The sequence below is a fragment of the Cupressus sempervirens genome, chromosome 8 (genome assembly GCF_028749045.1).
Source record: "Cupressus sempervirens isolate cs-2001-9-10 chromosome 8, ASM2874904v1, whole genome shotgun sequence".
Taxonomy (NCBI): Eukaryota; Viridiplantae; Streptophyta; class Pinopsida; order Cupressales; family Cupressaceae; genus Cupressus; species Cupressus sempervirens.
Genome location: NC_143125.1, coordinates 340788785 through 341077142, shown reverse-complemented (window position 1 = coordinate 341077142; position 288358 = coordinate 340788785). Strand labels below are relative to the sequence as shown.

Here is a 288358-nt window from a genome sequence, read left to right as displayed (position 1 = left end):
CCCCATCCCCCTATTAAATATATGTGACATCGATATTCTTTCATAGAGACAAGGCATATTGATGAGGAAAGGTTACAACCAAGCAACCTCTCTACTCCCATCCTAGTTTGTATTAGCACTCGAGGCATGGGCAAGGTAACAAATTGACTCTTGTTAATTTATTTTAACCCTATTTATAAAAATTCTATCACTTATTAATACAACTTATAATGAGTTATCCAAGCATACTCTTAGGGCTTCAACCCCCATTGCAAGTCACTTCCCATCATATGCGTAGATTACCTACCCTAAGATCATAGAAAACCATCTCATAAAATCACCATGAACACATCATTTTTATACAAGCAATTGAAACACAAATAGATCATAAATCGAAGACCTCATAGGCTACATCAAAGATTCCCAACACATTATCTTACAAAGAAGAACTGGATACATCATAGAAACACTTGAGTTTAGAATATTGTTTGGGGAAGAAATAATCGTGACTACAACCATCTCATAAAATCCATCATAAAAATCAAATACTTCCCAAGCCTCTAGTAAACATTCCTATTTGGCCAAACAATGAGGTTTCCCAAAACCCATCACAAAATAAAACCTAAGATCACAACAAACATTTTAATAGGTGTAGTTTTTAGCCATCTAGTTTTTGATAAAATTTTCATAAAGTTTGATTTGATTAAAGTTTAAGTTTTCATTTTCAAAGTTTTCCAGTTGATAGTTTTCCCAAGTAAACTTGGCATTCAAAAGATCATAGTAATAAATACATGTGAACAAATTTACTTTATTTAATTGTAACAAAATAATTCATATTTGATAATATTATGAATCTATTTATAATATAAATTAATAGAATCATAATTAGAACCTATCAAAATCAATTAATAAAACTAAGTTCAACACTATTAAATGACAGTTAAAATTTAATTAACTAAAATCTAAATTTAAAAAATATTATTATACATCTTTAAAAAAATATTAAAAACTTAAATAATAAACCTATTTTAATATTTTTAAAAATTAAAGATGTAAAGCCCCACTCGAGAACGCAAGATAAATTAACCTAATATTTTATGAAGTTTGCTAAACTATTTTTTTTAAGTTTAAACAATAACAAAGTAATAATGTGGAAGCAATATACACATACATATCAATTACACGTATGCAAATACATTAAGATTTCATTTATGTTGAGTCACATTTAAGATGTTTTATTAATTAGTTTAAATCTCAAGTAGAATGTTATTGATCATAAAGAAGTGATAGATACATCATCTCATAGGCAAAAACATGAATACAACTGATACAATGAAATACATCTAATGAAAACATCCACTACACATGTCATAGGATATGCAAGAATAGATACAAGTACATCAAAATACAAGATACATGATAACATATATACATCAACTAAATAGAAGTCTCTAAGATAGGAATAAGAATGATGATGGTACAATTGCATCAACAAACATCTGACGTCTACCAAATCTAAGGGGAACCCAATTGGTAAGAAGTCACTAACCCAACTGTGTGGTCACCTAGTAAGGCTCCCACTCCCACCATGTTGAGAATATAATGCATGATCCACTTACAAATAATCAAATCATAAAACAATCATAGGCAGGGAATCCTAATAGCTAAATCTACCTCAAGGGTACACAACTACTGATGAAGAAAATAAAATCAAAATGAAAAAGATGATCAAAGAATCCAACATTTCATACCAATTAGACAAAATGGTTACCAAGTACAAAATGGGTATCAAAATCAAGAGATAGTGTCAATGAAACATATCCACTTCAAGCCAAAAGAAACATGTCAAAAGTATCATAACCAAATAGATCACCAACTGTCATCAATGAAAATAAACCATCAACAATAAATACATCCAACAATAAAACACTACTAATAAATACACCACCAAAGGCAAACATAGAAATCTATGGAGGAGACTCTGGCTACATACTAGGGAGTTTCATCACATGAGCCAACTCTTAGGTTACCCTAGTAGTCTATCAAGACCCTGGCTTGCTAGTGATTCTATGCGAAACTAGAATACCTTCTTGTGAAGATAAGAAACACTAGTCATACCTCTCAAGGTATCATCATGTTCCTGTCCTTAGCCTATTCAAGTACTCAAGGCATGGGTGAGGAAAAATATTTAACTTATCTTTTTAATTTATCTAAAGGAAAGGACTAGGAAAGATATTTTAATAACTATTTTGTCACTTATTACACAACTTACAATGAGTTACCCTAGTAGCCACTTTGGACTCCAACCCCCATTGCAAGCAACTCCCATCTTATGCACCTAGACCTCCCATAAGCACGTAAACTATGATTGTCTCCCATACCACAACACTCATGATGATCGATATCAGTTCCTTAATAGGCAACCCAAAAAATAGTTGGCTCTCAAACCCCAAACAAACATAAATTCTCCACAAATTAAATCTCAATAATGCAATTTTCAATTTAAATCACAAAGCTCATCATTATATCTGGAGCAAATAAACTTATAGACGAAATCACAAAAAGCCCCTAGTGTGCGTCCTAGTTGGTCAACTAAGCATCTCATATGAAAAACCATCATGAAAAAGAACATAATAAGACTTCAAATAAAGATACAAGTAAAGCATAGGTTTCCCAAACACATGGTTAAAATCATTGGCTTCTAATAGACTAGTTTGACCATAAGGACATATTTTAAAAATCATGTTATACATGTTTTTCAAAAATAAATAATGTCCCTAAGACTAAAGGTTTTAGCAGATAGAACAATAGTAATAAGCCAATAATGCCATCATATTTAAATCAATATATATTTTAAATATCAAAATTCTATTCAAATTTGAATAATAATTAACTATAATAGTATCAAGTATGAAATTCTACAATTTAACCCATGATTAAAATTTAATATAAATAGATCTAACATCAAGCAACTATATTTCAGATAAATTGCAAACAAATCTTAATTTACTAATAACCATATGTTAAACTAAAAAATATTTAATCATTTATAATATTTAATATCAAATATTAAAAAGTTATTTTAAAAACAAAACAAAATTTACCATTTTTATTTTAAATAATAATAATATAAAGTAAAACTAATTTTTAACAGTTAATAACAATTAAAAATTTAAGTGATTTATTTTAGATAAAATGGCTCTGCTACAAAAAGTAGAAAAAATAGTGAATAAGCAAGAGGCTCACTTCTCAAAAACCATATATGCTCAATCCCTCCCTTTTCTACAAAAAAATACATTCAACATTCTTAACCAACTTTCTTTAGAGGATTTCAAAAGCTACAGACCAAAATCCTACCCCAGAAAATGGCAAGATCTTACATCCACCGAAACTAATGATCAAAGCAGGAAATCATGAACATCACATTCAAAGGATTTCCATTGATTAGATCTTTGAATTTGTCAAAGAAGGAAGATGGGCGTATAAATCTAAACAAAACTAGTTTAGAAGGCATGATCTGGAGAAACTGCCTATCAATAACCTCAATCAAAACCACTCTTTTACTTCATTCGTCAGATTACATAGTATCAAAGACAAAGAAGCCACCAAAAGGAAAGCCCTAACAAATTACAGAGAAGACAAGCCAAAAGGATGGTTTCAGGTGCACAACCACAAAAAGTCTCAAAAACTAGATAAATTAGAATCTAAATCCCATCTAGATGTGACTCATATCATTGACTAGCTTAATTTTTACAATCATTGTAATATGCAAGCTGATTTTTTTTCCTGTACCAAATACACCTGCTACCCTAGATTCTCCTTGAATCCGACAACATCCTCCTCTTTTGTAGCAAATCATTTTTCCAAAACCAGTCTGATCAAATGTTTGATTATCTTTGCAGCAAAAAATGTTCCTATTAGTCCCAAAAACCTTTACCCTTTACCCAGCTCGAGCTTAAACCCTAATAACACTCTTTCTCTCTCCAAATGCCCTAAAGCATATATTTCACCCCATAAAAAACATAATTATAAAGTCTCCTCCCACAAAGATCTTAGATCCACCCTGTCATATCCTAGCTGTAATTAAAACAAAAGTCTTTTCAAACCTAAGTAAAACATCTATAAAGATTTCCTAATTATTAGCAATGAAGACACTGAAGAGAGATAGAAAGAATGCCAAAAATTAGACATTTTTGCAATTTGGAATGACCCTCAAGAAAAATCCCTGAATCTTATAAGATGGTTAAGGAACTTCTATAAGGAATAGGTAAGTATCTCTATCTACTCTAATTATTTATTGTATCTGCATTGTCAAAATATAGAAATTAGAAATGAGTTGATTGTGGTTTCATATTTACTTTACAAAGGGTATTTTGTAAAATTCATAGCCTGGGAACCTAATTTTAGCAAACAAGATCTAGGTTAAATTGTAGTTCCCTCATGGTTTGAAAGCAAAAATATCCCACCAGAATTAAATCATATTCAGATCATGTATAAAATTGGTTTAGATCTAAGAAATCTATTAGGCATAGAAAACAACCTTAATCAATCCCACAAGGTCAGCTTCCTCATTAACATAGAATTTGGATAGTGGGAACCTAAAACCAAAAAGGTCATCACTAAAAGATCCATTTATAATCTTCCCTTTAATAGGTGTAGGGGAAAAATCAAAACCATTAAAGGTTTTACATCCAATAGGAAACATTATCAAATAGAAAGAATTTTCAATCTTAATAATATTTTAACAACATTAATCAGTTTAAATAAGAGCTTGGATTAATATAACTAAGATAATGGAGATTAGGAAGGAAGACTCCAAAACTACAAATCGGGATCAGATCCTAAACCATGAAAAAGGAGAGTTAAAGGAGTTAGATCCAACATATAATTTCTCCTCAAATCAATATGACAAAACATGAAGAATTGGAGACTTCGACTAAAAGTGTGCTCAACAAAAGGTATGAGAAGCTAAACAACAATGCAAGCACCTTTAATTAATGCAATCTATGTCAGAGCAATAAGGACTTTTGTGATATTGCTATCAGGATTTAACTGTGTGATTTTTGAGTCAAACTCATTGACCCATGTTTCATGAGTAGTGATTCAACATGAATCCATCTCTCATGAGAATAAATGAAACACTTAGAACTCATTGGATCTAGGTGATGCTCACAGGGGTGAAGCACTGGGACTTCCCGGGAGGTCACCCATCCCAGTACTACCCCAGCCTGAGCATGCTTAACTACGGAGTTTCCTCCATGGTTAAACCCAAAGCTTTCAACCCCATTTACAAAACCTTCACCAAGTGTTGTGCCTTATGAACCATTCATTAGAAAGCCCCTTAAGCTCATCAATTGATAAGTAGGAGATCATTTTCACGGCAAGTCAAATCGTGATATAGCTATCAGGATTTAACTGTGTGATTTTTGAGTCAAACTCATTGACCCATGTTTCATGAGTAGTGATTCAACATGAATCCATCTCTCATGAGAATAAATGGAACACTTAGCACTCATTGGATCTAGGTGATGCTCACAGGGGTGAAGCACCGGGACTTCCCAGGAGGTCACCCATCCCAGTACTGCTCCAGCTTGAGCGCGCTTAACTACAGAGTTTCCTCCATGGTTAAACCCAAAGCTTGCAACCCCATTTTCAAAACCTTCACCAAGTGTTGTGCCTTATGAACCATTCATTAGAAAGCCCCTTAAGCTCATCAATTGATAAGTAGGAGATCATTTCCACGGCAAGTCAATTTGTGATATTGCTATCAGGATTTAACTGTGTGATTTTTGAGTTAAACTCATTGACCCATGTTTCATGAGTAGTGATTCAACATGAATCCATCTCTCATGAGAATAAATGGAACACTTAGCACTCATTGGATCTGGGTGATGCTCACAGGGGTGAAGCACCGGGACTTCCTGGGAGGTCACCCATCCCAGTACTACTCCAGCCTGAGCGCACTTAACTATGAAGTTTCCTCCATGGTTAAACCCTAGATCCAATGAGTGTTAAGTGGTCCATTTATTCTCATGAGAGATGGATTCATGTTGAATCACTACTCATGAAACATGGGTCAATGAGTTTGACTCAAAAATCACATAGTTAAATCCTGATAGCAATATCACAATTTGACTTGTTGTGGAAATGATCTCCTACTTATCAATTGATGAGCTTAAGGGGCTTTCTAATGAATGGTTCATAAGGCACAACACTTGGTGAAGGTTTTGCAAATGGGGTTGCAAGCTTTGGGTTTAACCATGGAGGAAACTTCGTAGTTAAGCGCGCTCCGGCTAGAGTAGTACTAGGATGGGTGACCTCCCGGGAAGTCCCGGTGCTTCACCCCTGTGAGCATCACCTAGATCCAATGAGTGCTAAGTGTTCCATTTATTCTCATGAGAGATGGATTCATGTTGAATCACTACTCATGAAACATGGGTCAATGAGTTTGACTCAAAAATTACACAGTTAAATCCTGATAGCAATATCACAATTTGACTTGCTGTGAAAATGATCTCCTACTTATCAATTGATGAGCTTAAGGGGCTTTCTAATGAATGGTTCATAAGGCACAACACTTGGTGAAGGTTTTGCAAATGGGGTTGCAAGCTTTGGGTTTAACCATGGAGGAAACTTCGTAGTTAAGCGCGCTCCGGCTAGAGTAGTACTAGGATGGGTGACCTCCCGGGAAGTCCCGGTGCTTCACCCCTGTGAGCATCACCTAGATCCAATGAGTGCTAAGTGTTCCATTTATTCTCATGAGAGATGGATTCATGTTGAATCACTACTCATGAAACATGGGTCAATGAGTTTGACTCAAAAATTACACAGTTAAATCCTGATAGCAATATCACAATTTGACTTGCTGTGAAAATAATCTCCTACTTATCAATTGATGAGCTTAAGGGGATTTCTAATGAATGGTTCATAAGGCACAACACTTGGTGAAGGTTTTACAAATGGGATTGCAAGCTTTGGGTTTAACCATGCAGGAAACTTCGTAGTTAAGCACGCTTAGGCTGGAATAGTACTGGGATGGGTGACCTCTCGGGAAGTCTCGGTGCTTATACAATGAGTGCTAAGTGTTCCATTTATTCTCATGAGATATGGATTCATGTTGAATCACTACTCATGAAACATGGGTCAATGAGTTTGACTCAAAAATCACATAGTTAAATCCTGATAGCAATATCACAATTTGACTTGCTATGGAAATGATCTCTTACTTATCAATAAGGACTTTGTCAATAATCTAAATGAAAACTTGAGAAACTATCAAAAATTAATATATGATATGTTTTTACTCCAAAATGATATTTATGATCAACTATCACTAGGTCATGAGGAACGCATGATATATCTTATCCATTTCCAAAGTTCAAGATTTGAAGAAAATCATATTAGAAAGAACCAAAGTTTAGAAACTGTAGAAGAGAGTCAAAAGACAAGTGGGAAATATATTTTAGATCAATTTGATGGATCCATAGAAATCCATAATGAGATAGATATCATAGACAAAAACATAAAAATAACAATATGCATCTAACATTGGAAGAAGAATTAAGAAATGATAGTAGAGAGAACATTATAGACAAGGACGAAGAATGGTTGGAAAATCAAAATTGTGTAATTGAGAAATTGGATACTTTTGGAAAGATCCTACAAGAAAATCAAACACCAGGTTATAACAAATCTAGTCCATATCACTCCAACAACATCAAAGTAGTGGACCAACATTACAATCCACAAAAAAGCTAAGAAGAGGTCACTAAAATTTTGGAAAACACCAAAGAATGGTAGAAATCCCTTTGAAGATTTAGATTTGGGGAAGATATAGGGAGAGGAATGAAAGGGATGTACCAAAAACCTAAACATCCTAGTAGAAGTGGAATCCATATTAAAAAAAGATAAAATCAATAGAAAGTAAAGATTAAGAAGACATCAAAGAACCAGAGTTAGAAGAAAAAAATGAATTTGAAAATATACAATCATGGGAATAATTTGGTATACTAGAGGATACAAAACAAGATATAGAAGACAATGGAACTAATGAAGCTACATGCCTTAGTTTAGAAGGAATTATATTAGAAGTCATTGAAATAGAGGTAGGAGAGCAAATTATCCAAAAATTGGAAGATGAAGAAGAAAGAATGGGAGTAGAACTATCCCCCTCAATTAACGAAAAGATTAATCTAAATATAGATAAATTGGGTATTTATATGAATTGGGATGGTCTAAGAAACCCAAACGGTGGCAAGCATAAAATGAAAAGGGGTAGAAAATCTCTAAAAGAACTAAGAGATGAACCAAGGCAAGCTAAAAATTAGAAAAATATCAATGAGGTGCTAAATCTAGGGAAGGGGAAGGTCCTTCCCACAAAGCAATGAAGATCTGATGCAGTGCAAGGCAGGAGAATACCCAAGGAGATGTCCTAGCCCCTAGAAAATAACCACACAACGGAAACACAACATAAGAAAATAAGGTCTGATACCAAACACAACTCTTTATTCATAAAATAATTGTTTACATGCAATGTGTCAAGTTGTAAGGCCTTCCCAGTTACGAAAAAATACAAAGCAAGTAATAGTTTTGAGAGATCCAAACCAAACCCTAGCTAGTCTAGAACCACACTCTAGTAGGAACCTCCAAGGAAGATCCAAACTTGTGCTCATAATCCCATTAAGCAATATCCTTGTTTTCCAAGCCACAGCTACTAGCTCTTCTCAAACTTCGCTCCTCTTCCACATCCTCTTCTCCAAGTTGGATCATCTTACCTAAGATTCCACAAGACCCCTACTTATACCCAACTAAGCCAAAAGTCATCCTAGCAAGTTAAAAATTAAATTAACCCTTACATTAAATACATGTCGAGCCACAAGTCGACCTCCAATAGACATTAAATACCAAATGCCTTAAAAGGCTTACAACTATCATTAAATACACATAGAACAAATAACGAAGACCCAAATAGGTTCACATGAACTCCCATGGTCAATCTACATCACAATCTCAATCCTCACTCAATAAATGCACCAAGTCAACCAAGAAACTTCATGAGAAATCCATCCTGCAAGCCACACTGTCGAGCATCAACAAAAACCACAAGCGTCACCAAGCTCCCATAAGCATTGCCAAGAAACATAGTACATGTCGAGCAATTATATATGTCAATAAATAGTATATGTTGAGCTCCTTTATCTACTGATCCCCTTCAATGACTGAGCACCTCAGCCAACACCACACCAAGAAACAATCGAGCACCACTCCTTTGGTGATTGAGTCCTCAACTTATAAGCCAAAATACCTCCAACATGCAAGATTGCTAACTATCGTAGGATGCTCCTGCATCAAACACCCCAGGTGCAAAAATATGGTCTCAATAGCTGGAATAATAACTTCTCAAATTCAGCACAGAAATCCCAAACTTTTTCTTTACATACATATCCTCCAAGTCTTCAACTTGCACACTCTTTCCCTTGGTCCACTTCTACTTCTTCACATCCATCCTCAGTGCATTATAGGTTTTCTTTCCACAGTGATTTCTAACCCTCTTAGAATCATTCAACTCAACTCAACTACCAATATTCAGGCTCCTTCTACCAAGTTCTTTATTTTGCAAAGGAATCAAGGAATGCTTTCTGCCACCATTCTCAATAGTAATTACATTCTTGAAACAATCATGCATAACTCTCCAATCATATTGCCAAGGTCTACCAAGTAACATGTGATAACTACTCATGTCCACAATGTCATAAAACACTTGATCCTTATACCACCCAATCTAGAAATCAACAAGACATTGCTCCCTCTCTTCCAAGGCATGTTCATCTTGTAACCAACCAATCATATAAGGACAAGGATGCCTCATTCTCTTCAAACCAAGTTTTTGAACCATCTCCTCAACAACAAGGTTATATAAACTACCATTATCCATAATCATATTGCAAACTTTATCTCTAGACTTACAATGAGTCCGAAACAAATTTCTCCTTTGACAAGGTACTAGTACCTTCTTACTGAACAATACTCGCCAAGCTAACAAACTCTCTCCCTACTCAAGTCTACTAGTACGATCTCCAGCCTCATTCACCATAGTAGTTCTCCTATCACTAGCCTTCTATGAACATTCATAAGTTTGATGTCCTTCTTCACCACATCTGTAGCAAGTTCCCTTAAACTCACCTCTACCTATCCTTCTCTTTTGATCAACAAGTTTTGGTTCATCTTCAACAATCTATTTGTTCTTCACCAAGTAATCTTGTTTCTCCTTCCCTCGAGGATTACCTTGGTGTCTCCTCATCAACTTCTCTTCTACTCTTAAAGCATACTAATAAGCATCCTCAATCAAAGCAATATTTAGCATACCAGCCTCATCCTAAATATTAAACCTCAAGCCATTAATATATCTAGCCACCTTCTCCTATGACAATTCTCTATGTCCAAACTGAATAGTCAGCTTGTAAAAATCCATGGTATAATCCTTCATAGACAAATCCTTCTGCTTCAGATTTTGCAACCTCTTAAACAACTCATGTTCATAATCAATAGGTATGAACTTAGCCTCTAGTTTTGTCACCATCAATCTCAATCTAGTGATCTTCATTTGACCTTCCTCTTCTCAATCTCTTTGCAATTCTTTCCACTATGAAGTTGCATGTCCCTTCAACTCAGTCTATGCCAACCTCACTCTAAGCAGATCTTCAATGTCCTCTAATTCAAAGTAGTCTTCCAATTCACCAATCTAATCAATTAGGTCTTCAGGATTCAAAGTACCTAAGATTTTAGAAACCTCCATCTTATGCTTTAGCTTCAACAGAGATTCAAATCTATCAAACTGACCAGCCCTATTTCCCATAAGTCTCTCCACATGATCAATTTTGTCCTCACCACTCGATCTAGCAACCTCAAAGTCTTCAACAACTTCCTCATAACCATCTTTGGTACCCACATGATGAGGTACACCACCAATAGCACTTATGATCTCAACGATCATATCACTCTTCATCATTTCCCTCTCAAATCTGAATTCTACTTTAATCTTCTCTGAGATACTCGCTTCCATAGCATCATAGAGATCTTCAATCACCCTAGGGTCCAATTGTCTTGGAGGCATTTTCCAAGATTTTTGCAAGCTCTCTGCAACAAATCCACAAGATCAACTAGATCCTCGCTCTGATGATCTTCACCCCAGGTCCTGATGCAAACTGCCTCAGCTTCGATGATTTATCTACACACTCAGGAAAACCTTTGCTCTGATACCACCTAACATAGTGCAAGGTAGCAGAATACCTAAAGGATATGTCCTAGCCCCCTAAAAATAACCACATAGTGGAAACACAACACAATAAAATAAGATCTAATACCAAACACAACTCTTTATTCATAAAATAATTGTTTACATGCAATGTGTCGGGCTATAAGGCCTTCCCTGTTACGACCAAATACAAAGCAAGTAATAGTTTTGCAAGATCCTCAAGATCCAAAACAAACCATAGCTAGTCCAGAATCACACTTTGGTAGAAACCTCCAAGGAAGATCCAAACTTGTGCTCGCAAGCCCACCAAGAAATCTCCTTATTTTCCAAGCCGCAACTACTAGCTCTTCTCAAACTTTTCTCCTCTTCCACATCCTCTTCTCCAAGTTGATTACCGAAGACTCCATAGAACCCCCTACTTATACCCAACTAAGACACAAGTTGGCCTAGCAAGTTACAAATTAAATTAACCCTTACATTAAATACATGTTGAGCATCAAGTTAGCCTCCAATAGACATTAAATACCAAATGGCTTAAAAGGCTTACAACTCCCATTCAATACACATAAAAAAATTTAACTAAGACCCAAATAGGCCTACATGAAATCCCATGATTGATCCACGTCAAAATCTCAATCCTCATGCAATAAATGGCCCAAGTCAACCAAGAAACTTCATGAGAAATCTATCCCACAAGCCACACTACCGAGCATCAGCAAAACTCACAAGCATTGTCAAGCTCCCACAAGCATTGTTGAGCAACATAGTACATGTCTAGAAACTATATATGCTAAGAAATAGTATATGTCAAGCTCCTTTAGTGATCGAGCACCTCAGCCAACACTACACCCATAAATGACCAAGCAACACTCTTTTTGTAACTGAGTCCTCAACTCCAAAGCCAAAATACCTCCAACATCAAGATTTCTAACTAACATAGGATGCTCCTGCATCAAGATCACTTCATGGAATGCTAGGGGTCTCAATGTCCCTAGTAAGAAACACTTATTAAAGCATAATCTAACCTTATTTGAATCAGACTTAATACTAATCCAAGAGACCAAACTAAATAAAGAAGAAGAGATTAAATTGGAAATTAAACTAAGAAACTAAGAAACTAGAAATAGATCTCATTGAGACAAATGGAGCATAGGGAGGAATCAGGATTATATGGAACCCAAGAATATTAAATCAATCACAAGTAGAAATTGGATGGGAGGTATAATCTAAAACTTTGGACAAAATATTCAGTTAACACTTATCAATGTCTATGGACCCACACACACTATTGATAAAAAACAAGTGTGGATGGAAATCAATAGGTTTATAGTAGATAACCTAGAAAGGAACTTCCTAATTGGAGGAGATTTTAATGCAATTACAAGTTTAGAGGGAAAATATGGGGGAGCTCAGAATGTCTCTCAAGCAACTATAGACTTCAAAGAGTGGATTGAAAATTATAATCTTATGGACATCCCTACTAGCAATGGTATCTTTAAAAGGAACAATAGAAGAACAGGTTTCTACAACATAGCTAAAAGACTAGAAATATTCTTAATTAAAGGTGATCTCAATATACTAGGTCTGACCTTTCATGCTCATATTGTCCCCCTTGCTGGATTAGACCATTATCTGATCAAACTAGAATTTTGGGACTCATTTAAACCATCCATAAGTCCCTTCAAATGTGAAAAGATGTGGTTTTTGGATGACAAATTAATGGACAATAATAAAATATGGTGGACTGCATGCTCATTCAAAGGTTCCAAATTGTTTTGTTTTGTATCAAAACTGAAAAGGATTAAAGAAAATATATTAAAATGGAATAAAACAATTTTTAACATCTTTAAGGAAAAACTAGATAACAATGAAGAGCTTTAAAGACTAAATGAAACAATTATTAAACATGGTATGGACAATGATAAGTATTTAAAAGAAAAAGAATTGTTAGGAAAACAAGAAAATCTATTAGCAAAAGAAGAGAGTTTTTGGAAACAAAAATTGAGAGAGACATGGCTATCTAAAGGATATCCTAATACCAAATATTATCACAATAGTACATTAAACAACCGTAATACTAATAGAATAACCAAACTAAGAAACTCTAAAGGAGATACTGAAGATGATCCTAAAAGAATAACATAAATTTTGGTAGAATATTATAAGAGCATCCTTAATAATTATGAGAGTTCCAAAGGGACAACGCAAAAAAAAAATGCTTAGAGTTATTCCCAAAATCATTATGAACAAAGATAATAAAATGCTAATAAACCTTTCTTGTTGGACGAAATTAAAACAACCTATTTAAAATGTACCTGGATAAATCACTAGGCCCAGACAGTTTTCAACCCTTCTTTTTTTCAAAATGTTGGGATATACTTGGAGAGGATCTATGGAAAGCAATAGAAGTAACAAGAAATATAGGTTCATTACTAGTAGAAATTAACTATACATTCTTGTCCCTCATCCCCAAAAAATTAGATGTTGTTGACCAAGGCCATTTCATGCCTGTAGCTCTATGAAGCACCATCTATAAAATCTTATCAAAATCCCTAGCACTTAGACTAAAAATTATCCTCCCCAAACTTATATGAGAAGAACAAACAAGTTTTGTGCCTGGAAGATCAATTTTAGACAGTATTATTATAATGCAAGAAACCATTCACTCAACCCAATGTAATAAAGAAGCATGCATGTTTATGAAATTAGACATTCAAAAAGCTTATGATATGTAGATTGGAGATTCCTCTGTAAATCCTTGGAAGCATTTAGATTCTCTCATCAATAGATAAACCTCATATTTAACTTGTATAACTTCTCTCAAAGTATCTATCCTAGATAATAGTACTCCCAAAGGTTTCTTTGATATCTCATGAGGCATAAGACAAGGGGATCCTATCTTATGCTTCTTATTTATTATCATGGTGGAAGAATTTAGAAGATCCATAAATTAAAAAAAAGTCTCTGGAAGAAGGGAAAATTAAAGGTATTAAAGTGACATAAAATATTCCCAATATAACCCATCAACAATTCGTATGTGATACTATCTTACCAAGTATCAGCTCCTTAATGGAAGCTCATAACTTCAAAAAAATCATTCTAAACTATTTAGAAGCTTCGGGGCAAAAGGTAAACATTGAAAAATCTAAAATCTTTTTCATCAACACATCACCTGCACTAGAAACTGACGTTTACAACATAATGGGATATAAGAAAGGTACATTCCCATGCAAATATTTAGGCATCCATTTAGAAAAGCATGACAAGAATGCCAAATCCTGGGACCTAATTTTAGAAAAAACCAACAATCAAATCTCCAATTAGAAAGGGAAATGGTTAACCAAAGCAGGCAGAGCAACTAAAATCAAAGTTGTTCTCCCAACCATCCCCTCTTACCAAATCTCATGTCTCCCTCTCCCCAAAGGCATTAACAAAAAACTTGAGAGCAAACCAAAACAATTTTTTTGGAAAGGTATGGATGAAAATAAAAAATTAGCTTTAATTAAATGGGAAAATGTTTGTAGGCCCAAAGAACAAGGGGGACTAGGAATCAAAAATCTAAGTTGGCAAAACGAAGCATTTGGAGCAAAGCTCATCTAGCGTATGTATCAGGAAAAGGAAAGTAAATGGGCAAGGATCCTTTATCAAAAATAAATAGGAGAAGAAGATTCTATCTTATTATTCCAAGTAAAAAACCCACCCCATGGATCCAACATTTGGAATTTTATGTTAACTTTTCCAACACTCATTAGTAAGAACATTACCTGGGACATAGGAAGGGGTGAGGAGGCACTATTTTGGGAAGATTTCTAGGATGATCTCCCTCTCCTAGATAATTAACTCCTTATTAATAACATAAAAAATACTCTAACTCAACCTTTGGGGACCCAGGTTGCTAATTATATCGCACCTCAATTTTGAATGGAGAGACTATATGGAAATGGAGATCCTTAGAAGAAACTAGTCTATCACAAATTGAAATAGAGTAATTATCAATTTTTTTGAACCAAAGACCAACATCATTTAAAAATAGGTAGGAAAAGCTAACATGGGCACCTTCTAAAGATGGTATCTACAAAGTTTTAAAAGGCTATGAGATCCTTAATAATACTCTCTACAGGGAGGAGACCTATATTCCCCTCAATTTGTGTTGGCATCCTTCTTGCCTTCCCAAAGCATGCATTTTTGTATGGGTTACTATACAAAAGAGGATATTAACTGTCAATCGATTCGCCAGACTTGGCTTCGAAGGACCTTCAAGATGTACACTTTGCAAAGCTCATTCAAAAGACTCATAACATTTGCTATATCAATGCTCTTATTTTATACAATGTTGGGAGTGGCTTAGGCAGAAACTAAATTGGTTTGCTCCTCTCCCTGAAAATCTAGAGAATCTTTTAAAAAGATGGCCTAATTACTATAACAAAAAGTATATAGCAAATTATGGAACATCTTGCCATCTATTCTAATGTGAGAAATATGGAAAGAAATAAATAGAAGAATTTTCAATAATACGCACTTGAACATCCCCTCACTTCTCAACAAAGTGGAGAAAAGTATTCAAGAAGTTATGAACAACTATCCAAGAAGATCAACTCAGGAAGAAAGAGCATTTGCAGATTGGGATGTAGAGATGAAGAAAAATTAATCTGACCTGGTCAACCCTCCACCACTATAGTCTAAAAAAATCTCCAAGAAAGCAAGGAATGCAAATAGAAACCACCCCCAATAGGGTGGACAAAGCTCAATTTTAATGGAGCATCAAAATAAAATCTGGGCATAGCAAGAATAGGTTGTATCTTACATACAAACACTAGAAATTGGATAGTAAAATGCTTGAAACCTATTAGATAAGCATCAAATAACATGGTTGAACTAGAAGCTCTTAAAGAAGAGCTAAAATTGAGTTTTGAACGTGGTATTTGAAAGCTTATTATCGAAGGAGATTCCCAAATTGTTCGCGATGCTTTGAGAAAGCCAGATACCACTAACCAATGCATCAATTCCAAATTGGAAATGGTTTTTCCTTTATTAGACTTGTTCAAAGATATCAAATTTCAACACATTTACAAAGAGGGAAACAAAGAAGTTGATCTATTAGCCAAAACCAGTGTGAATGGGATAGATACCACTATCGAATCTTGAGCCCTTGGCATTTAACCTTATTATATTGGCTACACATATTTACCAGGCTTCTAACCCTCCCTTCATTTTTCATTTTAATATTCTTTTTACCCCATCCTCAAACTTTTTCAATTTCTATTAACTCACTTCTTATTTTTAGAAGCCTCTGATATCCTATACCTCTCTATAGTTCTAGGCACACCAATACTACACTAATTCTTTCTTACTCTATTAACCCTTTTTAAACCTTAGTTCTTTTTAAGCTTTCTAAAGAATGATTCTCGCATCAATAATTGAAGGAAGTTATAATAGGCATGTATCTCCCATTATTAGTCCCCCCTTTGCTCACACTTTGTCTAGAGCCTGATAGGACTTACTTTAATGATGCATACACTTTCTCAACCTATGACATCAATGAATTATAGATGGTTCTAGGACTATCCAGGATATAAATAAAGTAAGTTGGGTAGACACTTCTTCCTCTACTCTCCACTCTCAACATTTGGCATTTCAAATTAAATCAGTGACAAGTGTCTTAAGGCTTAGAACTATTAGTAAGGATGGAGTTTGCAATTAATTTATTTCACACGTGAAGTTCGTACCATGGCTTTCAGAGGCTCCGTGAAGCTAGAACACTAGAATAGATTTCTTCATTTGATCGATGATATGACTAGGGTTTCCATTATGAGTTTTAGGAGAAAGATCCTTTAACTATGACTTTACCTGGCAAACCAACAACTCCATTTTAGGTTCCTTTATTTCTTGTCTGAAAATTGCCTAGATAGCCCATTGGGATATCATTTGTCTCTGCTACAATCTATTTGACCCTACATGGTTAGATGGTCTAGAAGAGGTATTTCTCAGTATAGATAGGAACATGAAAAACCCTTTTGCTAAGGACTATATGTCCCACCCTCCCAATAGTTTCACTCATGCCACCGTTTGTAGGTGGCCAATTTTATGCATTCGAGACTAGACTATGTTCAATAAGGAATGGCCAAAGATGCAAGCAAGCGTTGTATTTCTGCTAAGGTGGAGAGGCATTGTGGAGGACTGAGGTAGAGAATGGCTATTCAATTATCTCAGAATATTTGACTCCTACATTGAACTAGGGATCAACTTTTTGGACCTTAATAAGTTGGATTTTTCTTTACTAAATTTCAACAAGTCTAGTTAAGAGTATACAACCTTCATCTTATCTCCTAAAGCTTAGCTAGCAGAAGTTGATGAGTTTGATGACCTCATCATGGTTTACTAGAAACTCGAAGATCAAGCTCATTGGGTTTGGGACAATCTTGATCATATCTTTTTGTATCTGGGCTAATGTTTGTCTTTCTTTGCTTCTTTTGTTTTTAGTTCCCTTAAGGTTGGGTTTGTATTTTATCTTCCAAGTTGTAAATCCTTTTTTGACTCTCGATCATTGGGTGAATTTTCGCTCCTCTTTTGTTGTGTATAGTTTTGTTCATCATGTTCTTTTTATTCCTTCTTGTGTTCTATGTGTTTTAAGGTTCCTCTGTGATTTTTTGGCTTATATTGATAAGGTCTCTAGTTCGTTATAAATATATATAAGTTTGGTGATTCAAGGAATAACAACTTCTGTGTAACTTTTATTATGGAAGATATTTGTTGTAGTTTCTAAAATTTAAGGTATATCATCATAGACCTAATTCTAGTAGCCTTTATAATTCTAGCAAAGATCTTATCATTACTTAAAACTGATATATTAACCCTAATAAGAAAAATCACATTACAACAATGTATGATTTATCTGATGTTAACCTCATAATTCAGCAATGTATGTTGTTAATTTAATTAAACATAAATTTTCTTCAGAATTATCATTTGTTGCCCTCCATTCTTACCATCACTTCTAGCCTTTATTATTGTCATCCATACATTTGTTTCACTAAAATTATCAAACTGTAATTATTATTCTCGATATAACAATTTGAGTTAGAAATTTATTTGAACATCTACTAATCTTTGAATTAGTGGTTCCTCCTAACCTTCATACAAAATTACAAATCCTTAGCCTCCTCTAGTATTAGAAAAGAAGATTGAGAAACCTCTCTTTCTAATGACTCCTTAGGATCCTCTATGGGCAACTCCAAAAAATCGGGCGTTATGAGATAATTTCTCTCCCAAGCATTCAAATGCTCCTCTTTCAAATATTCCTCCTTCCAATTTCCTTTGGATTTCGGTCAAACATGAAAATAAAATTGTAAGAAAGCAATATTTCTTTTCATAACCGATAGCCAACTGATTAGACGAGTAGAGTCAAATGTTGATATGAATAGGTAGAGGGGAATGCGTTGTCAACTATCATAGGGAAGATCAAAGTGACAAGATCAACATATAAACACTCCTCCCCGTATATTGGCAAAAAAAATATCTATATTCCCTAGATACTCTACCTTGAAGAGTCTTTTGCAAAGAAGATTTATATATGGTATATTGAACTCAACAAGCACCCCCATAGCAATAAACATAGTAGGTATATCACTAGGTACCCAGTACCACTCTATACTATTGAAAAACTCCTTCCTCAATATTCAGTACACTACCCGTTAGATTAGATAATGAGTGTTTAAAAGCACTATAGAAAGACAGGCACTAGACACAAGCTCATCAAATGCCACCTAAGGAACCCAGCCTTTTAGCTTTATTATAGGATTCATTCTTCTTACATCATTCGATGCTCAGTAGGTTCCTCATATGAATTTTGAACATAGTTTGTTTATATAATCACTCCTAGGAATTCAAATAGTCGAATCTATACAGTTTCTCAAATTCTTGAGTCTCTGCATTTGATACTCTCCCATACCATTTCATGTCTTTTCTTTTCCACTAATCCAAGTTTTATAATTAAAGCTGACTAATAGTCTTATTTAATTAATAAATTTAAAAGAAAAAGTAGGGTTTTGCAATAAATTTAAATATCTTCTAGAGTTTATTATTTTATGTTTTTCTAGATCAAGTTATATTTGTAGTTATCTTTATTCACTTTGTAATTTTTGAAAATGGTCTTGGCTAAGAGAAATCTATTTTGTAGATTTAATTATCACTCAAAGATAGAAATATGGAGGATCTACAAGGGTAAAAGGAAAGATTAATTCCTCATATCCCAAATGGTTAGGGGTTCTTCTAAAACAATACAGTAAAGTTGTAAATATTAAAAAGTGTAAATATAATTTTGACAATGCATAGAAGGATCTATCCTTCATAATAGAATAGGAAATACGGGAATGCCCCTTTAAATTATGTAATTTATAGGACCTTGGTCCTAAGCTAGACTGGAGGTTTTCTTTTCCTGTTCTTTTCTACTAGTGCCCATTTGAACGGAAACAATGTAATCTCTTTATTTTGTTTAATATATTTTTTATAAGGCCATGACCTCTTATTGATAACAAAAAAACCAATTAAAATTTTAAATAAAATTTAAAAATTAAAAATAAATATCACCCCTTATTGGGGCCGCGACCATAGCAATCGCATTATCAAAGGCAATCGTACACTACGATGAACTGTCCAAGGAAAATTGCTCGATGTTTGACAGACGATGGGGGTGGAGGACAAAGTCCCCCTTGTAACGCCCTGCTAGGGAACCCAAAATAAATTAACCTCAAGTTTCACTAAGTTCACCAAACATTCTTTTATTCCAAGATAATAACTTAGCAACAACATATATAATATAGCGGAAGCAATAACATACGCATAAACACATACCATAAAATAGATTACAATTATTAAGGGTCCCATGACATTAAATCACATTAAAGTTTAATTTATACTAAAACCAATATATAACACATCCATATTAAAGAATAACTACAAGTACAAATCCATTTAAATAATATACAATTATCTTGAATGCCACTTGGCAATAATTAGAATGCACAATCATCCACTGTACAGGTCCCAGGGTATGAAAGGTTGAAAGAATATACATCATAAAATAGATTACATCATCTCTTAAGATCCATGAAATAAAATACAATACAATAAGTATAACCATCCATCATAGTACATAAGAACAGAATGAAAAGAAATACAGAACAAGGAACTTCAACCACGACATCAAACTATCATATCTCAATGGTAAAAGTAAAACACATTACCACATGATCTTGTGGAACCTAAATGGTCCACTCGCACTGTGCTTAGGAGATAGTCTCAAGTCCCAAATAGGATGGCAATCCCAAAAGTCAAATCCAACATCTAGGTTAAGGAAAATCAAAAAGCAATCTATCTCAAAGGTACCAAGACACAAGTATCATATAATCCCAAAGGCAACAAGACATGTAGGAAATATACTATGTAAGTGGGCAAGTTTCATCGCATGAGTCAACTCTAAGGTTACCTTGGCAACCTCACTGGACTCTAACCCCCTAGTGACTATATGTGGCACTAGTATCCTTTCGTACTGACAAGGCTTACTAATGAAGTAAGGTCGCAACCAAGCATGCTCTCTACTCGCATCCTAGCTTGTACTAGCACTTGAGGCATATCCAAGGAAAAAAAATGACTCTTATTAATTCATTTTACTCTCATTTAATAAAATGTTATCACTTATTAAAATAACCTACAATGGGTTACCCAGGTAGCCTCTTTAGGGCTCCGACCTCCATTGCAAGCCACTTCCCAACATGACATATAGATAACCTACCCTAAGCTTAGTAAAAGAAAAAGGTCTCATACGACCATAAACCACCCATCAGATCTTTAAAAAGCAACTAGAAAGTATTGAAATATCACTAATCAAAATCATAGATTTCACCAATACAATCATCCTAACAGGACTGATCCAAAATCAAGTACACATATACCAACCCATGACATCATATGACATCACTAAAAATAAACCATAATAATCACCTCAATCCTGAACAAGCAACTAGAAAGCAATCAAAAGATAACTAATTGAAGACTCAAAGGTTATACCAGAAAAGTCATATCATTCACTTCAATTCTACACAAGAGAAATTCGAAAGCAATAACAACCAACAGATCAAACTTATCAAAGAAGACATGTGACAACATCACAATGGTTAGGTATAAAAGATCGAATACATGACATCATCATAGAACAAGCTCCCCAAGCCTCTGGTAAACATCCTGATTTGGTCAAAGTACTAAGTAAACCCGAACCCAACATCAATAGACCACACATCACATAAAGTACATACAACAATAACTTTCATAATTCATTAAGTTTTGAAAACATAAAAGTTCAAATTTCACTATGGTTTCAAGTTTTCATTTTCATTTTCATGTAATACAATTGATAAGGTTTTTGATTATAACTAGGGTTTACATTTCCATTCCTCAATTTGTAATCATAAATAGAGAAGTTTTCTTTTAAATTCTCAAAGGAAATAAAGAACCATTTCGTATAAATTGATTCCAACTTTTAGAAATAACACCCCAAATCTCAAATAGAAAGTTCTCTTAAAGAAAACAAATCGAAAACCTATCTATTCGAATAGTTACAAATATAACACCCTATGATTTAATACTATTATTAAAATTTATTAAATATTATTAAATTATTAAATTAACTAATATAATAACATTAATAATAATAATATTTAATTATAATTAATATTTAATAATAATATTTTAAAATTATTAACATCTAATATATTTTAATAACATATATTAAAAAAAAAAATTAAAAACAAATTAAAAAAATACTTATCATTCAATTTTTAGGCTCGTAAGCTGACACTATTGTGAAAAGCCCTATTGATGCAGCAGCAAGGTATTACATCTGCAGTACTTGTTGCTATGGCAACAAGACTGCCGCACATGGCCCTGAAAAAGGACATTGTCGGTGGTTGGACAAAATGGGAGGAGGAAAGTGGGTTGGGGTTGGGGTCCCGCCTCCCCATAACAATTATATTTTTTTTAAACAAAACAAGACAACAACCCCCCATTCGTACAAAATTGCAGAGTAGAAAATTAATTTCCATTTTCATTTCTTTTGTAATAAAAATAAACAAAACAATACCCTCAAAAATAAACTTTAGCAATTTCAATAATACACACACACACACACACATATATGTATAAATCAATTTGTTAAATAGATCTAAAAGAAAAATTACTAATAACTAATCAAATTGTACAATTCAAATCTTGGTTTCTTCTCCAAACCCTACCCGATTTAAAATACAATTCTATAAAATTAACAAAATGAGGTTTCTTATGTTTCAATTCATATTCAAATGATTTTGAAATGAAAAACAATAAAATCTACAATAAGGGTTTCAATCTTCATTTGTTTACAGACTATTTAGAAATGAAAAAATAATAGAATCACAAGGGTTTCAGATTCTCAATTCATATACAAAGGTTTCTCAAATGAAGAATGATAAAATCACATACAAGGGTTTCAACCCAATTGAATTCTAAAAACAAATTTGCAAACATGGAGAAGACAGAGAAATCAAACAACAAGCAATTACTACACAAACCCGAGATCCTACCTAGATATGATGCTAAAACAACGAACGCACAAAACACACAAGAATTTTCCTTCTCTTTTGAATACCCTCTTTTTGGAAATTAGCTCCTCCAAACCTGTGTATGGAGAAATGAGCTTCGATTTCCTAATAAAGAGATTTTCCCCAAATTAGGGCTTCGATTGTGCAATCACGTGAAACCACTTTTTCCTTTATTCTTTTATTATTTTAATTTCATGCACAAGCTTTATGCAATTTAATGAAAATAAACTTTATTAAATTAATGCTTTCTCTCTCTTATTAAATCATGAAATGTTTTTCATATAATATTTATTACTTTAACTAATGATATTATTTAGAGTTTGTCATTAAAATAAAACTCATAAATTTATTTTATTTATTTTTTATCAATAAACGACCAAAGCCTTGATTATATTAATTAAAATAAATAACATACAAAATAATGTCTCCGTTCAAACGAGCATTGGTAGGAAAGAATGGAGAAGAAAACTTCCAGTCTTGCCTAGGACCATGGTCCTTTATTATTACAATATGAAAGGGGCATACTCCAATAGAAATATTACATAATTGTTATTGTTACAACAAGATGGATAATATCCATGATATCACTATATCTTTTTCCTCTTATGTCATATAACGTACTATTACCTGTGACCCATACCAACTGATGTTGTTTGCTCCATTCATGGCTGATTGCTATAGATGTAAATTCTTTACAGGTTGATCAATCAGATTGGTTAGTAGTAACTTATTCAATAGCTTCCTAATTAGATAAATAATCAAATACCTTGGATGGATCAAATAGACTTATTCTTCTTTATCCACCCAAATCTACTCATAATCATCTCCCTTATCCATTTTAAGAAACTTTATCATTTTCTACTTAGTTAGTTTATAAAGCATATTGTCAATTCAACCATAATTAAATTTAAAACTAACAGAAATCCTTTCAAAGAGAACTAAGATGTTCTAATATACCTCTTAATACATATAATTCCACTGCCAATCAAAAACAAAGTTAAACGAACAACTCTATACTTATAGATAACCATATGCTGCTATCAGCCTCCATTGAAACTAAAAAGCTTACATTCAAATTTCGCAGAGAATAATACTATATGGTCCTTTCGAGCATCCTAGAAATTAGATTAGAAGTAGTGTATCAAACTAACTTGAATGGAAGTCTATAGGAGATTACAGTTACCAAATCAATCAGATTATTACCCGTACATACTTAAGAGAGTAGCCAAACTTGATACTCTAAAACTCATGAGAATCAGTCACTTAGCAAAAACAAAAATGGGACTGCATAATTGATTCATATGTGAACAAAGTTCCTTGTTGTGCCACCCATAGATGTTAAGATAATAGGTCAAATAATTTAACTAATCTACTATCAACCAATACAAATCCAATCATACATTTCTAAGTGTCTTCCCATACTACATTTAGAAAGAATCAGACCGCATAAAGACCACACCATTTACTAAAAAATGTGAAAACCTTGCCATGTATCAATTCAAAAAGGCCACAATTTCTACTAATATCAACTTTATATATTAGGATTAAAGTTATTTACATAATTTCAAAGTCTTCTATATAACATAAATGCACTACACTGTCCCCACTCTTTTTACAATATGAAGAAAATGCGATAACATACTGCTACTGAATAAAAATCCCTATTAGGTAAGTAGACACCTGATGGAAACTATGAGCTACTAGTTGTACTAAAAGCTACCCCATAAAATAATAGGATATCATCAAAATTCCTTATCAAAGAAACATCATAATTCTTGCATAAAATACCTAACCGACAAATTGACTCACCCAAAAACCATAGCTATCTTCCTATAAACCAAACACACCTTATTTCTTCCTAAACACCATAATGACTTCTACAACATCATTAGGGTTTTTCGACTTGAAATAGGAGGGAAATTCAAAGGTGGACTTCTCCCTATTGGATTTCTTGATATTAGGAGTACAAAAGTCTAATGCCTCTAGGTTACCAAATCCAACCACCGGGTGAATGTATGCATTAAACAAACTAAGATAGTTGTTGAGCTAATCAATTTCGTTGTCCATCCTGATTTTTCTCCATCTAAGAAGGAATTGGAAACAAGATTCCATTTTTGGCCATACCTCATTGAAGGCTACTCGATCCCTTACTACCAATGCAGGCCACCTCGGTATATTAGCCATGATAAGGCTCCCTAGTGGGTGGTTCATGTACATTTTGGGTAGGGGCACTCTTAGCATCTCGTCCAAGCTCATGATTGCTTCTATCAAACCATGGCACCAGGTGGGATCAAAGATATTTAAGCAGAGCCACTATTTCCCATTTGCTTATTCTGGCTCTTGCCATACACCCAATGAAGATCTTGATGATGTCACTATTCATCCTCCATGTAAAATTGTATTTGAAGGCACCCTTTCCTATTGCCTTGTTGACTACAATACGTGTCATCCCATCAATTGGCCTTAATACCCTATTCCATCTTTTTGGTTTAATATTGCCTCGGAAGGCCATGGTGTGGACTTCTGAGGTATGGAAGACATAAATGAATGTATTAATCTAATGATAATAGCATGCATAGTGAGAAGGATCGAGCAAAGCCAAAACAAAAGAACAAAACAAAATCCCCTCGAATCCTCTAGAAACACCTCGATGCTTCCTCCACTATCTTTGTGACTTGATGTCACTCAAATGCAATCATGACCACCCATCAAAAGGGTTCATAACACGCGAAGATCAATATTATATTATTAATGATGAAAAGCTAATCTGAGAGTTAATCATAACAAGCACTATATATACGGGGTCAAATTAAGAATTCATGTTGTATATGATAAGGGAATATATCTAAGGGCTTCAAGCCTTAACTTATAATTGCTAGCCTTGCCACATACCATCTATGATGGTTATATATGTTCACTATATTATGCTATACTACCCTATGCTGCATTTGTTATTGGATTAACTTATTGCTATTAACTATCTGTTCTGAAATTCCATTATTTTAAAAGGTCAAGCCTAAAGAAAGGCAACTAAAAATAAAGTAAAAACTATAATTGAAGATGATTATACCATATCTCTAAGAACCAAGGGGTTAACACCATTGGCTCCCTTATTTGCTAAATAATCCGCCTTCTGATTGCCTTCTCGATAGATGTGACATATCTAGGTTTCTGTAAACTGATCTACAAGCCCAAGAACTTCTTCTAACTTAGAGTTAAGGACCCAGTTGGGGGTTTTTCATTTCCTTATAGCATTTAAGACTACTTGTGAGTCATCTTCAATGACTATGTTTGATAACCCTAACTTTTGACAAAGTTGTAGACCTTTTTCTAATGCTTTGAGTTCTGCAAAATTGTTGGTGGTAGGATGAATAGACATGGCTTTCTTGGCAATCCAGTTGCCTGTATCATCATTAATTATGCAACCAATACCTGCTATACCTGGGTTACCTCTAGCTACCCCATCAAAATTAAGTTTCACCCATCCCTTCGAAGGGGGGGCCCATTTACATGTTTCCCTTGCCTCCTTGCTTTCTTAAGATAGACAAGTGGAGGGTTAATTAGAATCGACCAATTCTTCTTCATGTGACCATCCCAAATAGAAAAGGAGCCTTCTTCTATCCTGGATTTTCTAAGATGGGTGTTAGCTATTTCAACTATGCTAGCTTCTATTTTTAGTATAACTCTTCTGGCTTTAACTCTGAATCACAAAAAATTCTTCTATTCCTTTCTTTTAAAATTTCCAATATCAAAATAGAAGGACTAATATTCCAGAGTTTACTATAAATGCCTTTACACAGATTGGTAGGCCAACCTTTGAGGAGATCAATAAATGATTTAGGCAATGGCTTAGACCAACCTAACATATGTCTAAGCCATTCCTAGCATGATTGGGAAAATGGACAACTGTATAATAGGTGATCAAAATCTTCACAGTTTCGCTTACATAAAACACGCCTAGAAGGGCCTTCGTAGCCAAATTTATGGAATCTATCTGCCGTCAAAATCCTATTTTAGATTGTCAATCATATAAAAAATCTTGCCTTTAGCAAACAAGTAGGTTCCCAACAAAGTTTAAGTGGAGTTTCCACTTCATCCCATCTCTGTGAGTGTATCACTGCTTTGTATCCATTTTTCACGTATACTGGCCATTATTCGAAGCTACCCAAATAAGCTTATCATTTCTCTCAAGTTGTTTAACTTTCCTAACTTGAGTAATCTCTTCATAAGCCTTAACTACAGCTAGGTCCAATTATATCCTCCAAAGGTTTCCATATCCATCTTAAAGATCCTTCCCTCATGATATTTGTCTTATAATTACTGACTTTGTTGTCCCATAGAGTGACTAATTTTTCTTTGAGTTTCATGGGGATGAGATTATTGTCTAATGGAGGGTGCCCATCCTAAGAGTCCTCCCAAAATAGGGCCTCGTCACCCTTACTGACATCCCAAGTTAGATATTTGTTGATGAGATGTTAACACTTAATCATAAAGTTCCAACTCTTCGACCCTTTAGGAAGGGTCTTCATTCTAAATATTGATAGTGGATCATCAGTATTAAGGTATTTGTTATATATAATCTATTTCCACTTACGCTCTCTCTCCTCATAGAGGTGCCAAATTAATTTAGCCCCTAATGCTTCATTTTGCCATTGCAGAATCTTTATCCTAATCCTCCCATCTCCTTAGGTTTACAAATATTATCCCATTTAATAAGAGCTAGTTTTTTGTGTTCCTCGCAATCATTCCAAAGAAAATTTCTGAGTTTAGCCTCAAATTTATGCAGAAGATGGGAGGATAAAGGTGGACAGGAAAGAGGGTAAGTTGGGATGGCTAACAAAACAAAGCTTATCTTAATGCTCTTACCAGTTTTTGAGAGCCATTTGTCTTTCCAACTACCAATCCTAGCATCCATTTTTTCCAAAGTACTCTCCCATATCTTACTAGATTTTACACTTTTCTCTAACTCAATGCCCAGGTACTTACATGGGAACAAACCTTTTTTGTACCCCATAATGTTGTAGATCTAATTTTCTAATTTTGGATCTATATTCAAAAAGTAAATCTTAGATTTTAACTCATTAACTTTTTGCCCAGATGCTTTCATGTAACTCTCTATGATGGATTTAAACTCGCATGCTTCTTTTATAGAGCTATTGCCAGGCATAATTGCATCATCTACATTTGTTGATGGGTGATATTAGAAATATTCTTAGTGATAATAATGCCTCTAATCTGTTGATTATTATAAGCCTCGGTGAGTGTTCTCCCAAAGGCTTCAGCCATAATTATATAGAGGGAGGGAGATAAAGGATCCCCTTGTCTAATCCCTCTCGAGGTTTCAAAAAAACCTTCGAGAGACCCATTAATAAGCACTAAAATCTTAGTGGATGATATGCATTTAAAAATAAGGTTAATCCATTGATTAGAGAATCTAAAAGCTTCTAGGGTCTTACAAAGAAATTGCAAATCAACCTTATCATAAGATTTTTGGATGTCAAGCTTCATGAACATGCATGCCTCTTTATTCTTGCAAGCAGAGTGGATAGTCTCTTGAATGATGAGGATGCCATCAAGAATAGATCTACCCGGGACAAAGCCTGTTTGTTCCTCAGATATAATTTTCAGAAGGATACTTTTTAATCTATTGGCTAATATCTTAGAATATATTTTGTAAATAGTATTGCATAGCATAATTGGTCTGAAATCACGAGGACTCTCAGGCTCCGCATTTTTGGGAATCAAGGTGAGAAAGGTATAATTGATTTGTGATAACAGTGCTCCACCATTCCTTGATGTTTCAATGCCTTTCCATATATCCAGACCGATAATATCCCAACATTTCTGGAAAAAGAAGGCCTAAAAACCATTTGGGCTTGGAGATTTATTCGGATTCATCTAAAATACCACCAATCTAACTTCTTCCAACATGATAGGTTTATTTAAACCTTTGTTATCTTCTACTATGGTAATTTTGGGAATAACTTTGAGCATATTAGATTAAGCTTCTCTATTTGACCCTTGAAAATGGTTTAGAGTTTTATGGAAATGATCCACAAAGGGTCTCGCAATTTCATTCGGATCTTCAATTGGGATACCCAAATGGTTTTTAATGCTAGTAATTTTACTCATAGCTCTATTATAGAGGGTAGAGTTGTGAAAGAATTTTGTGTTCCGATCCCCCTCATCTAACCATCTTTCCTGAGATTTTTGCCTCCAAAAAGTCTCTTCTTTGGATAAAATTTCCTCTTGTTTGGTGAGTAATTCTTTTTCTAATAAATAGCTATCATTAGTCATGCTATTCTTAATTACTTCAGAATTTAATTCCTTTAGCCTTTCTTCAATACCAATTTTTTCTTTAAAAAAGTTATTAAAGTGTTCTTTAATCCATTTAAGGATCTTCTCCTTAAGCATCTTCATTTTGGAGACAAAGATAAACATCTTAGATCCTTCAAAATTACCTTGCGACTGTAATCACCTAAAAATGGTCATCTAGACTATTAGCCCCCTTTTCAACATTTTGGCTAAATTAATTTAATCACTTACCTAAGCCAAATTGCTAATAATCAATTTATTTGATTATAACCTATAGTTTGACTATGCTATCCTAAGTTCATTATTTGATTAAAAGAACATGTCCCCTTTTAATTAAATAAAAGACCCCATTCTTCTAACCCACTTAAAGTGCACACATAAAGTCCTTTTTCTATTTTGCAATTAAAAGAAAAGGCTTTGTGACTTTTGTCTTATATGACAAGTCAACTTATATTCTATTGGTTGACTTGTGTGTGCACATGGATCACTCCTCTTTTTGAATTCCACCGTTGATCATCCACCATCTTCATCTTGATCTCTACCGTCCATACATCTTTAAAAGGGAGAGAGCTTTCCCCCTCGATCCATCCTCATTATTTGAATATTTTTATGCTACAGGTTTTCTAACAGGTTTTTTTGAAGCTTTGTGGAGAACTTCTATTTCTTGTCTACATTCTCTCATACCATAGCATCTTAGCTTAGCTTTCATTTTTACATGTAGCTTAATCTCACATAGCTTAATAATGGTATTGTAACATTCTCATACATGTTTTAGCATAGCTCCACTTTGCATCTCATTCTAGCTTAATCTTCATTTGCATTGCATTCTTGAGGAACTCCTTGGGACATTTGCATTCTTGCATCTTGTCTTTGGAACCTCCCATTGCATGGTTTACTAGCAAGAAGAGTATCTCTAAGACTCATCTGAGAGCCTTCTTATTCTTGAAATATACTCTCTTGCACTCCATGACTAGGGAGCTCTAAGTCGGCATTCGAGCTTTCCAATCTATGGAGAACCTCGGATAAAATGATTTAGAGAAGTGCACCTTTTCTAGTGTACAGCGACCACCATTCTTTAATATTTCCTAAAAAGCTATGATCTAGAAACCACATTTTTTCGCATTTAAATGGATTCTTTGTAGGTTTATGTGGCCCAGGGAATTCAATTCTAACTAGGAAATGGTCTGACCTTGCAATTGGAAAAATGGAAGCTTGGACATTCAGATTGTTAACATCCAAATCTCCTTTAATGAAGAACCTATCTAATTTCTCAGCAATATAAGCAAAATCCTTCCGTCCATTATTCCATGTAAAATTCTCATTAGTGAGTGGAATATCAATCAGATTATGGGAGTCACCCCATATTTTGAATTCTTTAGAAGCTTGCATGACCTGTTGAACTCCACCTACTTTTTCCTCTAAGTTTAGAATAGTATTAAAATCTCCACCTAGTAAGATCAGACTATTCTTATATTCATTTATAAATAGATTGATTCCTTCCCAAATTATTTTTTTCTCTAAATTACTTATTGGACCATAAATGTTAACTAAAATAAGCTTGAGATTAGATTTCAGACTCTGGACTACACCATTAATCCAGTTATTATTACTATTTAAAATATCTAATGTTACTTTCCTAGGATTCCAAATGAATCCTAATCCCCCTGATGCACCTAAAGACTCTTGTAGAGAGATACTCCAGAGACCTAACTTCTTTCCTCATTTAATTCCTTCTAGATTACTTAATATTGTTTCTTGTAATAAAATTATTTCATATTCAAATAATTTTAGGTTTTTCTTGAGAACTCTTTTCTCACTAGGGATGTTCAAACCCCTAATATTCCATGTTGTGATCTTCATGGATCCTTCGGAAGGCACTTCCCCATTGTTAAATATCTAATCTATCTTTTGTTGTTCTCTATTCTGACCATCCACTTCCTTGAGTTCCTTCAAAGATTTTCTTCCTCTTTTACCTTTAACTTTACCACACATAGGTGAGTCTAAACCTTCCTGATTCATCTGAATCCCAAGCTGCTCCATGTTTTTTTTCCACATTTTGAGTTGTAGTCATCGTGTTGTTATCTTTCCTTTCTGTGTCCTCACTTTCCAATTCTCTTAGAATTTGATTTATTAGGCTTGTATGATTCCCCATCTCTAGATCTAAACCTTTTATGCTATCCATACCCATAACCTTATCCCTTTGCTCTGTATCCGTTCCATTTTCACTTTTTTGAGCTTGTCTCTCATTTTTATTGTCATTCTCTATGTTCAATAGGTCTCTTTTTAAGTCTTCACCTATATAATTATCTCCTCCTAACTTGAGTATTCTCTTAATTAAATCTTCTCTCTGAGCTTTAGTGCTTCTATCAATATTTTCAAAACTGAACACTTGAACTAGTTCCTCAGTTAGTCGTTCAAGGCTATCTTCTTCTGATTTTGATATGCACATGTTTTCCAATTCTTCTTCCCACACGTTATCCTTATCTAAGAACTCATAAAGTTCTTTAGAAAGAAGTTCTCCTGCTCCCTTTAACTCACTATTCTTCTCCTTTTGATTACCAGCTAGGGTAAATGGTGAACTGATAGAGGCAGATGGAGTCTGCTAAAATTTGAACAACCTATTAGGGACCTCTTTGATAGGTATTACTGTTTTGTCCTCTGTTACATGCAAATGGAGTTGTTCAAATTTAATTTCTTCCACTAGGATTTTTTATTCCTCTTCACCTTCTTCATTTAATTTGAATAGGAGTGAACTCTCTATATCCTCTATACTACCCTTTTCATTTTCGAATAAAGCCTTTGTTTGTTGTACTACTGAGATCTCACTGTCTCTGATTTCTTCACCTATTAGACATAAGTTTTTGCCCATATTGTCTATGCTAGAGTTTATATTTAGTTCTTGATTCTTAGAATCAATGGAACTAGACTTCTCCTTTCCCATATCTTTGGGTATCATCTTTCCATCAGAGTTCTATAAATTTGTGCCCCCACTGGTCTCTATATCTTCTACTGCAATCTTACTCTATCTTTTATTGCTATTTGAAGCTCTTTGTTTCTCTCTAGTTGACTCTTGCTTTCCCACTACCTTGTCAACTTGTTTAAGTACTGGACTTTTTTATGATTAGCCATTATAACTGAATTGAGATTTAATCTTACTGTTGATGCCAACTTCATCTTCCTTCTATTCTCTAACCTTTTTGTGCATGTAGAATCTAAATCAATGTCCATCTTCTCACGAGAATGTGTAGGAGTCTTATGTTCAACATTCATTTGGTGTATCCTATTTTTCCTAATTCTCATCATTGGGAACTCACTATTGAAATCTGAGGTAAGTGACAATGTCTTGAATCTAATCTTTCTATTGTCATCTAATCTTATAACTTTTGATATTTTACTACCAAAGGTATACAGATTTAAATCATATGATGCATTGTTTCTAATTACTTTCTTATGCATACAAGTAGATTAATTGATCTTAGTTTTGATGAGCACTTTAGCATTATTACAGTACTGAAATGATGAGTCTATACCTATTAGATCTCCCATAGCAAATCCTAGTTTCCTAAGTATCTCTATATGAAGCAGCTCTGGGGACAGAGACTATATGCTAAACCATGTTGGTAACATGAAATCTAAAACTTCTTCCCTATAGTATGGGAACCATTTTGTATATGGAAAAACCTAACCTATCGAGAGCACGCATAAACAAGTAAACGTTAGTAGCATATGCATTCAATATTTAAGATTAATAAAACCACTAAGTCTACTTGAGTTTTAAAACAACTATGCAACCAACAAATAAAGTCCTCACATAACCTCAAAGTAGCTCAACAAGGGCACTCATAAGAGGCCTTATTGGTGTACTCAAGTGTGAGGGATGTAGATGTGCTCTCCCAAACACAACTATTGAATCCCAAGGTAATGAAATGTAACAATGAACATGCAACTAAACTAAATGATGAAGAATGCTTCAAGAGATGGCTATGGAAGCAACCATTCTTGAGAGCACTCAATGGATAATGGAAATGGATGCAATAAGCAAATCTAAGAATGCAATACTAACATGAGTGTGGAAAACAATGCAAGAAGTAAACAAACTACCAAAGGGTTAGTAGCAAACATGCAAGTCACAAACTCACTAAAGAACTCTAACAACAAACTAGCATGATAACAATGCAAATGAGGGAGATGTCAAATGCTTGAGACAAGGGCTCTATTTATAGGTTTGAAAGAGGCCTTGGGGAGGTGGCATCTATGTGACATCCACATATGTGCCACAAGGGAGACACATGGGCTAAAGGACAAGCCATGCAAAAGTAAAAAAGAGTCTTTAATGTTTGAGAGGCTCAAAGTGTGCTCACACATGTGTGAGCAACCTTGGGGGAAGGAGTGGGGGACAAATGTGTAAGAGGTGTAAATGAAGTGGAAGCTTTATTCGATCATGTGTTGCTCACACATGTGTGAGCAACCACTTAGTTGCTAAAAAGGTGATTAAGAGAGGTTTAGGATTTAAAAGTGGGATTAAGTAGTGGGTAGGCTTAGAAGGATGAGAGTGATGGGTGTAGACTAGGTTTTAGGATAGTATTAAGATTAAATTAAATAAGATTTATCTTAATCATAAGATTAAAGAATTTAAAGGAATGCAGGGAATTAAATAAATTAAATTTATTTAAAAGGGAATTTATGGAGCACTATGCATTAAATAAATTTAATACATTAGGGGGGAGGTATTCAAAATAAATTTAAATACATTAGTGAAGTGAACCTATTTAATTAAATAAATTTAATTAAATAAGTAGAATAATATGGCAGATATAATTAATTAATAAATAATCAATTATAATGTCAAGGGAAATATTAAATCAATTAATATAGTGTTTAGGATCAATTTTGGCCCTCTTTGATGTGATGTTGGGATGACATTATATCAAAGAAAAGAAAATATAGGTTGCCCCAGCGAGGAAAGGAGTGGAAAGAGTTGTGTTGAAGTGACCACAGGGGAGGAGGGTGCCCCTTTTAAGAAATGGGGTGAAAAGGAATATATTTTGCCCCATTTTCTCGAAAATAGACATGGGAGAGAAAAGGGAAAGAGAAAAGGCTTAAAAGATGAGCTTGCATGACTTGTTGGTAAGATCAGAATGATGCAGGGTGAATTGGATAATGATTAATCTAAATGCAACTTAACTACATGAATGCATCGGATTCAGTTGTGTTCATATGGGAGAGCACACCCTAGTTTGATATTGCAAGAGGAGTTATGCATCAAATGCTATAGAAGCATAGATGACAAGATTCCTTTGTGTGGACTAGACTCTCAACAAAATAGAAAATTTAGGAACATAGATGTAGGCTTCATAGTCATGATGGAAAATATGACATATACGCACCGAAGAGGTCTAGGCACACCAAAATCCTTGTTAGGGATCTTGGTGGAAAGTGTGTTAACCTGTTGCCCCCAGTGAGCAATGCATAACCATAACTCAAAAAACCAACAAAGATGTGCTAAAGAATCATGAAAATAGATCATATTGCAAAATGACACGTAGTCATTCAAATGATACCAAGATATTGAAGATTGAGGCACACTTGAGAGGGCTATTACTAATACACAAAGATAAATCAACAAAAGACCTTATGACCAAGTAGTCATTTAGTCCATAGTTCTTGCCATGAACTTTATTTTGATAGTGAAGTTTGTAAAGCCTGTATAGGAAGGATTCATCCTGTAAGGCAAAAATTGACTGTTTGATTGAATTGTATTGAAATATTTGTGATTGTTTGCTGGCAGTGGTGTGAAAGGAACAAGATTCTTAGATCATTTAGTCTCAATGTGAATTTGTGTAAGTTTTGTTTGCAATCACTATTTGATAAGCTCAATTTGATGGGGTGAAGCTCAGTGTCATGAGATAAATAGAAGAATTTGGATAAGATAATGGATGAATTGAATTGGAATGGAAGGGGAATGCGAGAGAGCAAATGATAAATGTTCTATAGAGGAAAGTTTGTTTAATGGAAGACTAGAAATTTGATCAAGGTATATGCAAATAGATGGGAAAAATGAAGGAATTGATTATGGAATTGATTTGAATGAAATGATTAGAAGAAGGGAATATGATTAGATTAGAGGAGAAATGAATTGATTGAATTAATTGGAAGAAATAAAAATTGATGGGAGGAATAGGTTAGAACCAATGACAAGGGATAACCAAGGAATGGTAAATGGGTGGGATATCTGAATGGTGGAACAATATGGGGGACCAATGGGTTCAGTATAGGACAATGGGGAGAAAAATACCATGTTTCAAAGGAGTTCAAATGCCCCACACCAAGGATAAAATGGAAGGAAATATGGTGGGAAAGGATACATGGAAATGGACAAATGGTGCAAAGGCTATTGTATGGAGGAAGTGAAAGCATGTGTTCTTCCAAAGCATGTATGAACATTTTTTTATTGTGCCTCTAGTATTGATCACGAGCATGGGCATGCAAGTGGAATGAATAAGGGATATGGGAGGGAGGGTATGAAAAAGGGATAATGATATGAAGAGTATGGATAAAATGTGGGATATGAAGTGGATGAAATGGATGGGATAACCAAGACCAGGGACATATGAAAGGGGGATGGAAGTATGGAAGAGTATGGATGAAAAATGGATGAAATGAACATGACAAGGACTATGGGATGTAAGTTATGGATAGAATGTCAAGATCAAATATATGAAAGGATTATGGGAGTATATAAGATAATATATGGATAATACGCAAGGGATATGTCAAGTGAGCATATGGATGGATTGAAGGAAATGATAGTCAAGATCAAAGATGGAAAAGGATGATGAATGATAGATGGAAGTATGGAAGATATGTATGGAAGTTTGGTCTAGCTAGAGCTTGCCCCCAGTGTAGAGTGCAAGTGGAAGAGAAAAAATGAATGGATGGATAAGTAGAATTGGAAGATAATGGATACATGATAAAGGAAAGAAAAAGAGGACTCAAGCATCTAGTTACATGGATGGGATCCCTTGATATCTTTTCCTCTCTTTTTTTTGTTATTTTAAAGAATTTTTGACTATTTTCTCACAGATTTTGGTAGGATAGTGAACGGAGGACAATGACTTATGAAAAAGTTTGGATTAATGGGGTGTAGTGGTTGGGAGGAAGACATGGTTGATGGATGCTAGGTTGGAAGATTTGTGAATGAGTGGATGAAGGAGGTGGACAGATCGTCATTGACACACACCTTGAAGGATGATGGAAATGAGGAAATTTGGGAGGATATATAGGAGAGTTTGAATTTTGGGATATAGGGACCCAAAATGGATGAAGGAGATGATGGATTTAGGATGGTGGATTTGGATATATAGAGACCCAAAATAGATTTGGAAAATGGAATCTTGGATGATTTATGAATGAGGGAAGCCTTTGGATTAGTAAAATTAGATGTCATTTTGAATCTTTCTTTAAGATTCATTACTTCATTAAGTAGCTTTAGAATCGACAAATTTTTGCATTTTTCATTTTTAGCCTTTGTGGCCTTCTAATTTTGCTTTGGATCATATTTTCCTATTCTTGTACATCTCTTTTAGATGGGACATGTTGATCCTTGGATTTTTGTGGATTTTTGACTTGTTTCAGTTTATCTTTGGCATCCAATTTGCTTCCATTGGCCGTGGTATGGATGCATGAAGATAAATGGTATGGAGATATAGTGGATGAAGTTATGGAGGGTGAACATTGGAAGGAATTCAAGGATGTGTGCCTTTGTTGATCTTTATTAGGAGCATGAGGGGATGAAGTGGAAAACATGGATATGGTGGATGGACGTATGTAAGGACCCAAAATGGATGGCAGTAATGGAGGGTTTGGCTTTGGAACATAAGGACCCAAAATGGATGGAAATGGAAGGAATGGGAATATGAATATAAGGGCCCAAAATGGACTTGGAATATGAATGATGGGAAGCTTTAGGTTTGGAAGGAGTAATTTTGGATTTTGAAGGAGTGGAAGGCATACCAACATCTTGAGACATTATCTCTTCAATGGGATACTTATTATTTTCAAAACAAGATGTGAGTCTATGTAAATGGGGTTCATGAGTGGATTGGATAGGTGTGATAGGATCATGAGGGGTATTATGAGGGATAATAGGATTTTGAGATGGATTTGGATCATGAAATGAAAATGAAAGGGTACTTTGATCTTGACTTAAAAGAGCATCATGTGGTAGAATGGAAGGAATGGTTGGATCATATAGTGGGATAGGATCATATAATGGATTGGAGGGAATGGAACCATGAGATGGAGTGATTTTATCTTGACCTAGAGGATTATTAGTGGATGGAGTGGAAGGAGCATCTTCATGAAGTGGAGGATCTATGGATGCTAACTCTTGAGATGGAATGGAATTAGTAATGTGCATGGTACATGGAATGTCTTGATCTTTATTAGGAAGGGAATCATGAGATGGACTAAGAGGGATAAATGGATCTTGAGCAATAAGGGAATAATGGGATGGAGAAATGCTCGGATCTAGAGGAGAAGAGGAATCTATAATGACATGCTTTGGAACAAGTTCTTGAGATGGCACTGGATGTATGACTTTGGGTGACTGGATTGCTTCATTTTTAGTTTTGTATTTAGACAAGCTTTCTACCAATGATTGTGGTACAAAGACATACTTATTACATGGTGGGGATAATGTTAATTTTGGAGGATTAGGATTGTGTGGAAGTAGAGGTATGGGTAGGGGATTGGGATGATGTTTTTGGATACTAAGCTCAAAGTACGTGGAATTACATGGAGGATTTGGGTTGAATGGGACATGAGGATTATGGTCTTTGAAACATGGGGGAAGAGGAAATATGTCATGGAAGGTAGATTTTTGCTTTTGATTTGCTAGGCTCAAGATAGGATTCTTGAGTTCCTCAATTTCTTTGGCAATGGCATTTGTGTTTAAGGAATTGTGTGGGCTATGAATGGAATTGTATGTGGTTGAAGGATAACAAGGTGGATTTCCCTTATCAAAGGTAGAAGAATAATGAACATGAGATGGATTAGAATTGGATATGAAGTTTTGAGGATTGATTTGATACGTAGGTTGAAAGGGAGGTATAACTCCAGATTGCCTTTGAAGATCTTCAAACATTTGATTAAGCCAATTATTATCCATGGATCTTAGACGAAGAGTGTTGAAAGATTTGATGATGGATGGAATATGAACTTGGGACTAGGAGCAATTTTGGACTTTTTGTTGACTTGATTTGAATTGGATTTGACTTGATATTGATGATGGTGCTCCTAAGTCTAAAGTAGAAGATTTTATGAAAAATTGAATTAGAAGAAGATTTGAATAGATGAAGAAGTTAGAAAGATTGATTTTGGATTGAAGATGTAAATAGATTCACTTAGGGATTGATTAGAAATGAATGAATTCGACAAGGGATTGGATTAAGAATCATGAGGATGAATCATTGAATGAGGAAATTGGATCTTGATGTGGATTATGAACCATGGTTAGGATGAGAATTAAGAAGATGAGGAAATGATTCAAATGATTAGAGATGATTAAGATTTTGAGGAATGATTTGAATGATTAAGAAGGTGATTGAGACAAGAGATGCATGATGGTGATGAATTTGATGGATAGAAGAAGGGATGGGAAAAAACAAGAGCTTCTTTTTGTTATTTTGTTATTTTTTGAAATGTTTTTGGATTTTTATTTTTTTGACACATAACATGCAAAGCATACAATGAAATATATACAAGAAAATTTTAGATGGTATGTCCCCTTCAAATGGGGAGGTTTTTGGAACACTTAGCACATTAAACACACCAACAATCCTATAAGGTTTTGACTAGGATATACAAGCTCAACTAGGGGTGTCCTTGATATATGCAAGGTATGTGAGGCCCAAATCTGTAGATGAAAGCAAAAAATGCCACAATAGCTAGGAGGAGATGGTAACCCAAATCTCCACCTTCATTTCTCAAAGGTATAAAGTTCTTTGGGGCTTAGCCAAGAGTGACAAGATTATGCTTCCAAGCGAGGTGTCTTTCGATTCACCTCTCGATATTTATACTCCACCAGAATGCTAGAGTTGAGGTCGTCCTAAGGGGTGATGAAATCCCCAAACAGGCCTCCTAAAACGTGTAAAACAAGACCACTTATTTCTTGTGCACTCAAGATCACCCAAAGGCACGAGAGGAGTGAATACGTAAGTGGTCTTGGGTTTAAAAGACACTTGTTCTTTTTCGACAAAGGTTTAGGTTTTGTAAGCTATTCTTGAAGACACTCGTGTTTATAACATACAATATTCTTTCCAACTTTACAATGTCATCAACATAATAAAAATTGAGAGTTCGCCAACATAAGAAAATTGACCGTCATCAACATAAGAAATTCGATAAGAAAAGAGTCAATTCCTTTATGCATTCAAGATTGAGTGAGTGTTTGTTGTAAGCACCAAATCCAAATGTTCATTGCAATGTTTTTTTATCCTTAAGCATTCAAGATTTCATGAGATTCATTTTAAACCCAAATTGAAATGTGTATCATAACATTGTTCTTTGATCTTTATGCATTCAAGAATGTATTTAACTTCTAAGCATTTATTCTAAAAAATGTTTGTGAATTTCATTAAGACATTCAAGATTTTATTTTAACAACATTCATCCAAATAAAAAGTTTTGTTCAATTGATTATGCATTCAATATTAAATATGTTTGTTTTAAGTTTAGTCATTCAAGAGTGTGTTTGATTTATCCTAAGTGCAACATTCATTCAAAGACAAATGATTAAGCATTCAAGTTCATTCCCAAGAGCAATAGAATATTAAGAAAAATCTACAATAAAAACATGGTTAGGTATTTCTAAAATGCTCCCATCTGCAAAAAATAAAAAAACAACAACTTGATTAGCCTCACAAAAAATCTCCAAAATGAAGGCTTTACTATGGAAAATTTTATTTTAACTTTTTTTTGTTATTTTTTATATACGTAAATAAGCTTAGAATTACTCCAATCCTACATAACCGCCAAAAGTCAAAATTTGATTTATACTCTTTTTAAAATATAAAATATAAAATAAAATCACAGACAATAGAATGCAGGCAGAGATGATAGAGAGTAGAGACGATAGAATTAAAAAAAATGTGATATACCTGATACTTACACTTGCAGGTCGTAGATGACAGATTGTATATTGGAGACACCAAAAATTGGAGACGATGGACTATGAAAACTGCGGAGACAACAGTCTATAAAAATGAATACTTTTTGGCTGCCCATAACATAGACGACAAAGTAATGAAATTGTGGAGACGACAGATTATAACTTGGAGACAACAAAACTACGAAGATGACATAATAGAATTTTTTTAAAAAAAAATTAAACACGTAGAGACGCCAAAACTACGGAGACGACGATATGCGTAGACGACAATTAGCAGAGATGATGATATGCAGAGACGACAAAACAAAAATTTGGAAATTTTTATGGGTTGAGTTTGGCGAAGACACAAAAATGTAGAGACAATAATCTACGTAAATGACAAAACATCTACACAAACGACACTGCGTCCTAATGAAGATGACAGTGCACAGTTTTTTGCTGAAAATGTCACATTTTTTTTACCAAATTTTTGAAATGGAAAAGGGACGTGGCTCCCACCGAGCATGCCAAAATGTATATGAGAAAACTTAACCTATCGAGAGCACGCGTAAACAAGTAAACATTAGTAGCATATGCATTCAAGGTTCAAATAATATTAATAAAGCCACTAAGTCTACTTGACTTTTAAAACAACTATGCAACTAACAAATAAAGTCCTCACATAACCTCAAAGCAGCTCAACAAAGGCACCCATAAGAGGCCTTGTTGGTGTGCTCAAGTGTGAGGGATGTAGATGTGCTCTCCCAAACACAACTATTGAATCCCAAAGTAATAAAATGTAACAATGAACATGCAACCAAACTAAATGATGAAGAATGCTTCAAGAGATAGCTATGGAAGCAACAATTCTTGAGAGCACTCAATGGATAATGGAAATGGATGCAATAAGAAAATCTAAGAATGCAATACTAACATGAGTATGGAAAATAATGCAAGAAGTAAACAAACTACCAAAGGGTTGGTAACAAATATGCGAGTCACAAACTCACTAAAGAGCTCTAACAACAAATTAGCATGATAATAATGCAAATGAGGGAGATGTCAAATGCTTAAGACAAGGGCTCTATTTATAGGTTTGAGAGAGGCCTTGGGGAGGTGGCATCTATGTGGCATCCACATAGGTGCCACAAGGGAGACACATGGGCTAAAGGACAAGCCATGCAAAAGTAAAAAAGAGCCTTTAATGTTTGAGAGGCTTAAGGTGTGCTCACACATATGTGAGCAACCTTGGGGGAAGGAGTGGAGGACAAATGTGTAAGAGGTGTAAATGAAGTGGAAGCTTTATTACATCATGTGTTGCTCACACGTGTAAGTAACCACTTAGTTGCTAAAAAGGTGATTGAGAGAGGTTTAGGATTTAAAAGTGGGATTAAATAGTGGGTAGGCTTAGAAGGATGAGAGTGATGTGTGTAGACTACGTTTTAGGATAGTATTGAGATTAAATTTAATAAGATTTAACTTAATCATAGGATTAAAGAATTTAATGGAATGGAGGGAATTAAATAAATAAAATTTATTTAAAAGAGAATTTATGGAGCACTATGCATCAAATAAATTTAATACATTAGAGGGGAGGTATTTAATTTAAATTTAAATACATTAGTAAAGTGAACCTATTTAATTAAATAAATTTAATTTAAAAAGTAGAAGAATATGAAAGATATAATTAATTAATAAATAATCAATTATAATGTCAAGAAAAATATTAAATCAATTAATATAGTGTTTAGGACAATTTTAAGTCTCTACACATTCTACGAATTTAACAGCATGGCCTTTGAAAAAACACTCAAAGGTAAATATAAAATCTTTTTTGACATATTTATCCATACAATGCAAATAAAAAATTCTATCTGAAAAGTGAGAGATACTTACCTGTTCCTCGCAATTTTCCTCTAGCCAGTTAGAGAGATTGAGTAAATCTTTCTTGGGGCCATTCCAAAAATTGAAAACTTCGACTGATTGACATTCATATCATCTGTCTTTTCTTTCTTCATTGTTAATGTTGATAATGATTTCTTCAAGATTTGATAAGGTTGGGGTACTAGAATACCTACTGGTTTTAGATTAATCTTGAGAATTTCCAACTACAGTTCTTTGATGGAGGGGGGTATAAGATCTAGGAGAAGCTCCTAACGATGGTGGAGACGAAATCCCTAACCTACTGGCATGATCTTGAGGGCATTGGAGCTAATCTGTGACCTCATACCTACAAAACCTTATTTGTTTATGGGAAGCATAAAAAATGTTTGAACGGGCATACTTAGTGAGATTAAAAACCCTAATCTGCTTGTCCAGACTATTAGTTGTAAATATAATCGATTGAAATCTAGGAAACCCCGTCAAACCTGAGGATCTACAAGGAGATTTGAGCTTGGAGCAGCTAAACTTAGGTAGATTGTTCAGTTTTTTTCTTGTTTCCTCCTGTTGCGCAGACATGGCTTCATGGTGATTAGGTTGTCCCTGATTTTCCTTTTCCACAAATTTCTCCAAGATGGAGAATTTGTTTGCGATTTTGATTGCATATTCTGATCTCCCCAAGCCTTTTATGGTAGGGAGACACTATGTTATGTCCTGAGCCTTTGCATTATTTCTGAGATTGTTGCCTTTTTTAAGTTGCAAACTAGGGTTTTTAGCCTTGTATCTAAGATCGAACGCCTACCCTGCATTTTTCGCAGAGTTGGATGCATTCACCATTTTTTTACTTTGTTTACATGTATAATTAAAACTCATAAATAAAATTATTATTAAATTAATTAAATATAAAATGCCAAAATTAGACTTTAATAGAATCTTTAAATTTAATTCCTTTTTAGTTAATTAATTTCTTAATTAATTAAATGTAATTAAATATTGAACTTTTTTAAATAAAATTTCTATTAAATTAAATCATTCAATTATCTTTTAATTTGATTTAATTACAACTGAAAATCACACCTGACCCACAAGACAAAATACGACAATTGAACTGAAGACAGAACAAAATCAACTCTAGGGTCAGAATCACGAATTCACATAACTTGACGAATTTAGATGGGTAAACAACTCAGATACTTGTCCTACTTTTTAGGACAATTGGCTTAGGCTAGGATTTGGACTCAATAATTTATCTCCCCTCTTTTACCATTGAGATATTGTGATAAGGTACGCTCATCCTGGCAATTCAGGGAAGTTGATACCTAGTACCTATAATCTTCATGAAATGCATGCATGTACATACACATATAATCTAAACCAAACAGGCAATGGCAGGGAGTGGTGCATCGTGTAGATTCTGACTAGCAAGTGACTATGACTCCCTCCCTCAACCACATCATAAACATAAATCATAAAGTAAAACAGACAAGTACACCATACACATGCAAGTATGGGGTAAGTAATCATAGAACTACATATAAATAATCCATCCACTATCATCATGAGAAAACTAAAAGTCACTAAATGAACATATATATCATCATTAAAATAATCCTAAAATAATCAAAATAACTAAATAACTCATCACATAAATCAATTGAGTATGAAATACATATAATCAGATCCAGTAACCAAGTACCGTTAATCATAAAACATAAACATAAAACATGCCTAAAAGAATCTAGCAATACGACAAATAAAGTCCTCCACCCCTCCCCCCATTAAAAAACAAAAAAAATTATATATATATAATATTATTTTAATTTTTTTTAAATGTTTGCAGGTACATGCCTAAAGGACAATTTTTTTTTAGCAAGCTATTTTTAAAAAATATAAATATAAAATGAGAGGAAAATTAAACAAATTGTAGATTCAATCTAAGTAATTTTATTGTTAAACCCTAGCCCATCTAATATATTTTCTTGTAGAAAAAAAATTAGGAGGTTTCATTTCATTTGCACATATCCAAGCTAATAAAATAGAATGACAATCAGGTTTCTAGCACCCAAAAGACACAAAGCATACAAATCTTTTCAAATGAAATACATTATTACAAGTTTCAAACCCTACCATATGATGATGCTAACAATCTGACAACCTAGAAAAATCCTTGTTAAACCGAAACCCCTTAGAGCTTCCAAAAATTCCTTTTACTCAAATCTTGAGAATTTGCTCCCCAAAAACCTGTGTGTGAAATAATGACCTGAAAACCTCTAATATAGAGCCCCAACTCCTTTTAGGGTTTCTATTTTCTAAAAGCCCTATAATATAATTATTTTATTTTATTAATCATTTCATACACATTTAACTCACTTTTTAATTAAATAAACTCTTTTATTTTATTTTCCCTACTTTATTATTTAATGCAAGCACTTTAAAAGCAATATTTATTATTTTAATCATTAATGATACTTAAAGTACATTATTTAAATGCAACTCTGATTTTAATCAACATTAATTAAACATTCATAGTAAAATAAAATTTTATATTTTATATTTAATTTTTTTAAATTTTACCAATTGTATTTTAAATAAAGCTCAATTTTAATAATATAAATAAGATAAATTAAAAACTAAATTTTAACATTTAATAACAATTTAAAAAATGGAATTTTGATATTTAAAATATATATTAATTTAAATATGATGGCATTATTGGCTTACTACTATTGTTTTGTTTGCTAAAACCTTTAATCTTAGGAACATTATATAATTTTGAAAAACATGTATAACATGATATTTAAAATATGTCTTTTTGGTCAAACTAGACTCTTGGAAACTAATGATTTTAGCCATGTATTTGAGAAACTTATGTTTTTCTTGTGTTTTTATTTGAAGTCTTATTATGTTCTTTTTCGTGATGGTTTTTCCTGTGAGATGCTTAGCTGGCCAACTAGAATGTAGACTAGGGGCTTTTTTGATTGTTGAAGTTGGTGAAATATCAACTCCACAGCTCCCAAGAATCACCTGCATGCAAACATCTATTTCAGAAGAGAGAATCAAAAAGCTATGGAGGCAGAAAATGTCAAATCCATAGATGAAACATTCTTGATGAGCAAAAAAGTAGATTGTTATAATCAACAATTAATTATCTCAATTCATGTTTACAATGAGAGATCGTTCTTATAAAGGAGATCAAAACCCTAAAAAGGTCTAACCTAGGTTGCATCATAATAATTAATAAAATAATTAATTATTAGATGCCTAAAGTTTAGCTTGAGTAAACTAGAGTTAATTACTAAAATATCTAATTACCCTAACAACCCCCCTTAAGATAAACTTAGGGAGTAGCTAAAAACCTAGAAACTACTACATAAAGCATATTTGGGTCCCAACAAACAAGGCCTGATGAGGTACCCAAGCACAACCAAATCTCTAAAAAGAGGAGAAATAGAGAAAACCACATGAAAAAAACCCTACTCCAAAAAGAGATGGAAATAATGTTGAAAAAACTAGTGAATGACTAAAGAAGCCTCCAAACTAGGGAATGTCCCGGAAGATAGGAACAAAAGATGATCATGAAGAACATCACTAAAGCATGTAGAAGCTGCAAAGCTCTATCAAAAGTAACTATTGATTTGAAGAATCTCCACTAAAATAGAACCTGACTAGGTAGAGAAGACTATAATATGCATCGAATCAAGAGGCACACAAAGGAAAACAACTAAACTCAAAGATACAGATGACATGAAACACCAAAGCTTGAAGAGTTGATCAATCGAACCAAGGACACATGAGAAACAACAAAAGAACCCCCCTAATGCAAACAAGGGTGAGGTGACAGGAAACTGGAAAAGTAGGCCAAAAGAAATGCATGTCAAGGAACCATGATCAAGATGCACAAAAGAGTACATATGTGTGTATTGAGGTGATCAATCTAAGACATGTCATGAGGCTAATGTCATGAAAGAGACACTCACTAGACAAAGGAAGATGACAAACAAAGGCAAAACATCAACCCCCCATGACGGTTTAATCAGAGTAGTGCATGTACAATAAGGCACAAGACATGGTGAATCCCACAAATATAATAATTTGTACAAGTGTTCTTAGATGACATACTTGAATCAGAAGGAAAAACAAGGCAAACAACTGAAACAAAAATACAGATGCAATATGGCACTTTATCTCAGTGTGTTTGTAAGAATGCATACAAGGATGTCTAAATAGACCTGAAGAGGCATAAGACTAATACAATAGATAGTATAAGTCATGATGAATCATCTAAAGCAATGAAATTGATCCCTAAACTTGAAATGACCAAGATATCCACCATAATGCAAAAAAGAAAAAGACCTAGTAGAATGTGCGTAGAGAATATTCTAGAAAAAAAATTAACATCACTGGAAAGATCTTAGAAAGACCTTTCCAATGATATAAAGAATTTTCAAATCAAAGATCAGATGCTCAAGATATGCCTCCCAAAGTGCAAAATGTACCCTGACTTTGACAACAAAAAAAGCCATAAAAAATCAAAATTGAAAAACACATGTACCACTGTGATGGGCTCAGAACCAGCTTTCCAACGATATCTCGTTTTTGAAAAACAGAGTCTGTATGCCCGAGATATGAGCAAAAGTGCAAAGGTAGGTCCAAACAGAACCCAAGGAGGTAACAGGAATGCTTATGCAATATTGATGTGGCGTTGATGTCAACAAGTGATGAGCCCAAAATTGACATTCAAATGGTCATTGAGGTTAAAAAAAGCCAGAAAAATGACTCCTATTGGATAAAAAAATACTCGATCGTGGGAAACAAGACAACGTAAAAAATAGTGTCGTCGATAAAAGAGCCAGTACCAAAAAAAATTTGGGTGGCCAAAATTTCACATGTCAAAAATCTTGTGTAGGGGCCATGAAAGAGCTCGGCATGGATTTTTTTAAAATCACAAAAAATGCAATAGTAAATGGCCAATCACCAAAAAGTTTGCCTAAAATGGAGAAAAAAGCATAAAAAATGCCTCTCATAAAGGTTGAACTCACACTACTGGCATAAAGGCTCATATTGATGTCACGTCAAAAAATAAAATCAATGCCCATTATAAAAGACCCATACATGAATAAAATGCAACATTTTTGGAAACCCAAGAAACACTCGTAGTGACCAAGTCATGACGATGTCTATAGAGCCCAATCAAACAATTTCATCTGGAGCACTGATGTGGGCATAATCTATTGGGATAGGTATTTGTTATTACATTCGCTTTCAAGAATAGCATAAGACACCATAGTTGAAGCATGCAAAGCCAAGGCCAGAGCACTCCTTGAAGATCCTTCAGAGGCTTGAGGAGATGAAATGTACAACAAAAGATGGAGGTACTCAAGAGTATGAGAAAAGAAGCAAACCCTTTGCTTGTAATTACGACCATCTTTACATGACTAAGCAACAATCTGGATGATGCAACCATTCAAACACGCCATGAGAAAATTTGCAGGTCATAGGAGAAGACGTAGAAAAAGGTAGGTGCAATTACCAAGAAATACTCAAATCTTTCCAATTAATTTGCTAATCTCCCAAGTCCATATTCGTCACTAACTAGGGTGCAAAGATGAAAGAAAAAGGTGGGGGCTGACTTGCTGAGGGCCACGTGAAGCACAAATTTTGTGGGGAAGACGTTGTCAATGCTAACTCTACTAAAATTCTTCTCCCATTAAAACTAGACAAACAGAGCACTATGATCAAGGCTAGATGAGCCTCCAAAAAAGCATCTTACTAAACAATAAGACTCCCATGCGTGGATCCAAGGAAAAAGTACCCATAGTCTCGTGCAAAGATGCACCAAAACTGCAAGGTTGACAATGGAGGATGATGAATAGGGCAAGGCAATAGAAGATGGTTGAGGGTGATGAGCAACTTTGCTCGATGCCCTTAACAACATGGAGGTGAAGAAGGAATGTACACGCCCCATGTTTAAAAAGTCCATAAATATCCTTTGCAAATTGGGAATCACAAATAAGGCTTGGGACCTCTTCCAGTTCGTCCTAACTAAACACCTTCCTCTTGATGTCATATCCTACAGTCTGCTTTTGTGGGATATTGGAAATGATGCTGATCTCTGCATAATCATTTCCCCTTTTCCAGAAATGAAAGATAATGGAGATACATCTTGCAAAAAAAAAATCCTTCTCCATTACGAGTGCGGGATTCATCTTAAGTGCATGTGTTAGTACTAGAACCGAGGCATCAGTTCGAAGGGAAAGATATCGGGCTAAGTTCTTTGGTTGGCGCCGCACCCAAAGCATTTTCATGGGCCCGCAGGTCTACTAATGTAGTACCTTCACACCATGCATTTTTATTAAACAAAAAAAATTGTAAATAAAAAAGTTGCAGCCTTTTTTAATTAAAAAATGTCACCTTGATTTTTGAGCCCATGCTAAAATGGCCTGGGTACAAAAATTTTTGCTTCACATTTCAACAACGTCCAAATGGGACATATTTTATATAGAAATGGGGGTTTTCGAGCACTCTGAGCTCAACAATGATGTTCGTTTTTGCTCAAAGTGCCTCAAAAATTAGTGAACCCCCAAATCCAATAAAAAAATTCTAAAAGCTTAGATCTAAAAATTGATGCCAAATCTCTCACAAAAAGAACAGGGGCATGAAAATCTTGAGCTCTAATACCATGTCGAAGTTAATGACAAATCAAGCCCACAGCTCTTAAGAATCACCTGCATGCAAAAACCCGTTACAAAAGAGAGAAGCAAAAAGCTATGAAGGCAAAAATTAACAGATCCATAAACGAGACATTCTTGATGAGCCAAAAAGTAGATTGTTATAATCAACAACAAATTATCTCAATTCATGTTTACAATGAGAGATCATCCTTATAAAGGAGATCGAAACCCTAAAAAGGTCTAACCTAGGTTGCATCATAATAATTAATAAAATAATTAATTATTAGATGCCTAAAGTTTAGCTTAACTAAACTAGAGTTAATTAGGAAAATATCTAATTACTCTAACAGTGATTTCTTCTATAAGTTAATTTGTTCCAGATGTTATGATGAGCTTTGTAATTTAAATTGAAAATTGCATTTATGAGATTTACTTTGTGGAGCATTTTTGTTTGCTTGGGGTTTGAGAACCAACTATTTTGTAGGTTGCCTGTTAAGGAACCAAGATCGATCATCATAAGCGTTGTGGTATGGGATACAATTGTGGTTTTATTTTCCAGGGGAGGTTGTCTAGGTGCATCCTATGGGAGTGCCTTGCAACAAGGGTTGGAGCCCAAAGTGGCTACAAAGGTAACTCATTGTAGATTGTGTAACAAGTGATAACATAGTAATTAAAATATCTTGGCTAGTCCTTTCCTTGAGATTGTTGGATACAATTGATTAATTGTGTATTGTTTTTGATGTTACACAAATGTCATATCATTATCAGTCAATGCATGCTGAGCTCACTCAAATAGTGAAGACAATTTTCTGTGTCTACCGAGTGTTCCTGCGTTTGCCTAGTTCGAAAGGCAATATCTATCGAGTTAACTCGAGCGTCAAAGGAAAGTTTACAAAAGATGAGTGTTAACCGAGCTCACTCAGTTAATGAAGGAAATGTTGGATGGAACCAGTGTTAACTAAGCTCACTTGATTATGAAAGGATCTTTGCAAATATGCAGTGTTAATCAAGTTCACTTGGTTAACACAGGAAAATCATTTATGAGTTAGTGTCTATTGAGTCAGGTCAGCTAATGAAGAATTTTCTTATTTTGGCATATTGAGTTTAGTTAATTTATCTATTGGTTCTAGCCGACTGAGGTGATGAATATTAGTTATTCTAAGTTGTATATGAGCCAACTTGACAATATGACTAATATAAGTATAAGGTCAAGTTGAGAATTTGAAAGTGTGTAAGAGTGTGAATGCATGGAAGATTTTGAAGACCTAATGGTGCAGCAAGGAAGTGAATCAGAAGGATAAGCAGAATATCCTTGTGAAGCTGAAAATCAATATATTCAATTAGGAATGATCAAGTACAAGCCAAAATAGAGATTTGTAATCAATAATTTAGTTGCATCAAAAATCAGGTCATCTCATTGTTACTCTCTAACCATTGTAATAGTGATCTAAATCTCTTAATAGAGTTGGCTTAACAACTATTTGTAAAACCTCTAACAAGGTGGCAGTTCTATTGAATTATCTAAAGACCTCTAACAAGGCCACTCCTAACAAAGTGATTAAATCCTTTACGAAGGTCACACCTAACAGTGTGTTTTGTAACCTTTAATAGGGTTGGCTCCTAATAGGGCTCACTTCAAAAGAGTGAAAACAATAACTAGTTGTAATTGGTGGTTTTCCCAAATTGGGTTTCCACGTTAAATCCTGGTGTCAATTTGTTCATGCTATTTTCTTTTTATGTGTTTGCATATAAGTTAAAATAATGGTAATCATAGATAACATCTAAGATTTTCATGTTAAGTACCGAGTTACAACATTTTATGTGCATTTGTCGAGCATCAACAGTATTCAGTTTTCAGAGTTTATTTTGTACTGACATCTATAGGGATCTAGGATTTGTTTTAGTAGTAACTGATTCACTCCTCCCCTCTCTATTACTCCTCTTATATTTCCAACAATTCGTATTAGAGCTTTTGGTGATTGCAGAGAAGGTTTCAAGGACCTAAGCTAAAGATCAAGATGTCTTACATAAGAGAAATTCCCAAATTGAATAGAGACAAATTTGCAGCATGGCAAGGACTTATGAGGTTGCATTTGACTACCATCAATGATTCAGGTTGTAAATATCTTGATGTTTAATACAAGACTCCCACTGGAACATTATCGGTTGAAGGTATTGCTAAATAGAAGAATCATAACATCATGATGATTGATATTACATCTGCTCTCAGTTATGCTAAATTTGATGAAGTAAAAGATTGTAAAACATCTCATAAAAAGTGGACCAAACTAAATGACATTTATGGAGGAGATGGCAATGTAAGCAGAGCTAAGGTTGAAAGTCTAAGAGGTCATTTTGATCAGATGAAAATGAGAGAAGATGAGAACATTGCAAAATATGTGGAAAGAATCAAAGCAAGTGTGAGCGCAAGCAAAGCATTTGGAGGAGACATTCAAGGAAAAACAATTGTAAGCAAGGTACTTAGAACTCTTCTCCCTATTTATGCAATTAAAGTGTTTGCTTTTCAAGAGAGGAGATGTGATCCAAATAATAAGATATCTTTGGATGCTCTAGTTGGAAGATTGACAAATTTTGAGTTAGATAACTTTGATAACTATGTTCCTAGCTCAAAAGGTATTGAGTCTGAATTTGAAGCTAAACTCTCACTCAAGAAAAAGATAAAGAAATCAAATTCCAGTCAATCAAGAAGTAAAGAAGAAGAAACAAAAGAAAGCTTAGATAGTGATCTTGAAGTTGTTGAAGCCCTACTTGCAAGAAAATATTCCAAAGGTAGAGGAAAGTACAAAGATAAAGTTCCTTTGATCTGCTTTTCTTGTGAAGAAATTGGTCACATTGTTGCAAGGTGTCCAAACAAAGAAAACAAAAATGAAAAGAAAGCAATAAGCACAAAGGCAAGAAGGATTCTAAGAGCTACAAGGACAAAGGTAAGAAATCTTGTTTTATGGCTAAAGATTCCGATAACAGTGAAGATGAAATGGTATATATTACAGTAAACAATGAATATGATGATGAAAGAGATAAAATGCCACTTATCTCTCATGTTAGCAAAAATGATACATGGATTATTGATAGTGGTTGTTCACATCATATGACTGGAGACAAAATAGAATTTGAGCACATGGAATATTATGATGGACGTAGTGTGAGATTTGGAAACAATGAACCTTGTAACATAAAAGGAAAAGGATGTATTTCTTTGACAAGGAAACTTGTATGTGACAGTGGTTATTGGGTTGAAGGAATATAGCATAATTTACTAAGTGTGGCACAGTTGAATGACATTGGATTCAAGGTAGAATTCATGGATGGACTAGCCAAAATACTGGATGGAAAAGAAAATACGGTTGGATCTAGCAAGCAAACAAAAGGTAATCTATTTTATTGATCTCAGTGAAAGTTCATGTTTTATTGCTCAAGTAGAAGTAAGATGGTTATGGCACAAAAGATTATGTCATCTATACTTTGATAATCTGATTAAGATAAGCAAATATAAAAGAGTAAGAGGTATTCCTAGTTTGAAGAAGCTTGATATGGGCCTATGCAAAAATTGCCAAATAGTTAAGATGGGAAAGACTAATTTTAAAAGCAAGAACTATCAGTTGAAAGAAGTCTTAGAAATTGTGCATACAGACTTATGTGGACCTATTGGAATAGAGAGTTACAATGGAGAAAAGTTTTTCATTCTTTTTTTTTGATGATTATTCTAGAATGATGATAGTAATGTATCTAAAAGAAAAATTCGAAGCTTTTCAACAAATCAAGTGGTATCTGACAAGAGTAGAAAAAGAAACTGGAAAGATATTGAAATTTTTAAGATTAGACAAAGGTGGTGAATTCATCTCCAATGAATTCAATAATTTTTGCATTGAAAGAGGGATCAAAAGACAAGTATCAGCCCCTATTACTCCACAACAGAATGGTATAGCTGAAAGAAGAAACAGATCCATCATGGACTATGCAAGAACATTGATGATTGAAAATAATGTTGCAATCAAATACTGGAAGCTATCAACACTGGAGTTCATACCTTGAACATAGTACAATTGAAGAAAGATTCAAATCAAACTCCTTGTCAACTATGGTATGGCTACAAACCAAATGTAAGTTACTTGAAAGTATTTGGTAGCAAATGTTATATCTTGAAAGAATCTACAAAAGGAAAATTTGATGTCAAGGGTGATGAAGGCGTATTTTTAGGATACTCTTGTAGAAGTAAAGCATACAAATGTTTGAACTTGTCTACTCATAAAATCATAGAAAGTGCACATGTGAGAATTGATGAGTTTGTAGAAAAGAATGAAGAAGAAAGCAGCAAAGAGCCAGAGGATTACAAAAGATTTGTTTACTATGAACTTGATACCCTACCAAATCTATCTAAGAGAAAGGAAGCTTTACTCCCTGAGTCCCCAAAATCTCCAATAGTTACTGAGTTGTAGATAGTGCAACTCGAGTCACAGTCTGAAGGACCTGAGTCGCAGTCAGATCGACTAGTTCAAATCGAATCTAATGAGCTAGTTCAAACCAAATCTAATGGACTTGAGTCACAAACAATGGAACCCAAGCTAGATAATAAAGTTCATGATAAAAATAGTGGAACTCGTTCCAAATCCAAAGAACCTATGTTAGCAAGATATGTTAGAAGTCATCATGCACCTAATCAAATCATTAGAGACAAATCTGATGGAACAATGACAAGAAGCAAATTAAAAGGTACATGTTTACTTGCTGAATTTGAACCTAGAAATGTTAAAGATGCTCTGGATAATGAAAGTTGGGTTGAAGTAATGAATGGAGAAATAAAACAAATAGAGAAGAACAAAATATGGACCCTTCTTCCTAGACCCAAGGATAAAAATGTAATTGGCACAAAATGGGTGTTTAGAAACAAGTTGAATGAAGATGGAAAAGTTTATAGAAACAAAGCAAGATTAGTGTGCAAAGGCTATTCTCAAGAAGAAGGTATTGATTATGGTGAAACTTTTGCTCCTATTGCAAGATTAGAAGGTATTAGAACTCTACTAGCATATGCAACACATAAAGGATTTAAAGTGTATCAAATGGATGTTAAATCTACTGTTGGTGTTTAGAACTACCGAATTAACAAAATGTTCAAGACCATAATGATAATACTCAAATAATCTAAAGATTAGCCCATTCCTATAATCAATTATGCAAGTAGATAATCTAAACCCAACTTCAATGAAACCAAGGATGGTTTCCTACTCTTTAGGCTCTGCTAGACCAAGGTAGGTATACTTAGGGATAACTCTAATGCAAACTGATGTATTACAACTATCTTTATAAGCATCCCCTATAAGCAGATTTGGTCCTAATTCTCCTAGAATTTACAAATTTTTCTGGTAAAAGTAGCTACCTATGACTCATAAAACTAAGTGTAAATGAGTGATGACCAGCATTACAACCTTGCACAAAATAGAATATGAATGATTTTGAAATTATAATAGTTTTAACATGTAGAGGTAGAATTTATTCTCAATCATCTTTGATTTATAAGACTAGTGCCTTATCCATTGGGCGTAAAGAATCACTTATTGGCAGGAGACCTTGTTCAATTAACTTGTAATTGAATCTGTCAACTATAATCACCTATTTCCATTCTTACATGATATCCTCTTCATAAACTCATGAATTCTACTGATTTATTGAAGCATTTACATAATTCATTGAATTAAAAGCAACAATATAACCAGTACACACCCCATCCAAAATGCTTTCAATCAAATGAACATTATCCAAATGATCTCAAAACTGATAAACTCATGAAAAGGAGACAGAAAATGGTGACACATATTTAGCGCAAATACCCCTTTGTATTATCCTTTTTGTTGACTAATACAACAACCAATAGGAACTCAATAAAGAACCCAGAAGATCATACTGGTTTTGCATTTCTATTTGTCATAAGAAGAGTACATCACTGAAAATAAACTCAAAACAACTACATATGACTGGACCAAATCTATTTTCTTGAAATACTAAAAAAACATACAAAACTTTTGGACCCTCACGATGCCTTGAAAACTCATTTATATAGGCATGAGTTGCAACAAGCAAAGGCAAATGTGATTGGCAGGCATCCTTTATACAAGAGATTTCCATACACCTATCAAAAAAGACAAAACTGTAAATAACAAAAAGACATGCAGATCAAATATTCTTTTGTGGTTCCCTTTCTGTTACATCTCTTCATGCTAGTTTGGTTGCTACTCTGATTTCTCCATGTATGCAACTGCTAAACCCACCAATGATGAAATCTGTTTTGACGATTGCAAACTAACCTCAACCTGCGGGTTTCACCATCATTATACTATACTGCGAGAGTCACTTTTACCTTTTACTTTCTCTGGTTATATCAGCATTCTAGATTTATGGGATTGTCACTTAATATGAACCAGTTGAGCTTGGAGGTGATGTGGCTGTCAAATATAACAAAATGGGCATTTTCTGCTTCCTTAGTCGTATTTGCATTCAAAACCATTCCTCTACCAAAATGTGTCACTCCCTTAAATAGAAAGACATGCATTATCAAAAAGTTAGAGCAATTATACACATGAAACTCATGGGTATAAAATCTTCTTCACCCTCTCCAAAAACTCTGCACAAGGCCCAATTCATCTCTACTACCTTGGCATTAAAGAATATTGTCTTGAAAATTTCTTTAGAGAAAGATGTTATTGCTGACAAGGTTCTAATTTTGCCAAGTTCACCCTTTGCCCCTCTCACTTCCTTAGTTGCTTGATCACAAATCTTTACCATAGTCTTAAGGAGATCATAATCCATAAAAATACTCGGGACTACTAGTCTTCCTCGGTCAAAATTCAATACACTGGCATGCAGAGCAAATAACTTCTTCTCTGCAAACCAACTTTTGAACAAAATCAAACTAGTTTGCAAGGTATTAACATCCCAGACCCAATTACCTTCATTAAGCAATCCCTCTGCTATCCACAACCTAGTATTTATTGAGTCCATTGGAGGTATTTTCTGAATATACTTTGCAGGAATGGAGCATAACAAAAATTACAATATAGTTACTTACTTGAAATTCTTTCTTATTCTTTTCTATAATTTTGCAACTTCTCCTCAAACAAACTGCTTCACACACTTGCCAAAATCAAAACCATCTTCTTATTAATTGCTTATGCTTAGAAAAGCCTCAAAATCTTTGTTCGCACAAGGTGGAGCTAAGAAAATCTTCTGTGTATACTCTTTTTTTTTTTAACACATGCGAAGATTTCATATCTAATAAATATTCAAAATGGCACCACCTTTTGTGTTTAAATCTGCACCATCGATCCTTACAAATCCTACAACTAAGGGATACAAAAAAAGGTGACTAGCATTCCACTTGACAAGTTGGCCAATCAATCCAATGAGAACTAACCACGTGTACAACTCCTTCTTTGATGGCATTCCCATCAAGACCCATTGAGAACTGAGGACATGCGTCGACAGGTCGCTACCTCGCTATACATAAAGAACGAGCATCTTACTATAGCGAACTAGCGACAACCTTTGATTCAATCTTGATCTTGTGGTAGACATGTTACTACAATGCTTCTAAGAACAGTGGTGGGTCCCCTGTTCACTATCTTGTTGTACATATCCTCCGAGCAACTCTTCATAGCAAGATAGCGAGAATAGTTGATGTGAACTTGATCTAATGGCATGGAAATTGCATGAACTTCTTAAGGAGTAGTGGGTCCCATATTCACTATCTTGCATAGAGTAAACATCACACATCTTTTCATAGCGAAATAGCGAGGCTCGTTGATTCTATTTTGATCTAACAATTAGAAAATCTCGTGTTTTATGAATGGGGTGTGGGTCTAGGTTATTGATGGCGTGATAAATCTTGCACAGCTGGCAAAATAAAATCGTATTTTAATCCCAATCACCTTTCCATGTTGCTTGGGTCCCATCGTTTGTTCATTTCAAGGTAGCTCGCTATGTCGCCAACAACGAAATGCTTGAATTTTTTGATAGCGAGGTAGCGAGCTTCGCTAACTTAACAAAACTCGGTGCCATAAAGTACAACATGTCACACCACAATTACCCACTTTGTGGTTCTAACAAGGCAATGATATCATCATTTACTATGCCACTTGGAACTCTTAATGACCACCAGGGAGTTTGACGGCTGTGTAATACATTCTTCAGCCACTCACTATGTTGTTGATGATGAGATGCTTAGTTTTTTTTATTAGCGAAGTAGCGAATCATTTGAAAAAATCAATATTCTGGTGATATCCTCTGCCCGCCTTTTACTAGGTTTCTTTTCCTACTCTGACAGTTCTGACAAAATGCATATGACTAAAATTTTGACTACAATATATTTTTCGGCTACCACATCTCCATATTACTGCATCGTTCTTTAGTTTCGTGACACTCGCTACCTCGCTATACATAAGAAGTGCACAACTCACCATAGCGAAGTAGCGATAGCCATAGATTTTGTTAGAATCAGACGGTGAGAGACATAAGAGAACAAGACTGCTTAGGGGCGAAGAAAAGTTTATAAATGAAAACAAAATATTTGCCAAAGTTTAAAAGATTTCATGCCCAAGACTTTAAAAGGAATGAGACATAGGGTTTAATAGGATTTTTCAAAGGCAAGTAGAATCTTGAAGACTTAACAAGAAATCCTAGTTACCAACGATGGATTCAATCTAATTTTTTCAGTACCTATGTTAGGGAAATTTCATCATGTGAAAAATCAGACCAACATCTACATTCTTGAATAGAATTCTTGATGAGGAAGTCTACATTGAACAACCAGAAGGTTTTGTAGATCCTAGCAAAAGAGACATGGTCTACATATTACACAAAGCATTATATGGTCTCAAGCAAGCTCCCAGAGCTTGGTGTGAAAGAATTCATAATTACTTGATATAGATTGGCTTTCAAAGAACAAATGATAATAGTAGTCTATATATCAAAGAAGGACCAAACAAGAAGATTGTGTTGGCAGAAATATTTGTTGATGATACCTTATTCACATGAAATGACGACTTATGCAAATCATTTTCAAAAGAAATGAGTAAAGAATTTGAGATGTCTATGTTTGAAGAGATAAAATTCTTTGTTGGATTGCAGATTCAGTAGAAAAAAAAAATGACATATACATTACTTAATCCAAATATATCAAGAAAATACTAAAGAAATTTGGAATGGAGGATTCAAGACCAATTGGAACCCCTATGTCTATTGGACATAAGCTTTCCAAAAATGATGATCCAAAGGAAGTAGATCAAACCACATATATATCAATGATTGGAAAATTGCAATATGTAGTGCATACAAGGCCTGACATTGCATTAGCAGTTGGTTTGGTGGAAAGATTCTCAGCAAATCTTAGAGAAAATCACGTGATGGCAATCAAGAGAATCGTGAGATATATAAAAGGTACTAAAGATTATGGCTTATGGTACAAACTTGGAGGCAATTTGGACTTAAAGGTGTTCACTGATGTTGATTGGGCAGGAAGTATTGATGACAGGATGAGCACTAGTGGTGGATCATTCTTTCTTGGTAAGAAACTAGTGTCTTGGGCAAGCAAGAAACAAAATTGCATCTCTCAATCCATAGCAGAGGTAGAATATGTGGTAGCAGTAGTTAATTGTTCTAACATTGTTTGGTTCAAACAACTATTGGAAGGAATGAAGATTGGATCAAAGATCTAGTAGTTATATACTATGATAACACCAGTGCAATCAATATATCAAAGAATCTAGTGATGCATACCAAAACAAAGCACAATGCAATACAATATCACATCTTAAGAGAATTAGTGCAAGATAGGGAAGTCAGATTGGAATATGTGAATACAAAAGAACAGACTACAGATATATTCACTAAGCCATTACCTAAGGATGCATTTATGTATATAAGAGGTAAGCTATGGGTCATTCCCCTACTTGAAGCTCACTAAATGAAGTTTAGTGATGCATCAACTAGAACCTGTTGAAGATCAATTAGTTGGTGCAGTATTGATAAGGGCATATTGCAAATGAATAAGTACTTAAGGTACATTGATATTAAAAAGTTATTGTCTTTGACATGTGTTGTCAAAGAGGGAGAAGTTTACTGTCATATCTCATAAGAAATTTTAATTAGAAGGAGAAGTTTGTTGTAAGAGGGATAAGTATGCTATCATAGAGATGTCTACGAGGTAGAATGAACTTGGTAATAGTTGTTGAAAAAAAATTACTGACAGAGGGAGAAACTGAAGACATAAAGAGTTCATATTGATAGAGAAAGTTCTCATAGATAAAAAATTTATTGTGTTATGACATGTTGTGTTGCCATCAATGCCAAAGAGGGAGATTGTTGGATACAATTGATTAATTGTGTATTGTCTTTGATGTTACACAAATGTCATATCATTATCAGTCAATGCATGTCAAGCTCACTCGGACAGTAAAGACAATTTTGTGTGTCTACCGAGCATTCATTTGTTTGCGTAGTTCAAAAGGCAGTGCCTATTGAGTTAACTCGGGTGTCAAAGGAAAGTTTACAGAAGATAAGTGAACTAACCGAGCTCACTCGATTGATGAAGGAAATGTTGGATGGAATCAGTGTTAACCGAGCTCACTCTATTACCAAAGGATCTTCACAAATGTGCAGTGTTACCTGAGTTCACTTGGTTAATAGAAGAAAATTGTTTATGAGTTAGTGTCTACTGAGCTGGGTCAACTAACGAAGGATTTTCTTATTTTGGCATATTGAGTTTAATTAATTTAACTATTGGTTCTAGCCGATTGAGGTGATGAATATTAGTTATTCTAAGTTGTATATGAGCCAACTTGACAATATGAATGATATAAGTATAAGATCAAGTTGAGAATTTGAAAGTGTGTAAGAGTGTGAATGCATAGAAGATTTTGAAGATCTAATGGTGTAGCAAGGAAGTGAATCAGAAGGATAAGCATAATATCCTTGTGAAGCTGAAAAGAAATATATTCGATCAGAAAGGATCAAGTACAAGCCATAATAGAGATCTATAATCAGCAATTCAGTTGCATCAGAAATCAGGTCATCTCATTGTTACTCTCTAACCATTGTAACAATGATCTAAATCTCTCAACAGAGTTGGCTTAACAACTATTTGTAAAACCTCTAACAAGGTGGCAGTTCTATTGAATTGTCTAAAGACCTCTAACAAGGCCACTCCTAACAAGGTGATTAAATCATTTAATAGGGTCACACCTAATAGTGTGTTTTGTAACCTTTAATAGGGTTGGCTCCTAACAGGGCTCACTTCAAAAGAGTGAAAACAGTAACTAGTTGTAATTGGTGGTTTTTCCAAATTGGGTTTCCACGTTAAATCCTGGTGTCAATTGTGTTCATGATATTTTTTTTTTTATGTGTTTGCATCTAAGTTAAAATAATGGTAATCATAGATAACATCTAAGATTTGTATATTAGTACTTACCAACCATATTCAGTATTTACCGAGTTACAACATTTTATGTGTGTTTGCCGAGCATCAACAGTATTTAGTTTTTAGAGTTTATTTTTATATTGACATCTAAAGGGATCTGGGATTTATTTTAGTACTAATTGATTCACCCCTCCCCTCTCAGTTACTCCTCTTATATTTCCAACAGAGAAAAATTAAAAAGATAAGTTAGATATTTTGCATCGCCCGTGCCTTGAGTTCTTGTATAAGCTAAGGATGATAATGTGATGATACCTTGAGAGGTATGACTAGTTTTCCTCGTCTTCACAAGAGGGTATTCTAGTTCTGCATAGAGTCACTAGGGGGTCAGAGTCCTGAGAGACTACCAGGGTAACCTTAGAGTTGGCTCATGTGATGACACTCCCTAGTATGTAGGCCGAGTCTCCTCCATAGATTCTATGATTGCCTCTAGTGGTGTATTGATTAATGGTGTTTTATTGTCATATGTATTTATTGTCGATGGTTTATTTTTATTGACGACAGTTGACGATCTATTTGGTTATGGTATTTTTGACATTTGGCTTTTGGCTTGAAGTGAATATCTCTCATTAACTCTATCTCTTGATTTTGATACTCATTTTGTACTCGGTAACTATTTTGTTGAATTGGTATGAGGTGTTGGATTGGTTGATCATCTTTTTGATTTTGATTTTCTTTGCTTCATCGATAGTTATGTACCCTTGAGGCAGATTTGGCTATCAAGATTCCCTATCTAAGATTATTTTATGATTTGATTTTTTGTATGTGGATCGTTCATTATCCTCCCTGCATGGTGGGAGTTGGAGCCTAACTAGGTGACCATTTGATAGGGAGGTAGTGACTTCTTACCAATTGGGTTGGGTTCCCCTTAGATTTGGCAAATGTTAGATGTCCATTGATGTAGTTGTACCATTATCATTCTTATTCCTATCTTAGAGATTTCTATTCAATTGATGTACATATGTTATCGTGTATATTATATTTTGATGTACTTGTATCTATTCCCATGTACCCTGTGAGATGTGGAGTGGATGTTATTTATTAGATGTATCTCATTGTATCAGTTGTATTCATGTTTTTTTCTTATGAGATGATGTATCTATTACTTCTTTATGATCAAGAACGTTGTACTTGAGATTTAAATTAATCATTAAAACATCTTAAACATGACTCAACATGAAGGAACCCTTGAGGAATGAAATCTGCAATGTATTTGTATAAGTTTAATTGATGTGTATGTGTATATTACTTACGCATTGTTTCTTTATTATTGTTTAAACTTCAAAAAAAAAAGTTCAATAAACTCTATAATGTATTAAGTTAATTTCTCTTGGGTTTCCAAGTAGGGTGTTACACACTCTCTCCATCCTCTCTCTCTCTCTCTCTCTCTCTCTCTCTCTCTCTCTCTCTCTCTCTCTCTCTCTCTCTCTCTCTCTCTCTCTCTCTCTCTCTCCACACACACACACACACACACACACACACACACACACACACACACACACATCCTCTCTCTCTACGTATGTCTCCTTATATTATTCATTTGCTACCTCTCTCTTCCTATCTCTTGCTCTCCCTCCCTCCCTCCCTTCCTCTGTTTTGCCTATGTAAATGTCATAAGTAGTGCACACACTCTATATTGTGTTTTCACTATAGCACGCTTGCACTATATTTTAGATAACATGCACATGTAATAGTGTGTTAACATTATAGGGCATACACACTTCATAATGCATTGGAATTCACCAAGCCTAAGACTTGGATTTTCCTCAGAGATCCAACAAAAAGGTTTGGTGGTATCAAGTTGGTCTGACACATGTTTTCTAGCAACCATCAAAAAATTCTTAATTTTTCTTATGTGCTCTCCATCAAGTTTCACCGTGGTTGAATATCAATAAAACCGAGTTACATGATATTGTAGATCTCTGTGTTAGTTGTATAACCATATAATTTATTTTGAATTTAGACTGTTTTAAGCCTTTCAACTATATTTTCTTTTAAATCATGTCCATTTTCTCTTGAAAAACCAGTGTTTAGTATTTGGGGGTTATATTTTAGCCTAATCATTTGATTTTGCAACAAATTAGTTTTTAGAAATTAGACTCTATTCTACACACTTCAAAACAAAAGAAGTTTTGATTTTTTATTAGTTCTTAATGATCTTTAGGGGGAGCACACAAATATTTCACATTTTTGGAATGTGTCCACTTACAAAATTCATAAAAAAATAAAGAAAATATGTTGAAGTTGATGAAAGATCAACCCCACAGCTCCCAAGAATCACCTGCATGCAAACACCTGTCACGTAAGAGAAAAGAAAAAAGGCTATGGAGGTTGAAATTGCTAGATCATAGATGAGACATTCTTGATGAGCAAAAAGAGAAATTTCTATTATCAAAAGTGAATTGCCTTAATAATTACAAAGAGAGACCATCCTTATAAAGGAGATCAAAACCCTAAAAAGGTCTAACTTAGGTTGCATAATAATAATTAATAAAAAGAATTAATTTTTATATGCCTAAAGTTTAGCTTAAGCAACTAGAGTTAATTAGGAAATATCTAATTACTCTAACAAAATACATTAAAAAATTACCTGAAAATATAGGATAAACTACATGGTGTTAGCTAAGTTATGACCGTAGTGATTAAAGAATTTCTAAAAAGAAGTTAGCATTTTAGGAGGACCACACTTCACACTATGTTATGCTTTTACTAAAAAAGCAATACCACTTTGTGTGGCCCCTTTTTTTGAGTGCCTTAAACTCCACCATTAAAAAAAGAAAGTAGTTAAAAACTAGATTCAGAGGACTACAACTTTTCATTCAGTCACATCTTTAAATTTTGAGTGTACCTATCTTCAAATTCTTGTCAAAGTTCAAAAATTATTGATGTCAGAAAAAAAGTGGCATGTTGTACCCCCTTTTGGTACCACGACTTTATGCACTTACCCAAAAGTTTGTTGAATTAGTGTATTGTTTCAATGCTATTAGTAAATCTAGGTTATCATATAAAGTGGTAGTACACATGTTGTTGGTAGTTTTGTCTAGATGTAGGAAAACGTTAGTTTTTGTTGTGCAATTGTATAGGCATTTTCAGGAAAAAAATGGTGCGAGTGTCATGTTGTGGATGTTAGGCTTCTTCAAAGAATTTGGACGTGTCATTTATTGATATAGTTTTATGAGATTTTATTAATTCAGAAGTTGAAGATAGTTGTTGGAAGCTTTGAGTTATATTGGGGAAATGCATTGCTAAAGTTACCGTAACCATACAAAAGACTTTTGTGGTTCAATGTCATTAGAATAGTGATATGTTTAGAATAGTGATCTGTTTAAGGAATACAAGACATATGTTGTCCTCATTAATTGCAACAAAAATGAGATTAAGGCTGAATGTTTCTTGAAGAAAGCTTTGCAATAGTCATCTCTATATTTTCTAAATGATTTTTTATGTAGAGGTATAGTCTTATTGTTTGCAAATGTGGTTTTGAAGTAAGCCATGATATCGTAAAAATAAGAACAAAGACAAGGTTATTATTAAGATTGACTTTTTTAAGCTTTGTGTTGGTTTGATTCTTTTTGAAAGGATGTGGCTTAGTAGTAGAGCTCCCAACCTTCTTCCACAAAAGTAATATATTCATCATGTTTTTTTTTCCCTTTTAACTAAGCATACATCTTCCATTTTCATAAAAAAAAATAAAAGCTAACAAAGGTTGACAAAAAATAGAAGACGTAACTCTTGAGATAACCAAATTCATGATTGCTTGCAAAGTTTCAGTTATAAGATAGGCGTTCTCAAGCTCAAAACTATTATAGACATAAAAAGAAAATATCATGCAAGTTACTCTTCCATTAAATTATAATCCATACCTATGATGTGTTCGCTTCAAATATTGAAATTTCTCTAATAGGTTCACTGCAAACTATGAAATTTATGTCACCTTTGATGTGCTAGCATTTGGAGGGGCTACACATTTTTATAGTGTGGGGATAGGTGGTTTCTTTGAGTCGATCCTAACTCAGGTATGATCAACATCTTTTTGTTACACAACTGGCAATGAATGCATGTGCTTATCCTATATTTATTACCAAATCACATTTTAAACTACTTTAGCCCGTGTCTCCAATATATGTGTATGCGTCAATGACATGTTGGTGGCTAAGTCCCTAGCCAAAAATGCAAAACATGGAAAAAGGATAAATATTGCCCTTGATAAGTTACATGTTTTAGTTTTCTGTTTAGATGTTGTCATTGCTATCTGATAGCATCATTTGCATGCAATTAATTCAACATTGTATTTAATGTGCTATTTATTGTAAGCTCATCATTATCACAATAAATTTTACTTGTGTACAAGATGAAAACGATTGGCATTTTTAGCTATACATTCAAATGTCTTGTTGGGGAGACAATTGACAAAAACATTAGCTAATAAAAGACGAAAGTAGAAAGTCACAAACATGAAACATAAACTACATATTATATACCATACTTTTATTTGACTGCAACTCAATATTTTATTTGCTACAATAACCTTTTTTAATTATTATTTTTAAACTCTTGCAATTTGCACTTTAGATAGAGTTGGCGACAAAACTTTTTAAATGACATTTTCACAAAATCCCAAAAATTATCGACTGATTCCTCCTCTTCCTGGCGTCCTCACCTCAAATCCATTTATCTCTTTAAATTCCTCTGATCACCAATCCAAAAAGGCACTACTTATTAATTGTTGTTTCAATACTTAACCAATGCAAAAGCTTCTGAAGTGGGCACTAATCTTGAAACATTTTAATGGCACTCCCTTAGTAAGCAAATAAAAATGAAATCCTCTTTCATTATGATTGTCCTCTTCATCGTCTTCCTTCATTTCCAGTCATCTTTTGTCATTTCCTGTCATCCACTCAATCTCTTCCCCAAGTTTTGCTCCAAAATGCCATAAATATCACATGTCCACAACCCCCAAAAGATAACAACTGTTCACCCCTATTTACAAACTGATGTCATTTTTAGAGTTTAACATGCCACTCATACAACTTTTACAGATAGTTGTGACGACCAGGCAACAGGTCACCAAACCCCAATCTCATATGAATAGTAAAACCTTAAACAATTCATGATCGTATCTCATGTTCTAGCTTGGTGATACCAGTTTTGACTTGCCACAATAGTATTCATTCATAAATTGTAACAATTGTCTGATTTACCACTTTCCAACCAAAATGTAGCGACCGATTTTTTTTACGGCTAAAACATCTTAATAAACGATTAAATTTTTGCATATAATAGTCTATTGACTAAATATTAGTTGTGACCTATTTCTTATAAAACATTTGAAAAATGACATGAAATTATTTAAATAAGTAACAAAATTAAGTAATTAAGAAAAAAATTAGTAAAACCTAAGAACAATTTTAGATGTCTACAATATGATATACCATGCAAATAAATGTATAATATATTTATTTTTAGATTCTTTGATCCAAATATTCTTTTCAAATTTTAAAACAATTTCAAATAAAAGTGGAAGAAAGTGATTGTCGTGAACACAACAACTAAATCAATTCAAACATGTGATATATTGACTAATGGAATGACAAAGTGATTAATGTGCAATTTTAAATTTGACAATTGCAAAAAAGACCGAGACCAAGTCTACACCCACATATTCAAACTAAAACGATAAATAATAATAATAATAATAAACATGAAAATTACATAAAAACCTTAATTCAAATATAGAAATATAATAAAACCATATTCTCCCAAAAAGATTACTTCTTACATATTAAATGTTTGAATTGATTATTGTTTTACTATTAAAAACCAAAATTGACCTAAAGAACAGTTTTGCAGTGCGACCAACCCACCATTTTTACCTTCTGGGGCTGTCTCAACTGTGGGTGAAGAAATCCATTTGTTGAGGAAACGCAGAGAAGAGCAGGGAGTGCGTGGGTTCTATTCAGGTCGTCAAATACAAGTGAAAATGGTGCGAGGGACGTTAAGCCGTGTGATTAGCAGGGTGGGCAGATCATGGCAGCAGCAAAAGCAGCAGCACCATCGTCACCAACAATTACGCCATCTCAATGTCCACGAGTATCAGGTACATTCTCAGGGCATGTCTTTTATGACTCAACTTATATTCGCATTTATATAAATGCCCTAAAGTAAATTTCCAATTTTGGAAAGGATAGTTTCACTGTATTAATCTTTACGAAAAACTATGTAAAACACATAAATCTCGATCCAAGGGATTACTAGTTTACAATAAACTTTTATAGAAGATTTAGTAGTTCCGAATTCGTCTTCAAAGTCAATTGGGTTTGGATAGCAGATAATGCAAATCATGTTCTGGGAGGTTTAAATCTATATGTTTTCTGCTCTGTAGTTCGGAAGGTGTCAACAATGAAGTAAAATTTTTATTCGTCACAACGAGATAGATAGGTGGATGCGATCACATTGTGTGGTCACCTCAAGTCAGAATGTAAGAGAGGACAATAAAAAATTGCCCCTTTTTCCTTGATTGCAATTGCTGCACAAAATTCGGGTTTTCTTAGCCAAGGTTGATAATTGATAACCTTGTTCAAAGTCCCCTCTCTCTTTCCTTTCTTTGTGTTTCTGACTTCTGCTTGAGCACCATACGATGCTTGGGCCAGATCGCTATAAATATGCAGGTGAGGGCATTTCCCTTTGTAAAAAGGGATTATCTATACCAGTGATTCTCGATCATTGGTCATTTCTCTTTGGTCTATGTGATAAACATAGCAACGTCTCATCAAACTCTCGCCAACCAGCTTCTAAAGCATGCATTCTAAGCTCAAACAACTTTTGCATTGTCATCCTGCATGGATGCATGGAGCTTCAGAAAGGGGTTTTGCGGCTGACATCAACAATTGATAAATCAATCTCCACTTAGGCAGCCACTGAGAAAACTATCAGAAGATTTTCCGATGAACGTATATAGTCATTACCTAAAAATCTAAATGCATACTTGTGGAAGTTATGAGAAGATTTTCCAATGAACCTATATAGTCATTACCTAAAAATCTAAATGCATACTTGTGGAAATTTTCTCTGAAGCCTTGATTATATTGCATTGTAGATATAAGCTGTTAAATTTGATGTGCAGTTTTGACATGCCAATGTGCAGAGCATGATGGTGCTTGCCTGAAAGAGATGCTGCTACTCCATGGCTCAAGACTCTTTTGAGAAGGATTGTAAATAGTTGTTGGAATCTGTTAGTCCACTGCTTGACAAGGGGATCTTTGTGTTTTTAGAAAATTGTAAAAACCAATTTCATAATATAGAGGGAGTTTCAGTGACTCTACATTTTTTTAATTCCTAAGTATATTATATCAATGAAATATTTAACTACATGCAATCTAGAGTAAGGGAAAACAACTGTTTTTGATTTTTTTTTGATCGGGAAGAGGCTGTGCTAAGATTAATTAGTATTATTGTGTGTTGTGATTAATTTTTATTATTTATTAAGTTTGAGTAGGTTCGAACCCAACACCTCCCAGATAAGTGGCTCACAATTTACTGTTGTGTTGTAGGCTCTTGCCTACAACCATTCTTGATTAGAACTCTATACAATGTTGTCTTTTCTTCTCTTGATCCAAAGGGGAGCGATAATCCAATGCCACTTTGGCAATTAACTTCATCAGTACAAACTCAAATACCTAATGAGAATCAAAACAAGTAATAACATTGCAGAGTATATAAACAAAACGAAGGATAATATTACCTTGTATGAACTACTTCAGCTAATGGAGTAGAAAGACGAAGACCTGATACCCTGGATCCTATCCTAGAAGGATGAAGGGATACAAAAAATTGCACACCCTAAAACAGGTTATTTGTATTAGAAAAATGGGGCAGAGATGCATGGAAGCCAAAAGAATGATAAAACAATAAAATACAAACTATCTTCTTCATATTTTTAATTCAAATATAATACATATTTATAGGTGTTTGAACTCCTAAATTATAGGAAACTCCAGAAACAAATTATCTAATAATTTTGAGTTGTTTCAACAACTCAATATATTCGTACCACTAATACAATAATTTATATAACAACCTATAACAAACCTAAGACATAATGGAATATTCAACTGTCTATATAAATTAGAGTTGTTATTAAAACTCACTTTATCTTACGTACCACATTTTTATTTTAATGCATGTGAACACTAATTGCTGCCATCCCCCCTAGTTTGAACATTGGGAGAAAGGACATCACACAAGTTTGAAACATAATCGTATGCCTATGCATACTTTAGGTCAGTATACTGCTATTTGGATGTTGCTGCACATGATCACCTACATATGAGAGCTTATCTTGCTTTCACTTCGAGTGAACTCATTGCCGGCTGACCACACTTCCAAGAAGTCCAACAGTCAGAGGATATCTAAAGTCAGCTGCTCTCCTATACAACTGTTTTCATTATCGATGATATCCATATTCTCCACTTTAGCACTTCCGACTTCAGTAAGCCTACTCTTGTGGCTCATGATCTTGATTCAAATGAAAGTCTCTCTCCTTTCATGGTTTTAAACAGGCTTACCAAAAACCTTAACATGAACAAGAACCCGCCAACTACCCACCCCTTAACTAGATGCCTCCCAGATGATTCTGCTTTTCTTACACTTGGTTTTCTATGCAAATCCAATCCGCAGTCTGGATCCTCAACAAGCATACTGCTTGCATTGGTTTATCTTACCTCCTCCCTTTCTGTTGAAGCTTGATGTGACGAACCTACAAAATGTTGATATGTGTTGGTCAAAATGAATGTAGGTCTGTTTTCATAGCCAAAAATGATAATGACATGTGTGAACCTGCCAGTGATAAAGAATATGACTCCCATCTTGCTTCTGAAGAACATAGACTATTGAGCATAGTCCACGCCAGCTGATCCTATGGGATTTGACTGATCAAATGTTGGAAAGCACTATGAACCTACTCAATTTTGTTTGGAAGGAGCCACAGCTGTGTTGATCATGACCAAATGCATTCTAGCAAATAACGCTGAGAAAATCCTTGCCAACCAGAGTGTAGTCATGCAGTTATATGCAAATCGCTTTATGCAGACACAGATCTACTAGCTGAAAAGGAAACTTGATCTGCTGAGCTACAAAGCACAGACTCTACAAAGTATGCACGGATTTCTGACACTTTGCCATACCTTTAGAAAGCTAAGGATCATAAGCATAGATACTCTTTCCTCTAAAAATGGATCAGCAGCCTCCACTGTGCAAGCCTAAACACCACAAAATCTCTAACACCTCTAAGTTTACTTCAAATTGCACAAACTTAGGAATAATAATTTTCATTTCATTATACTAAGCTGGCAAAAACAATAGATTAAAAAATTAGTCCCTCAAATTTCTATGCTCTGTTACCATATTAGAAAAATGCGGCAGAGATACAGGGAAGCCAAAATAATAATAATAAAACAATATAATATGAGCTTCCTTCTACATATTTTTCATTCAAATACGATACAATAGGAGTTAAAACTCCTAAATTATAGGAAACTCCAGAATGAAATTATCTAATATATTGAGTTGTTTTAACAACTCAATATATTCGTACCTCTGATACAATAATTTATGTAACAACCTATAACAAACCTAAGACATAATGGAATATTCAACCACCCATAATTATGTGAGTTGTTATTACAACTCACTTTACCTTACACACCACATTATTATTTTAATGCATGTGAACATGAATTCCTAACAGTTAGATCTAGACGTGCAAGACAAATGTGGTTCTAAGATGAATATCTTTAATCTGTGGGTAACGAATGTGGGTGGTGATCTGTGGATTCATATTGTGCTCTGTTTCATGATTGAATAAAACTAATTCACCTAAAAAACGTTCACTGTTCATGTACTCAAGCATTTGGTTAACTGGCCAATACTTGGAATGGTTTTTGGAGTTTGCAGAGAATGTCTGGAAATCTATGATGCTCATCCTGCTTAACAAGCTGACTGCTTCTTTCCTTCCCTCCCACCCTTCTTTTTTCTTCTTGATTTCTCTGATCTTGGTTAGAGTGGGATTATAATTTTTTTAGGTTAGATTTTAATTTTCCATTCTTTTGGCCTGCAAAGATTGAAGCATATTTTAGTTTCAAAAACAAACATAGGACCATTGAAATTCCTGTAAAATTTATAACCAGGTTTCATCTATATTATGATTGGTTATTGGGTGCAATGACACAAAAAAAGCTTGATTCTCTAGAAAAGAATTTAAAATTAGAACAGTAAGATGATAAATAATACAGTAGTTTATTTCAAATGACATCCGTTGTTAAAAAGCTCATATATGAGTACAGTATCCAACAATCAAATGTCAATATTCTTGTTATGATGTGCACTTTGCCTACTTGTTCTAGATCTCTTTGCCTCCTTGTGTCCCTCGTAAAATGATTATCCACCTCTTTATCAAGAATTTTTGATTAGTAGGGCAACATTGACCAAAAACCTAGTATGTCATCATATGTACATGAAATAAGGATCAAGGATCCAAAATTATTCCGTTGCTGCTTATACCTTTTTATGGAATTGGATGCATCACCTTGTATAGTGACCCTTCTTTATTAAATCTGGTAAGGTATAAGCATTGGTAAGTCCTGAAAATGGACCTCTATGGGAGTCCACCTTTTATTTTGGTGTGAAGCTCAAATCTTTGGCACATAACTTAATTAGGCCTCTTAGTATGATAAGATAATGTCAAAGTTCACAAATATGAATAAATACAAGTCTTTGATAGATGGACATATTCATGATAGCCATGAGATATTCTGATAATAATTTAAAGGCATAATGATTGATATGCAGTATGATACATGATGATTGCTACTACTGGCCTTGCATGAAAATTGCTGCAAGAATTTACGCCCACAGCAAAATGAAATGGCAGGGTAACAAAGAAAACATGCAAAACTTGAAAACACAAGCATAGAAACAAATTTTTTTGAGGGATGCAAGGTTGATTAACCCATGAGAAGCTCTTGTGTCAAACACCATTTGTAATGCCTCCTTATCTTCAGTGATCATTCAGGTGGTTGATTAGCATATTCTTTTGTCATCCTGGTAAGCTAGTCCAGAGATAGAAGGGATGAGAGGCTGACATTGTCAATTAACAATTATTAATTAATTGATGGAGAAATAAATAATATTATTTTGAGCCCATAAAGTAATATTATAAGGGAAAAGGCAGTCTGGATTATAAAATAAATTTTAAAATTTAGGTGAATTAAATCATGAAATAAAGTCATAAAGTGGCTTTATTAAAGTGACCATATCATGAAGAGAAAGCTATAAAATGACTTATTATATTTTCTAAGCTTTCTAGAAGTGGGATGAACCTCATGTAGGAGGGAAAGGTTTATTAAGAATCACACATTGTGATTGGAGGTCTGAAGGTGGTATAACAAATCTATTTAAGGGGTTTCCTTCCTTCTCCAAGTATTATGATATGTTGGTTTGATACTTGATAATTTCTCCATTTTTGCTGGTTTGACAGTAACAGCCGTATCTAAGGATGGAAACCCTTGGATATTCGTAGGTTGGACGGAAACCTAACACTACATGAGTGGTGGGCTCATTCAGGGATCATCATTGAGCAGATTTACATCTTTTTAAACAGATTTTGGAGGACAATTTATGCATGTTCTTGCATTGTAACAACAGTATATTTGACGTAACAGCCATGCATGTTATATATCCGAATCATTGCCAATAGATTTGTGTTTGTAATCACTTTTCCTTGGAAATCTATATTGTTTCCTTTGCATGTTTAGTTTGCATATTTGCATGTTATGTTGCAAGGAAATGAAGCAAAATGTGGCAAAAATGGTAAACCCAAATCAGATTTGAAACAATATCCTAGTTTGGGATATTTTAGTGGTATCTTAGCCACAAATTTTGCAAACTTGTGAGGTTGCATGCCAATTTTTTTTAGTTACATTTCAGCCTTTTCAATTGCATGTCAACTTTTTCAGTTGCATGTCAGATTTTGTAGTTGCATGTGTATCTGATGGTATTGAATGACAATTTGGTGAATGCCCAGATGGTTGCATGCTAGTTTAGTAGCAGTTTATGAAGAGGTTTACCATTGCATGTTATTTTCAAGCAGACCTGGTTTGTGGATTTGTGTTGCATGACAGTTTGGTGGATACCTAGATGGTTACATGTTACTTTTGAATTAGTTTAATAAAGTGGGTTTCTTTTGCGTGCCCTTTTCAAGTACTATTTTTTTTTGGATTTAATTGCATGGCAGTTCCGATCAGTCCCAGAAGGTGGGTTTTGCATAATAGTATTTTGACTCATGCTTGATAATGAATGAACTCAGAGGTATCTTGCTAGGATCATAGGAAACAAACTCATTGTTTATTTCAGACATCTAAAACAAGGGTATAAAAGGTTACATCAATGATTAAAATATAAAATGGGAGATTGTTACCTACTTTTCTTCCTCCCTCACCAGTTAAAGAAAGGGATAGAAAAATAGTGGAAGTCCACAAAGAGATGGTCGACATATGGAAACTGAAAACCTTATGAATGGCATGAGTGACTTCTTTCAAGCATTACAAAAATATCAATTGAATTTGTCATTAGTGTTAGAGAAATTGCTTCTGGAAGAATCTAAAAAGATGTATAAGAGGTATAATAATGATGAACATATTGACGTCACTGATGATGAGCATATAGATCATCCCAATGCTGAGAGTTTATTTGAAGCAGAAGCCAATATTTCACTTCAACCATATGAGGGTTTAAACAAAGAGGATTCTAGAAGAGAGATAAACATGACTTCTCTTGATGTTGAGCATGAGATTTAATGTGGATAATGATGGTATGGATTATTTGGGGGACTACAATGCATTTTCCAGTGTGTTAGTTGATTCCAATGATGACACAATTCATACATGAAGAAAAATCAGAACATGGCATTCAAAGTGCAAGTGTTGAGAATGAAGTTTCCAATAAAGAGGTTCTTGTAAATGTTAAAGGCATGATCCACAGATGCATGACTACTTTGCTAATTGTTATAACAACAGCAATATATCTCTTCATTCTCAAGGTAATGCAGCCTACGATCATGGAGAAGATAATGTGATTGAGTCACCTAATGCCGACATTCAAGTTTTGAAAGATAAACACGAGTCGTTGGTTGATGATGCATCCTCCAAGAGGACTGAATTTGTTCACCTTGGTACAGCAATACTAAATCAGTCTCAAGAAATGGTTGAGAGTTGGATTGAGAAGGCAAAGGAAGTTGATTTGATAGCCCAACAAGCCAAGTTTTCCCAGCAACAAATTACTATTATTGTTGGGCATAATGATTTCGTGGAAGCTACTATAGTGGTCCAATCACACATGAGTTGATTTTGGGTGTTGGCGATGGCATCTACTTTCCACATTTGGTATTGGCACCTATTTCTTGTGATTGTACAACTACATATTGGTTGTTGTTTGAGCTACTTGACATAGGCTGTTCAGTGACAAGTGACTGTCCTACATGGCTGTTCACAACATCTTCAGAATTGTTTAGGTCTACATCAGCTATGGGTATGCATTGGAATGTGTGGGAACATGATTACTTGATGGGAAACCCTCATGCGATTAGTCTTCTACTTTTGCCTTGGTATGATGACATCATTGCCATCCTATTTGTTGATGGTTTGATATATAACAACAAAATGTGGTGGCCTAGTCTGTTGATATTTGAATATGTGAGTTACTTATCACATCCTTTGGTTGGTCTACATGTATGGTTGGATGACTGATATCATTCTTTGGTATAATACTACTACTTCATCTCATAGCATGTTCTATATTTGGGATCTAGGTATTGACTGGTTGTGTGTATTGTTTCACATGGATTCCATTATATTGCTTCATGATTTGTGGTGTATTGCTATTGATATCAAAGTAGAACAGTATTCTTAAAGTTGATATGGGATCCTGGTATTTGTTTTTGGCATGCATGTGCATATTACTTGAGGGCTAGTTGCTCTAGGAAGGGAGGACTGTAATGTTCCCTTCTTAGTGATCATTCAGGTGTTGATTAGTGATCATTCGGGTGTTGATTAGCCTATTCTTTTGTCATCTTGATAGACTACTTCGAAAATATAAGGGATGAGAAACTAACGTTGTCAATTATTAATTGATGGAGAAAGAAATAATATTATTTTAAGGCTTTGAGCACATAAAGTAATATAATAAGGGAAAAGTCACATTGGGTCATAAAATTAAATTATAAAAAATAAAGTGGTTTAAGTTATGAAATAAAGTCAAGTAAGGCGACTTTGTTAAGATGGTAATAAAATATAAAGTGACTTCATCATGAAGGCAAAGTCATAAAATTACTTTCTTTTATTTATTAATTCTTATAAAATTTGGGCGAACCTCTTGGAGGAGGGAAAAGTTTATTAAAAATCACACTTGTGATTTGAGGTCCAAAGATGGTTTCGAAAATCTATTTAATGGGTTTCCTTCCTTCTCCAAGTAGTATGATATTTTGATTTGATACTTGACAATTTCTCCATTGTTGCTGGTTTGACAGTAAAAATCATATATAAGGACGAAAATCCTTGGAAATTTCAGGTTGCCGTTGGACAAAAGCCCAACATTACTTGATATTAAAATAATATCTCCTAAGTTAGATTATTTCTATATTTAATGATCACTTCTAGATATTGTAGATGTCTTGCGTAATAGATTTTTTCTATTATTTGTATGTTTCTTTTAAGGAACATCTCTTTTGCAAATTCTATAAGAATATTTCGTTCTTGGTAAATAATTCATTTAGTAATTGTACCAATATGGTATCAAAGCTAATGTTTTTTTAAAAGTTGATAATTTCTTCATTGAAATTATTTGTCCAAAATTTTTCGAATTCATTTTGGGTTTGTTTGAAGTTTGCAAGATTCCATTTTTCCAATTCATTTTGGGTTTGTTTGAAGTTTGCAAGATTCCATTTTTCCAAACTTGACTAGCGTTTTCATGTCCTTATTGATGCCTTTCCTCCAACCTTCTTGTTGTTTTCTTGGTGGCTCATGGTCATTTTTCCTAGTGGTCGCTTCTTATTCATAGTTAAAAGTTGCTAGGTGCCATTTTTATCAAACTAAATATGATGCCTCTTTCTCAACCTTTACTTTTGCTCACGCGACTTTTGTAACTTCCAACGTCCACCATTTTTGTGGTTCTTTTCTTGTCTTTCTAGCTTCTTTTCTCTCATGCCATTCATTGTTTCACATTTGTAGACATTTGCAACTTGGCAACCATTAAAACTCATCTTCTTGCGAACCTCTGCTCAAGTTTTTTGTAGTTATTTTTTTACGAAAAATGACATTTTCTTCACTCTTCTCAGCCGCCTAAGGTTTATTTAGACTTTCAATCTTTTGTTTGCAGCGAGGGCATCCATTTTTCACCATTTGGAAAATCTCCAACCAATTGACTAGTTTTTTTTAAAGATCCTCAATTTTTTTTCTGGATTTTAAATATAATTTGGAGATTCTTGGTGGTTACTTCAGGACCTCAACTAGGTTGTCTTTTGATTTTTTTGGGTGTCTCATTTTTTGTGCCACTAGATTCTCATTGAAATTTGTGCTTGTACTTGCCTTTCTAATCAACATATTCAAATTTGTGCGTCCAATCATCTAGGTTTCTTATTTTTGTGTGCCTTGAAAAGTGTGCAATGTCATCTTTGACTAACATTTTGTTGGAAGGCAGTAAAAAATTCAATGGCAAAAAACTATAATTCCTAGAAGCAGCGTATGATGATGATTTAAAGTATAAATGTGTTGACAAAATTGTTTTGGACAAGACTAGTAGTCCCGAGGAAGCAAGCAAAGAGAACGATATTTTTTGATAAGAAGAATTGAAAAATCGTCATGCTCGTCAAACTTTTTGTCGTTGGCAATCAGCTCCTGCGGGTTCCTTTCAATAAACAACTACAGAAATTTGGAGCCATTTGAAAAGTTTGCATGAAATCTCAGATAAGGGCCATGCATTTGTCTCAAAGAAATGCTCTTCTCAATCATTATTGATGAACATGTGTACAAGATCATCTCAATAAAATCAAGGACGTTTGTGATTAGTTGGAAGCCACTGGACACAAATGGAAGAAGACACAATGGTAATCACCGTGAAGAGTCTTCCATCTTCCTATAAGCACTTTGTTGAAACTCTCAACATTGCTTCTACTCATGATGTTTTTTGTCTTTTGATCTTTGTATGATGCTTCTACAACAAGGTCGCTGGAAACAACAATTTGACAGTGGTAGCAGCTCATCTTCAAACACCCAAGCCTTCTTAGCTAAATTTATGGGCAACTATCAGTTCTCTTAATCCTCTCAGCTAAATCGCTTTGCTTAGTCATCAGTTCTTTGAAGAAGAAAAATGTTTAGTGCGACTACTGCCATAAGTTTGGTTATATAGAGTGCCGTAAATGCTTAGCTACTCAAGCTAAGCAATCTAGTTCACAACGTTAAGAGCATGATGCAAAGCACATTGAGTAGGGTGAATTTACCGTTTATGCCTAATGGCTAAAAGACTTGCATATTATGTAAAATCCCAAGTGGTATATTTAGGTGCCTTCCGCCACTTCACTCATCATCGGGATTGGTTCACATATTTATAACCATTCTCAGATTCAGTTATTTTTGGAGAAGAGTACACCATTGTCGGAATAGGCAATATATAGGTTCAATCTAGAAGGAAACTGATTTTCCTTGATGTGTACTGACTTCTAGGAATGAAACTTATCCTCTCTTCGTTAGTCAATTTCTGAGACATTCCCCTAGGTTTGATGGGACCTTTAGTTCACATAAGTGCAGTATCATTGATCTGGAGACTCAGACTACTGTTGTAGTTCTTGAGGATCATGGTCTATTTAGCCTTGTTGATTCTGGTGATTCTCATAAGCTTGCTATGGAAGCCCAACACTCCTTTGATAGTACACCCTGGCATCAGTTTTATGGACATTTTAATGTGCACTATTTGGAGAACTGATGAGATGATTTTAATGCATATGGGGGCCATGTTTGGCATCTACTTGTCTAGTTGGTCGATTCAGGAGGATGGTGGATTGTTGGACATCTATTTCTATGCCCAGGATTAATTTGATAGGTTGGTTTGGGATCTAGTAGTTGATAGGATAAATGTTTTGCACCTTGTGGATTATGTTGAGAAAACTTGAGATACTACACTGTTTGAGTTTTGATGCAGTTATAGTTAAGAGTAACACAACATACAGTTGCAATAATGTTTCTCAGATTGATATGGGATCTAGGGATCTTATTGATGGATGAACTGCATTGTGATTTTTGGTTCCACAGTATGGCATATCTTGATTACATAGTTACCAGTATAAGCTATGAAGTGGCTTGCAGATGGAAATGGGATCCTGGTATTGGTCTTTAGGGGTAAGCAATATCAAGGAGGGAGGATTGTCATGCCCCCAATTTGGGACATTAGAGAAAATTAAGCTAAATGCGTAAAATATATTGAAGTGACTTAAATGGAGCTTAAGGCAGATTATTTAGAGTGCTTTAAATATTAAAAAGGAGATAAAAAGTTGATGAAAGGGGAAGAATATGAAGCACAAAAAGAGGAATGTGCAGAGTCACCAGGTTGAGCTTAAAGAAGGGAGAGGAGCTCTTTTGCAGACATGCTTGAATATTGGTTTTGGATTTAAATTTTTTCTCTTGAAGAATTGGAAGCTCAGCTTCAGCCAGCTCAAATATGAAAACCCTCCAGCCGAAAGACTGTAGATTAAAACCCATTGCCCATGGAGGAGTCATAACATGTGCCTCACTTGACAGCTTACACTTATTTCTATTCTCCAATTGAGCTTACACTTATTTCTCCGATGTGATTGTCATTTCTGTATTTACGATTGGAGGGATTTGATTATTATATTCATGGGACATTGTATTGCTGATGATTATTATGTGTATTACTGTTGCTGATGATTATTTATGTGTATTACTGAAAGTGGACTAAAAATCATTTATTTTCCCGAGGTTACCATTTGCTGTTTTAAATCTGAAGTTGCAAGAATTCTCTGTTATAATTCTGAAAATTATTTTGTGAGGAATTTGATTAAATTTCCCGGGTAGGATATTATATTAATCCCCCAAGAAATCAAACAAAGAATCAATCAGTGATGCAGAGCCTTCAAGGTTGAAGATAGACACCAGACAGAACTCAAACCAAAAGCAATAGGATGGTTTTACAAGTGGAGTTCCCACATGGACTTAGCTGACCACTAGACCACAATCTGTCATGACTCAATGTGCTTAACATGAAATACCTTCAAGTCCTATTTTTCAAAGCAATCCTAAAAATTTGCACAATTTAATGGTCAACTATTTAAATGGTTGGAAACCATCACTAAACCAACAAATATACTTGGTTTTGACACCTACACGCATTGGATTGCAATTTGCAACAGATTATCAGTTTTCTCATGACTGTCACCAATTACCAGTTCAAAATCTATGAACCCATGGGCTAGTTCATCATTGAAATATGAATAAACTCCAGCATCAACGCCTTCACATTTCAAAATCATGAAAATTCACTCTACCAGCCTTCAAACAACCAATTCATAAGAGAATCTAATGGTGCAAAGGGCTCCAATGATTAGTTTTTTATTCAAACCCTTGTTGAATAAGGGTTTCAGACCTGTCCTTACAAAAATCGTCTTAACTTTTGATATACTCCATGAAACATGATTAGACTATAACTAAAGTAAAGTTAATTCATATATCTAAAGATTCCTATACATTATAAACATAGAAATCCAACACAACACCATGCCAAGCACGGGAACAGTGAGGAAACAGGAAATTGACTGGCAACTGTATAATTTCCCCCAAAATTTCATTACCAAATGCTTCAAAATTCTCCAGCCAACCCCATTCAACCCCCAAAGGTCTTTTACAACATTTCTCAGCAGTTACAACTGATTTTTACACCTTGTGACCGTTGGTTCCTTCCTTTTTCAACTTTTTGCAATTTTTGTCATATGACAACTTTTGAAATTTTGGTGACAATTTGTGCAACTGTCAAGGAACTTACACAATTGATCCCAAACCATGACAAATGGTCTTGTTAGGCCTTATTGCATCAAAAGGACATTAAAAGTCAACCAGACACAATATGAACCCTGTATGGCAACTTTGTTACATCTTGCCAATATAAAGACAACTTTTGTCATGTTAGAGCCATTGAACACTTAATCCCTGAGATAAGTCCAAAACATGACAAAACCTCTAAGACCTTGACATGTCCTAAAACATAAGAAAACTCAACTAGCGTTATGGAGGCATGACATATTTGATGCTCCTGCATTAATCAGCCAGATCAAGCAAACAATCATCAAAACCTCTTAAACTATCACTTCATCTTGGGATCAAGAAAGCAAACAATCCAGCAATTAAGCATCACTCTTTTAAATCAACATTTATTCAATCATCATCAATCAATGTATCAAACTAACATTCATTACATGACATCGCTACTAATCAATCGTCTAATCATCAATTGTTTTATCATTACTCACCAATACCTCAAAGCATCAAATCAAGGAATTGGAACAGATCAGTATTGGATGCAAGCAATTTGCAGTTCAGAATACAACAATCTTGTGTTATAGCAAGTATTGTGGCATGCATGAAGAAGATGTTGTCCAACTTATAGTATCTTATGAATTTGGTATAGTTAATGATGTGAAATGCTAATCAATTTAGTTTCTTTATTTGTTTATTAAATTTGCTTATTCTCCTACAATCAATCATGGAGAGGATAGCAAGGAAATACAAGTAGGGAGGGCAGATACAGGTTTCCCTTCTAAGTAGACCACTCCATGTTGGATTTTCCACTTGTGGGCCAAGGCGTGTTGTATCACACCCTTGGGCTTAGTTGAGGCGAATGTTTAAAAGCACACTATTGTGCTTTATCTCCAATCTCTACAATGGTTGGTTGTATAAGTGAACTAAAGATGGAAGCAATCATATAAGGGTTAATAAGTCGAGAAAGGGTTCCCCTTTTAAGTATTCCACCCTACATTGTATGGACAGTTACTGCCACTTGTGGGCCAAGTAGTGTTGACAAATGTTGTAGGGTGCCCTATCATGCTCTCATCTTCAACCCTTGCTATGGTTGGTCATTGTTATAGAAACTATAAACTACCTCTACATATGCAATGATAATAAATTCTATTGCTTATTTTCTTTAAATTCCAATGACTATCATTTGTTTAATTATAGAATTACTATTATTTGTAAACAAATTTTGTTGTGGAATTGATACTTTGTGTAAAATTTAGGTATTCCCCAGCTAGGAGACATTACAATCTGCTTGACCATATATTCCCCTCTTGATCAAATGTATTTTGATTTTCTATAAGAAAAGCTAGTGTTGTAGAGTATGCTTCATTTCCTGCATCTTGGCTTTAAAAGGCTTAAAATTGAAAACAAAAACTTGGAATCTTTCTTGAAAATAAGATGCAAACTCAGTTATAGTTAAATCGAAAAGCTCATTCTCTTTGTTAGAAATTAGTGCCTTGATTTTCGATCAATCCTTATCCTGTAATGCAACGACCTTTTCCCAATGTAAATTTTTTTTCTTATATCACATTTATAAATAAAGGTTAATTTTTTCAGACCAAATGTTGTCCTGGCTTCAGGTGTTAATTGAAAGGCCTTTCAGATTTTTCCTCTATTTAAAGTGATGATAAGATTTCCCTGTACATCATTCATAGTGCATGTCTTTGTAATGCCCCCCTTTTGTTGTTTAATGTTTATTTATTTTTTGAATTTTGACAACAAAATTAAACTGGGACAGCAAATTAAAATTTGAAATCAAATAGCTGAAACAGTTAATCAAACACCTAGATACTGAAATTCCATTTTTAATAGAATCTGGATCAAATCTTAAGAATTATAAATGCTGCTATATCTGGTGTTATCTCTAGGCTGCAAATAATCTCAGATCTGAGTTGTTTTAATGATCAGGATCACCAATGTAATCTCAATTCCACCAACCCAGCTTGCAGAGTACTAAGAAATGCCTATTGTTAAAGAAAATATAACAATCTTAAATTTCTCACAATATGGTATTCATGTTTGACATCTTCATTTTAAAATTTCAATGTATAAACATAACAAAAGTGCACTTAAATAAAATATGGCTCTTAGTATGACTTGAATCCCAAAATTTCAGAGTGCAAACATGTCAAAAAGTGTCATTCTTCTCCCAATGCATGTCAAGATGCGAATGAATAAACGGAGAAGTTTTTTAAGTGGTGGAGTGCAGGGTCTTAATGTTTAATTTTAATGAGGAAATAGAATATAAATTTCCTTCAAATCCCTCGTGTGTGGCCAAATGGGGTTTGATTTAAAAAAGCAACATTAAAACAAGTGTGGAAGCTAGGAAAACACGCTTTCTATGCTGAGAAGTCAAACTTTCATATTAAAAGCAGTAAAGGACGTCATTGAGGCAAGTTTCTTTGTATTCTCACAACAAATTCTTCAACATTCAGCAACATTATTTAAGGGTTGCTACTTGAAATATCTTTGCTATTAAATCTTACCGAAAGATATGGAATTCTATAGTTTTATCTTAAACAAAAATCAAGTTTCATCATATGCATGAGAAAAGCCCAAATCATGCACAATGTAGTTGAAAATAGCGCGATATATTGTGCTATACTAAGGCAAATGATATTATCTCATCGGCCGTATTTTGATTTTCATGTGATGAGATCAAAGTCAAAAAATCGCGATATATTGTGCGATACATTAAAACCTAAGTTAACATGGTTCGTCCCTGCATCCCCAAGACCAGCAGAAGTTCGAATTGGTTCGAAGTTTGGGTCTGGTTCGAAGTCTGGTTTGGGCAAGGTGTGAGTTTTTGATTGTGGGTTCAAACCTGGATGAACCATATTGTTAATTGTCGTCGAACCAAAGGAATTTCCTGATTCTTTTTTGAATTTCATTAACTTGACTATTGCAAAGTAGCCATATGCCTGGTACATAAAATAAGAGAACATAGTTTTTGACAAACTTGCTTTCTATAAACTAAGTAGAGAGTGTCTATCCCAATTGGAGATCTAATTTCAATATTAACTTAATCCAATCCCACATTGATTTAAGGGAAGGATTGATAGCAAATGGGATGCCAAGGTATCTCGCATGTTGGAACCCCTCAATTCAGTTCAAACTTCTTAAACTAGTCAAGAGGTGAATAGTTCCAACTTAGCAACATAGACTTGCTCTTGGAAATATTAGCACCATCAAGCTTGCACATTAGGTTCTCAAACTTTCATTGCTCTAAAATCACCAAAAATGTAGTATTATCAGCAAATTGAACATTCAAGAGTTTATCCTTACTGGGAAGAGAAAGATCATTGATTTTCATTCCATTAGTCATTTCTCTCAATAAGTAAAAGATTACCATGGTGAAGGTTTTGCAAATGGGTTTGCAAGCTTTGGGTCTAACCATGGAGGAAACTCCGTAGTTAAGCGCTCTCAGGCTGGAGTAGCACTGGGATGGGTGACCTCTTGGGAAGCCCCCTTGCTTCACCCCTGTGAGCATCACCTAGATCCAATGAGTGCTAAGTGTTCCATTTATTCTCATGAGAGATGGATTCATGTTGAATTAGTACTCATGAAACATGGGTCAATGAGTTTGACTCAGAATCACACTGTTAAATCCTGATAGCAATATCACAATTTGACTTGCTGTGGAAATTATCTCCTACTTATCAATTGATGATCTTAAGAGGCTTTCTAATGAATGGTTCATAAGGCACAACACTTGGTGAAGGTTTTGCAAATGGGGTTGCAAGCTTTTGGTTTAACCATGGAGGAAACTCTATAGTTAAGCACGCTCAGGCTGGAGTAGTAGTGGGATGGGTGACCTCCCGGGAACTCCCGGTGCTTCACCCCTGTGAGCATCACTTAGATCCAATGAGTGCTAAGTGTTCCATTTATTCTCATGAGAGATGGATTCATGTTGAATCACTACTCATGAAACATGGGTCAACAAGTTTGACTCAAAATCACACAGTTAAATCCTGCTAGCAGTATCACAATTTGACTTGCTGTGGAAATTGTTTCCTACTTATCAAAAGATTACCATTATAAGCAATCACAAGTATAGCAAGAGCCAATGGCCACCCCTGTTTTATTTATCTTTTCAGCTGGCAGGGCTCTAAAAGAGAACTTTTAATGTTTTGAACCTTTGATGTTGAACTTGTTACTTGAACTTTATGATGGTATGATCACTATGATTACAAGTTTATGGTGTTTTTGTTGTTTAAATGTGTTTATGGTACTATGCTACATTCTAATTTTAACTCATGCTTCATATATATATATATTACATGTTTTTGTAGTAACGAACCCAAACCCCTTTTCAAAATTTTGACAAACTTGCGAACCAGTTCTCGAACTTCGAACTTGGAACCGAACCTGAACTGGTAACTTAGATTAAAACAAATAAGAAAAACAAAAAGGTGATAGTTATGTTTTATCATTTAGTTTGGAGGCGAAGAAAGTCATGTTTTATCGGACGTTAGGATTTTCCATTTCATTTCGAGCTTTTATTTTGGAGACCTCCGTGGATGCGGTTATTCAAAGCCATGGTAGGTTGTAATGTTAAAAACAGTAAGCAAGTTTTTCGTCTGAGGTTATGCAATGACCATCAATTCCTTTCACAGGCTATGACAATCAATTTTACATTGAAATACAAATACTTTGTAACCTTTCCTCTGTTATTTACTGTTAGCCGTAACTCCTGCAACATCCGTGAAAAAATTGCTATAACTAGTTTTCATTTCATACGTTCATTCAGTTCAAAATAGAGTTTTTTTGTCACTGTTCATGTAATTGGAGATTTGCTTGAATCTGCATTATTTTATTCATAGTTTTGGTGTTCTGTAGTTGTTCCATGAATACCCATGAGGAAGAGACTAATGCAAGAAATTATATTTTTTCAAATGTTTGATAAAAGTGCTGACTTATTGTCAATTTTTTTTCTGCTGAGTTTTTGGCAATTCCAAGATTTTGATTTTTTTTGGTTCAGCCGAGATATTGTTGAGACCGAGATTTTCAACTATGATGCAAATATTTGTAATTGGGAACCTGCTATTTGGAATAAACTCAATTACAATGAATAGCTGGGAAGAGTCTTAACAGAAATACCAGCTTTCTTATTTTTTGGCTGCAAGAAAGAATTACAGTGATACAATCATATATGCAGCAACATACCAGGTTGCATCTCTTTATGCTTCCTTCACTAAACTTTTGGAGTCTACTGGTAATGCTCAGCTGGTTGCAATCATGGACGGACTATACACTGTTGGAATACTTCAAACATGCAGTGATTTCTATTCCAAATGATTTATTTCTAATGGATGTTAATTTGAAATTGCTCAGTCTGTTCTGGCTCAAAAGTAACATTGCAACCTTTCCAATTACTGTCATGACCTCCTCTGTAGCCTGCGGCTGAGAGGAAAAACACTGAAAAAGCTTGGGTTTGCGTCCAAGAGTTTCATCCTGGAAAACACTAGCTACTTCTTGCAGAGAAGAGAAATAAAATACCAAGATTGCATAATACTAATCTTCTAATTGCCATTGGTTCCCGTTATAAAGACTCTTCATAGCAAAAAGTAGTGAATTCCTCCATAAATTCTGGCTTTTAGGCGACTTGTCCTATGAACTAAGATTACATTTATTAGAAATACTTCCTTGAATTATTCCCAAGTTAAATTTATAACTTAAAAATGGCTCCATGTCTATGACTGAAAAATAGGAACTTAAGGTCTGGCCCCATAATGAATAATTAAAATAATATTTGCTGGGACTTTATCTTTTTGGCCTCTTATTTAATAAATCATTTTATACCCTTATTAAAATCCTTTGGCTCGATAGCAAAGACATTACACTCTTTGCCTCTAGGCTTCTAGCATCTAGAGTAGTTGTGATCAGAAAGTCTTCTAGCATCTAGAGTAGTGATCAGAAACTTCAAGATGGATGATTTGTAGCATGGAAATTCTTCATCATCGACAAGGTTCAGCGCATTAAGACTGAATCATACCCCTTTCCCTTAAAAGTATTATATTCAATTTAGTGAACCATCAAATGGTCATTAGGGTTACATGACTTCTTCAATGAAGCTACCATGGTTTTCGATTGATGATAAAAAAAGGTTTTGTAGGGGCCCCGAAACCCTTTTACAATCTGACAGATTTTCAATTACATCACAAGAATAGTTAGCCAAGACTGGTAACATAGACAAAACACCAGAACACACTAAACACTTAAACCAAAAGACAAAAGAGAGACCAAAACATGCAATAACCAGCAAGACAGGACCAGGAAGACCGAACTAGACCATCTGAACAAGTAGAGACTCAGTGTCCCTTTCTAAATTCTCAAGCCTCTGCAGCGACTATGTGATATCAAGTTGGACTTTTGGCTTTTCCTTTTTTTTATTCTCAATTTTCTTCCTAATGCTAGAGCGAGTTTTGTTGCCAAGCCCATCATTTGCTCCTGTAGAAGTACCTTCCTCATCAACATTAATGATATTTTTCTCATTTTGGCTTTTGAGCATATCATGCAGACAATTGAGGTAAATTCAGGAGGTACAGAGACTTTCATGACAATGAAGAGGAATAGTCCTCAACATCGCTTCATATTTTTCAATTCTTTACTTCAGCTGATGAATGTGGACCTCCATGATGCCATTGAAGTGAGTGTCAGTCATGTTGACTGGTTCCCTACTGATAGAATCCTTCTGGATGTCTTCAAATTTGTTTCAAAGTTCATGAAGACCTTCATTGAGCTTTTTAATTTCCTCCACCATCCACTTATTAAACTTAAATGAATAACTATACCTGGCTTTAACAGTTTGAAGGATATTAGTAGGGCTTTCCGGATTGAGATTGAATTCCTTTGTGTTCCTGTTATGGGCATTCTGAACATTGTCCTCTTTCCCTGCCTTGACATCCGAAGAATCCTTCACATGAGCTATGTCCTCTCCACCATTCCCCTACTTTGGATTGCCGTTGCCTTTCTCATTTTCCTTGTTTCCACCAGTGCTATCACTATCCCTGTTTTTCCCAATTTCATGCAGAATAGCCACAACCATCACATCTTAGTGTCAGCATTGACATTTTCCTCTTCCTTTGTAATTTCTTCATTATCCTTGGCCGTTTCCTCTCCTTCTACAGCTTCTTCCTCATCCTCTGCTTCCTCCCTTACTCATCATTCTCCTCTTCTTCACTCTCCCGATCTTTCGAGTTACCTTCTTCCTTTGAGCCACCAGACTCACCACTATCGTTCGAATCATCGTTCTCAGAGCTGTCATCAGATTCAGATCTCTTTCCTCTCTTATTTTTAATTTTGTCCTTCTCTGAATCCGAAGATGAATCATCTTATGACTCCTTCATTTCCTCTTTGTCATTATCCTCTTTGTTATCTTTAGCCATCTCCATATGTTCCTGTTTGCGTTTCTTCTGAAGGGAGTACATTTATTTGGCCTGATATTTCATACCCATTATCTTCCCTACCTTGTTCTTCTTCCAGTATTTAGAAATCAGCTTCATCAAACCCTCATGAAGAATAGGGTTCAAAGGATCCTTACAATGTTTATTCGAACCAACGACCAATGAACTATGCAAATAATAGGGAAGTGAAATTTTCCTGTCATGTCTCAAGTGATTTAAGAAAGCAAAATGAAAATTTCGAACCCTAGTAAATCTACCATCTAAATTGACATATTCCATTATAGCTATCAACACATTCCTCCATTTTTTCTTAATCTGAGTAATTTCACAGAAGCTAACATTCTTCTTGACCAATTTAGACTTTTCCTTCTTACTTTGGAAAATTTCTTACCTTCATTTGGCAACCCAGTAACTTTTGCTATCAGGTCCACCGAAATCTCCACTTTCTTGTTATGCAGAATGACATTGCCATTGTTCCAACTATCAACAAATTCCTGGGTAATATCTTCATCTGCCCCTTTAAACTTCTCAAGAAAATTCGACAACCCATCCTTTTGGAGGATATCCCAACTAGTCTTCTTTTCTTTCCATTTGCAGGTCTTCGGCTCCACATAGTTCAGGTCACCTCCCATGTTCGCAGCACCACTTTTCACACCAGTTTCAGAAACAGAGATAAAAAAAAGTTAATGGAAATGAGAGCCTCAAAAACAATGTAAAATATCCTGAAGATCATGAGGTAATTTTTTTTAATAGTGTCAATACTAGGCATCATTCCATAATAAAGTTTCATTCTGCCCGAAGGTTCATTTTATCCTCATTTATCCATTTATTTTTGATCAATAGGAAGATATTTTATTGATTTAGAAAAGGATTTACATCATTTTACATTTAAAATCGTTCCATATGCCACCTCTGCAAAATTGGCCAGACATTACGATGACCACCTAAGCAACTCACACCCACGACACCATCACTTGCTGAACCACCATACAAAATAAGGGATTAACCCGAATTTTCCTCATTTATTTTATTAATGAGCTCATCATTCATAGTAGTAGTACCACACCATGTTATGATCTCATTGCTAAGAGTGCCAATATTGGCTAAATATCGGCACGATATTCGTTTCTCCATACTCATGTGATATATAGAAATTGCTAAAACTTTGAGCCTCAAACTTTATCATATCAATGATATGTTTGATTTCATGTGAAATTTCATAATTACTTTCAATATAATTAACCACATTTTTGGAATCACTTATCAAACGTACTTTATCAAAGCCAACCTTTTTTGGAAGTTGAATAGTATGCAGGGCAACCATGGCTTCCGTCGAGTGACAGGTTTGAATGCCAAGGGGAACAACAATCACCCAAACAGTTACCCATTTCATTTCTAACAACCCTGCCACAACCAACTTTACTTGGGTTTCCCTTTGCAGTGCCGTCAAAGTTGGCTTTGACCCTACTTAGACAAGGAGACGACTAGGCTATGTTCTCTTTGTTTTTATTTCGGTCCCTTTTGATCTTTGATATGCTTTAACTTTTGAGGTTTTCATTTACTTGTTTATTGGGATTTTTAGAAACTGCTTCGACCAGCTATATGTTGTCATTTATACTTGAATAAATTCTTTCACTTATCACCGTCAAGTTCTTACTATGGTTCCAAAAGATTTGGTTATTGCTTTCCTTTGACACATTTAAAATCGTGTGAGGCTCTGTGAAGTTCCAAAGAATCTTGATGCCCTTATGAGAAGTAGGACTTTTCCATTGTTCAAAGAATTCTTGAATTGAATTAGGCATCACCTAGTGATAATTCAATCTAGATAGAAGAGTTGACCAAATCTCTTGAGTAAAGGCACATCTAAGTAGATAAGATAAGATAAGATAATAATATTAATGTCCAACAAGAGACCAATAAGGGTATATGGAGTGAAAGATACAATAGTACAAAGAAGATAAATAAACCCGTAGGAGCACCGAACAACTGTATGGGGAAAAAAACATTTAAAAGGAAAGCAGGAAAAAGGGAAACAACCAGAAGATAGAGAGAAGGACCATCAGTCCTTTCTTGGTACAAAGAAATCTCCCACAGAGGGATAAGGCCCAAAACGAGCAAGGGTTGGGGCCCGACTCTGTCTCTGTCTCTGTGAAGCAATGGGGATAGGGTGCTGCTATCTGAGGAACCCATGTCGAGGTTTGACCAATTTGGCGTGTTCGGAGATGGGCGAATGTGGTCGTTTCCTACCCTCAGAATTGGGCATGGATGGAAAGAAGTCAGTAATGAGTTGATCCAAGGTCTGGTTCTGAGGTAACAAGAGCTGTAAAGTGTGATCTCTGAGCGGGGAGGTCTTTCAGAGGTAGAGCCCTAAACATCGCTGGTCCAAGTAATTGAAAAAGGCCGAGAGTCTGCAATCTCTGAATAGATAATGGAATCTGCCTTTGATCGCATAGTAGATGGGGCACTTGAAGATAAAATGGGTCTTTGTTTCCGTCTTAGAAATGGTGCAAAGGCGGCACACACGTTCCTCTTTGGTCAGGTGGTGATCAGTCTGGCAATGAAGTCGGTGAGATCCAACTCTAAAAGACCCCAAGGCGATGAGAGGGCATGACACCAACGACGATTCAAGTAAGAGGGACAGACTATAATACCATTGCGGATCTTCAAAAAGTGCTCCAAGTAGGAGGCCATCCGAGGGCGTAAACCGCAAGGATGGCTGATACAAGTCGTGGAGATGTACTATCTGTAAATGTCGAGTCTGACGTATCCAATCAACTCCTATCGTGAGGGGAGGAGGTGGGTAGGAGCATCCAAAGAGAACTAGTATGGCGAAAGATGGTCGATGTCAATCCCGTTCAAGCTCAGTAAGATAGTAGCCTGGGTATACCAGGAGCAAGCCCTTGTCATCCTTGCCGAGCTGTCAATGTCCCTAGAGGAACAATAAGCAAGGTACGAGTATTTGTGCTGGCCCTTATTCGAGTCTGCGAAGTCTTTGAGATGGTGAATGAACCAAATCAAGTCGAAAATGGTGCTAAGCTGGAAAGGGTGGGCCCCGAACTCGGCCAGGACAATACTGTGTCGAGTGTAATGGTGGCAACATATAATCTGGTGGAGGAGAAGGGTATGCACCCACTCGATCGAGGCCTAGTTTGAGTCAAGAAGAGACGGTCCCCAAACCACTGCACCATAAAGACCTGTGGGTCTAACCATAGAGTCCAAGAGAGAGCTTGGACTTAGTGTTTTGGAAGTGGTGCCAGAAGCACTGTCTCTCAAGGAGGGCGAGGGAGCCCATGCCCTTGGCCACTCTAGGAAAGTGGGCCGGTCTCATGCTAAAACCGGGACCAGAGAACTTGACCCCCAGATATGTGTATGAGGAGACAATCTCAATTTTCTGACCCTGAAAGATGAAGTGGAGATGCAAAGTCTTCAAACAATTGAAGACCATGACTTGAGTCTTGCTTAAGTTCATCGTCAGCTGGTGCTGGTCACAAAATGAGGCCAGTCCATCAATAAGCCTTTGGAGCCTCTTCTAGGAGGAGGCCAGAAGGACCACATCATTTGCGAACAAGAGAATGGAGATCAAAACTTGGTGCAAGTAACAACCATACTCGGGGAGCGAAGCCTCACGGAGGAAGGACTTGAGCTCATCAATATAGATGCCGAATAACATAGGGGAGAGTGGACAGCCTAGCTTCACCTTAATGGTGTTGTGTATCGGATCTGAAAATCCCTTCATAGTCTTAAATCTTTCAACCACTGCCTCATAAAGTTTCATAATCGTTGTCACTAGAATATCTGGAGTACTAATATCTCCGAGTCTTTGAAAGAGAGCCCCTTGAGGCACTGAGTCAAATGCCTTATGAAAGTCTACGAAACAACAATAGACTTTTGCGGAACGGTGTCGAGCCTCCTTAATGATAGCTCGCAAGGTCAAGATGTGATCCATAGTCTGATACTTTGCATAGAATCCAACTTGCCCTCTAGCACGACACTGCCTCTTGTCAAGCTGTCTAGTAAGAATAATGTTCAGAACCGTGGCATAAAGACTGGCAAATGTGTGCCCAATCATGATGCTCCTGTAGTTGTCGGGGTCCAATGCCAGCCCAGATTTATGAATCGGGTAAATCACATGCCTCGACCAAGAAGTAGGGAAACCAGTACACACCGCCATGTTGAACAACACCGTGAGGATGGGACACAGAATCGAAATACCGAGCTTGAAAGGCTTAGCTTGAATCAAGCTCAACCTGAAAATCGTCTTCATTGGCCGCTCTGCTGTATCTCATGAGTCTGATGGCCTCGCCAACTGTGGAGGGAGTGAAAAGATGGCAGTGGGTGGGGGAGGTGGGGTGGGTGTGGAGCTGGCCAGGGATATCATAGAGAACAGAGGCATGTGAAACTAGTGAGTGCCAATCAAGGGTAGAAGGTGGGGGAACAAAGTGCACTAGAAGGATTTCGGGTCATGGGCGAACGTGTCACAGAAGGATCTGCACTGTGAAGCCACAGACACATGCTTCTTGTGACGGATAAGGCGGTGATACGAGGAGCACAACTGAGTGTACGAGGGGGAGTGGGCAGCAAAGGATGCATGCAAGGAATGATGGAAGGATTTGCACTCAACGTCGAACCAAAGATTCATAGGACAATATTTACGACTAGCGTGGCCGAGGGGTGAGGAGGTGCGGTGGGGGATGGAGAGAAGGGCAGACTCCCAGATACCATCAGCAACCAGATCAAATAAGGATGAGGCTTGGGAGGGATTATTAAAGCGGTTTGGCGGGAGCAACCGTTTGAGGTGGAGGATGAAGAGGTAGTCATTGCCATCAGAGAAATGAAAGGTGGTATGGGGGCACCAGGATAAACATGAGGGGTGGAGTTGGGCTAGGGGTGGGGGGGGGGGGGTGAAGCAGACACAAAGGCTAAGGATGGAGTGATTGGCCAGGGGGGGTGGGTGATGGTGAAGCTAGTGATGGAAGGGATAACAGAATCAGGCCCAAGAACGTAGTTGACCACACTCACGCCACCACAGTGGCGCTAGCAAGTGAAGGACTCTCAGCCCAGAAAGCAAGAGAGGCCGTTCACGATCAACTGGTTAGAAGACTCGCAAAATTGAAGGAGATGATGGCTGTAACAAGAAAGAGGCCCAAGGCTATCCAAAGAGTGGCATTGAAAACCCATGCTAGTCAGATCTGACTCCCTAGCACATATCGAATCAAAAACACGGTCGTGCTGAGGGGTCTGAAGATCTCTGGTCCGAGCATTAAAGTCTCCCAAGATGATGATGTCACCCAAGCTAGAAAACTTCGAGATGCACTCATGTAAGTCTGAGAAGGGATCACCATCGACGGGACTATGGGTGACGTATGGCAAGGTGGTCGGTGGGAAGTAGCATACTGCAATGAAGATGTCTCTTGGAGGCCTTACAAAATGGCTAACTTGGATTAAGATCCACATAAATCTAGCTAAGGTATCGGAGTAGACAACTGAAGTGGCACTGAAGAGGTCATCTTTGATCAAGCAAGCAACACCACTCGAACCCTGGACACCCCTAGACACACGAACCTTCTTCCTACAGATAGAGAGCCACCGAAACCCGTCAAACCTTGGGAGAGGGTGAACCAGACTCTTATGAGTCTCCATGACAACAAGAATATCCGCCAGACCACTCGCATTAGCAATTAGACCCGGTAATGACCAAAGAGTACCATTACCATTCCAGCAGTTGACATGGAGGGAGCCAGAGGAGGTTACTCCTCAATGCGACTGTTGGCGGGACTGTCATCTGGCCAAAAGAGCTGGTCTCCGGCCCCATCCAATGGGTGGGGAGTCTCGAACAATAGCTCTAAGGTTACAGATCATTGCCCATTTACCAACACGCTTCGCCATAATTCAGCCACCTGTGCTCTCGTGAGGTCCTCATCTAAGAAGGTGTTCAATGGAAGAGGGAATAGCTTCCTCTTCGATTTGAGGACCCATAATCTGTCGAAAAGTGAGGTGAATCTCAAAAAGAGGTTACCATTCGGTCCCACCCAACATTTGTCCAAAGAAATACCAGAGATATTGAGCTGGTTAGCGAGAAAGGACAGTCCAACTGTCATGGGGTCTATAGTAATTGTAGGGAGGCCTCGCACTATGAGGTTAAGCTCAAGGGCCCGCCTCCAACGTTCCTCGGTAATCTGCCCCTGGATGATCTTTTCCACACCATTAAGAGGATCTGATATGGGATTTGCGTAGATAGAGGCCCAAGATTTAGCCTTTTCCTCCATTTCCGATAGAAAAGTAGTGTGTTTGGTCACAAGATCACACTGCTGTTTTCTGAAGGTGTCAAGGTCTCCTAGTTGATTGATGATTGTGTCAAAGAGTTTCGTGATGTTTGCTGTTTCAGATAAGAGGGTGACAGAAAAAGTGGAGACAGTGGATGAGTTGGATTTGACCTGAAGTTTGATTTCCGCGATGGTCTTAGTGAGTTCGAGAGCAATTTCTCTCAAACCCCGGTTATTTGCTTCTGCCTTTAACATCCTGTCGTAAAGTCTCTGATATGTAAGCAAGGGTGTTGGAATATTGGCTGTCGGGAGCACAGATACGGTACCTGGAGAAGGCTCGGTAGTTCCCATTGGATAGTTACCACGGTATCAGCCAATAGGTATTTGTACATGCAACAAAAACCTCAATTGACATTGGACCACAGTCGGAGGAGGTCGTGCGATGGCACTGTCCGAGTAGGGAGCAATGATCGCGAGCAATCGAGATAGGAGCTGATGAAGCGTGACAGGAGAATAAATGCAGCTAGGGAAGCCACTGGCCGAGACACGTGAGCAAGGACAGAATAGGAAAGCAACGCGGGGAAGCCGGAAGAAGAAAAGGTGACAAACACGACAACAACAGTGGTAGCGTTGTAGGTGCGAACAGCTAGGAGCCGAAGAAGAAGAAGAAACCAGCGAGCAGCAAGCAGCACCACATCATAGAAGATGATTCACACTTTCAGCTTCACATTCACACAAATAACACCTATTGGGAATAATGGAACCATTCTTTTCAAGATTTTCTGTGGTAAGGATCTTGTTTTGTAGGAACAACCAAAATAACATATTGATTTTTGGGGTAATGTTCTTAATCCACGCTTTGGCCCAAAAGGGATTAGTTGAGTCTTTGTATAATTCTTTGAACACTGAAGCAACTGAAAACTTGCCATTAGGATTCAATTTCCAGATCACTTTGTCCTCAATTTCTGGTCTAACAAAGCAAAGATTGAGATTTAGATTTATTTGTGCTAATTCAGGGCTAATCTGATTAAGATTGATCCATTTATTTTCCTGCCAATGTTACACACTTCCTTTCCAAGGAGATTGGTGCATCTGTCCATCTGTTGGGCTAGATTGGGATTCTCTTCAAGAGGTTTTTCCATTAGCCAAATATCATCCCAAAATTTGATCTTATTGCCATTCTCAAGAATCCATTTGCATTCTAGTCTTGCAATGGATTTAGATCCATTTATGGTGATATCAGAATCAAAGAATGACTCCAGATTTTCAAAACTAGATAGGTATTTTTTTTAAAAATCACATTCCACTCTTTTTCTTCCTCAAAGATCCTCCATACTTGTTTGGCAACAAGTGCTTTATTAGTCAATTTGATTGATCTAATTTCTAATCCTCCTTTATATTTTGGTATGCACACATGTTCCCATTGAACCAACGCAAATTGATTCTTCAATTCCACACCAGACCACAAAAAATGTCTCTGAATTTTTTCTATCGGATCAACAAGCTTACCAGGAACAAAAAACAAACTAAGGGCATATTCGAAAGGGTGGCCTTGAGAAGCTGAATCTTACCAACCTGGCTAAGAAAGGCACCTTTCCAACCTGCAAGTTTAGAATTGAATTTATCAACAAGCTTATTAGAAAAAAACTTATTCACTTTAGGCCCCAAGGAAGCCTGAGATAAGTAGCAGGGAGGGAATCAATCCTGCATTCAAGGATCCTTGACATACTCAGTTGTCTAACTTCAGGAGTGTTGGTAAAGTAAATCGAGCTTTTCATCTAGTTGATGAGTTGCCTTATGGCTTCTGTGTTTGTTAATAGCTTCCTTGAAAATTCTTGCTTCTCTGATAGTTGAACTTCCCACAAGGACAGTATTGTCCACAAACTGCGCCTGAGAGCAAGTTTTACGTCCTGAAGAAGGCTGAAGCCCTTTTATTTTGCCTTCCTGAACATAATGACCAGTCAATCTCCCCAAGGTTTCGGCCATTATAGTAAACAAGATAGGTGAAATGGGGTCACCCAGTACAAGACCCCTCTTGAAGGTCTGAAGAATTTGGATGGAGCTCCATTCACCAGGATAGCAGCAGAAGTAGTAGAAATAAGTTGCCTTAGAAGGTTGATAAGTCTGCTATTAAAGCCAAAAGCTTTAAGCACTTTGCACAGGAAAGACCAGTCAACTCTATTGTATGCTTTAGAAAGATCTAATCTCATAATGAATCCTTCCTTTGTAGATACTTCCAGAGAATGAATATTTTCATGGACAGTAATGATCAAATCAAGTATGTCTTCCAGGAACAAATCCATTTTGCTGATCAGAAATGATAGAAGGAAGAGTAGATAATAATCTTGAAGTGAGAACCTTCGAATCTTGATTTTGTAAAGAGAATTACAAAGGCTAATAGGTCTAAACCCATCCACAGAGTCAGCACCTGGGGATTTAGGGATCAGGGCTATGAAAGTGGAATTTATCTCTTCCAAAATATTTTGAGAGCCAAATAACTCTTTCACAGCATTGATTACATCATTCGAGATAATATGCCAATTTTTTTGGAAGAAGAGGATAGGAAAGCCATTAGGGCCTGGAGATTTTTCCCCTTCAAAAGAAAACATGGAATTATTAATCTCTTTCTGAGAAAGAATAGCACTGAGCATTTCGTTATGATGATTAGAGATCCCATTTGGATAAGAGACAGTAAATCCTTCTGAAAATGAACATTTAAACTCACATCTTTCTTCAGCAAATTGGAGAAATAACCAACCATTTCCTTTTATATGTCTTCATCCTTCTCCACTTTGCCAGATGCAGTTTGAATGGACTTAATCCTAGTACCTGCCTTGTGTTTAAGGGCTGTCATATGGAAGTATTTAGTGTTTTCATACCCTGCTTCCGGCAACAACACTGTAGATCTTTGCCGCTGGAAAGTTTCCTCTTTAGAGATAATGTCACGATAGTTCAAAAATCTTTCACTTTCAGAATTCCTTAACTGTTGAGAGAAACCTGTCTCTTGAATCTGGTCTTGAACATTTTAAGTTTGACAATGGTTTCATCCTTTTCTTTGAAACTATCTCCAAAAACTTCTTTGTTCCATCTCTTAATCTTAGTTTTGATATTTGCAACTTTTTAGGTTACCTTGTATATAGCAGACCCTTCAACATTAATATTCCACCACTCCATGATTCTTGCTTCCAACTTTGAGTGAGCAAGCCACATTCTTTCAAAGCAAAAAGGATGTTTAATTTTATTAGATAAAGGATCAACAATGAAAGACAAGGGCAAACGATCTGACCCAATGGGAGGGAAAGAAGAATGGTTACAAGAATAAGAGCTCTATCAAGCTTTACCTGAATTGGATCTTTTCCAACTCTCCTGTTTGACCAAGTGAACTGAGATCCTTGAAGATTGAAGTCAAGAAGAGCATTGTTGTTGATAAAGTCAGTAAGATCCAGCCTGCTATCAATGCCAGGACCAGAGCCTCCATATTATTCAGAATCCTTCAAAGGAGTATTGAAATCCCCCATAACCAACCATTTTTCAAGGGGAAACACAGATCTAACATTCTCAATTTTTTTCCAAAAAGCTTTTCTACCATTCTTTGAATTGGGAGCATAAATGTTAGTGGCTATCCACTCAAGTCTATCCCTAATGTGAAGGAACTCAATAAAGATAGGATTACCTTCAATTTGATTGAGATTCCAGAAGATGGCCGTACCTTCTGAGGCCCCATCTGAATTACTGCCTTTCACACCACAATTTTAAATTTTTTTCCACCTTTTCTTTTAGCATTTTAGTTTCTTGAATCATCACAATATCAGGTTTATGATCCCGCACCAAATTTCTCAACACATCTTGTTTATGAGGACTATTAAGTCCTCATATATTCCATAAGATGATCTTCATCTTTTACTAGCTTGGTATGCCTCCTGGATGGTCATTTGTTTCCCATCTGCTATATTCTGTTGACCTTCTAATTCCCTTAGTTTGCTAGCTGAGAATCTCCCTGTTCCTGATTTTTAGGATCCCACATCTGCTTTCATCTGTCTTGTTGTTATACCTGTCTGAGAAAGAGGAGATTCATGGATATCTCCCTTTTTACCTTTTGCCTTTAAGCCTCCATCCTCTTATTTTTAATTGGGATCCAACCTCCTTCCTTTATGTCATTAGTGTTTTGGTCATCCTCCGACCAAACCACTAACTGAGAGTCTATAATGGTTTGCTGATCCGAGATCTCCTCTTCAAACTCCTCACGACTATTCTGGTTAACATCCTGACTGTTCATCTGCTGTTGTAGGGGGCTGATAATCAAGTTTTTCAAATGGATCTACCATGGTTAGAGTGAAAGAACTTCACTAGAGTCTAGAACAATTCTTGGTAACCAACTATTCGATTGACTCTTTCAAACCTATGCTTTATTAGCATATTCTATTTTTGAATCACAACTATTTGAAGATTAACTTTTAGCAAATCTAGTTTTAGACATTTTACTATTATCCTATCTTCTGGAATGCCTATTTATAAGGATATTTATCCTTTTCAAAGTAAAATTTACTTAAAAGTTTCCTGATTCAGTTATTGCATTTGCTGACCAAATAGTATATTGAGCTTGTTTTGTCTGGGAGCAGGCTATTGATAGCATAGGAACTTAAGTTAGCTGTTTATTAAAGCTTTATAAATACTTGTCAAAAAAAACTGATTTTGCACTTAGATATGGAATGACAATTGTTCTGCCTTTTTCCTACTGGGTTTAGTGTTCGATTTGTCTTGTGTAATCTTCTGTTCATCCATTTGTCAGGTTGGATAATCTTTTTGAAAAGTGCTTCTGTTCATCCATTTGTTAGGTTGAATAGTTTCCTTGAAAAGTTCAAACTTTATGCTACAGGTTACAATGAAAAATTAATGTCATAAGACTTCCACAATCAATGAGACTAATGCTGCTGTTTCTGTATTTAACTGTAAAATATTAAGTACCAATGTTCAGATTACACTCCATGATCCATCATTAGCATGTAGAGAGCTTAAGTAGATGAAAATTATGTTCTTAGGCTCTCTTTACATCTTGATGATGGAACACAAAGTGCAATCCAAAATGTTGATGCTTGAAATATTACATAATCAAATCCCAAAACAGCATCATTACATTGAAGAATTATTGTGGTTTTGTGCATGACAGCAGTCAACTTTGTTGTTGAAATTTCATTGTTGGTTTTAATTTTATTTTTGTGTTTTATTCTTGGTATCTAGTGCTTGCTATTAGCTAGATAGCACAAGCATTTGTTAGCTAGGTGTATAAATTCTGAGAAACATATAAAATCTCTAGTAGAAGTGCTGATAAGCCTTCTGTTTTCACCCAAGGACAAAAGGGAAAGCAATTTTGTTAGTTTGTTTGCAATGTATGTTTGAAACCCCAAGCTATGGCTTGCACTTATTTCCGAATAATAGAAATTGTTATCTGAGGTTGCAGGGTTATTTTTGGTTATCTATTAGAAAGGAGCTTTCCTTTCTTGTTCAAAGAAAGGCTCATCCTTATGTTTCAGTCTGTTTCGTGTTGTATGGAAGATGCAAATTAAAATGCTAACACTGTGTGATGTCTGCAAACATGTAGGGTGAGAGGTAATTACTACAGCATATCACTACCATATATCTTATTCATTATTTACGGCGTCTCTCTGCAAACATCGCAGGGAAGAAATTAATAATTTTAAATTAAGATAGCACTGCTAAAAAGGGAAAATAAAATCCAATGGTAGAAGAATATATTAATTTTGTTTTTGGAATATTATAGTCTAAAATCAGAGGTCTTGGTCATCTTTTTTTGTTTTTAATTGGTGACGTCTGCAAACATGTAGGGTAAGAGGTAATTACTACACCATATCACTACTATATCTCATTCACTATTTACTGTGCCTCCTCTGCAAACATGGTAGGAAAGAAATTTAATAATTATAAAATAAGATAGCACCACTAAAAAGGGAAAAAACATCCAATGGTAGAAGAATACCTTACTTTTGTTTTAGGAATATTATAGTCTAAAATCAGAGGTCTTGGTCATCTTTTTTTGTTTTTAGTTTGTACCTTTATTAGATTGGGTGATGTGTGGATTAAAAACATCAATAAAAATCTAAGTTCTCTATTCGTTAATTATTTATTTGGTCTCTGTGGATCCCACAGACTCCTACCTAAGTAAAATAACATGGTCATAAAAGGAAAATATAAAACTGAAAATTCTTGTGGCTCTCCCCAGCTATTGTTGGGCATTTCTTGAGTACGGAAATATGGTTTCTCAGTTGCTTGCTGGTGCCAGCTGTTAAATGCTATGTTCAGGCATTTTTCCAGCTCAGAATTGTGTTCTGGGAACCTTCTTGTTTTGATAATGCCAATGGGTGCTAGTGCTGCCACCTTGCTATTTTGTCACTCAAAGCATGCATTTTACTTTTGAAACTTTTTCTGCTCAAGTAGTAAAGCTGTATGTTGTTGGAGTCAGGGCGTAGAGGATATTGTAACTTGGTGAACCATTGCTTGTTTGGCAAGTGTGCGGAACGTTGAATAGAAGAGCAGTCATGGGACATTCTTTGTTTGTGGATCTTAATGTTTGGATGTGTCTCTAAATAGGAAAGATGTTTCTTCAAAGAAATACCGATATTGCAGAATATGGTGATCATTGATACTGTGTTAAATTTTGAAGGACCTTTTCCGGTGGTTTTGTGATCAACATATGGCTATACAAGTATAAATTTGTACTATGGCAATAGATTTAGATTTTTATTATTTACTTTTGTTCTGGAATACTGTAAATAGAATAAATTTGCAGAAAAAATATGTTGAACCCTAAATTTTTACTTATTGTTCATTGCATTGTTGGGTTAAAAGAAAGTAATCTGTAGGTTCCTATCTGAAACGTTCACACATGCATTAATTGCTCTCCATAGAAAATGGAAGGCGTGGATAGAATGAAAGAGCATAACATGTTTTGGACACTAAAAGGAAATTGATATGGTGTGCAATCAACTCACAAAGAAGTCTTATTTATGTTAATAGTGAACATCATCATTTAATATAAATGAACATTAATGCTGTTGCTTGTACTAAATTTATAAGGAATTACAGAAAATTCAAAATTATGTGCATATGTTTGTATGGGTGCTTCCATACACATGCAAATTTGCACAGTTGCATGAACACATATGTAGGAAGATGAATTGGTGGACGACAATATGTGGAGATAAACTTGTGCCTATTAACATGATAAATTAGATCAATCTTATTTCTTGAAAGTCTTCACTATTTAATTTTTTATGCTGTATATTTGTAATTAATGCATTGAACTTGTATCACTAAGCATATATCTTTTATTTTGAGGATTTGTCAACAGGGCTCGAGTATAATGAGCAAATATGGAGTGAATGTACCAAAAGGTGTGGCTGTATCTTCAGTTTCAGAAGTGAAGCAGGCTATCAATGATACTTTTCCTGGAGAGGAAGAGGTATGATATAAATGATTCATTGATTCCGTTGCAGAGAATTGGTAAATTTCTTTTTGAAATGATAGAAATACGATGAGCATGAAAATGCACTTTTTAGCCTTGAACACATAAGCTTTTGTTCATGTCATAGCCATCTTTCACCTTTTGTATACTTTTGCATGGCAAATAACTATAAATACTGATGCTCTGTATTCTCTCAAAGATTATTATGATGCCTTAAACTAGTTTCTTGTTTTCATTTATCACGTGCAACCTTTTTGTGCTTATTTTCTACAATAGCTTAGAAATAATACTAATCAGTTTTTTATCATGGTGATAAAAAAACAGCATGATCCGACTGAGTTTTGAGTGCACTCTTTTGACTAGGATTGCTTATTTGCTTTGTCACTATTTGGATTTATATTATGTTGTTTGACTTTGAACTAAGTTATTGGTTTGGGTTTGGGGACGGCCGCAGATACAGAACTTGAAATGTGGGTGCATGGATACTTTTAAGGGGTTCGGGTGCATATGGGTATGTGTATGTAGATATGTATTATATATGTACTAGTCATATTTTGGAAATTTAGTCTTTGGAGGAAATGGAGGCATGTAAAGACTTTTGTCAACTGGAAAAGGACAAATTGTTTCAAGCGAAAATGGCTTCTTAGCTTGTTCCTTTTCTTTCCTTCATTGCATCATTTCATTTCTCATGTCTTTGATTTGTGAGGTAGTTTTACTCATTGAGAGGCCAAGTGCATGAAGTATTTGTCTCTTTTGTAGTTTAAAGTTGTGTTCATAAGCTTTTGAAAATGCTTGTCTTGTTGAAAGTTTAGGAGTTCCTCCTCAGTAATCTCTACATCCAAGTCATCATGTTGGGATGCATGTTGTGAGGCTTCTCTAGTGTGTTGTGACCTTTGAGGTGGAAGTGAACCATGTCTAGAAGTTCCCCTAGTAAAGCCTTGAGCCAAACGTTGTGCTTCCTCTTTCAAAAAAGCTCATTTTCTCACCCTATACGATGTAATTGTTTGTTTTCCATCTTAGCTAAGAGTTTGCCTATCCTCTTGTTGCGGTCTTTCCCAGATATTGTCAATGAAATAGTGTTTGTAGACCTAGGGGAAGAAGGTGTTGACTCACTAAAAGTGGGTAGCAAAGGGGATGAAATCCCAAAATCTCGGTTCTCTCTTAGGTGACTCGTCAAAGTTTGCCTTGGGTTGCTTTCTTTGGTGAATCTGATATCTAGTTGTAACTGGCATGGAAGAGATGCAAGAAGCAAATAGGATAATTAGAATAGACTTGATGTTCAAATCAGGTAAGTAAAGTGTCTACTTGTTTGAGGTGATGATGTAAAAGCAAAGATAACTTGCCACAAGATGCCCAAGCCGTGGGCTTGATATGCCCTATGTATGACACTTGTGGACAAGCAAGATATAAGATAAAAAGAGCAATGGAAGATAGATGATAAGAAAAGATGAATAAGTGAACAATCCACTAATCGAGCTTGTAGTCAAGCAATTCGAGCAATCTTCTCAGCTAAAGACAACCTCTAACTTGTATAGACCCAAAATCAAAAAGACCAAGTATAGTCTGCCCTAACCAAGAACATGTTTCAAGTACAAGAGACTCGAAACATCAGTTGTACGATGAAACTCCGTGAACTAGGCGATAGAAGAACAACACTGCGATAAATCACCAAAAGACAGGCGACAATCATCTCAAGAACGATAGTATTGGTGAACTGAGGTGATAAATTGCAAGAATGCAGGTGATAATCTAAAAGACTAGCAGGTGACAAAACACAGTATCGTGCTATAATTATCAATGCAAAATGTCCTAGAGTTTGACCCAACAGACCTATTTTGACTCACTGTTTTGGTGAATTTAACAATGTTTTTACTTAGTTTCAGTAACAAAGTGTTGTTCAAAAGCAATTTTTCAAGCAAAATTGTGACACAAGAAGTAGTCTTCAAACAATCTCACAAGGGACAAAGCAACCTTGCTAGTGCAAACATATGTGAAGTCTCAAAGTGTAAGCCCTATTATTATCGTCATGTGTATGTTCAATAGATTTCCATGGGTCTCAATGCAAATTGAAGACATGCCAAGCAATATCTACTTAAAGGTCACGATTTGCATTAGTACCTTTGCCAAAACTTGATGCTCCCTCACCTCACACAAAGTGATATTCATTTTCTTGTGGAATGCTTTTAATACATCCAAAAGAACATGCATATGGTGAATGTAAATCTTGGGGTGATCCAAGTAGACCACTTGGATCAATCCTTGCATAATGATAGTAATGTGGCAAAAATAGGGTGGTTTGTAGCATTCCCCTTGGTCCCAATACAAGATTTAGGCCTCAGGACCCCAAGAGTACTTAGACATGATGGTCTTGCAAGCAAAATTATGGCCTTAAGGACCCCAAGCACACCAAGCATACCCAACTAGCAATCCTATGAGTGGTCACAATACTGCAAGTGTTCTCACTAGATGGATTGAACTTCTATGCCCCCCCGAGACTTTGGTCTTTGCCAAAGACTTCTTTAGTATAGTGGATCGGGATAGCCAGGTTCTCTTGTTCCCACTTGGGTCATTCTCGTGAGATTTTTCCCTCAACGACAAATCCTCTAAAGGATCTAAACACAAATGGATAATATGTGGAGATTTAGATTTTTGAGTTTCCTCAAAGAAGCAAAGAACACAGTCCTATTCCACGAGGTTCTCCCAAACACACCAAGCAGGGTTCATTTAGGTCACCAAAGAGCAACCTTCTCCCAACCCACTTTCTTTGATCCACACGAAAGGGTCTAGATTTCTGATTGTCTTAGGAAGACAAGAGCACACTTCCCTACCAATGGAATGAACCCCTATCCATGAGCTGTTAATGTGCGTAATGAAAATGAAAATTGACAACAAGCACAATGATATATTTTTCTTTCCTTCTTTGCTTTGCACCTGCAAATTAGTTAAACCACTTGATTAGCTGTTGTGAAAACCAGAAATGTAAAATGCAAGTGAAATAAAAGCAAACTAAGCTACTAAATTTGGAAAATGCAAATTAATAGATCTGTGCGATAAAACATGATTCATCAAATTATTGTACAATGAAGTTCTAGAAGCTAGAGGATAAAGCCCGCATAGGCTATAAAATCTCTTAACTAGAACGATAGAACTGTGAAAGCTAGATGATATTTTGGAAAGTAGTAGGGTGTCAAAACTAAACAACAGAGTATCACCTGCAAACCAGAGTATTATCACATGCAAAGGAGAACTCTTTCATATGATATTTCGTACTAAAGCACTGAAAATAATGGACATGCGACAAGAAAATTAAAAAATGCAACAAAATGTAGCTAGAAACTTGGTTCTAGCTCCATGGTGGCTACTAAAAATGTATACCAATATTAGGGTACACTTCTATAAACCATTATTCCCCAGAGATCCCATTGATTAAGAGGCTTGGAGGGAGGCTTATAGCTCTCAATCTGTGACGTGCAAGAATCAAAGTTATGTGTAGTAGTGGCTCTCAAATGAATCTAAGATAAGAGATCCTTGCAAGGTGCACCATAGAATGAGAGATTCAAAGATAGCAAGCAATATGAGTGCAAGTGTCCAAGATCCCAAGTGAATGCAATGCAAAGTAACTAGACGAAATGCAATATTAAGCTAAGATGAGAAATGCAAGTACACGAAAACAAACTAAGCTAACGAGATGTAAGATTACTTTCTCCTAATTAAACTAGATGAGTTAAGCTAGTTCAATAAAAGGAACTGCTAAGCTAGGATGCAAGAAAGCTATATGAGAATGCAAGAGTGCAAAGTGCTCAAGTACTTTAGAATCACAATGACAACATAACAATATCATGAACTCTAGAGATGAAAAGAGTGAGGAGAGAGCCTCCTTTTAAAAAGAAGCAAATGGTTAAGATTAAGAGGCAAAAGCAACAGTGGAGATTAAGCCTTGGTTGATCCATGTGCTTATGTCTTTAAGAGGCAAAAGGAGTCACTAAGATTAAGAGGCGAAACAATGAGTGGTGGAGATAAAGAGGCAAAAGCCTTTTGAAAAGTCAAAAGATTCCACGCACCTTGGAAATTGCACTTTCAAGTTGGAGACAATTTATTTTTATTTTTTATTTTTAAATGCCTTTTTTATGTGCACATAGGATAAAGGGGATTTATTATTTAATTAAAAGGGAGCATGTTCTTTTAATTAAATAGACTTAAGATAAGGTGGTCAAATCATAGGCTAAATTGATTAAGGCAAAATACCAAAAAAGTGAAAAAGCAAGATGGATTCAATAATGTTAATTGTCAAATTCTACAATACAAGTGGCAAAAAAAATTGCGAGAGGCTCTTGATTGCAAGAGGTTTGAGGTTCATATAATCTTGACCATTGATGTACCACCATGTAGTAGTATCCATTTTGGACTGGTCTTTGGCAACACAAGGGGTATGATGTTTTCGTGAGGCACAATCCAAATTCTTGCCAAACATTTGATTCGCTTTTGGATCTTTGAAGAATCTACTAAATGCTCACTTGTACCCAATAGCAATATATTCCACATGAACCCACCAGTTGTCATCCAAGATTGGTGCCTTGACATTATGGGCCCTCTCCCAATTTGACTGCTTTCATGTACCCCATTGGTTGCTAATAACCATTTGACCCAATGCCTCCACCTTCACAAGTCATTTTAGAATAATTGTGTGAGATGCAAACCAGGTCTCAACAGCCTAAGAATATATTAATATTAAGTCAATAAGACATTAAAAATATGTTATCAACACAATTTTTTTTTATTCAGTTATGTAAAACATGACAGATGAAACTAAATAAATTATATTCATCTGCGAAAATTCCAATCTTGAAATGTTTGGGAAAAATGCTTTTGACATATGGTGCACTATTTATTAATGACACCATGTCTTGCCAATATGGTGATCTCACCAAATTGAATGGAAGATCATTGGCAGATAGAGACAACTCACAATTTTTTCTTCACCAATATCTCTTGCTTCCATTTTAAATGCCCTCTCCAATGGACGTCTCTTGTGGGTGGCAATTTATAGTTCTCCATCTCCATCTCCATCTTCTGTAGAGAGCATAGGTAAGAAGAATGTTTGGAGGCTGCAATTGTTTGAGAGGGTGATGTCATTATTTTATACTTTCTGAAACTATAACCACTGTGTTTTACTTTTGCAATCATTTTGTCAACATCTTCTTGTTCTTTTATAAACCCTACTATTTGTAGAATAGACAACCCCTTCTTATCTAGGAACTCACACATATTAATCCCTTTACCACTAGGGCCCATAAAATGAAGTTGACATGGTAATACAAGCTATTATATTGTGCATTACAAAAAATACGCTTCCAAGTAAATCTCCGATCTCTAGGATGTTGTGAAATTCTTGTGATATGTCACCATAAAGTAGATGCTTTGTTAATTTTGAATTTTTGACTTCGCTCTCCTCCCACTAAACTTTGACTACTAGCCATTTGTTGCAATCTATATGAAAAAACGAAAAAAAATCATACTTAAAAAAACTTAATAAACTTGAAAAAATCCATCAAAAATTGGAAAAAGTGCATCAAAGGACTAAAGAATAGGGTTTAAATGCCCACCTTAAACACTTAAATCTCCTTTGTGGAAGTTATTTGACACTCCCCTATCAATTTCGTTAAGTACAATTACCTCCCTTCAAAATGACTAGATGCAGAGAACATGGTGAGAGTAATGCAAGAGGTAAATATGAAATGTTTTTGCATATGAGGGCCTCATATTGAGCTGTTTTAGGGTTTAGTAGGAATTTTTTTTTTTTTTTTTAAATCAAGTTTTGGGCCCACCTTTATAAAGAAGGCCTCAAAAGAGTATTGAGGAAGTAGCTTCATTCAGATAGAAGCATAAGGAAAATTGATTTAAATGATATGTTTAACTATGTGGAAGATTACACACACACACACACATTTATACATATTTAAGATCAATCATATTGTTTGCATTCAGCAGAATAGACTTCCTCCTGTCCCTCAATGACTGAATATTGAACATGCCTTTGTGCTGATTCATATTGAGGTGTATCATTAGTTATCTGCTGTGTTATTTATGATAACAAACAGTCACCTTCATGCAGGGTTATGACCCTACGTGGCATGAGCCAGGTAAGAGTCATACCCCTGCGTGCATGCATCCATTTGAAATTTTGAAGTCATATATTACTGTCGTGCTTGCCTTGAAATGAAATGAATCAAGATGGCAATTGAAATCTCAAGACAAGCATTCAATAACAGATATAATTCAGTCATATGATATTATAATTGTTGCAATATATATTATACTAAGTACAGTTTGTACTCTCTGTTACGTACTCTCTTATATGTTATGGTTTATTTAAAGTCTCAGATTTATCTGAGATCCTATCTCAGTCATAATAATATTTGAAGTCTGAAATACAAGGACTGTAATACGGTCACCCAGATATATTCAGAGCATTTAATTATTAGGTCAGATTCATTTCCCTTTTACATAGTATCAGTGCTTCTCTAGAGAAGAATAAACATAGTAAAATTTGAGTCAAAGTTATTAGAGTTTTACGCAGAATTACAAGGGAGCAAAAATGGTGAACGATATCAGAGTAGAGGATAGACTTGAAGGCGTCTTGAATTTTGTTTCATTGAAAATCAGGGTTATAGCAATACTTCAAGAACTTGAATTGGATTCATATATAGAAGAAGACAACAAGATGCTTTAAAATGAACTTGATAAAACATCCTGGAAGAGACGAAACATCAAAGCTAAGAAAATAATCATCTTTGCTGTCAAAGATCACATTCTTCTATCGATAGTGAAACTAACATCTGCTTATGAAGTATTTAAAACCATTCAAAATTCATTTGAAATCAACAATGCAAGCAGATTACTCACCTTAAGGCAGCGGCTCCTAAATATCAAAATGATTAAAGGGGAGACAATTTCATCTTACTTCTTGAGAATCACTTAATTAAGAGATCAAATTTCTACATTTGGAAATAATGTGGATGATTTGAAGCTATCTCTAATAGCTCTGAGAGGATTACCAATCTAATGGGAATCTTTTATCCAGTGCATCAGTCGACCATCTCTACCTAAATTCAATCAACTCAAGAACAATTGTACTCAACAAGAGTCTTGGCTAATCTCAAGAGGAATCAGACCGAAATAAGAGGGAGAAATTCAATCACTAAATGCAAACTCAAGCAACGAAGTGAAGAAAAAGAAATTCAAACGAAAGAGAGGAAATAACTACCAAAATCACAAAAACATAGATCTCTCTAAGGTCCAATGCTACAATTGTGATAAGTTTGGACATACACACAGGTTCTACCCAGAAAGAAAGAAAGCTCAAGCAACCATAGCTGAAGTTAAAGAAATTGAGAATTCTGTATTCTACCTAGCTTTATCAAGTGAATTAAACTCAAATAGAAACACTTGGATAATCAATAGCGGAGCTTCAAGACGCATAACTGGGTTTAGGGACCAGTTTGAAACTTTTGAAGGATATTCAACTGAAAAAGTCACCATTAGAGACAATTCCACCTATCCAGTGAAAGGAATAGGGACCTGTTAAATTCAAATAAGAACCGGAGCTACTTTATAATTAAAAGATGTTCTTTTTGTTCCAAGCATAAAGAGAAATTTGGTTTCTATTTCAGGTCTAGCTGATCAAGGCTATTGCCTCACCTTCCATGAAGATAAAGTGCTACTTTGGCCTAAAAATTATAATATTAAGAATGCTATTCCTATAGGATCTAGAGATGGTAGCTTATACAAACTATGTAATGATCAAAAACATGCACTAAGCCATGAAATATCAAATTATAATGAGATTTGGCACAAAAGATTAGGACATCTTCGATATAGTGCCCTACCTACTATAGGAAAGATAACTAATGGATTACCTCACCTAAAATCTAAACATATTGGAATTTTTAAAGGTTGTGCTCTAGGGAAGAATACTAAAAGGTCTTTTCCTCCAAGTGAACATGTCTAATATTGTACTAGAACTTGTCCACTCTGATTTATGTGGTCCAATGTCAACACCATCATTAGGGGGATTTTGTATGACCTGATCTTTGTTGATGATTATTCTAGGAAAACTTGGATATGTTTCCTAAAACTTAAGGAGTCAAATGAAGTATTGTTGAAATTCAAAGAATTTAAAGCCTTAGTGGAAAATTAATCAAGGAATAAAATAAAAACTCTAAGATCAGTTAATGGGGGTGAACATATATTTGAAAACTTTAAAGAATTCTGTAGTTTTGTTGGAATTAAGAGGGAGAGTACAGGACCTTATAATCCTCAACAAAATGGAGTGGCAGAAAAGAAAAACAAAACCATCATTGAAGTTGCAAAAGCCATGATGCATGATCAAAATATACATTTTTCATTTTGGGTTGAAGCCTCAAATACAACTGTGTACATCCATAATAGATGCCCCCCATACAATCTTAGAGAATATAACACCTAAAGAAGTCTTTACAGGAATTAAGCCATACTTAAGCCATTTAAGAATCTTTGGTTGCCCCTTATACATTCATGTTCCCAAAGACAAGAGGACTAAACTAGAAGCCTTTGGGAAGAAAGGAATATTTGTTGGTTATAGTGAAAGCACCAAAGGATATAGAGTCTATGTTTCAGGACAAAGAACAGTTGAAATCAGTAGAGATGTTAAATTTGAAGAAGATGTAGCCCATAAACTCTCTCTAAACATTGAAGATGATTCAATCACAGAATTAGATACAATTGAGAATCATAGGGAGATTATTATAGAAAATTATGAACCTTCATCATCATCTAATCTTGAAAATGTTGAAATTTCCAACAAGAAGAAAAGACCATTGAAGAAAATAATGTGGAACCTGATGAAGTATTTAGAGAAAGTAAGATAACAAGAAATCAAACGTGCTATGTTGCACTTATGACCGAACTTACTAAAATTGAACCATCAAATGTTGAAGAAGCTTTGACATGTCAAGCTTGGAAAGATTCTATGATCAAGAAATACCAATCCATCCTAAAGAATGATGTCTGGGATGTTGTACCCATTGCTAAAGACAAATCAATTGTATCTTCAAAATGGTTATTCAAAATCAAATATGCATCTGATGGTAGCATTGAAAAACACAAAACCAAATTTGTTGCCAGGGGATTTTCTCAAAAGGCCGGAATTGATTATGAAGAGACCTCTGCTCCAGTCGCCTAATATACTTCTGTAAGAGCCATTATTGCTATTGTAGCATCCAAAGGGTGGAAGATACACCAAATGGATGTCAAGATTGCTCTTTTGAATGGTGTCATTGAAGAAGTATATATAGAACAACTTGGAGGATTTTCTTCTCATTCTCTATGTATGCAAACTGAAGAAAGCTCTCTATGGTCTTAAGCAAGCTCCTAGGGCTTGGTATGAAAGAATAGACAGCTATCTCTCCAAACTAGGATATTATAAAAATGAAGTTGATCCTAACATATATTTCAAAATCTCTAATGGTGACACTTTATGTTGATGACTTGTTAATAATAGGTGAAGATCATCTTGTTGGCAAATGCAAACAAGAACTTGTGGCTGAATTTGATATGAAGGATCTAGGGATGTTGCACTGTTTTCTAGGTCTAGAAGTATGGCAAAAGGAGAATTACATTTTCCTAAATCAAGGAAAATGCACTTCTGATATCTTGACTAGATTTGGTATGATGGATTGTAAACCTCTATCTATTCCGATGGAAACAAATAATGATAAACTTAAAACTAAAGCAGGTGACTCGGAACCTACAGATCATACCCTACTATAGACAAATTATTGGATTTGTTATGTATTTGGTAAACACTTGCCTTGATATCTGTTATGTTACTAATGTGTCGAGTCAATTCATGTGTGAACCTAAGAAGATTCACCTAATGGCTGCCAAGCATATTTTGAGATATCTATGTGGTACTATTGGACTTGGCTTGAAGTATGAGAATGTCGAGATAAAACTTCAAGGGTATTCAGATTCTGATTGGGCAGGCAGATCCCTTGATCGTAAAAGTACTACTGGGTGTTGTTTCAGTCTTGGATTGGCTATGATATCTTGGTTTAGTAGAAAACAATCAGCAATTGCTCTAAGTTCCACTGAAGTTGAATATATGGATGCTTCCATGGGAGCTCGTGAAGCAGTGTGGTTGAGGAAGTTACTAGTTGGACTATTTGTGAAGCCCTTGAATCCCACTGTGATTCACTGTGATAATCAAAGTTGTAGCAAAATTTCTGTAAATCCAGTCTTTCATAATCAATCCAAGCATATAGAAATTCCGTAACATTACATAAGAGATATGGTAGACAGATATGTTATTAAATTGGTCTACATCAGTTCTGAAGAGCAAAATGCAAACATATTTACCAAGCCTCTTGGGAGGTTGAAAGTGGAGTACTTAAGAAGTAAACTTGGTATGATTAAGTTATAATTGAAAATTCTGAGATGTAATTTCTATGTTATGAAATTAAAATATTCACGAATATTTAATGTTGCAATATTGCATTTATGTGTTATGTCATGAAAGGTGACGATCTTTCATGAAATGTATATGTAAGGTCACTATTGTAAGGTGACAGCCTCAACAATAGTATGACCCGTTATCATGTTAGACTACATTAATTTTCTGTCCTTGACTGAACCAGAATTCATGATAAGTACTGTATCAAGATTGCCTACATTAAGTTGCTGCCCCGAAATGTGCCGGATATCTTGATACTGTATATAGTGTGTTTATCTGTTATCACGTAGTGTGTTTCTGAATTATGTGGGTAATTGTGATAAAATACATATCATGATTGACTCCTTTAAAGGTGTGTCCTGGACTGTGCCGGATATCATGATGTTGAGATAGTTATTCCTTATTCTTGATATATCATCATGACTGACTACAAGAAATTGTTGTCCCGTCCCAAAAAGTGGTGGATGTCATGATGATTTGTGTATCAAGTTGATCTATATGTGTTTCCAAGGTTGTAATACCAGTGATATGGGAGACTTAACTGTCATTCCTAAGATCAAGGGTGATATCTGATTGACTTCTTTTGTTGTTGTCCCGGACTGTCAGACATCAGATAACTCATAATTTTGATAAAATGTATTCAACTTGGAAACCTTATCGATGTAATACATCTATAATATGTTGTTCAATCTTCTCTCGCTAAGAGGGAGTGTTGAGGAAGTAGCTTCATACAGATTGAAGCATAAGGAAAATTGATTTAAATAATATGTATAACTATGTGCAAAATTTTATATATATATATATATATATATATATATATATATATATCAGAATAGGCTTCCTGATGTCCCCCGATGACTGAATATTGAACATGCCTTTGTGCCGATTCATACTGATGTGTATCATTAGTTATCTGCTGTGTTATTTATGATAACAAACAGTCACCTCCACATAGGGTTATGACCCTACATGGCATGAGCCACATAAGGGTCATACCCCTACGTGCATGCACCCATTTGAAGTCATATATTACTATCATGCTTGCCTTGAAATGAAATCAATCAAGACGGCAATTTCAATCTCAATACAAGCATTCGATAGCAGATATAATTCAGTCATATGATATTATAATTGTAGCAATATATATACTAAGTACAGTTTGTACTCTTTGTTACGTACTCTCTTATATGTTCTGGTTTATTTAGAGTCTCAGATTTATCTGAGATCCTATCTCAGTCATAATAATATTTGAAGTCTGAAATACAAGGACTGTAATACAGTCACTCAGATATATTCAGAGCATTTAACTATTATTCTCTCTAAATCAGATTCGTTTCCCTTTAACAAAGAACACCCAGGTCTATGCTGGCTGCACGCAGTACGCATGCCCAACATTGCGGGTGTGCATGTGTGTGCACCCAAGACCGTACCCATAGATGTACCCGAATCGGGTATGGGGCCTTTGGGTACAAACTGTACATTGTAGTGTCTGAACTAATTTTCTTTATGTACCTCCACTTCATAGCATAACTTAAAAGTCATAATAAGAATATGTGGGATCAAGAAGATGAATCCTTTGCTTTCTCCCTGTCACCATGAAAAGTGGGATCAAGCAGATGAACCCCTGCCATCAAAACCAAATTAAGGACTTTGAGACCTCATGGACCTTCATGAGATTGTCTATAAGCTTTAATTCTATATCCAACAACTTAGATCCATGACAAGTTTTGTGTAAGGTTGTGAGATAACCACCTATTCATCTTTTTGAAGAGGATTGCATTTATGGACCCCACTCAATATCAACATTGTTGGTATTTTGAGATTAGCTCTTTCTAATCTATTGACATCTCAATTGATGTTATTTCTATGTACTCATTGGATGCTTCTCATGAATCATTGACTATTGATGGAGAAGGTGTCACTAAAGCTAATAAAGAGGATACCTATAAATAATACATTAGTGTTTCTTGGACCTCTTCCCTTTTAGCTATTTGTCCTAGGCTTGTTTTTTATGGAGAAGATTTCTGATAAGCGTTTGATGGTATCATTGGTCGTCCTTACTATCTTTAATGCCATAGTTCTCATAGGTGGAGTTTTCTCATTGGCCACTTGAGGGTGTGGTCTCACTAGCTATTAGTTGACACTAATTATCATATTCTTTGATAGGATTGGATTTTTTGATCTTTGCTTCCTTTAGAAGGTAGAGAGTAGGGTCACTTGATCTTCCCCTTTAGCTATTTGTCCTAGGCTAGTTTTTTATGGAGAAGATTTCTGATAAGTGTTTGATGGTATCATTAGTCATCCTTACTATCTTTAATGCCATAGTTCTCATAGGCGGAGTTTTCTCATTGGCCAATTGAGGGTGTGGTCTCACTAGCTATTAGTTGGCACTAATTATAATATTCTTTGATAGGAGTGGATTTTTTGATCTCTGCTTCCTTTAGAAGGTAGAGAGTAGGGTCACTTGATCTTCCCCTTTAGCTATTTGTCCTAGGCTTGTTTTTTATAGAGAAGATTTCTGATAAGTGTTTGATGGTATCATTAGTCGTCCTTACTATCTTTAATGCCATAGTTCTCATAGGCGGAGTTTTCTCATTGGCCAATTGAGGGTGTGGTCTCACGAGCTATTAGTTGACACTAATTATCATATTCTTTGATAGGATTGGGTCTTTTGATCTCTGCTTCCTTTAGAAGGTAGAGAGTAGGGTCACTTGATTTTCATGCATCTCATTTATGTCGTGGTCTGGGAAGATACCAGTTTTTATATTGAAACTTATTTAACATTTTATATACTTTCTTCAAATATCCAGATCAATGGTGCCCGTCCCTTTATTTTTGGATGGCCGTCACCCTTCGACACAAGTCCCTATAGGCAGTCCCTCCAAGCCTAAGATGTTCTCTTTAGTTGCTTTCCAGGATGCTCACTTCCTAGAACTTTATCGTTAACTGATGTACTCTTCAGTTACCTTGACCGATATTTGGTCACTCATGGACATTAATATGCTTATGTCTATTAGTGCACATCTAGGGGACAATTTACTGATTCAATGACGACATCTGTATGTATAATTCTTGTTAAATTCTGGGACAAAGTTGGAGTTCTCTCTTGGTACTAGACTTTTTAATCATAGGAATTTATTGCTTATGTTATGTGATGTACTGACATCACTTCAATTATACCCTGAAATTGGTTTACAGTTAAATTACAACTGCTGATATAACTACCCCCCTACAATAATAAATTCAGATGTACACAGTGGCATCCAATCCTTTAAAATTCTATTCAGTCGTTTTTTGTGAGGAGACTGTATGAACATGCTCTTCATCCTCATTGTTCTTTGTGATCGTAACTCTTATGGTGAATAATCTTCTGCCAAGGGATGGTAGTTGACAACATTTTTGTTATAGGGAAGGTGTGCTCACATTTAATGTTGAATTTTTTTGATTGGGACTTTTGACGTGCATATGCCTGGCTCATTTGTATCAAATTGTCTTTAATTTGAGGAGTATTGAGACAGATCTTTGAAAGGGTCGGCCTCCAAATAAATGTCTGTTTGAATCTCTTTTTTCCTTTGTGGGGAAAAAGGAGCGTGGTAACTTGTTCATTTGGAAACCGTTTTATACTTATTCTTACATACTCATATATTTTCTTGACATCTTCAGGATTTGCTCATATTGTATTCCTTGTTTGGTAGACTCTTTTACTGTGGTGCTTATTGTTTGGCTCTAGCTTAAATCTTGTAGTCTTATTTTGTATTCATGTTAATGTCTTTTGATTGCATGAGACCATTGATGTAAAAATCGCCTGAGGAGATTAATCGCCTAGGCTTGAAAAAGTTTAATCGGGAAAAATTGGGAAAAATTGGCAAAAAATCGGGGGAAAAATCGGGAACTCAAAAACCACTAAATTTTAATAAAAAAATGCGATTTTTTTATAGAATTCGATGTTTTTTTGCATCTAATGACTTAATTACTAACAATACATAAGAAACAATCATGTTTAGATATATATCAATGCAAAAAGAGTTATTAATCGGTAAATTACTAACAAGTAAGTAGTGATAAGTTGTAAATTACTAACAACTAACAAGTTCGCAACACATGAGAAGTTGTATTCTCATAAATAAAGTGTCAAATGTAAAGAGTTCAAATAAGCACATCAACATGACTACAAATAAGTACAAATGTCAAATACAGGACTACATCTTCCTCTTCCCAGTCACTTTACTAGCGAGTGCGGGAGAGGGTAAAGCTCTAGAACTAGAACCCCGCAGGGTCTGTGCCTGTGTCTGTGTTTGTGCCAATGTAGGAGATGGTGTAGCTATAGAACTAGATGTCGGTAGCTCCACATTCGCTGCGCGCAAGATGTCAAGGTCCTCTGTAGTAAGCTCAATGTCATCATCCTCATCATCGCCCTCCTCGATGTCATCCAAATCGATGTCATATCCAGTTCCACCCCCTTCCTCCTCCGTAGCCTCCCTCTCCAAATTGGAGATGTCCTCTTGTGTAAATAAGGGAGCCTGCTTCTGTGCCATCCAATCATAATAAGGATCTATCTCATCGAAATCGATTGGCCCAAGAGGATCTTGTTGTGCCCTTTTCATGTGCAATTTAAGATTATATTGCACATAGAACATGTCATTCATCCTCTTTTGGGACAACTTGTTTCTCTTTTTTCTGTGAATGGCCTCAAACAAACTCCAGTTGTGCTCACAATGTGATGCGCTGCAAGGCTGTGATAGGATTCTGAGAGCAAATTTTGCAAGATTTGGACTGCTTGCACCCCAAGTGGTCCACCAAGCCACTGCATCACAAAAATTGTACAAGTTAGAAAATACTAATAGACAACAAAAAGTGAAACATAAATGTTAATTTAGCATTTGAGATTCATAAGTTTGCAAATGTATTACTTGGGGTTTGTGTAAGCCTTGCTCTCTTGTAGAGAGGAGTGGAGAACACCTTGCCCCTTGCTGAAGTGAAGATCTCCTGCTCAGCGATGATTTTATCTCTTGTTTCCTTGCTGGTTACCATCTTTTGGACGCACTCACTTAGGCCTCTGATGACCTCTCCATCAGGATCTGCATATGTACCATCAGCCCTAAAACCAAAAACCAAAAACAAATAAGCCTTGCAATTTTAGTACACACTCAACACCCTATGAAAGCAAAATGAACTCAAGTCTTCGTTAACTTAAATTTGAGTAAGAATGAGCTTACGGTATACCTAAAACGTGGGTTGAGGAAATATCCTGTTGCATGAATGGGTTGGTGGAGCTGATTAATCCACCTTCTATCAATGATTTGCCAAATGGGTTCATATTTGATGCTTTCCCCCTTGTAGTAATTTTTGATAGATTCTTTGGCCTTGTCCATGGCCTCATATAGTTCACCCATTGGCGTTTGGTCTCCATCAACCAAACGCAAAACTCTGACTAAAGGCTCAGACACTTGCAATATAAATTTGAAATTAGTTGACAAGTTACAAAATTATTATTTACTTGAGTTACAAACTTAGTATGTTATAAAGTTGTAAAGTGTAAACTAAAACTTAAAGTTTTGTAGTTACCTTTACTATTTCATCGGCCTTATCTGCAAAATATTTATTAAACACAATCCGCACAACGTTCTCTCCTTCACTCTTCTTTGAAAATGTGGAATCAAGCCATTTTTTGGAAACAAACATTTGCTTCAAGGAAACCAAGTTATCGAGAATGCTTTGCAATGTCAAGAAAATCGTTGCAAACCTTGTGACGGCAGGCCTGACAATTTCTTTGCCATAAGTGTGCTCTCTCATCAAGCTAAGGACCCATGGGTGATTGTATATGTATTTTGTCACCCACCTTGCATCCTCCACAATTGGAGTGACCCACTCAAGTTTGCCCATGTCCTCCAAAAGAAGGTCAAGGACATGTGCTGCACACGGGGTCCAAGAGAGAGTGGGGTGCCTTTGCTGTAGGAGTTTTCCTACCAATTGTAAAAGCAAATACTAATTAGTTTCCAACTTTTCAAAAATATCAAACTATTAAAAGTTCTTGTTGTGAAATTCACAATGCACATGCAACATAAAATTACGGTTTACCTGCTGATACATATGCAGCAGCATTGGCTGTGATGATTTGCACCACATTTTCAATGCCAATCTCTAAGACTATGTTCTCCAACATCAATGCCAATGTCTGAGCATTTTTTACCTTGCTGGAGGCATCGATTGATTTCAGGAACACCACATTATCATTATAACAGGGCAAAAAATTAATTATGGTCCTGCTCTTCCCATCCGTCCACTCGTCAGAAAGAATGGTGCAACCAAATTTTGTCCATTCTTGTTTCTGTTCCTCAACAAATGCTTTGGCGCTCTCAACAGCAGTTCCAATAAGCCTACAAAAACAAAATTTAGTTATGTCTTAGATTCTTAGTAATTTTAAATTGATTTAGACTTTAGTAATCAACATTCTAATTTCTAGATAAATTAATTAAAATTTAGAACTAAGTAAAAAGTTAAAAATTAAAAGGAAATCGAGTGTAATAAAATTATTCGCTTACTTGCCACCCAACACAAAATGAGAAGGGGACTTGTACCCCTTTCTTGCAACAGTCAACCCTGTGGCCAAAGCCTCCCAATAGGGACTGTCAACAACACTAACAGGAAGGTTGTTGAAAACTTAGAAATCTGCTAGTGCATTGTCCACCTGGTCATGGACCTCCTTATTCCATCTAGTGGCCTCTAATGAAGGTTGTGCACTAGGTGTGTGCCTCGGCACAAAATAGCTCCCCATCTCAAAAGCACCTGCTGATCCTGATGGTGTGGAAGTGCTAGGAGGTGTAGGAGTGCGAGTGGGAGCGGAACTCGTGAAAGAAAAACCACCTTGTTTGCGGACACACGACCCATGATAAGAGCCAGCCATGCTCTCAATGGCTGCCTCCTCCTCCTGAACATCAACGAAACTGCCTTGGGTCTCTACTATGGCTGCCCTGACATGCAATTTATTTCGCTCTCTTTGCAATTTTTTTTGCTCTCCAGCTGCGAGCAAGGCATTTGCAAACCTTTTTATTTCTTCTGTTGTACTCTCACAAGGATTCTTATCATGTTTTGAGATCCTTGCGATGTGATATTTGAACTGGTAAATGCCCCCGGATATTACTTTTTCACATCGAATGCAAATTACTTTGGTTGGTTCATCGGGTGCTTCATAGGCATATTTCCATGCGTGATCTCTCGCATTCTTTGGCCTGGTGCCAATGTAGCCTGAAGGGCATGGAATCAATGGCCATTTGTCTGCCATTTAAAACTGCTGCGGGCTGCTTTACGCATACAAATTTAAAAAAAAAAAAAACTATATATAAATTATAACAAGATCAAAGTTAACAGTTAAACAAAGAATTCAAGCAACATTCCAATAACAATGCCAATAAATTGAAATCCAAATATCATACAAACAAACTAGCTGCTAGGGTTTCAAATTTTTCAAAAAAGTGCAAATTTCTAACATAAATTCGATCTAGAATGGAAAAAAATGCAAATGAATGCATTTAATCTTGCTTACATTCATCAAATGCATTCCTAACTAATTAGGAATGTATTTTTATCCATTTACATGCAAGAAAAAAGAATACAATCTCTTGCAAAAATGAAAAACAAAGATTCAAATCACTTACCTAGTAACGAAGAAATCGAATCAAAAGGCCTCCAAATGCACTTGATTCCGCCTCTTGCTTGCCAAGAACTCCTCCTCTATCCTCTCCTCTCCAAAACGCCCTAAGCAATTTAAAAACCGAATGAAAAAAATATGTTTTTTCGTCACTTTATGTGATTGCCGGGCGCGGGCAATTTTTTTCCAAGAAATCGCGATTTTTAGACGATTAATCACCTATTGATCTGTGATTTTTTTGAAAAAATCTGCAAAAAAAAATCGCGATTTTTGGGGCGACTAAATCGCTGGCCCCAAAAAATCGCGATTTTTTCTAGCATCGCCGATTAATTGGTGATACTCACATCTATGCATGAGACCTTTTTGATCTTCGATTATTGAAGATTGTACCATTGTGCTTGAAAGAGAATCCTTTTTGTATCTTCTCTTGAATCTGCCTGGTTAGAGCTACCTTCCGGGTTTCATGTTTCAGCTTCTTGACTGATGGCTTTTGAAATGGGTCAGTGCTGCAATCATTGTCTAAAGAGTAGCTGTAGAAGTTTAAGAGTTTTCACTCTGGCATTATAGTTATGTGAAGCACAACTTAATTGATGTTATCTTTCATGGTACTTATTGTGATGGTCTAATGCTTTCATTGTTCTAAGGCAAAGAGACTAAATTTAAATCTCTCTCTCTCTCTCTCGCTCTCTCTTGCTCTCTCTTCACTCTCTGCTCTAAACTAAAGACTGGTGCAGGTTGTTATCAAGAGTCAAGTTCTTGCAGGCGGTCGAGGATTAGGAACTTTCAAGAATGGATTTAAAGGCGGTGTTCACATTGTCAAAACTGAGAAGGCCGAGGAGATTGTGGGTAAATAAAGTGTCTTGATTTACTTTTTGGCAAATAAAAGCTTCAGTTGTACTTACATTAGTTTTAGATTTTAATAGCAGCGTAATTTGAATGACAATGGAAAAATATAGTTCAATTACAAATCCAGAATTTATGGTCGAGAATTCTTCGAGATATCTTGGGATTTGCCTGGGGATATTGTATTTGACATTTTCAGGAACACCATTGATGGCTTCTTGATTATAGGATTTGGTATATTATTTTGAACAGTTTCAGCACAAGGAAAATATTGTTGAATTCTAGAACAAACTGCATGGAGATTGTAGAGACTTTGTATGACAAGTGTTACATTGTGCATAGAGTGGTCAGCTATGGGCATTGATAAATTTTTCATTCTCTCTTTCATTTTTTGTTGTTGGGTCTTAGACCTGGAGTTAAGGACACTGTTAATGAACTGGATTTTGTGTATTTTTTTTTTCTGGGTTATTATGATTGAAAATGAGAAAATGGGAGGAGTATTTAAATTTTTCATTGTGAGATAATGATGCAGTTGCATCCAAGGTGTTAGAGCAATCTGGCATCATCCAAAAAACTATTTTCTACATGTTTGTTTTGTTTTTCAAGTTTCCTAAAGTACTATAGTCATATGATGCAAAGAAGATTGATTAAGGACTAGGTAAAGTCCAAATTACTCTAGGTGAGTTTCCCAAGGCAATAGGCAATAGGCCACAAGGTCATAGGTGATGGTCTCTTTCCCCAATCCATTAACATTTGTACACCCCTTGTTCCTACTCCCACATTCACAACTCCACCTAACTCCAACTTGATGCTTCACCTTCCTATCAATCCTCACTAGCATGCCCAAGATCTTTCAACACCAACATTACCAAGATACCTCTCATGAACATATTAGAGGCTTCAAGCAATACAACTGACATATATCCAACCATCTTTGAAGTTTCAAGTTCCAATTCAAACATCCAACAAGAGAAAACACAAATCAAATTTACCTTATTGCTGTCCTCATAGACCCATACTTCGTCATCCATAACTTTTGTTCCAGACATCCAGTTTAAAAATTCTTTGGACAGAACCTAGAAAATCAGTTTTTTTGTTAACATATCCAAAAATTAAGGAAATCCAACACAGGAATTGAGAAATACACCCTTTGTACTGAGACCCATTTTTCAGTAGCTCCATTGAAGAGGGTTTAAAACCAATTTTCACCACAATTATCATAACTTTCACAAAACGTAACAAAAATGTACAAAACCAATTGCATTAGAAAGATAATTCATCCCTCTTTCCAGTAATATAAGTTTTCTTCCCTTAAAACATACATTACATAACCATACACATTGCTGTAACATGACTGTATTCTGCAAATCTGAAAATTTGTCATAAGATGCTCATAACTCTCTCATATCTGCATGAAATTAACTTAAATAAAAAACAATGGAAGAAATCTTCATTGTCATACTCTACCATATCGATAATACGAGGTTTCCAGGCTGTACATGGCTGTACAAGGCCTGGAAACAACAAACGAACTAAGAAAACAAAACAAAACAACAAGCACAAAGTGCTCCAAAAGTTTTTAACTGTTTCCAACAAAACAGTAAAACAATAAAATATTTAAATAATCATAAATCATAATTGAGATGCAACCAACAAAAAGAATCAATTTTTTTTGTTTTTGTGATTTTGGTAAAAATCGCCCAAAATTGCCTGACTCAGTGATTCATGGCAATTTCTGGCAAAAAATTGCCGAGCCAATTCAGCGAGTCAGAAAAAATCAGCCAACTCAAGCCGAATTGCTGAATTGCCTGAATTGGACGAATTGTGGCGATTCTTGTTTCTGTGTATTACTCATAAAATTCTTCTCAAATTTTTAACCCAAACCAAAATGAGAATGGTCTTAGAAGAAGAATAGAAGAGAAAAGTAGACAGCCATGAAAAAGGGGAAATCCTGGATCTATTCTCTTTTCGAATTGTAAAAACCCTTCCATATAACTGAAGTAGGTAAACATATATGAAGCTCGCTCAACAACAGCATCAGATTAACTTCAATGGCAGATTTGTATAATAAGTAGAATGCAGAATGAGTTCCTCAAATCATTTAAAGCAACTCGTTATAATGAAAGAATGGTAAACGGAAAAACAAGAAATTTTAAATCTGAGACACACATGCCTGAAGAGGTGTGTTCGAGCCTGTGGTATAAGCTCAGCTGGAAATTACTTCCCCATTTCCAGCCACCAGACCTTATTCCTGCGTTTTTTCTTGCTTTCTCTTATACGACCTGCCTTCTCTAATATCATCTGACGTGAAAGTGTTTTCTCTTATTTGTTTTTCCTTATGCATATATCTCCATCTATATGCATTTTTCATATCATGTTCCTTGTGTGTATACATTCATATGTGTGTGTGTGTGTGTGTGTGTGTGTAGTTGTGTTCCATATTGCTATTGCTCACACCTATATTTGTATATCTACTTAAATATGTATATGGACTATATTTACAATATGTGCGCACACGTGCACATGCACACGTCTGCACATTTAGATGCACATGTCGACATGGGCATTCCCACACGCTCATACACACACACGCACATGTGCGCACACACATGCACATTTACGTGTACACACATGCGTGCATGCGCACACACATTTGCCAACGCAAGCACGCACACAAGCCTCAATGAAAACTAACCTCAAATCCTTTATTGCATCATTGACTTACACTTAAAAGACTTTGCCTCAAACCCTTAACACAATAGACATCATTAGCCTTTATGCTTTCCATCAACAGAAATAGTGTCGTTTTAGCATATTATGATCAATGCAAGGTGCAATGCCTTCACCATCAAATTTGACTGATCCTCCATCATATTTTCTCTATAAACACTCCTTTGTCACCTATCATATGATTTGAACAATCAGAATCAGTAATCCAAGATCTGGATTCTTCTTTGAATATTTTCCATGAAGGTCAGCCTTTACAATTTCTTTTTCTGTATTCTGACTTCCAGAACTGTCGTCGTTATCTTCCTTGATAGGTAACTTCATGATTTGAATCATTTCTATCTTCATCCTTTAAAGAATTTGTTTTCATTGTGCAAAAACTTTTCATACTATTATTATTGTTCTCTGCCCTAGCATTTCTGATATACCCTCTTTAGCTATCTTTTCTTTGATTATCATTTTCTTATTTTCTTAGAATGGCACTTAGTAGGATAGTGCCCCACTCTTCCACAATTAAAAACTTGACAGGTAAATCACCTTTGTTGTTGCCAGTTCCTTTCTTCATTCTTGTGACAAAAATTGCTTTTGCCTCATTTGGATTAGGATGCCTAAGATTCATCTTCATACTTAATTGCTTTGAGGGCAGCATCCTTCTTCTCATATTGGTTTTCATTAGGTTCAAACAACTAAGTAGTTACAATACCATAGATCTCCAAATTGTATTTGACTATATCATGATTCTGTTGAATGGAAATCAACAATATTTTGTAGGTCTTAGTCATTGTTCTCATCACTTTCAATATCACAGCATCACTTGTTGTTTTATAAAGTTCCACTATACCTCTGATCAAAGTGACAGTTTCTTTTGTTTGGTGTAAGAAGCCTTCAATATTCTCATCCTTAGTCATTTTTAGAGTTTCAAACTTTTAAGTTGATTTGCTTGATCTTCCTGTCTCCTTCATATATGCTATCAAGTGTCTCCCAGATCTCAAATGCGGTCTCGCATCCCATGACTTTTCAATGATTCGCAATTACTCAAATCAATAATATAACATTACTTTCCTTTTCATTATTCTCATGTGCTTTCATTTCATTCCATGTAGGAGTACCAGATGTTGAAGGAACATATCATTTTTAATAGCACTGGGAACACCAAACAACAGAGTCCAAATGCAATTTCTTCCTCTTCTTGTAGAAAGTATAATTTAATCTTTCAAGCTTAGGTACTTTGTCGCTATGTTCATTTTCCACCTTTAATCTACCTCAATTGGTTAAGCTTCTTATAGAGGAACCTCACTCATACCAATCGTTGCAGACCTCCTGATGTTACGGGGGTGAATGGGTAGTGGTTAAATAGACAACTAAAATGTAAAATATATGAAGGGCAATTGGAAAAAACCTGAGTGTCCCCCTTGGTAAGCAACGTGTTTTAGTTTATTGTTTAGATGTTGCCGGGCGAATGAGCATAAACAAATACTAAATTCTTTTGCATCAATTCTCAATTTCTTGTTATTAATCTAACAAACTATTATCAATGCTATAGCAATCACAACACACACACATGAACATCAGTTTATGTGGAAAACTCAATGTGGGAAAGGCCACAGTGAGAATCACACACATATGAAGTAATAACCCAATGTGGGAAACGCCATGGTGCGAATCCAACACATCATATGAATAATTGATTACAAGTTTTAGGCCAGAAGCCAAGGAACAGACTCCTTGATGCTCAGGCACACTACCAAGAAAATCACAATCCTATCAGAACTTGTACAACTTTAGGGAAAGTTTCAAGTCTTCACAAAGCTGCGAAAAGAGTAAATTGTCTTCTACCAGGCAAAAGAAAAAATATGAAATGAAACGATGTATGATCTCCTGATCAACTTCTATAGCCTCTCTGTCTGATCCCACAATTCACATAATTTGCAGGTCTTTTAGTCAAAAATGCATAGAAGACTGCCCCCTTTTGGTCACAAATGCATAGAGAAGTCTGCTCTCTTCTTCAGAACGTTCTGCAAAATGAGCTCCCTATTGCGACCTTCCCTGATACCTCAAAACTTCTGGAAATGACCAAGGTAACCGAATTCCTTCCAACATGATCTTAGGTAAACAAATCTGCTCCTCCCTTTAGCTAGAGATACCAAGAACAACTTCTCAAACTGAAACTACAATTTTGTTGAGATAATTGCCAAACCCTCCAATATTTTTTTTGGAAGAATTAAAAAACCACTGAGGCTAACACCAATCATGATATTTTTGAAAAAATATCAAAATACATAGGAACAAATTTTGAGGAGAAAAATCAACCAAAACCAAACACTTTTTTTGCGGAGAAAAATCAATCAAAACCCATAATAAATTTAGGAAAAATTGAAAAATCAAACAACTAATTATGGAAAAAAATATAAAACCCAACTAGATTTTTTTAGGAAATTTTTTAGAAAAACTCAGACTCTAAAACATCAGTCATGATATTGTGGAAAAAATCAGAACACCCTCTTGTAGAGAAAGCGCCCATGATTTATGTATGAAAAAATTGGGCAAACAGAGTGAAAAGAACATGATCATGATTTTTGTGGAAAAAATTGTACAAAACCTGCAGACAATTTTGTTTTGAAAAATTATGAAAACCTGAAAGACAGTGATTTATAGGAAAAAAATCATGAAAAATCCGTGCATGGTAGAAAACAGGTCGCAACTCGAAATGACCGATCACTGAAACCTTCACAAGACAAAAAGTAAAATTTCATGTGGTAATATACCCTAGAAAACAAGTAAACTTCATCATGCGTTAAAACAAGAAAGCACTTTGTTGGGAAAACAACAGATGCAAGTAACATCCAACTCACAAAAACCACTAGTCATTAGAACATTATCTTATTACACAAAGCCAAACATCTATTAACCTTCAAATATTTTTCCTGCATATTATATGTCAGATACTCTTTCCTGCATATTAAAACTATTCATCAAATGCAATCAATACTTAGAACATTTTACCAGCTTCTCAATTACAAGAACTTCTTGGCCACAGACAAACATCTTACCAGCTTGTCAATCACCACAACTTCTCAACCACAGGAAGTTTTCATCGGCACAACAATTAGTTGACATCAATGCCAACACTGAGCATATAATGCTAACAGCTTTTCCCTTTATTTGGCATGAAATTTAAAAAAAATAGTTTGTTTCCTCAATTTCTAGTCTTTTTTTGTAGCATTTTTTTATTTCCTGAATTTTTCCAATTAATTGAATAGTTGTCCATCTTTTGTTTTGCCAAGTCAATCTTCTAAAAGTATTTTTGCTACTAAGGTGATATGAAATCCAGACTTTGTTTTCCTATTTTGAATAATTTTAAATGACAAATTTGAGGGCTGAAATTTTATCCTCAGATAATTAATGGGCTCTGGTTATTTAAAATTTTAGTTGGTACACAGTTTCAATTTGTATATTTTTTGAATGAGTCTTCATATATCTTCTAATACTGGACTTAGTTGTTCCTATTTTTGTTCTACCTTTTGAAATACTTAGATTTGGAAGTATCTATTTGGGTGAGCTCATTCATAAAGTGTTTATGTTCACATTTAATTTTTGATCTTTTAATATAATGTGCAGCAAAGATGCTTGGACAAATTCTTGTTACCAAACAGACTGGACCAGAAGGGAAGCCTGTTAATAAGGTTCAAAATTTGCTTCTTACAAATTTTTTCAATAATTTTGGTTTATATACCAGATTTTAGCAGGGATAAGGAATACTGCACAGGATAAGGAATATTGTAAGCATTTTGTGCATGCATCATTGAGTTAGCAATTACAGGCATTGACATTAAAAGTATAATATTATCTCATTTCATACAAAATGCACCTGAGTGATGCTTGGAAATATTAAATTTGAAATGTTGAGCTTAGCCACAGAAGTAACAGCCAGGATGTTCATAACTTCAAAAGAGTATTAGATTTTAGTAACTAAGGGGCTCCTCCTATACAATTCAGTCAGAGTGATCAATTGCTTTAGCAAGTCTTGACTGATGTCTTCTGAACGGTTGAGTAGCGTAAATGCTTTAAAGGCCCTGGTGACTCAAAGATGAACATTGAGGCACCCAGACAAGCTGTAATCAATCTTTTTTTTTAAAATGGAGGGGTGCATTGAATTATGCTTACTTGATCTTTCAAATGGCAAATTAAAATCGTGTTAGCATGGTTTGAGTTTAAGAATATTCTTCAAAACATTGCTAGTAAGTTGAGGAACTAGCTTGTTCCCATCCACCTTCCTTGGTCTGCTACATGTGCTCTCATTTGATTGAACATTAAATTTATCTACTGCATTAACATTTTTTATTAACTGTGCTCTCATTTGATTGAACCTTTTCATATATCTTTTTTTTTTCCTCACATCTAGACCTTGTGCAACTTATCATTGATGCCTCTTAAACCCTTTAGGGTCTCCACTCCCAAATTCCCACTTATTAGTGGGATCTCTTGTTAGTCTCTGCCTTATACATAAGGCAGGGAACTAATGTTTTTGGTGAGGGCACACATTTTATTTTTTCAAACACAAATATCTAATTGTCTAAGGTTTGAAATGATTTATTTTAAAATAAATTTATATTCACTAATTTGAAAATTCTTATTGGTTGTTACCATTTTTGTTAGGGGTAAAAAATATTTTTCAGCCTCGGAAAATAGGAAAAATAGACGTCCGACCATTCTGGAAATTCATTCAGGAAGTTTCCAGTGTTTTCACTCATATGTCGGCCCTGGAAAGCCACCGCACAACAAATTAGACCTGCTCGTTAGGCAATGCTATGGTGACCCATTGATGGCAGTAAGCACAGACGAATCTGCATCATAAAGCCTCACCTTTCCAATGCCTACGTTTTTCGCCAGCTGCACAATATTTAGATGTTTGACAATTATGTTTAATGATCCAATCCAATCTTACGTTCACAAATGTTTTGTGCTCATTTATTCTCTTTTAAACCACAACTTGCAACAATCCAAATAATGTTTATCCAGACAACATGCAAAAAGGATGGGGAAATTGGAGGCAGAAATAAGGGATTTGAGGATGCAGGGGATGAGGGTTTGGCTGGGGACATTCTCCAAATTAGAAGCAGCAGCCATTGAATACGAAAAAGCTTCTCTGAAAATGAAGGGGCCTCACACATCCCTCAACTTTCCACTTGGGTTGTGTCTGGGGCATTGGTAAATGACTTTGATTCAAAAACCTCTGTTTCTCACACTGTTTCAGCAAGTTTCAATGATACTTTGTACAGAAAAAAATATCATTGCAAGAGGAGCAACCGCATGAGATGAAGTTCACAAAGTTAATATTGATCATTATGTTGCATTGTTTCAAAGGATGGAGTAAAAACCCAAAACCAAAAGAATAGTAGCGGATGTAGACCACAAGTGTGCAAGAGCCACTAGAATGGTGCAAATTAAGATCACTGGCACTAAATTGTATGCTCCAGCTGCAGCACCATTCAGGAGCAGGGGTGAGGGAAAGGGTAGGGATAGAGGTAAGGGATGGGACAAGAGTAGGAGGTAATGGAGAATGGGTAGTGGTTGTGGGCAAAACATCACTGATATGATGATATGTAATGGAAGATGAGGATCTGCAGACACTGGGGGCAACAATTTAGACATTGTTCAGAGTGAGATTGCGTCTGCCAGGGTTGGGAACAGAGAGGAAGGGATGATGGAGCTAGTGTGGAATTTTTTGAGATTGTTAAACTTGAGGAGGGGTGTGGGAGAGGAGAAATTCAGAAAGATCACCGATGGCAAGAGATGTGTGGTCAGGAAGGTGGCTATCATTGGGCATCAGTACAGTCACATCTATTGTGGGTATTGCTTGACTGGAATCCAACAGCATTTGCAGGAGCATGATGAATCCGTAGTATGATTAGGCCTTCATCTCTGCCAGTGACACATTCAAGTCCCAGATATTGTTCCCATCTTCAGCTTTTCTTGCATCATTATATTTGAAAGGAAATTTTTGGAATGGCGAAATATGGTTCAAACTAGTGCACACAGAAATGGGGGACAGCTCCAGTTTGAGGAGACAGTACAGAAAAGACGTGAACAACAAGAAAATGAGAAATATTCTATTCTTGTGACAAACTTTCGGAAAAGCTTCTAGATGCCGCTCAATGAAAGTCTGATGAGCTGGATGTCTCTTATTTTCGTTATATATATAAAATATTATGATTTTACATGTTTATGATTTTGATTTGGTGTATTTATGCATATTAGGCAAATTTAAACATTTTGAATTTCTGTTTTCTCATGTCATATTATATTTAAAATGTGAAGTTTATTAGCATTTAAAGCTCTCGGTTCTTTCAATTAATTGTTTCTTCTAATAGTTTTTAAATAATTGGAAGAATTTTAGTTTATAATATTATTTTATATTTAAGTCATATACTAATTTTTTAGATTTATTTTACATTGTATTTATATATTTTTTACTTTGGAAATTTTAATTTTTCTAATTATAAGATTTTATATATATTATCATATTATCTTATTAGTTTGAAATCATTCAAAATTTGATTGTTATAGATAGTAGTCAATATGTTTAACCTATGAAGACACAAGTCCGTCGAGATCCACACCAATGTGATTGTCATTATGGTCCTCAAATTCACATTCTTTGTCTTCTCAAACCTGATTTGCTCTTGCTTTAAACATGGTGATAGAGAGGGAAAGTAATAACCGATTTCTAAGAATATGGAACTAAAGTGAACATTAGAAACCTAAATTGAAGTAGATATAAAATTTGAGCAAAGAAAACATACCAATATAAAAGTTATTAACATTATCTTTAACTGCAACGCGTTCCCAGTTATGCAGCACAAGGATGTAGAAGACTAAAGAAGATTTTTGAGGTCTCAATGATCGGCTGCACACTTATGATTTGGTAGATTTGTATACAAGAAAATGGAAACATCATTTGTTTGAAAAAATGCCTTAAAAAATGTATTCTTATAGAATACAATGCTTGCAAGATATACATAAAATGGACTAGCTGAACAATTTAAGAAACTTTCGAGCAAATAAATAGACAATTGTAAAACCAAAAACATTAATCTTTTTTAACATCTATCTTGTTATAATCAAAATGGAAATATTGAAACATGGTAATAATATCTCTACACGAAACAATGCTTCATAAGGCAGGGACTCAAGCTCTGCTAGAGCTCTTGTTATATAAGAAATTTGATTATGGTGAGAGCATTTGGGAATGGAGACCACAATCAAGAACTAAGACAACTCAAATAATCACTGTTTAAACTCCTCTGGTGCTATTTAATATATATCTTTATCACTACCATTTTTTCATTTGACATTTATCAGCGATAGTGTATCATAGTATCATACTATCAAAGAATGTACCGCTTATGAAGAACCAATACAAGGATACAATATGGGTGATCGACATAACTTGTTAAGACGAGAATGCACAATGCGGCTATCTTCTTAATGCAGATCCACCAAAAAAGGGACAGCCTGGAGAAACTGCAGCAGCCCGGGTGATCTATCCTTAGTGTGGTCCCTTAGACCATTTGGTCTCATGGACGCCATTAAAACTTTTCATTCATTTACAATTTGTCAACTGCAATCCTTCGAACCCGGTGTTGGGTAACAAAGCCATCCCTTCTTTTATCTAAAGACATCGAGATCAACTTTAAAAGCTTTGATTCTGTTCACAAATAATGAGCAAAAAGCTGAAACCATAATTTTGTGGAAAAACTTGTCAAACCCTCAAAGTTATCATTCAAAATTGTCAAAACAACAAAAGATTACCATTTTAAGGATAAAATCATGCAAATCACTCTCTGATTTTTATGGAAAAAGTCAGACAAAACCCTTAAATGATTTTTTGTGGCGATCATAATTTTTTATTGAACTAAAAAATCAGAAAACCCTCCATGAATTTTTGTGGAAAAAGAATCAGAAAACCCTCCATGTTTTTTGTGGAAAAACATCAGAAAACCTTTTATGGGTTTTTGTGGAAAACAATAAAAGAAATCCATCATGATTTTTTTGTGGAAAAAAAATAAGAAACCCCTCCATTTTTTTGTGGGAAAAAACCAAAAATAAATAAATTTATGATTATTTTGTGGGGAAAGATCCATGATTACTGTGTGGGGAAAAATCAGAAAACTATCCATAATTATTGTCGAAACTAAAAATAAAAACACTTTCCTACAGAGAAAGAACCCATGATTTTAAAGAATTGTGAAAATACCAGAAAACACAGAAATCCACGCATTACAACAAAAGCCCTTCATTGCCTGGTAAGACAAAAGGCATGTCGTGTAGAGAAAAGTCCCATGATTCTAGCCCAAAAAATCGTGCAAAAAACAATGTGCAAAACAAAAGATTTTGTGTGGAAGAAGAACCTTCAACACACCTCAAAAACTAATATGCAAATAACGTAGAGAAAACTGTCGAAAGAAACCTTTATAATCTGCCACTTTTTTGCTTAATGATTCAGCCAAAAACCCACAATTTTTTCATTAAAAAATATTTCAAAAAAACTTATGGAAATAAGTTCTGTCCATAACACATGCTCCTTAAACAAGCAAATATAATAGGATCTTTCCATAACAGAAACAATTGAGAGTAGAAACAGGAAAGGCAGAAAGGAAACTTCCTAATAATAACTAAAGATGAAAGAATTTAAAGGAAGTCAATAAATATCAAATAAGATGACCATTATAACAAATATTATTATATTATTCTAATAACACAAACACCTTAGAAGATGATAATTAGCAGCCATTAATAGCAGTTTTCACCCTAGAAAACCCCCATGTGTCTGCTATAGCAGCTCTATGGTCTTCCCCTAAGGAAAGTTCACCTCGAAAAATCAAAATCACACCAAAACATAAATGAGGGGAGTGCAGTAGAACAATACCTAGAAGCAAATAAATGATATTTAAGGAGATATGAGCCAAAATATAAGTTCACCTGTGGCTGGAACTGTATGGTCAGGTAGATATTTTAATACCAAAACTCAGAAGTGTAACCTGAACTCCTAAAAATCATGAAATTCACCGAAAATCACAAAATCTAATGCAGAAATTATTGTTCAAACTCCAAAGTAAAGAGCTTGGAGGAAAAAATTAGGGCATTACAATTATTTGGAAATTTTGTTCCTTGAAAAGGTCTCCATACAAACCATTTAAAAAAAAACAACTTTTATGGCCCATAGCCTAGGAGTTTAAGTTGGGGACATAATCTTTTGAAGTACTAAAACTCTGAAGTGAAAATATTAATGATAGTTTCCATCACCTTATGAAACATGACACCTCGAAATAAAAATTCGATTATACTGGAACATAAGTGAAGTTGAAAAATGATTACTGAAGTTGACAGGAGCACATAGGATAAAAGCAGTGTTCTCCAAGAACCACAGAGAATTAACCCTGAAAGACCCAGAAAGACTGGCGACATGCAAGTACTTAATATGAATAGTAGTGTTCTTCGAGGACCAAAGAGAACAAACTTAGATAAACTGAGAAAACAAGCATGCTACTAGAGGAAAAATGGAGGAAAAACTTTGAACTTGTTGTATGTTGAAAGCTTTATTGTAAGCTGTACTTTAGTATTTTGTGACATTGAGCCAATGGCTATTTTTTCTTCTTATATTTTGACCTACTGAAATCTAGGCTCTACAATTTTCATTTAGTTTTATGCTTGAAATAAAAATTACTCTTGTGGAGGGTTATTGCATATCAATAATTGGTAAAGCAATCTTTAAAAGGGCAACAAGGATATTCGCGCACTTGAAGAGAAGAATTAAAAGTTGTTGGAGGATGCACAAAATTTGGAAAGAGTTAACTAGAGGTTGTGTAATTAGTTGGACAGAGAGAAAGTTCCTGACCACTATGTTCGAAGTCCAATTCCTATACACAGGTATAACAATCGTTTGAAGATTGGATCAGCTATAAAGTAATGTTCTCCAATTTGGGACATTATAAATGCGATTGAAATAAATTTTAATTAAAGATTGAAGTTTATTTATAAAAAACAAATACAAAATTCCTTCTGGATATTATTGGCAGTGGTACACTCATATATACTTTTGCAAACTTATAAGATGACTTCTAGTTGATAAAAGTTAAGCATTCGAAGATTGAATAAGTTGTGGATGAGATAACGCTACATTGATCTGCTGTATTATTAATCTTGGTTAACCAATATAATTTGCTGGCAACATTGGAAGTCATATCCTCGATTTTCCCGTTAGAATTCCATTGAGTATGTGTTAAATCATGGGACATATTGACCAGATTGTCGATTCCCATCAAGTGGTTGGCAAGGCATCACACCAAGGTGTCATCATCAGTGGCTCATACTTGGACAATGCAACATCATATACCCGTGATTCAATCTTAACCAGTGATTGCACCAGTGTCTTCTAGAGCAAGCACCATAGCAATTGCAAATCAAGAGTTCAGTGATATCAGCTTGTGGTGGGAAGTTCTGAGATACATATCCTCATCCCAGTAGATCATTGAGCTTTGACAGCTATATTCATATTTTGCCATCAAGCATATGAGATGAGCAATATCAAGGATTTCATAGACATAACTGACTTTGATAATATTAGAAGGCGGCCATACATAAAAGCGATCAGAGATCAAATCGTTTGAGTAATTCGTACCAAATATTTACACTACGCTTGCAATTATCTTGCACTGCATACCTAAGCATGATTAATAAGGTAATCTGTGATAAGTTTCCAGGACGACATTTTCTTTTGCCAAGTTTGGGTATGGCAAGGAGATGACAAAGGGAACGACTATATAAAATATATAGGAAAATTTGCAATGTAAATTACATTTTTATGAAAACATGGATAAAGCATGCCAATTAAACATCATAGGACCTTAACATACAACATTCAATAGTCAAACTCAGTAGTTAATGTGCATCTATAATTTGTAATTATTGTCAATATGCATGTGATATTTAAATAATTAAGTAAAAAATTGAAATTTGCCCATGAACATAATTTGGAATTCACTGCCAACGGCAACAAGAACAGTAACTCACCTTCCAATCTGAAGCACAGTGCTATCATTTAATTCTGAAACTACACCTCCAACTAATTGTAAGTGGACTGATATTAGTACAAAGAGGTCCACTACACAGTTCGAATTTTGATATAGGTCTGCTACAGTAATATGGTATCTTGACACAACCTCCAATATTCATTATATCTACCACAAAGAACCAAATCAACCCAAAACCAATACAACACTGATGTATTGTCAGACAATGACATAATAAATGCATGTTCTAGGTCTGTAATACACTTTACAGATTTTCCCAACACTCGGCAAACAGTCTGCTATATGATTCTGAGCGTGTAGCATGACTGTAATAGCATTCTGAATTTCACGATTCTTAATATAATGTTGTCAAATACTAATTAGGGCTTCCCAAATAGCGAGAATTAACTGCCAAACAGTAATAAGCATTTTAGGGCAAACTTGGAAGGAGGGGCCCACTTTAAAATTGAAAAAGAAAGTTTTATAAAAGAAAAACGTGTTTTTCAAATGCTGATTTTGCCTATCTCATTGGGGATGCCCATTTGTTCCGGGGACCCCGAAGGCGTCCCCAACTGTCCCCATGGCGTATGGGCATCCCCAAAAACTTTTTCCGAAGTCCCCAAGTTTCTGGGACGTTTTCAATGAACTTTCAAAAAGAGGGGACGGGGTGGGGACGTCCCCTAGCCGCCCCCAGGTGCTGGAAATGTTTCCGGTACGCTTGGGATGTGTCCCCGAGTAACACTGGTGCTAACCACAATAATTATTACAGTAATTACTGTGATGAGACACAACTCTTCTTTATTATTGTTACAATGATAAGAAGTGATTATTCCATTCTGCCTCTTCCATGCATGGTGCATATTTTATTGGAGATCATATCATTTATAAAAGACATTGTTATGGAATTCAGAATAATAAAAATTATATTCGTGCATGGATTGCTATGTTTAGAGCCTTGTATTGCCCCAGGCAATCATCGGTGGAATTGTCTATTGGCCATATTAGAGACAACATTATATCTAAAGCATTTTTATAGAAAGATATATCAGAGACGGCTTAAATTGATCAGAGCACATTGATATCAGCATACCAGACACAGCCTAGGCAATAAACAACACTGTTATTGTACACAGACAACCAGCATATTGGCATGTGATCCATTGTATATCAGGGACAGCATTACCAGGTAATTGAGCATATATTTATTTGCAATAGCAGACACCGCCATGATATATTTGATGGATTGATATGTGATTATTATTAGTATACAGCAGCATATGCATTTGGAATTAATCTTCATATCATTATCAGCCATTATCAATTGTAAATAGCATATGGATTTGGAATCAAGTATCGTATAAAAAGGGACATTACACTTTCTACTAGCATTCCCTTTCTAGGCCCTATGAGCTTGAGTCATTCTCATGTGGACATTTTCAGATCTATTTTCTTTCCTTTAGTAAAAATGGATAAGAAAGTTTTTAATCTTCCCTCCAATTTTGTTTTTGACGTAGATTGAACCCACATTGTTTTTAAGCTTTAATCTCTGTTCTCTCTTCACTGGCTGCATTCATTGAGAGACCTTCCTTTACATGGTTATTATTACTTGATTTTCATCTTTTCACTTTTCTGTCTTGTGTAGTTTTATTTATCTGGGGTTCACCCTTATTAGTTTTCTGCTTTTTTGGTACGCATTTTATTTTTTAAAGTTTTAGATGTTTAAACATATCAAACTGTAATTGTACCTCATACATGTAGTTTTTGGTCATATATATGTGTCTCTGTTCATGGATATTAATGTAGTACCCTCTTTTCTTGCGTGCAAGTCTTCTGGGTTCCATTTCTTTTCAACTTTATTATACAGAGATTTTGAGCTCCCTTACAATTTGCTGCATTCAACTAACTTGTGTGGCAAGTCTATAAAAGTACCATATGGTTAGGTGAGAAGGGCCTGGCAAGTCTTTCAAAGTATTATATAGAATTTGCTGCATTCAACTAACCTGTGCGTATGTGTATTTCTGCATATGCTTGCACATAATTACACATACACATCAACTGTTGATAAGTACGGATGCTTTGCACTTCCACCTATGGATGTGTGTGAAGGCAATATTGCTATCAAGAAGTTTCGTTTGCACTACCCTCATGTTATTTTTGCTTAGCAACTATGATTGGCCAAATGAAATTGATACGTTTTAAAAGAATTTGAAACATCAGCAAGGAATATAACACTATGCTAATTTAAGAAAAAATTATATTATGCTGTATAACACTAAATTGTCTCACAATAGTGTTAACCATAAAGTTCTATTTGAATATTACTTTCCACTAGTAGATATAATTATGTATATTTAAAGTTTCGATTTGTAAGATAGGAGCCTGGTTCACTGTTTGTACTCTGACATCTAAGTATTCAACAAAATATTAAAACATGACCTGCATATTGTGATCTAGTAATAAATTTCCCAAATTTAAACAGAATTATATTTCTTTAGTTTGCATTTGGCTAATTTTTATCATCCTGTACTTTTTATGATCTGCCCTTTTATTATCATCAATCTCCTTCATAGATGAGGCTAGCTTGGTTTGGTGATTTTTTCTCTTCTGTTCAATGTATCTTAAACAGATGTGATAGATTTACTTGTATTATCTGGCTTTCAGGTGTACTTGTGCCAGAAGCTCTCTCTTGCTAATGAAATGTACTTTGCTATTACTCTTGATCGTGTGTCTGCTGGCCCTGTAAGTTTTGATTTCTTTGTCATTCCAATCAAGGGTTTGTCTGCATGGACATTTTTCTTATTCTTTTTGTAATAATATAATCTTCTGTTGTGTAAAACAATTCAAGCATATAAGTAGATATAAAGGATTTGTATTATTTAGTTTGTTTATTGGATCTGTCAGCTGTTTTCTGAGGCATGTGCACTTCAGGCCACTGCTTGTTAATCACTTTGCGATCGAGTCACGACTTGTGCATATTGTTGAGGTGATGGAAGTATATATAAGTGTTATGCACCACAACTTACATCTGAGAAATTAATAACATTTTGATTTAGCTAAGTTGCTGGTTCGTATTTGAGTTTGAAAGTCATTCATTTTTTTATGTTGGGTTTGTATTCGTTTTGTGTTTGTCCATATATATATATATATATATGCAAAAGCAAAGAAACTAATACACCACTATGCTATATTGAAGCAACATTGCAAAATAGCTAACTAATAAGCTTAGAGCATGCAACAATCACTTCTCAACACTCCTTGAGCAATGACAACTAAACAAGAAAGTTTAACAATGGAGGCTAGAAGTTTTTCTTTTAATTCACAATTGTACAAGTGATATATTAGAAATTGTTTTTGGCCTATTTAGTGGTCACTTTTAGGTTTGGAGGATTGAATAGACCAAATTAGGCAAAAGAAGTCTTTTTTTGACCAAATTCACTGCAAATTCTTCTGAGTTCCTCCTGGGTTCTCCTCTCAGAATCTGCAGTAAGTTTTGGTGATTGGCAGAATTAGTAACAAATTTGACAGGGACCCAAATTTGTGTAGAATCAAACCCGACTTGGAGGGGTCTGAGAGTGAATCTGCTAACTTAGTGATTTAGAGGTAGTTGATACTTGGTCTACAGTGTGATGTTCAATGGGAACATACCATGTGCTAAATGAGAATTAGACTTGCTTGATATGCACAATCAGTAAGAAAAATAATTTCAAATCCTTAACTTTTTGCATCCTCTTCCATTGTAAATAAGAAATGGGAAATGATACGGAAAGGACTAATGTTTATTTCTCTCTTTCTTCTAATGAAGATAAACGTCCTGTTATAGCAAGTAGGAACATAGGTATTGTAGCTATGATTCATACAATTTATTTATCTATGGTCACTGTACCATTGAATCAGTTGTGGAAGTGAGTTAAAGATGATGTTTCTTAGAGAATTAATAAAGCCATAGTAGAAAACTGAATATATCTAACTAGATGCTTTATGTGAAAGTTTATAGGATATGTATTTTAGGTGTTATAATGAACTTTTAAAGGAAATGACCACCAGATCATGTGTTTATGAGACTAATAAGGTCAAGTCACATTTGCTAGGAATAAATATTACATCATAACATTTTCGTGTGATGAATAAATACTAACGAGGAGTTGGGAAGTCATAGCATATTTGGCAGACTTGGGTAAAAATTGCTTGAATCTCTTTAACAACAGATTTTTTTTTTGTTTTGTTTAAATTTTAATTTTTTTTTCTGACAAGACTCAAAGACGAAATATCCAGTGAGTATAAATGAGTTCAAAAGTATTTTCCTTAGTTGCCGATTCGGGTTTGGGCTCGGATTCAGGTTCGAGATGTTGAAGATTGTAGCTGTGATAGAGATCTTTATCTCTGATTTTATGAGAGAGAAATATGTTTGTTCTGACCATTATGTCCATATTTAGCTGAAAGAGATATTTGTGATTATATTTAAGTTAATATTATGTAAAAAGACGTGTTATGCAAGGAGGCATGTGTATGCAAAGTAACAAGAATCGGAATCGGATCGGAATCGGCAAGGCCGAATCAAATCGTGAATCGGCCATGAATCGGAATTGAATCGCCCACGAATCGGCAAATTTAAAAAACCCTTGAAATTTAGTGAACAACTTATTTCATAAACCCTTTATCGCTGATTCGATTCATTGATTCACAAAAAATCGTTTGGCTTGAATCGAATCGTCGAATCGCGTGAATCGCATGAATCGTCGTGATTCTTGGAACTATGTGTGTATGGAAATATGAAGTGTTGAATATGTGGCAATATGAAGGGTCTTATGTTTGGGACTCAAAGAAACCTTCATGTGAAAGATGAAGAGTGTTGTGCAATCTATTTATGTGATTGCTTGGTATATTGTAAATAAGCTTTGCACTCAAACACATTGTATAATCAATAAAAGAGATACTTTGCTGGTGTGGCTGGATTTTTCCCAAGATAAGTCTTTTGTGTCTTTTGTGCGTTTTATTTACTTTTCTAATGCTGTTTATTTTTTTTTAAAACTCAACATGGTATCAGAACAAGGTTAGATAACAACATATAAGGAAATGTTGGTAATATAATAGTAGCATCTCTTCTGAAAATTAATGTTAAAATCTCTTGGTTTGATCTTTTGTTCACTTCTTAGTGGTTTTGTTCTGTTGCATCAATTATTTAGTTTGGTCTCTTTTATTTCTCTATGATGTTATTCTGCTCCGTTTTCATTCTCTTATATGGAAGGGTAGGTGAGGTACCTAGTGTGGTGGTAGTTTTACAAATTTGCTTGGATTTTTATCGATGTGTTGTGATTCATATCATTCATTTTAGCATTCCTCCAACTTTACAGTCACTTTTTGCATGTCAACTCTTGAGTAAAGTTTAGTGTTTCTATAACTCGTGATGCATTCAGGTTGTGAAATGATTATATTTGAGGAATATAGGATCTAGCAAGTATTGCATGTCAGAATCTGAGACCTTTAAAATTTGGAACTCTTCCAATCTCTGTGAGAAGCTTACCAATATGGAAATTGGGAAGTGGAGAATTTATCTACACAAATAGAATTGTTACATCTTGGCCCTCCAGATCTTATCATGTCTGTTCCGTGTTATCATATATTTGGCCGTAGATTTCTAGTTGGGGCACCAGTCCAAGCATTTGCATTTCTGAAGGTCTTGGGATATGTCAATCAAAGTGAATGAGTATAGAGGAGAACAAAGGTGGCATGGTGGACGCCTTGCACAGAGGTGATGACAAGAAGAATTTTTGCAACGACAATGGAAATTGATTTGGTAATGACAATCGCTTGTTTCTCTATCACTACTTTGAAGGTGGTATTGAACAAAAATCACAGCAAATGCTGAATTAAATTTGTTTGTGATATGCACGGTATCAGGTATGTTTTTTCTTTTGATTGCATTCTCTTTGATTTTGAAGGCACTAGATTTGATAAGCATATATCATGTCAGACAGAGCCATCAATATTCACAATATTTGGTATGCAAGAATATAATATTCATATAACGGTTCAAAAACTCTTGTCTTTGCTAATAGTTGGATAAGCAATGCTTATCAGGGAGGTGGCTGTTTGTCTGGCCAAATTTTATAACCAAATGTGTCGAAGGAAAGTATATGGAAGGCGGTAGCAACATAGAATAAAATATTCTTTTACCACTTAGATGTTTGGTGTTAGAAGACTATAATTGGCGCTCAACATCGACATATTGTGTTTATTAAATTTGAATGAAAATTTTGTTTAGAACGACTGAATGTATAAAAGAATAAAAAGATGGAAGAAGTCGTGTCTATCAAAACAAGCCGAAAAAAGAACATAGATCTTAACATCGCTGGCAGAGCATGTGCAAAAGCCATTGGGTAGTCAAGACGTCAGAGTCATTTAACGCTGCTGCCCGTGTGTTCCTTTCTTTTGAGTTCACCGCTCATTATGACAACTTGACTTTTAGTGTTTAATGTTTATTGTGATGACTTGGCATCCATCATTCATCGCCTGATGATATAATTTTGCATCTTGCATTGTTTTCAAGCTTCTTACTCGTGTAATTACTATATTAGTTAGTTATTGCTCGGTGAGTTGGCGTGAGTCGGCCTTCATGTTCAATCGTTCTCGTATTAAGAATGATTCCCCGATATCTTGGTATCTTGGTCACTTCTTCATTGCTAAGTCAGTTGAAGTTTTTTTTGGATAGTGTATGAGAACATCTTAGCTTGGATGACTTAGATGAAATTGACTTCCACGTTTCTCCCACTATTTCAAAATGGGAAACATGAATCATGGTTGCAACAGAAATCATGCTGTTCTCTCTTTTCAATCTTTTGCCTGTGTGTGGGCATCATATGCATTTTGTTCGGCCTATTTGCACTGAGGTCTATATATCAATTCAGATGTGGCAATGCAAAGGACACATTGAGAAGCCTTCATTTGGGAGGGGCTAAAGCCAGATATTCAAGGTGACTTGGGGGTTTTAGTCAATTAGAGGAAGAGACCGAACACAAAGTTTTGGGCATTTTCAAAATTCTTACCAGATTTGGTTCTAATGAGCATTAGAAACTTTGCGGGAATCATGGTTGTTGTTTGACTGTTTAATTAGAACCAAACATCTAATTGGTTGATAGAGAAAGGGTCTTCCGATAGGGGACTCTGTAATGTCCCCTTTTTGGGACATTAGAAAAGTTAAAGACATATTCATATAATATTAAAATGGACTTTGAGAGTGGATTCTAATTATAAAAGGTCAATTTAATATTATAAAGTGGGCTAAAAATGACAAGGAGAGATAAGACGAAAAGCTCGATAGGTTGTCAAAGAGTTACAACTGTGAGGATAAAAGGAGAAGAGACTCATTCATTTGAGATGCTTGTTTTATGATTTCAGATTTAAGTTTCTCTCTTGCAAGAGTCATTCAGAAAGCTTTAGCTTTCAACCAGTGTGAGGACGTAGCCCCTCGTGGCAACAGACAGTGGATGCAAACCCATTGTCTGTGGAGACGTCACATTAGGTTTCTCGAATGTGCTTATAGGTTATTTTCTTAGTGTGCCAATTTGATTGTTAAACTGTGTTTAAGATTGGACTCTGAATACTAATTATTGCATTGCTGTTGTGTAATGCAATAATGTGCTTTAAGGACTTTTATGAGAACTTACTAGTTTTATACTGTTGGTTTGTAATGTGATTTCATATGTTTGGGTTTTGAATATTATATTCAAGAAGAAACTGGGTAAATATCTATTGGGGATATTTCCTATGGTTTATATTACGAGTTTTTATAATGCAACTTCATATGTTTATGTTTTGAATGTTATCTTGAGAAAGAAAATCGGGTCAATATCCATTTGGGATATTTCATTGGTATTAGAGCTGGTTTTTCCTACCAACCTGTCAAGCTTTACCAGAACATTTTTGCAAAAGATTTTATCACGAGGGCTTGTCAGAGAGAGATTACGCTTCTGAAAATAGTTTTGAAGGATAGTTCCAAAGCCCGTTGGAGAAATACAATTGAAAATTCTACCTTGGCTCGAATATTATTATTGGATATTATTTTGCTTGTAAATATTATATGAATAGCCTTGCGTATGGTGTACTGGCTTGTAGGAAATACATGGTATTTTCAGACATGTTGAGCCCATATTAATGTGTCACTTCATATTGTCGTCAAATAATTTTGTGGTGACTAAAGGCACCATCATGTTAAAGGTTGTCGTGTAAGATGTGCTGTCTTTGAGTAGACTAACTTCTTCCGTTGGCAAATAGCACCAAACCTTGAGAAGTTGGGGGATTGGATGTAGCCCTAGTAGCTCTCGGAAGTGTGTACACAGGTTTAGGCAACCTAGAGGCATGCGTTTACCCTACAGATTCAAGTGAGGAGAACATAAATTGTAGACTGTGGCGTGGAGAGTAGGAGATAGGAGAAACTCGGACATCTACCATACGGGCCAGCGGATAACGAAAGTTTGCCTGCAATCCGTTAGGCACTAAGAGGTCCGACTTTGCAGGGACAGATTGTGTAGAGGATAAATGTTAGAACTGTTGCCCGCAAACCAACTTATGTCGGGGGTGATGTTAGTGTGCCGCAAGTGAGATAGGGAAGCTGCAGTTACATACCATTCAACTCAGTATCGATTCTTCCTCTAGACATGAGAGTAGTAGCAGCATTCAAAGCTGGAATTCGTAGAACAGCAGCATTCAAATCTGGAATTCATAGAACACATGTACAGGGAGAGCTGAATAATAGGAGCTTTATAGACAGCCAGTACCATCGCCATTATGCAGCTATAAGAATAGTCTCAGGAGCTTTGTTTTGGTGTACCGGGTGTGTAGATATACCCCAAACACAAACTATAGTGCCACAATAAATCATTTTCAATTTTTGTGAGATCTGACATTCTTTGTGGTAGAAACACCATTCCTAAAATTGCAGATTCAAGGAAGCAGTGTCAGTGTCATGATGTAAGGAATATAACGAAGGAGCTGTTTCTGGTGTAGATGAGGGGAGTTGGAACTCCCTAACTCGACAGAGCTACACGCAGTATCGTTAGCAGTTATGGGAGTTTTCAAATCGATTTTTTTAATGGAAACAAGATTACGTGGCTGAGACTTATATTCGAACAATCAAAATAGTGAAGTGACACTTTTACATTATGTAGGGAAAAAGATTTTTAATATTTCGTTACTATCAGACAGGAATGATTGATTGGGTGTTGGATTGTTGTAACGACAAGGGTGTTTGTTGAAGTACTCATATTCAATTACACAGGAAGTTTTGGAGCAGAAGTAACCACCATGAAGAGTTGAAACACTAGCTATTATTGGGTAATCGAGCAACAAGACAAGTGTCCGCAATCTAGTAAAATTGTTTATGGGTGGAAGAGTTTTGTTGAAGTAGGAAATTCTGAGCAGCCATTAACGATAGAGTGTAGTGTGCAAACGTTTTGATATTAACAATTATGATGATAATATTACACAGGCTCACTCTGATGGATTAAACCCATTGGTTTGAAAGAAATATCGTGTCATGTTTTTCAGATTGGAAGACCACGAATTTGTCGAGCATCATCGGGAATCTTCTAAAAGGCATGGATTAAGTTGAAAAGAGGAAATTGAATGGATATACAACAATATCTGTAGAATTCACCTATATACTTAACGTTAGAATCGTAGTTGGAAGATAAGCTTCTATAGAGTAGAATCAATATTGGGTAATCGAGCAACAAGACAAGTGTCCGCAATCTAGTAAAATTGTTTATGGGTGGAAGAGTTTTGTCGAAGTAGGAAATTTCGAGCAACCATCAATAGTAGAGGGAGATGTGCAAACGTTTTGACATTAACAATTATGATGACAGTATTACATAGGCTCACTCTGATGGATTAAACCCCTTGGTTCAAAGGAAATATTGTGTCATGTTTTTCAAACTAGAAGACCACGAATTTGCCGAACATCATCGGGAATCTTCTAAAAGGCATGGATTAAGTTGAAAGGAGGAAATTGAATGGATATACAATGATATCTGTAGAATTCAGCTATATACTTAATGTCAGAATCGTAGTTGGAAGATAAGCTTCTATAGAGCAGAATCGATATTGGACTCTTTGTGCTTAACCGATTGTAAGCATTACACAACATTGTAATAGAACTCCTTGAATGGTCGAACATCTGCGGTTATTCTTATCAGTTTGGACAGGAAACAACTATTACCTGATGATTGGGAGTTAACAAAGCATCTAGTGCTAGGAAAGTCTATATAGCGAGGAAGGAGGCATCGATGTAGGAGGAATTAAATCAAATACAATTGTAGTTGCACCAATGCTTTATTGCAAAAAGGTTTTATCATCTAGGGTGCGTGGAGTTTTAATTAATGTAGGTCAAGAAAATGTTGCAATGGGTGATGTAGGCTATCAGGATGCTCTATATTGTGCTAGAGCTGTTGGCAAGCTTCCTGAAGTTAGTCCGAAGTGATTTTTAATTAGATCAACTGGTGTTATAGGTCACCATATAAAAAGGGAAGCTCTGCTGACCTCACTTCCAAAATTGGTGGGTTCACTATCTTCAGCTATTAAAGGAGCTGATTCTGCAGCTATAGCTATCACAACAATTGATCTTGTCGGCAAAACTGAAGCCCTTGAGACTTAGATAGGTGGAGCAACTGCGAGAATTGTGGGGGGGGGGGGGGGGGGGGGTGGTGGGGAGGCATTGCAAAGGGTTCAGGAATGATTCATCCTAGCCTGGCTACAATGCTCAGTGTTATAACTCCGGATGCAGTGGTATCTAGTTAGACAAGGAGGAAGATGTTGGAATATCGATGCACTCCCTTGCAGTGTAAATGCATGCCTAGATTAGCACTGATGACTCAGTGAAGGAGTTGTGCTGAACTTATTGCAGTGTTAATGACAAACCTTCTACGATGAGTAGTGATAATAGGATACAAGAAACAAACACGCAAATTGTTTGAAATAATTTCAGGGTATTTGAGTAGAAGCACAGAGGGTGAAGCTTGCAGCAAAGGACTTATGTCTATCTGAAAGTTGGATTGTGGTGTTGCTGAAGCAATCTAGTGATGATATGCGTCCACCAACTATTTGACAACATTATTTGAGCAAATTGGAAGTTTTTGGTTGGCACTGAGTTCGGAATAGAAGTTGGGAAAAATTCCTAATCAAGACAGGAATAGGAAAGAGCTTGCTCAAAATAAACAATAGGTAATCCATAATCTCCAATCAGATATAAAGGCAAATATACTCGAGATTGATGACGAATATAACAAATTTCCAGCACGAGTTCGAAGCGATTTATTAATTTTTGATTATATGAACTTCCATCCAAAACTTCAAAATAAGACTGATATGGCAAAAAAGAAGTATTTTGAATTGGCTCAGGATCTCCTTGCAAAAGACCAATGCAAAAATTTGTATGAAGAGTTTCCAACAAACCAAAATTATCTAACAGAGGATCTTGAAAAAGAAGAGCAGTCAACTACCATTGATTTGCACCCTTCTCGTGATCACATAGAAGATGTTACACAGGTTGCAAGTTTCTACGTTGGTGATTTGGAGGTTAACTTTGACAAACGGGTTGATGAGGTCAGTTGCACATGAGGTAATAGCAGGTTGGAGTCTTTGTATGATGAGTCTTTATATACACATGATAACATGACAACACTTTTGCCTTTGCATACAAATCAAAAGAACAGGGGAAAGGAGGCCTATGGTTTTGAGAGGTGTGATGAACCATATATTTCTTATGGCCATGACATAAATTGAGAGGAACAATCCAAGATGATGTTGCAAGATGATGAACCGCTTCAACATGACAACAATGAAATATATACCTTAAAAAGAACTAGCTAAAGGTTAGTGAAGACATGGTTTTGGCATCTTTGGTACATTATGACAGCACTCATAGGATGGTGGAGGATCTCCAGAGGAAGGCTCAAAAGGGAGTTGAAGGAGATTGGCCTGTTGCTGATTTGTAGGTAGTCAAAACAGCCCTTGAATTTATGAAATCAGATTATTTATGTTTGCTTTCCGATAGGGAGTATTCTCTTAAGGTTGCTTGAATACATGTTGGTCAATTGAATAAAGAAAAGAATGAGATTATGGAGCTCAGCAAGGAGCTTAAGGATGCTCGTAAGGCATTGGATGATACTCAGTTTTCTCTTCAGGAAGTGGAAAATCAGATCAGGATTGTGAATCATTTTCGGAAACATGAGGAAAAAGAGAGGCAAGAGTTTTTCCAAGAAGTAATTGATGAACTTGATAGCATTCAGTAGACTTATGACTTGGACAGATGTCCCAAAAGACCAAGTACCACGATTTCAGATCACATTCAGCTTGTCGACAACCCCATGTTTGAAGTAGATGCTGATTGGACTTTCGATAATCCCCTTTTTGAGATAAATGAGGGACTCCTTTTGATTGTCAGGAAGAGGATGATTGTCACTTCAGAATATTGGATCCCGAGTATGGTTCCCGGTTACAACCCATACAAGAATTGGATGGATTTCCTACATCAGCCATTGAATAGATCTTGGTGGAGTATTTATAGGAGTTATGTTTCAATCATAGGGAATGGCTTTTCAACATCGTACTTACTCATAGCACCTATGTACTTGGGGGTTCTCCAGATTGATGATGATAATATGATATGTGATGTGCCATTGGTGTTGTTTTCAGCTTTTGAGCAGCTCGTTTCTTACATCATCTATTTAGGTCGGGTCGTCATCATCTACTAGGTTGTGCATAGCTCCTTGATACATTTCTACCTTATCATATCAGCTGGACATGACAACAAGGTTTGGGATCTAGGTGTTGACTGTATGTATCTATGGCTTGTTGAGGATTTTGTTGTAGTTCTACTCAATTTTAGATTGGATACGATGATAATCAAAGTGTATAGCCTACAGAGTCAGCGATATTTCATAGATTAACATGGGCTTCAGGGATTTGGTTGATAGATGGGTTGCAATTTGATACCTTGCTTCGTAGTGTGGCAAGATTTGTTTTCAAATTGGGCTACAGAGCTACCTACAGATTCATGTGGGATCCTAGAACTGATTGCTTGAGGACAAGCAATCCCAAGGAAGGAAGATTTGTAATGTCCCCTTTTTGGGACACTAGAAAATTTAAAGACATTCATATAATATTAAAATTGACTTTGAGAGCGTGGATTCAAGTTATAAAAGGTCAATTTAATATTATAAAGTTGGCTAAAAATGACAATGAGAGATAAAACAAAAAGCTAGGAAGGAAGTCGAAGAGTCACAACCGTGAGGATAAAAGGAGAAGAGACTCATTCATTTGGGATGCTTGTTTTATGATTTCAGATTTCGATTTCTCTCTTGTGAGAGTCAATCAGAAAGCTTCAACTTTCAACTAGTGCGAGGACATAGCCCCTCCTGTCGGCAGATAGTGGACGCAAACCTATTGTCCGTGGAGACATCACATTAGGTGTCTCACATGTGCTTACAGGTTCTTTCCTTAGTGTGCCAATCTGATTGTTAAACTGTATTTAAGATTGAACTTTGAATATTGGTTATTGTATTGCTGTTGTATAATGCAATAACGTGCTTTAAGGACTTTTATGAGAATTTACTGGTTTTATATTATTGGTTTGTAACACAATTTCATATGTTTGAGTTTTGAATATTATATTTAAGAAGAAATCGGGTAAATGTCTATTGGGGATATTTCCTATGGTTTATATTGCTGGTTTTTATAATTTAACTTCATATGTTCATGTTTTGAATGTTATCTTGAGAAAGAAAATTGGTTCAATATCCATTTGGGATATTTCAGATTCTGACCATTTGCATTGTTGTATATCATTTGGATGCTTTGAATTGGGACGATAATGCCTGGGTGTTACCATCAAGCATAGAAGAGGTTCTCAAAATTGTCGATTGGTAATATCTATTTTGTGAAGAGAAAAAGTTATTTAATTGATCATATATGCAGATTATATATTTGGTGTGTTTTGTTCATTACAGAGCTTTTTTTAGTGTCCTTATTTATATATATTATTATATGTTTCACGTGTACGCTAACTTGACTTTGTGCAAGAGCTAGTGATTAGATTGGTAGGTTATTCTGGAAGATCCCAATTCTCATTTTCCTTTATGGTAACATCTTTATTGAATAACACATTTTGGTTCAACAAATTCTATGATTATCATATGAATGTTTGGCTGCACTATTTGTGTATGTGTGTTGAGATCAGACTTCAAAGAGATACATATTGTATGATTTTTGTATCTAATTGGAAAGAGAGTATATCTTTGTATTGATCTCTATGATAAGTGTGTAAGAATTTCCCTTAGGGCAAAATGACGCCAAGATCAAGAAGCTCAAGAACAAAGCACAATATGGACCAAATCATGTATGATCATAATAACAATATGAGAATAAATTGATGTACATACACACTAGAAGTGCATGTATATAAAGGCCTCTAGAATGACTAGGAGTTAGCAGTATGATAAGCTTCACAACTAAGCACATATCCACCAAGAGTGGATTATCCTCCATTGAGCACAGAAGTTAGTGCGATGATGAGAGGATACACTTACATAGGTGTGTCACGTAAAAAGATGTTGTAGACACCATGTGCTTAATTAGAGTGCAAACAATTGTGTTGTCTACATGACAACTCAGTTGATTATGCAAACTCTAGTGTTGTAGACACCATGTGCTAAATTAGAGTTGCTAACTCCTGTGTTGTCAACAAGAGAATTCATATGAGTACGCATACTCCTAGGTGTCTAACTAATAAATAATAAAATAATGCATTAACATAAGTAAACTTAAGTAAAGTGTAAATAATAATTAATTATTTACACTAGCAAAGTGGATCTTATGAGTGTTATTAATAATTATCATATGAATGTTGGGTTGCATTGTTTGCATGTGTGTGTTGAGATCAGACTTCAAAGAGATAATTATTCTATAATTTATGTATCTGATTGGAAACAGAGTATATCTTTGCATTGATCTCTATGATAAGTGGATCTTATGAGTTGTTATAAATCTCTCTTGGTTGCAAGGTGCAATGGAAAAGTGAGAGATGTTTTTGCAGTCTTGATATAAATTGGTGACACATTTTTTTCATTAAAAGTGGAAGATCATGTTTAGAGAGAGACTATTCAGCTTCAGAGAGAGATTACGTGACATAGGGAGATATCCAACCTTTTCTTGTAAAACAATTGGAATCAACTTCTTTTTTATGGTGTGTAAAGTTGTCCCTACTAAGAGGGAGTCTATGTTAAGAGAAAATCTCAAATATTAATACATTCTTCTTTGGGAGAAGTTTGAGGTGAAAGCCCTCGTTTGACCCTCTTGGAATAGGTACAATGTACCACCCTTTTCGAGTAGGCATGGTGGAAATGCATTCTTCCCTGGGAGAAGTCTGAGGTGAAAGCACTTGCTCCACCCTCTGTGAGTAGGTATGGTGGATCACCCTCTACGGGTAGGCATGGTAAAAGTCATATGTGTGATTTCATTCTATGTGCTTATGAAGTAACTATGGTGGATTATGTTATGCTGAGATACCATATGTTATGCAAAATATCATCTTCGATTGCAACTATGTGTACATACTTGACTAAAGATCTCTCTTGCTAAGAGGGAGTGTTGATGATTGTAGTTGTGATAGAGAACTTTATCTTTGATTTTATGAGATAGAAATATGTTTGTTATGACCGTTATAGTCATATTCAACTGAAGAAATATTTGTGATTATATATAAGTTAATATTATGCAAAAAGGCGTGTCATATGGAATGTGAAGAGGCATGTGTATGGAAATACGAGGTGTTGAATATGTGGAAATATGAAAGGACTTATGTTTGGGACTCAAAGAGACCTTCGTGTGAAAGATATAGAGTCTTCTGCAATCTATTTATGTGATTGCTTGGTATATTGTAAACAAGTCAAGTGAAAAACCTTGTACTCGAACATTTTTTTATAATCAATGAAAGATATATTTTGCTGGTGTGGCTGGTTTTTTCCCTTCGAGTGAAAGGATTTTTTCAGGATAATCTTCTTTTGTTTCTTCTATGCATTTTATTTGCTTTTCTTATACTGATTATCTAATTTCTGAGAATAAAACTTAACACGAGAATTCAATTCGTGGATTCGTCATTTTTTTTCCCATAATGATTTGTGAGTTCACACACACACACACACTTATATAAATATTTATATATGTTAAATTATATATATATATATATATATATATATATATATATATATATATATATATATATATATATATATATATATATATATATATATATATATATGCATTATATATATTTATTCCAAGTTTGACATGTGGGTCCTTGGGGATTCGTGACAGATTCGTGTAGGGTCTGTATTTGACCCTGTGGATTCGTCCAAATTCATTGTCTTTGGATTCAGATGGATCCATAGTCTAAAACAAGGACCTTGCTTGAATCCAGGCAAGAATTTGGATCTAAATCGGACTTGGACCTGAATCCGGCCTTCCGAGCATGAATCCCATAACTAGGGTATTTTCTATTAAATTTGATTCATTTGAATATAAATTGAATAAAAGACCACATCATGTTGTAAAATCGCAATGCAATAGCTGTGCATGGTATAAGAATATTTGTAGCTACCACTGGAATAAGATTCCTTCAGAAAGGTCATCGCAACATCATCATCCCTGCTTGGGCCTGGGCCTAAAGAAATCACTTATATATTCAAGATTTATAGAAAAAGGTTGAATGTGGTGGGGGGGACAATTCTTGGAATTAATCATGACAAATCACATAGATGATGGTGTGGCATAGTCAGTAGGAATCTCCCTTCTGTCCACAATTTCTTTGTTGACTTCGTTAATGGCTTTGTTTGCCTGTTTATTTTATGAATACAATACCCTTTCTTGTACCAATGCTCGAAGTCCTATGCTATATAAATATTGGTGATTCTACCTAAAGGAATGCATAATTAATGGAGTTTGTCTAAATAGGAAAGATTATTAGTACCCTTTTTTGTGCCAATGCTCGAAGTCCTATGCTATATAAATATTGGTGATTCTACCTAAAGGAATGCATAATGAATGGAGTTTGTCTAAATAGGAAAGATTATTAATAATCATGGAATTTTTTTGAAATTTCTTGGTTGGGAGGACTTTTTGTCGTAGTTTAAGGCATTGCTGGAGCTTAAAATCTATTTTTGATTCTAGAATTACAAATTATGAACGAACATAAATCTGGTGACATGGATCTCTAGAATGTGGTCTGTTGGGTGCATTACAATATGTTTCCATTGAATTTTTGGGTGCTTAATTTGAAGCCTTATAGGTCACATCATGGACAACATTACAATCCCACCTTTAAAACAATTAATCTTACAGGTTATGTCCTAAATTAGGAGAAACTTAAGTGAGGAGAACCCTTATAATGATCCCCAATTTTCTCTTTCTGATTCTGAAATAGAAATAGAAATCCTAAACATCTCAAAAATGATAAGATCATCAGGGAATTCATGGAATCATTAATATGCCATGTAAATTTTCACAAGATCTCTGATAGAGCAGTTTCACTATTTCTGATAACAATATATATGACAGATTCAATGTAGAATAATACTGAAATGATGAATGTATGTATTTGTAACAGTGAACAATTTATTCAAGATGTGATAAGTGTCAGATATTATTTTAAATTGACAGACTAAAGTATATAGGAAGTACTTCAACCTTGTCGCTGTTTGAACAGAGAATTGATACTGTTGCTGATGTACTTCAGATAGCTGTTGTGATTGATATAATTTTCATCATGGCATATATGTGTGTGTGTGTGTGTGTGTGTGCGTGAGGGTGGCAGTCTTGTCCTGTCTACATGACATGGCCAATGGTCTGTATAACCATTCGTGTCTGATAGTCTTAAGTGACTAATCGACTTTGACAAAAAACTTGTTAATACAAAGTGATCCGTATTTAATCTATACAAAGTGCATATACAGAAAGATCTAAGGGTGATCAAATTCGACTGAAGCTACAATCTTTAAACACCCCCTCTTAGTGAGGGAGAAGAGAGTCACCCAAAATTTCTCATATTCTCTCAATATGTGCTCTAGTATCAACTTCATTGATAACTATCAGGAGAATAGGTTATCTGATTTCTAGCACTCCGGGACAACCATTTAAAGTAGTCTATTAGATAACAAAGATCACAATGTCATGAACTCTATCATGACAAGTATTATGATCTCCGACACTCTAGGACAACAACTTATTGAAGTCTGATCATAATATGTTCATTTTCATGACTTCCAGTTCTCCGGAACAACAATAAACTTTTGTCACGATAACAGGTCTACCATTTATAAGATAGTCACCTTACAATGGTTACCTTTTGTTTATATATATATGTCAATGAAAGATCATCACCTTTCATGACATACCATATGCAACTATAAGATAGTAACATTTTTCATCTAGAATTTATGAATATACATATATATTGCAAAAACTGAGATTTGGTTTCAGTAGTTACAATCATAGCTGATCCATCCCAAGTTTACCTCTGAAATACTCCAATTTAGGTTTTGACAAAGATTTAGTGAGTATATCAGCTGTCTGTTTATTTGTGCTTATGTATTCCAGCTTGAGTACATCTTGATCTATGTTATTTCTAACATAATGGTAAGGGATTTTAATATGCTTTGATTGATTGTGGAAAACTAGATTCACAGACAACTTGATGCAACTTTGGTTGTTGCAATGCATAATAGTTGGCTTCAAAGGTTTCCTAAACAATCCAACTAGGAATTTTCTTAACCATACTACTTCTCTAGGTCCCATGGAAGAAGCTATGTATTCTACCTCAGTGGAACTTAAGGCTACTGATGATTTTTTCTATTGAACCAAGATATCATTGTTGAACCAAGACTGAAATAACATCCTGTAGTACTTTTATGATAAGTAGTGCTCCCGATCCAATCAAAATCAAAATATCCATGAATGTTAATCTCAACTTGATTATACTTGAGCTTTTATGATAAGTAGTGCTCCCGATCCAATCAGAATCAAAATATCCATGAATGTTAATCTCAACTTGATTATACTTGAGACCCAGTCCAATTGTATCATGCAAGAATCGTAAGATGTGCTTGGTTGCTATGAGATTGATCTTCTTCAGGTCACACATGAATTGACTTAAGGCATTGGTTGCATAACATATATTAGGATGAGTGTTAAAGTACATTAGTGATACTATCATTTGCCTCTAGTAAGTGGGATTAGTGGGTTTTGATTCAAATTCGTGATTATTTAGTTTGAGTTGATTTGCTTCCATAGGAGTAGTTAAGGGTTTGCAGTCCATCATTCCAAACATTGTTAGAATGTCAACAGTGTATTTTCCTTGATTGAGAAAGATGCAGTTCTTCTTTTGCCATACTTCTAGGCTTAGGAAGTAGTGGAGAAGTCTTAGAGCTTTCATGTTGAACTCAACTGCTAGATCCTATTTGCATTTTGCTATAAGATCACCTGTTATTAGTAAGTCATCAATATATAATAAAAGAATAATCATATTACCATCAACTATTTTTGAATATATGTTAGGATGAGCTTCATTTTTGGAGTATCCTAATTTTGAAAGATAATTGTGTATTCTTTTGTACCATGCCCTGGGGGCTTGTTTAAGACCATATAGTGCTTTCTTCAGTTTACATAGGAATTTTTGTCATGGGTGACAAATCCTTCTGGTTGTTTGATGTATACTTCTTCAATTACTCCATTTAGAAATGCAGTTTTAACATCCATTTGGTGTGTCTTCCACCCTTTAAATGCTACAATGGCTATGATGGTTTTGACAGAAGTGTAATGAGCAATTGGAGCAAAGGTTTTTTCATAATCTGTTCCTTTTGCGAAAATCCTCGAGCTACAAATCTGGCTTTGTATTTTTCAATACTACCATCTAGTGCATGCTTGATTTTGAATAACCATTTGAAAGAGATAACTGATATATCTTTAGGTCTAGGTACAACATCCCATACATCATTTTTTAGTATGGATTGATATTCTTCAATCATCATATCTTTCCAAGGTTGACATGATAATGCTTCTTCAACACTTGTAGGTTCTATTTTGACGAGTTCGGATATTTGTGCAACATAACATGAATGGCTCCTTTTTCTCTTATTTTCTTTGAATACTTCATCAAGTTCTACTTGATTTTCTTCTATCATTTTTCTTGCCCAAAATGGTCTCTTTTTATTGATAGGGGTTTCAGTATTTTCTATATTTGAACTTGGAGGTGCAAGATTTCCAGAATCACTCTCTGATTTTCCACTGTGCGATTCTCAACTAATTCGGTAGTTGGTTTTGTGTATGATTCATCAATGTTCTTTGAGAAATTAAAAGCAATGTCTTCTTCAAATTTTACATGTTTGCTGATTTCAATAGTTCTTTGTCCAGGGATGTAAATCCTGTAGCCTTTTGATGATTCACGATATCCTATAAATATGCCTTTCTTTCCTGATGGTTCTAGTTTAGCTCTCTTTTCCTTGGGAATATGAATGTCTATAGGACATCCAAAGATTCTTAGATGACTTAAGTCTAGCTTGTTTCCTATGAATACTTCTTCAAGGGTTATGTTTTCTAATATTGAATGAGGGCATCTATTTTGGATGTAAACTGCGATGTTAGAAGTATTAGCCTAGAATGAGGTGTGGAGATTTTGGTCATGCATCAGGGCTTTGGTAGATTCTATAATAGATTTGTTTTTCCTTTCTGCAACTCCATTCTGTTGAGGATTATATGATACAAAAAACTCTCTCTTAATCCCAATAGAGATGCAGAATCCCCAAAAGTTTTCCGAAATGAATTCACCCCCATTGTTGAATCTTACAGTTATGATTTTCTTCCTAGTTTGGTTTTCAATTGGGCTTTAAACTCTTTGAATTTGGATAATACTTCATTTGATTCCTTAAGTCTAAGGAAGTAAATCCAAGTTTTCCTAGAGAAATCATCTTTAGAAATTACATAATACAGACACCCGGTTAGAGAAGGTACAAACACAGGACCACATAGGTCATTGTGAGTAAGTTCAAGTACAACTTTGGATCTATGTTCACTTTTGGGAGAGGACCCTTTTGTATTTTTACGTAATGCACATCCTTTGCAAGTTCCAGAGTGATTAGGTTTCAAACTGTTAAGTAACATGGATCATGTCTGCAAAAGTAATAATATTGCCATTGTTATAGATATGTTTCAAATGCAGATTTGGATCTTATATAATTATGAGAGGAGACATGTCTTTTGAAGAGACATGTCTCCAAGGTTTAAACATCATTAGTTAGTATAAAATAATATAACTAACCATATATATATATATATATATAGAGGAATATTTATATTATCATCAATAATGAAACTCATGATCATGTCAATCTGACTATAACTACAAACTTAACACTCCCTCTTAGGAAGGATTGATACAAAACATATCATGTTCTTGAGTATACGAAGAGATATCATCTTAGTATGATATTCCTAGAATGACATATTTAAGAATATCAACATAAATCCATCAACATACACATATATTATATATGGAATTTTCTACAATTCATAATGAGACTAAATTTCTCAACACTTTTCCTTTTAACAAGGACAAAAATTAAGCAAATACTATAACTTTAATATAACTTTGAGTACCACTTTAAGTGTGGTCTATAATAGATTTAAGTTATGGTGTCCGGCAATATCTGGCTCGAAGAATCATAACAATTTTCATGGTGTCCGACAAAATCTGGCCTAATAACCATGATGGATATCAATGTGTCTGGCAAAATCCGGCCTAATAACAATGGCACCAATAATTTTCATGGTGTCCGGCGAGATCCAGCCTAATAACCATGATGGATATCAATGTGTCTGGCAAAATCCGGCCTAATAACAATGGCACCAATAATTTTCATGGTGTCTAGCGAGATCCAGCCTAATAACCATGATGGATATCAATGTGTCCGGAAAAATCCGACCTAATAACAATGACACCAATAATTTTCATGGTGTTCGGCAAGATCCGGCCTAATAACCATGATGGATATCAATGTGTCCGACAAATCCAACCTAATAACAATGACACCAATAACCTTCAACACATTTGGTGTTAGAAGGTGGTCATCTATTGATAAGATCGTCACCTCACAATAGTTACCTTCTGTTTGTTATCATAACTTCCAGCATACCGGGACAACAACTTAATGTAGTTTGTTATGATAACGGGTCTAGTTATTGATAAGATCTTTTCACCTTTCAATAACTCCCCTCTAAATATATACATCAATGAAAGATTGTCATCTTTCATGACATAACTACAACTGCATCATGTAGTAACTCACATGATATCTACCATGAACCAAGTTAGAGGGTGGACCCACCATAGCTGCTACTAGAGGGTGGAACAAAGGGTTTTCACCTCATACTTCTCTCTCATAGAGAAAGTGCATTATAAAGGATTTCTCGTAGAAATTCACCTCATAGAAAAAATATCATCTATGAAGGATTGCATCTCAAACTTTCTCCCTCTAAACATTGATCCTGGGAAATTAGGGCCTCTAGTTACTTCCTCAAAAAAACTTGCTTCACTCAAGGATACCTATCGAACTCACTTTGAATCTGATATCAGTCTTTAGATTTTCTAGTGATAAGTCAATACTTCTTCATAATATACATAGGAGTAGGCTCATCAACATGCAGTCACCCACATGTATTTCTAGACTCCCTCTGAGTATCAATCTTCTAAGCTCTTGCATTGCCTTTGAAGAAGTGTCATACTCCCTCTAAATGTAGAATACTCTCATAATCTTAATCATCAATAATGAGAGCCTCATTTTATCTTGATCATTAGGTTCTTTGGAGCTACTATCATTAGGTTGATTCTGCACAATATTTGACAGCATGTTTAAAGTACAAACTTTCTTTTCCTGAAAAAGAACATCTTGACAATAAAGGAAAAGATCAAGGCAAATAAACTTTATAGTATATATAGAAATTTCAAATAAGAGGGAGATAAATGTCATAAATAAGAATACTTATCTGCACATGAAGATTCAAAATTATCTTCTTAGATAATTTGAGAATGGAACATCTCCCCAATATCAAATATGATAACTCCTTTTTTAAGTTCTAACTTTCTCTTTTTATCCATTGGAATTCAAAACATTCATTTAGCTTAGTAGTAGAAGCGAACACAAACTTGTCCACAATACCCCAATATCTTGATTGAGTATGATTGTGCCACTTGAATGACTCTACAACTCATATGTCAAGTTTTATTTATCAAAGAGAGAGACTCATAGATGGTTCAATTTAAGTCCCCAATTTCTCATGATGTACACAAGAGGTAGGCCCATTAAAATCACGTAGTTGCATGAATCACAATCCTCTTGACTGTTACAATTTATCGATCACTAAAGATTCCATTACAACATGGTTTACTCCCTCTGAATCAATATGATCGAGATCACTGAAGCTTGACTAGATCATATCCTTTATCTTCTCCCTCTCTTTCAAAGTTTCCTCTAATGAAATGTTAGGCTCCCTCTGAATCTTAATTTCCTTCTTCCTACAATAATATTCTTGGAGGAAAAGATCAAGGCATATGACTCTTATAGTATGTATAGAAATACAAATAAGAGGTTGACTAACAAAAGAAGGATGATATTCAAGATATAATAAACATAAAATACTTATCTCATTCTTTAGGAGCAACCGCTTATTAACATCCTTCCAAATATAAGTTATTTCTATGAATGTAAGGCAATGGATGTACTTTTCTTGATGGCTATAAATAATTGTATGGGTCTTCTCCTCTTACAAAAAAATTGAGACTTCCAAAGCTCATGCAAGAACTCTAATCACAATATATTTAACTTTGGTTCTTGATATCATAGGTGGATTAGTTTATGAGATGACACAACAATACTTCTCCAAATCCCATAATTCATAGTACTGATCTTCAGGCTTAAATTGCTAAATATCACTTGATGAAGATGTCTACGAACTTTGTTTGTTCACCAATTTCATGCACAAAGGTTTTACGCATAAAAGTTTCATGCGCAAAAGTTTTGTAGATTTCAATCTTTAATTCAAAAATACTTAAGCCTTCACTTCTTGAACCTCTTCCAAATGTAATAAAAGTATATGTTTTATAGAAATATTGTTGTTCACGTATAACTTGGCCTATGGAATATCATATATTTGTAAAGTAAGTTCTCGATCCTTCCTTATGATAATGTTCGGACCCACTCTTGCTAGCAAGGTGGTACAGGTGTCCATGATTCATTTTATGCATTGCATATATTGACCATGCACTAACAAACTATAATCATCCTTGTTTAAATGCCGCCTATTCCCTAATCGAGGGGATAGTCTATTCATCCCGACATCATGTTAGAACATGCAATTATGTGACTCCTCCATATGTCTTTCTGTTTTACCTGATCCTCGTTCCTTTGTTCTTATTACTTGCATTTTGAATTGCTTTCGAATTTAAGAATAAATCCCTCAATTCTCAAAACTGTCGAAATAAATTTGTAAAATTCTGTGTAAAATTTCCTTTCAGGTCTCTATCTTTTATTATTCCTATATCCTCTGGGTGTAATCAAGTAGAATATAGTCGTCAAAATCTTGTCACAACCCCTTTGATAATTTTGAACCGCCAATTTTGGTGCAGTATAATCAAATCAACTTGTTCTCTCGTCTGTGATATTAATATTTTGATGTTTTGATTATTCCTCTCAAAAACATTGATTGCTCCTTATTTATGATGTTACTATTTCAATTCTTCCCAATTTGCTGATTTCTTCATACTATCTATTAACTTAAAACTGGTTGGTTGTTGAGTTTGTTCTCTTCCTTTGACATTTCCACCAACAACTATTAAGGCCCATGAAGAACCCATGACTCCACAGAAAAACCAATGCACTAAGTTAGCAAACAAGTAATATGCCAAAGCATATAGTGTATTGACTTGAACTTAGTTAAACTCAACTAATTTTAATTGCCCAAGATTTGTTAGACCCCTATTATTTAACTTTCATCATTGTTGACAGAATTTTTTATAGGATGCACAAGTCAATCACCAATCATAGCTGTTGCACACTGTTCCTTCCGAATGCTATCATGTTTGCATTGTGTCAACTCTTCTCTCCTATGTCACTCGATCTGGATGCCCAATGTGTCCTCTACTTCTGCAGCACATAATCTTCTCAGACCTTGGCTACTGATTCTCCATTATATGTCTTTCCTTTCTCTTGGTGTAGTTTGAATATGGAGTAGTCGATGTCATTGAGTAATATGTAAAAACAAGAGGTGATTATATACATGACTTTTGAATATAGATTTGTATAAGCATCTCGTGGTTTTTTTTCTGCCACATTTCCAATGTCCCTTTTTCACTTCATTTCTTGCGTCAAGGAATGGCTATAATATAGTCTCCACGTGGGATAGTCGTGTTAAGATGGGCAATTTCATTCAAAGCATCTTCATGGATAGATCTCACCATTACTTTTAATACCTCTACCGATCTTTCCATATGGGAAATACCGATTTGGATTGTAGATTTTGTGGCTACCAATCTAGTATGCGAGGACGATTGTATTATCGAGGATGGCTGTATTACCAATTTCCATTATCCCTGATTTTTAAATATGATCATCGTTCTTTTTAAAGTATCAAACTATTTGATCTGTAATAGAATTACAACAATTCTTTAATTGATTATTCATTCAAGCATTGCTTAACAAAGGGTTTTCTAATACAGTTTTCCACTCTTATTATATTGGTGAGGATTAAATCATAGACATTATATTATCAACCAATAACCCATATATAGTTTCTCTACAATCAAATTGAAATATGTGTTACATTTGCAACCTGTCTTTGATACCATGTTAAGTAACATGGATCGTGTCTGCAAATGTAATAATATTGCCATTGTTATAGATATTTTTCAAATGCAGATTTAGAGCTCATGTAAGTATGAGAGAAGGAGACATGTCTTTTGAAGTGATATGTCTCCAAGGTTTAAACATCATTAGTTAGTATAAAATAGTATAACTAACCATATGTATAATATATACATTATTATTATATATATAAAATTAATATAATATAATATATGTAATATATATATAAAGGAATATTTATATTATCATCAATAATCAAACTCATGATCATATCAATCTGACTGTAACTCAACACAAACTAGGTAACTCGGTCACTATTTTTTCTATGGATGGTAAGGCTGTAGAATGAAGATGACCAAGTCTTCTATGCCAGATTTCATTACTATTTGAGATTTCATGATTTGGGGCTAGATTTTGAAGGTTACAGAGTTTGTACAAACTTCCGTCTCTGAAACTGATGGTTATTGCATTTTTAATGTTGGAGTTCTTGGGCCAGGATAGTACTTTATCGTCTTGGAATGTGATTCAATACCCTTGATCTGCGAGGCCAGAGATTGAGACCAAGTTTCTTTTTGTGCCGCGTACAAACAATACATTCTTTAGTTGAAAAGTGATTCCTATTTTTAGTGGTATTGAACATGATCCAATCTTTTTTACCGAATATGTCGAATTATCCCCAATAGTTACTTCTTCAGTGCAGTATCCTTCAAAAGTTTCGAATTTGTCTTTTAAGCCTTTTATATGACGAGATGCTCCACTGTCTATTATCCATGTGTTTTTGCTGGAGTTGAGTTCACTTGAGAGGGCTAAATAGAATGCTAAATTTTCATCCTTTTCATCCTTAACTTCTGCTAGGGCTGCTTGAATTTTCTTCCGTTCCGAACATATTTTATGAGTGTGACCAAATTTGTCACAATTGAAGCATTTTCCTTTTGAGCAATGTAATGTCCCCATCCTTTTAGCATCTCAGTGGAGTTCTTAGCCTTTACATTCTCCGAAGGCTAAGTGGAGAAATAAGGAGAAATTGATTAAATTAATTTCTTATAAAGTCATTAAATAAATTAAAATTTAAAATAGAATTTATATTTAATTAGTTTAATTTTCTAGAAGCACAATTAATTATTGTATTGCAAGGGAGAAGCTTTTGGAGAGTGCATTTTCTAGAAACACAACTAATTATTGTATTGGAAAGGGGGAAGCTTCTAGAGAATGCAATTAAATAATATTTTATTTCCTTCTAGAAGGGTGAAAGAAAAGAATAAATAGAGGTGAGAGCTTCATTGTTAATCATCCGATTATTGTGAATTGCATTTGATAAGAACTTGGGAGAAGAAACTAAGGTTTCTAATTCCACATAGCCATTGGAGAACATCAACTCTTCAGTGTTGCAACCATTTGGGGTGGTGAAATATCCACTGAATTTGGTATTCAGGAGAGCTTCAATTCAGGAGTTCTATTTGTGCTTGAATTGGAGAATACATTTTGGCTGCTACAGTACACATGCATGATGCTGCACTACAGTATTTATGTTTGATTCATTTCCATTCTTGGGCATCGCTATTATTAGGTTCCTGTTGCAACTATTAGTAGTTAGCATTGTAATTTTTAGGCATATGATTTTGCTGTTATAATTCAGAATCAGATTTTGGCATTACTGTAGTCATTATTGTAAGCTTATTTGTCTTGGCAAACTCATAGCAACATTGTACATGAGAATGAATTCAATAAAGGAGATACATGTTGCATACCATTTGTTTGACAAAATGTCCATCTAATAGTATATATGATCAGCATAATAGTTGTATGTCAATTGTTTGTCAAAATGTCAGTTGGCTGTAGGTATGCATTCCATATCTAGTTTCCATGTATATGCATTGAAAATACCAAAAGAACTGCACTTGCATATTAGTTCATTGTAAGAGGCATTGTAATATCATTTGTGAACATTCTAAATTTCTTAGCATTGAAAGGCAACATACAAGTGTTTGACAATATTCCTAGAGCTAAAATCAGTTAGTTTGGGCAAGGGATATTACAACCAATCTGTTTTCTTGTATGTTTTGTTGAATTCCCTTTCCTCTTTTTCGTTTGAATTGACCCTTCTTTCCTTTATTGTTTGCATTAGTGTGTAGAGATTGAATTTCTCCCGCTTGATTTGGATTGATTCCTCTTGAGATTAGTCTTGACTCCTCTTGAGTGCATTCATTTTTGAGTTGCTCAAAATTTGGTAGTTCAGGCCAAGAGCTTAATCCAAGGATAAAGGTTTCCGAAGATAAAGGTGAACCTTTTAGAGCAATTAAACATAGCTCTTTATTATGTACTTGATTTTCGATGATAGCAAGTTGATCTTTTAATTTTGCAATTCTTAATAAATATGATGTAATAGACTCTCCATTGTTCATTTTGATGTATAGTAGTTGTTGCTTCAATGATAGCAGTCTGCTAGTATTATTTATTTCAAATGTATTCTTAATAGCGGTGAGCATCTCATATGCTGTTTGGAGGCTTGATATTGATGGGAGTATATGATCTTTGACCAAATCTATAGTGATCTTCATGGCTTAATTATTATGTATTTTCCAGGTTGTTTTGTTTGTATCATTCTCAGGGATAGACTTATTTTCTTCTATGTATCCTTCTAATTCCATTTCTCGAAGTATGATCATTACTTGTATCTTCCATGATGCAAAGTTGGAGGCCCCTTCAAGTCTGTCTTCTAATCATACATGATTCACCATCGTTTCAGATTAAAGATAATTTAATAGATTTAAATCTGAATAAAGCTGAGTGTGATGCTCTATCAATTAGGCTTTGATACCATGTAAATGTTCAGAAGATCTCTGATAGAGTAGTTTCGCTATTTCAGATAACAATATAAACAACAGATTCAACGTAGAATAATACTGAAATGATGAATATATGTATTTGTAACGGTGAACAATTTATTCAAGATTGTGATAAGTGTCAGATCTTATTTTGAACTGACAGACTAAAGTATACAGCAAGTACTTCAACCTTCTGTATCGCTGTTTGAACAGAGAATTGATACTGCTGCTGACGTACTTCAGATTGCCGTTGTGATTGATCTAATTTCCATTGCGGCAGATATATGTGTGTGTGTGTGTGTGTGTGTGTGTGTGTGTGTGTGTGTGTGTGTGAGGGTGGCAGTCATGTCACTTAGAGGCATGTCCCTACATGACATGGCCAATGGTCTGTATAACCATTTGTGCCCAATATTCTTAAGTGACTAATCGACTTTGACAAAGAACTTTTTTATACAAAGTGATCCGTATTAATAAGGAAGCCCGATACATATTGCATTTAATGAGTTTTATATATATATATAAGAATGATATGGCACTATATAGAAATATTGTATATGTGAATATATATCTATATTCATACATAATGATATGGCACTATATAGAAATGTTGTATATATATATATATATATTCATATGTATATTTATTCTACCCAAAATGCATATCTAGAAAGATCCAAGTGTGATCCAATTTGACTGAAGGTACAATCTTTGAACATCTTCCATTTCTCTTTTTATCTAAACAAATGGCAATGAAAAATGTTAATGTGAATTATTGATGTGAGTTATATTCCACTACAACATGCAGAACTAAATACTTGGTGTTTTATGATGAAACACCAAAGTTCCAATTCTCTCTTGAATAAAGATGCTCATATGCTAAACAATTTATATGGGTTGTGTAATGAAATGAGACAACCTCAAGTTTCCTTCTTACTTGTGTAATTTCCCTCTATTATAATGATGTGATATGTTGTGTTTTACAAATGGATTTATGTTGTACATTTAATGGATATCAACCACTTCAGTCACTTCCAACCAAACAAATTGCCAAGGGGAAGGATTTAGAAATTTTATCTATTTCTAAGAATGTAAGAAAATGTTGATAATGGGGTGAACTTATAACCAGTCCTTGCTTCACTGTGTCAACTAGGCATAGGAGGGTGCTATCTTCTAAGGATGCGAGAATGGTTTTCACAATGTCAATACTCATTCAAATACCTATGAAGGCACAATCTAAATGGACGTTTTTGGTATGAGTTTAAACTCTTCCAATTTATGCCTGGACTAACCTTGCATTGTTATTTACAATCAACAAGTAGCAAAAAGTATGGACACTGGCTCCACCATTAATCACCATTTAACAATATCTTCCATTCATCTACTTATACTTCTACTCTACTCAACATGAAATGAAATCTGTAATCTAAGTGAGGAAATGTGGAAACCATGCAATACTCCAAAGCAACACAAGTAATCCACCATGAAGATTGACAATGACTTCGATAGCATTTTGGCAGCAATTTCAACAAGTCTCTCCTCTTTACAAATGATAGTAGTGGAGTTTATGTTGGAGCTTCAATTATAATGAACCAAGATTAAATCCGAATAAATGACCCAAATTTACTCAAAGAAAATCCTAAGTAGGGTAACCATAAACAACCAATGACAACAAGGCAACAGTTAATGGGCCAATGAAAAAACTACATTCCATATCCCCTTGAGGATGAAGTGACGAAAAAATAACAATGAAACATGGGGATGCGTCCCCCACTCAAACCCCCACACACTCGGATTGGGGACATTCCTGGGATGGGGTCTTGGCCTTCCCAAGTCTCCCCACCATTGCTATCACGCCACCTTTGCACCGTCAGGATGCCGCTGAGATTGCAGTAGTTATAAATGTAGGGCTGATTGGCATTACTTTGGTGAATCTTGACCATGAGGAGTCCAATAGTTCTAGTGACAAATAGTTTTCCTTGGGGGATGATTAGAGGCCTCTTATACGTGTTTTTGATATAATGCTACTCATTGTGATCATCTTTATGATAATTTGATATAATATGAATTAGAAACTTCTATTTGCCGATAATTTGAATTTTCTAATAGTATTTGGTAGTTCGATGTTCAATGTTGGTCAAGTATAGTATATTGTATTTTGTATTGAGTATGTTATTATGTTACAATTTTTCTATGTTCAAGTATTTGGTATTATTACTTCTAATATTGTTATACAATTATTATTTATACATCATTTCTAACATTTCAAGTAATGTATATATAGTATATTACAACATTGAATCCCAACCCCCTGCCACTGTCCTCCAGTCAATGTCTTCCCACCCTCTTGTTGATAAACCTTTGTTTAGTACATTGCCAATAGAGTAACAATTGTCACAGGATTGGAATGTTCGACCAATATCGCCTGAAAGAGTAGAGAGAGTATCTGTCGACTCCCAAGCTCCTGTAGATTGGGTCTCGATCATGCAGAGACTAGGTAAAGTTGGATAAGGAGGTGACTAAATTTATAATAAGGTGGGTGGAGACTTCAACAATTCTTTATGCATATTGGTTTTGGTAATGGATCACTTGAATTGGGTTGGGCGAATGTCATAGGACAGAGCTAGGGGGTTAAAAAAAGCAAATAACAAAATATAGAAGAGCCCACTGGGTTAGGAATTTATTCTACCTATTGTCTACTTTTGTACTATTATTACCTACAATACGTGCTTGGATGGTAGGATAACTTAAATACATGCTCAATCAATCAATCTAACATAAATAAGTGCTGCAAATGAAATAGTACCAAAGTAATCTAGATCATTTAGATTTCTCCAAGCCAAGGAAGATAATAGTAACAAAATAGAAAGATCTCACTGCTTTTGAAGATAAATGAATCCTATAGCAATCACTCCAAGATTCCTCTACTCTACTAACAACTTATCAATACCAACATGCAATGTGTAGAACAAAGATACCGCTTTTGAGAAGCCAAATTGCAAAAAAGAAAGGTCGTATTGCTTTCATTCATAACGATGGTGTTACAATGAAATTTTACCAACCCTAGAACAGCTGACATTCTTCTTATTTATAGGCAACTATCTATAGCTTTAGGTGGGAAACTAATTTCTTACCCTAACTAACTCACCTACTATCTTTATTTCCGAAATAAAAAAAATCTACGGCCATCTTCATGTAGAAACAACTGAGGAAGAAGAAATTATGCTTGAAAAGCCATGAAAGGAGGATGGAAAGAAGTGGGCAATGAGCAAGGGGATTTCCCAAGGGAAATTTGATTTGTAAATACTAATCTTTATACGTGTTTTCCATCAAATCTCTGGCAGTTATCTCCTCGAGGCACCCACGTATTGATAAGAGCACTCCACTTGTCTGATAGCCTTAAATGCATCGGGTACGTGGGGAAACTCACAGTTGATAAAGAGTTCTTTATCTGTCATCATTAATTGTCCGCCAACAATGATAGTAGAAGGCCAGATTCAAAAGGAATCCCAACACACACCCCTGCATATCAGAAGGACTTGAGTTCCAAGACTCCCAAATACAGAATGTTGAATATCGACCACCACGTAATGCAAGCTCACCTGACCAAGTCACAAGGAAGAGAGAATCCCGAACCCAGATGTGCACTTTGTAGAGTTGTGGTGCCTCTGAAAGCAAGTGAAGCTCCTTCTGAGTAGGTATTGAGGCCGGTCAAAAGGATCCTACATGTTGAAAATCTTGCTTCTAGGGGGGTCCTCGTTATGCACCCTCCCATGTCATGACACTAGAAGGTTTGGACGTGGAAGGGGAGGCCTATCAAGCCCGAAAGATAAACATTTTGGACCTACTTTTGTGGAGTGTTGATCGTGCAAGCATCCTTCCGTTTGTAAACTTGTTGTTCCCAGGGCTTCCATTCTTGGGAAACCTCGACTCGTGTGTTGGCAACTAGTCCTTCCATGGTTCGAATCTCGAGACTAGGCTGACCTAGGACCTTCGAGGAATCGTCTTCCCATCTTTGCTCGGAGATGCCTCTTTTATTAGGCGGCCTTCATCTTTTGGAATTTACATCGGTCTTTGTCCAGCCACGATACCTGAACAATTTTGCCAATCCTCCAAAGCTAGTACTCATCAACACCTGCAAAGACCGGACACATGTTAATACCATTATCCTCTTTTCAAAACACTTCTATTAGACTCAAGATTTTAGGAATTTTGGGGTCTTTACATCTTCCTGTCCTTATGGAGGATAGATGTGATGCATGGGGAGGGAACATAAAACCCAAAATGCTAAGCAAGTATATCAACTTCTAATAAAAGGCAAAATAATTGTAACTTGCAGCCATACCTCGGAAGCATGAAAACTCTCTCACCTTAGTGGTGGTTGGGGAGGGGGGGGGGGTGGGGGGCGGGGTGCGAAATTCCCAAATCTCGAGAACTTGCAATTTCAAACCTCATGAGTACAAAAACAAATAGTTTCAAAACTTACCATTACATCACTTGCTCTCTACTAGAAACAAAAAATACGTCCTCCGGTTGAGACTTTTGACAATGTGGCTTATGGCGCTGAGCTATCCTTACGCAATTGAGAAGACCACCATTCAACATTCACTCTTACGTCACATGGGATTAATAAATGCTAGTTACTTTTGATATGATAACCATTTAATTTGGAAATACCAACAAACTTGTTGTGAGTGACACAAGACACTTAGCCCGAGTAGGGATGTTGCATCCAGGTAGACGATCAAAGGTGGAAAGCCACCACTCACAATCATCCTAGAATGCTATGGAACCACTGGCGCCACGCCAACAAGCCACCAGCCATCCTACCAAGATTGAAGTCGCATGTGTGCATGTAATAGTGACAACATATCCGTGCTCTCTTTTAGAGCCAAAAACCATCACTTAGAAACCCATGGAGGCATTCTTGCTATCCCTTGGCCAAGCAAAACAAAAATTGATTGGTGCAATCCTACCTCACGCGAAAACTAAGACCAAAGAGGGTACCAGAGGGCACCCAGATGGTGAAAACCAGTTCTTGATAGGGCAAGTGCCCAGGAAAACCAGCGGAAGTGAAACTTACGCCACTAGACCAAAGGAAACACAAAGAAAAGAGTTAGAACCAGACTTACCCTCCTATAGCTAGATGTGCTTTGCAGTATGAATTTTGAATGGCTCCACGGGGGTCCAAAAATCCAGATTGCCTAGCTCATTTCGCTAAAAGAATTCAAACTAGTTTGCCAAAACATAGAACGACGAACGACTAGAACAACAAGAAAGCGCATGCAAGCTCGACCGAAAGAGGAGCTGTGCGACCACCAAAAACCACGCCAAAGCGACAGGAAAGCAAGACAACCACAAAAGAAAGGAAAGAAAAGGAAGGAATAGACCACACAAAATCTAGAAAGACATGACCCGCCAACAAAAGAAAACGTAGAAGGGAGAAAACACCAACTTGGAGCACTAGAATGGATAAGTGTTGCAACGCGAGGACTTGTCTGTGTGCACACAAGAACCTGAACCAACCTAACCCTTAGAAAACACCCTCGCAAACTTGTAGAATGAACACTTACAGGCAGGGTGACAACCCAAATGACAACTTTTACTTGCAGAGGAAAATTATGATTATTGAACAAAGTGACAATTAATCCCTTTAGGTGCCTTAAATAACTCTTTGATCATGATAGTTAAAAGGCACATTAATTGTACTTGTCCTCCATTAATGAACTTTGCCATATGTCCAACTTTAGGACCATAGAAATCTTTCCCCACCGTCGAAGACACATGAGGACAAACTCCCTCCTGATCTTGAAAGTAGCTTTTGCGAAGACCGAGGATCCTTGTCCCAAGGCCAAAAATCTTCACTTCCTTCTTCCACATACAAAGGTCCCATATCATAGACTTGTAAATTTCTTGTCCTTGAAACCTTGATGATTACAATCTTTCACATTTGTAGATCTTTCTTCATTGCATAATTTGATCATCCCCACATGGTGAGGTTTTCTTCTTCCATTGTTTGGGACATCCTTGATACCTTTATCCATTACCTCCTTGGCTCAGTATCCTTTAGCTTTCATCCCTTATAGGGACAAATTCGAGCTCCTATCATCCAATCCTTGAATTGTATCCCTTCTAATCCTTATGGAAAAGTGATGTGAATAGAGACAAGTTGATGTCCGTGTAAGATAGCCCTTATTCTTTAAGTGTTTAATCAAGTGGAAAGTTGTTTACATAGGGGCACCCAAATGTCCTTGTAGTCTGGTCCATGTTCATGTTCTTGTGCCAACCTTATTGTTGGAATTGTACTTGCATATGGAAAGACATAACCTCGAACATTCGTTGGTGTACTTGTTTGATCATCATGATGTTGTATGTGTATTGCAGATGTCCTGGACCTTTTGTACTCAACACCTTCAGTTCCATCTTCTGCTTAAGTTTCTTCACTCACATGTCTTTAATATTGCATCAGCTTCTTCTTATCCTCGTGCATTCTTCTCCTTCATTCCTTGTCTTTGATGGAACTTGTCCTCTTTAATGTCTTTGAATTCCTTGTGTCCTTTAACTTGTCCATGAACTCCTTGTTTCACAATCGCCTATGATCTCTTGAATTCATATCCCTTCTTGTTTGCAGCGATTCCTCATTGGATTTCTTGATTTCTACCTCCAGTGCTGGCCACCTTGCTCATGGCTGTAGCCAGACCCTTTATCTCAGACATGGGCAAATCTGATCGCTTCTCCCTTATAGCTTCTTTTCAGCCTCTTCCACCACCCTCCAAACCACCCAACTCCTTTTTGTCTTCGACTTTGGGTTTAGTCAACTCCATTCAGTTTACTTTATTTGCTGTTGTAGGTGGCCTTTTAAAGATGTTTACTCTTTGGATGTGGGATTAAAATGGCTTTGTAAGAATTAATTTTGAGATTTGTGCAAAGGTGAATGCAACCACTTGGGATTCATGTACCATTGCCAATCCATTGATCATTCAATTTTTACCCCCAATCCTTCAACTTTTTAATTTTCTGTAGATTTATCTTTGTTTTCAATTTAATTCTAGAGGTGGGTTTTCAATTTGAAGGAGAGAATTGATTGCATTTGCTTGGATTTTCGCCTTCAAAATTCAACTCCATGATGCTGGTGGAAAAATGACCTCCATGAGGATAATTAAAAATCCTTAATATTTCCTCTTTGAATTTGCCAAGTATACATGATGAAAATTGCTTGGTGAGGGGATTGTCACTTGTTATTTCTCCTTCTAAGTCAATCAACTATCATTCCACAAGTGGTAAATTCAATCCGCATGTGGGCATTTGAGATCTTCGACACTCAACATTTTTTCTTTAATCCATCTCCGAAAGGAGGATTTTGATGTTCGTTTGGGCTCTTGCTTATTCCTTTTGCATTATCCAAAGGGGGAAAATTTACCTCTACAAGGATAAGTTTAACTTTCATACTTACATTTTTCACTCATCCATTATAGCCTTCTTGGGGATAATCGACCTCCATCTCTCACTTGGAGAATTTGTATTCTATTGGGGCTTTTGTGGCTTTAAAGCTGAATTTTTTTTAAAGTGTTGGAGAGGGAAAGATCATCTTCACTAGGACAAAAGGGAAAATCCACCTCCATCTGGACAAAGTAATAGCCTTAAAATTTTTCTAAAATCGATCTGCATCTAGACCCTTCACTTTGTTCCATGTTGTTAATATCTAGAAGGGGAAATTCAACCTTCATCTGGTCCAATAGTTCTTTTATCACAAATATCTACTCAAGTGGGGAAATCCTTCGTCCATTTGGATTTTTATGATTTTTCAAGGTCAAATTCTATTCCCATCCGGATTTTATGCATTTTTTGAGGGGAAATTCTATATCCACCTGGATTTTATGCATTTCTATAAGGAAAAAAATGTTATTTCATAAGTTTTTTCACATTTTAAGAATGGAAAATCATATTTTATAAGGATTTTGAAGTCCTTGTGCTTAAAATATGCTTTCATAATGTATTTTGGACTATTTGACTTGCCAAAATATTAATGTACTTAGGATTATTATTTCAACCCAATACAACTCGACATAGAAGAATGCTAATTTGGACACTCCAATTTTCATTCACAACTGAACAAGTTGATCACAAAACCAGTCTCTCCCGTCATCTAGTTTGAAATGAAGTTTTAAACTAACTAAGAGGAGCCTAAGGAAAACAGATGATGAGGAGATAACACCTCTACTGCCAAAACCCTACAACTACAAGCAAAAAGAGGAGGTCCCCATTGCAGTGGCAGAAGGCATGAAAATCTCACAACATTACTTTTTTCATTAATTTTGTCATTCACTGAAATTTCAGTTATGTCACTGAATTTGCCAAAGATTGGTATTGCTAACATGCAGCAGGCCGTTTTCAGAGGTGTTAAATTTTATTCTTTTAACATAACTATCTTGTTGGATAAATGAATTCAATCAAGGGCTCCTCTTCTTCTATCCTTAAAACTTTTATATCTATTTCGTATACAACCTAGTCAGTCTGTACAATTCTGTTACTTTAGGTAAGCTAAATGAGTACACTCGGATTTTCAAAAAGTTCTTTACTTTGGCCAAGGGCCTAAGGATGTGGGCTCTGCCAATTTCTGTAACAAGCCTTGTTTAACTCATGAGTGCTTGACCACTCGGCAATTGTAGTGGAATGCACTTCTTACTACAACAGTAACCGTCCTTGATTTTTATGCCTTATTTGAAATTTCGTTTATGGATACATTTTTCTTGTATGTCTTAATTGAAATTTGTATGTATCAATATGAATGTATATTTGATTAATATGGAGGTTTTTTTTGATTAAATATGTGTCAAGTGCATTTCTGTCAGTTTTCATTGCCAATTTCTAAAAATGCTGATGAGAAATGTTTACACAGGTCATAATTGCTTGCAAAAAGGGTGGTACCAGCATTGAAGACCTTGCAGAAAAGTATCCTGACATGATTATTAAGGTTCATTTTTGAAGTTCTCATAATCTAAAATATTTTAATATTTTTCTATAAATTTTGTTGCTTTTTTCACAGCATCATATGAAGCTTTCTAAAAACTTGTATTGCTTTTTCATGTACTCAAAGCTTGCAGGTCTCAACCTTGCGAGATAGCTCATAGCTTAGGGAATGTGAAATCTAGAAGGAAAATGAATTGAGTTTGAGCTCACCAGATTTATAATCTGTTATGTCCCCAAATCAGAAAAACCCAAAATTTTCCCTAGATTATAGTTTCTCTGTAAAGCTAATAGGGTTTTTAGTGTACCTTTTTGCTTCGATTGGGATCATGCAAGCAAGTTAAGAAACATTATATTCATAATTCGTAATTAGACATTCTTCATTTATAAATAAAAATATGTCATATTAATTAATTGTTTTAATCAGATTATAAGATGTCTCAACCATAGATGTAATAAGGTAGGCTGATTTGATGAGGTGTCCGTTAGACCCCTACTCTAGGTCCAAGAGGGGATATACCATCCCTCCTAGCATCATGTGGCTCTTGCCATACAAATTAGGTGGTGTACCTAGTGTGGTGTCCTATCACCATTCTTCTTATCCTTGTCACATCTATCTCACCTCCACTGGCTGAGCGTCCGTGTGCATTGGTTCACCATGATAGATGTTGTGAGGAGAAGTCATAGCAGGGTGCCCAAGAAGCCCCTTCTTCCTAAGCCTGAAGGTAGTCCCCTTGTCCCCCTTTGGTCCCTTGGGTCTCCTTAGTCAATAGCATGGTGTGGCAGGCTTAGAAGGTCACCTGTTACCATTTTTTTTCTGTGACTCCCTCATTTCCCCTACTATGACTAAATGCAGCAGATGGAAAACATACATGATATTTGATACAAAATATCTGCATTAAAACAGTAAGCAATGAAATGCATATTAGATCACTGGTATGCAGATGTATATGAGTCTGTATGTATATCTACGTACAAGCAGTTACCCACTAATACCATATAGAGATCAATCATTAATGAATTTATTATACAATATATGTGTCATATGTGATGAGGTCTGCTGGTTCAAAATTCAACCCCATCTTCACAAGCCCAAAAGTAGTCCCCTTGTCCCCCTTTGGTCCCTTGGGTCTCCTTAGTCAAATAGCATGGCGTGGCGGGCCTAGAAGGTCACCTATCACCATTTTTCTTCTGCGACTCCCTCATTTCCCCTACTATGACTAAATACAGCAGATGGAAAACATGCATGATATTTGATACATAATATCTGCATTAAAACAGTAAGCAATGAAATGCATATTAAATCATCGGTATGCAGATGTATATGAGTCCATATGTATATCTAAATATAAGCAATTATCCACTAATACCATATAGAGATCAATCATCAATGAATTTATTGTACAATATATGTGTCATATGTGATGATCCCTGCTGGTTCAAATTTCAACCAATCCAGTTATTGTCTGAGTTTTTAATTTTATTTGCAGAATTTATACTTTTTTGTCTTTTTAAGAATGTATAAATATGAATTTGCTAATAATAGAAAATGAATGAAATGAAATTTAAATTACTTGCAATTTACCAACAGAGATTGCTTTGTTTTATTGATTGAAATTGCAATGCACATCAATGGGAAATGTATAGACTGAAACGAAATTGCAGCTTAATGGTGAAACCTAGATTGAATCTCTCCACTAAGAAACTAACTTGAAACCTTTTTAGAACTGGATCCACAGATCATATAATTCTAGACACCCATTATTGCATAAAAGAGGGCCACCATGTCATGTGCCCTCTTTAGCTCCTTTTGGCAGTGATATGTGAGTTAGCCTGTTAGGGAGTCTTGTAGGCTAGCAAGAGTGTTTAGAGGCTCAATTAGGGTTACAATGTTCAGATTTGAAGTTTTTGACAGTGAGGGCATGATTCAGAGGAGTTCCTTAATTATAGGAGGAGACCCCTACTTTCTAGGAGGTGGAGGTATCATGCAGCATTGAGGTTATAGGAGATCATCCCTTGGTTTCAATTTCGGGAGATTCAGAGGTCTTCCTACTTTTTAGGGTTATCCCTAGATTTGAGGGATGAGACTGTCGATTATTTCATGATATCCGACATCAGTCACAAGTGGTGGCAAGTTCAGTTTCACCTTCTGATGGTGATTTGGCTATTAGTTGGCTCTTGGGGAAATATTTAAATATATTTAAATATTTCCCTAAGTTAGTAATTTAATATTTAAATAAGGCTAATTTATTAGCCACTAGGTTGAAATAAGGAGATTTTTGGCTCCAATTGGTCAGTTGTGTTGGGGTGTGATAGTCTGTTGGAAAGTGCTAAACGTCTACTATTTGATTTTCTGCTACAAGAGCTTCGGTGACGCTTGATACTTTTACCATGATTGAAATAATGTTTTTTCCTCTATGTTGGACGCCAATAATGGAAATAAACATTATAACCCAAAGTTTCCACTTAAGTTATATTAGGTCATTTTTAGGGTTCGAATGCCTAGTAGGGAGTCATAAGGAGAAGCAAAGGAAGGAAAGATTATCTTTTACATTATTCATCCATCATTTTGGACGCTTGGCTCTGATAGAGCATTCCTCCAACTAGGATGCAAACCCTAGGTTGACAGAGTAAACTGTTTGGGACGTAACCCTCAAGCAGCTGTGATTCAGTAGGTCTTCAGTGCTATTTTCAGGCAGAAAGCAAGCAGTTTTAGCAAAGGCAACCCTCCTTATCTGATCTTCAGCAGCAGCCGCCATCTACGATCTGATCTTCAGCATTGGGCCGCTTTTTTTGCACACCTGGGCGTTGGAATAAGAACAGATCTGCTGTAGACCTGTAGCTAGCTGCCTATCCATATCTGGCGTTGACTGTAGCTAAGGTACTAGGTTGTTTTTATTTTTGTAATAATCATTATTGGGATTGTTTGGGTATTCCCAGCTTTCAAGTGCTGTGGTTTTGGATTATTACTATGCTGTTTAATATTGTTGTTACTAGTAGATATTGTAACACATCCATTTTGAAGAGAAAATATCAAAAGTCGAACACCAAATTTCTGCACTTTTGTCTACTCTGTAAGAACACTTAAATTTTGTAGGAGAATTCTATTTATTTAAATAAAATTACAGCAGATCAGTGAATTGGTCTGCTAGGGATATTTCAGTGGTATCAGAGCTTGATCTTGCCAACCTGTGAGTTGATTGCAATCTAGGATTGAAACACTATGGCCAATCAACAGAGAAATGCCAGTCATAACCAAGTAGAAAAATAGGAAAGAGCAATGATGCAAGCACTCATTACAACACAGCCCTTGATAGTCCAAGCCCTCGAGAGATTACATGATAATTTGGAAAGAATGGAGTTGGATAGGCACAGGGGTAGACAGGGATGGAGTAGATCTGTGTCAGTAGCAGGGAGTCAACACAACCACAGATCTCATGCTTCTGTAAGGAGCTCCCTTCATTCCCATAGGCGTGAACGCCCACATACACCTACTGGAGACAGACCTATGCTTCCACAATTCTTACTAGGAGAGCGTAGAGCACAGGCAGATCCACCGAAGGTGGAATTTCAAGAATCTGTTATGGAAGCTGCAGTTGAATGGAGGGCTTTACCTCTTGAGTTTCGTGATGTTTTTCCTCTTCCTCAGTACTGTTCTCAGCGTAGGGATACTACTAGGTTCAGAGGTGACAGGGGTTTCAGACCATAGCAAAATAGTGATCTCAACAGAGCTGTTAGGAAAGTCTCACTGGTCACTTATGATGGTACGGGTAGTGCTAGTGGGCGAGCTTGGGTGCACAAACTGGATATTTACTTATCTTTACATCCCATGCCAGAGAGGGAGGCTATACAGTTTGCTGTATTACACTTGAATGAGATTGCATATGACTGGTGGCATCATGGGTTGATCACCTAGGATCATGGATTGATTCACTCATACAGATTTTACTGAGTGGCTTATTACCTGGTTTGACCGGAAAAACACAAAGCTCTACTACAGAGAATTAAATCATCTTAGACAGACAGGACAGGTTGAAACTTACATTAATGAATTCCAGCGCATTGCTCTGATGGTACTTGATATACGCCAGAAGTGGAGTGTGATGTTATTCATTGAGGGGTTGCAGGACAGACTTAAGGGATTGGTCCGAGCATTCCAACCAGCCACCCTTAAGGACGCCATTGATCCAACCATTCAGGGACGCAAGACCTCCACAGAAGGCCAACACCTCACAGATTAGGGATGGATAGTCAGCTAGACCCCCTAGGATGGACCCGGAGACACGGAATGATTTGAGGAGGAAAAAACTTTGCTTTTCATGCAAAGAATCTTGGGAGCCCGGGCACCGTTGTATGGGTAAGGGCAAGGTTCATTTGATTGAGGTGACATCTGAGTTTGGTGATGAGGAGATACCTGACGCTGACACTGAGGACAGTCTCGAGGAGACTCATCAGGAGCAATCTCAGTTGGAATTGGACATGCCAGAGTCATTGGTGGCAACCAAAGTGACTATGGCTACCTTATCTGGTTATCCCAAATTCCACGCCTTTCAGCTGAAAGGCATAGGCACATTATAGGGCTAGCGAATCATGAGCTTGGTCGATACAGGAGCTACACATAACTTTATTGATCAGAAATTGGTTGAGAAATGTGGGTTACAATTTGAGATATTTGAAGGATTTGCAGTAAAGATGCAAAGGGTGCAATTTTGGGCTACACTAGGAGGATCTCATAGCTTAGTATTCGGATGGGGGATTTCACTTTGACAGATGACTTCTATATTCTACCCTTGGAGGATTATGATGTTATTGTGGGTATGCAGTGGCTACAAGGAATCGGAAGGTATATTATTGATCACCACCACATGCAGTTAGAGCTTCTATCTGGGGGGAAGAAGGCGATCTTGAGAGCAGCTTCAAACGGTGGACTTAAGGAGGTGACTTCTCGCAGGATGAAGTCTATTATTAGACATGATGATATGATTTGGGCTACACATTGTTTTGTGAAGTCCAAAATACCTACTCCTCAAGATGGCAGAACATTTCATGTTGATATTTAGTCAGTAATGGACCAATGTGGGAGATTTTTTGGTGACATACCTCCTAGTGTACCTCCAGATAGATTTTTTGAGCACGGGATAGAAATGGAGGATGGAGCTAAACCAGTGATCACCACTCCATATCGTCACCCTAGGGCATACAAGGATGAGATTGAGATGACCATTCACGAGTTGTTGGACATGGGCTTCATATGCCCTAGCTCTAGCCCCTTTGCTTCTTCTGTGGTACTTCTCAAGAAGAAGGATGGGACCTTGCGGATGTGTATAGATTACAGGGCATTGAACAAAAAGACAATAAAAAACAAATACCCTATTCCACGCATTGATGAGTTGCTAGATGAGCTTCATGGAGCTATCTACTTCTCTAAGATTGATCTTCTTTCAGGTTATCATCAGATCCTTGTACGATCAGAGGATGTACACAAGACGACTTTCTGCTGCCATTATGGACATGATGAGTTCTTGGTGATGCCTTTTGGCCTTACCAATGGACCGGCTACTTTCCAGTCATGCATGGACCACACCTTCAACAAGCAGTTGAGGAAATCGGTTCTAGTGTTCTTTGATTTATAGCCAGACTTGGGATGACCACATCAGACATGTTGAGGAGGTACATAGCATCATGGAGAACCAGTCTCTATTTGCTAAGTTGTCCAAATGTCAATTTGGACTTAGAGAGGTTTTGTACTTGGGCCATGTGATCAGTGCTAACGAAGTTAAAGTACATGAGGAAAAGATTCAGGCTATTCGTGATTGGTCTTACCCTCAAAGCATTACTGAATTACGTGGATTTCTTGGTCTGTGTGCTTATTATAGGCGGTTTATGAGGGGTTTTTTTCAGTTAGTAACACCATCGACTGATCTCACAAAGAAAGGAGCTTTCAGATGGACAGAGCAAGCACAGGGAGTCTTTGATAGACTCAAGGAGGTTATGAGTACTTGTCCAGTATTAGCACTTCCCAATTTCTCACAGCCTTTTGTGTTGGAATGTGATGCCTCAGGTGTGGGCATAGGAGTAGTATTGATGCAAAATAAACATCCCATTGCCTATGAGAGTAGGAAATTGAGGGATAATGAGAGACTATACTCTACATATGACAAGGAAATGTTGGCTATCATGCATGCATTAGCCAATCTTAGACAGTACATTGTTGGCAGCAAATTTGTGCTGAGGACAGACCACAACAGTCTGAAATACTTCCTTGATCAGATAGAACTTAATGATAGACAGCAGAAATGGGTAAGCAAAGTCCAAGCCTATGACTTTGATATAGAGTTCATTAAGGGGAAGAATAATGCGGTTGCTGATGCACTTTCCAGAAAACCATCTATCATTGCCATATGTGCATTGAGCGAGATTTCAGCAGATTGGAAGGCTCAACTTTTAGTTGAGTACTCCAAAGATTAGCAGGCTTGTGAAATCATGGATGGGCTGATTTTAGAGGATAGGTATAGTGTAGTAGATGAGATCATCTATTACAAGGGCAGAGTGTTCCTTATTCCGAGCTCTCAATTAAAGGAGCGAGTTCTGCAAGCGTACCACGACACCCCTATAGCAGGTCACCCAGGGTACAGTAAGACTTACAGGGCATTATGAGAGAGATTCTCTTGGAAAGGACTCAAGGATGACGTTTTACATCATGTTCGAGAATGTTTGACATGTTAGCAGAATAAGTTCGAACATACCTTCCCTGTTCGATTATTGCAGCCATTACCCATACCAGAACAAAAGTGGACAGGTATCTCCATGGACTTCATTACAGGTCTTCATCGAGTATAGGGGAAGGATTGTATATATGTGGTAGTTGATCGATTGACCAAATACGCCCATTTCTTTCCTATTGCAGTTGACTTCACCGCATCTTAGATAGTAGAGTTGTTCTTCAGAGAGGTGTTTAGACTCCATGGCTTTCCCAAGACCATAGTGAGCGATAGAGACAGCAGGTTAACGAGTTCATTTTGGCAAGAAATTTTCAGGCTCATTGGTACAGAGTTGACACCTAGTACCAGCTACCATCCACAAACAGACAGACATACTGAGATTGTAAACAAATGGGTGGAGGGATATTCACGCAACTATGTTTGAGGACAACAAAGAGCATGGTTGCGTTGGTTACACTTGGGCGAGTATTGTTACAATACTACCCATCATATGTCTATTTCTATGACACCATTCGGAGCCCTCCATGGTTACGATGCCTTATCATTGGTAGAGTTGGCCATTGAGGACAACAAAGTTCCTCTAGCACAGGATTGGGTTGAAGAGAACCAAAACATTATGAAATCCCTCAGGGAGAACTTGCAATAGTCACAGAATCAACAAAAGATCTATGCTGATCGACATTGAGTGGAGAGGGTGTTCGAGGTGGATGATTTGGTCTTTCTACGACTACAGCCCTACCGACAAAGCGCCCTTAAAAGGGGTGGAGCTGAAAAGCTCAAGCTGCATTTCTATGGACCCTACAGGATCCTCAGGCGTGTTGGGGAGGTCGCATATGAGCTTGAATAACCTTCAGATAGCAAAGTTCATAATGTATTCCATGTATCTCGCTTGAAAAAGGCACTAGGGCAGCAGGTTGTAGCATCCCTTGATCTACCCCCGTTGGATGAGGAAGGAAAACTGATTCTGATTCTTGAGCAAATCTTGCGGGAAAGGGAACGCCAGCTAAAGAGAAGGGTGATTTGGGAGTACTTGATCGGTTGGAAAGGCCTCCCTATTGAGGATGCCACATGGGAAAGTGAGTCCATTTTACAGCATCCAGGTTTGCAGTTGCTTGTGGGCAAGCATCTTCGAGAGGGGAGGACTGTCATGTCCCCTCGTTAGCTCCTTCTGGCAGTGATATGTGAGTTAGCCTATCAGGGAGTCTCGTAGGCTGGCAAGAGTGTTTAGAGGCTCAAGCAAGGTTATAGTGTTCGGATTTGAAGTTTCTGACAGTGAGGGCACGATTCAGAGGAGTTCCTTAATTATAGGAGGAGACCCCTGCTTTCTAGGAGGTGGAGGTATCATCCAACATTGAGGTTATAGGAGATCGTCCCTTGGTTTCAATTTCGGGAGATTCAGAGGTCTTCCTACTTTTTAGGGTTATCCCCAGATTTGAGGGATGAGACTGTCGATTATTTCATGATATCCAACATCAATCACAAGTGGTGGCAAGTTCAGTTTTACCTTTTGATGGCTATTAGTTGGCTCTTCGGAAAATATTTAAATATTTCCCTAAGTTAGTAATTAAATATTTAAATAAGGCTAATTTATTAGCCACTAGGTTGAAATAAGGAGATTTTTGGCTCTGGTTGGTCAGTGGTGTTAGGGTGTGATAGTCCGTTGGAAAGTGCCAAACCTCTACTATTTGATTTTCAGCTATAGGAGCTCCGGTGACACTTGATACTTTTACCATGATTGAAATAATGTTTTTTCCCTCTATTTTGGACGCCAATAATGGAAATAAACATTATAACCCAAAGTTTCCATGTAAGTCATATTAGGTCATTTTTGGGGTTCGAATGCCTAGTAGGGAGTTATAAGGAGAAGCAAAGGAAGGAAAGATTATCTTTTACATTATTCATCCATCATTTTGGGCGCTTGGCTCTGATAGAGCATTCCTCCAACTAGGACGCCAACCGTAGGTTGAGAGAGTAAACTGTTTGGGATGTAACCCTCAAGCAGCTGTGATTCAGCTGGTCTTCAGTACTATTTTCAGGCAGAAAGCAAGCAGTTTCAGCAATGGCAACCCTCCTTATCTGATCTTCAGCAGCAGCCGCCATCTCAGATCTGATCTTCAGCATTGGGCCGCCTTTTCTGCACACTTGGGCATTGGAATAAGAACAGATCTGCTGCAGACCTGTAGCTGGCCGTCTATCCATATCTGCCGTTGACTGTAGCTAAGGTACTGGGTTGCTTTTATTTTTGTAACAATCATTATTGGGTTCGTTTGGGTATTCCCAACTTTCAAGTGCTGTGGTTTTGGATTATTACTATGCTGTTTAAATATTGCTGTTACTAGTAGATATTGTAACACATCTTTTTTGAAGAGAAAATATCAAAAATCAAACACCAAAGTTCTGCACTTCTGTCTACTCTGTAAGAACACTTAAAAATTGCAAGAGAATTCTATTTATTTAAATAAAATTACAGCAGATCAGTGAATCAGTCTACTAGGGATATTTCACACCAACCTAGGCAGTTGGTCAAGGAATTCTAACACCATTTCTGTAGAAACTCATGTGAGCTGGGAAAAGGTGTGCAGCTGCCTTGTAAGTGCACGAAACCAGTCTTTAAAACACTGCTACAGATGCTAAGTGTCGGCTGTAGCTTTATCCTTGATTTAGCCTTCAATATCGAAAAGACTTAAACTGATTTGCACCATCTGGATCTCTGAATGAAGACCAATGACAAACAATCATTCAACTGATCTTTCACAGTCTCAGGATTGAATAAACACTGGAAATTAATGTCCTCCCATATTGAATAGAACATATATTGCAGGTTTCTTGGCTCAATTCCCATTAACTTCATCAACAAAAGCAAATAGACCATATGCATAGTGAAATTGATTTTCTCTTTGGTGTTTTATAATAATAGTCCATAGTTTCAATTAAAGCAGCTTTTTCAATAAGTCCCTTTTAATGACTTTTCATAGCTTTTGTGGTTGACTTTAGATTATAACATTAATTAAAGTGTACTTTTCCATTAAATGTAATGGTCCCTCACATAATACTATTTTATAACTAAGTTATTGATTTGGATATGGATTCGGAAGCGGATATGGGATGCGGGGAATTTTTTTTTCGATGCGGATGTGAGAGGAAGAGTATATATATATATATATTGTGCAAAGGAATGCAAGAAATATACAAAACCAATTATTTGATAGTATGACTATGATACTTCACCCTTTATCAAAATTCAAGATATTTCAAAATTCATATGATATATCAATATGTGCTTGTCCAACTTTAGAGTTTAGTCTTAGACAATAAATTCCAATAGGTCATGTTCAAGATTCCAACAAAATAAAATCTTAGTTCATGATTGAAGTTCCAATCAACTAATATGCATCAGAGTCTGAATCATAAGGATTCGCAAGAAAATCCACATTCTCATCTTCATCTCCAACTGCTGAAAGATCGTTTGAACCAAAAAGGGTTCCACTTATGCTAGGTGCACCACGTGCCACAATCATCACCATCTCCGAGTGTAGTAAGATATTGAAGTGTTGCATCCAAATCCGCACACTCAGGGGGTACATCCGAATGCTTTGTTGTCTCTTCCTTGTAATGATCATTCTTACTTGACAAAAGACACAAGTTGGTGTGGAGAAAAACCATGTCCTCAACTTTCTTGGAGCCCAACAAATTCGCTTCACTGAATGAATAAAACTCCTTTCAGCAGTAGAAGAACTAACAACCTAGATAGTGGTCACAAAACATACAAATGAAAAACAAATTAATTTTGAAGAATGTGTGAAACACTAAATTCTAGAATGTGAGTGGTAAACATAAAACAAACAAAATTAAAAACTTAGTTGTGTTAGGACCTTGATTGCAATAGGTTGAAGATGCTTGAAAGGTTGACCATACATGTACCACCATGTGATAGTTCACATTCCATTTTGGTCCTTAAGTGCAAATGGAGAATGCTTTGATCCCGAAGCAAACAACCCAAATTTTACCCTCACTTTTTCACGCATTTCTTCCAGTGGGAAGAGTCTTATAAGAGCTTTGTGGCATCCCTCAACAACCTCCTCATTTGCAAATGGTGTAAATCTACCCAACATACCAATCACCTCCTCACTATAGTACCTAGGAGATAAGGCATATGCAAGGAGGTGCAATGGGGTAATCATTTTTTTCCAGCTATAGTGGATGATTGCTTCCACTTGATTGTGTAAGGCTTTCCTTTGTGTGGGTTCACTCTCGTTCACTTGTATAGAATGTTTTACCTTCTCAACCATGGTGTTCATGCCATCATACACATCCCTAGAGCAAGGTGTATTTGTATCAGAAAAGTGGAGTATAGTCATGATGGATTCAATGAGATCCAATACATATGCCGCATGAGCCCACCAGCTCTCATCCAAGACCAAATCCCTGATTCTTTGGGCTCTTTTTGAATTTGAGGCTTTCCATATGCCCCATTGATTAGAGATGACCATTTGGCTCAATACATCTTTTACCTTGAGGAGCCCTCTCATAACAATTGTATGAGATGCAAAATGGGTCTCAGCAACCTAAGCAAGTTAACAATATGTCAACTGACAATAAAAATATAAATTTTACCAAATTACAAATCCACGAAACATAGTATTTTCAAAAAATTAATTTCCCTTCAACAACTCCAATTTAGAATATGTTCTAAATATAGATTGTGACACGTGTTGATGTTTGGTAGCGTCAATTGGATAAACCTAACAGTATATATAATTATATATGAGATATAATTCATATGTGAGATATAAGTTATGATCGAAAAAAAAAAAAAAAAAATATATATATATATATATATATATATATGATTTGCTATTATAATAATTGCCAAATTAACAAATAGACATGTCCCTTGAAGGTAGATCAACACGTGGGAAGAACAATAGAGTATGAACAACATGGAGAGTACGTTGGAACTAACAGATTAGTCATTAAACAGACCTATATCAACATATGACATTGAGTATCTATATATTATATGTGCAAGGCAATGTGTTTATCCAAGGAACATTTTTTCTAGTACTATCCGCAGATTTCTATCAGTGCATATTTTAGAGCTATCAGATTTCCACAATCCATCAATATTGCTATTCCATTTTCTTGATTTGTTTGTGTAAACAATTTTTATTATCAAATCAAATTTGGAAAACAAAATAGCAAGACGTGTATATTGCAGAATAGCTATACTACTAGCAACCATGATAGTAAACAACAAAGGATATCAAACAGAAGAGAAATATATTAAAGAGAGAAATTCCTCCCATTGTCATAGGCATTGATGACGTGTGAGCAGGTCCATAGAAAAGAAGAGTCTTGTAATAGTAAGATTTCCGAGGCTAGTACTGTGAAGTACAAAGCTCTTAGATCCACATGACCTCGAGAATCCAGAAATCGGTAATCCTGAGGAAGTGGGAACCATGTTTGGGCTCCTGAATCATTTGGGAACTCCTACTACAGCCTGTCCATGCTCGTAGTCGAAGGATTAGGTGAAAAATGGGAGTGCGAACCACGTCGAGCTATCAACCAATTTTGAAATTACTTGCTCTACCTAACAATGCTGAAACTTAAAGGGTTTAATACTGATTTGAATGGGAAACTGCGAGATCATTAAGGGTGTCATATTGAATAAAAACATTAAGAAATATTGTGCAAGAGTCATCATAAACTGCATTGAGATATATCGCATTGAGGCACTAAGGGAAGCCCCAAAAATTATTTGGGTTGCTTACTAGAGTATCAAAAGAATCTTGTATCAATTTTGTTCCTCTTTACTAATTTCAAGAAAGAAATAACTGAAAAAAAACATATAACGTGTTTGACTTTCTTGAACCAGCGATTCATAATATTAGTGTCATTAGTGATGCGATTGGGCGCTGAAGAATCTGTGATAAAAATGTTCATATGCAGTGATAAAGGATGCAATGGTAGACATTGAAAATAAAAAATTGGTTATATGCAAATACAACTATGTAAATTAAGAGTCTCCATCACCTATAAAAGACAAAGGGAAATTAAAGTGGGCATGGTTTTTAATAAGTGAAACATTTATTTTTGTACAAGAAAATCTAAAGGTCATGGGTGTAAAAGATATTTTGATGAATTATTTTATCGGGCATCTTTAGCCCTGATTACAATTTATGCTAGTTACCTCATTTGTTATGCTCAACATTGAAGTATAAGAGGAATGTTTATGGGAACGACTTTAGTGGGAAGTTTAATTTTTGAAGGAGTCCTCTAATTGGGGGCAAAATACAAGTCCTCTTCTTAATAATAATCATGAAATATGGGCAAATATTAATGGAGATTGAGGTTCTTCATAATTTTGAAAAAATATTTGCAAAGAATTATAGTTGTCGTGACATGAATTTATTTAAATTTATGAAAAGTGAGATTGTTATTATTAATTATGAAATAAAGAAAAATGGTCATGGATAGACATGTCCATTTCGAAAGGGTGTTAGCCTTGCAAGATAATGAGGATATACATATGTGGAGTGCATCAACCTTTGACTACAAGAGAAGTATTTTATGAATATTCCCTTGTATATTGATTACGAATTGTATGTAGAATAGTGAATCATATATGCTTGTAGCATTGATATTTCCCTTTGGGATAGTTAATTTCTATGAATTATTTGTTATCTGTTCAAATGAAATGTCTTTAGGACGGATTAAGAAGGGAGAAGGTCTTGATACTTGCAGTCATAAGATTGATGGATGAAGATGATTCGTCAAAGAGAAGAATTTCATATTCAAGAGAGAGTCCGACACTTCTTCAAAGGTAAATTAGGATTGATATCAGATTCAGAGGGAGTCTGACACTTCTTCAAAGGTAAATTAGGATTGATATCAGATTCAGAGGGAGTTTGAAACTCCATCAGAAGCATCATTGGATGAGGAACTCAGATGATTGAAATTTAGAGGGAGTTCTGAAGTTCTTATGTGTGACTTTATGACTTTAACGGGCCTACCCCTTGTGTACATCACGAGGAAGTGATGACTTCTAAATGATTATCACTTATATTTGCAAAAGTTATTGAAAGGTAACGATCTTACAATAACTTAATTTTCTATATGATGGATATCTTACGATGTCTTTGCAGATCATGATATATAATACTTTGCATGGTGGATGTTTAGATGGTATGCATTATGAGAATGTGTGTAGATATACCTTATAAACATTTTTGAGTACATAGTGAATGTTATGCAAATTGATTTTTGGAGGGCCATTACATAGAGTACATGGTGAATATTATGCGACTTGATGTTTAGGAGGCCATTACTCATAGTACTTGGTGAATATCTTGCATCTCGACATTCTGGAAGGCCATTACTCAAAGAGTATTTGGTGAACATCATGTGTCGATATTTTGGAAGACCAATACTCATGATATTCAGATGTGATATCAAACCTTATTGTAGTACTTGGTGCAAATCATGTGTTGATATTTTGGAAGACTAATACTCATTATATCAAAAAATGTTACTTAGAGTATTTGGTGAATATCATGTGTTGATATTCTGGAAGACCAATATTCATGATATCAAAATGGTGGATATCTTCTGATTAAAGAGATCCTTAAAATTTGTCATTCTTAATATTACCATTGGTGTAAAATGTGTCTCGTGTTTATTCCCCATAGCTAAGAGGGAGTGTTGATGTTTAGTAGCTTCAATCCGATAAACCTAACAAAATATATAATTATATATGAGATATAATTCATTATTATATTAATTATGAAATTAACAAATAACATGTCCCTCCCCTGAAGGGACATGTCTCTTCATGACTTATGCTTAATATAAATATGAGAGAGAGCTTCCTTTGAAAAATACATAGCAAACATCATGGCGGTGTTAATGCATTTGCAGTAGATCCGAAAATCAACATGTGGTGGTTTGTCATAGACATTTGTTTCTCCTCCCCCTCTTGGTAAATTTTCTTCACCCAATTTGTTTGAGTGCCAATCTTTTGCATAACCAAGTTAAGGGAGTGTACGGTTCACGAGATCCAAAAAAATGCTCATACTGACTCTCAACTAAAGCACCCACACCCCTACAATTTTTGGGATTGTCTGTGAACAACTGTACCACATTCTCATTACTCACCATCTTGATGGCCTCAATGAGAATTCTAGAAATGAATTCAGAATCCTTCACTTCCCCCTCGCAATCAACAACCTTCAAAAACATATTTCCTTTGGGTACACTGCAATCACATTAATCAGTGGCCGGTTTCTTGTATCCTTCCAACCATCCGATACAATAGTTAGATGTGAAGTTTTCCAAGATTTTATGATTTTTTGAAGGTATTTCTCTATGTGTATCTTCGCTTGTTGCAATAGAGTCGTACACACCTTTTCATACCCCGGGTCAGCTGGTGATTCTTCGATTGCTGCCACCATTTCCTTCCAATAAGGTGATCTCACCAAGTTGAAAGGAAGCCTATTCACATAGAGGCAACGTACAATGGCTTGATCAACACAATCTCTTGCCTCCATTTTAAATGCGGTCTGCAATGGGCCTCATTCGTGGGTTGAAATTCCAACTTCTTTCTCATCCTCTCTTGGTACAAGTACTTCCAAGAATGGGTGTTCGGAGGATACAATTGGTTCAGTGGGTGCATGCATCTTGCTCTTTGACGATTGAGCTTGATAGTAGCCGTTTTTTGATCTTTTGACCAATGCATCAACAACTTCTTTTTCTCTTACAAATGAAACTATTTCTGCACTAGTTGTCCCAATACCATTTTTGCCTTTGCACATTCCAAATTCTTTGTCAACAGGGCCCATAAATTGAAGCTTCACTTTGGAATATGAGCTATTGAAATGTTTTCCTTTATTCCTTTGACAATAATTGCACTTTTGATAGTACGAGTCACCGCCTGAAACCTGTGATATCCTTGTTGTATGTCTCTACAAAGGAGATCCTATATCAGTTTCGAAATTATTAGTCCCTTGCCCTCCTTGCTCCCCCATTAAACTTTGACTAGTACTACCGTTGGTGTCCATTCTTGCCTAGTTTTTTGCAACCTATTATATAAGAAAATAAATAAATTTTAATTAGGTCCTAACAACTACGAACATCATGCATACAAGTGCAAAAAAGTGAAAAAAAAAACCTACTAAAATACATACCCAAACTTGCTTCTTTATATCGTTAAAAATAATTTGAAAAAAAACATGAAAATTTTCTTTAAGAACTTGATTTTTTTGTCAAAACCTCAAAAAAATCACCAAAATATTCAAGAATATGATTGATCACTTACCTTAAACGCTTTAAACTCCTTTGAGGAAGCTATCTCCCACCCTCCGATCGATCCTTTTCGATAATGGTGAAATTTTCTTCAGAATACAAACTGGAAATCAAATGAGAAGTAGGCTGTAGCTGCAAACAAAGTTCCAAAATGAGTTGTGAATGCTTCATCATTTACCTTTAGGGTCGTTTTAGGGTTTCATAACAAAAAGCAACCTACAAAAGACAATTAACGCACATGCAAATAAGGTAACTGAAGTTATTTTTTGGTTTTTTTATGAGTTTTTGGGTGCTGTGCTTGCGGGTGCCACTAGATGCGTCCAGAAGCCTTGCGAAGGCTTCTTAGAAGCTAGCCACAGGCTTCCGCATGCGCGTAGAAGCCGGATCATTCGGCTTCTCGGAAGCCAGCCACAGGCTTCCTTATGCGCGTGGCTTCCAAACGCATCCGGAAGGCTGTGGCTGGCTTGTGAGAAGCCTCTGCAGGGCTTTCAGATGCATCCAACATCCGTCCGAATCAACATCTGAATTTAGAGGTCAGGCAGACGAATTATATCTCAGTTTTATAATGTTAAATAATAATTTCATAATATAACCATTATAAATAACTTCCTTAATGCTGGATGAATGACTTAGTAAGTGTACCAAATTGATCCAAACAAAGACAATCCTAAACACATGTGACCTCTAGAAGAGAAGAGCCTCCTGGATTTGCCAACTGAGATCCTCTAAAGAATTGATTGAGCCCACAAGGGCCAATAATAGGCTAATCCAATCATAAACCAAATCATCTCAAAAGGGGACATTACAGTCGAAATTGCTTGTCCCCAAGCAATCTCAGAAACAAAATAACACACTATTCCACCTGGATCCAAAGGGTAGAATTGTGTAATGTCATTGCTGATAACAACTAGCTCTTGTAACGCCAACACCATAGTATTTGACAGTACCTATCGAACCAAATCAATACCAACCATTGGTGTCACAGAATGAAACAACTCAAACGAAAGCAACTTGGAATGCTGGCAAAGTTTACTTCCTAAAATTGAGGAAGATGAACTGTCATACACACTATCTAGCACATGTGCCACTGAACTGTGCATTTGAAAGAGGTCATGCACATGAGGATCAAGTGAAAAATTATGTGCACTCCTTACCATACACACCCTTGAAAATTCCTTGGTAAAATTTGTTTGGAATCTGATGCACTGGTAGAATCCCAAACATCATGAACACTCATCTCAAGAGAGTGATCAGCATGAACCTTGAAAAGAAGATTGTCATATGATCACGTAGAATGGTATATGATCTGAACCTAAGCTGCCATGGTTTGTCCCTGCACCCCCCTGACCAGCAGAAGTTCGAAGTTCGGGGCCAGTTCAAAGTCTGGTTCGGGCAGGGTGCGAGTTTTTGACTGTGGGTTCAAACGGGTTCAAAACAAGTTCAAACCCAGACAGACCATGCCGTTAATTGTAGTTGAACCAAAGGAATTTCCTGATTCATTTTTGAATTTCATTAACTTCACTATTGCAAAGTAGCCATTCGCCTGGTACAAAAAATATGAGAACATAGTTTTTTGACAAATTTGCTTTCTATAAACTAAGGAGAGATAGTGTCTATTCCATTTGGAGATTTAATTTCAATTTTAACTTTATCCAATACCACATTGATTTAAGGGAAGGATTAATAGCAAATGGGATGCCAGGGTATCTCGCATGTTGGAACCCTCTCAAATCAGCTCAAACTTCTTAAACTAGTCAAGAGGTGAACGGTTCCAGCCTAGCAACATAGACTTGCTCTTGGAAATCTTTGCACCATCAAGCTTGCACATTAGATTCTCAAATTTTCATTGCTTTAAAATCACCAAAAATGTAGTATTATCAGAAAACTGAATATTCAAGAGTTAATCCTTACTGGGACGAGAGAGATCATTGATTTTCATTCCATTAGTCTTTTCTCTCAACAAGTAAAAGATACCATCAGAAGCAATCACAAATATAGCAAGAGCCAATGGGCACCCCTGTTTTATTTATCTTTTCAGCTGGCAGGGCTCTAAAAGAGAACCTTTAATGTTTTGAATCTTTGATGTTGAACTTGTTACTTGAACTATATGATGGTATGATCACTATAATTACAAGTTTATGGTGTTTTGGTTGTTTAAATGTGTTTATGTTCCTATGCTACATTCTAATTTTACCTCATGCTTCATAAATATATGTGTGTGAGTGTGTGTAAATAATTTTTACATGTTTTTGTACTAATGAACCCAATCGCTTTTCCAAAATTTTGATGAAGTTGTGAACCGGTTCTCGAACTTCAAACTTGGAACCGAACCCAAACTGGTAACTTAGATCTGAACTGTATACCTCTGAATTGCCAAAGTCATGAAAAGTGTCAGACTTCACCTGAATCATATCATGCTCTTTCTCTATCACCTCGTTCTGTGACAAATCATTACCATATGATTTTTCTAGTTTGTAATCAGCACTATGTTTAAGAGGTTCATTCAATAGCATGTACTGATTGTTGAGTTTCAGCATGTGTGCCATTAACTTTGTACACATCAATGTGAAAGGTACTGTTGTTATGAACCTCATGAGATGACTCAAAAGACTCCATAGAAACTGCTGTTTTGACAATGTCTTCGCACACACACACCTTCCCCCACCCACCACACCCACAAACACATACGTAGACATATATAGGGCGGGGATGTCATAATTAGTGTTTCAAATGGGGGGACATGTCAGCATCTGTAGAAAACAATCATGCATTTGCATTGTGCTGCTACAGTCTTGTTTAGCTTCAGACTTTTTCTAAAGGACAATGGCAATTTTTGAGAGCCACTAATGATCCTTCTTTAATTCCCTAGATTTAACACTTCAAATCTTGTAAAGGTGCTGCTCTAGTATTTAGTTCTGAATTGGGCCAGACAGTGTGCTTTTTATTGACAATTTTTTTTAGGTTAGCATATTCCTTATGCTTAATTTTGCTTTCAGATTAGGATGATAGTTTATTTCCTTTCTTATCATTTATAAACCTTGTAGTGACAGCATATATTACAATGATATTCTATAAATTTTTTCAATATTTTGGCTGTGTTGTTACAGTTCCTTGATAACATTTTTTAACAGGTAACAGTATGTCTTGTGTAAATATATGTTTTGAATTTCTGATATTTGTGGAAATTATGTGCTTCGTAAATATCAAATAACATTGTCAGTAGAAATTTACATAAGAATTTTCTCTATACAATCTTTGATCTGATTTTCTAGGTGATTTGGACTTATTGATTGAAAATAATCATCTGTTGAATGTGATAACAGGTTCCTATTGACATTTACAGAGGGATCACAGATGAAGATGCTGCAAAAGTTGTAGATGGCTTGGCTCCTACACTTGCTGATAGGAATGCATCGATAGATCAGGTTAAAAAGCTATACAAGCTGTTCTGTGAAGCAGACTGCACACTTCTCGAGGTGCCTACACTTGCATTGGTTTACCTTGCACTTAGGAATATCTGATAGTTTGAAAGCATTGCGTCTTTATTTCCTTTGGAACTTTCAAGCTTGCATGTTTGTCTCACCCTTATTTTTTGCCATTCCTATGTTTATGATGAGCAAAGGTTAAAGGGGTTTGCATTGCAGTCTGAAGGTGCAGACTCTCAAAAATTGCTGGCATAGATGTTTATATTATTTATACATACAAGAGAATATTATCAGAAATTTATGATAATTTGATAGATATGGATTCATGCCCTGTATATCTGTTTTCTGGCTAGATGAGTGTGAGTGTATAGCTATTCTGGAATAATGTAGGATTATTCTAACTTCTGGATCTGCTGTCAATGTAGATCAATCCTATTGCAGAGACAACAGATGGCCAATTGGTTGCTGCTGATGCTAAACTGAATTTTGATGATAATGCTGCATATTGTCAAAAAGAAATTTTTGCACTCCGTGATAAGTCTCAAGAGGATCCAAGAGAGGTATTAAGATTTGTCCTCATGCAGGAACAATACATAAATGTGGGAAAATGGATTCTTTTTATTTTTTTCAAGATTAAATTATTTAAAAAGCTCCCCAATCTTTTAAACATTTTCAGCAATTGATGCCTTGACTGCAATTTTATAACTGACCACTAGTGATTTTTTGTGCCCATCGTATATTTTTTGTGTGATCTGAGAAACTACAGTGGTTTAATTTTGTTTCTGGTTTTAAGAAAGTGTGTCAATTTTTAAATCTTTGAACCAGGTAATGCCTGTCATTTTGATTATTGAACTGGTTTTTGTATTAGTGTTTTGGAGTGGACTCTACATTTTTATTTTGTATTGTCAGAGAAATTTTCCATGTTTGATAATGAAGTGATAAATATGATGTAATACTCTGATACAAATAATTATGAGTATTTATTTTCTGAAGGTTGCAGCAGCTGAAGCTGACTTAAACTATATTGGATTGGATGGAGAAATTGGTTGCATGGTTAACGGAGCTGGCTTGGCAATGGCTACAATGGATATCATAAAACTACACGGAGGAACTCCTGCCAACTTTCTTGATGTTGGAGGAAATGCTTCTGAAGGCCAGGTTAGACTATTTTCTGTTATAAACAGCTTGTTTTGCAATTGTATTTTTCTGTTTGATTTTCCTTATTTTTTCAGCATAGTTTCCAACGTTATCTGTCAATATGCAAACCCATGTTTCTTGAATCATTGAAAAATTATAGGTTGGCTTGAACCATACAGGCATTTGTGTGTGGCTCCTCTGTAATACACTGTTGACTTGCAAAATGTCTTCTTCTTGGGTTCTCTTGCATGATACCCTTACAATTCCTTGAAATGTCCAATCATCAATAAAATTGTCTTTGTACTACTGCATTTCTTTGGAGATTCATGCATAAGATATTGTGAGTTATTTTTCTGTTGTTTGGAATATTTAATGCCTCTACTTTCTAAGGAAATTTATTGGTTTTTTTATTGTCACCCAACACAGAGCTCCAAAATTGACATACCATGCACTATATTGTTCAGTAACTGGGATAGCCTCTGCAAATGTAATAACATTGCCATCATATTGATGTGTTCCAAACGCAGATTTGAATCTCATATAAATATGAGAGGAGGAGACATGTCTCATGAAGAGACACATCTCTATGGTTTAATCATCAGTTAATTAGTAATAATTAACAAAAATAATTATATATATATATATATATATATATATATATATATATATATATATATATATATATATATATATATATATATATATATAAAACATGAATAAGTATATATAAGAAATGATGATTTACCAATAACAATAATGTATCTCAGATTAAATCAATCTGACTGAAGCTACAACTTTAATGCTCCCTCTTAGCTAGGGAGGATTTATAGAACACATTATGCTCTCAAGCATATGGAGAGATATCATCTCAATATGATATTCCTGGAATGACCCATATTTGGGGATAAAACATATATCCATCAAATCAGATGTAATTCAACTAATGTATTTCATCAACACACCCTCTTAGTGAGGGAGGATTTAAACAGCACAACCATCTCACAAAATGGTGATCTGATTCTGAACAATCTTGTTAATCGCACATCCTTGAGATATGAGCACTAGCATCAACACCAAGATGCCTGTCAACAGTTATATTATTATATTTCTGAGAAGGATAGAAGTTATCTGATCTCTGGCACACTGTGGAACAACAGCTGAATATTGTTAATAAGATAACAACATGATCTTAGTGACATCAACTTAATATAGTATCCATTATGACAAGAATCATGACCTCCGTGACACACTCCGGGACATCAACCTAATGTAGTCTGTCATGATATGTCTGTTATGATGATAATAGAGCAAGAACACAAGAACAACAAATATAGTGAAGAACTGGGCATGATCATAAAGTATCAAATAGCTTGTGATATCAGTATGTGGAGGAAATCAAACCAATGTATATATGCGTGTGTGCGTGCGTGCGTGTGTAAACCTGATCCATATACTGATATCAATTTTATCAGATTCAACTGAAGCTATTACTTTAACATATATATGGATTTCTTCTTTTATCTAAACCAACCATGTTTTACAATTTATCTTCATTGCATTTTTTGGGCCTGAGAAGCTCTAAGCATTTATTGTATGTTATTAGAGCAATACATTTTTTGGGATTATTTTTTTTTCTTGGCCATTTGAATGTCTATATGTTCTCAATTACATAGTGTCATTTAGCTGACTTTGTAAGGGATGCTAGGGAGAGGCTACCGATGCTGATGCTAGCAATATGTTTCCATTTTGCATTTCATTCAGGCAGTTTTGTAGGCGATTAATCAAGTTTCTTAGGTTCTATTGTGTTTGGAACTATAAGTGATTTTTGTTTCCCATTAACCAAAATCCAGAATTGTAACGGTATGGATGGTGCAGTGATTTAACCTTCTGAGTGTTTTTGATTGAATTTCTTGGGGTTCCTTATTCAAAAACCAAAATTGACTCATTAAAATAGGTGAGCTACAAATGAGAGCTGGTCAGGTGAGAAATAGAATTAGCAGACAGAGAAGAAAACTGAACAACTAAAACAATTTCACAGACATGAGCTCAAAGAAACAAAACCAAAGATTAACAAACCTGAATCCTCAGGCCAAGCCTCAACCACTGACTCCACCTTCATTATATGAGATGGTTGTTCTATCGATAGCTGTAAATATCTGCACTATTTGGAAAATTGTGCGATATATCACGCTACAGGAACCTGAATGATATATGCAGTTAATATCTGTGCTCTTACATTCATTATTGTGCCATGATATCAACCTCTAATCTCGCCAAAAATTGGGCAATTTCCCTCATTATATCACTTCTAAAGTCTTTTTTTTTATAGTAAAAATAATTGACGTTTTTAGGTTTCCATTGTTTTTAAAAGTCAAACTTTTTAAGGACTCTGACTTCTTGTATTTTGTTTGTTTTGGCTGCCAGAACTGCGGTGATATCGTTTTTGGCAGAGCTGAAGCGATATCGGTTAGGCTATCGCTTTAAGCAGAGCTGAAGTGGTATTGGTTTTGGCAGATATTGTTGTCCTGGCTTATTGCACATCATTTTTAGCTTCTCCATTTTTTCGTTGCTCGTGGTTTATTTGCATTGCTGATTGTTTGTGCCTGCTTCATTGTTTTTTCTATTTTGGTGTATGTGTTTTTAAGATTATTTTAAATAATTATATATTTTCAAACGTTCGATAAAAATGCAGATTTTTTCTCTGAGTTTTTGGGGATACCAAAATTTTGAATTTTTTGGGTCAGCCCAGGATATTGCTGAGACCAAGTTTGTCATCTATGGCTCTATCATACCACCCATCTTCATTGGTAGGTGCACAAGCAACCACCACTTTGTTAGATGCCCTCAAAGGACCACTCTATGCTTGGTATGCATCAATTTGAGAAGCTTGATCATTAGTAGTGAAAGAAAATATTTTGACTCCATGAATTTACTTGTTAGTCAACGTTGAATGTATCATCATATTTCCATCCAAATCAAGCAACATACATGAGCTTGTTACATCAAGAATACTGTTAGCATGTGAGACAACCTTGTGGGGGATAAAGTTTCAAATTTGGGAAAAAGCAGAGAAGCCATTGCACATATTGATTATCCTCCACAAGTTGTCAAGAGAGAAATATAACCTAGTCCCTTGGACAACTCAAGCCACATTAGGTTGAATTGGTGGGGCCATCTTTGAGGCCACCATATGATCTAAATCCTTTCTATGATGTGGTTTGACCAACTCCAGCTACACCCACTTGCAAATGTCCTCTACCGAAATGCTTTTCTGAATATTATCTAAAATGTTTTCTAGAATAAATTGACTGGATTGAAGAAACCCTCCATTATATGCACAATCTATCCCCTAGACACTCTTTAGCAGAATGCCTGACATTGAATCTAGACAATGAAAAAGTTAACTTGGTCAATAATTTTCCCTTGGTGTTAGGGGTCATGCATACTGCGGCCACTTCTTTTTCTTTGCCATTGTGTCAATCATCTAACACTATTATGCCATATGTTAACTAGAAACCACCAACAAATACCACACCAATAAAGAGCCAATCAACACACAAAGCCACCATTATGTGATAATTTAAAGTAAATGCATTGAAAATAACTCATGCAGCAAGCCCAATTGACAGATTGGTCACAAACCAATCTTACAACCACATATTAATCTTCATGAATATCATAGTGGACCAGTGATGCACAAAAATACCTCCAAACCATGCCACATGTCTATATGCTCACTAAGCAATGTAGACAAGGGAAATTGATGAAATATCTAGTTGGCGAGGAAATCAGTAACATTATTACTACTGTAGTACCATTGAAAAAACTAACATTCTCAAAATGGGCACATAAAAGTTTGGCTGCTTTGGATAAACTTCAAAGTTGCTAATTGGGACATGAGCCATTGGAAAGATCAACAATGATGTCCATGAATCACCTTCAATCACTAGCTTTTGACATAGAACACAATAGTTAGGGATAGGTCATGGATCACAACCTCATTATTTGGTTCTAGTTGAAGGAAGTAACAACCACCTCAAGTGAGCTGCTAAACCCCCTCGTAGATCTTGAAAAAGAACACTATCGTATTGAGACCAAGATTTCCGCTTGAAGCCCCATTAGTATTGGAACAATGCTTTGCTCAATGTTATATTAAGCTTGAACCATGCATTGTGTATTGGCCAACACTTTTATCTTGAACCAACCAAATATATTTTTCATTCTCCCTAATTAGTCTTTAGGATTGACATTTACAACTCTAAAAATTGGTTTAAGTTCAGTCTTTATCATTTTATTAATGTAATTATACTATAAGTATATTTATTTTAGTAGTAATATTAGTTACCGTAGAGTCTCTGTTTTTATCTATACATGAATAGTAATGCAATCAACATTTTGGTCATGTCCCTGTTTCTAGGCTAGCGAATGTTGTTACTTTGTTAGCTCGTTTTTCCTTGGTCCCATGGGCTAATTGAATATTTGTTGGGATTAGAGTGAGTTTTGGGTTAGGTAGTTCTAGTAGCCGATCAATCGAGGTTGTTTCAATGGGGTTTCTAGACACTTACTATTTTTAGTAAGTCAAAAGGCTTGGCATTTTAGGGTTGGACTAACAACATCTTGTCGAGACCCTTCTGGCAAGCCATCACATATACATATCCGAGTCCATATGATCAGTGATTTTGATTCCTGAAGATTTAATTAATTTATTATAAAGTGACCTTATTACTTAAAGTTCATAGTGCTAATGCCACTTTATTAGATAAAGTGCACATTTTCTCCTTAGGAGGAAAAAATATAATTTTAAAAAGGAAAATAGACAAATGGAGAAGGGAATACAAAGAGTCATCGGGTTGGTTGTAAAAGAGGAGAGAGGGCTACTTTGTAGCAGAGTTGGTTTATTATTTTAGATTTTTTTTTCTATCTTGGAGAGCTTACAAAAACTATAGCTTTCAGTGGGTGAGTGGATGAATACCCTCAATCCTGGATGTTGGATGGAAACCCATTGTCGGTTGGAGACATTGCACAGGTGTTTCACATTGTCCTTCAGGTTCATATTTTTTTCATGTCCAATCTTGCTGTATTTTTCGTAACTACAATTATATTTCTTGATCATTTTGCTAAAGAACTTCAATAAAATATTATTTCTGAAAATGTATTTCTGCTAGGGATTTATTGCAAATACATTTTGAGACTTGGGTGCTTGGTTACTTATGTGTTTGGGCGCTTCACCAACTTTGTTAAGAGGAACAAACTTACCTCTAATTGGATGCCTGGGTGCTTGTGTTCTTGGGTGCTACTTCCACTCTGTTAAGAGGAACAAACTAACCTCCAAGAGAGCAGAGAAGCTTGTTGTACATAGTGTCTTGCATATTGTAGATTGCAAGACACGTGTACAAAGAGAGCCTAGCAACACGATGGGACGTAGAGCTGGAGGATCTGTCTCATTTTGATGAGGATGAGATTGCATTAGAAATAGATGTAGGGTTGATTGATGTTCCTTTTGGGGAACTTGAGTACGAGGAGTCTAGTAGTTTTGGTGATGAGTACTTTGGCTTGGGGGATGATTAGAGGCTTTCCATCACTACATTTTGTCATTTTGACATGATTTTGAACTCATTTTGATATTGATCATGATTCAAATCAGGCATGATACTACTCATTGTAAGCACACAAGTACCCTATTACACAAGAACCCAAGCAGTGCGGTGAGTGTGTGGTTGTTGTTTGGCAATGCTTGAGTGACAATGGGGATGCTTGGGTCTGCCAAGTACCCGTCACAAGGATGTCCCTACACCGAGTACTCCTGGGTTTTGGGTTGGGTGTGCATCACCGTCTTTCATTGATAAGGATTTTTAGATATAGCAACATACCTAATAGTAACATTCATATATCAAGATTCAAATAGAAATTCAAATTATCAAAAAATAGGATATATATAAGTTATATCATATATTAATTATATGATAATGATAATGATGATTACAATGAGTAGCATCATGCATGATTTGAATAATGATCAATATCAAATTGAGTGCAAAATCATGTCAAAATGACAAAATGTAGTGATGGGAAGCCTTTAATCACCCCCCAAGACAAAGTACTCATCACTGGAACTACTAGACTCCTCACACTCAAGTTCTGCAAAAGGAACATCAACTAACCCTACATCTATTTGTGATGCAATCTCATCCTCATCAATATGAGATAGATCCTCTGGCTCTACATCTCGTTGTGGTGCTAGGCTTTCTTTGTACACATTTGTCTTGTGATCTAAGATATGCAAGACACTGTGTACAACAAGCTTCTTTGCTCTCATGGAGGTAAGTTTGTTCCTCTTAATAGAGTGGATGTGTTACATCCCAATTTTAAATGCTTCTTTATAGTGTTCGATAAAATTTCAAAAATTCATTGAGGACGATGAATCACAAGTGGGAGGGTATGTTACATCCCAATTTTGGCTCCATTTGAAATGTTCATATAGCCGTTGAGGTTTCATGTGAAGTTAGTTGACAGGTAAAATTAGTTACGATCATGTGAAATGGTAAGATGGTTAATTGTTATAATTTCATATAAAGTTGGCATGCTAGTTAACTGTTATGATGATATTTTAATGTCAACTTGGAAAGTTGGTTATTCATCATGAATTCATGGGAAGTGAAAAGGTGGTTCGCTGTAATGATTGTTTATGATTAATAACCTGTTATGGTAATTATTATTATATTGAGGAATATGATTTAATTGTGGAGAATTTTCTTGTAGGGAGCACGTCAAAGGAGTGGAAGCATTGTTATAAAAAAATTGGACATAGGGGTACCACCATCATTGGGCAAATAGGTATGAATCTTGAATCACCATGGCTAAGGGTAAACGATTAGGCAAGCAATAGTGTACATTGGGCAATACCATGAGCTACTTGGCCAATTTTTATAACAAGAAAAATATTAAACATTTAATATCATGATAATAACTATTACCTCTTTATTGTTTTGAGACACCGACAATCTTATCATAAGAATTTATATATATATGTATATGTGCACACACACACACACATATAAATAAATGTATGATGCCACCATGATACTAAGATGCTATTTATAAATCGTACTTGTTAACATATACACATGTGCATATACAAGGAGGATACGATGTTAGATATAAACCGTATTTTTCTGAACTACACATGTATATAGATATATGTATATTTATAGGTGTGACTTAGATATAATAAATAACATGATGAAATCATATACTTAATATATATATATATATATATATATATACACACACACACACACACATATGTGCACATATATAAATGATTTGAGAAAAGGGAACTTTTAATAATTCAAACTTATATTTCTCTATGAGAGGCGACCATGTACACTTGGCGCCACCTTTTTAAATTTGGTGACCTTGTAACTGATGGTCTTGAAAATTGTCATCTTGAGCAAGTAGACGATCAAGACTGCGGCTTGCTTGGGCCAAGGCAAGGATATAACATAGCACGTCTATCTTTAGACGATCATTCTTTTGATGGTTTTGAAAACTGTCATCTTGAGCAAGCGGATGATCACATAGCATGTCTGTCATCAGACGATCATTCTTTCTTCTCCCTCGGAGCATAATACTTCTTGGTCCAGATGTAGGTTTTCCCTAGCATTTTCTCATTTCATTCACAACAAGAGTTGGCTCTAAGCTGTGCGGTTGAAGCATCAATCAAACCATGCAAGTGACTTTCCTTCAGGTTATGTTCAACATCTATGCACCCAATTTTTATGATTCTAAATCAATGCACGAGATTTTATGTTCAATGTCTATGCACTCAGTTCATGTTCTATGTCGAGGCTCTATGGCCTCTCTGTTCAAGATCTCTGAAATTGTTAATTTCAAATGAAGGCCAATGTACAGAATGTGTAATTTTCACCGGGATCAAAGTTCGTTCTTCTCTATCTTACGTTTGTAATATTTGCCTTTTACTTTGCCACGAGTTCTGTTCTAAAGTGTGGTACTGAAATATAAGTCCGACATGTTGCCAGATCATTGCACAAGTTTGTTACTCGCGGTGTACCCACCAATGGATAGGAATCCATGCTTAATCAAAATGATTATATCAGAATGAAAATTATTTTCTCCAAGGATCACCTTGGTTGAAGAGGAAGGAATCCCTGCAAGGGAAAGTAACGAAAATCAGAACTTCAATATATAAACATGGTAAACTATATAATGATTTCCAAAAGAACATGCAAGTTAGCTCATGACTATGCAAGTCTACTTAGTTGTCAAGTCTAGTGGTGGAATTAAGTAACATGGATGCTTAGTGGCTAGACAAGGTGTTCAATGTCTATTTCTGGGTAGAGAGGGCCTTTCTCATTAGAGATTGTGTGAGGGTAAGTTAAGGTCCTTGGTTGGGAGGTTAAGCCATTGACAATGTTTCCCCTTTCCACAAGATGCCAAGACATGCACCAGACAAAGATGAGTTATGCATACAAATATTTGTTGGTAACATGTATTTTACTTTTATGATGGTTATACAAGTAGAAGATATGATGGATCGATTTATATCATTGATTCAGTTATTCCTTTAATGAAATCAACTTTTCTTGTCAATGTGATCAATAACCAGTTAGATTGGTGATCTTACAACTGAACATGAAATATATCTATATGCAAGAGATAGGTTTATTTGATGGATTGTTATTTCCGTCTTTCATTTATGTGAATAATGAATATGAGCGTACCTTCTAATTGTATGTTATTGCCATAGTTAGCAATAGAAAGAAAAGGGATGATATAGTGGTATTTGATGCTCTAAAAGATAGTGATATTTGATGCCCTAAATGATACAGTGGTATTTGATGCCCTAAATGCTACATTGGTATTTGATGGAATTTTTTAAACAGTATAGTGTTATTTGATGGTATTTTTAATTATGATAAGTTGTATAGCTATTTGTTCCTAAGCGGTTATGGACTAACTTGGGTTTTGCTAGACGGATTTCGGTTTTGAATTCTACGATATGTAGATTTTAAATTCCTTGTTAAATTCATTGATGATGTCTTCAATAGTTAGTTATGATATGCATTTAAATTGGTAATAACCGTTAATCTTTTTCACATGAACATAACTGTTATAACTACCTTCTCATAAATATGAATTAGTAATTGTATTTCTAAGATATGCTAGTTGTTAGTTAAGACCCGGAAAAAAAGGTGTTTTTACAGGATGTAATACCCAAGAACACAAGCACCCATGCACCCTATTAGAGGTAAGTTTGTTCCTCTTAATAGAGTTGGTGAAACACCCAAAGACACAAGTACCCATGAACTCAAGAACCCAAGCGATGCAATGACAGTTGTGGTGGGCATCTCCGTGTTTCATTGATAAGGATTTTTAGATATAGCAACATACCTAATAGTAACATTCGAAATAGAAATCCAAATTATCAAAAAATAGGATTTATGTAAGTTCTATCAAATATTAATGTTAAAGTATGGACGAGATGCTGAATAACTTCTTTATTAAGGTCTGATATAAATCTGCAGATGTATATATCATTAATTGAGTATTACGCATATACTCCATTTATTGCTGGGCATATATATATATATATATATCCAAGGGTTGTATCGTGATCGGTCATGACTATTCAATATGAGAAGTCATGTTTAGTTAGTAAATACTAACTAACAATTAGTCACCAAAGATTAACAAGCATAGCTAAATACTATTGCCTTAATTGATTTTCATCTACAGGATGCGTGATATATATATATATATATATGTATGTATGTATGTATATATGTATGTGTACAAAGTTCATCTTAGTGTAATATGATTATGCTTTCAGATTTATCAAGGCAAGCACATGTATGCCTAATACAATCTGACCCACACTATCATATCTCAACACTCCCTCAGGTAGGGAAGATAACTAAGTATGAGCAGATTTAGATATCATTTCAGTCGTGAAATCAAGGAGTATATTGAACGTCAAGTCAGCATGATATTCATATCAATAATAAGTCGATGAGATATTAACTATCAAGATATTTCTAAGAATATAAAGCAGCATATTATACGTTGTGATATAGTAAGCATTGTAAAGTTGTCACCTTACAATGTTGAATACAAGTGTATATTATAAGAAAGATACATCTGTAATGTACACAGGGGGCAGGCCCATTAAAGTCATGGAGTCACACACATGACATCAAAATGTTTTACATGAAATCACCATGGATTCTCTCACCTGGTGTTTTCACACTCATGACATCCACCATGAACCATATCAGAGGATAAGGATTTTCACTTCAAATTTCTCTCTCATAGAGAAGAATGTATTACAAGGGATTTCACCTTGAACTTCTCCTTCATGGACAAACAATAACCTTTTGCCTTCCTCGTCAAGGTTACTTCTAAAGAAATGTCGAACTCCCTCTAAGTTAGATATCTCCCTTCTAACTTCCTTGTCCAAGGTTGCATGTGATGGGTATTCAGACTCCCTTTGAATGTTGATTTTTCCTCTTTCAAGAACTATAACCACTTTTAAAAGATGTGTGCAACCAACTCAACCTCATGTAAGCAAGCTAAGTCTTCATTCTTCAACCTGTATGACTTTCACACAAGATCCATCATTCTCTTCTCTTGAGTGCTTCTTGATTTGACAGGTGTCTATCTATACACATCACGACCTAGATATCCACACAAAGGCCCTCCAATCTACATACATGGAACTTCATCCCGAGAATCTTGATCCTTCAATGACTAGATAAAGTTTCTCAACATGATCGACTTTCCTCCGAAACAAAATGTCCAAGAATCCTCTGATGTCAACTAAAGTAGATCTTTTGGTTACTCACTCTATCATGGAAGCTTACATTATCTCAATCATGAAAGATATCTTGTTCCAAGAGACTTCTTATCATTTGTCATGATTCCCATACAACTGAAAGTGCGGGATCCAATACTATAATGGGCCTGTTGTCATAGGATCATTCTATCACAGTCTCCTTGTCTTTTCTTTATTTCATAGTCTTGGATGTTATCACTCAATAATATGCCTCAACAACACTCCTAGTGCATCATTCTTCTTTTCCTGGAAGGATATCACTCTCTACATCAACATCTTTGATACAAGTTTCTGTAATGAGGGTTCATATGTATCAAATCAAAGGATGGTTTAATTTGGAACTCTCATGGTGTCATTTCTATTACATCTTCCCTTAAAGATGGTTCAAGTGGGAATGGAACATTGGTTATTATTATCCCCCCCACAATGTAAAATTCCTACCCATTCCATTTTATAGAGCCAGAACATTTCTTCCAATTTACTTTGGGAGTGATCCTGTAATCCATCTGTGATCTTAGCATATATTTGCATATGTATCAGCTGGAGCATTTCCATTTCCAATTGTAATGTAGCAGAAATGTTCCCTGTTGATGTGCTTCAATGTATGTCCATACGTTGATTCGAGGCTCTCATAATTAGAAAGGAAAACGGACAGGTTTGTAAACTTTACTAGCCTTGGACTTACATATCCAATGAATGGATCTGGTCCTTTATTTGCATGAGATGATGACTTTTGATCCATAGGCTCCAAAACTTTATATGCCCCTGCCAGTTGTACATTCAACAAAGTCTGTAATGTCTTTGCAATCTTCAAAACATGCAACTTTTATTCATTGTATGTCATCTCTTTAAGGCATTCTGACCAACAGGTATCATGCACTACATCATGAGATATAATTGGACCACATATCATTGAGAAGCTTCTGTATACGACATCTCCCATGCCTTGGTGTTTACTTGAGTCGACCAAATAGGTTGGACATACGAAAATAGATGTTCTATTTTAATGAACCTTCTCAAATAACTTATAAGGCTCAAAAAGTGTTTCCCCAGTGCTCTATTCATTTCAATACCCTTCTGAAACTGCTCTGTCATTACACGAAGTGTACTTGTAGATAACTAGAGTTAATGCCCGAATAAGCTGGTCTTATGATAGACATATGATGAGTTTGGTCCCAAGGATTTTTACAAGGATTTTAGAACTAAAAAACCCAATTCCTTTTCTTCTGTTGTACTCAACATTACTGGACTTGGTCAGCGCTACTGGGTATAAACACGGAAGAAATGACACACCAGCATGCTTGGAATAGCATTGGGATAAGGCTGATAGACAAGAGCAACTACCAAAGCCCAATTTACACCACCTAAAAATACTGTGACATTGGAGTATACATGTCGTTGCTTTATCCCAAATTTGATGCATCTAAGTGTAGTACAGAAACTCTGAACATTTGGAGTAAGAAAAAGTACTTGATCAGTAACCCTACAACCATTCAAGCTCTGAATGCTCTGCTCATCCAAATTGTATAGTATAGACTCTTGGGATATAACCAAAGTGCTATTCTTTTGTGGCTGGTGTATCATATGAGTGTCTCTCCTACTCCAAAATTGGCTTTTCTGTATCTTTTTGACTGCAACAGGAATTCCAATTTCTTGAATTAGGTAATGAGCTAATTGACATGCATCTATCGTCATTGCAATATTTAAGTCACTTGATTGGTGCATAACAATTGGTGCATCTTATTCCTTTTATTTCTGACATTCTTTATACTTGATTTCCTCTTTATTTATTTAATGCTAATTGACGTCTTCATAATACTCATGCAAATGACAAAGATGCCACAGTCATGTGAGCCAAAGTTTTAATTTTAGCAACTATGAAAGCCACAACTTCAAGTTCGTAATCATCATTATTCAGAATCTCTTTCATAGGAAGTTTATCTGCCTTATAAGCACCACCCTTTTAATCAATATAATTGCTTCCATTGCTGATGTACTGTGTGTGTTTTAAGTGTTTCTGCTTCCTTAGTCATGATTTGTGCAATTCTTTTTGTGATGTGAGAGTCCTATTGTTCCTTTCCGACACTCACCTAAGTTGAGAGACCCAAATGGTGAAAGACTCTCCTCCATTTACTAAATTCATATATATATTTTATTTGGATGTGTATAATCTGCACTCTTGTTACACTGGTTGTAGTTTCCATCACCACTCTTATAAAACCTGGCAATGTTCGGCATATACAAGGCCATGTTCGTGTATGACCTGCTATTGAATCTCTTAAAAATTGAATCACACAAAACCATGAACATGTCTACTTCTCCTTGTCTGGAATATACCCAACGGAGGCTCCAACACATGGCATGTATGAGTTGTATCCTCGCATGGTCAAGAAGACTTCATACAGAAAATAGAGCATCCACCATTGTATACACCAAGGTAAGGCATTGAGTCCTTCACCTCCTCTGTCCGTGTATCTCTGACTCATCAAAGGGTAGGCTTAATTTACTCTCCTACGCAGGGTATTAAAAAAATAGCAAACATCCTCTTAGTTCTGTCTCGGTGAATAATGGTAACAATCGATATGGAGAATGATGTGTTGGATGCTTCTGGTTCTGTTTCTCGCATTCATGTACACACATCTTTGATTATCTCAGATTAGTCAATTTAATTTCTCAGTGCATAATATTGCAGAGACCAGAAATATGGTCTCAATCCATGAACTTCCTAATGACTCTCTGATTTCCTTGACTCATGTGGTATGATGCAGAATTCCAGATTTCTATCACTCGACTATTCTTTCATTGTTTCAACATCAAACTTTCAGTCATTTTCATCTTTTGATTTGTCTGTGATGCAGATGTTTTAGTATGAACAGGCGTGGGGTTTGCCTGCTCTGATACCATGTTAAAGTATGGACGAGATGCTGAACAACTTTTTTATTAAGGTCTGATATAAATCTGCGGGATCTATATATCATTTATTGATTAATATGCATATACTCCATTCATCGCTGGGCATATATATATTATATCCAAGGGTTGAATCATGATCGGTCATGACTATTCAATACGAAAAGTCATGTTTAGTTAGTGAATACTAACTAACAATTAGTCACCAAAGATTAACAAGCATAGATATATACTATTGCCTTAATTAATTTTCATCTACAGGATGCATAATATATATATATATATATATATATATATAGTCTAATAAGATTATGCTTTCAGATTTATCAAGGCAAGCACGTGTATGTCTAATACAATCTGACCAATGCTATCATATCTCAACAATTAATTATATCATAATGATAAAGTCTTTATTATTATGATATAATTAATATCTATGTTCCCATGAGTTTTTCGGATGGCAATTTTTTTTGTCGATTTTGGGGATGGGGGGATGGCAAACGGGGATGGCTATATAACAATAGGGAAAATCAAAATATATAGAGGAATTTAAATATTTATATGAAAACATGGATAAAGCATGTACTTATACATAATAGAACCTTAAAATATAAGAATCAACAAAATTCATATGCCAAATTTGTTTTACTTTGAGAGTCAAAGTCAAAGTCCCCTAGGTGTCCCCAAGTGTCCTAGACATTTGGGGACACGTCCTTGGGTGACACTAATTAATATTTGATAGAAATTATATAGTGTTATCCGAGTGTGTGCACTTGGGGGTAAACCTAGGTGCACTGAGTGCACGCATGTCCCGGGTATGGGTACGTCACGAACCCATACACTGCCACCACTGCTAGAGTGACGTTGCACCGTGTCCACACTCAACAAGGTTTCAGATGTGTCTTAGGTGCGCGCACGGGTTTGCTATGGGTGCTTCGAAGGGACGTGTGGGGTGTGTCTAACACCCATGTTGAAAAGTCAAATTTGTAAAGTTTTTTATATTATATTACCCATGAGGAGTCTAATATTTCTAGTGATGAGGACTTCAATTTAGGGGATGATTAGAGAGCTCCCACCCTTACCTTCTAATTATTGACATTTTGTAGATTGTACTCACTTTGATATGGCCATGATACATTATTTCATTTCACTGTTTCATGCTACTTCGCTCATTGTAATCATGAGCATCTTGATCTTTATAATTTGTCATATTTATAATTTGAACAATGAATTTTAAATCTTCAATCTTTGTCATTTGATACTCGATAGTCAATGGCTGACTTACATGGTACTATGTATGATTTATATTTTATATTTATCATTATCAATATGTGTAAAACTTTAATATTATTAATGTTACAACTTACTATGAGTATGTTATTAAGTTCAATGGTTATTGTTATGAAGTTTGAAGTTTGAAATTTGAACTTATGGTTCATGAATTGCATTTCAATTTTCTATATTCATTGTTCAACTATGTTTGGTATGTTATATTGAAGTATCATTTCATAATTAGCGTTTCAAGTCATATATGTATACTATGCAACCTCCCGCCTCCCTCGCCTCCTCATTATCCCCCCATTGTCCCCAAATTGAGGCCCTTTTTTTTTCTTGACCTCGAAACTCGTTCTGGCATCCCCTCGCACTGTCGTACCCCCGTGCCTGTGTAACAATGAACTAATATAAATCATATTTTTTGATAATTTGGATTTCTTTTTGAATCTTGATATATGAATTGTTAAGTTTACAGTTGCAGTCAGATTGATTCGATCATAAGATACATTGTTGATGGTAAATCATCATTATATATATATACACACACACACACACACACACACACGTATTATATTATATATAATAATATATACTATACATATGGTTATTTATATAATTAATATATTAACTAATGATGATTAACTATAGAGACATGTCTCTTCCTTTCATATTTATGAGTCTTCAAATCTGCATTTGGAAGACATCAATTACAATGGCCATGTAAGTACATTTGCAGAAAATGATCCATGTTATTTAACATGGTATCAGAGCCAAACTGTGAATGTAAAGAAACAACTTGTTTACAACAAGCCAAATGTTGACATGCCAGGCAAGGCAGAGACGAGAGAATCAAAATTTGAATAAGAAATTAACACCGCCATGAAAATACTATTGGCACATATCATGAATGGTTTCATATTGTAGGCCGACCATATACAAGCTATGTTTGGAGTGAGTTAAATGTTACTGAAATTCAATCCATCAATTATTGTGCAAATAAGCATCATAGATTTAAAAACTTACGGAACAATGATTGTTAATTGGGTTACAATAATCTAGAAGCGTAATTTATATCGAATGAGGAATAAATTAGGGTATTACCATTAAATCCCGTGTTAAAGAAATAGACACGGAAGAAAGTGGAGCATGCATACACCAGTCAAAGTTGCAAGAGGGAACACAGTCAGCAAAGACTTGAAAAGCAATAAGAGAATGGGATATATGCAACCGAAAGAACATGTTCAACATATGAGGCAAGCAATCAAGAGTTAGAAATTCTATATATTCATCCTAACATCTAAAAGCAAAAGTAATCCACAATCACATGCATACAGATAAGATTGTTGGAAGGAAGACACGCTGGATAGGAGAAGGATGAAGTTTAGTCGTCAACCAAAACATAAGAGAGAATTTACAAAGGCAATACAAAGAAAGGGAAAATACAAGAGCTTCCACCTTCTATATTGAGTACTGGTAATCGTATGTGGTAGTACTTACAAGAAAGAAAATATTTAATGCATCCAGTAGTCAAAGAAAACATTGTTTGGAGTGGGAAGGGGCTAGTGACATTGGCAAATCTCCCTTCTTCCCCGCACCCAAAATCTCATTGGCTTGTGGTCTTGCAGTACTATGTTGGGCAAATAAGCTTCAAGTATCACATCGTTGGCATCGACTTGGATTCTTATCATTGTCTATATACGGTCAGCAAGCAAAACCATTGAATTAGTTTCATCCTAACATATAGTCAGCAAGTACATACCATCAACAGAATCAAGTCAGAGAATTATTATATTATTCAACAAATCATTCATACTACACCACCCATAGATAAAATATGGAGTTACAACCAAATACTCTCCCAAGTTATCAATAAGAAGATCAATGACATTCATTGTACAAAGAACGATAAGAGTAAAGTGTAGGAAATATGGTGACACTAAGTCACAACAATTAAGAGAGAAGAAATTGGAAATAGAGTAATAAGAGAAGTCTACAACAAAGAACGATAGAACACATACAACTACAACTTCCAACGTATAATAGTGACTCCTCATAACCGTCCGAACTTTTAATATATATACGAGGGTGATTAGAGATTTGAATAACAGATACAGTCAAGTAGCAAATCGCAATAACATCCCATATATAAAAGGGAAAGAGAATAAATATATATATTTTTTCGAAGAGATACTGGAAAGGAGAAGAAAAGCCAATGATAAAGATTATTGAAAAAGCCATGATAAATTAGGATGCAGCGATAAATCAACAACAGTAGAAGGAAGAGTGATAGTAAAGAAACATCCATACTAAGATAAGCTGTGGGAATTAATAGCACCCAAGGTCATTGCATTGAGCTAGAAGTCTACATCTTTAATATTATTTTGGTGGACATTTATAGTAGAGAGAAATTTCAGAGAATGAGGGAATAACAAAGGCAATGATCATCTAGATATACAAGCAACGTATAGGAATTCAGTAACCCGTAATTGGTGTGATTAAGGGAGCAACATGACTCACTCAGCTTATGGACATTCTGAGATTGTGGTCATAATATATTCCCACTCCAAAACTACATCCAACAATAATACCATGAATAGTTCAGTCAGTCACCATCATAGAAAGCACATTTTAAAATAGAAGTTGCATATGCCCTGAAATGAACAACGATATTAATAGGGGAGTGAAGAATCCTCATGGAAGAGTACGAAGGATATTAAGGAATAGATTGGAAAGATTCTCTACTAGGCAAACAATAGATTCATCACTTTATACATTAAGTGTACAAGAGGGAGAAAATATTCAGGGCACGAAATGGAAACATATAGTGGGAATTTGCCATGAATTTGTGTTACTTTATTTACATTATATATTTGGAATTTTTTGTAACCCTTAGAGTTTACAGTACCATTTGGAAGAAACATGACGTCCCAAGCAAGTCATCCTATAGTGATCTCTTCATATTGTAACTCTACAACGATCTCTTGCTCAAAGTATTTGAATATTATACGTACGAAGCATCATCCTTGATGAGATGCAACATAGACTATCAATAAGAAAAAAGGGAATCATTAATAAAACAAACAATAAAACACACAATAGAGCAAAGAGCTATGAATATTTTAGAATATATGTAGAGAACATACACAACGAATTGGATACACAAGTATCAATTATTAGTTGACCATCATATATGGTGTTGTGAATTTCATCGCATTGCCCACACCAAAGGAGATGATGGTATGAGGAAAAATAGCGATGATGGATCATTCACGGGAACAAAACTTCAATACATTCCTCAAGATATGAATTGCATAGAATGAAATTATCACTCATATCACTAAATAGATACTATCACCCAACAATGTTGAAGGAACAAGTAGGAATTTTACATCGCGGGGGGAATAATAATCAATGTTTCATTCCCATTGTTTGATAAATGTTTATACGTAGACATCATCTTATTTGAGGCACATGGACCCTCATTGGAGCAACTTGTATCAAGAACGTTAATGTGGAGATAAGTATCTATTATCTTTGAGTATTATATTTACTTACTTATTGTAGTTTCTCTTATTTGTAATTCTACACATAGTATAAGAGTTATTTGCCTTGATCTTTTGCTTTGTATCTGAAGTTGATCTTGTAGGAAAAGAAGAATGACACATTATGCAACTTATGACAGTAGCTTAAAATAAGTTGTGATCAGGTTGGATAAAGTGAGGCTCTTGAAGCAAATATCTTTGATGATTGAGATTATGAGTATCCTTCTACATTAAGAGAGAGTATGAGACTTCTTTGAAGGCAACGTAGGAGCTTAGAAGATTAATATTCAGAGGGAGTGTAGAAATACATGTGTGTGACTGCATAATTTTGATGGGTCTACTCTTGAGTGCAACATAAGGAAATATTGACTTATCACTAGAAAATCGGAAGATTGATATCAGATTCAGAGTGAGTCTGACAAGAATCCTTGAGGGAAGAGAGCCTTTAAAGGAGTAACTACTGGACCTGACTTCATAGGATCATCATTGTTCAGAGGGAAAATTTTGAGGTGCAATCTTTGTGAATGATATCTTCTCTACGTGGAAAAGTTTTAAGTGAAATTTCTTGTAATGCATTCTTCTCTGGGGGAGAGAATTAAGGTGAAAGCCTTTGTACCACCCTTTGACTTGGTTTATGGTGGTTACTATTTCACATATGATATGTAATAAAAGGTGACAATCTTTCATTGACATATATAGGCAGAAGGTAACCATTGTAAGGTGATGATCTTATAAATGGTAGACTTGTTATCATGACAGACTTCATTAATTTGTTGTCCCAGAGTGCTAGAAGTCGTGATAACAAATGTATCATGATCAAACAAAAGGTAACCATTGTAAGGTGACGATTTTATAAATGGTAGACCTGTTATCATGATAGATTTCATTGAGTTGTTGTCCCAGAGTGGTGTAAGTCATGATAACAAACGTATCATGATCATATTTTATTAAGTTGTTGGCCTGGAGTGCTGGAGATCATGATACTTGTCATGATAGAGTGTATGACATTGTGATTTCTTGTTATCTGATAGACTATATTAAATTATTGTGTCGAATTGCTGAAAATCAGATAACTCAAATCGTTCTAGGATATTACCATATTCTTTTGGTAGGCATCAAGGATTTGATGCTAGTGCACATACCAAAAGAATATATGTATGATGAATATCATATGATTGATAATTCTTGTTGAATCATACTTCGGATAATATTACAAGATAATATCTAAGTTGATGGATTTATGTTGATATCCTTAAATATGCCATTCTAGGAATATTACACTAAGATGATATCTCTTCATATACTCAAGAACATAACATGTTCTATATCAATCCTCCCTAACTAAGAGGGAGTGTTAAGTTCGTAGTTGCAGTAAGATTGATTCGATCATGAGATACATTGTTGATGGTAAATCATCATTAGATAAATATTCTTATATGTATATATAATATTATATATATATATACTAATAATATATATATATATATATATATATATATATATATATATATATTATACATATGGTTATTTAATATAATTAATATATTAACTAATGATGATTAACTATAGAGACATGTCTCCTCTCTGTAACAACCTATTTTCCCAGGTATTCTTAATTATCAACTAACATATCCAAGAAATATAGTTATTACTTCATTTTCATAGGAAGATAGTTATATTAGTCACGTTCATGTGAATGCGATTTACGGTTAAAATCAGTTAGACAAAATTTCTTAACTAAGAACTTAAAACACCATCAAATGAATTTACTATATAAATTGAAATCCAAATACCATGGAATTTGAGATCGAAATCAAACTAGGGATGCTTCTGCAACCACCCAGGTTAGTCCACAAATACCACTATAACAATATCATATGTCGACTACTATCTAAAACTGCTATATCAAAATCAAATGTCGATTACTATTAAACACCACTAGATTAAATTAGGGCATCACATACCATTGTATCAATTAGGGCCTCGATTTCCATTGGATCATTTAGGGCTTCAGATACCATTGTATCACTTAGGGCTTCAATTACCACTGGATCATTTAGGGCTTCAGATACCATTGAATCAATTGGGGCTTCAGATACCATTGAATCAATTGGGGCTTCATATACCATGGTATCATTTAGGGCTCCAGATACCACTGAATTAATTAGGGCTCCAGATACCACTGTATCATTCCTTTTCTTTCGATTGCTTAACTATGGCAATAACATAAGATTAGAAGATATGTTCATATTTATTATTCATATAAATGGAAGATTTATATAACAATCCATCAGATAAATCTTTTCTCTCGCAACTAAATGTAAAATCATTGTAATGATGATAAAACTCAATCAATCTTACCTTCTTCTTGCATATACTTCATAAAATTGAAAATGCATGTTTCTGACAAACAATTGAATGCATAGCTTATCTTTGTCTAATGCACGCTCAACATCTTGGGGAGAGGTGAAACATTGTCAGGGGCTTAACCACCCAACCTCGGACCTTAACTTATTCCCCACACAATCTCCAATGAGAAAGACCCTCCCTACCCGGAATTGGACTTGGAACATCTATCATCTACTGGTCTTGGTATCTACCACACCACTAGACTTGACAACAGGAGTTACAATAATAGGATCATGCATGAGCTATTAAATGATATTATTCCAAATTTAATGTGTCATATCTGACTTTTATTTCTACGTCTTTGTAAACTCCATCTCACGTTTTCATCTTATTCATGGCTATACAGCTGGTGAATCCTAGGTGCTCGGATCTCAGAACAATTGGCTTTGTTTGTTGATTCTCAATTGATTCATGATTGTTATATACATATATTCCAGTTATCTCAATCCGTGATTTGAGTAAATATGCAGAAATTATTGTTCAACTCTTATCTCCATTGGCATAAAGATTTATGGATTCGTATTATGGTTACTTGGCTTTCACTTACCATGATCTAATCTATTTTAAAGAGAATTAATACTGTAATATCAGACCAGATATCAAACAAGATATTCTCCTGATAAGTACTGTAGCTTACTGCTACATAAATCGGAATTGCTGTGGCAAATTTGGTAGAAGTTTCATTGCAATGTTTGGTTTTGGGTTAATCACATAACCTGATATATATATATTCTATAAGATGAATGGAATTTTTGCTGAAAGTTCAGCAACATGTCTTGAACGCTGGTTCCCAGTATAAATATTTCTCACAGCTGTGGTTGATAACATGGAAAAGATGGTGTTTGAAACTTATAAAAGTCGGGTGTTTGGATCTTGCTAAATGATTTTGTATCTGCACTTCTTTTTTAAAGAAAGAGACTTGCATAATATTGTCACAGTTTAAAGAAAGTGACTCCTAAGCTTAGCTGGCTGCAGGAGAATATGCATTCAAAAATATAGAAGGGTAATTCATTTGTTATGTATCCATTGGGGAACTTGCAAACTGACCAGCTCCCTCTTGACTTCTTCAGCGCTTAACCACACTATCCTAGCTGGAATCGTTTGAAGTTGAAGTCACACAATGTGAACAAGGTTTTTAAACAATGGTAATATCAAATGTATCAATGGTGTATGGTAAAATAGATCAATGGCAATAGCAGATGTTTTAATGGCAGGCTGTGAGATGTTTTAATGGCAGATTGTAAGATGTATCAAAGGCAGATTACAGTCGTATCAATGCAAGGAGGAGTTGGTAAAAGAAACAAGGAAAATCTGAATGTAGCAAGGAAGAATTTGGCACCAAGGGAAAAAGGGATCCCGACTCTCCCTGACGGCTTCCTCAGATGGAGAGCAACATGACTCCTTGGTTCCCACTGGTTACAAAAGATTATAGTCGATTCAAATTTCCAAGTATTAAATCGAGTATAAACAAGGAAAGAATAAAAGAATGGAAAGAGAGTTGGAAGGTTATAATTTATATTTACATACATGTATGTAAATATATTAATGTGGTGACATCATTTTAATATATTATTATAATATAATAGTGCTATCTCATTTTTATATCTGTGTACGTATATAGATATATCTAGTATAATAATAAGGTGAAAGATCATATTAAATCGTTTTAAGGTATGTTTTATATTTTAACCCAATTATTTATGTTTCTCAAATTATTTTATTTAAATAGCTCATGTAGGTCCCACAGATGTATCCTGTTTCAAGTCGTTAGGTCGTCAACCCATTTGCCCAGTGATGGTGATGCTCCTGTGCCTAATTATTTTTAGCAATACTTCCACCCCTTTGACGTGTTTTCTACAAGAAAATTCTCCGTAATTAAATCATATTATCATAACAAGTTATAAATAATCATAACGGTTAGCTGCCTTTTCAATTCCATGAATTCATGATAAATAATCAACTAGCATGTTATCCTCACATGAAATTATAACGACTAACCATCTTATCATTTCACAAGATTATAACCAATTTAACTGTCAACTGACTTCATGTGAACCTCAACAACTATATTTCAAATTAGGTCAAAAATTGGGATGTAACACTCATATTTATGAGTCTTCAAATCTGCATTTGGAAGACATCAATTACAATGGCCATGTTAATACATTTGCAGAAAACGATCCATGTTACTCAACATGAATGTTACTATTAGGTATGTAGTATGTAGTATGTTACTATGTTGAATGTTCAGTGGTTCTAGTTCGTGTTGCAATTTTTTTATGTACAAGTATTTTAACTTGGTATGTTAAATTGAACATCATTTCGTAGCTGGCATTTCATGTTCTATATGTATAGTATGCAACACACCTCACCCCCAACCCCCAACCCCTCTACCTTCGTTCCCTTGTCATTTCACCACCGTCTCCAAGTTGAGGCCCTTTTTTTCCTATCTTAGAAACTCATCCTGACACCCCCCCTCTCGACATTCCTCGTGCTGGTATTACACTGATCCTTATTTAAAAGGATGATGATTAGAAAGAACACAATTTCTATGTGTGCTGTAATTTGTAAATGACACTTCTCAAGCAATCATCAAATGACAACAATAGCAATAACATTTGTGGATCGAAGATGCATACAACATAAGAGTCTACATGAGTGACCTTCACTTCACAACTAATGAAGTTGTTTGAGTGATTCCATTATCACTTCTCAACCATCTTGAAAATGTAGGCACAATAGTCAAAAAGGAATCTAGGAGTGTTTCAACACACTTCAAGTGAAACCAATGAGCCACAAAAAGGAATGCAAGAGTGTCTTAATGCACTTCAAGCTAAACCAATGAAGCATTAGCATGAATAGTATGTCACCTCCCCACCTTGGCCCACCTCCCCAAAAAATGTTAACTTGGGTGAGGCATGACAAATCCAATGAAATGATGTGTCACTGTGCTATACATAAGGGACCAAAAGTGTATATGCAATTGGGAAAAGGGTGCGAGTCAAGCTACACATTTGCATGGGGCAAGAATATTGGAGATTCTTTTGTTGTCGTTGAGGACCTCTTACTTTGATAGAGCTGTGATTGGCAAACAAAGTCTCTACACAATCCCCCGTGGCACTTTATATTTTAGTGCGAGTACAAATAATATAGCACATCATGTGTGCAAAATCCCCAATAGACATGGATGGACATTGGATCTAATGTTTCTACCAAGATTAGTGCTTATAAAGGACAAAAATAAATTTGCACTAGTAAATAGTGGAGTGTTGGCAATGTGCTAGCGTCCCTTGCAGGGATCTGTAACATGGTTTAATAGCCTCATGTGTCCTCTACAAGTCTAGTGGTTGTATTGGGCATTAATAGGTTGATCTTTAGGTGCAACAAGAACCACTACTAAAAAATGGTATCAGAGCTTGGTCATAGGTTTGAATCTGTGCATCCTGTGATGAGACACTAGGAGGGGGATGCTTGGTAGGGCGTTGATGTCTTTCGTGGGGATTCGTGACATGGTTTAACAACCTCTTGTGTCTTCTATAAGTCTAGTGGTTGTATTAGTTATTAATAGGCCAATCTTTTGTTGCAATGACAACCACTACTTCTAGCACATTGGACCACTTTTACAATGATATGTCGGTTGCCAAAAATAAACATTAGATGTCCAATGTGGCTTAAAAATGGCCTACCCCTCTTAAGTACTTAAAGATGAGGGTTTGGTCCTCCATGTTAGCATGTTTGAAAAATGTGCCCCTCCCAGATGGAGGGGGCCCAAAAAGTGTTGAGTAGATGGATGGGTGTGATGGTGGCTTGCATACCACCCCCCATAACCACCAAGAACCATTGTAGGCATAAGAAAAACATTGCCATGCATAATTCAAATCCACACATATGTGGACATAGAGAGGCAAGGCTCTTGGTTGCTCAATATGGCTGTAAAGGCACTGACAACTATTTACTCATAACAAGAGAGGAGAGCATGTGCATTGAAGAAGAGCCATAGGCTTGCTCAAAGCAAGTGTAGTCAAATTAGCAAAGTATATCTTGCAAAAAGAAAGTGATCCTCACAAATAGTTGCACAATAGTGATGTACTCCAAGATGGGAAACCGTTTGCAAGAAGTAGCCGCTGGTCAATGATGGATGCAGACCATGCGCTTAAAGAACTCGGGCCCACTAAGAGTCTTAATCTGCCCCTTTGCAAAGAAAATGCTTCTATTAGATTGCTTAGAGCATCAATAATGAATGCACACACAAATTGTGGATAAGGCTTCCTTAAACACAAGGTTGAAAAGACGAACAATAAAGAAGTGGGTTGTAAAACCATGTGTTTGGAATAAAGCAGGCTGAGATCATTAATACAACCAGCCACACAGCCATGTGCAACAAAATGCCTTGAGAAATACCAATTGCTCGGTAAGTGATAGATGTCCAATACAAGTCTAGTGGTTGTATTGGGCATTAATTGGTAGATGATGATCTTTAGGTGCAACAAGAACCAATATTTCTAAAAAATGTCATAAGAGCTTGGTCACAGATTTGAATGCATGCATGCCATGATGAGTAATGCTAGGAAGGGGATTCTTGGCAGTGTGTTGATGTCCCTCGCGAGGATTCACGACATGGTTTACAATTAAAATTGGGCATTGCAAGTCTAGTGGTTGTATTGGGCATTAATAGGTTGATCTTTAGGTGCAACGAGAACCACTACTTCTCAAAAATGGTATCAGAGATTGGTTTCAGGTTTGGATCCATGCATGTCGTGATGAGTTATGCCGGGAGGGGGATTCTTCGCAGTGTGTTGATGTCCCTTTTGGGGATTCACAACATGGTTTAACAACTTCCCGTGTCATCCATAAGTCTAGTGGTTGTATAAGTTATTAATAGGCCAATCTTTTGTTACAATGACAACCACTACTTCTAGCACATTGGAACACTTTTACGATGATATGTCGGTTGGCAAAACTAAATGTTAGATGTCCAATTTGGCCTAACCCTCTTAAGTACTTAGAGATGAGGGTTTGGTCCTCGATGTTAGCATGTTTGGAAAGTGTGCCCCTGCTAGATGGAGAGGGCTCAAAAATGAATGCACACACAAATTGTGGAGAAGGCTTCGTCAAACAAAAAGTCAAAAAGACTAACAATAAAGAAGCGGGTTATAAAACCATGTGTTTGGAATAAAGCAGGCCGAGATCTTTAATTCAACCAGCCACAAAGCCATGTGCAACAAAATGCGTTGAGAAAAACCAATTGATTGGTAAGTGATAGATGTCCAATACAAGTCTAGTGGTTGTATTCGGTATTAATAGGTTGATCTTTATGTGCAACAAGAGCCAATGCTTTTCAATAATGGTATCAGAGCTTGGTCATAGGTTTGAATGCATGCATGCCGTGACAAGTAATGCTAGGAAGGGGATTCTTGGCATTGATGTTCCTCGTGAGGATTCACAACATGGTTTAACAATTAAAATTGGGCACTACAAGTCTAGTAGTTGTATTGGGCATTAACATGTTGATCTTTAGGTGTAACAAGAACCAATACTTCTCAAAAATGGTTTGAGAGCTTGGTTGCAGGTTTGGATCTATGCATGTCATAATGAGTAATGTTGGGAGGGGATTCTTCGTAGTGTGCTGATGTCCCTCACGGGGATTTGCAAGATGATTTAACAACTTCCTGTGTCTTCTATAAGTCTAGTGGTTGTATAAGTTATTAATAGGCCAATCTTTCATTGCAATGACAACCACTACTTCTAGCACATTGGACCACTTTTACGATGATATGTCGATTTCCAAAAATAAACATTAGATGTCCAATGTGACCTACCCCTCTTTAAGTACTTAGAGATGAGGGTTCGGTCCTCTATGTTAACATGTTTGAAAAGTGTGCCCCTCCCAGATGGAGAGGGCCCAAAAAGTGTTGACTCGCTGGATGGATGTGATGGTGGCTTGCTTTCCACTCCTCATAACCACCAAGAACCATTGAAGGCAAAAGAAAAACATTGCTAGACATAATTGAAATTCACAATACGTGGACCTAGAGAGGCAAGGCTCTTGGTTTTTGTAACTGTGAAGGCATTGACAACTTTTTACTTGCAACAAGAGAAGAGAGCATGTGCATTGAGGAAGAGCCACAGGCTTTCTAAAAGTAGGTGTAGTCAAATTAACATAGTAGATCTTGCAAAAAGAAAGTGATCCTTAACAAATATTTGTCCAACATTGATGCATTCAAAGATGGGAAACTGTTTGCAATAAGTACCTATCGGTCAATGATGGATGTAGACAATGCACTTAAAGAACTTGGGCCCACTAATATTCTTAATGTGCCCCTTGCAAAGAAAATGCTTCAATTAGATTGCTTTGAGCATCAATAATGAATGCACACGCAAATTGTGGAGAAGGTTTCCTTAAACACAAAGTCAAAAAGACGAACAATAAAGAAGCGGGTTATAAAACCATGCATTTGGAATAAATCAGACTGAGATCATTAATACAACTAGACACAAAGCCATGTGCAGCAAAATGTGTTCAGAAAAACCATTTGCTCGGTAAGTGATGGATGTCCAATACAAGTCTAGTGGTCGTGTTAGGCATTAATAGGTTGATCTTTAGGTGCAAAAAGAACCAATACTTCTTAGAAATGGTATCAGAGCTTGGTCATAGGTTTGAATTCATGCATGCCATGATGAGTAATGCTAGGAAGGGGATTTTTGGCAGTACTCTGATGTCCCTTGCAAGGATTCGCGACATGGTTTAACAATTAATGTTGGTCAGTACAAGTCTAGTGGCTGTATTGGGCATTAATAGGTTGATCTTTAGGTGCAACAAGAACCACTACTTGTCAAAAATGGTATTAGAGCTTGGTCGTAGGTTTGGATCCATGCATGTTGTGATCAATGATGTCCCTCGTGGGGATTCACGACATGGTTTAACAACTTCGTGTGTCTTCTATAAGTCTAGTGGTTGTATCGGTTATTAATAGGCCGAGCTTTTGTTGCAACGACAACCACTACTTCTAGCAAATTGGACCACTTTTTACGATGATATGTTGGGTAGCAAAAATAAACATTAGATGTCCAATGTGGCCTAAAAATGGCCTACCCCTCTTAAGTACTTAGAGATGAGGGTTTGGCCTCCATGTTAGCATGTATGAAAAGTGTGTCCGTCCCAGGTGGAGAGGGGCCAAGAAGTGTTGAGTAGCTGGATGGGTGTGATGGTGGCTTGCTTGCCACCCCTCATAACCACCAAGAACCATTGAAGGCAAAAGAAAAACATTGCCAGACATAATTCAAATCCACACATACGTGGACATAGAGAGGCAAGGCTCTTGGCTTGGCTGCTCAATGTAACTGTAAAGGCACTGACAACTATTTACTCGCAGCAAGAGAGGAGAGCATGTGCATTGAAGAAGAGCCATAGGCTTGCTAAAAGAAAGTGTAGTCAAATTAACAAACTATATCTTGCGAAAAGAAAGTGATCCTCACTAATATTTGCCCAACATTGATGCACTCAAAGATGGGAAGCCATCTGCAATAAGTAACCGCTGGTCAATGATGGCTGTAAATCATGCACTTAAAGAACTCGGGCCCTCTAATATTCTTGATGTGCCCCTTTGCAAAGAAATGCTTACATTAGATTCACTTCAACCACCACTAATGAATGGGCACGCAAATTGTGGAGAAGGCTTCCTCAAACACAAAGTCAAAAAGACAAACAATAAAGAAGCGGTTTATAAAACCATGTGTTTGGAATAAAGCAGACTGAGATCATTAATACAACCAGCCACAAAGCCATGGGCAGCAAAATGCATTGAGGAAAACCAATTGCTCGGTAAGTGATAGATGCCATAAGTGATACTGCAAATTGATGTCAAATATTAAACCCCACCACATGGAGAAAACTTGATTTGATAGCTGGGAAGGCACAGACAATCCAAATCATAGAACATATTTTCTGTGTGGATATTGTGGCACTGCACATAGCACCAAAGCTTGAGCCATAGGACACACATTGCTGGTCAAATGAAGTAGCAGCCTGCAAAAGTCTTTACAATGCTGACCAAACGCTTGGCTTTGAAGTTGATGGGCTGATCACCGGTCGTGTAATCACAAAGACAGTAAAGGTATCTCTTTGTCAATGTTGGGACATCTTGTTTGAACCATTTTCCCACACCTCCCTTGTGAGACCGTGGGCAATGAATAAACAATGGTGAACACAACATTTGTCCAAAACACTGTGTATTCAAATCGTTGCAGCCTTAGCTCGAACTTCCAACAGATTACTAGTGTTGGAGTAAGGTTGTCTTATGGGGGACGCTGAGGTGAGGACTCATAAGGGCTTAGGTAGGGGTTGAGCTTGGGTTGAACAGGTGTAGAGTTGGGAGCTCGAGCATCCGAGCAGGGTGCAACAAAGGAGGTAGAACCATGGTGGTTCGACATCCACTTCTATTCCGCAGGGGTGTATGTGTGGGCACTTGATGAAGTTTGGGGGTAAGGTGTAGTCTGGGTGAATGGAAATGGCTGACCAGATGGGGAGTCAGAAGTAGTGATCGCTAGTGCTGCGCGTGGTTGGAGATTCTAAGGGAGAAGGCTCATCCAAGGCACGAGCTAAATCCAGCTCCGTGACAATGATTATAAATTATTGTTTTCTCTCAGGATGATGATTATCAAATGACAAATATCAATATAATTAATCTAGTTTAATTCTTTAAAATGTTAATATTACTTTTTTACTTTAGGGTTTTTAGTATTTAATACTCTATAAAGATACCCATTGTTTGAATATATACAAACACACAAATACGCACAAACACTAACATGGTAGTTAAGTTCTGGGCTTGCATTTTGAAGTTGATAAAATATATTTTGATTTTTTTGCTCTTTGGAAAAACATAGCAAAATGAGCAAATTAGAAAAAAACATTGATTTTATTTCTGGTGATGGATGCAGTTAAATATTGACAGACATATATTATCTTCATAGATTATAAGGAAGGGTGTGATAATTTTAGTTTTGAGACACTATTGATTTAGTCATAGAAAACTAGGCATGATCAGTGACTGACTCAAGATTTTTTAATATGTGTCGATTCTTTGAGGCTAGTTTATTTCTTTTGACACTCTGAAATTCTGGAACACATCTGAGTTTTTAGTTCAGAAGAACTCTACCATTTAAAGCATATGACTTAACCATTTAAAAGATACAATAAAAATCTGATTTCCATGTCAAAGACATCTGTGTGAGTAACTGAATCATTTCACCAAGTTTGAGTGTTGTAACAATACCATAATAATAGAGAAGGAAAAAAGAGTTTAAATTGATTTAGCAATTGGAATATTTTGCTAAAATTGAATCTATGCTATTCGTCTGAACATTTTACTGGGAACCATTGGAAGCCTCTTTCTGGTTTGCTAGTCCAATTGTTTTTCCTTTTCCCAGACATGTATATTGTGCTATATTGCATACAAATTGTTTGCTTTTGAAGTATTTTGGATGTAAGTTATTTTTTCACCCGTCTCCATTGTGTTTGTTCTGTTTACACTTATTACATAGATTTTTGTTGTAGAGTATGTTAGAAATGAGATGAAACATTGTTTGGGAGGTTTAAAAAATGTGGCCCAGTTTGCTTGACGGTGTCTGCATAAGTTGACCTGTCTCCATTGTGTTTGTTCTGTTCACACTTACTAGGTAGATTTTTGTTGTAGAGTATATTACCAATGAGATGGAACATTGTGAGGTTTAAAAAATGCAGCGTTTGGTGTTTGTGTTATGTTACCAATGCATAGAGTATGAGCCCATAAACTCAGATGAATGGTAGCTTTACCTTAATAGTCTGATACTTCTGAGCTTTGTATAAGGAATGACACCATTATGTTGTGCATGCAGGTGGTTGAGGCTTTTAAAATTTTGACTTCTGATGAAAAGGTCAAGGCAATACTTGTTAACATTTTTGGAGGAATTATGAAATGTGATATCATTGCAAGTGGAATAGTAAATGCTGCAAAACAGGTGACTGCTCATCTCTCTGGAATGCTTGTTTACCTCATGCAACCAACTGTTCAAGGGTTGCAATTACAAATTGTTGGCAAATGAAACACTGCATTTTCTTGGAAATTTTATGTTGAAGAAATAGTGCAATAAAAGAATCCTATTGGTGTGCAGATGATCACACATGTCAAATGTGACTTGATATAATCCAACAAGGAAACTTAGAACTGTATTGTTAGAACTTAGAACCATAGTTTGCAGACTCAGACTCGGAGAAGTACTTGGCAAGTCCAAAATTTTCAACTCGGAAAAAACTTGGCATATATTTGACAAAAACTCGGCAACTTCGAAAGCACTAAAATCTAAAATCTCTTAAAGAAACATATTTTTTTGTAGAATACAATTACAAAATGTACTAAATTAGTAATTGACATTTCAATAGAGAAAATGTGTAGTTTATAGCACTAAAATGATGTGAAAAATGCGTCTAATCCAATGTTTACATCAACATTTTTACCTACATTTGTTTACATCTATAAATTCGCGAGAGTTAAACTTGAGAGTACTCACCCAGCAAAAAAACTTGAGAGTACTCAGCAACTCTGAGAGTACTCGGAGAGTTTGCAAACTATGGTTAGAACTTAGAAATAACAAACATGATAGCTCCAATTTAGTTAAAGATTATAGGAAAGGAACAGAGAAATTTAATTTTTCAAAATAGAAAGATTTGCCTTCAGCAATTATCAGTGATGTATAGTGGAATGTTGGAATGTTTTCTTTCAGTACACTAAAGGTAAATCAAGTACTCCTTATATAATCACTACTTAAAATCAGGTTACAGGACTAAGTTTGTGATGTTAACCAACAATTTAAAGCTTGAGCAAATAGACATATTTGCCTTCAGAAATTGCCAGTGAGTATAGTGGAGATTTAGTCTGTCATTAAATCTGATAAAAATGAACTCACAACCTAATAGTTGGAAATAAAGTTTTACGATAGCACTCTAATTAGTTAATACACAATCCAATAGTAAATATGTGGAGCTCGTTTTTGGGCACCCACAGCTGTGGATTTGTGTGGATCCATCCGGATGCTGTCCTGATTCTAGCAGGATCTAGCAGGATTCTGGATGGGAATCCGGATTGAATCCACAGAGAATCGGAAATCCGGATTGAATCCACAGAGAATCGGATTCCTGTCTGGAATCCTGCTGGAAGCTTGGTAGAATCCAAGCAGAATCAACATCTGAACAGAATCAGAACCAGGACCCGAGGCAAAACAGGGGGATTGGGTAACTTAGCTGAAGATCATGAATCGTGACCATTGCAATTTCAATAAACATCTATAAACTAAAACGGACTGTACTTTGTTTATAATAAATATTGAAGATAGACCATTTTGATTAATAAATATTATTATCAGAAGATGTTGAAAACTTTTCACAGAATCCAGCATCAATTGCAACCGACCTTTAAAGGACCAGGCGAATATTAGGTATTGGGAATGTTACCTTCCTCTGTTGTTTTATATGGTCGGCAGTTTTGGCAATTAATCAGAGAGAAAAAACCAAGGTCACTAGGAGATGAGGGGACTTATAGGTTTCTGGTACTGGTCCTGGTACGACAATTTTTAAAAAATAGGAGACAAGGGTACTTAGAGATGACACTTTTTAAAGTAGTTTAAAGAGTCTAATACTAAATACAAAATAGTTAAAACCTAAGTAATGAGAACCGGAATTGGATCGGAATCGGCAAAGGTCGAATAAAATCGTGAATCAGCCATGAATCGACTATGAAATTGCAAATTAAAAAATACCCTTTAAATTTAGAGATTTTAACAATTTAAAACTTATTTCATGCACCCTTTATCGAATATAACTTAAACACACTATAACATCATCAAATAGAAGTTAACATACATAAACATGAAACATAAATGATAAATCCATCACATACGTAACTATGTTACACGTAAAATGTAAATTTTAGGCTGTAGCTGAAGTAAATAGAAATCATATGATCATAATGATTCAAATCATAGAATGTATGTAAGATGAAGATCCATAAGACATCAAATCATAAATGTATGTAAGAATCTAAGATGAAGATCCATGAAACGTATGTCTATCGATATCTGTAAACAAAATGAAAAAACAATGCTCTAGCTCAAGCCTCATCATCATCCTCAAGCACGGTTGCAGCCTCAGCCTCAGCCTCTGAGCATCCAGTCTTCATACTAGAAAGGTGTCTAAGGTAGGTCCTAGAGGACTGCCGAGCCATATCCCCCGCATGTAAGATGGGCTCACGAACAACATCACTACGGCCTGTGTCTGTGCATGCACCTGTGCATCTACCAGTGCCTGAATGTGCTCTAGCTGCCTCCTTTTCCATGGCCAAAGCCTCAACCTCTCTATCCATCTGGTCAACCCACACAGGGTCTTCCTTAGTGAAGATTAGATCCATAGCTTCAGTGAGTCACTTTGATTTTGGATCAATCTCCTCTAGAATGATCAAAGAGGAGTCAGCGTCCAAAATCTGTTTGATCCTAAGAGAAAGGTTGTAATGAACAAAGACAACATCATTCAACCTCTGCACAGTCAACCTATTTCTCCTCTTCGAGTGGATGTGCTTGAACATGGACCAACTGCGGTCACATTGAGAAGTGCTACTTGCTTGACTTAGAATACAGAGGACAATTTTTTGAAGTTTTGGGGTTGTGGGCCCAAACATTTGCCACCATTTATCTAAAATAAGGGAAAACAAAAATAATTAGTCTCATTTACAACTTTAAAATTACATAATCAACAATTAAAATGTACAACTTATAAGTCATAAACTTTAGATTCATGAATATATTATTTAATTTTTACTTGGCTATATTGTTGTCTGAGCATCTATGGCCATCCTGCTAGATAAAAGTGACCCTTCTTTATTATTGAACTTGTCGAGCTCAATGGTTGTAGCTTTGCTATCCTTATCACTACTCAACCTCTGGATCATTGTATATAAGGCGGTGAGAACCTCCTCATCCGCCTTGAAGTCAGGACGGAAATGAAATGCTGGATTAAAAAAAAAAGCTGCTGCATACTAGACTCTAATTGTCTCGTTGGCTCTATCCATGCCCTCATATATGTAGCCCATAGAGGGTTTCTCCCCATCAACAGTTCATAGGAGAGATACAAGGGGCTCAACATATAATGCAAAAAAAAATTGAGTCAAAACTTAAATATAAAATAATATAACTAAAAGTAAAACTAAATCATTAAACAATTAAATATTAATATTAAATACTAAATACTAAATGTTAAATCGCAATAAATTTTCCTTAAGGATTTCTTTAGCAGGTTTCCAGAAACCATCATCATCAAAGATGCAATTCACCACATCTACCCCTGTAGTGGTTGTAGCATGGGAAGATGCAATTCACTTCTGGCCAACAAACATGCTTCTCAAACCGTCCCTTGATGTCAACAAGGATTGCAGTGTGATGAAATTCGAGGCAAACCTCATGATGACTAGACGAGCTAACTCCTTGCCTCTCGTGTAGTCCCTCATTGTGCTAAGGACAAATGAATGATTATAGATACACTTGCATATATTTTTTTCCCTATCGACACATGATTTGATCCACTCAAGCTTGCCAATTTCCTCCAACATAAGGTCAATGCAGTATGCTGCAGAAGGAGACCGAAATATGGTGGGGTGCCTCTCCATCAAAAATTTACCTACAATAATTTTAAGTTAATTAGAAATTCAAACTTGTTAGAACTTAGGAAACTTAGAATTAGAAAAAGTTCAAAATTCAACTAAATGTATTTTCAAAACTTGAAAAGTTAAAAGTTTAGCTGCAACAACATAACTTGCTGCATTATCCATCACCACCTACACCACATTATGTTCCCCCACCTCTGCTATGACTTCCTCAATAACCTCACATAAGTATGTGGTGTTTTTTATATGAGCGGAGGCATCAATGCATTTGAGGAACATGGTATATCCTACAAAACAGTGAATTATGATGGATCATCAACAAGTTAGCAATCAACAAATCAAAATTTGAAATATTCAATCACGATTCACAGTTCACTATGTATGTAGGAAAATAGAATGAGCAATTACCTCCATAGGAAACAAGAAAATTGAGGAGCGTTCTATTCCTCCTATCTGTCCAACCATTAGTCATGATGGTGCAACCCTTTTCGATCCACTCCTTTTGGTGCTCCTCAAGCTCAACCTTCATATCCTCTACCATTTCATCCAAGAGGTATCCACTCAACTCAGCCTCAGTTGGGGCTTTAAACCCCAAACCACAAATAGCAACTACATCTATCATGTTTTGCCAATAAGGAGCCCTATCACAAATAGATTATGATTAGAATTTTAGATATCAAATCATTATGTAGGCTTGTAAAGTGAATTTATGATTAATCAATGAATCATAAAAAAAGTAGATATAATTAAAGTTTTACTCTAAACTTAAATAAAACAAAGAAAAAAGAATCAATTACCTGGCTGCAACAAATGTAATGTTGCAAAAGTACCAAAATTTGCAAATCTCTTTTCTGGCAGCATCATGAATTTCTTTTTTCTTTGCGAGCCAGGAGTAGTGCGTGGTACAAAGTAACTATCCAATCTGTTTTTCCGCCTCTAGACCGCAATAGGTTGGAGTTCGACTCAATCTTAGTATGAGACTGACTAGCACTAGCACTAGCATGAGCACTAGAACTAGGATGAAAAAGAGGCTTAGAAGAACCCTATCCAACATAACCTATGGATGCGGAAGCTGATGTAGATGCAGATGCGGCTACGGGAGCATGAGAGCCAATAGCCCTTAACCCTGTTGCATTTTCTTATTCAATTTCTCTTGTACATATTTTTCTAATGCCACTAAACAAGTATGTTTTGCCTCAGCAATTTGTTGAGTGCAAATTGTAATAGCATGTCTAGTTATAGCAGCAATGTGGTATTTGAATCTATAAATACCATCAAAATTTCAAAATGTGGTATTTGAATCTATAAATACTACTAGAATTTCATTCTTTACAAAACATACATTTCGTTTGAAATTTTTTTCTTCCTGGAAACTCTTCAGTATATTTCCAACATTCATCTTTTTTACCCATTGCAAAAAAATGAAATCAAAGGGCTGCTGCAATAAGAAAATTCAAGTAAAACCTCACAGTTTAAAACTAAGAAACAAAAGCTACAAAACAACAAACTTGTTGTTGTCAGTTTTGTACCACTACATAACATATAGAAATTGAATACTTGATACGGAATATCAAACACTCAATTCTTTTTTTGAAAAGTTAATACTCATGAAGACATGAGAAAAAATCTAATGTTCCTTACACCTGTGGATACTAACTCGGTTATATCAATGTGATTTGTTAGTAATCATGTAGGCAGCCTTACGTTGTTCATTCAAGGATAACTTGGACTTTTGGTGTGATGGTGATGAATCTAGCTTTGTAATGTGTATGAGCGCCAAATGATGTTGATGGTGGTGATGATGGGGGTGTGTCTGCCAATGGTGTTTCTCCTTTTCTAACTTTCTAAGAATGAACTCCATTCACTAAACTACTTTCTGTTCTACTCCTACTCCTATGAATAGAAAGATTAGCAAATGGACAAGGATCAAATCTGATGAAAGCATACCAGCGGCTCTACCTCCATAGATGCAATGATTCAAGGAAAAAAAACTAGATTAGCACTCAAGGCTTCCTAACAAGCTGCTAGGATGCTAGTGGCCTAGTTATAGATCCCTATCAAACATCCACTGATATCACCATGCAACTATCCATCCACTCTTACTCTTACTTAACAACTTTCTTGAAATGAAATCTACTTTAACAACTTCAAAGAATCTAACAACTATTGGAAGTAGAAACCATGCAATAACACCAAGTGTTCTTAATCACCATGCAAGTCACAACAATGATAAGGAGAAACAATTTTGGTATTATCTTAGCAACAATTTTCTTCAACCCTTTACAAATGAGAGCAAATGGCCTTATATAGAGGCCAAAATTACAACTAACGGTAGAGATTAAGAGGCAAAATCAATGATCCAAATTGGACCCTAGAAAACCTAATTAGGGTTGCCACCCCATCAACCAATGAGAAGATGCCACACCATCAATGGACCAATGAAAAAAAAAGAAAAGTGGCAACCAATGAGAAGGCACCAAAATGGTAGCCAATCAGAATTAGACACCTATCCTACCCAAGAAGAAGGAGAAATTGCCACTTGGGCTTACATCAAATGATCTTCTAATGTAATTCTACCCTTTTCTTTCATCTTTTTACCCAAGGCTATGAACTTGGCTAGCCTGTCATTGATTTCCTTCATGGGAGGGCAAAGCGTGCGCTTCATCTTGAGCTTAGCTGAATTCATCATGTTGCTTGCGGTGTCTTCTTATGATCCTTCTCATATTCTTTCACATATCCGATAAAGGCATTGTGGGAGGCAAGGGTGACCAAATGTTTCTTCTTGATGGCAACCTTCCCCAACTCATCCAATCTCAATCCAAACTCTATCTCATTGACGTCCTCCTCTTTGATATCTTCAAAATCAAGTGCCGCCCCAACATCGCTCATCATGGTTGAAATGGAAGTGTCAATGCCTAGGCTGTGCTGTGCAATCTCATTCTATATTTTTTCAAGTATCCTCAATTTGATGGTCAAGGCAACAAACCAAGACTCCATCGTACTCATTCCTCCATCTACCAACATGGCTCCTTCCAAATATTTCTTTGGTAGCTTGACAAATGCTTGTAGCCTAGGAGTTGCTAAGTACTTGACTGGAAGGAAATCCTTCCACTCCCCTTCAAACGTTTTGAATTTGTCTCTAATAGTCACCAATGATCTGAACATCGAGATAAAGGAAGGCAAGAAATTTCGCCCATCTTGGATTGTATCATGGATCCAACCCTTGACTTCTTGCAACTGAGCCGATATCTCTTCTATGTTGCTCCCGTTGTTTTGAGGAAGGGCTGCCTGGTGCAACTGTTGGATAGGCTGGCAATCTCTCCAATATTTGTTTTCGGCTTCCAACTTTACAATCCTTTCATTTGCCTTCCTCAACCTTTCTCTAATTGAAACCATGCCTGCCTGGATCTCCTTACATTCCATGTCATCCGTGATTCTTTCCAAGTTATGCTCTAGTATCTCATACTCCTGAGCTACAATCTCATCCACTGCCTTGCTAACCTTTGATATAGCAATTTGAACTTTTTGGTGACCATCATCGTCACTCCTGATTACCTTTGCCACCTGTTTTGCAATTTGTTTATGTTTCTCGCTATCACCCTTTTCCACTAACCCTTGCATGTCTTCAACTGTTCAGGCAGTCACTACCTCACCTCTTGGCATAAGCATTTGCCTTAACCATAGTGGTGCAGTGCATCTCCCCAAATCTGGATTTGGTTCGACTAGCAAAGCATCACTGTTGCCACAAACTGAAAACAAACAACTGAAAGTAGAGCAAAAAAACAACCCAGCCCACAAAAACCGATGATGCCTTTATTCAAGTTTCAAAACTAATTACAAATCCTTTCTCCTTATTGATATCTTCAGCTGAGAATCAATAATTTGTGAGTTAAGTCATAGAATCTGCTAACCAATCATTCACTGATGGTCTTTACAAAGATAACAACATAAAACTGACCGAGTTTAATCGCAACTCACAGATATACAATAACTGCATAGTAAATGCAATACACAAGAGATATCTCTTTTTATGGCTCATACACACACAGCAAAACATAAACTTTCTGCAGTAATAATTCTGATGGACACTCTTGCTAATACACACTGCTGAAGAATGCTAAAACTCAGAAATTGATGCATAAAAATGAGGCAACTTCTACTCACAACAATTCTTTTTGGTTAATTTTTTTTTTTGCCTCATATGATGATTAGTTTGGTTTATAAAATTGATTTTGATAAAATGAAAAAAACTATAATTGACTATAATAATAATAATTTCACCAGCACAAAAAATGTAATGACAACAATAAAGTGCTGTTAAAGATCAGTAAAGGACTTGATGTCTCTATGAAGAGTCTTGATGTCGAGATGAGAGAAACTCAAACACACACACGATGCCACCTGTGCATGATGCCACATACACTGCTCCATATACTCATGAATACACAAATCCAATCACAGAAATAGAAATAAGGAACACACAAAAAGTCTTCCATTTAGCTTGACAGAAGGAAAGGAACATAGCACACACAGAAGAATTCTGAAAATCTTAACTGTAGGCAATCATCAGTATGAAGTCTCTATTGCAGCTACGTACTTCAACACACCATTCTGCCGGTAGATTAGAGTAGTGTGGAAAATCACGTGGAAAGGCAGTGCCCTAAAATCTTCACCAAAAATAAATTAGATTTATTTGTTTGTCCTCTCTGCCTGTGCTAAAATGGATGCTTGGAACAGAGAATGGACTGCCATCAAAGCATGAAGGATCAATGAGTTTTCTTCAGATCTTATAGTTGGAAATGTTGTGTATACATGCATGCAAAATGTGGAGCCATGGATAAGACGTAAGTTGTTTTCCAGAGCACTTTAAAGAAATGTTGTCTCAAATAATGCCACGACTGCATAATGGCAGAAATGGTTTTGTTGATGTGGTTTGAGAAGCTCAAAAGAAAATGCCAGCTGAAAAATGTGAAGTTAGCATCCACATTCCTTCCCTGTGTGTTCTCTGCTTTTGCCCAGTTGGATTTTTGAAACAGGGAACAATTATGTACACATACAACTTGTTGGCAAGGTGATTAGAGATTATGCATGAAATGCATCAGCAAGGAAACTCTATTTAACTGAATGCCTTTAAGGCGTGTCGTCTCAAGAATGCAGTGAAATGATTGAAGAATGAATAATCCCTCATACTACATAAAATGTTTTCATTGGGTACAAAGGCAAAGTGGAGATTTGCTTTGCTAGGAGAGTTATTTTCACATGAATAGAAGAGCAAATGGCTGGGAATTTGAGGCAGAGTAAGGCGTTTTTACAAAAGGTAAAATGAAGTGAATATATTTGCAACCAAATTTACTAGGCAATTGAAGTTTTTCACTCGAGTAAATATGATTTCACAGAAAGGGTAAGGGTACACTCAAGTGATTTCTCATTGAGAGGTGAGAAATATTTTCAGACGTAGGTAGAAGAGATATGAGCATTCTAATCAAGGGAGGGAAAAATTAACCTAGGTAAAGATGGAAGGTAAAAATGCAACATATTGTTTTTACCCAAAAACTGAAAAAGATTTCACTAAAGATGCGTACAGTGAAAATATAGGGCGAAGAGTTTCATAAAATACTTTAATTTCAGATGAAGTACTTTCGTGTGAATATGGGTGTGTAGCTTGAATCATTCTTCATGCTCAAGAGAGGAAAATGATATAGAAAAATAAAATGGAAAATAAAGATAACCGCATTTGCAAAAAGCACATGAAATTATTAGTTGAGGGGAATAATATTGTTGCAACAAAGTCATTGTTTCATTATATACTGAGGGAAAGACAGCTGTCAGATACCGATGAAATCTTGAGTTTTTCCTTTTCCTTTATTTTCTTTTTATTCCTCATTTTCGGAAATTCCTGTTCAGAGTCCATTTTGGGCAACAAGGAGAAAAGGCAAAGATGCACGAATAGTTCAGTAGTTATAGAAATTCAGACAGTGATTTAAGTTTTCTTTCTGATTGTAACAGGCAGTTTAAGTTGTGTGTACAATGAACATATGTGATATTGTTAACATCTCCAAGATATAAACCATTATCTTCAAAACTTGAATAATCAAAGATTTGCAGGGTTTTTATTGCACATTTTCTTTAATGAGATTTCAGTTGACTACTTTTGTTCAAGGTGCAGATTAAAGATGTTTTTAATTAGTTTGTAGGGTTATTGTGTTTGTATTTTGTATCTTCAAGAAGATGAACAGTATTTCTAATTGCTGGTCCCATTACTGTACTGCAGTATTGATTTAGTGAACCATTGTACTTGTGTTTAGGTTGCTGTTGGAACGAGTAATTACTTTATGACTTTGTAATGGATATGGCACTCGTCTGGAAGTATTTCTCTTGTCAAGCTTTGGCTGGAAACATAATTTAAATCTGACAATCTCTTCCTTTTCGTTTTTGTTTTAGTTTTAGATTTCTTTTAACAACGGTATTTAATATATAGCAAAGGGATGCATAAGTCAGGAACACATCCATGTTAAGACCCTTGTCATATTGTGTGAAGTAGATCTGCTATACCATCAAAGCCCAACATAGTTAAATATATGTTCAGAATGATATGAATAGAGGTAATCCTACCTAGGTCCTACAGAGCCTAAAGTGCAGAGGGCTTTGTAAGCCTTGTCCATTGGCCACTGAGTCCGACAGTCTGTTACATAGACTGAGAAAGGATGTTGATACACAAAAATAAGATCAGGCTTTCTGCGAGTCAAGTAACAAAAACTCCCATCCCATTGCTGGAACAGGGTTGGGTCAACGTTTGGAGTAGATGGCATACTTTTAGTGACTATTCGAGAGACTGAAAAGCCATGGAAATAATTAAACAGAGTAAATCTGTGCTTTCAAAATAATGCTGAAAATTGAATATCAAGAAAATGCCCTTTTCTCCTCTGAAGCTTATGGAGTTGTTTGGGACCATGGTGCGACTTCCTGAGTTTGCAAACAGATGATGAAGAGTTCGACTCAATACGACCTTGTGGTTGCTCCATGTAAATCTCATGCAGCAAATTACCTTTGACGAAGGCACTCATCATATCCATTTGATAAAGATCACAAGTTCCAATAATTTGGTGCTTAAAGAGAAAGAACTAACAAACACATTTTATCTTGGTAATTTGTGCAAACATTTCTATGTAATTAATAGTAAATACCTTAGACTTGATATTGCATTGGCCGCAAGACACACTTTCTTTTTTCAAAGATTTTATTTTTTAAGTATCTGTTCTTGTTGATATACTTACAGAAAACAAGTTTTTTCCTTTGGAAAGAGGGACAATATCCCAAGATTTGATCTTTGATCAAACAATGGCATTCTTTTCCTATAGCAGTGCTCCATTGTAGGGGTCCCTTGCTTTATGATATGTTTTTGTGTAAGAAACCTCTGAGAATTTGGCATGAAAAGAAGAAATATCTTCAGAATTATTTGACTAGGTCCAACTGATTCTAAGTGTATTGTGAATCAGCAGGATCACCAACCAGAAAATATACATCATCTTGGGAAGTTCTGGACCTTTTTGGAATAGGTTGAGTTCTAGAAGTAGAAGATTCTGCTTAGTCTTGTCATTGTCTTTGGTAGATTCTGTTGCCCTGTCTGATTGTTTTTCACCGATACAAATATGCTGTTTAAAAAACAAATCTTAAAGAAAAACTTAGTACTAAATTTTTATTTAAAAAAAAAAATGACCTCTATATCTGAGTTGGGAAGCTTGAGATTTATGTTGGGACTATGTTAATGTTTGTTGTGCAGTTTTGAGCTTTCCCTTGATAGGGATGCTGTTACATGAGAGGATCCATCAATAAGCAATTTCTAAGTTAATTCTATTCTCAAGCCGACAATTATGGGCTACAGAGGATGTTTTGTGTTTTGGCATATAGCCTTTGATGGACTTAATAAGATTCATTGCCTACTTCTTTTCTCTTCCTTATATGCAACTTGGTCTAAAGAATATATCTTTATCACTTAGTTTTCATATTGCAGACTTCTGTTTGACTACTGGCTTCATCTGACCAGTATACAAATTTGTAATAAATGCTTGAGCTCTTTACACTAAACAGTACTGCACTGTCATGATGTTTTTTTATTAGTGAATGATTCTCGTGTACAGTTTACATGGTTAGATTGCCCTTTTATCTTTCCTTCATGCAGTACTCAACTGTTCTAATTAATTTTTATTATGTGTACTTCCTAATGATTTCTTTGACCATCTTACCTTAATTTGGTACTGAAAACTAGGATTGTCTTTTCACAGGTTAAACTGAAGGTACCTGTTGTGGTCCGCCTGGAAGGGACAAATGTTGATTTGGGAAAAGGAATTCTCAAGGTAATGATGTCCACATAATCTCCATATTTGTATCATTTAAGAAATAAGGGTTGATCAGTACCATTCATTCAGTTGAATGATCACCAATGTTTGACTGAGAATTGTGCAGGAAAGTGGAATGACACTTATTACAGCTGAAGATCTGGATGATGCAGCTGAAAAGGCTGTAAAGGGAGCAGTAAAGTAAAAGACTTGCACATTCTTATTGCCTTTCATTCTTGAATAAGCAAAGTACAGAGAGCATGCTTCCAATTCGATTGAAAATCCATGATTACCATTATACTAGGGACAAAAAAAGGTCCAAGAGATAATTCTTGGTTCTATTATTTGTTTGAGGTGTTCTTTCAGCCAATTTTAATCGACTCCTTCCAGTGCAATGTAATGGGCAATTTCCTTGCTTTGAATGCTTTTGATAACAGCATCTGTAACCCATTGACCCTGCCTTGACATATGAGCTAAGTGTAGTAATCAGGTTTAAAGGGTTTCGTGGGTATGAGGGGTCATTACATTTGAAAATGCGGGATTTTGGAAAATGGAAAAAGGTACTGAAACATATTAAAAATCATGTATTGGTAATAACTATCACCAAATTAGACTGTTGAACTCACAGAGATAATGATTTAGTTGGCCTTGTTTACCAACTAAATAGTGAAGCGTAAGCACACTATAGGATGGTGCTATATCCTTTATCATCCTTGAGTCAAAATTGCCAGGGTGCTGATCAAGGATCCTATTGGATGATTAGCTCTAGAGGTTCTTGGATGGGCAAGACACTTGAGAGTTATTGCTACTCATATAGTATGCTGGACTTCCAATCAATTTTTAGCTATGTTCTTTAATTATATGGGTGGTTGATGGCAAGAAATTGTGCCATCTTTGTTCTTGTAGAAGCAATTCAGACTTGATCATGGAGAAAATTAGGGCACATGGATCAATATGTGGATGACTCTATTGTGGAGTTTGGAAAAATGCATGTTGCCAATTCACATAATTTATTACCTCATATTTTCACTTATATTTGGTTAATACATTGCATTCTTTCATAACCCACTTAGGCCTTGAATTAGATATGACCATTCTTGACTTGTTCATGCCATTAGCTTATTCAGACCATCTTCAAGAGATTTGATTGTTGGTTTCATTTTTTGTTTTCTTTACATATGTTTTGCTTGGAAAAGCATGGTGGCATATGTCATCTAAGAAGTTGGAAAATAGGTTTTTGCATGGAAGTAATATCACTTAATCGTCCTAGGCATAATTCAAAATATTGTTATTGTAGAGAGAAAACAAAATTAAAACTAGCAAAGATTGGATATAAGACGGAAATTTATAGGAAAACATTGGGAATTTAAAATATTGCTTAAATTTAATTAGGAATGCATTTTTTTTTGCACAATCCAAGGAGATGCATCTAATGAGTAAATGTAAACAAAAAAGTTGATATATATATGTGTGTGTGTGTGTGTGTGTGTGTGTGTGTGTGTGTGTGTGTGTGTGTGTGTGTGTGCGTGCGTGTGCGTGTGCGTGCGCGCGCGCGTGTGCGCGTGTGTACATGCATATATGTATGTGTGTCTATATGTATGTATATACATGTGCGTGTGTGTGCGTGCGTGCGTGCATGTGCATGGGCGTGTGTGTGTGTTTGTGCATGTGCGTGCGTGCACAAGCAAGCAAATAGGGTATAAATTGCATCAGATGAAATGAACAACTAGTTAAGTGTCTTATAATTGTTTTAAGTACAATATCAAAATAGTCTTACTCTTACCCTTCTCAACAACTCTAGTAAAAACTACTGGGGTGAGAGGGGGTATGCTCTAGAAGTCTTGTGGGTGTGGTTGTGACCCGACCTCCCTTGCGAATGTAGGTGGTGTTGACACTAACATTGCCTCATCATCTATATCCTCCTCACTCTTAATGCCTTCATCCTCTCGAATGTCATCCAATCCCACTATGAATCCACCCTTCATAGTTTGTTTCTCCAAATTGTAGATGTCACCTGTGAAGTACAAAGATTGCTACTGCAATGTCCAATGACAATAAGGATATGTCATTCAAGTCAAGTGGACAAATTGATTCTATCTCCATTTTTCTTATGCACAACTTAAGGTCATTATAGAATGGTATTTAACACTTAGATAAATATATCATAGATTCAATATTACCAATAGAACATTCATTACTCATACCAGAATACCAAATAGCGAGGAAATGCTATTTCTTTTATTGATTACCATAAGCACGAGTGTGTCATTCATAATTCGAAGTTCTTATATAATGGTCCATTGGTTCGGAAAACTAATGGATGCATCCCCTTGGTTCCTAACTACTCAACCCAACAAAGTTAAAAAGAAAAAAAAGAAAAAAGAAGTCATCTTCTAGATGACTAACCAACAAAACAAAAAACTTAGATTTCAAAAAGAGGGTTGGGAAGGCATTCGTGTACTTGGGCCCCTCGAAGTGGTTGAAGATTTCATTCAACTACCTTTTGTTTGGCATAGACTCCCTATAGAATACGCAAAGTGTCCATCTTATTTGCCTTTGCTATTGTGATTTTGTCTTCTAGGGCAATGGTGTAGGGGCGGATATGAACAAGAAGCAAACCATGAAGACTATGAAGGAAAGGAAGATACCTAATGACAATTAGAGGTCTAAGCAGGTCAACGAGATCCTAAAAGATGGAAATCATATAAATTATGTTGTATTAGCTCCTATAATGGTTTAATGCATGAAATGTCATTTGAATGAATTATGTCCTCAAAATGATTAAATAAATTTATCTTGGACCATAAGTGTCCCAATGTGTCTAGTAGGTGGTAGGAGGTTAATAGAGTTTTAAATAAGTCTTAAGTGTTGGAGACACCTTGGTGGTTGAATCTAGTAAGTTTTAGTTCATTTTCATAGTTTAAAACTTCAAATTTTCACTTGGTAACAACTAGTAGCCATTTAGGAGGGAAATGGAGTTTTAGTTGTTTAAACACTTAACTAATCCCTCAAACTGGTTGGGGAAGTTAAGATTGATTTCTATTTGTAGTTGAGACTCCATTATACGAGAAAGAAAGCCTGGAGTGTACATACAACACTAAGATTCAATGAAATACATGTTTTGATCAACAAATCTATTATTTTTGGCATTGATACTTCTTGTTTTGATTGAGATCTAACATATAATAGGTTTGGAAGGTTTCAATAGGTCATTTGAAAGCATTGTTACATGTTTTAGAGGGTTTGAAAGGCATTTTACATGGTTGTACTTTCACTTATTGCGAAATAGACTAATTTGCTGAGTTCTCTTTCTCTATTTTGAAGTTTTCTTTACCTAATAACAATTCCATGGACAGAAATGTGTAGAATCCATGGAATGATGATTATTAACCATGTAGCATATGAAACTAACTTGGAACTTGCAAAAAGTTGAATGCAAAGAGTGATCAGAGGGCTGGGGCAGATAATGTTCCATTAAAAATAATGGCACAAGTGTAGCAACAGGAGTTTGGGTTGAATAACATAGCTATTTTATGATTAGAATAGTCTTGTATGGTGGAGTGAATGGTGAATCAATCACCAATTGATCTTGGAAAGGCTTGGAAGGGTGAGATTGGAGAAACCCTTAAATCAATGGTTTGAAGCAACCAAATTGGGGATTTTGGGGTTCTAGATGTTCTGGATCTAATTCCTCTTAGGATTAGAGGTTTTGTGGCATTTTATGAGACTATCCAAGAGTTGAGACCTTGGAGATACTTCTGGGTGGTAGTTGCTTTGTTAAATTACCAAGTTTTTAGTGTGTTGGCAAGGATGCATGTTGAATACTTCTATTTGGTCCAAAAGACCAATACCTAAGTCTAAGATATGTTATTGAATGGCCAAAAGGGTGTCTGAATTTGGATTTAGTTCTTTTTGTGCTTTGGGAAAGTTTGGTGCTTGAAGACCAGAAAGGTCATTGCAGGGCTAATTGTTGATTTCTAGTCCTCTAGGCTAGTGTGGAGACTTTATGCCATTGCGAGTAGGAGATAGGTCTAGAAATCTTGAAACCACTTCAATCTACCCTCATATACCTCAAATACATCAAATCTATCATGGGTTTGCATTTAGAGAAACCTTGGTTGAGTTAAGACTTTTAAAGCCATTTGAGCACTTTGGGAAGTAGTGGGTTTGTAAGCCAGATTGTCTTGTGTATAAGGTCCATCACCTCTGCATTAGGCAGCCTTTTCTATCTTCCAAGATTCTTCCAGGGCAACCTTTTCTGCCTTACACATGTCTATGAAAGCAACTCCCCCCCCCGCCCCAAAATTATTTCTACACTCTACTTCTACGTGGCAGTAGATGGTTCCTCGACAACCTAGTTGTGGTTTCCTTTTGTTCATACTGCCACAAGCTACATTCCTCTTCTATTAATTGTATACTAGCCACCTCACTTCAGCTTTTGTCCTATTTGTGGCATACGACAACTGTGGAAACAACCCATACTTCCAATGGCTTGTGTATGGTCAGATGTGTGCGTACGACTAATTGTGTACATATGCTTCCCATCCTTCCTTGCATATAGTGGAATGTGTGACTTGTGTACGGTTGGATGTGCACGTATACCTAAGACACGTTGGCGATTGATCTCCTTTCCTCTTGCCATATGGGTTGTACCTTCCCCTTGTGTACGAGCTTGGTCTCCTACCTACATATGTTGAACTCTGACCTCCTCTGCTCGTATTCCATTGTACCCTCGCATACAAGCTTTGGCTCCAACCTCCCCTTGGCTCTTTGTGCTTGTGTGATGCCAAACTTCCCTCCTCCATCACTCACTCATGTTGCTCTTGTACGCCTCCTCTTCCTCCAATGTATGACCCTCTCTTGACATACAACCTCTTCCTCCTAACATATGACCTCCTCATCGGTTGGATATATGGCCTTGTTCCCAATCCGATCTACAACCTATTCCCAAGCTAAACATACAACCTCCTCTCAATCTAGATGTATGACCCCTTGCACGTGCTCTGTCTCCTTCTGTACAACTATGTTCCTTTTGTATTGCGTGACTTCCCTTGGTATGGCTGCTTGTGTGTAGTCGTCTCTTTTGATCCACTGTCCTCTATTTATTTTAGTTGCTGAAGGGTTTTCTTGGACATGGTATGACCATTTCGTGGCTCCTTTATTTCTTTTTGAGTGGTTGTCCTTTATTTCACATTTTATAACCTTCCTCTTGACTTCCTCCTTGTCATCTTTTATATTTATGAAGTAGGTAGGAGTAGGTTCCTTTCTTTCCTTATATGGTTTTAATTTAGATCCATTAACAAGATCTTTTATCGGAGTATTCTCCGGAGTTGATAATTTTATGGACCCATTTTCTTTTACTTTGTAGCCTTTTGGGTACCTTTCTTTTGACTCCATGTCTTCAATCTAAAACATGCTACATTTCGGCTAAAATACTTCATAGGCTCCTATCTGCTAGTAAAAAAAGATATTGAGAGAGCTTGTTTCGTCTTCTGAGAACTCCCCAAGTTGGAGTGCTCCTTCCTCGTCTGGCTCTACTCCACTTTCTCCCTCCTCTGAATCGGATGCCAGGTCCTCACTTACTGACTAGTTCCTTAGATCTATTGTATACTTCCTACTATCAACTTCCATGGAAAGGGTATTCCTCTTCCAATTATGGGTAGCTTTCACTACCACTAGCCATCCTCTTCCCAACAACACATCATACCCTTTCTTCTCCAGGGTGATTATCACGAAGTCCAAAAAGAAGTGTTGTGTACCAATTACTACCTTTTGCCCCATCCAATTTTCCTATTGGCTCAATTTTGTGTTGGTTTGTGTGCACCAATTGGAATTTAGGTGGCCCAAGTGTAGGCTTCCCTATCGCCTTCCAATTTCCTCAGATAGGATGTGATGTTCATCCTAGAGTCTCCATCAACAATAGTATTTGATAGTTTACATTCCAATATTTCCATTTCCACTACTACCGGTGTCCTCCCCATTCCTATGGTGAATAGGGTGTTGGTTTCTTTGCCTATTTGCATTTTATCTTCCTTCTCTTCCTTAGAGGTCACTCCTTTGATATTTGCCCCTTTTGTTATTGCTACTTGCAACTAAGGTAGATTCTCTAGTAGATCCACAATTTTCATAGGAATGGTGGTCTCCAATTTTTGTTTCATGATGTTTGTTACTGGTTGGGTGTTTGGGGGTTTAATTGTACTTGCTTCTCCTTAATCATATTATCTCTAATTTCCCTTCTAGCTTCTTGAAATCTTTCTTTTTTTCTATAGCCGCATCCAAATATTCTAGTTTCCCAACCCACATTCTTGTGATGGCTAATACTTCGATCTCTGGTTCTGAAATCTCGAGCATGTTAACCCCTTTTTGTTTAGGGAAATTGGCATCCTCATGCTTACCTAGTTCGCACCATTTACGCAACATTCCTCCATTCTGAAAATTGCATGCAAAATGTCCCCATTTGTTGCACTGTCTACGTTGGATCATAGGTCTTCCTTTAGAGTTGTACTGGATTTCTCTCCTGGATGTGTTGTTATTGTTGTTATTATTGCTCTCCCACCTGTTATTTCCATATCCTCCAGGCGAGGCTTCTTTATTTGCATTTCATGGAGGGATGGAGGGTGGTGTGGATTGTTCTCCTTTGGTGAAGAAAAGTTGTGTGTTTTGTGCTTTTAGATTGTAAGGACAATCTTTGATTACGTGTCCCAACACCTAAGAAATTTCACAAAATGCTTTTAGTGGGCATGTCCCTTTTGTATGGCCCTCCTTTTCATAGTGTGCACCATAGTTCCCTCCCTTCTCTTTTCTCTTCCTTACTTTTTTGTTACCTCCTCCATTAATTACATCATATCCATCCTTAGAGCGTGGATGGTCTTGGATTCATCCCCAGTTTCTTTTGAGCTTTCACTTCCACTTCCATGTCTTTTGGCCTTGGAAGTTTTGTTCTCACTTTCTATATCCATTGTGCGAGTACACACATCCACAAAGGTTGATGGTGGAACTATTTTCATCTATTTCCTTGGGGATGTTGTTAACCTTTCAATAAACCACCTTTTCTTTAGTCAATCCATAGGCTTGTTGTCAAGCTTTCCTATCAACTCTTCCAACTCCTACTATACACTTTGATGAATTCTTTCTTCCCCCGCCTTGTATTATAAATCTCTGTCACTATTTCATCATCGTCCTGAAGGAGTTTGAATTCTTCTTCAAAGGTTGTACAAAGATTCATGGTCTTGGATTCATCCCCACTTTCTTTTGATCTTTCACTTCCACTTCCATGTCTTTTCGCCTTGGAGGTTTTGTTCTCACTTTCTATATCCATTGCGCGAGTACACACATCCACAAAGGTTGATGGTGGAACTATTTTCATCTATTTCCTTGGGGACGTTGTCAATCCTTCAATAAACTACCTTTTCTTTAGTCAATTGGCAGGCTTGTTGTCAAGCTTTCCTATCAACTCCTCTAGCCTCCTACTATACACTTTGATGAATTCTTTCTTCCCCCACCTTGTATTATAAATCTTTGTCACTATTTCATCATCGTCCTGAAGGAGCTTGAATTCTTCTTCAAAGGTTGTACGAAGATTATTCCATGTGTTCTTGCCTACCTCCAAATCTATAAACTAGTCAATGGTTATACCTCTTAGTGTGGCTAGAAATTCTCTTAGCCATTTGTACCATTGTCTCCATTTTCTTTCCATATGGTTATGCATGTTTTACAATTACATGTAGGGTCCTCCGAACCATCCCTCATGAATCTTAGGGAGTTTTTGTTTGTCCTTTGCCATTCTTCTACTATTTTTACCGCTTGATGGGACACTCCCTCCAGCTAGGACACTCCTTCTTGATGGGCTAGATTCCTAGGTGCTTGTCCCAAAAATATCTCCTTCTCCTAGGCTGGAGTTTTGTTCCTGCCAATGCTCTTTGCGTGCAAGGGTTTCATGATTTTTGCACCCTGGCTTCCTTCCTACTATCTCAGAGATAGCCAAATTGGTTATTCCTTCTATTGTATGTTCAATCAACCCTTCTTAGATTTAGTAGTGGTCCCCTCGTCCCCTTTGGTAATGGCGTCTTTTCTACTATTGTTGGAGGCATAACATCCTCAAGGCAATGTCCTCTTTAGTTTCTTCCTCTAGCACCCACCTTGGATATTTGTTTGGAATCAAGGGCATGAATTGTTTTAGTGCCTATTTATCGTTTGTGACTTATCACACTCCTCCAATTCCCGTTCCTTGTCCTTTTGGCGAACTGTTGGAGCACTTGATGCCTTCTTCATTCTCTTTCTATTTCCACTCTTTCTTCCTCCATGCGTACCAAGTTTCTCGCCAATAACCGAGAAATTTTTCCAAGTAGATTGTACGCCGCTGGTGGTACTAAAAGTTTGTCTCATACTATTCTCTCTAGAACTGCTCTCCCATAGGCTTCCCTTTGCATGTACTAGTCAACATAAACTTCCCAGGACATCACCAGATCGCGTGCCAACTAATCTTCTTTGGTTATTTTCTCCTCTTCAATCCATCCTGCCTTGCTGACGACCTCCATGTTTAGACTTAGGCAATGGTGCCAAAGGATGTAGAAAAGTGAAAAATGAGGGTTGAGAAAGTACACTACCATATGAATGGGTTGGTGGAGTTGATTCTTCTACCTATTAATAATTTTGCATCCAAAGTCAAATTTGGGGCTGCCCTTTTGTATTTTGGACCTCTTTGACCTCATAAAGATACCCAATTGGAGTTTGATCCTCATCTACCAAGTGGAGAACTCTCAGCAAGGGCTCTACCACCTAAGTATAAAAAGAATACCATTAATCATTAGAGAGTTAGAGTTACATATCAATAATGATAGACTTGATTATTGGATATGAAAATTAAAATATTCAACTTTTGAAGTTTCCAAGTTGCCTTTACAATTTCTATAGCAACGTTTAAAAATTGGGCTTCAAAGATGATGTATCCAACACTCCGTCCATCAACTTCTTTGATTAACTTGAGTGTAGCCATGGTAGACTCAAACAATCGCTTCAAGGAAGTCAAATAAAAAATAACACTTTCCAATGTTTAAAAAAATGTTCAAACCTTGTCATCACAAGTCTAACCAAATCCTCACGGGTGTGTTCTCTGATCAAGCAGAGAACCCAAAGGTGATTGCATATATATTTTGTTACTTTTTTTTCATCCTCTATAATCAATCTTTACCCAATCCAATTTTCCTATTTCTACCAAAAGGTCAAGGATTGAATAATGAGAAGAAAAAAGTGTGTTATACTTATCTTAAATGATTCTACTTGCTGCCACATATGTTGTTGTATTGTAGGTTATGATATGCACCACATTATCAACCCCCACCTCCATCACAACTTGCTCTAACATTAGAGGTTTTCATAAAGAAATCCAAGGATTTCATAAAGACCTTTTGATCCTAGCAAAAAAAGAAAAAAAAAAGATGATAGTATGAGTTCTTCCATTTGTCCATCCATATGAAAATAATGGGCGACCATATTATTTCTATTGTAAGTTTTGGTGTTTACTCTTCTATGACCTTAGAAACAACATCTTTGAGAAAACTGCAAACACACAATAAATTTAACATTAATTACACAACGTTGATCTGTCGCTTTTGGTTTGGTGGTTAGGTTTTTGTGGGCATTGGCTTGTTTGCTAGCTTTTTTGTGAGGTTGCTGGATCTGCCCAACTTTGATCCATTTTGGGGCTTTATTGCTATATCTTTTGTAAATTTTATGTGGTTTTGGGTCCCCTTAAAACCCGTTTTAACTTTTAATCGAAAACTCCACAACTTTGATTACAAAAAGAATTGCATTTAACAAGAATAGCTAAATTGTGAATATGTGAAACATTTGAAAATTAAAACAAGTGAACTAACCACACTCAAAAGTCTACTAGAGTAGGTGCCTTGTCGCCCTGTCTTGCCACAATAATTCCTATCATATAATTCAACCAATAGGGATTTGTTAAAACATTATAATTTGGTACATTGAATGTCAACTTGTCCATGCACATTGTTGTTCCACCCAAGAACCTCAAGGGATGGTTGTACTCAAGGTGTGTTTTTGTACACAAAATAATCTATCTATAGAGGATGTGTGTGACATAGATAGTGGTAGTTTACTAGAATTAGCATAAGTGGTGGCTGAGGGGATGGTAGATCTGTGAATTTATGGGTCATGAAGAGAGCCCACTATGCACTCAAGGGCCCCTCCATCAAGAGGCCACTATGCCCCCAAATACCGCTTCTTCATTAAGGGTGGTTGTGATACCTAGTCACAACTCATATTATTTTATTGTGGTAATTGTTTTAGTGAAATCCAAACTAAAAATGGCGATAAAAAAATAACAAACAATCCTTAAAAAGAAGATATAGTGAGATACCTTATAATTAAAAAATGGTTGACCTCATGGCCAATTTTGGCCTTTCCCTTTGCAACCATTTCTCTTTTTGGGTAGTGAGAAAGAGATCGATCTTTCTTAATTTCATTTGTGGTGAACTCACAAACCCTTGAATCACGCCTTCACTAATTAGTTTTTCACATTTTATGTATATCATAATACATTATATTTGGATCCTACAAAGGTATATTCTATGCCATGTCTCTAGCCACTTTAGGGTGCGTGCTTATACATCTAGATGAACATGCATCTACTGGGGCACTGAGAAAACCTTGGAGATGAATCAGTTGTAGAGGAATCCCTATTTGCCATTTTAACGAAGAATCAAACTACATAAGAAATTTGATTGCACAAATTTGAAAATTTAATAAAGAAATTTAGACACAAACTAAATTAGTTTGAAACTAAGTGTAAACATAACTAAAACTTGAAAGAGAAATACAAATATACCAATATTTAATTTAATTTTTGTAAAGTTTTTATTCAATTTTATTTAAATTTTTCTTATAATATGAATTTCCTCTAACATGAGTAATGAGCTCATGTCTAAGGCAAGGGAAGTATAAATGATACAAAGAATAACATTAGTTATTACATAATGAAATCATTTATAAAGTATTAATATTGCTTTGATTTCTCAAGCACTTATTTTAACCCATGCAAGTTACAACCATACAATATGCATATTCTCAATGAAATTATCTATTTATTACAATATATCTATAGAAGATGTGTCTGACATAGATGGTGGTGGTTTAGTAGAATCAATAGAACTGGTGGCTGGGGGGATGGTAGATTTGTGAATCTATGGGCCATAAAGAGAGCCCACTATGCTCTCAAGTACCCCTTCTTCATCAAGAGCCCACAAAGAGAGTCCACTATGTCATCAAGTGCTACTTCTTCATTAAGGGTGGATTGGATACCTATTCACAACTCATATTATTTCATTGTGGTCATTATTTTAGTAAAATCCAAACTAATAATGGCGATTAAAAAATAATAAATGATTCTTAAAGGGAAGATTTAGTGAGATACCTTATGATTCATAAATGGTTGCCCTCATGACCATTTTTGCCCTTTCCCTTTGCAACCTTTTCTCTTTTTGGGAGTGAACAAGATGTTGATCTCTCTTAATTTCATTTGTGGTGAAGTCATAAACCCAAGCATGCCTTCACTCATTAGTATTTCACATTTTATGTATATTATAATATTATATTTGGATTCTTCAAAGGTATGTTTCTATGCCTTGTCTCTAGCCCCTTTAGGGCACATGCTTGTATATCTAGATGGACATGCATCTACTGGAGTACTGACAAACCTTGTAGATGAAACAATTGTAGAGGTATATAACTATTTGCCATTTTAATGAAGAATCAAACTACATAAGAAAATTGACTACACAAATTTGAAAATTTAATAAAGAAATTTAGAAACAAACTAAATTAATTTTAAACTAAGTATAAACATAGCTAAAACTTGAAAGAAAATTACAAATACACCAATATTTTATTTAATTTTTAAAGATATGTTATTCAATTTTATTTGATTTTTTCTTATAATATGAATTTCCTTTGACATGAGTAATGAACTCATTTTGAGGCAAATGAAGTCTACATGATACAGAGAATAACATTAGTTATCACATAAAGAAATAATTTATACAGTATTAATGTTGCTTTGATTTCTCAAGCATTTGTTTTAACCCATGAAAATTACAACCGTACAATATGTATATTCTCAATGAAACTATCTATTTATTAGACTTGTAGTAAGAAAGAATAATTTTTGGAACATGGATAATGTTCTATAGTAAAATTGCAACAATGAAAGAAAACTGGGCAAAGATATTCTTTCAAAGGTAAGTTAAAAATATTTTAGTCTATATACATTTTCTTATGACTTATTACATTGAGAAGTATTTTATATTTGCAACAAAGGGTGGAGTGTTAAATGACATGTGTGTTGATGCTAACAAAAACTCTTATCTTTCTATTTTTAATTTGACAACTATTTATATGTCAAAATATTAATGTTAATTACAAGCATAACATTTTCAAAGAAATTACTACATAAAAGCACAAATACACTCTTGTTAATATTATAAATTTTATATACTTCAAAATAAAAAGAAATATCATTTGAAAAATTTAATTTACTATATCCTAAAAGGAGAATGTAGATGCAATTGATTTTCTAATGCAAAGAAATTTTTAACAATTATCAATACTCTCTTTGATTGTGGGATCCTTGAAGTTTTGGTTGTTCTTGGTAGCGTTGTTGATCCTCTATTGATTTATAAAGTGCTTGCAGTTAAGAAGGATGTGTCATTCATTGACATGGTAGGTTCAAAGAATGTGTTGTCGATCATTTGGTCTTCAAGATTGTTCAAATATTAAGAGTCATAAAAATATTGTTATTGGTGGCTCTTTAGAACCTAATGGGGCTAAAACCACCAATGATATTTTAATCCAAAGGAGGGAACATGTATAAAAGTTTTGGATTTTATTCTAGAAAAATTCTTTTTCTCCATAAACAACTACTTGGATTTTTTTCCTCTTTTTCTTAAGCATTTATGGTTTCATGTTGAACTTCCAACAAATGGAACTTAAGGGAAGTGTCACTACAACTCCTATGCCCTGTGACCTCTTCCTCTTTAAATTTACCTTGGATAAAGATGTTATTGCCACCATAAGTTTGTAGTTTTATGGTAGGCACACCCTTTGTATGTGACTGGAAGAAAACTTTTTTTTGTAGTTGATAACCTCAATAAGACAACTCTTACTTGGATATGTTTCCATATCCTCCTCAAGTATTGGGATGATAAGATGTTCATGTAGATTGGGAACTCCTTTGCTCACTTTGTTTCTTCTACTAGGATTATGAAAACTTAATTTTGGCTAGCTCTTGTTGATTTTTGTGTATATAGATTTCAAAAATCCCTTTCTAATGCAATTTCTCTCAATTCAAAGTTGGTAAAATGGATTCAACCCATTAGAATGAGAATGCTATTTTTTTTTGTCAAAATAGTGCTAAATCTTGATATCCATTATTTGATTGAAAAACCCTAATTACTCAAACCCCAAGATTGAAAGACCCCATTCATGTGGAAGAGGATGAGGGTTGGACGATCCCTTTACTTAAGATCTTAAAAAATTCTGCACCTAAACTGCCTTGAAATTTCTTCTTGGTTAAGTCTACCCATTATATTTTAACCTTAGCATTTATGGCTCAACTCCAAAATCTTGATAACAATTAGCTCTTAAATTTTTTTGTTGCTTTAGTTATCCAAAGACTTCATCTCAAGAGTGTCTTATTAGATGTGAAGCATCTTCATCTGAAGGTGCTTTCTATTGGATTTTCCTTAATATAATATTTGTGTTAATCCCCTACAATTCAATTCCCTTTAGTGTCTGTGCTCTCCATGAGAACAAGCTTAAGCATGTCCCTTGTTGATGATTTTTGGATAACACAAAGAAAAAAAATAGGAAAAAGAAAGTAGATGTAGGGGTTGAGTCAAAAATTGGCAGACTGTCTCAACATGTAACAAGGTAGAAGGAATTTTCTTAAGAGAAAATGGAAGGAATCAGATATAATAGTTCTCTAATGATCATAAATGAATTTTCGCTACTAGAATATGAGGTGCTTAAATATCCCTCAAAAAAAATTTTCTACAAGAAAGTTCAGAACTTTCAACTTCTTTCTAAAATCATTTCCTTCTCATGGATGGTGATAGAATAACATTCTTATGTAGGATAATCTTGTTAGTTCCTGCTATGTACTTATGCATTCATGTCAGTGCTAATATGACATTAACACTGACCAATCAAATCAAAGAATTTAAAAGATTATATGAAACTTCAAATGTTTATATCTTTTTCTAATATTTCATTATTTTATAAATCACATTTTCATTCCTTCTATTGGTCCATACTATTTTTGGTGGGGGAGAAAATTAATTTTCTTCAACAAAAATACAAATATTTTCTAACAACTTCATTGTGCATTAATTACAACTTTATCTTTTCCACATTTGTGACAAGTTGATAAGATTTTTTTTTTTTCAATCATTTTATCTTCCACCTCACACAACATGTCTAATCAATATTAATTACCACAATCTATTTTTTTTACCAAGTTTAAATATAGAGTTAAATATTTTATATTTTATATTTTAAATATATTTATTATTAGTTTTACATTGATATTTATTTTTGACTATTTGATATGACTTATATATATATCTTTTTAATATAATTTCAATATGTTATATCTTTGTATTTGAATTTCTAATTTTTTTAAAACTTTTCTTTTTTAAATAAAAGTAGTTAAATTATTACTATTATTTTACTTTTATAAAATTTTTAATTATATTTTATAATAGTGTTTGTAATAGGTATAATTGTTAAGTGTTACAATTTATGAATTATATCATTTATTATTATTAATATTTTTTATTTAAACAATTTATCATTTAGTTTAAATATATTTAAAACTTAAATATATATTTTAATATTAAATTAATAATTATATTTTATATCAAAAAAATACTAAAGGAAATAACCACAAAAAAATAATAATTCAATTTTAAAAGATATATAAATTATTATTAAGTTTTTATAAACTATGTATTAAAATTAAATAGTTATATTTTATTTCTTATTTCTTACATCATATTTATTCATCAACATCAAATTTATATGTATTACATCTATTTATTATTTACAAATGTACATATTAAATTATATAGATATTATTTCATAATTAAAAATTACTTAATTTTATGAAAAATTTGGAAATACAAAACATTAAATAGTAAACCTTCTCTAATTGTGTAAAATTAAACAATTAATTTTACTTATAAAATATTTTTATATTTCAATACATTTCATTTTACCTTATAAAAATGTGAGTTTTAATATAAAAATTAAATTCTTAGTTTCATTAATTAAAATAAATATATTTTAATTTTTTATTATAATGATGATTTTATTTTGACTATTTTTTGTATTAAGAAAAATAATTATATTTAATTCTCTCTCTCTCTCTCTCTCACAACTTATGTTGGTATACTCTATCTTACTATTTTATCTCTCTTCCTCTTCCTCCTCTATATTATCTATCCTTTTTTCCTCTGCATATATGTTTATGTTGTTATTGTTCTATAGTGCTATTTATCTCTATCTATATCTCTATCCTAGTTTTTGTCCAGTGCTAATGATTAAAAATAGTGTGAGTTCCATTTGATAATCAAGATGAGAATAATACATAGTTGGGGGAGTTTTTCCAACTACTTATGGTTCTCTAGTAGCATGCATGGTATGCTTAAACATATAATGTGATACTCCAAATGCTTCATTACTTCTTCAAGTTCTATAATTCAAATATTGGTATGGATATCTTTCCTCATTGCACATATTTTAAGTTGTCAATGTAGAAGGTCATATGTATTGATCGTAGTATGATATTAAGTACTTAGTGCCATATTGAGGAATTTGGCCTCTTATTCTTGGGCTTAAATGATCAAATATATAATAATATAACACAAGAACTTAACAACAAAATATGAGCCATCCTATCAAATCACACGTACATTTCTAAGATGAGAATTTAACAACAAAATATGAGTCATCCTATCAGATCACAAGTGCATTTCTAGGCAAAAATTAATGCATTCACAATTTTAATTTAGAACTATTTAACCTTATTCTCACTAATCTACACCTCTACAACCATTATGCATTAGGCAAGAACTATGATGCATTACGTCTCTTGTAAAGTGTTGCTTCCATCTTTTTACTAAATGGGTTCTCTATATAAAAAAAGAATATTTAATGACAAATGAAAATAATCCTAGGATTTTTCACAAGAAATTTTAAAACTTTCAACTTCTTCCTAAAATTGATATCTTTTGGTCGATGGTGATGCATAATATATTTTTTGTACAATATAATCTTGTCAAGTGGTGCTTCTATAAATGTGTTCTCTACAAAGAGGAAGAAATGATCCTCCACATTCTGTCAATTTTTTTTGGGGATGTTCTACCAAAACTACAAATTAACTAGTCAATAAACAAGGAGCTACCTTCTTCGTTTGACAATTGATGTGGTCTTTCCAACCACCCCTTATTAAATAAATTTTGGAATAGATTTCTTTTTAGTGTCATTGGAGCACTTGGAAAGAAAGGAAAATTTGGATTATCTTAGTAGAGGAAATGTGTCTAGATGATGTGTTATATCTCTTTTTTAATATTTTTTGGTCCAAAATGATAGGGCAAACTAGGCATGTTAGAGAAATACTTAAAATATTTGTTATGGAAGATGCAAGATTGATAGGCACTCCAATGACAACCAATTGCAAGCTATTGAAGGAGGGTAGAAGCTCTGGAGTAAACGTGACACTTTTCAATCAATGATTGGAAAACTAAAATATGTGATGTGTATCAGATCAAACATAACACAAGAAGTCGAGGTAGTGGCTAGATTCCCAACCAACCTAAAGGAATCACACATGGTGGATATGAAGAGAGTATTTATGTATCTAAAATTAACTGAAGAAAATTATCTATGTAAAAGGTACCGGAGAATATGATCTATGGTATCCTTACAAAGGAAAGTTTGAACATAGTATCTTTATAGATATTGATTGGGCGAGAAACATATATATTAGGAAGAGCACAACTGGAGACGTATTCTTCCTTGGAGGAAGACTAGTGGCTTGGACCAACAAGAAGTAGAATTGCATATTGTAGTCGACTGCTGAAGTAGAATATGATGTTGCAACTATGAATTGTGCTCAAGTTGTTTGGATCAAATAACTACTTGAAGGATTCCAAGAGAAAATGGAGGAACCGGTAGTTATCAACTATGATAACACTAGTTCTCTCAATATATCCAAAAATCCATTCATACACCCGAAGACCAAAAACATATCCATCAAGTACCATTTTATGAAGGAATAGGTGCAACAAAAAGAGGTTAGGTTGGAATATGTGCTAGCGAAGGAGCAATTGGCTTATATTTTAGCAAAGCCTCTTCAAAACTATACATTTGAGTATCTTAGAGAAAGGTTAGTGGCCTTACCCCTATCCATCCCAAAATAAGAAAATCCAAGAAGACATCAATCCATGATCATGGAACACAACAAACTCCAAGTGGATTGATGAGAACACAAGACTGCTCCATAGGGGGAGCAGTCAAGAAAGAAATAAGCAAGGAAAGATGGTCACCTTTGGCATTGCTATCAAAGGGGGAGAAGTTGAGAGGAAGAAAATGAGATTTAGATGGTCAAAACATGAAAATGCATTATCTTAGGGGGAGATAATGGTAGAAGAAAAGAAGAGGAATGCACACACTCAAAGCAGAAAGTGCCAAAATGACTAAGTGTTTCCATCAATGCCAAAGGGGGGGATTGTTGGCCTAAGTGTTGAAGACTAACTGGTAGACATACTGGTAGAATTAGTCATCAAAGGTGTTATCATATCTAGAAACAAAAATATAGGGATCATGACTAGTACATAGGCACAACTGGCAAGGCACACTAATGTGCTACACTAACTCATAAGAGAAATTACGAGAGATGAAAAACCTATTAGAAGTAATGAAAAAGATAATCTATTTAGAAAAAGCATGATAAATAAAGTCCATTCAAGTAGACGGAAGCCAAGTGACAGTAACAATAGATAAAACAATGAGAGGATTCAATGTGATGAGCATGAAGCAAGATTCATGTGACTGCCTAGTCATGTAGAGGGTAAGAGTGCACTTGATGTTGAATTTAATGGTGATGGGATAAAGGATCAAGGAACGATTAAGAGAATTCTAACTTGAACTCTTTCTAGTTAATCTAGTTAACAGGAACACATGACACCTATGACTCTTGTACAAACACACTGCAACCTGCCTAGACTAATGAACCACTATAACAAGCGACTAAGTTGGTAATAGGGAGGGAATTTTAAAAATTTGAATTATCATATCAAAGCTTCCAAGCATATAAAGAAGGATAATAGAAAATAAAACAAAGTTGAAAGGGAGAAGGTTAGATTTCCAAGTGAATAGCTAGGGGGACGATAAAGCCAAGCTAAAGTGGAACCTCATAAAGTGATGAAGAGTGATCAATGATAGATCTTCAAGGTAGCCACTATGATGAGAAGATGAGAGAGAGCCTAAATGATACAAATATTATTCTGTACTCAAGTACAGATAGAAAAGCACACAAGTGATGAAAGAATGGAGTTGCAGATCCTAGAGAAGGAAGAACACAATTCTATAATTGATCAAGAAAGAGGAAGAAGGATCTAAACTGAGATAATTTTAGTAGCTAAAATGTTAGATCGTTTCTCTTTTTTTTACTTACTTATACAATAACAAGTCACATCAAGGGTGGACCCTAACATGTTCTTTTATAAATCCCCTAACACAGTGACACATTAATTGTGTTTCAAATCCTTTAACTAGGTTGCTCTTAACATAGCAAGATCTTAACATGTCTCATTCAAATCTCCAAATAGTGTGGCACCTCAAAATGTCATTGTAATATTTTAATAGGTATAAGCTCTTGACTAGGCACATTTCAGAAGAGGCAAACATGTGAGGATTGACTCACACACCATTATTTTTACCCTAGCTAGGTTTTCATGAGATAAATATTGTGTTATGTGTTTCCATTTTCATGTGATGTATTTTTTCTTAACCCTAACTCATTGAGTTATATCCTGCAGTAACCTATAGAGAAGCATTGAGTTTGGTTTGAAGTAAAAAAGTTGAACATAGTGAGTATGCTGATTCAACCCCCACCCTTAATATACTGACCTGTAGATGGGACCATCAATTCATACAAGAGCCCTGGTCCTCATGAGACAAAAGTTTAACAGCTCAAGGAATATATCATGATGTTTAAAAGAGATGCACCAACATTCTCTAGGGAGAACTATAGATCATGGTGTAGAAAGATGAGTTTGCATATGAAGAATCTAGGAGATGCTTACTAGACCCATGTAGAGATAAATAATGTTGAACTAGGTGGCCAAATTAGTGTCGACCAACCGAAAGAGAAGGAGATACACATGACCACTATGGATGCTCTAGAGAACACCTTGTCATACTCTAAATGTAAAGATTTGGAGTAATTGTAAAGAACCTACAAAATGTGGGAGAGGCTAAAATCACGAGGAAGAGCACCCTATCATACTTTGAATGTAAAAATTTTGAGGAACTGTAAACAACCTACAAAATGTGGGAGAGGCTCAAAGTTGTCCATAGTGGAGACAAGCATGTCACAAGGGCTAAAGCTAAGAACCTATGAGTAAATTTTGATGACATGATAATGCAAGAAGGTAAAGAGATTAAAGCCTATGACAAGGAAGTGAAGGACATCATGCTGTCCATTAGAGCATGCAATGGAGTAATATCAAAAGATGAGTGCATGAGAAAGATGCTACGAACCCTACTACCAAAATATGCCATAAGAGCATCAACCATTCAAGAGCTAAGAAAAATAGAAAAGATGAAGGTGTCACTTGATGCCTTGATAGGAAAGTTCACTACATTTGAAGTTAGCAACTTCAAAAAAAATCAACCACCAAGGTTTGAAACATCATTCAAAGAATTAGTTGCATCAATTGCAACATTGCTGCAAAAAGGAGAACCAAGTATGTGTAGACACATAAAGTATTTGGAAAGTCTATAAGTTGGAGAAGAAGAAGCTGGAGACTCTATTTGTAAAAAGAATGGTTAGAGAAAAAGGGAAGTACAAGGTTAAGCTCTCTTTCAAATGCTTTAACTACAACAAGGTAGGACATTATGCTACTAGATGTCCAAAGCCTGTTAGAACATAAAACAACAACTAGAGTGAAACCAACATTTGGAAAGGCTCTAGTAAGAAGTGGTCAAAGATAAAAGAGAAGAAGTGATGTTACATCACTGAAGAAGGTGTGATTGATGAAAATTCAACCATCAACAAGGATGAAGTATCTTTCATTTCCATCTGGATAATAGCTAGAGGCTTCTCAGACCACATGTTTGGTGATAGGAGCAAGTTTCACAAGGTAGAAGCCTATAGTAGATAAATGGTGAAGTTCAACAAAAACTTGCCATACATGATAATAGGTAAGGGCACGATAGCCCTAAATGAATCAACTACCTTTGAATATGTGTATCTAGTTGAAGGATTGAAATACAACTTCTTGAGTGTAGCTGAACTAATGGACAAAGGCTATGTGTTTGAGTTTAACCAAAGGTCTTGCAAAATATTTGATAAGACAAGAAAGTCGTTGGATGCAAAAAAAAATAAAGCAGAGGTATCCTTTTCAACCTCAACATTTTGGCTAACACTTGTATGGTAGCTAGAACTAATAATAGTTGGTTATGGCATAGGAGGCTGGGTCATGTAAACTTTGAAAAAATTGTCAAAGTAGAAAGGAAGAGCTATGTAAGGGGTTTACCCACTATTACTAAACATGAAAATGTTATGAGTAAATATTGTCAACTAGGAAAGTTGGCAAGTTCAATTTTCTCTAGCAAGTCACTTACTTCAAAATATGCATTAGAATTAGTTCATATTGACTTATGTGGCCCTATGAGGACAAAGTGTGTATCTAGTGACTGATACTTTATTTTGTTCATTGATGATTATTCTAGAATGATGTAGACTATTTATTTGAAAGAAAAGTTAGAATCCTTTGATATTATAAGTAGGAGATAATTTCCATAGTAAGTCAAATTGTGATATTGCTATCAGGATTTAACTATATGATTTTGAGTCAAACTCATTGACCCATGTTTCATGAGTAGTGATTCAACATGAATCCATCTCTCATGAGAATAAATGGAACACTTAGCACTCATTGGATCTAGGTGATGCTTACAGGGGTGAAGCAATGGGACTTTCCAAGAGGTCACCCATCCCAGTACTACTCCTGCCTAAGCACGCTTAACTACAAAGTTTCCTCCATTGTTAAACCCAAAGCTTGTAACCCCATTTGAAAAACATTCATCAAGTGTTGTGCCTTATGAACCATTCATTAGAAAGCCCCTTGAGCTCATCAATTGATAAGTAGGAGATAATTTCCATAGTAAGTCACATTGTGATATTGCTATCATGATTTAACTGTGTGATTCATGTTAAATCATTTTGAATCACTACTCATGAAACATGGGTCAATGAGTTTGATTCAACTTTATACATAGACATGTTACCTTGTTTGCCACCTTCTCTTAGGCATCCACCACGTTGGTTCGTGGCATCTACATTCATCAAGGGCTTGTCAACATATGAGCAGACTTCAAAGGTAACATCCACACCATACTACATCTGGATCCCTCTTCCATCTTCCTATCCACATTGGGAAGCATATTTGCACATATACTTGGTGTATCTTCTTCCTTAAGAGAGAAATCTTGTTTGTCAGCATTGGATTTACTTTTGTCTTAAAGCACTCATCATCTAGAGATCCTTCACTAAAGTGGGGATTTCATGGAGGGATTCTCTATTGTATATGCATTATGTATGTCATAATGGGGGGGTCTTGATTACTCCATCCATACATGCATCTTTCTTTATTGTACATATCTTTCTTTTTGGAGGAGGGTTTTTCCCATGAGGTTTTCCCTCTTTCTCTACTTGCAGAGAGATTTCATTGCATTTCAGCATTGCATTTGTACTTGGGTACCTCACATGGCCTAGTAGCTGAGACCCATTATGCATTTCATCATAGCTTTTGTGAGCTTAAGTGCATTAAGCTAAGTTGCAATTAGGGGGGCTGTTAGTGTAAATAATTATTATTTACACTTTACTTAAGTTTACTTAGGATAAATACATTATTTTATTATTTATTAGGTTAGACACCTAGGAGTTTGCATCCTCATATGAGTTGTCATGTTGACAACATAGGAGTAAGAAACTCTAATTTAGCACATGGTGTCTACAACACTGTAGTTTGCATAATTAACTGAGTTGTCATGTAGACAAAAAAGTTATTCACACTCTTAATTAACACATGGTGTCTAGAACATAATTTTACGTGACACACCTTTGTAGTCTTATCCTCTCATCATCACACTAACTCCTGTGCTTAATGGAGGATAATCCACTCTTGGTGGACATGTGCTTAGTTGTGAGGCTTATCCTATTGATAACTCCTAGATATTCTAGAATCATTCTAGAGGCCTTTATATTTAGGCACTCCTTGTGTACTTGTACATCAATTACAATATCAATTGAATTTCATATTGTTATTCTGATCATACTCTATTGGTCTATTTTGTGCTAGTTATTGAACTTCTTGGTCTTGGGTGATTTTTCCCTAAGGAAAATTCTTACATGGTATTAGAGCTATACCAAATTCTTATATAATTTTGTAGATGTTTATGGAGTTGGAGTCTACCAATCCAGAAGAGAGTTGTCTAGGTGGTTAAAAGAATTATTCGAGAGAGAAAAGGGCATGGAAAGGTCAAGGAAGAGGTTGGTTTTGTTGATCAGTTTGAGGAGTCTAATGTAGAACCTGTAGAGAAACTTGAGGCTATTGCTAAGGATATTCCTAACCTTGTTGGTGCTGGGATGGAAATTTTTTTCATGATCAATTGGTTGTGTCTAACATGAAAATTGTAGAGCATCTTGTTGTGAGCAATGAGATTGTTGGTGTTGGGAGTTTGGCATTTATTGGTGAGGGTGCTGATGTAGATTTTTTTTTAAATCTACATGGTGCTAAATATCTGTATGTTCTTGATTTTCTAATGGATCACATGGATGAGGCTTTACCTATGAAGCATTATGTTCAATTTTTTCTTGGGAGTGAGCATGTTGATTGGGTGGTTGAGATTAAGGAAATTCTGGTGTTCAACAAATGATGTAGATTTGGGTGATTTATAGATTGGTTTTCTTGTCCCTAATGGAGTGGAAGCCTTTGGTGAAGATGAAGTTTAGATAAGATATTTCTTTGGGAATAAAAGTGTAGGACACACTTTTTTATTTACCTTGGGAGTTTGATGTAGGAACATCATGGGTTTTCCTTAGTGACTACTTTGGAGGTCTTGGAGGAATGCTCAGTAGTTTCTTTGGAGAGAACTTGGAGTGTCACTTGGTCAAAGAAGAGGTTCTCAGTCATCGAAGACACTCGACATGCACTGGGAGCTTAGTTATGCATGGTTTTAGTCTTGATCAAGTAGCTTGGTCAATGAAGGGACTCATTCACCAAAGTAGTACAACTCAACATACACTGGAAAGCTAGACTTATATTGCATGGTTTGGTTACTGTGTTGACCAAGTAGTTTGGCCAATGAAGGGGTTCAATTATTCTTGGTGGAGTTGCTAATACTCGAAAGTGTTTTTCTAATACTTAGTCATGGTTTGGTTTTGGCTTTGCTTGAGTTGTCCGTGTTTGGTTTCTAGTATGATCCAACCTTGAAATTTAATTTGGATGTATTTAATTTTTGTTTTAAGCCGACTTGTGGCTTAAATATGTGTTTAATGTAAGGGTTAATTTAATTTTTAATCTTTCTAGGTCAACTTGTGACTTTTTTGGGTATAAGTAGGGGATCTTGTGGAGTCTTGAGTCATTATTTAGTGTGGGATCTAGAACAGAGAAGATGGAGTGGTTGAGTGAGCGAAGTTTTTCTAAGTGTGTGGTAAAGCATCAAATGTAAGGCAATTTACACCTAGATCTTGGGTAAAGTTTGAGAAAGGCTAGTAACTGAGGCTTAGGAAATAAGGAGATTTTTTGATGAGCTTGCAAGAAAAATTTTAGATATTCCTTGGAGGTTTCTACCAAAGTGTGGATCTATACTAGTTAGGGTTTGGATTGAATCTTGAGAGATCATGTAAAAATATTACTTATTTTGTATTTGGCTATAATTGGGAAGGCCTTACAACCCAATACATTGGATCAAAACAATTATTTCATGAATAGATGGTTGTGAATTGATATCAAATCTTACATTGTTGTGTTATTTCCAGTATGTGGTTATTTGTTGGGGGCTAGGATATATCATTTGGGGATTCTCCTAACTTGCATTGTGTCATAGATGCTGAGTTATAAAGGAGTTGAGTAAGTTATGCATGAGAAATAGTAGGAAGAATAGCTATGATTGACCATCAAAGACAATATGTGACAACTTAGATAGAGAGAATATAAATATTTGGAATGATACAAAATTTGAGGTAAACCATTTTGAGCCGACATATACATGATATTTAATGATCGTAGAGTTTGTTACAAAGGTTGTTACATATTTTGACATGGATCACTGATCCCTATGAGGAATAAACAACCAATCAGATGAAGAGGAAAAAAAGAAAGAATCTAGAAGACTTTATAGATGTCTTTAAATAGGAAGATCCAAACCCTATTTTTATATGCATTGTAGATGAGAATGTGAAGTATGCAAAATGTGCGGAGGAGTTAAGTTTGAATATTGCATGCAAAAATTGTGAAGAAACAAGTTAGAAACCTAATGAAGCAGTGAAGGATTGAGCAAAGATATATCAGATTGGAGATTAGATCATAGATTTGAAAGATATTTGTAATTAGTAATTGTAAGTGTAGACTAAAGGATTATGCACTAAATCAATCTTGATAGATTGAATCAGGTAAAATCTCTTAACAAAGTGGTTTTAATAGACCTTTGTAAATATCCTAACAAAGTCCTTACTTCATTGTAAGGTTAAATCCTTTAATCAGGGTAAGACCTAATAGTCTTATATATCTTTAAATAGAGTAGACCACTCATAAGGCAGATCATTAGAAGTGATCAAAATTATAGTCCTAACAGGCTAACTTTGTTACCACAGTAGTGAACATTTGTGAGTGTCATCCCCATCCCAGTTTTAACTTCATCTTGGAGGGTTTCTGGGTCACCAAAATATTTTGTGTTATGTGTTTGCATTTGATGGATGTAATGCATAGTTAGATTAATTTCAGCATTTTATATTCCAAGTTATGTTATGCATAAGTTAGATATGAGAAGGTTAATATGGTGAATGCACTTAAGTTATTTTAAAGGATAATTTTTTTATAGATATTGATTCACCCCCCCTCTTAGAATCTCAATTTCCCAATAAACTTCCAACAATTGTTATCAGAGCATTGGTTCTCTTGAAATAAGTCTAACAACTTGTGAATTTAGATCTTGGAGATGGAGGCTTAAAAATTGGGAAAGTTTATTGACAATCAATTGATTGACATCCAACTCATATTGAAGAAACTTGAAGTAGCAAGAGAGTAACAGAGGAAATCCCTAAGAAAGAGAAATGATATGGCCATTCAACATATTGACACACTTTATGAAGAAGTTGATACATAAGGATTTTTTTGACACTAGAAATTCCAATGAAAGTGATGCAATCATTGTAGATCTAATGGAGAAAAATAGTATCGTGAATGAAGAAGCTAGAGGATTGAAAAGGGAACATAAAATATAGTCAATAAGTCCATGTGAAGTGAGAAAATAGATGAAGAAAGTGAAAGAAGAAAAAGTTGTGGCTGAGGAGGACACAAGATAAATGACTACCAAACTTGAAGAAAGGTCATCTGATGTGAAAAAGATTACAAACACTTAGCTAGATATGATGAATCAACCGATGCTTGCAAATTAGGAACTAAATAGGAAAGGAATGGAGATAAAAAATCTAAGATAACAAAGTAAACTACTGAGGAATGAGTTAAGATATAAGAAAGAACTTGTGAAAAGGATGAACAAGCCAAGTGAAGTAATATGATACTTTGAAAAACTGATGAGACCACCTAGGTCATCTGGAAACACTTCTAGGTTAGGACATATAAAGAAACACTCATCTACTAAACATGAAGAATCATCCCAGAATAGTGAGATAAGGAAAGAAAAATCAAAAGGAAAACCTACATACTATCATTGTGGTAAACTTGGACATACCACAAATATTTGTAAAGGCAAGAATGGTGTGCAAAACCTTGAACCCAAGTTTTTGTTAGGATTAAACCATAGACATAAATAACAATTACATGCAAATATAACCAATAATAGAAAATAATAGATCACACAGAAAATAACACAAGGCACCAAGATTTAACGTGGTTCAACCAATCCTTGGACTATGTCCACCAAATAACAAGTCCGATATTATTACGATCTAGTAATTATAACCTGATTACAATCCGTAATCCCTTACAACTCAATACTGTCGCAAGAACCAATTTTGTATCACAAATTAATGAAACTTCCTAACCCTAAGCCCTTTTATACAAGTATTTTATGCCATTTTAGGGTTACAACATGTCGGCCATATGTCGGCCATATGTCAGCTACAATGTCGGCCATGACTCAAATTTTTTTTTTGGGGCACTACCTTGAATCCCAAAGAATTTATGAAGTATGTACAGTACTTTCTTGATTAGTCACCACAATCTAACAATCTCCCACTTGGGGACTAATCAGGCTCCACACTAAACAACAATCTCCCACTTGGAGACTGATCCTGTAGAAATACCGCTACCACATGGTGCTCCCACTGGATCAAACCACCCTAGACTCTACTATTCTTTTATTCATATTTAGTCTAGAAGACCAACCAAAGTTGAAGAGGAGTTTAGCTTCTCCCTTGTTACTACCTTTGTCAACATATCTGCTGGATTGTCATTTGTATGTATCTACTCTAGCTTTAACTGTCCATTCGACAAAATTGATCGAATGAAATGGTATTGCAACTATATGTGTTTGGTCTTAGAATGTAGAGCTGAATTCTTTGCAAGATGAATGACACTTTGACTATCTATAAATAAATAATTATCCCTTTGAGGGTGTCCCAATTCTTCCAAGAAGAACTAAAGCCATATCATCTCCTTGGTTGCCACTGTAGTAGCAACATACTCTGCCTCTGTAGTGGATAAAGAATTAATCTTCTATAACCAAGAAACCCAGTGCACGACTGCCCCACTAACAGTAAAGACATAACCTATAGTACTCTGCCTGGTATCAATATCCCCTACCAAATTTGAGTCAAAATAGCCCTATAAATTAGTAGTAGAGCCCCCAAAGTGTAAACACTTATTAGATGTTCCTCTCAAATATTTGACAATCCATTTGACTGCATTCCAATGCTCAATTCTTGGATGACTCATATACCTGCTAACGACTCCCACTGCATGTGCAATATCTGGCCTAGTACATACCATAGCATACATCAAGCTTCCTACAACTAAAGCATCGGGTACTTTGGACAGCTTATCCTCCTCTTCCTATGTCTTAGGACACATCTCCTTAGTCAACTTCAAATGACCAGGTAAAGGTGTACTGATAGCTTTAGCATTCTCCGTAGAGAAACATTACAACACTTTCTCCACATAATTAGCCTGAGATAGCATCAATGTTCTATTTTTCCTATCTCTACAAATCTTCATACCAAGGATTTGTTTTTCTGCCCCCAAATCCTTCATAGCAAATGCATGTGCTAATTGGCTTTTCAGCCCCTTAATGTGATCCATGTTAGACCCAGTTACAAGCATATCATCAACATACAAACATAAAATAATGTAGCTATCATCATCCAAACTCTTAAAGTAAATATAGTGATATGAATGACACCTACTATAACCATGCTAATGCATAAAATTGTCAAATTTCAAATACCATTACCGAGGTGCTTGCTTCAAGCCATATAAACTTTTCTTCAATTTGCACACTAAGTTCTCCTTACCTTTGACTGTAAATCCCTGTGGCTAAGCCATATATATATCTTCATCCAAATCACCATGAAGGAAGGCTATTTTAACATCCAGTTGCTCTAAATGCAAATCTTTAGTAGCCACAAGACTTAAAACAATATGGATAGAAGCGATTTTAAAAACAGGAAAAAATATTTCATCAAAATCAATTTCCTTTTTTGTGAAAATCCTTATACAACTAACCTGGCTTTAAATCTTTTCTTACCTCCTTCCTCTTCTTTCAACCTATAAATCCACTTATTCTATAAAGCTCTTTTACTTGCAAGCAACTTGCATAAATCCCAAGTTTTATTTTTCAACAAAGAGTCCAACTCATCTTTCATTGTAGACTCCCACTGAATCTTACTATCCACCTACACAACTTCATCATAACTTTTAGGTTCACCAGCATCAGTAAGTAAAATAGAATACAAAGAGGGAGAGAATCTTTCTAGAGGTCTAATTTGCCTTGTTGACCATCTAACATTCACTGATGTATGTGGTATTTGTTGTTGCAGTTGTTGCACATCATGAGGAATGGTTGGAACATCAACTTTTGGAGTATCATCCAACACTAAACAATCATCTTCTTTCTTCTCATTTTACTGCAACAGATCTTTGTACAACACTTTCTCATTGAATATGACATCCCTACTTAAAATTTTATGATTTTCAAAATGCCAAAGCCTATAACCAAATTCATTAATGCCATATCCAAAAAATACACATTTCTTTGACTTAGCTTCTAGCTTGGTTCCACTTTCAGAATCTATGTGAGCAAATGCTTCACAACCGAAGGTCTTCAAAAAATAATAACTCACCTTCTTACTACTCCATGCTTCCTTTGGAATACCACAACCCAAAGGAGTAGAGGGAAGTCTATTAATCAAATATACAATAGTATTGATAGCCTCTACCCACATGTGTAAGGGCAACCAAACATGCAACCTCATGCTCCTTGCTCACTCCATTATAGTCCTATTCATGCATTTAGCCACTCCATTTTCCTATGGAGTCCTTGGAATAGTTTTTTGTCTACGAATACCATTAGTGGAGCAATAATCTTCAAATTCATGACTACAATACTCACCACCATTATTAGATTTGAGACATTTTAATTTCTTACCAGTCTCATTTTCAACCAAGCATTTCCATTTCTTAAAAGTTTGAAATACATCAGATTTCTACCTAAGGAAATAAACCCATACTTTTCTAGTTGTGTCATCAATAAATGTAACATAATAATGAGAGCCTCCAAGGGAAGATACCTGAGCTAGTCTCCATACATTTGTATGCACAAGCTCTAATTTCTTCTTTTTATTTTTCTTCCCAATCTTCACAAAACTCACTCTCTTTTGTTTTCCATACACACAACTTTCATAGAAATCCATATTAACACATTTTAGACTCAGTAAAAATTTCTTTGAATGAAGTTCTTTCATACTTTTCTCATTCATGTGCCTAAGTCTGTTGTGCCACAACGCTATATTATAATCTATAATAACTATTTGTTCTCCCTGCTCAACTGCAACAATTGTTCCTGAACATTCATTTTTGTCTAAAATAATTAAAGTAGAAGGAAATATATGACTTGTACAAAGATATAAGGTCCTACTTTCACAACTTTTGCTACTATAAGGGAACCTTTTGAAACCTTCCAATTTTTATCATTAAAAGTAACTACACAACTCTCATCACCGAGTTGTCCTGTTGAAATTAAATTCCCACTCAGCCTTAGAACATGTCTTACCTCATGTAGTAGCCAATGATTCCCATTATGTAGCTTAATCTTAATTTTTCCCTTTCCAACAATCTAACAGGGTTCATTATCCCCCAAATAAACAAGTCCAAAATCCCCTTGGACATAATCAATGAAATAAACTCTATGAGGTGTAGCATGAAATGAAGCACCAGAATCTAAAACTCATGAATCATCAATACTTTCTAAAGACAGAAGCAAAGCATCCTCTTTGAATTTGTTACTTACCACATTTGCCTCCTTGTCTCCATCTAGTTTATCTCCTTCATTTTTCTTTCGATTCCAACAATCTTTCTTTTTGTGCCCTAGTTTCCCACAATACTAGCATCATTGGGTCCTCTTGATTGAGACCTCCTCCCCTTTGACTTTCCTCTTGATTTCTCATGATTTCTAGAGTTACTTCCTCTCTCAGTCATTCTACCACTACTTTGTGCATTCAAAGCAATTCCTGATGTAGATCCACTTGAGGTTTTCCTATGAATTTCCTCACTCAAAACAACACTGATCACATCTTCACATTTTAGGGTACTAGATCCAAGAATAGAAATACTCACAGCCATTACCAAGCCATTCTAGCTTTTAGGCAAAGAACACAAAATCAAGAGAGCCCTAATTTCTTCATCAAAATTGATACCCATAGAAGATAACTGACTAGTAATAGTATTGAACTCATTTAAATGATCTACAATAGATCCACCTTCTGCAATTTTGATATTAAATAAATGCTTCATTAGAAATACCTTGTTTGAAGTGGAGGGCTTTTCATATAGTTTTGCTAGGGTTTTCGTCAACTCTTCTATCATCTTTGATTTTTTAATATTAAATGCCACTAATGGTGCCAGGCATAACCAAATCCTTCCAAGTGCCTTTCTATCCAAAAGATCCCATTCATCATTTGACATAGATCCCCAATTCTTGGCTTTGCCTTCCAACGACTTCCATAAATCCTTCTGATAAAGATGTCTTCCATTTACATCTTTCATAACTGGAAGTTCTGCCCATTAAACCTATCAACCCTTAGCTTACCCTCATCTACCATTGCTCCCACTCAACTGTGAGACTCCCACTTAATTGTGAGACTTTCCTACAGAGGATAACTAAAAGATAACCTTGCTCTGATACCACTTGTTAGGATTAAACCACGAATAGAAATAACAATTACATGCAAATATAACCAACAACATAAACTAATAGATCACACAGAAAATAACACAAGGCACCAAGATTTAATGTGGTTCATCCAATCCCTGGGTTACGTCCACCAAATAGAAAGTTTGATATTATTATGATCTAGTGATTATAACCTAATTACAATCTGTAATCCCTTACAACTTAATACTACCGCAAGAACCAATTTTGTAGCACAAATTAATGAAAATAGCTAACCCTAAGCCCTTTTATACAAGTATTTTATGTCATTTTAGGGTTACAACATGTTGGCCATATGTCGGCCACATGTTGGCTACAATGTCGGCCACGACCCAATTTTTTTTTTTTTTGGGTGTTGCCTTGAACCCTAAAGAATTTATGAAGTATGTACAGTACTTTCCTGATCAGTCACCACAATCTAATAGTTTTTTGGTATTTTTATTGTAAGAAGAAAGGACATCATATACATGAGTGTAGATATAAGATGAAAAATACACCTTTTGCACCTATATTTGAGGGATATTGTTACAATTGTCAAAAGTTTGGATATAGAGCACATAAATGCAGATCATGAGAAAAAGCTAAATGGACAAACAAAAGGTAGGTCAATGCACCTAAGAAAGTTTATTCTAATTGTCATAAGGTTGGAAATTTGAATTAAATCTATAGGTCTCAAGCACTAGTACAAAACAATGAGCACATCAAGGGTAAAGGAAAAGTAGATGTTGAACAAACAAAGAAGGAGATGAATCAAACTTGGAAGAAAAATGTGGGAGCTGGAGGAAATGGAACAAATGAAGTTGAGATCACCCAATCCAATGGAGAAGGTGATTACACCACTTAAACTTAATAAAAAAAGGTATGTAAGGAACTGTATACTTAATGATTTATCATACATTGGTTCCTAACATAGATTATGCAAAAGTTCATATTTGCATGAGAAAAGATACATTAGAATAGATCTATGGAAATAATAGTGCAAAATAATCATTTACATTTGGGTGCTGAGCATCAATAAAATTGTCTATATTGACCAAGCATTGCAATATTATGGACCAAGTACTCCCAATAATCAAACTAATGTATAGGACAAGTCAAATGGAATTAACTAAGCTGTATAATAGAGACTAAGTTCAAAATTTTAGTTTTGACCAAGATAGCTGGATTCCACCTAATAGAGGACACAACATTTATGGAGACCCTAACCTAATTGAATGAAGGTTTATATCAAGAATTTGAAGACATTATACACACCTTTCATTCATAGTTTGACAACACAGAGTGATTTAAGAAATTAGTGAAGTGATTTTTAGGCAATTGAAAGCATATTTGGTGTTGAAGTGCGATCAAGTATTTTTGAGTTGCTCATAATGAAAAGTTTCAAAACCCTAACATGAGAAAATAGTATCTTCACCATCTATAGTGAAGAATCAAGGAGAAGAGGTAAGAAATGTTGAATTGGTGAAGAGTGACACTTTTCCTCCACCTAAATATCATGTTATTCCTAAAATTTCATGAAAGGAGATTCAATGGGTGTGTTATCATTGATACCACCTAAAGTCATTATGATTCACAATTTGAGGAGTTGTTATATGTACAAAATTAGTGAAGTTGGAGACTATGAGATTTGTGTATGAAAAATTATGTGATGAAGGAATATTGAAGGATGAGTTTAAATTTTTTGAGAGAAAAGGGTTAACTCATGCCTTAGATTTCTTGATAAATTTCAAAATTGAATGGATTAAATATATGTTGAGTAGAGAATGGACTAGTTTAAATCACAAAGAAGATGATACATGCTAGTACTGGTTACCCTACATTTGATAATAAGAAGACTATGTGTTGTCAAAGAAAAGAAGTGGTCGAGAAAAATACCAAAGCTGAGTGGAATGGATGTGGTATGTCTATTTCAACTATCATTGATCCACTGATTGAGTTTGCAGTAAGAGTGACATATCATAATTTTTATCAGTCAAGCCAATTGAATAGTGTACCATGTATAAAATTTGATTAGGCATGTGCTGTCACAAAAGTTTGCACCCTTGCCTAAATTTTTTACCTAAAGGAAAACTTGTGAAACATGGAAACAATCTCCAAGTTGTGGGACTTGGACCGTGAGATTGAGTCTTTGGAGAAGGCCAACTTCCTTACTATTAGGGTGCACCTAACTACTCTTTGAGAGGAAAAGGGAGAAGGAATGCATGAAATAAAACTACCTAATCTAATCTAAAGTGGGTGATACACAAAAATAGTTTTTCAATCCTATTTCTACCTAACAATTCACTATTCATCAACATAACCTCAAAATACACTAATTCAAACTTTTTCTTAATCCAATAGTTGCATATAGATAAAAAAAAAAAATGGATACTATGAAGAAAGGACTTCACTCCATAACATTCAAAAGGAAAAAGTAGATACTTCTATGTAGATTGAAGAATGAAAAAAAATACATTAAAAAAGGTAAGAAGACTTTACACATATATTAATGGAGAATGAGGTAAAGTAGAGATTACATTCATTCATAGACAAAAGGAAATTATAGTAACAGAGTGGAATAGTGCTGTTAAAGAATTAAAAAAATGACTAACCCTAAGAGGGTTACAAAATCTGCTTTTATAGTGCAAGCATAATTGAGATAGCTTCTAAGTTAAGGCAGAGATCAACTACTACTATTAAATTTGTATAGAATAATCACACAAAATTTTGAAGAAGATCTAATTGTGGTACACCTCTAGATATGAGAAAATTGTATATTTCACCAATAGAGCCCTAAGAAGTGGCAGTCATTAACACTTTGACTGGGTAGATGGATAGAACTAGGGTGGTGGAGTGTTTTTTTGTTATCATGCATGGGTAATGTTGAAAATAATCAGTAAATGGTTGAGAAGATTGGATTCACCATTAAAGGGCTACTTCTCTTTGTTATCAACATGCCAAGTTAGAAAAAATCAGTGAGTCAATGATTTTCAACCGCTACCTTGTACCCTTCCTAAAATCTTATTGGCTAAAAGCACCTTTATATCTTCTAGCTCAACAGGCAAAAAGGTCACCTTATTTTTTGACTCGAGTCTCACGAACCTACAATTGCTACCCAGGCCCATAAGGACACATGTCCTCACATTTTATTGTCACTATGGATAATGGCCTTGCATCTTTGGTTAGTGACATAACAATGACACTTGATTTTCCTTCAATTTGATAGTCTTAAAGATGCATTGATCTTTGTTAGTACCTTAACCAATTAAAACATTGCCCTATGCCAACTCATCTAAAATCCCTCTTACCTACGACCAGATAATTGAAATAGGTTATACATGTTTATGTGTCACACCATCACTATCTCACTATTCATATTCATTGTGCAACTTTTGATAGTGATAAAGTGACAACCCTTGATCATCTTTGGGTCAATGGTAGGAAAATGTATGTTGAGAAACTAGCCCACTTTTGCAAAGCATGAATGAAACCTCACCAGCTATACCTCATCTAAAAACTCCTCTAGCCACAAGGAAGGAAAGCCTACCTGAGATATGTTGCACACTATTGCTATGACTAATCTTCATGCACTTTTTGCTAGTGACATAATGATAACCATAGATCCAGATCTGATCGATGGTCCACCTTATTCTTTGCTAATTACTACACATGAATCAAATGGAAAAGGCCCCACCCAGATGCATGCCACCTTGTCGCTATGTCATTATGACTTTTTTGGTGCAACTTTTGATAACGACAAAGTGACGTTCATTGATCTTGGAAGATTAGATGGATGAGAAGATGTGGGACCACTGAAATATTATAATGTGAGACAACCCAAAGACTTAGGATATATAATATAACCCAATGTTTTAAATATATCTTGTATAACATTAGACCATTTGAATATTTGAAAATATGACCATTGGCCATGTTTGATGGGTAAAATTCAAGTTTTGGTGAGAGGGAAAGTATGACTAACAACATGGAAGATTGTGATGAAAGACCATGAATATGATCTTATCAAGTTATGACACTTTTAACTAGTAGAGAACCTAGCATCAATTGGGAAAGTGAAGAATTCAATATGTAAGTTTGGATAATTGACTATGTGTATTTTATTTTAGACTCAAAATTTTTTTTTGGCTATTAGGAATATTGTATGGGAACAAGAAAAATATACTACAAGGTAGATTAGTGAGTATATAACACATTTGGGAGAAAAGTTTGAGAATGTTCTAGATGGATATTTTGAAGAATTCAAACAGAAGATGAGAAAGAGATTAAGGAGTCCTACATCCTTATTTATGAAGCATTATAATGATGTATATTTCTTATTTGATACTGATAACACATTTATACATGCAATTAAGATAAGGATAACATGTCTTAAACCTTTTGGATATGACATTGAAGTTGATGATGTGAGTGCAACCATTTTTGCATTACTAAAGGAACAAATTAATAAAAAGGTTGATCCCTTTGGGAAATTTGAAGAAGATAAAGAAATAATAACGATTGAGATCAAGATTACTTCAAATGATAAGAAAATGAAGAAATCAATTGAAGACCTATAAGGAAAAATAGGAACACAAAAAAAGGAAACAAACCTTTAACACTGACACAAGGTCTTGGAGAAGATATAGAAAATGATAGTGATGATGAGGAAGAGGAAGAGAATGAAAAGAAATAGTGTAAATCCCTAGCACTGGTCACTAAACCTATTAAAAAAGATAAAATAGTGAGAAATACTAAGCTGAAGGTGAGGAAGGATGCAAAGAAGGTGACACCTAAGCTTGTTGCTTCTTCTACACCACAAAGACCAAGGACCAAGGTAGTGGCAGCTAGTGCTGAGCCACCAATGAAGAAAGGAGCAATAAAAATAAAAAAACCAAGTGGCACAAGTGAAGTGAAGAAGAAAGTGACAACCACCAAAGATCAACCAAAGAGAAGAAGGCTAGTGAAGTAGAAAAATATTGTAGAGGAAGATGTAGAGAGGACCGATTTTGATGAATCTGGTCACCACAGAGTCATTGTACCTACAAATCCTAGAACTATTGATGAGGTATGTGCCAACATTAGGAGCTCTGTAGTCCTTTCAAGTTTTAGATATGTAAAGTATGAGACATTTTACAATGATGATAAATCTAAGGTAGAGGAGGGAATGATAGAAATGATGGCTAACAATAAGCTAGGACCTATAGAATTAGAAAAGAAGATTCTTAACTTATTTGTATAGTACAATTGATAGAAAATGACAACATACAAATAAAATTGAGAAGCAAATAAGAGAAGGCACATTGGTTAAAATTATTCCCAAATTGAAAAATAAGTAGAAAACATTTTTTGAGAAGCATGGGAATCGATTTGTACCTAAATTTAGAACATTTATGATTTTACAGAATACAATTGAGGCTTTTGTACAATAGAATGAATTATTGTGGAAGAACATTTTTGGATTAACTACTAGAGCTGTTAAATAGGAGAAAGAAGTGGACACTATAGATATTGAGGATATTCAAAGTGATGAAGAAATTTCACATGTGCTAAGCTTGAAGGGAAATGTATCACCCATTCATAATACTACACCTGACACTCATGTGTTGCAATAAATAAGGGACTATCCCAAGGAAGGAGGCATACAAATACAAGTTGTTGACGATCAAATGAAGACCTTATAGATTGAGGAACCAACAAAGGAGGTAGAGAAAAATTAGCCAAATAAAGAAACAGATGTAGAGTCATCTACTACAAGTTAAGAAGGACCATATGTCTGAGGACCTTAGGATAAGGAAAAAAAGGAGACTATATAGAAATAAGTAGAAACACAAAATATAGTACCAAGTGCTACTATTTCTATTCCAAGCACTAAAATAAAAGTAAGACTAAGTGGTGACATCCCTTCACCTATTCTACTTCTAGATGTGCTTAGCAACAACACTCTAAAGACCAGCAATGGAAAGAAGATACAAAATAGTTCTCTAGATAATACTATTTATCTAGATGAAATTATTGAAATGCCAAAATGGGCTTTAAAAAATCTTACATTCAAAGAAATTTTCATCTTGTAAGATATTCTAGAAAGAAAGAAAAAGAAAAGAACAAATGCGATGAGGCAAGAACAACAATAGAAATAGGTGTTGCATGATATCAAGGACATATTTTTTGATACCTTTGATATTCAAACCATTAATGAACATGCCCCCATTATATCTTAGTTGGTGCAAATTGTTGAAAAAGTCAACATTGATGATATTGAGGCAAATGAAAAACTAATGACATGGTTTGAAAAGAAATTTGAGAAGAAAGTAATAGAGAAAGTTTATACTATCATTGTAGTACAAAAAGTAGAGTTGCAAGCACTTGTACAAAACCTAGAAGAACTTGTGATGATGGTACAAGATCTGTACAATATTCTTTGTGATGTGCCAAGGTTTACAAATAAATTTCAGGCAAATATTCAGAGGATTCAAGTTGACATGAAGCTATCAGTAAGTTCTATTTCTCTGTCAGCCGAATCAATCTCAATGTATTAAAATAGATTATTATTTGCACAAGGGAGGTTGGATGAACTAGAAGAAATCAATAGTAGAATGAGGGCCAAACTTATCTCTATCTAGTCAATGTTGATACCTCACTTGGAGGTTATGCAATGAGAGCTAACTTTAGCAAAGGATCTATTTCAAAGAGATCACAATCTTTCAATTGATGATAACTTTATTAACTTGGTAGCCAATCTAGAGTTAAAGATTCATATTTTGGAATAATTAAGAACCACATGAGATCATGTCTTATCATGATCAATCAAACACATAAACCATTCATTGAAAAATATGGTTTGATTCCACCTACTCAACCCCAACAACATACATAAGTGTACAAAACAAGGGGGCTAGATGATTGATAAGAGGGAATGATGAGTTACAAAAGGGATAGAATGGAAAAATACAAAAATTCAGAGCTTAGAAAGACATAAGTTAGACAAGGTATGACAATGCTACAATCAGACTATTTTGAGTCATGTAAAGTATGTATTGTATACTGTATTGTAAAAGAAAGTTTTGAAGTTCTATAAAAATTGAGTCATAGGCTTAGGGGGAGTAATATTATTTTTTAATATAAAGATGAAATCATGAAAAAGTGTTTTTGCCACTAATGTCAAAGGGGGAGATTGTTGGCATCTCTATGTTTTGTCGTTTATTAGTGTTGATCTCAAATTGGTTTTGAAAATTGAGTGTTAAAACACTTAAGCTTTTTACTAAGTTCATGCCAAGCTAGTAACATATGCTGAGTGAATAGTAGATGCTGTGCAATTCAAGTGCCGAGCCAGACAAAATTATAGTATGTGTCGAGCATCAGTATTATCAAATGCCGAGTAAAACATAATGGACCTAGTTGTTTGTGATGACATAAACAACTATGTAAACTATTTTTGAGCCGACTTGTGGATAGATCTCGAAGCTTTGAAGATAAGATTGAATCAATTTGGATTCCCTATGCTATCAACATGCAACCAATCAAAAAATGGAAGGAATTGAGTGGGAAAAATGAATGATTCTCAATCATAGATTCATACCTAACCCTAAGCCACCAAAGTCTTTTTAAAAGGAGACGAAGCCACATAATTCAGTATGAGAGAGTGTATTAGAGAATGCATGTGATATAATATCCCCCTAGTAATGATATATAACTAATATAAACATTAGTATAATTAGTACTTTTTTGTGTGTTCCATTATAATGCCGATCATTTACGCAATATGGAATATCACATTGAATTATTATTAATATAGTAAAAAGTAGGAAAATATTAACAAATGATCATATTTTATAAACGATTATAATAAAAATTTAAATAATCATATTTACAATATAATAGTATGAAATAGAATAATTATCATATTTGGAATAACTAATCCAAGTCGGGAGTCAAAGGGGTCATGACCACCATTGATAAATCTACAAATAACACTAAACTTAATATATAATGTTCAAAATGATATTTATAATTATAAATGATCTTATGTTTACATATGGATTATAAAGTAGTAATCTCATACCAATTATTAAATAAAGTCAATGGGTCATGACCCATTGACCCTCGCCATATATAAAATGAGGAACACACAAAACTACAAGGATATATCCCACTTCACCCAATGATTAAGAGTAGAAATTCATTGCATAGATGAAGGGTCCACATCATCAAAAAAAACCATCGAAAAAACCAGAATGTAGATGAATCTTTTACAAAGGGTAACAGGAAAGGTAGGGAATTTTGAGGGAAGAGTTGCAAAGTAAGACCGACAACATTCAAGGCAGACATAAAAAGTCTTCATTCAATGATTATGCATGACATCATAACCTAACTAGAGTGGAATACTGATTATGGTGCAAGAAAAACATATAAGAATAGACTCTAAGCCACGTTAAGGTATGAATAATAATGACAATACACACACTGCCAATGGCTAAGGTAAGTATGTACAATAAGAAGTATTTAGTTATGTTAAATAATGTATTATTATTATTATTATTTGTTATACTATGAATATTTAGAGGTAAGGAATATTTAATTGTAGTTAGTTATTGTGTAATGCTACTATGACTATTAATAAATAATAGTAAGTTTAAAATTAGTTTATGTGATTCATAATTTATATAGATTATAATGTCAAATTATTAATGATATCACTTAGTGTTTGTAGTAGCAATAAATAGATATGATAATGCATGTAGTATTGATCTATTTTTATATAATTTAAATATAAGAATTCCTAAGATCATTAGAAATTTTTAGTGATTGTTATATTATAACAAGAAAGTAGATCATATAAATAAATATAATTAGATTAGATTATTGAGATAAAAAATTAAAAGAAGTAATGGTTGATTATAATAAGACCAATTGAATAATGAAAATGGTTTGTACTCAGACATTAATCTATCAGGAGAATTATAAAACTCAAAGGATGGGGGTAGCAAGGTATTAACACCTTGAACTGAGCACCATGGCTGAGAATTCTCTGTGTTGCCAGAATATTCTAATGTTGTCAAACATATGCATATGTTGTTGGCCTTGGATAGAGGATGCACATCCAAGAAGAATCTTAAGGGGTGCACTCCCGGGATGATGGTGACTTAGCTATGAGCAATGAAGCATGATCTGGAGACATCCTTAAGATTGGGGTTAACTTAGAGGGTACAATAATATAGTTAGTTTTATTATTATTGTGATTCTAATATTTATTTTTGCAGGTATTACTTGTCCCTAACTAACCTAATTAGTGGGGACATTACATGCAAGGAGGTGATGCTAGTGAAGATTTGAAGGAAGTGAAAGGGGTGAATTGATCAGTATACATTCAAGGTGACTTAAAAAAAGGATAGAATTACAGAATTAGTTAGCATAATAGAGGATTGAGGATACAAAAAATTCATATTAGATCAGAAAGGATCAAGATGGACTGAATTGAGATCTAAAATCAGCAATACCAAATTGTAAGTGTATCAGATCAAACATTCTACTCTACTTTCTAACAACTGTATCGATAGGATGAAATCCTTTGTATTAAGGTTTACTTAACAGTCATAGTGCAATCCTTTAACAAGGTGACATTCCAAGTGAGTGTTCTAAAGTCCTTTATCTAGGCACACTTTTAATAGGGTGGGATCTAACAATTCTTTGTAATCATTTAACATGGTAGGCCTTTCATAGGGCAGATCATGAGAATGTCAAACTATGTAACCTTAACAGGTGAACTTTATTGCTACAGTAGTGAAAAATTGTGGATGTCATCCCCACCCTAGTTTTACCTTCTCATTAGAGGATTTTTAGGTAATCATATCCGGTGTCAAGTGTTTATGTGGATGCATTTACTTTACATGTTATTTCAATATGTTAATGCATGCATTGTTTTAAAGTTAAAATTTTTATTGGTTAGAGATTAGTACTTCTGATTCACCCTCTTCTCAAAAGTATACATTTCCGATTTGTATTTCCAACAATTGGTATCAGAGCTAAGTTCCCATTAGGAGAAGCCTTATAGCTTGGAGAAAAGATCTTGAGATGGAGGTTTACAAGTTTGGAAAGACCATTGAGAATCAGGAGATTGAGATACATCTCTTACTACAAAAATTGAATGAGGCCGAAGATGCATTGAGAAGTTCACTAAAGAGAAGGAAAGAGATTGCTATAGCATAAAATGGCACACAATACCAAGAGATTGAAACCAAAAAGTTATTTGCAGATGGTAACTCCTATGAATTTAATGTACTAATTGCATATCTCATGGACAAGAATAGAGCACGAGCTAAGGAAATTAGAAATCTCAAGTTGGAACAAGAATCACAAGCTATATTGCTATGTGAGGTGATTGAGCAAAAGAAGAAAGCTATAGAAGACAAGGCCATGATTGAAGAAGATAAAAGAATTTTGGGAAATAGATTGGAAGAGAAGTCAACTGAGCTATCTAGGATCTCAAACATGCAATTGGACACCCTAAGCCAAATGATGAATGCCCATCATGAGTTGAATATCAAGGGCATTGAGATAACTACATTGAAGTTGCAAAATGAGGAATTGTAGAATGACCTAAAAAGAGGAAAGGAGTTTGTAGAAAGTTTCAACAAGCCAAATGAAGCCAACAAGTACTTTAAGAAACTACTAAAATCCCCTAGATCTAGTAAAGACACACCAAGATTGGACTACACAAGCACTGAAGAAGGAGAATCATCCAAAGCTACTAAGGAAAGAAACAATAAAGGAAAAAATTCTAAACCTACTTGGCATCATTGTGGAAAGAAAGGACATATAGCTAATGTTTGTAGGAACAAGAATGCTAGTAAGGATGCTAAGCCAAAGAACTTGACTCATTCTCATAAGTGCAACAAACAACGTCATTAGGCACATGAATGTAGAACTAGAACCATGCATGCACCAAAATTTGAAGGACACTGCTACAATTATCAGAAGTTTGGACACAAAGCCTTTGAATGCAAATCCAAGTCCACATGATCATCAAACAAGGGAAGAATCCATGAAAATTTCTATAACTAGGATTACAACAAAAGACATAATTGTCATTATTTTCAAGAGTATGGACACATGCCTAAGAATTGCATAAGAACACACTTCAATAGTAGCTACAATAGATGGTTGAGTCAAACTACATGCTTTAGTTTTTTGAAGATTGGTCATATCAGTAAGCACTGCCCAACAAGGACAAAGGCACTGAACTCAAAGTTCAACAAGAGAAAAGGCAAGGTAGATGTTGAGCACATCAGAGGAGAGATGAACAAAACATGGAGGAAGAAAGATGGATGAAACACATCAAATGAAGGGACCACTTCACCTAAAAGGTCAAGCAATCACATCTTATCAAACTAAATGAAAAGGAGGTATGTGGGACTAATATTTAAATACTTCATCATACATCAGTTCCAAGATAGGTTAGTTCTAAAAAGGATAAACTAGCATGAATAAAAGGTCAAACCTTTAAGTTTTCATCTTACTGTCGAGTGTGAAAAGTTCTCTTCAATTACCAAGTAAAATTCGAGTGTGTGTCGAGTTGTCAGCCAAAACTAGGTGAAGCCTTGTCAGTAGTAGCTATCGAGTGAAAAAAATTTCTATAGAAGCTGAGTAAGGGTAATTCTAATAGCTACCGAGTGATGGGAAAAGAAATGGATGCCAAGTGAAACATAAATTGCATAGAAGTTGAGTTTACAGTTGTACATGCACCATGCATTAAATGTGATGTTTTGAAAGGGTATAAGGTAGATTTTTGCTCATTTTTTGTCATTACAAACACAAAGAAAGAGTGAACAAGAGTGATGAAGTGATCTATGAGCAAGATTGAAGCATTTGCATAGATTCTAACAAAGATTGAGCATCATTTTATCAATCTAAAGGTATTCCTTATGTGTTGAGTTACATAGTTTCATAGTTGTTAAAACCCTAGTTTGCAAAATAGCCTCTACTTCTAAGAATCCTAAGGATAAGGAACCATTTGAAGTTAAACTAGTTAGTAATGAGGTAAAACAACCAAACTTTAGGGCTATTCCAGAGGTTGAATACAAATATGACCCAACATGAGCATTATCTGTTATTCCACCCAAGGTCGTAATGGTACAAGATGTAAGGAAATGTTATAACTACAAGGTTGGAGGAATTGGAGACATTGACATACGTTAGGCATATGATAAATTATGAAAAAATGGAGTGTTAAAGTAAGAATTCAAGATTGTTGAGAGAAAGGGACTAACTCGTGCCCTAGATTTCCCCACTGTCTTTAAAACCAAATGGATCAGAATTGTCTTAAGTAGAATCCATGATGGATGCCTATGGTTGGAGGGTGGACCCATCAAACTATAAAAGAGAATTACACATAGGGTTATAGGATACCCAACTCTAGACCAACCAAATACCCTAAGGAGCAACTCTAAAGAGGTAATAGAGTGAAATACAAGGGAAAAGTGGAACAAGAGAGGAATGACCATTGAAACTATCAAAGATCCACTTCTTGAATTTGTAATGAGGGTCATATCACACAAATTTTATCAGTCAAGCTGATTGAATAGTGTTCCATGTATAGTAGTTGATGTAGGATATAAGATTTTGAAGAAAGATCATACTTATGATCTTGCAGAACTATAGTTGTAACAAATAATGGAGAACCTAGGAGCAATAAGGAAATCTAAAAGTAGTCAATGCATATTCTTTTATGTTCAGAATGAATTTCCATCTTTTGGTAGAGTAGGATGGAAGACCAATAGGTCTATGGCTGTGCAAATAAATGAGTACATTGAACAAATGGGAGACAATTTTGAGTCAGTGATGACTAGTTACTTTTAAGATTTTAAGCAATCAATGAAACAAAGGCTAAGAATTCTTGTTCCCCTACTAGAGAAATATTGCAATGATATTTGTTTCTTAGTAGACATTCACTACACCTTCATCTAGGTTGCAATACCTAGAGTGAGATGGCTAAGGCCTTTGGGTTATGAAATCAACATAGATGAAGCATTAGCTACCATTACTACACTACTTGCAGAAGAAGTTGATAAGTCAGAAAAAATCTTTGGTAACTATGATGTTGTGAAATCTAAAGTTGAGATACAATTGAAAATAGCCTGAACTTTGAAAAAGAAAAATAAAATGGTGAGGAAGTTGAAAGCTAAATTTGGTGGAGTTGAAGGCAATGATAAAGATGATGATGAAGAAGAAGAAGAGGAAGAACAAGAGCAAGGCCAAGAACCTCTTGCCCTAACCCAAGGCATGGGTGAAGATGAAGAAGATGGTGTTGAGGAGGTACAAGCTAAGGAAGCACGAGTCAAATAAGAACCAAAGAAGAGAAAGGCTAGGACACAACTTGCATCTTAGCCAAAGGGAAAGAAAATTGCAAAAACAAGCCCTACAAAGCTTAGTGCTCCAACCACAAGAGCCATCACAAGGGCCAGCTCTCAAAAGGCCAAGGAGAAAGTAAAGGAAAAGAAGAAGGCTACTAAACAACAAGGTCTTGTGCAGAAGAGACTAAGGAGAAAATATGTTTCACAACTTGATTCTGATAATGAAAGGACAAAGTTAGAAGACACAAGCCAGTTCAGAGTGGTAAGTCATGATCCTAAGTCTAATATTGAAAACATTTGTGATAATGTTAGGGATAATGTAGACTTAACTGGTTTGAAAAATATTGAATGTAACAAACTGAGTAGAGAAGATCAGAATAAGGTTGAAGAATCAGTGTATGCCATGATGGAAAAATTCAAGAATATCCCTCTTGAATTTGACAATATAATGCCCAAAGACTTGTATTCAATTTTTGAGAATGAATGGAACTATTGCCTAAGTATGGAGAAGGAAATAAGAGAATCTACAATGGCACAAGTGATGCCAGAATTGTCAAAAGGGAAAATATCCAAGGAAAATAAGAAACATGGTAGCAAATTTGCACCCAAGTACATGGTATTTAGCATCCTCCAAAATAAGATTGAAGATGTTGTAAAGAAATCCACTCAAATGTGGAAGTTGATATATGGCTTGACTACTATTAAGGAAGGAGAAGAGGATCCCTTTGAGGGAAGGAACAATGGAGAAGATGAGGACAAAAATAAGGAAGGAGAAACTGAGAAAGAAAAGGAAGATAACACAATGGAGGAGACACAATAGAAAAAATGATGAAATGGAAATAGCTAAGGAGTAGAAAATAGAACAAAGTGTGCAAGACACATAATTTCCACTATTAAGCCCTCCACATGACACAAACACACCTGAAATCACAATAAAAATGAAAGATGTTCCTGACAAGTCATCTCAGAACATCAATCCACTAACTGCAAAGGATCTAAAGAAGATCCTTGTCCAATCCACACTATAGGTGAAATTATGTGATGATCTAGTGTTGGTCAGTGTGGATGAGCTACAAAAAGTAGTAGATGACATAACTAGGGATAAGATGAAAACACAAGAACCACCTTCTGCCATCTCTACAGTTACTAGTGGTCAACCTTTGGTGCAAACATCAAAGGATACATTAGTAAAGGTTGACACCATAATCAAAGTTATTATGATTGAAAAATAGACTCAGATTGTAGAGGAGCCCACAAATGATCAAGCACGATAGATAGAGGTATCTATGCCTAATACACAAACTCAAGGTGTAGGACAAACAATTGTGATTGATCAAGGAAGATCAAATGAAGAAGACAAGGACATTCCAAAGGAAAAGGAGTAGGAAGCCATTTTGACTTTGGTTAATTTACCAACAACTGACACTCCTATAAAAGTCCTTTAGAAGCCGAGCATTGATGCAATGCCAATTTAGATTTCTACACTAGGCTCCAGCTCAACAAAGGTTATAAGGGTACTTCACTATGGAGACCCAACACTAGATGAAGAAATAGTTATACCAAAATATGACTATGCAACCATGATCCTAGAACATCTCAATATCATGCAGGAGGCATTGGAAAGGAAGAAGAACCAAGAGATACTTAGAATGGAGTATAAGCAAAGGCAAGTACTACATGAGATCAAAGACATCTTTTTAGATGCCTTCAGCTTGCAAATACCTGATGAAACCAAGCATATATTGGAATAATTATTTGAAATTGTTGAACATGTGACAAATGAAGACTAATAAACCAATGCAAAATTCATGGAATGGTCTAAAAAGAAGTTTCAAGGAAAAGTAAATGAGAAGATATCTAGTGGATTAACACTATCACAAGTAGAGTTGGCTACAAAAATGGAAAAAATGAAGAAGGTACTTGAGAATATATTCTCATTGTACACAAGATTGTCTGACCCCACACTCTTCACACAAGAGACAAGCCATAGAATTTTGAGCCTAGAAAGGAATTTGAAGATTTCAAGCACACAATTGCCTCTAAATCCAACTCAAGGTGAGAAGCATCTCCATATAGTGCTTCATACACAAAAGGAACTAGTGGTATTAATGACAAAAGAGGCTAACAAAAGAGCCAAGCTAGTCTAGGTTCAAGCTTCCCTGACTCCTCACATGGAAATACTATAGAAGGAACTAGCCTATGCAAAAATAGTGCTAAAGAAAGATCCTAATCTTTCAACTTTGGATGGATTAGTTCACCTTGCAGTAGAGACAACCATCCAAAACAAGTCCTTAGATGTTGCAATAAACAACTAGGATGCTGCTCTCAAGATTGTAATGGAAGTGAACAAGAATTTTCTAGCTAAATACACAATTAGTGTATAGACCCTTTGCAATAAGTTTCAAAAGGGTGACATAAAGATGAAGATAAAGAAGCAAGGGGGAGACAAATATACAAAGGGGGAGACATGTGAAAGGGGGAGATAAACGAAGGGGGAGAAAAAAGTAGATATTAGATATAGAGTATCAAAATGATCAAAGACAAAAAGTAACAGCAAGAGGAAAATTTACTTAGAGAGATTTTGGACACATTAAAGACATATTAACTTAGGGGGAGTTACAGAGTTACAAAATTTTGAGGTATATAGTTCATTACAAAATTTTGAACAATTTTGAAGTTTTCTATATATGCCAAACTAGATGTATATTATACTCAAGGAGATTAGATTCATCATGTATAGTTAAGTGTTTTTGTCACTCATATCAAAGGGGGAGATTGTTGATCTCAAATTGGTTTTGAAAATTGAGTGTCAATAAACTTAAGCTTTTTACTAAGTTCATGTCAAGCTAGTAACATATGCTGAGTGAATAGTAGATGCCATCAGTTCAAGTGTTGAGTGAAGAGTAGATGCCAAGAAAGTTCAAGTGCCAAGCTAGACAAAATTATACTATGTGCCAAGCATCAGTATTATCAAATGTCGAGTAACACTGAATGGACCTAGTTTTTTATGATGGTACAAACAACTATATAAACTATTTTTGAGCTGACTTATGGATAGATCTCAAAGCTTTGAAGGTAAGATCAAATCTATTTGGATTCCCTATGCGATCAACATGCAACCAATTAGAAAAATGGAAGGAATTGAGTGGGGAAAATGAATGAATCTCAATTGTAGGTTCATACCTACCCTAAGCCACAAAAGTCTTTTTAAAGGGAGATGAAGCCCCATAATTCAATATGAGAGAGGGTATTAGAGAATGCATGTGAGGAGGTGATGCTAGTGAAGATTTGAAAGAAGTGAAAGGGGTGAATTGATCAATATACATTCAAATTGACTTAGAAGAAAGACAAAATTGCAGAATCAATTAGTAGAATAGAGGATCAAGGATACAAAAATCTCATATCAGATTAGAAATGATCAAGATGGACTGAATTGAGATCTAAGATTAGCAATATCAGATTGTAAGTGTATCAGATCAAACATTCTACTCTACTTTCTAACAACTATATTAGCAGAATGAAATCCTTTGTATTAAGGTTGAATTAATAGTCATAGTGAAATCCTTTAATAGGGTGGGATCTAACAATCCTTTGTAAGGCTTTAACAGGGTAGGCCTTTCATAGGGAAAATCATGAGAATGGTCAAACTATGTAACCTTAACAAGTGAACTTTATTGTTGTAGTAGTGAAGAATTGTGGGTGTCATCCCCACCCCAGTTTAACCTTCTCATTAGAGGGTTTATGGATAATCATATCTAGTGTCAAGTGTTTATGTGGATGCATTTACTTTACATGTTATTTCAATATGTTAATGCATGCATTGTTTTAAAGTTAAAAGTTTTATTGGTTAGAGACTAGTACTTCTAATTCACCCCCACTCTCAGATGTATACATTTCCCATTTGTATTTCCAACAATTACTGTCAAATACTTAGTCATATATAAGGTAGAGTCAGTTAGTCATCACTCCAATGTGTTGCTTTATATAGGCCAAGTCATGCAAAGAATTGTAGATAATCATGTATATGCCAAGCTCTATAAGATCTAATCAAGTCTTTGGTCAATAAGTACTTTTTAGTATAAGCTGAGCATAGCAAATGTCAAGAAGACATTGAACATAGATATCGAGTTATACCACAAGATCTGAGTAAGTTAAGGGCAAGCAAAAACAACAACAAGATCTATGACCGAGCATCAAAGATAGTATGTGCTGAGTAACACAAATAGAATATAAATGTTTGGAATGGTACAAACTTTGAGGTAAACTATTTTGAGCTAACATGTATAAGACATTTAATGATGGTAGAGTTTGTTATACATTTTGATGTGGATTACTGATCCCTATGAGGGATGAACAATCAATCAGATGAAGATGCAAAAAGGGAAGCATCTAGAAGATTCTAAAGATCTCTTTAAATAGGCAGATCCAAACCTGATGCAGGAGAATCTTGGGTTGCCTTGTAATCCTGCTCATTTGTTCATTCTTGCAATGTTAATTGAGTTCTAATTGTTCTTATTGAGTTACAATAGTTATTGAGTGGCTATGTTGGATGAGTGATAGTTTTTACTAAGTTCATGTATTGACCAAGTTGCAATTCTGACCAAGTTCTAGTATTGATTGACTTACATTTTTGGCCGTGTTCAGTGTTCATTGAGTTGTAGTTATGATCAAGTTTAGTATTAACTAAGTTCCAATGTTAATCAAGTTGTCTAGTGTTGGTTGAGTGTTCCTTCATGCACCATGTGAACCTAATATTTGCTAATGCTTGGCTCCTTCTTTGACTGAGTTTTTGTGTGACTAGTTCTTAATTTGAGTTGACTTGTGTATTTAATTTAGATAATAAATTTAATGATAAGATCTTATCTTGGAATGAGTGCAGACTATTTTAAGGTTGACCTTTCTATTATGTAATGATTTAGAATCTTTTGTAAGTCATTTTAGCAAGTATAAGTAGAGGTATTTAGTTTAGTTTAGGGGAGGACTTAGATAGTTCAGAGAAAATGTCTCTAGAATTGTGAATTTGAAGCTGGATTTTGGATATTAAATTTGTATTTTGTATTTGGCTATAACCCAAAAGGCCTTATAGTTGGACATGTATGTTGATAATTTAATGAATCAATAAAAGTGTTTTCTTCTCTCTCTCTCCTTGGTGTTGTTCTCTATGTGTTTTCTTTCATTGTGTTTACTCAGTAATATATTTGGATAGTTAGGTGTGCCTTTGGCCCTAACTAGTCAACCCTCCTTGCGTCAGGTGGTATCAGAGCTTGAGGTTCATCTTTGTGGAGATTGGATTATGTAGAAACCTAAGTTGATTTTTTTTTATAGGGTGTCATATCTATGTATTTGACCTATAACTTGCAAAGGTTTATGGTCTTGTAGGAAACTATTTTTAAAGATGGTTCAAGGAAGAGGAAATGCTGACACTACTATTATGGACACGTTAAGACAAATTACAACTAGATTAGATGTTGTGGAGACAACCCAAAGGAGAGGAGCACATCTTGATGACATGAGTGATGATGAAGCAACAACACCAAACCCTAATGCAGAACCGTAGGAAGATAAGGATGAGGAAAGATTGTTGGGAGTATTGTTTAGGAAACATTCAAAGCCTGCTATAGAAGTTATTCCTTATGATAGAAAGTTGGACACCAATATTGTGTTGGATTGGATCTCTAACATGGAAAAGTTCTTTGAGTTTGAAAAAAATCCTAATAATAGGAAGGTGAAAACTACTGTCACTAGGTTGAAAGGTCATGCCTCACCATGATGGGAGCATTTGCAAACTAATAGACAAAGGAGAGGAAAGGAGAAGATTAGGAATTTTCTAAAAATGGTGAACATGGTGAAGATGAGATTCCTTCCTACTGATAACCAAGTTATAGTATTGAGAAAGATGCAAAATTTGAGACAAAAGGACATGACGGTGAAGGAGTATATTGAGGAATTATATAGATTGGACATCAAATCTAGATATGTGGATGATGAGGTTGAGAAAGTTGTAAGGCATCTCAATGGATTAAGATCTAGAATTCAAGATGAAATAATTTTTGTGAACTATAAAGTTTTGAAGAAACATACCAATATGCATTGAAAGATGAGGAGATCTTGACAAAGAATCAAAGAATCATGAAGATAGATAGAGAGGTAGAGGTGGTAGATTTCAAAGAGGTATATGTATATCTTATGCAGAAAGTGGTAGATCTAATAATTTTGCACAAGATAAGAGAGAATCTAAATGAAAAAATGGTGACAAAGGAAAGACCAAATGGAAAGGAGGTGATTCTTACTAAGGAGTTACTAGTTCTTACCAAGGGAGAGGTAATTCTTATACTAGAGGTGGTTTTCATGGTAATTATTTTAGATGTGGTAAAGGAGGGCATAGATCCTTTAAGTGTAGATCCTCTGGTGAGAATGAACAAGGTAATGTAAATGCTATGATTCAAGGAGACTTTGAGGGTTCACCAAGTAGATGTGAGGCTAGAGAAAATTTGATGGTGAGAAGACCTTTGTGTAATAAGGGAATTGATGAGAAACTTGTCCTAATGATAAGTCTTCTCAAGCCTAGATGTAAGTTGGCTGAAAATGTTGCAAAGTGATCATTGACAGTGGAAGTTCAACAAATTTGGCATCATAGGAGCTAGTTACAAAGTTTTAGTTGTAGAGGTTGAAGCATCCTAAAACCTTTCATGTTTCATGGATCAGGGATGAGCATAAGATATTGGTAAGTGAATAATTTGTTGTAAAGTTCAAGACTTTAATTTACTTTGATGAAGTTCTACATGATGTTATGCCTATGGATTATTGTGGATTATTGTCATATTCTACTAGGTAGACCTTATGGTAGATATGCTATACATGATGGAAGGTTAGTAAATATACTTTTTGGGTAAATGGGAGAAAGAAAGTATTGTTTCCTTTGATTGGAAGTCCAAATAAGGTTAATTGTACTACTATTCAAGTTTGTATGGTCAATGGAAAGAAATTTGAAAAGGAAATGAAGAATAATCTCTTTTTTCCCATTATATCTATAAGATTGAGTTGTTCCAATAGTAATTGAGTGATAGAAAATAGTAATAATCGATTGATAGAGTTTAGTAGTAACCAAGTGACAACAAAAGATAGTAGTATTGCTCAATTGCTTGTAGAAATTGAAGTATTTTTGAATGATTATGAAGAAATTTTTGTAGAGGATATACATGATGGTTTAACACCGATAAGGAATATAAGTCATTGTATGGACTTGATTCCTAGAGCTAGTTTTCCAAATAAACACAATACAAATTGACACCTACAAAGAATGAAGAACTTAACAGACAAGTACATGAGTTATTGTAGAAAGGTTTGATAAGGGAAATTTTGAGTCCATGTGCTATACCTTCTATATTAACACCTAAGAAGAATGGAGAATGGAGAATGTATACTAATTCCAGAGCTATTATCAAGATCACAATGAAATATAGGTTTCCTTTGCCAATGATGGATGACATAATAAATTGTTATAGTGGAGCAAAGTATTAAGCAAGATTGATTTGAAGAGTGGTTATCATCATATTAGAATCAAAGAATGTGATGAATGGAAGATTTCTTTCAATACAAAAGAAGGTTTGTATGAATATTTGGTAATGCCTTATGGTTTGACAAATGCGCCTAGCAATTTCAAAAAGTTGATGAATGAAGTTATCAAGAGATTTTTAGTTAAGTTTGTGATTATTTATTTGGATGATATTATGGTATTAAATATCATATTCAGCAAGACTAAGGAAGAACATATTGAGCATGTTAGACAATTATTGCAGAGATTTAAAGAGGAAGAGTTGTTGATTAACTTGAAAAAGTGTTATTTTATGCAAGAAAAGATTGTGTATTTTGGATTTGTGATTTTAGTTGATGGTTTCAGAATGGATCATGAGAATGTTAAAGAAATTTTGGAATTGTCTACACCTGAGAATGTGGGTGAGGTATTTCAAATTGAATGTGATGCAAGTGGCAGTGAAATAGAAACTATGTTGAGTCAAGAAGGTAAACCTATTGCTTTCTTTAGTGAAAAGTTGAATGACAATAAAAGGAAGTATTCTATGTATGATCAAGAGTTTTATGCTATTTTTCAAACTCTGAAGATGTGGAGACATTATTTGATTCCTAAGGAGTTTGTGTTGTATACCGATCATAAAGCTTTATGGTAGGTTGGAAGTCAACATAAGTTAAATCAATGACATATGAAGTGGGTTGAGTACTTGTAGGGTTTCACATTTGTGATCAAGGATAAGAGTGGAGTTACTAATTAAGTTGCTGATGCATTGAATATAAGACATTATTTGTTGACCGAGATAAGGTTGAAGTTATTGGTTCTGATGAAATGAAGGACTTAATTGATAATGACCCTAATTTTTATGAGGCATGGAGAAAGTGTAGAGCACCAAATCTATCATATCACTTGAGTAAATTTGATGAGCATTTCATTCAAGAATCTATGCTATTCAAAGGAATTTAGTTATGTGTACCAAAAAGTTCTATGAGAGTTAATTTGATTAAGGAAAAGCATTGTGGTGGTTTGGTTGAACATTTTTGAATTGATAAGACATTGATTTTTTTGAAGGATAAGTATTATTGGCCAAAAATGTAAAAGGAAGTTCATAAGTTTGTAAGGAGTTGTGGAAGTTTTCAAGTTGCAAAAGGAGTAAGTTAGAATACTAGTTTTTATACACCTAATTTTGTTCCTGAGATACCTTGGAGTGACATTAGTATGGATTTTGTTCTTGGATTACATAGGAAAACAAGAGGGTATGATTCCATATTTTTGTTATGGATAGATTTTAAAAATGGTACGTTTCATACCACATAAGAAGACATCAGATATTGTGCATGTTGCTAAGATTTTCTTCAAAAAGATTGTTAGATTGCATGGATTCCCAAAAAGTATTGTTTCTAATAGAGATAGTAAGTTTGTTGGTGATTTTTGGAGGAGTTTGTGGAAGAAGATGGGTATTAAATTGAGATTTAGTTCTACATTCCATCAAAAAATATATGGATAGACAAAGGTTCTAAATAGGAGCTTGGGTAATTTGTTGAGATGTTTAGTTGGAGATAAGATGAGTAATTGGAATATGGTATTGGCTAAAGATGAGTTTACATTTAATAATTCTGTAAATAGGAGTATAGGAAAAACACCTTTTGAGATTGTTACTTGAATGCAACCTAGAGGAATATCATATTTGAGGGATGTTGCTTGTGAAGAGAATAGAAGTGCTGAAGGGGAAGAATTTTTTGATTTTATGAAGTCTTTGCATGACCTG

The 288358-nt window shown here is 35.4% G+C and overlaps 1 protein-coding gene across 1 annotated transcript; it reads left to right on the top strand.

The window, feature by feature from the left end:
* Positions 1-66170: 66170 nt before the first annotated feature.
* On the top strand, positions 66171-235792 carry LOC149542733 (ATP citrate lyase (ACL) family protein). The gene is made up of 12 exons (XM_089797617.1): positions 66171-66458; positions 100527-100637; positions 119512-119623; positions 125966-126030; positions 136081-136158; positions 171096-171170; positions 190509-190661; positions 191036-191170; positions 191604-191768; positions 222612-222734; positions 234706-234777; positions 234887-235792. Exons 1-12 carry the CDS (start codon positions 66342-66344, stop codon positions 234962-234964), a joined length of 1284 nt encoding a protein of 427 aa, XP_089653743.1. The 5' UTR covers positions 66171-66341; the 3' UTR covers positions 234965-235792.
* The last annotated feature ends 52566 nt before the right edge of the window (positions 235793-288358 follow it).

Bases quoted from the DNA above. Each gene is read 5' to 3' on its own strand.
- LOC149542733 (XM_089797617.1), top strand. From the start codon at position 66,342: ATGGTGCGAGGGACGTTAAGCCGTGTGATTAGCAGGGTGGGCAGATCA. The intron at 119,624-125,965 runs GTAAATAAAGTG...TATAATGTGCAG, and splicing joins GAAGGCCGAGGAGATTGTGG to CAAAGATGCTTGGACAAATT. The intron at 222,735-234,705 runs GTGACTGCTCAT...GTCTTTTCACAG, and splicing joins TAGTAAATGCTGCAAAACAG to GTTAAACTGAAGGTACCTGT.